Here is a 288,358-nt window from a genome sequence, read left to right on the forward strand (position 1 = left end):
CAGCAGGAAGGTAAACGGCGTTTCTGTGCGCTCTGGCTTCAGTCATAGTGTCCCGTTGTGCCAGAAGCGGTTTAGTCATGCTGGCCAAATGACTCGGAAAGCTCTCTGTGGACAAACACTGGCTCCCTTGGCCTGAAAGCGAGATGAGCGGTGCAACCCCATAGTCGCCTTTGACTGGACTTAACCGTCCAGGGGTCCTTTACCTTTTTACCTATCAAGCAAAGCACAGCTCCAGTAGGCTCCAGTAAATGGCTTATGTATGCTATGTATAGCCCATAACAAGTGAAGCCTTCATCAAAATGTTGCAGTATATCCTCCCTCCAGAAAAGGAGTGCTTCCAGCCATTGTTCAAGCCAAGTATTTCCTCTAGGTAGAACATTCCTCTCTTTGCCCCCCTTGCCAGTCCCATCTGCAATACCCCAGACATATCAATACATTATCCCTCTGACATTTAAATGGAAGCAAGCAGCCACCAAGAGATGGGAAGGACACCCTCCTGAGAAGCTGGAGAACTGCTTTGGGAGGGAAATAAAAACCAGGGGAGGGAAATGGAATGGAGTATCCTGGGAGAGGGTGCAGCTAGCTGGGACCCTGAACAGGAGGACTCCACACAACAACTTTGGTGCAGGTTCTCCTTGTGTTATATTTGTGGAGAAATGAATTCTTGGTAGTAATGTAACATGTCTGTAGCAACACTTTTAGGATCCCTTCTGAGACGGCCTTTGTTCTATAAACTCGACAGATCTTACCAGGCAAATATATGCAAAGTCGCGTACAGGAGCAAATGAAAATTACAGAAGCATTTGCACAGCGGAACACTTTCTGAGCAACTTTAGGTTTAATCAAGGCTCCGTGGAAGAGCGTCGCAGCACATCATACGGCTGTTGTTGTTTTTTAAGTTGCTGATTTCAGAAGTAGCAGTCTGAGAAAGATGAGAGGAATAGTTAACAGCAATAACTTCACTCACCTTTGTTCTCAAGCTGCTGAGAAACTCCCTATCCATCACTGGCGAAACTACAGCATATTGGGATTCTGGATGATTCAAATGTACAGCTTGATATGCAAAACCCTTTCTTGCAGCACAATTCCTTGCAAAAATAAATAAATAAACCGCCCTCGTATAACACTACAACTTGTGGGCTTCAAATGAAGCTGAATGTTGGAGGATTCAAGAGAGGCCGAAGAAAGTACTTCTTCAGGCAGTGCAGAGTTAAAACTATGGAATTTATTCCTGCAGGAGGCAGTCATGGTCACCAATTTGGATGGCTTTAAAAGAGGATTAGACAAACTCGCTGAGGACAAGGCTGCCAATAGTTACTAGCCAAAAGGGCTATGTTCTGCCTCCATGCTGGAGACAGTATGCTTCTGAATGGCTGGAATTTGCAGAAGAGGAGAGTGCTATGCAGATATGCAGATGACACAGCCTTGATGGCAGAAAGTGAGGAGGAATTAAAGAACTTTTAACAAGGGTGAAAGAGGAGAGCGCAAAATATGGTCTGAAGCTCAACATCAAAAAAATGAAGATCATAGCCATTGGGCCCATCACCTCCTGGCAAATAGAAGGGGAAGAAATGGAGGCAGTGAGAGATTTTACCTTCTTGGGCCCCATGATCACTGCAGATGGTGACAGCAGTCACAAAATTAAAAGACGCCTGCTTCTTGGGAGAAAAGCAATGACAAACAAAGACAGCATCTTAAAAAGCAGAGACATCACCTTGCCAACAAAGGTCCGTTTAGTTAAAACTATGGTTTTCCCAGTAGTAATGTATGGAAGTGAGAGCTGGACCATAAAGAAGGCTGATCGCTGAAGAATTGATGCTTTTGAATTATGGTGCTGGAGGAGAGACTTGAGAGTCCCATGGACTGCAAGAAGATCAAACCTATCCATTCTTAAGGAAATCAGCCCTGAGTGCTCACTGGAAGGACAGATCCTGAAGCTGAGGCTCCAATACTTTGGCCACCTCATGAGAAGAGAAGACCCCCTGGAAAAGACCCTGATGTTGGGAAAGATGGAGGGCACAAGGAGAAGGGGACGACAGAGGACGAGATGGTTGGACAGTGTTCTCGAAGCTACCAGCATGAGTTTGACCAAGCTGCGGGAGGCAGTGGAGGACAGAAGTGCCTGGCGTGCTCTGGTCCATGGGGTCACGAAGAGTCGGACACGACTAGACGACTAAACAACAACAACAACAGAGTTCTATTCCTTTCAGGTCCTTCTTGTGGACTTCTCAGAGCCATCTGTTCAGCCACTGTGAGAACAGGATGCTGGACTTGATGTGCCATTGGCCTCATCCAGCAGGCTCTTCTTATGTTCTTACTATAGATACATCTTTCTATGCAGCTTTTTGAGCATGTTCAACCCCTCCCACCCCCCAAAAACCACAGCAGTCCACAAACATAATGAAATAAAATCGGATATCATCTGTGGAAAAGAAGGACAGCAATATAAAATAATACGATAGGATGAATAAATTCCATTTTTAAAACTAACATGCAACCGACAATATTTGGTGCTTATTCTTTCCTACAGAAAAGTGCTTTCCAATTTTCATGTAGTAATGATCAGCTCAGCGCATGAAGTGAGCTATGTTCAGTCCCACTCACTGGGTAGCTAGGCAAGGTTCAAATCAGGTTTTGATTAGAAAGCGTGTAGAATGCTTTCAAGAGGGCAGGTTCCCGGCACATCTCAGCCTTGAGGTCATTATAAAAGCTTTCTTTTGTGGCAGTGACGCCAGGAAGGTTCTGTGAAGCCACATGAGAATGAAAGAAATCTTATTTTTAATGAATCGCAAATGGCACCTTCTTGCAAACTTGCTATTTTTTGCCTGGCAGTCTGTTCTCCGCCTCTGAAGCATGGGTCAGGTTTGACCCTATAGGGCTGCTGTTTCCTGCAGTGATGCTGACTGCAGTGGAGATAATTCCATTCCATGGAGCAGGGGAACAGCAGGTGCATCACCTGTATAAAGACAAGCAGGTGTTTGGAATGGCTAAAAATATTTGGGTGGCAGTGGCACATTCCTTTATTGCTTAAGATTGCCACACGTTCCCTATAGCAAAGGACATTACTTAAAGGACCCTTCTTTATTACTTTTATAGCATTACATACTGGTTTTTTTGGTTTGTTCGTTTTTTAATTTCAAAACATTTCAGACCCATCATACTTCACAGAACAGACATTGTGGCTCCACAGGTCCAATCTGATCAGTCAAGCTTGCTCTGTGAGTGGAAAAGGCAGTCTGAGATCAATTACACAAGATGATCAATGTTTATATACCCTGTTTATGCTAGGCAGGCAGAAAGTTGTAAAGATATGATTAATACCATCCAGCGCATTAGTGGCCCTGCTGTAATGAGTTAGGAATTTTTGGTTTTGTTTGTTTATTTTGGTAAATATCCTGCACTAGACAGGAGACAAAAATGCCACCAGTGCCGTGCCACCCCTAAACGGTAGCTGTTGACATATTATGTGCACTGACTGACAATAAAGGCCATCAGAAAATGCTTTATAAGAAATATGAACTTTGATCTAAGGAAATGCAAAGATAGGATGAACACTTGTTCTCTTTTATGAGCAAAACAGCTCCCACTCCCCCCCCCCCGAATTTCCTGCATTGCACATTGCTTTTCAATTTCGCCAGAATTAAAACAGAACTAGCAAAAGAAACATGGGGGGCAGAATAAGCGATGATCTCCAGAAAATGAAAAAGTGGGGGAAACCTGCTATGTGTTCACTACAAGTCTCTGAACAGGAAAAAAAAATTAAAAACAGGGTGGACAGAAGACTGGGTAGTCATTCTAGTTTTATCTTGTTCTTGTTAATAAGCATCAATATCAATGTTAATTAGCATACAGTATTATATATAAAAAGGAAATGATGTTGTATATCATTTGAGTATTGAGTGACTTTAAATCTGTTCCCTGTTCACACAACCAGTTTTCACAAATATTACCAAAGCTTGTCATTGTTTCATGCCTTTTTATTTTTATTGTTTTTTGCTTTAAACCCTTACACCTGGTGAAGATTTTGTGTTACTTCTCAAGATCACACCCAGCACTTTGGACATGATTTGGTCCGATAAAAACATTGTGGACTTCAGGAATGACAGGGATCAAAGAATAAAAGTAATAGCTTTGTCACTGTAAATAACTTTATTAAAATAACAGCATGTTCCAAAACATATACCATACTTTATCTTATGTATATTAAGCCAATATGATAATTATAAAAATAGGGCTTTGAGTCAGATGGCTGGTTCTATTTCTACCAAAATGGTAGCCTCAGTGCCATTAACTATCATAGGAATTACAAATTCAAGAAGACTAAAAAAACCAAGGATTATGTCTTAGAATCTTGTAAAAAAAAATTTTTTTAATGATGGCAGCATAAAATTTTCCTTGCACTTAAGAATTCAGTGACCAAACCCATTTATAGGAGGGAGCCTGATAAATTACAGGAACATATTACTCTTCTCCCAAAGACATGCCAACTGTGCACAATAAATCATTTTCTTGTAGGGGGGGGGGGAATCTGTGTTAAATGAAAACTACAAAGTCCCAAGCCGCATTGGATTTATGGCAATCTAAAAGCAGCTTTGTAGGTTCATTTCAAACATCTGCTTCTGGATATTGATTGGCTAAGCACACTGACCTCCATTCTCTTTCACCTCCTTCCCTCTCTTTCTACAGAGATTTAAGGAATAAGCAGCAGTGGGGAGATGGTACCAGTTATGGTTTTTATATACATTTGAAAATCGCTTCCAAAAAAGTAACCCAGGTAATAGTTGAGGACTCCAGCGGCAGACATAAGGAACAGGAAAGCTATGATGCGTTTTCCGAAAATGTAACCAGGAGTGCTAAGAGAGAGAGAAAGAGAGAGAAAAAGCAGTAGGTAAGAATATATTGATTTGCAAGAAACGAGCTAAACCTCTCTATCTGTCATGAAGGTCAAGCTCAACTTAAATAGAGCTCAGATGTTCAGATTAATGGGGTCAAACTCTGCACTGATGTATGTCTTGGCAAGCACAATGAATTTTGAGTGAGCCGCGCAGGTGTAAATCAGCAGATGAATTTGGTGCACAGGGAAAAATTTATGCATCTCAGTAACCAAGACTGTTCCATTTAAGAGACGTATATATCTTATCCTAGCTATTAAAAATGATAGTCACTGATTATACTTGAAACAAAATTCAATAGCCTTGCATATTTAATTCAGGAACGTGATGGGGTATGTGGAAGCCAAGCAGTATAAGACAACCAGAGACCCTCTGTGTAAGGTCCATTGACTTCAGTGGGGTTTTGTGGATTTAGGGTTGTGGACTCATTTTACCTTCAGGGATTTTCCATTGCCACACCAGTGAGGACACTGACTGCTGTAATTCTAATGGTGCCTAAACATCATACAACTCCAGTGTGTGCAGTTGAGAGCTGATACAGCAGTAACAATAACACCCATGACATCCAGTCTGTGTGAAATACAATCAGGATTGAAAGGGAAGGTGAAGGGTCTAGTCTAGGACTAGAAGCTATGACCATTTTAGTGGTATAAGAGTGCTTTAAATGAATGTGACCGTATATTTTTGCTCCGTGGAGGGAAAACACAGAGAAATACACAAGAAGTGCTCTTTTTTCATATTCTCATTACTGAAAAATCTACATTCCAAAGAAGCAATTTCCCACATGTATTTCTCTGCAGGCATTATTCTAGGTGAAAAGGAAAACACAATGTCAAAATAAGCCTGACAAACTGATTAGGAGAATCTAGAATAGTGGCAGGAAACCGACGGGCCTCCAGACATTGGTGGACTCCAACTCCCATCAGCCCCAGCCAACATGGCCAATAGGCTGGAATTGTTAAATTTACAGTATTTCCATTTCTACCCTGCCCTTTCTCCTAAAGGGCGGCAATAGAATCTGTAGTCCAATAGCATAAGGAGAGCCAGAACATCTCTTGTTAGGGGGGGGGGAGGGGGGGAACAAGGAATGGACAAGTGAGCCGCCATCTTAGAACGTTTGAGAAGATTTAAGTGGGGAATTACCTCTGTGTCCTTTCCCCCATATAGCCGACAAAGTACTTCTGTCTCACAAACAAGTACATCAGTCCCGCAAAGGCAGCAGGAGCTAAAGAGAAGTAGGAAAGGCATTTGTCATTAGACATTGTCACTTCACTTGGATTAAAATGCAGCCTTGAGCACGATTCAACTAAGTTTGTTATTGGTATGAGCTTTCGTGTGCATGCACACTTCTTCAGATACCATGCACATGAAAGCTCATACCAGTAACAAACTTGGTTGGTCTCTAAGGTGCTACTGGAAGGAATTTTTTTATTTTGTTTCAACGATTCAAAGTGGTTTAACTATTATGGCTTTCAGAGGACAAGCCCTGTGGAAATAGAAATTTAGTAGTTTAAACTCGGTTGCAGCATTCGAGGAACTTCAGTAATAGTTGCAAGGCAGATATAAGAATGAAGATATATTAAGGAAAAGTTTAATTATGATAAAAGTGTGTATTGGCAATAAGTTATATGAAATCGAAATATGGACTAGACGGGAGGTTGGGTCTTTAGTGTTAAGACCAATTTATGTCTTACTGTTTGTTAAGAAAAATTTGTGTCTATTGTTATTCCTGTGTGTACTTTGGTATTTGTGTTTTCTCTTTTTACTTTTCTTGCTGTATCAATAAAAAAAGAGAGGAAACTGCAGTATTTGCTATTTTGCCTTGATAAATGCAAAACCTAGGCTATGTACACATGCAGGATCTGAAACGCACAGGGCTCTCTCTTTTTTGCAGAGCGCTTTTGTCGACAGTGATTTGCGGTTGTGCACCCCTTAGCACAATAACGTTGCCCAAAGCAGGAAATACTGCTTGTGTTGTCTGTACTTACAGGTGGGAGTGCATATGAAGTAGTACACATGAAGGTGCTCTGCTCCCCTCCCCTCATTAGGTTAGTCACCCAACTCCCAAGCTCTGGTGGAAATGATGTAACTTCCTTCCTCCCTGCCTCCCCCCATGCATTACAATATTGTCTTGTAGGAGAGAGGAAGTGGCCCAGTCTTGCACCATGATGAGGTCTTCCCCAGTAGGGGGTGACCTAAGAAAACACTCTCTGTGTATATTTGAATGCAGCAAGTGCTTGAGATGTGCGCTCTTTGCACAAAACGGATTAAAACCATGGAGAATGCACTTTAGCTTAACCAGGGACGTCACAGGGACAACATCATGTGCGCAGCCCCCTCCCAAGCATGCCTGCATCCAGCACTGAATGCACATTATCAGGCAATGTGTACACCCCCCCCCCCAGGGAGATGGTGTGAAGAGGGCTCTGAATACATTACCTTGACTACACAGCAAGCCAGCACACCAAAGCACGGCAAGAAAGGTAGGGTAGGCGTCTCTGCAGTTTTGGCTAGGAAATTATTTTTAGAAAGGGATATCGTCATACTGAGAGCAAGAAAATCTATCCATGCAATTTGAAGCAAAGGACAAGGTGCCTGTCAATCACAGGGAAGCTTAATGTAAAATCAGAAAGATAGCAATCTCAAAGGGATGTTCATGTCACAACTGTTATCTACAATTTTTTTTGACATAGGTACAGTGCACAAATTGAAACACAGACAATTGGGGAAGGAAGCTTTTAATCGGACCCATGGTTTGTTAGCTAGGTAAACCTTGATTTCAGGTTGGCTCATTTCAGCAAGCCATGGTTAAGACTAACCACATACAGTGGTACCTCGGGTTAAGTACTTAATTCGTTCCGGAGGTCCGTTCTTAACCTGAAGCACCACTTTAGCTAATGAGGCCTCGCGCTGCTGCTGTGCCACCAGAGCACGATTTCTGTTCTCATCCTGAAGCAAAGTTCTTAACCTGAAGCACTATTTCTGGGTTAGCAGAGTCTGGAACCTGAAGTGTATGTAACCCGAGGTACCACTGTATTGTCCAGGTATGAACATCATAACAAACTGTGGTTAATCTAAAATGTGAGCAAAACCTTCCAGATCCATCCTGGTGGCTGGGCCAGATGAGGTAAGAGGTGAGTTTAAGAACAAGCCTTACTTCATCTCATTCTCCCAACTAGCAAGGCCATTGTGTTTCAAAAACCGGAGTCAACAACAACATGAAGGAAAGAGCCACACCGTACATTTAAAGGACATCCAATGCACATTTAAAGCACATGACTTCCCCAATTAATCCTGGGAACATCTAACAGAGCTAGAGTCCCCAGGAGTCTCTGGGGGAAGTCAGGTGCTTTAAATATGCATTGAATACGCTTTAAATGTATGGTGTGGATCTACTCAAAGTCTTAGAAGGCCAGCTTTCTGGGATGGGGGTGGTGGGTAGGAATAGTATCAAAACAAATTTGGGCCCCAGAATATCTCTTTAGATACAAGCCTTGTGTCTGCAGCAGTTACAGCTGTATTGTTTGCCATTTCACTCCTCTTTCCCATGACACGCAAAATAAATACTCACTTGGCTGTAAAGACTCGCTCGAAGGGAGATGTACCGCCACGGTGAACAATTTTGCCCGTACTGTTCTTGCTTTCCTGCTCTACTTTGCTTGCAAAAAAGGCTGTTTTAGAGGAAAGGAAAGGAAAGGAAAGGAAAGGAAAGGAAAGGAAAGGAAAGGAAAGGAAAGGAAAGGAAAGGAAAGGAAAGGAAGACTTACTTTCATTTCATTTCCATATTAATGTCCCACTTTTCCTACCTGTGGGAAACCCAAAGTGGCTAAGCAACAATGTCAAAGACAGAAAAAACAAACAGTTCCATAAACCAATGCAATGCAAATTAATTTTTCCAAAAAAAGTGATGTAATAAACAGTTAAATTATAAACCAGAATATTTCTGTAACATAGTAACATCAAACAACAACTTAACAAAATATCAACTTAATGTTTCACAAATATCACTTTCAATTTTTGGATGGCTTGAAGGAATGGGATTTGGGATAGTAAAGCAAGGAAAGTCAATATAGATGGAAAATCAATGCCTGGAATATGTTATCCCTATCCAGACGAACAAGCATTGCTGTTGGTAGTCTTGCAGGTGTCTTTGTAAGGTGTGAAGGTCCAGAAGCACCTTTCATGAGTCGGTTCCAGCAGCAACCGGCACCAATCTAAGCCTGATGCTGCTGGCTGACAGCCACTGAAATTATTGGGGAGGAAAGATTAAGAACTCCTTTCATTCCTCTGCTGAAAACCCCCTCTCTCAAACTGCTTTTTTATTTTCAATAATGGTGCTGGGACTCCAAAACATAAGGCTGGTTTTTAAGGGGTTTGCAAATCTCCCAAGTTCTGTTGTCTTAGCCATTACTAAAACTGCTGTGCTTTTCTTTGAAATATGCACACGATGTCTCTCCAGCCTTGGAAAGCCCTGCAGCAATTTCAGTAAGGCCTTCAGCCAGAAAGAACTGTTGGTTCCTACCTGAATTGGTAGTTCTTGGGTTACCAATTCAGTGTGCTTGGGAATCGGATACTCCTTGCTGCCTTGCTGCAGTATCCTGAGAATTTAACATAAGAAGAATGGCCTCCAGGCACAGAGCCTGACTCGTTTACATAATTGCACTGATCTCATGCTGCTTATTCAAGATGAGGGCAGGACAGAGAACGGTGCTACTAGCTGTGTTGCTAAATCAGTGTCCTGCATCTACCACCGTGGCCACAGCACCCTCTGAGTCATGTTGGGGCATCTGAAGAATGCCGAGAAACCCAAACATTTTGCTGCAGGTTGTTAGTCACTATAACATAGATACGGTTTCAGTGATCAACAGCGTCCCTCCAGGATCCAGAACAAACTTGTCTAAAAGGGCAGCTTGGTGCTCTAAATAGAATCTCCTCCTCCCTCTACTGCTTCTCAAACTTTTTGTTCTTCTTCTGGACTTTATGCTCACTGTTGCATATACAGTGGTACCTCGGGTTAAGTACTTAATTCGTTCTGGAGGTCCGTTCTTAACCTGAAACTGTTCTTAACCTGAAGCACCACTTCAGCTAATGGGGCCTCCTGCTGCCGCCGCACCGCTGGAGCACGATTTCTGTTCTCATCCTGAAGCAAAGTTCTTAACCTGAAGCACTATTTCTGGGTTAGCGGAGTCTGTAACCTGAAGCGTATGTAACCTGAGGTACCACTGCATAATGTCGCTGTGTGTGAGGATCTGTGAGTTGGAGAGAATGTAAGTTGAAGTTTTTCTAAAAACAACAACTCAGAAATACCATTCTCCACTAATCTCCTTCTCTCCTCGCTACTCCTCACTGAACTCAAAAAGTTCAGTGCAGCAGGGAAGAGGAAATGTGGAAGGGCAGCAGCTTTGAAAGAAAAAGGTTCCCAGGTCCAATCCACAGGCAGCTTCTCCCAGTGGCGATGGGAAAGACCCCAGTCTGAAACCCCAGAGTCACTGCTTCTTCTTCTTCTTCTTTGGCGATCACTCGTAGTCGAGTAAGATTGTCTTCCATAAACACGGTTTTAACAATGAGTCCGTAAGTGACTGTGGAGGCCAATTCTGGATCCACACATCCTTCAGCAGTGGGGACATTGGTTTCCGGGCGGGAGTTGATCATTGCTGGTCAGTACCGACAAGATGGTACTGAATCGGTGTAGAGCAGCTAAGGTGATGCTGGCATTGATGCTAGGTGAGGGGTCAGCCCTGCTCAGTCTTTCCCTGCAGGTAAGAGTCTGGTCCCCCCCACCCAAGGGAGCCCACCTCCCACTGCCAGTCAACCTAGGCAGCAGAAGGAACATTTCCATCCCCGCCAGCCTGCGACCTGCCACATGTGAGATTCTTCCCCCTGCCATTCTCTTAGTGTTAATTTAACATGGAACTTAGTGACACTATTGCTAGGCTAAGGAATCTGGAACACACATTGCAAGTATTTAATTTAAAACCCAGACAAATCAACAAAAAGAGGGGCGGGATTCTGAGAGGAGCTCTGAAACAACATGTACAAATACAGATTATTATTATTTAAATGCTTGCATTCAAGTCTTTCTCACCCCATGCCTAATGCTCAGGTCTGCCTCTTTTTCTGACCTCCCCCCTCCCTTGTTCTTTCTTACCATTCTGGACGACGCTTAAAAGCGTAACGATGACCAGGAGGACAATGTACCCCACCACTTCTTGGTCCATGCTGACGGCAGGCTTGCCAGGATATTCTGCTCAGCCTTTTTTTAGCAACTCAGCCAGACAAACCACAGAGGGAGGAAGTGATCCTCTCCCTTATCTTGCATCATGTAACTTTTCTGATGGCTCCACAGCTAAAACGCAGCATGATAGTAGCATATCATCTTCAAAAGTGCTATCAGTGAAGGCCATGCCTCTCAGCCTTTTTGTTTCGGCTTCCATAATCTGCATATCTAGGTGACGTGCCCATGTGAAGAAGCAGAAGTGCCTGTTGCCTTGAACCAATCCATATCGTGCAACCTGCGTGGATCTGAATTAACAGTGTCATTGCATTTGTGACTCAAAGGCTCAATGGTTTACTCCCAGGGGCATGAGACGACAGAATTTCTCTGCCACAATCTGTTTGGACCATCTTCAGAACAAGATCCTGCAGAGATACCAATAAGAACTGGAAAACTAAGCAATTAAGTGGCAATTAAGTGGTTAAGTTAGTTGTTATTATTTTATCCATTTAAATCATCTTACTCTGCTCTTAAGCCAAAAAGGATCTCAAAATGCCTTACATGAGAGCAAGACGGTCCCTGTCCACAGATTTATAATCTAAAACACAACACAAAAGGAAAAAGGGTTGAGGAGGGAAAAGGAAAAAATAATGTGCTACAAGTCAGAGTTATGCACTTCCTTCCTTCCCTGATTCTCCCTTGCATTTGCCCCATCATCACATTTTCCTTGCAAGTAAAATATGGGATTGGGAATCTCATGTTTTCTTATGTCCGTGTAGTTCTGCCCTCCATGTAGACATAGAAGCTGGATCCCCCATTTGAACACAGCATTAAAATCTTTCTTTCATGCTTTACTTACAAATAGCACATGAAAGGCTATTAATGGCTGCTAGGCCTGATGTCAGTGTTCTACCTTCAGTTATCAGTGAGGGCATGACTTTGAATACCAGTTCCTAGGGAACACTACAAACATAATTCTTTTTAAAACAGCATGAGACCACTGTCGATTAAAATTAGCTTTTGCTTTTCAGTGGAAATTGCAGTTTACAATGGAGGAACCTAAGATATGAAACAGTCTCAGACAGATGATGGAGTAACAGCCAGCAGATTGGGCAAAAAGAAGGTGGAGAAATGTTCCCTGCGTGAAGCACATGGTGTGTAACTTTGAAACTGGTAGAAATTAGTCATAGCTTTGAGGATTTTCCCAAAAACAAATTTACAACTGTTTTATCTTGCAAACTTCCTTTGCATGCTTCATTTGTGCTACGTTTTGTGGCTGCGAAAGGGAAGCTGCTCTCCAGTTTGCATGCGCAATAAGATTCGTGTGACACGTGCTGCAATATCAAGGAACATAGGAAGTGGCCTTATATGTGGTCTGTCTAATCTAGTCTTCTGTGCACTGACTGGTAGGCGTGTGTATCTGCAGGAATTTTTTTCCAGGGAAGGCAAATCCTCCAAATAAACAAGCAAACCTCTGGACTTTCACTTTTTGAAATATGACAACCCTACTGGACTAGGTGGGTCCTTGGCCTGATCCAGCAGCCTCTCCTTATTTTCTTAACCAGCATCAGAGAACACCTTTAGTAGATCTGGTGGCAAAGCTTGGGTAGATCAGGCTTCTTAGAAACCTATACTCCAGCTCTTCCTGTCCATTGCTCCAGTAGCATAAGAAATATGCCAGAATAGCAACACTGGACGACACTTTAGGATGGTCATAGACTACTTTAATCACCTGCCCCATCCCGCAGGTTTAGCAACAGTGGGTTACGTTACTGGGTTGGCATAACCCACATTCAGCTACAGCTCTGACCCCTGCAATATGCGTACAATATTGATGGGCTTCATCTGCATTGATACTGGCCATTTAAAAAAAAATTGTTTACAAAGAAAAAAAACCCACTTTTTTTTGGGGGGGGGGGTTAGAAGCGATAAAATAAGATCTGAGGTTTGGGATTTGGGTTGACAACCTCCTCCCGAATCAGAGCTATACCCAGAGCTACTTGTTTTCTATGGAGCAGCAGCAGCAGTACCCGGGAAGACTAACATAAAAACCTTTAAAATGACCCCAGAAGTTCCATTTCTAGAATTTCTTTTGCCTTCTCTTGGTCTAATTGGCTAGACCTGCTTGCTATGACCTCATTCACTGACTAAAAACACAGGCAGGCAGATGCAGGACACTTGGTCACAAAACAAAGGAGGGAATAGGGTCTGCCAGTTTTGTTCTCATATATCTGGTTCTAAAAGTGCTAAAACCACCCTTTTAAAATAAAGTGAAATATTCAAAGCTGAGAATTTGCAGTTTATGGCTCATGCCCACTGCTCCGCACTGCCACGCTGTCTTTCCAAGCCTACTTTGCTGGAGACTAAAAGAGGGACTGACCATGGCAGCTATACCAGGTGCTCTGCCAATGAGTTACTGCCTCAGATGCAAGACATATATGTCGTGGTGAGACATGAATACCCAATATTATCCTACCTCTGTACCAACAAAATTGCCCAATACAGTGGTACCTCGGGTTACATACGCTTCAGGTTACAGACTCCGCTAACCCAGAAATAGTACCTCAGGTTAAGAACTTTGCTTCAGGATGAGAACAGAAATTGGGCTCCGGCGGTGCGGCAGCAGCGGGAGGCCCCATTAGCTAAAGTGGTGCTTCAAGTTAAGAACAGTTTCAGGTTAAGAACGGACTTCCGGAACAAATTAAGTACTTAACTCGAGGTACCACTGTATATCCAATGGTGCTATTATTTGCATGGGCAAATATACAGATAGGAAGAACATAGGAGTGTTCTTTGTTAAATAGTTCCTCCCAAGATCCAGTCTCCACTGCTAATCCATGGCTATTTCAGATTGATCTGAACGGTTGCAATTTATAGTAAGGGATACATTGCTGGTCTATTCCACAGGAGGAACTCTGGTCCTCTAGATGCTACTAGACTCCAACACCCATCAGCCCCAGCCAGCATGACCAATGATCAGGGATGATGGGAGGGGTAGTCCATCATCATCTGAAGAATCACAGGTCTGTCATCACAGGGCTGCTCTCACAACCACCCTACTCAGTATTTCATCCTCCCCATGGAAACCCAGCCATGTCTACCTTTTACTGTACGTGAAGAGGGGCTTTCGGAATGCCAAAATTTTGGAGGCACACTAAAATTTGAACCCAATGTGTAGTATCAGGTGTGTGCAACTGTCTCACTTGGAAGACAGTCCAAGAAAGAAAACAGGCTTTTCACCCAGTACTGGTTATGAGAATAGACCCTGACGTCTGATCTCTCCAGTAAGATTTGAGAGCCACATATTGGCGTGGGGTGTCTTGTGACGGCATCAGTCCTTTCAATTCTACTTCCTCTCTTTGTATCATATTTTCACCATCTGGCACCCTATCCTATTTTTCTTTTCTCTTGTTTTCTCTTACTCTTTTTTTCCCCCTGGCCCACTTCAGTATTTACAAATTTCTTCCCCACCTTGTCTAAGAGATGACATAGGAAGATGCCTTAAGGTAAAGTTAAAGGGACCCCTGACAGTTAAGTCCAGTCTCAAACGACTCTGAGGTTGCGGCAATCATCTCGCTTTATTAGCCGAGGGAGCCGGCGTACAGCTTCCGGGTCATGTGGCCAGCATGACTAAGCCACTTCTGGTGAACCAGAGCAGCACACGGAAGCGCCGTTTACCTTCCTGCCGGAGTGATACCTATTTATCTACTTGCACTTTGACATGCTTTCAAACTGCTAGGTTGGCAGGAGCTGGGACTGAGCAATGGGAGCTCACCCCGTCGTGGGGATTCGAACTGCCAACCTTCCGATCGGCAAGTCCTAGCTCTGTGGTTTAGACCACAGCGCCACCTGAGTCAAACCATTGGTCCATCTAGTTCAGTATTGTCTACACTGAGTGGCAGCAGCTGTCCAGGAATTCAGAAGGCAGGGGCCTCTCTCAGACCTTGCTGGAGAGGCCTGGGATTGAAGCTGGGGCCTCCTGCATGCGCAGCAGATTTTCTGCCACTGCTCTACAGAACCTCCCTGTTCCCAGTTCCTGTTCCCATTAACCTCTAAAGCATCTTGAGCGGTCGAGCTCAGAACATAGGGAGGTGAAATTGTGAAGACCTTTTCAGGATCACACAAATCCAAAACAAGGCAAAACATAGTCATTTTGATATTCTCATTCTGCATCCTGGTTGAGACACACTTTTTCACCGGCTTTCATGGATACTTAGTTATTGTGTGTGTGGTGCTGTTGCTGCTTGGCTTAATTTTGTTTTTTTGAATCTTTACTTACCCACAAAGGATGTGGTTTCCTTGTTCTTTTCCTTTTCAAGCGGCCTGTTAGAAGCAGCAGAAAGAAAGAGGAACTAGGCAATAGACTTCCTTATTAAACCATAAGATCCTTTAAAAATTTATGCATTTATTATAAAACACTCCATTTATTGTAGAATCTTTGTTAGCGATGTACCTTTATTGTTGTTGTTGTTGTTTAGTTGTTTAGTCGTGTCCGACTCTTTGTGACCCCATGGACCAGAGCACACCAGGCACTCCTGTCTTCCACTGCCTCCCGCAGTTTGGTCAAACTAATGCTGGTAGTTTCAAAAACACTGTCCAACCATCTCGTCCTCTGTCGTTTCCTTCTCCTTGTGCCCTCCATCTTTCCCGACATCAGGGTCTTTTCCAGGGAGTCTTCTCTTCTCATGAGGTGGCCAAAGTATTGGAGTCTCAGCTTCAGGATCTGTCCTTCCAGTGAGCACTCAGGGCTGATTTCCTTAAGAATGGATAGGTTTGATCTTCTTGCAGTCCACGGGACTCTCAAGTCTCTCCTCCAGCACCATAATTCAAAAGCATCAATTCTTTGGCGATCAGCCTTCTTTATGGTCCAGCTCTCACTTCCATACATCAATACTGGGAAAACCATAGCTTTAACCTTAAAGTACCTTTATTAGGTCAACCAAAATGCACAAGCTTACTTCAAACTCTTCATCAAGCTAGAATCTAGGTGTTAGATGGGAAACAGAGGATGGTGAGGAAATTAAAAAAATTATCTGGTGGTGAAGTCATGGGTCTGCCTTGGGTCAAAGTCTTAAAATAGAATGTAGAAGGAAGTAGCAGACCTTCAAACGAGGCTGTTAGGTGCTGGGCAGGTTTCATGTTGCACCAATAGCTGCTGAGCCGAAGGAACATACCAAGGTGGATTCCCCATATTTGGAAATAGAAAACCCAGCTGTTTATATAATGAAATTCTCCTGTTTACTATAAACTTATAAAATACTGTTATAGGCCACCCCAATCTCTGCTGAGCGGTGCAAGATTCCAGTGGTCTTGGCACTTCACCAAAGTTAGTGTTTCCTTTGGAAAAAATGAGGCACAGCGAAGGCTATAGTGTCTTTCTGAAATATGGCTTATTTACTGTGGAGAGAGTTGCCAATATTCACATCACAAGAGAGTGCTTTGTTACTCTCCTAAAAACAGCAAGCTTGGATCTACAAGCAACTGAATCAGCCATGCTGCCTGATAGTGATAGCTTCTTCCCCTTGGCCCCCATATGGCATTTCCATACTTCCTCCTCCTCCTTCCTTTTCTTTTCTAGCTTTCTTTTCCTAAAAGCAAAGGAAGGGTGAGTACCACCCTTATAGTTCAAGCATTGGTGTTAGCCTCCTGCATATCACCCCCTTTTATTGATAAGATCTAGTGTAATGACTCTTGAGAGTCCCATGGACTGCAAGAAGAACAAACCTATCCATTCTTAAGGAAATCAGCCCTGAGTGCTCACTGGAAGGACAGATCGTGAAGCTGAGGCTCCAATACTTTGGCCATCTCATGAGAAGAGAAGACTCCCTGGAAAAGACCCTGATGTTGGGAAAGATGGAGGGCACAAGGAGAAGGGGACGACAGAGGACGAGATGGTTGGATAGTGTTCTCGAAGCTACCAGCATGAGTTTGAGCAGACTGCGGGAGGCAGTGGAAGACAGGAGTGCCTGGTGTGCTCTGGTCCATGGGGTCACGAAGAGTCGGACACGACTAGACGACTAAACAACAACAAAGTGTAATGACTCTCCCATGGACCAAATTATACTCCAGACATGATTATATACCATTATCATTCCCTCTATTTCTAATATCCAAGCTCTGAGTGTCATTCCTATAAAGCCAAATTTGCATATAGCCAAAAGAAAGTTGGGTTCATTGATGGGTGGGATTGCCAAAGTCTTTCTTCCTGGATGCCCACCCTCTTCCCACCCGTTTTAATTTTTGGCCAAGTACATGAAGCTGAAGGTGCACCAGTTAAATGTGCATAAGTCTAATTACCCATATGGCTAAAATGGTGTCAGTTGGCTGGGGGAAGATTGCAGTACAGTGGTACCTCGGGTTAAGCACTTAATTCGTTCTGGAGGTCTGTTCTTAACCTGAAACTGTTCTTAACCTGAGGTACCACTTTACCTAATGGGGCCTCTCGCTGCCGCGCAATTTCTGTTCTCATCCTGAAGCAAAGTTCTTAACCCGAGGTACTATTTCTGGGTTAGCGGAGTCTGTAACCTGAAGAGTCTGTAACCTGAAGCGTCTGTAACCCGAGGTACCACTGTAGTATACAAAATATTTAGGTACAAAAAAAGAGAGAGGTGGTGGCGGCGAACCCAAAACAGGCTAATTAGGACTGAGTATGCTCAGTGGGCACAGAATGTTTTGTGGCTGTTGGAGGGTGGAATGAAGAATTGAGCATGGAATTGAAGGCTGGAAACTGGCCAGGAACACTGTACGCTACAACATTTTGTTGCAGCCCACGGGGGGGGGGCGTGCTCAAAAAGTATAGAAAAGCATTAAAAATACTAAATTAACTGAGGTTCCACTCCCCTAGCAGAAGCCTGCCTCCTCTAACAAAAGCCTGCCTTCTGTAATGTCCTCCCTTTGGGGTGGATTTTTACCCGTGATCTCCCCCAAAAAGCCCAACAACAAAATGCCCCCCTAAAAATAAATAAATGCTGGGCTACGCCCATGTTGCGGTCCCCACTTGTTTTTATTTATTATTTATGCACAAGCCAGCCAGATGGGCGGGTATAGATAAAAACACCACCAGCACCAACAGTGGTATAACCTTAAATCAGGGTTGAGCAGGAGGTGAAAAGGATGTTAGGCAGTTGCAACATATGGGAGGAGGAAGTTGCAGGAGGTTAGCCTGGGAGTGGGTTGTGCAAGGCGGGGGGGGGGCATGCACATGGGTGTGAAGGTGAAGGTGGGTGCAAAGCAGAACAGAATAGAGAAGTGGCTTCAGAAAGGGCGTTGGGGAGGTGGAAAGAGAAGTTATTCAGTGTGGGATTAAGGGCCAAGCGGCTTCTGTTAAGAGACTGCAATAAGGATATCCAGAAGCTTATGATCGATTGATTCAAGAATGCCGGGTACAGTATCAGGGTCCCTTTCCCAGAAACTGCTGCCTGGCTAGGTCAAAGCAGCAGCCAGGCATGCGCATCAAAATCAAAGGGAGAAGGAACTGGGATAATATCCCCACTTTTAACTTGCCCTTTTCTCCCCCTGGAGGAATCATGCTAGTTTGCGCTGGGCGATCACGAACCCCAAGAAAGGGTGAAATTTAGGGCAGGCGTTTTGTGCAAGTTCCCCCGTTTGGGGCTCTTATCTTATTATCTTATCATTTGCTGCTGCTGCAAGAGCCTTCCTCGTCCAGCCTTCCTGCCTCGCTCATTAGGAAGGAGGTTTGTTTCCGGGGTTTTTGCAACAGCTATTTTGGAGGTGGAAGTGATGGTGGAAGAATGAATTAAAGGAAGCGCGTTAGCAGTCGAAAGAACAGCAAGGCTTGAAACCATTAGTACTTTCCTGGCAGACACCCGAAACCAGCGGAGTCTCTGTGGCGCAATCGGTTAGCGCGTTCGGCTGTTAACCGAAAGGTTGGTGGTTCGAGCCCACCCAGGGACGGGGAGAGCGGATCTTTTTTACTTCTCTCTTTCCCATTCTTGCTCTGCAAACTTTGTCGCATCGTTAGAACGGATTTATCTCACTCTGCAATTTAATTCTGCAAAGCAGCTCTGGTTTGGAAGAAGGAAGTACCTTGCATTTAATTCATAGATACCACTCTGAACTGCTGATTTTTATTTATTTATTTTTTAACCGGGAAACTCGTGTAGTCGAAGCTGGTGCAGGGAAACTACCGGGCATGCCGCTTTTTCTCCGTGACTCCTACAGGGAAGTGCACCAAGTACAGAAACTTGCACATTGTAAATTAGGTCTGTCGAATGTTGCAAAGTAGTTGTTGGACATGGATGGATCCAGACTGCCAAGTTTAGGCGTGACTTTTAACCACACTTGATGGCACCTTACTTTGCAAAAATAATAAACTAGTATTATAGAACAGAATTTTGTCCGTGTTTTTGTGTGTGTGTGTGTACATATCCATGTTTATGTATGTATCTTATGCATGCAATCTAGCGGTTTTTCCTTCCCCGTCCCCAGCACGCGGCTAAACGCTAAAGCTTGCAAAATTCTGAAAATTGCAAGAAATGCACATGCTAATTCTGCTATAAGAATCATGTGGGGGAACCTTGCGTCGACGTGGGTTTCCGTAGTGTAGTGGTTATCACGTTCGCCTAACACGCGAAAGGTCCCCGGTTCGAAACCGGGCGGAAACACTTTTTTTATTTTTCTGGATACAGTTTGTGAGACGTTTTACGATCAGAACACGTTTAGAGGAGGTACCGGCCGGGCTTTGTGTTATTTTGTACCAAATGATAAATATTAATGTGGTTTGAACGCAAGTTCAGTCACTCAGCAAACTTTACGCAACCGCTCTGCAATTTTTGTTTTGCTTTCATTGCTCGCGTCGACGTATTTCCAAACGGGGTGCGTGTCGGTGGGGAGAAATCTGGGTGATTAAATGCCTATTTTAGGAAGATGGAGAAAACGTTGCGTGCTTCTGAAAGTGAGAACAAAGCGACGGCAGAATTCACACTTCAAATTCTCACACTGAAAGCTCTTACATTATTTGAAGTAATTAATTGTGCATTTTTTAAAAAAATCTGTACTTTTATTAGCGCGGAGCCATGGTGCGGGGGGGGGGGAAGGATCGTTTCCTCCGTGTTTGGGTAAGCGAACCCCAAAAAGCAAGGAGCTGAACAAGGGCCTGTTTGCAGAGCAGCCATGGATCGCATCTCTGCAACGGTGTGCCATTACTGTATTTCTAATCCAGATTATTTAAAAAATTCACTTAAAACATGGGTAGGCAAACTAAAGTCCGGGGGCCGGATCCGGCCCAATCACCTTCTAAATACGGCCCGCGGACGGTCTGGGAATCAGGGTGATTTTACATGAGTAGAATGTGTCCTTTTATTTAAAATGCATGTCTGGGTTATTTGTGGGGCATAGGAATTTGTTCATTTCTTTTCCTTCCAAAATATAGTCCGCCCCCCCCCCCCAAGGTCTGAGGGACAGTGAAGCGGCCCCCTGCTGGAAAAGTTTGCTGACCCCTGACTTAAAAGTTTGCATTTAGCGCCTTCAGCCACAGAGAAGTTTCCTTTGCAAAGTTTCGTGAGAATCCCGCTTGCCCCCCCCCCCTATCCACAAGGAGGGAGCGCCTGGTTGGACAAACTTTCCTTTGAGTTGCAAAAAAAGCATCAAAACTGGCGACTGCTACATCCCAGGGAAAACTCTGCAGTACAGTGGTACCTCAGGTTACATATGCTTCAGGTTACAGACTCCGCTAACCCAGAAATAGTGCTTCAGGCTAAGAACTTTGCTTCAGGATGAGAACTGAAATTGGGCTCTGGTGGCGCGGCAGCAGCAGGAGGCCCCATTAGCTAAAGTGGTACCTCAGGTTAAGAACAGTTTCAGGTTAAGAACGGACCTCCGGAACGAATTAAGTACTCAACCCGAGGTACCACTGTATTATACATTGGGGTGAGGTGAAGAGAGGACTAGCAATGCCTATTAGCCACAATGGCTATTGCTCTGCCCTCCATCATTGGAGGCATCACCGCCCCAGCGAAAGAATTCTGCACACTGCAGTTTATCAAGGACTGTTGGAAATTTTAACTTGGGATGTGTGTGTTAAATTACAGCATCCAGAACAATATTGGCCCAACTGGTTGTTTCCCTCCCCACACCATACCCCATCGGACAATGTCACACCAGTGACATCAACCGATGGACAGGAGGGCAGGTTTTAATCTTGCATGAGCTGCGCCACCATGTTCCTAGCAGGGAACAGGTTTGTGCATGCGAGGCAGCCTGATTTAATCTCTGCGCATCAGCTGCTCTGGCTCCGATCTTAAAGCAGGGGTAGGAGACTCGCAGAGGCTTTCCACCCACCTCCCTTTTAAGTTGTAAAAAGCCTGTGTGAGTCTCTGTGTAATGGTTAGTGTGTTGGAATCCCCTGGTTGGAATCCCCACTCAGCCATGAAGCTCACTGGGTGAGCTTAGCCCAGACACCATCTCTTAGCCTAACCTATCTCACAGGGTTGTTGTGAGGATGAAATGGGGAGAACCATGTAATAATAATAATAATTTTATTATTTATACCTCGCCCATCTGGCTGGGTTTCCGCAGCCGCTCTGGGCGGCACCCAATAGAATATTAAAAACACAACTAAACATCAAACATTAAAAACTTCCCTAAACAGGGCCACCTTCAGATATTTTTTAAATGTCATATAGTTGTTTATTTCCTTGACATCTGATGGGAGGGCGTTCCACAGGGAGGGTGCCACTACCTAGAAGGCCCTCTGCCTGGTTCCCTGTAACCTCACTTCTCGCAGTGAGGGAACCACCAGAAGGCTCTCTGAGCTGGACCTCAGTGTCTGGGCTGAACGAAGGGGGTGGAGACGCTCCTTCAGGTATACTAGGCCGAGGCCATTTAGGGCTTTAAAGGTCAGCACCAACACTTTGAATTGTGCTCGGAAATGTACTGGGAGCCAATGTTGGTCTTTCAGGACCGGAGTTATATAGTCTCTGCAGCCACTCCCAGTCACCAGTCTAGCTGCCGCATTCTGGATTAGTTGTATTATCTGGGTCACCTTCAAAGGTAGCCCCATGTAGAGCATATTGCAGTAGTCCAAGTGGGAGATATCTAGAGCATTCACCACTCTGGTGAGACAGTCTGCATACCAGATGGAGCTGGTAGACAGCTGCCCTGGACACAGAACTGACCTGCGCCTCCGTGGACAGCTGTGAGTCCAAAATTACTCCCAGGCTGCGCACCTGGTCCTTCAGGGGCAGTTACCCTATTCAGGACCAGGGAGTCCTCCACACCTGCCACCTTGAGATCCTTGGAATATAAAGGTCATATATAAATTTAACAAATATAAGATCAGAGCAAGATCCAGTTTCTACACAGCCTTTGGCAGCCTCCTAGGTTTAGCTCTAAGTTGGCATTACCTAACAAGAAGTACATTAGTTATGGAGCAGATGCATTTAGGTAGCATGAAGTCATTAAGTAGAGGTGGCGACAGGCCGACAAATAAATGTACTTGTACTCCCAAGATTCCCTCACCAAGTAATAGTGATCCATTTTCTGGAATGTGAATAATCAATACAATGAAGTAAATGTGAAAAATACAACATGCTTTCTTGCTTCTCAAAGGGTGCTTAAAAACACAATGAGAAATATAAGTCAGTTTTAGACTGCCTCCGCTTTTGAAAAGAATTTTATTTTCATTTTGATTGAAACTCTGGGTGTGTTTTAAAATGCCTTGATTCAAGTTTTAGTAGATTTGGTGATATCCCTTCAGTATGGTCCCAGAAATCGTATTTTTTATTTAACTAAATTTATATACTACTTGACTGTAATAAAACCTAAGTGCCTCCTAAATGAATCTTAAACCTCACAACTCATCTGAACAGGAGGGAGTGGCCCGGTTTCATACATAACTAAACTAAGGCATGATCTGTTTAGCAAAAATGTGGTGTTTGTGAACATATGAATCCAGACAATCGGACTAACCATGGTCTGTCCAAACCGAACAACTTTGCTTAACCATGGTTTGTTTAGCCACCCAATCTCTAGAACTTGGGCAAGCTACAGAGGCGTAAAACAACAGCTGAAAAAAAACCAACTTTCTAGAAGTAAGCCATGTCTTACTTGCTTATTGGTGAGACAACTCAGGTTCCCCTCCCCCCAACAAATCAGGGTTAAAACAAGCCACGGTTTAGCATTATGCGCAAACACAGCAATCACAAAGGACTATTATTTAATCAGAAAGAGCAGGCTGAAAAGATGTATGTTTATGTCACATTCTCTTCATTATTGGTTTAGATGAAACTTGCTTCATTAGGTATCTTTTGAGAGCATTTTTTTTCTTTCAAGTGTACAAAACAAAATAATTTAACACACATAATTGTGGAAAAAAATAGAAACCTAACAGCTCTTTTTTAAAGAGCTAACTATGCCAATGAGAGTTTTGAGACAAGCATCTGTCAGCAACTGTGCTGCCACACTTATGAACATGATGCCATGTATACTTTTTTGTGATCTATTACCAGATTTCTGTGGCTCAGCAATTATGCATTTTTCTTTGACATCTCTTGTGTGAATGTAATTCTACCTCAGTAACTTTTTACTGTTTGTCAAAAATCTACCTGTTATCACCTCTGTTTCAGACACAAAATCCAGAGTCTTGTCTGTTCCCATTTGTCTTAATTTATTAATAATAATAAACCAACCTCATAGTAAAAAAACTTTCACATTTTAAAAAATCCAAAGAACCACCATGTGCAAAATTAGCTTGGAACACAAGTTATGCTTTGCTTTAAAGCCATCTAACAGAAACATGTGAAATTGTTAAAACACAATTCACCATGCTAAGAGGGTTTCATCAAAGTGATGCAAGTCTTGAGTGTCAGCCATTATTGAATTCAGCATTGAACTAGGCAACAGTTCTTCTAGACTAAATTGTTTTGTTGGACTTTCAAAGTCGAGTTTCTTGGGGGATGATTTAATTGACTGGCTTGTACGGTCCTCATATCCATTCCCCTTTACTGGACTATGATAATTATGGTCATGGTTTATTTCCTGTGCACCATATCCACATTCTTCTTCTTGTGGAAGTTCCAAGGAAGCAACAGATGTAGTGGGAGACAGCAGCTCAGATAAAATGTCATCAAAACTTGAACTGCTACACTGGGACATACTGGTGCTTAGAGAATTCACAGATTTACTATCTTCAACATCAATTTGGTCCTGCAGGGCATTTAACAAGCTCTGCAGGGAGTCACTTTCTTTCTGGGATTGAAGCTGTGACTGATCCTTCATCCTTTTCTTGGGAGAGCGCCTGTTTCGCACCTGAGCCTTCGCCACCTTATCTAGCGAAGCCAGTTTCTCCTTCTTAGCTTTCAGCTGCTGTTGAAGTTGTAGGCGCAGTCGGTGTGCTATTGTAACGCTTGACTCTTCAACATTCTCAGCCGATGTAAAGCTTTTAGTTTTATTGTGGCTCGGTTTAGGCCCAATCTGGTTACCCAAAGCAACCAGCGAGCCAGCACTCTCCACTGCATTACTTTTGCTTCCAACAATGTGATGCTTTTCTATAGGGGGTCTTGCAAAAAGAGTGGGTGAGGATAGAGGAGGAGCCTTATGAGAAGAATCTAATGCCCTCTCCGTTAACTTCTCCCTTTGGTTTTTTGAATGTTTTGCTTGAAAACCATGAAAGTGGCTTGCCTGTCTACCAAGTGAAGTGCAGCGAGTTTCTTTTTTAATGGGCTTTTTACAGATCTCCGTGTTATTATAGGTTAATAAACTTTTGGGCATGAGAGGATGAGATCTTTCAAGTAAACCCTTTACCCAACTGCCTGTGAACGACTTCGTTCCGTTTTTAGGGGCCGAGTGAGAATAACTACTTGGGGAAGAAGCAGAACTAGCCTGGGAACTTGCTGTTGCTTCTCTCCAGTGTTCTACAGTAGTATGTGTTATCTGTACACTATTCCCTGCTTTTGTTCTGCTGCTTTTGTTTTCTTGATTTGCTGTGTCCAAACTGCTGCTATCTTTGATCGGAACTTCAGGTTCTGCCCCTTGAACTGGTAACATTTCTGGTGAATAATGGCTATTGCTCAGAGAAACGACCGGCGTTATAAGCATGTTACTTGCATTGTTTGGCTGCCCTTGATGCAAGGGAGTACTGCCATTTTCAAGTAACTTGCACTCCTTCCCAGCAATGTCTCTTTCAGAAGTAGTTGGAGAAACTTTAACTCCACCTGGATCATGCAGCTGCGATGTGTCCATTCTGACTGTCATGTTATTTTCCACTGCAGGGCTTTCGTCCAGTGGTTTACCTTCAGAGTCAAGTGGAACTCGTACAAGAGTCAAAGTTACAACATCATCATTGGCCAGGTTTTCCAAGCCGCAAAGCAAATTACTGTTGTTATTCGCAATCAAGTTTTGTGTCTCATTTGTGTGTGCATTCAAGTTATCGTCAGTGTGATAAATTAAAGGTGCGTTGCCAGCAGACTTGCCATCAGCATATTTAAATGGAGAATCTGGCTGTGCTTTTAGCAAAGGAACATTTGTAGCCACTTCACTTTCTAGCTGCGAATCCAGACCATTTGTCAATCGTGGCGATTTTCTTTCCCAGATGACGATGTGAATCTCTGAAGGGGGAACGCCAAAGATCTTGTGTCTTCTAGAGTACGAACCCTTTAAGTCATCACACTCAAGCCATGTTTCTGAAAATGAGAAATGAGCAGTTCAGAATTTTAGGATGCATAATCCCTCATCACAGTTCTCTGGAAATCACTGTTCTATTCATTTCAAAGTCTTTCAGCACTTTACTGGATAAACCAGCTTTGAAATATATCCACAAAAATAAACAGCAACTAGCCTGCCCGCCCACACATACCTATGTAAGTCACAAATGGCCTCCAATTCTCTACCACTTTACAATGGCTTCCCTGCCTGGAAGCAATTTTTACTCACCACCGGAGATCAAGAAAACAGTTATTTACAAGTCTGATGTGAACATTTATTTCACCTCGCCAGAAAGTGTTCCTAATAATGGATATGAGTACTACAGTGGTATCCTGGGTTACATACGCTTCAGGTTACAGACTCCGCTAACCCAGAAATAATACCTCGGGTTAAGAACTTTGCTTCAGGATGAGAACAGAAATCGTGCAGCAGCAGCGTGGGAGGCCCCATTAGCTAAAGTGGTGCTTCAGGTTAAGAAGAGTTTCAGGTTAAGAACGGACCTCCGGAACGAATTAAGTACTTAAGCCGAGGTACCACTGTACTTATTTTCATAGAATCATAGAGTTGGAAGGGACCCTGAGTCATCTAGTCCAACCTCCTGCAATGCAGGAATATGCAGTTGTCCCTTACGGGGAATCGAACCTGCAGCCTCTAACCGAGCTATCCGAATGACTGGCTATAGGACTGATATAGGAATGGTTTTCGAGCTTTCTCTTATCTTAACCTTGGATCACCACACAGTAGAAGACATACCGTATTTTTTGCTCTATAAGACTCACTTTTTCCCTCCTAAAAAGTAAGGGGAAATGTGTGTGCGCCTTATGGAGCGAATGCAGGCTGCGCAGCTATCCCAGAAGCCAGAACAGCAAGAGGGATTGCTGCTTTCACTGCGCAGCAATCCCTCTTGCTGTTCTGGCTTCTGAGATTCATAATATTTTTTTTCTTGTTTTCCTCCTCCAAAAACTAGGTGCGTCTTGTGGTCTGGTGCGTCTTATAGAGCGAAAAATACAGTAATTGTTGGTCCTCTCTGAGAAGGGTTTTGAGGGAAAACCCTCCCCATTACTGTGGGAGGCTCCCAGGTGCCTTTTGGGACAGGATTGGCAAGGGGATAATGCACATGACTGTGCTGGAACTACTTATTATGAAACAGTGATAGCTTATGTATACTGGGTTAGAAAAACTTACAACAGAACAGCACACATACTGCTAACTGGTCTACTACTTATGGCAGGCATAGGCAAACTCAGCCCTCTAGATGTTTTTGGGGCTACAGCTCGCATCACCCCTGACCACTGGCCCTATTAGCTAGGGATGATGGGAGTTGTAGTCCCAAAACATCTGGAGGGATGAGTTTGCCTATGCCTGAGTTATGGGTTCCTAATCTCTTGCTTTTCTTCCCAGAATCATCTGAGGCTACCAACCAGGACTTGCAGCAAAAAGAGAAAGTCCCAGGCAAATTGCAGGGGAGCTAAAAGGAAAAGGGAGAAAGCATAACAAAACAAGATTGAACTTTCCTGATGAAGGACCTGAGAGGGCTGGTACATTCTGCACAGTAAGCTTTTTCTTTTACATGTGTTTCCTGCTTTCTTTCCGCCAGCCTGTGCAGACAGACACCTATTGAAGGACAGGTGATGGGAGTGCACTGTACTTACCATCTGAATCCGAGATCCATGTTATGAAGTGTCTTGCCTCCTCCTGATACTGAACAACAGCTGTTACTTGGTAGGAATCTCCTTGAAACTGAAATGAGTAGGTCTCCAGATCATTACGTGGCAAGCCTTCCACAAAGTGCATCATAAGTACCGAGGAAACACTATCAAAGAAACAACAATTTGTAGCTTTAGAACTATGTAACTTACAGCATTATTAATACTGGATACATCATCCACACACAGCAGAATTAGCAACTAGCTGCTTAGGAAACTCCATTTATGAAAGTTTCATAAGTATCTCAAAAGCTTTTTATAAAACCACCCAAATAAGACTATTTGAGAGCTTATAGAATGAGATTCCATAAGCCATGGTTTTCAAATAGCAGAACCTTGGAGGAAGGCACAGATGTCTAGCTGGCAAATTCATAGTTACATGATGGGACCCAGCAAGGCTACTAATATTATGCCAGAACTGCATTTTCATACAACACTAGCAGCAGCTCATTATCCACCTGCGATGTAGTTTTACTCACATCAGCAGCTTAATATGGTTCACACTTACTTTTCTAAAACCATTTCTCTTCTTTGAGATTTGTGGTGACAGTTATTACAGGGACCAGTATGAACAGCTTTCAGCGGGTGCCATTCTGGGATGATATTTGTAAATGTTGTCAATGTCTTCTGACGCCTGAAATAAGAAATGATCCAGTGCTGTGAGAAAATTATTGCCAAGCTAAACCTGGGACATCCAGAAGAGTCATTCATATGAATGATCCACATTCAAAATTGCTCTGAACCTGCTGCAACCAAAAGCTTAAATGTAATTTTAAGTTCCAAGTTAAAGAAGTAAATACTGGCAAATTTCAGGGATTGCCCTAGGGTGGGAACGTTTACCCCATGCAACAGTTTTTAAAAGCTACAGGAACATATACCTGCTGCTTGCAGGTGACTGAAATTCAACAAACAATGAATTTTCCAGTTTAAAGTAAGCTTGACTGTAAGCAGTGGCATGTCTGCAACAGTAACAAAAAAGGTATCTGTGGATGTGTACATGATTCTCCCCTGCATGTGAACATAGCCTTGGAGAACTGTACTGCCAGCAAAATGTGCTGGTTGTTTAGGCTAGCAAATAGCCATTGGAGGGAATGTCTGTCGATATGGGGTGAGATATTATGCTCCTGGACTTGGTGTCTTTATCAGGGAATAGAATCAAGTAGAATGGAAGTAGAATGGGATGTATCTGGGAACCTCATTTATGTTGAGGCTAAACATGATGTTTGGGCTACTGTCATATATTGCAGTGTTCAGCTCTTGAATGCACCCTTTAACTGGCAGGATCAATTCTGACCAACAGCAAGAAAAACTCAGGAATTATCAAGTACAGTGGTGCCTCGCAAGACGGAAAACTCGCTAGACGAAAGAGTTTTCCGTTTTGGAGGTGCTTCGCAAAACGAATCTCCTATGGGCTTGCTTCGCAAAACGACAATGTATTGTGAGTTCCTGCTGGTTTTTTTCCTCCCCCCCTTTTTCTAAGCCGCTAAGCCGCTTATCAGCTGATCCGATCAGCAGATAAGCCGCTAAAAGCCGCTAATAGCGCTAATCCGTCAATGGGCTTGCTTTGCAAGACGAAAAAACCGCTAGACGAAGAGAATCACAGAACGGATTCTTTTCGTCTTGCGAGGCACCACTGTACTGCAGAGCTAGCTTGTCTTTTCTGACAGCAAACACAACGTTTTATGCTACGCTGTGAAAGAAGACGTATGGCATGCTTAGAACACCCCATCAATCCTGCACATGTTCTGTTTGAAGAGAAAAATATAAAGACATCCACACTGATTTGAAGATTAACATGTGCTTGTATTAAGGAAGATGAGAAAGAACTTCAGCAGAAACTAACCTGTCATTGACTTGGTAGCCACACTGTGAGCATTCAAACTTCCATGAATAAGAGTGGAGAAACAGTTTTTCTGTTTGAGGATCATTCTTTAAAAGTAGAGGGAATGCAAACACTGGGCTCTCCTTGTTACCTTTGAAGAAAAGAAATGGGGTGAGACACATGAAAGCGCCCTGCAGGACAGTAAAAACATTTTACTATGTTTCATAGAATCACAGAGTTGGAAAGAGACCCTGAGGATCATCTAGTCCAACCCCCTGCAGTGCAGGAATATGCAGTTGTCCCATATGGGGATTGAACCTGCAACCTTCGCATTATAAACACCATACTCTAACCAACTGAGCTATCCAGGTCCTTTTAAAATAATGTAAAATACCTTACTGAACATGGCCAAAATCTAGTGACTCTTCAAAAGACGTTTCACATATTTCAGAAAGCACTTACAAGGACCAATTCTTACAAACGCTGGTACACAGGCTCATAAAGCGTGTTTTGCTTTCAGTTCAAACAACGAAAGTATGAAGGTCTAAAGATACCTGAATTTTGCATTGAATTATATACTTTTTAAGTCATTGAAATATCTAATAATTATACATTTTGCTTCCTGTATTAAACAAAACCTAAGACCTAATTTATGACAACTTTTTTTAGTAACTGTCAGCAGCAGCTTATGCATCTTTACTCAAAAGCAAGTTCCACTGAGTTCAATGGGACTCCCAGGTGAGTGTGCACAGAGAGTGCAATTTTCTTCTGACACAGGATTGGGCTATACATGATGAGAAACTCTGATCACTTACTACTTAGCAGGAAGAGGCTAGAAAATCTGGTGAAGGTATCTTAACAAGGAACCCTATGTTAAGTTAGGGCCATAACTCGGTGGCAGAGCATCTGCTTTGAATGCAGAATGTCCCAGGTTCAATCTCTGGCATCTCCAGGTGAGGATGGGAGAGAACCCTGCCTGTGTGGCACTGAGAGCCAGTGTGGTGTAGTGGTTAAGAGCGGTAGTCTCATAATCTGGTGAACTGAGTTTGATTCCCCGCTCCTCCACATGCAGCTGCTGGGTGACCTTGGGCCAGTCACACTTCTCTGAAGTCTCTCAGCCCCACTCACCTCACAGAGTGTTTGTTGTGGGGGAGGAAGGGAAAGGAGAATGTTAGCTGCTTTGAGACTCCTTTGGGTAGTGATAAAGTGAGATATCAAATCCAAACTCTTGAAATCCCGGAGAGCTGCTACCAGTCAGTGAAAACAACCCTGAGGTGAACCAATGGTTTGATTCTGTATAAGGCAGCTTCCCATGTCTTAAATGGAATCTGCATGTTCAGAGGCAGTATACCCTTAAATATTAGTTGAAAAAGGCACGGCCTTCACACTCAGTTTCAGAACTTGCCCAAGGTATCTGGTTGACCACTGTGGGAAGCCAAATGCTGGAGCAGATGGACCTTTGATCTGATTCAATAGTATTCTCCTTTACAATACAGGGAAAAAAGAAAGTAAGTTTGGCACTAGTTTACTGTCACGTTTGGAAACTTAGCACTGTTATATGTAAAAAAATAACGACGACAATAATGAAAAACCCTTTAGCAATTACTTACCTAATTTACATTTAAGCTGTGGCTGAAGCTGGACAAAAATTGTATTTCTGATTTCATTCAAGTGTGATTCAGCTCTCGAAAGAACATCCAAAGGAACTTCCGAAACACATTCACCTGCACAAAACAGAATGATCCATCAACATTTTGTCTCCAGGAACTGCCATTTTTTTATTCTGTACCAACAATAACTGAGTATTTATTCTACTTATTCATGTATGTATATATACCACTTTAACATTGTCCTTGAGCTGGTAACACTATCAAATAGATGTAATTATCCTATTTGTTTTGTAGCTGTTATGGCTATACAAGTAACCAGACTTCAGATGCTCACAAATATGTCCAGTGCTGCAAAATCAGATTAATGCAACCATCTCTATAAAGAACTATCCAAAGCTAATGTCAAGTGGTGTGAACCACTTAAATCAACTAGGACATCTGCCAAAGCCAAACCTCTGCCTTGCCTCTCATGAAGTGGCTTTCAAATTGCTTCCTGGAGAACCATGGTGTCTTCAAAAGCTTATCCGGCACCCATCAAAGAGAAATGTCAGACAAGAGTCAATGGAAGACAGCTTGCCATCACTACTGATCTTTTTCTGGAACATAAAGCTAGAGGAGATGAGTGTGTTATAGGGTATACTGTCGCTCCCAGCAGAGCTACAGTGAGGCTACAGTGAGGCTCTGAGAGTCTACCTGGTACTTTATCTGAACCAAGCATGTGAGCTGGAACATGCTCTGGAATCATCTGCAGTGCACTGAAGGTTTTGAAGGAAACAATTCAGATGTTCCTTAACAGAAAAGCTGATGTGGAAAGCATAACCAAAAAGCAACATTCAAAAATGCATTGTACAAACTCCTTGCAAGTATTTGATGTCAATAAACAGTATGATAGGAATATTTTAGCCTTCACAAAGCAAGCATTGCATCATCTGATGTATCTAATCACACTGGGCAAATTTTGATGCCATTTATGGATGAGGGAAAAGAAGGATGAGCAACAGCCCATGCCGCTGTTCTATTGGTGGAACAGGTTTTGATCTAATAAGAGGTGTCCACTCATGTAAAAGTGGAGGCAATTGTTGTGGATCCCTCCTTCCTGTTGCAGTCCCTTGCCTCCCCTCCCCAAATCTGATTCAGAGGGCTGGGGGACCCTCCAAAACAGCATGGAAGGAGTTGTGGGAAGTGGAAATTGTTTTTTGATTTATTTTTTAATCACCATCCCATCTCTTATGTTACTGGGAAGTTATTATGTGAAAGGCAGTCGTGGCTATCACTCTTTTGAGTTATCTGAGCAAATGTGGGGGGGGGGGGTGCGGAAGATTGGTTTATGAAAGTAGAAATATAAAGCAAAAAATTACACCACTGCTTCTAAATTTTTTTTACTTAAAGCTGGTTCATTTTCCAAAGTTGAAGACTGGTGCACATACTAGAATCACAAACTTATTTGAGAAAGTAAGGAAAAAAGGAGGCTGTAAGGTCTGCATGGATTTTAAACCGTTATGCAGAGTATAAAAGAAACAGCTGCATTGTCCAAGGCTCAGAGTTCTATACACCCCACTGATTTCTCTTCTTAAAAAATTATTTTGACAGCAAAAGGAAAAAAGACACTTGTGTTTGGCTTACCTCGTTGGCAAGTATTCACAAGTGCAGTTGCTTCGTTATATTTTGCAAATAGGCTCTGGATTACAGATACGTTTTCCAGGACTGATCCACTCAGAATCATTTTTAGTGTTTCTAAATGCACTAGGGCTGACAGAATGCAATCTAACCAGCAGAGAGCGTACACATTCCCCCACTGAAGCCACAATGGCTCTGGCCGAGATGGTTTGTCTTGATGCAGAATTTGAGACAATGATGAACCAATTTCAGGATCTGACAAAAGCTGTGCCTGAACACTGAAAATTTCCGGTGAACTTCCTTGAGCTGCCATTTTCATGCCCATTTGCTGCTCCACGGATTCTGTTGCACTATTAAAGTTCGGCTGACTGGCTTGTGGAAAGTCAGGCTGCCCTGACAGAGTCCCAAACAGATTATCTCCATTGCACTTGGGAGCAAGATCAGGTTTGAATGTCTTCTCATTTTCTATCAAGTTATCAGTCCTCGTCAGTTTTAAGTGTTGGGGAACAGCAGAGGTTACCAGGCTTGTGTCAGATGACTTTCTTTTCCTACAAGTGCCCTGAGATGGAGAATCCTTTTTATCAGTAGGAATTATAATGCTGCTTAGTGGTTCAAATCCCAGAGGGTAGATGCACTGAAAAAGAGGGGAACACAAAGATATCTGAGTAAATTAATAACACGCAACGTGGGTCTCAGGGATGCAACAGAGGGCTGTATACAGAAACAACAGGTATGCAACGCCTAATGAAAAATGAATAAAATCCAAATGTGTTTTAAATAGCACTTCTCTGAGATAGTAAGTTCTCTTTAGAATTCCATAATTCTTCACAGTCAACGGTACTATAAATTGGTTCATCGAAATCAGAAACATTTTTAGAAACATAAAAATTGGCTTGAAAGAGAGTATCTGCAGAGTAATATTTGGTTTTTCTCTCACTATTTTTTTGAAAGGATATTTCTGAAATGTTTTTCTGGACATTTGATGTGCCTATTGATGCTGCTCTCTTTTTTCCGACTTTTACAAAAAGGAATAAAATTTCTAGTTTTGATGAATTAGGCTTGGATTAATCAGCGCTTAGGCTATGTACCCTTAGATCACCGCCCTCCCAGATTCTCCTATGGATTTAGCCTTTCCTCCTCCCACAACACCATTTTTCTCTCACTGTTCATCCCTAAGCACAAGCCATAATCTGTCTATCTATTCAAACATAATGTACTTGCGGTTTAATGAAACCATTATTTTATATGCCAAGTTATAAAACGTTACGGCAACTACTTAGGAAATTAGTACAGTGGTGCCTCGCAAGACGAAAAGAATCCATTCTGTGATTCTCTTCGTCTAGCGGTTTTTTCGTCTTGCGAAGCAAGCCCATTGACGGACTAGCGGATTAGCGCTATTAGCGGCTTTTAGCAGCTTATCTGCTGATCGGATCAGCTGATAAGCGGTTTAGCGGCTTAGAAAAAGGGGGGGGGAGGAAAAAAAACCAGCAGGAACTCGCAAGACATTGTCGTCTTGCGAAGCAAGCCCATAGGAAATTTGTTTTGCGAAGCACCTCCAAAACGGAAAACTCTTTCGTCTAGCGAGTTTTCCGTCTTGCAAGGCATTCGTCTTGCATGGCACCACTGTATAAGTGTTCAGATTAAGAATCATGGATTATAGGAAAACTGGACCAATCCCAACTCAACAAGAAAGAGTGATGCACCTGTGGATTTTCACACAAGAAAATAGATTCTTCAAAACTGAGGTGATATATTCTTAGACCTCGTATGAGACCCTTCTTTTTGCAAGCTGGGCAACTTCCACCGGGAGTTACTTCTGCAGAATTGGAGTCCTGAAGTGATGTAAAACAAACAACAAATGTGTTATTCTTGAGAGGCCAAATATTAAAACATGGTAAAATGACTTTCATAGCATTTATGTGTTTCAGAGTTAAATCTGACAGCAGTGAAACATAACAAATCAAATACAGATGAGAGCAAACGATACTATACATAAATTGGCTTTTATATTGACTGTTTGGGCTATATGCACTGAACAAAATAGCCTTTACCATCAGTCTGACCGTGAAAATATAACCAGCAATAGATCAAATGTGTTCATAAACTTTTGGGGAATAGGTAACAACATTTGAAAGTAAATCTTTCGCCATTTCAGTAAGATTTCCGTGGAAAAATAAATTTTACAATTATTATTTTTTTGGAAGGTCATATAAATTAGGCCAATAGAAATGAAAAACTCTCTCAAACTTGAGGAGGAGGAATGAAAAAAGAGAACTTTGCACAATGTGAAAGAGAACTGAACTGACTTTTCCCAAATACCCCACCATGTGGAGTGCAGATGCCCCTATACCAGTCACTTGCAAACCATTTCCAATCTTCTGGCAATCCATCATTCTGAGGCACTGGCCAAATTATCATGTCACTTGCAATTTTTCAACAGTCCTAAGGATTTTTCCCCCATATACTCTGAAAAATAAGAAGTGAACAAGAAAAGTTAAATAAGCTTTTTTTCCCCCAAGAGCAATTTTTAGAAAGCACATTAAAGAAAGATTTTTTTGTGTGGCATAGAAGTAGATGCATTTCCTTAAATCAAGAAAACCATATAAAGAAATGTGCGTGTGTGAAAGAGTGAGTGAGAGAGAACCCACACCAAAAACCTACAAGCATGAAAAGCAACTAACTTGACTTGAAGTTCGTATTTGGAATATAAACAGATGAATTAATAGCCCCAACAGCTCTTGAAAATATTGTTGCTGTTCTACCTGCAAAGCAATTAAGCAACTTGTGGCACAATCTAGGGAAGATGACAAAAACTGCATCATGTCATCCTAGGTGCTCTACACTGTGTGTGCTACGAAAACTGCTGTTCACATTTCAGCCCAAGCAAATAGACAGCACTGCCTGATATAGTGCTACCAAAGTTAGGCAGAAAGTCTTGCCTATAGTGTATGTGCCACGGATGATGCAGGTACAATGATGCCCAATCAATTAACTATAGATAGACTGGGAGCTCCTGCAGACATGATCATGTGTACATCCCCTCCTTCCCTTCTCCCATTCTCTAGTTAGTGATCAGCTAGCATTAGGTGCAAGCCAGACCTCAGCTGTGCCCAATTTATGTCTGACCTGGGCCATTTTGGGGTGGGCAGAAAACTCATTTGATTGTGCATTTCATTTCTCTCATGTTAAAATAAGCATGCACCAGATCATGTGTATGTGCCAATAGCATTCCGACAGTCAACAGCATGGGCATATGCATGCCATTACCATGTTAGCTCACATTAAACATATATGGGTTGCTGTGATGTGGATTTAAATATGACCGTAAAATACTTGAAATGCTTACACAGGTAAGGAACTTTCCTGTTATCTGGGTCATATATAAACTGGGTCTTTAAGAAGCTAGTTGTAAACAGAAACTCACTAGGTACAATTCAGTTCAATAGTCTTTTTTGTTTCTCTTGTATTTTGCCATTCAATATTTTCATGGAAGGGCAGATACGCTGTCATAGCATCAACAGCAGAGAAGAAGAGAAATAATAATAAAAACACAGTAATTCTGAAAGGATCTGCATACAAGCAATGCACAAAAGCTAGTTAGTTCAGAGCTAGCTGGTGCTAAACTAAAACCCATTTCATTTTGAAATAGTACGTGAACATATTCTTCAGCTTTTAAAACCAATCTCAAAAACAGTCACAAATGGTGAGCAAAATCCCTACCATGAAATTTGTCTTTCCTGTGACAGCTATGTTCTGCGTTGATGTTTTCAGAGAATCGTCACGACAATGCCAAAGTTTCTTACCTCGCCAGTTCAGATTCCATCAGTGAAGTTCAAAATTTTTGCCCAAGTATCAATTTATGTTTTACTTACAGTGAACCCCACTTGCCATTCTGTTGCCCACTTACTCAGTTTGGAGCCTTCTGAAGTGGTTCACAGTCCATGGGTTTTACCACCACCCTGAATAATCTGGTTCCATCTACAAACTTGACCAGCTCATTGCTCTCCTCCTAACAATTTAGGAACGTGTTAAATAGCATTGATCCCAATGAAGATTCTTGGGATACCTCACTTCTTACTTCCCTCTATTATCAGAACTACTTTCTTGTTCTTTAACCAGTTTCTAATCCGTAAGAGGACCTATCCACATATCCCTTGACTGCTAAGTTCTAAATAAATGCTTTTGGCTATAGACTTTGTTAAAAGCTTTTTAGAAGCCAACACTTACAATATCTATCCGTTTGGGGTGTCAGTAAGCATGTAGATGAAGGCAAAGAACAGTAAAATGTTGGTGAAGCAGGATTTCAAAAGGATTGCTTATATCTTTAATAATGGTTTCCATAAATTCATCTGGACAGAAGCTAGGCTAGCTGGTCTGCAATTTTCTGACTTCCCCTAGATCTCCTTTCAAATGCTTAGAAGACCCAATAGCAACCCAAGACTGTAATTTTGGGTGCCTAGAGGAGATAACCCCCTATTATCCTTTACCCCCTCCTAAAAAGAGTACAAGCCTGCTAGCCATTGTTAGAACAGCTTTGCTTGGATTCATCTCCAATCAGCTTGTCCACATAAGACCACTGACAGAAACCTAGTAAGCACTGAAACAGCAACACCTTCTCCTATCTTTATGTATACTCAAGCTACTTTTAAATATCTCATTATTAAAATCAGTGTTCTAAAACAGGCATAGAACATAACTATAACCTCACACTAGCTTTCAAACCAATTGTGAATCACTATCCTAAAAATGGTACAGCCAATGGTAATACTTTCACTGAACTATTGGTGTGAAATAGCTGAAGTAATAGACAACAGCACAAACTATTTTGTAATAGTCTAATAACAAATACATGCTTTTACTTCAGCACTACCTATGGAAATGACTGCTCAGACACTGTTTCAATTAACCAGTGCCCTACAACCTTGATTTCTGGCTGATCTCCAGATTTAGCAGCCATACTGATACTTTGGCCTTTAACTATCTGTGGCCTTTTAGAAATGAGTGGGATTTGAAAAATGTATTCCTCTTTCCCCTTGGTTTTAATGTACCTATGTGCGGCTTATTGTATGTTTGGTTGTAAGTTGCTTTGGGTTGCCCTGGGCAATATAAAGTGACTAACACATTTAATACATAATAGTAATAAATATATTCTATCTCTGTAGCAAGAGTCCATGATTATGTTCAGGATCAGTAACATTAAATGGCAATTAAGAAACTTTATTGCTTTTAATATTGTAATTCATTTATTTAACTGATATTGAATTCTTTCCTCCAAGACACTTAAAGCAGCACAAACCTAACTAGTAGACTAAACTAGGTGAGACACAAACAAATAATGCACACCCATGTCAATACCTGACAGAAATGTTGATTTGCAAAAAAGAAAACTTGCAGCACCTTAAAGACTAACAAACACACTACATAATAAACTTTAGTGGGCAAAGAGAGCCCATTTCTTTTGTGAAGATGCAGTTAATACCTTTGATCAGACAAGATTACCATATTAGTAATTCAAGTAGTTATGGACTCAACAGTTGATGGATTCATCCACATGGTTTCAATCACAATTTGCATGAGTGATTACGAAATGATGTGTCAGGCACTGGCAGCAATACAGGTATCCTGCCCATTGGAAAATGTATTCATTTGCATCATACACAAATATTAACACAGTAAAAAAATTTTTTTTTCTTCCAGTAGCACCTTAAAGACCAACTAAGTTAGTTCTTGGTATGAGCTTTCGTGTGCATGCACACTTCTTCAGATTCTTAAGGTGCTACTGGAAGAAAAAAAATTTTTTTACTTTGACTATGGCAGACCAACACGGCTACCTATCTACTACTGAAATATTAACACAGTTTTTGTTCTTTCACCTCACCTCTTCTAGCTTTAAGAAATCACCTGCAATTTTCTTTTTAGTTCATATAAAACCAGGAGGTTGCTGGAAATCTCATGGTCAAACGATACTAATCTTGCAACCAGACCCCCACTCCAGAAACTCAGTGAGAATAGCTCAACAACTCAAAAAACTTCACCAAATTTGGCCCCTTTGAAAAAAGTTTGGGCACCCCTTTTATAAGCAATGTTGCCCTGCCTATTTTGCAGCAGAATACTGAAATGAGGTGAACTGCTCCTTATGCTTCCTTAACATTATGGAGAAATGGGAATCTGAGGTTTATAGATGTTTCTTTATAATGTAGGAATCTGAACACAGATATTCAGAGATTTTGGAGAAAGCCATTGAAATAGTTATAGGTACAAATGAACTACCATCAATAGCACAAAGATAGGTGCTCTTACTTCATGTGTGTGGTCAACTGACTAAGATACAAAACATGTTAGGCAAAAGACTGCAGACAAATTGTGTAAGAAAGTGCACTGTGGATCACTGCAAATTAGTAAGAAAGTAATGAAAAAGTAGTAATGAGTACTGCAAACTGAACAAGTAAACCAAACCTGTCAGCATTTCCATACATCTATACAGTGGTACCTCGCAAGACGAATGCCTCGCAAGACAAAAAACTCGCTAGACGAAAGGTTTTTCCGTTTGCGATTTGCCTCGCAAGACGAATTTCCCTATGGGCTTGCTTCGCAAGACGAAAACGTCTTGCGACTTTGTTAAACCGTTAAAACCGTGCTTCGCAAGACAAAAAATTCGCTAGACGGCAAAACTTGCGGAACGAATTAATTTCGTCTTGAGAGGCACCACTGTATTTGTCATAAGCAAATCAAATCATGCCACTATTGCTGCTGGGCTTGGCCTGCTAAAGACACTTGAACTGTTCTGGCCACAAGGATTTTACATGCATTCAGTAAAGAAGGTGCCAAACAATGCAATCAACTATGGTTGAACAAACAAATCTATATTAAGACTGAAGTGGTCAATGCCAAATTGGAATTAAAAAACCATGACCTTGCAATTATGTTTCAGTAGAAGACCAATATTGCTTTGGCCTATGTTGATTAATATCAACAGAAATAAGCAGTAGAAATACCAATTAGTATAGTATTAATAATATTGAATATTGATACGAGCACTCTGCTGTGGCATGTTCATTGGCTTAAGAACTGAGCTACAATGTATGTACCTTAATACTATAATGATGTTGTTTTTAAACCGTCTGCATAGAATTCTAACCCACTAGGTACCATGGGTGGACTTGGTCCAGAAAGGCAGCTTTTAAACATTTAAAAAGGAAAAAGGCAACTTTGCATATATCCAAAACTGAAACTGGTTAAAGTTACAGGAATGCAGAATAAGAGATATGCTTTTCCATACATAAAAGAATTGTTCTAAAGTTTCAAATTTGGAGATATATTTTAGTTAAGGTTAGTAAGACTGAGAAGGCTAGGTTTTTAACTATATATAATGTTGTTGTACAAAAGTACAAATTAATGCTTTGTATATAAAACTGTTAACGTTGGAAACAAAAACAGAATATAAAATATAGCAATAATTTTAAAAGGCACCAGCAGCTATGAAATGCACTAAATACTATAATATTTCTTTTAGAAGGTCTTTACAGTTCCAAATGAATGCTGGTAACTAGCACTTGAAAAGTGCATGCTGTCCAGAAATACAGAGCAGCAGTCATAATATCTGTTGGTACAACAAATAACAGCCCAATCGCTATGAACTGGAACCTAATGGAAGTCAAACTCAGCACGTTAAAAATAAAGGCTACTTACTAACCCTATGCACCATTCCAACTGCTGACACATGCTGGCTGTGGGATGGGACTAGCATGCATTAGACTGAGCGGGAATCCTGAGCCAATCAGGAACATGTTTCACCTGGCCAAATGTGGGACTGATGCACATGTAGTCAGCAGAAGGAAGGACTAGCTCGTGATTCCCTTGCACATGTTTTCAGCATAGAAGACAGTTTGTGTGAGTGCTCCCAGTACCACATGCCTGGATTCCTTGGTAAAGTGCCTTGCTTTCACCATCTGGTTCAGTATTCCCAGTCAGCAATTAAACAGAATGCCAGTATCACCTTTGTATGATGACTTACATAGATAATATGACAAAAGGCACCTGATTTTCATTCTTTAACAACCCTGGCTGCAAGTACAATTGGATGGTAAAGCACATTAATAAGATAGCTAATTTTTGTTAAATGATACCATTATAACAGAGAACGTTTATGCTGCTTTTCCACTGCAGTGCTTAAGAGTTTGGGGGAAAAACCTTAAATAACTAATGGAAGTTGTTACATCTAGCTCCTGAGATGGCACACACATCCCTTAAAAAGTTTCATGAAAAAGAATTATTTCACCACTTGTAGGGGGTGATGTGTGTGTGTTTGTGTTTAAACAACCTTACTAGCGTGCCAGGAGGAAAAGCAGGTCCTGCTAAAATTCCGCTTTCTGTGCATGTCAGAGGCTTCTGGAACCCAACAGGGCTAAATCCCAGCAATATGGTTTCAAGATCCCTCTCAAGATCTTAGGCTGCCATCATCAACCTTAGACCCGGGGTCACTCCTCGTTCCGTGGGAACATACCCTCAAGGACCGGGATTTACTTCCACGTTCAAGTGCGTCTAGGCACCCAACATGGAGGGAGCTGCGCATACGGGAAAAAAGGGAACCGCCGTCACGTGCGAAGCCACTCCCCACACAAAACAAGGCAGCTGGAGAAGGTTCCCCACGTGCGGGCAAGCAAGCAAGCTAGACGCGAAAGGGACCCTCTCAGGCTGGCGCTCCCCGCCGCGCGGATGGCTCAGGGGGGACGAGCCGAGCGCACCGTCGTCACGTGAGAAGTGGCCTAGACACCCGTGTAAGCGAAAGGTAACGCAAGCGAGCAGCAACGCCGGGATGCTCGCAACGCGGGTTGCCACGAGGAGTAGGAGGTGGAGGAGCAGGGGCCGGCGGCTCCCCTTCCCCGCCCGAGCAGGGGAGCCCCGTGAAGCCGTTACTCACCGCAGGGCCCGTAGCGGGAAAGGAAGGCGGGACAGGCGCCAGGGGGAGAGCCGCGGCGGCCGGCTCCTCAGGCGACGGCGACGCCGCTCGTGCGTTCTTCAGGCCGGCTGAGGCCTTGTAGTGCAGCTTCCGGCGCCTTCCTCTTGAAGCGGCTTCGCGTCGCTCCTCCTTTTCCCTCGCCGCACAACCGCACTGAGGCGGGGCCTGCCGGGCCCGTGTGGGGAAAATGGCAGCCGAGGGGCGGTGTAGGGAGCCTCCTTCTCTTTCCTCTCGGCTCGCGCGTGGAAGAGGGCCTCTTTTGCTTCGAGAAGGAGCCTGTCAGGAGGCTCGTTGTGTCTCTGGTTGTGGGGAAGCGCTGAGGAGGTGAAAGGAGGAAAGTCTAACTTTCCTTATTTCTCCTCATGGCGGGAACGGTTCCCGCCCTTGCCGCGACAGCAACTTGCCAGGGAGACATGCGGGGAAGAAGCGGGACAAAGTTCCGCTTAACTGAGGCAGCCGCGCCCAGGATTTAGCTGTTTAAGAGGAAAGGAGCGAGGAGGCAGCACGGTGGGGAAAGGGTGCGAAGGCGTCGAGAAAGGGGAGAGAGAAACGTTTGCTTCCCTCGTGGCACCGCGAGCAGCCGGTGAAGCTGAGCGTTGGGAGATTCAGGACGGATAAAAGGAAGTACTTCTTCGTGCAAAAGCTCAGGGTTAAACTATGGAACTCTCTCCCACAGGAGGCAGGGATGGCCAACAACCTAGATGGCAAGATGAGACAGATTTATGGAGGAGAGAGAGTGAGCTATGGATGGCTATTAGCTCTGCCTTCATGGCAGTGCTTCTGAATAACAGTTGCTGGAAATCGCAGGAGGAGAGAGGGCTGCTCTGCTTGAATCCTGCTTGCTGGTTTCCCACAGGCTTCTAGTTGGGCCACAATGAGAACAGGAGGCTGGACTAGATGGACCATCCGCCTGAACCAGCAGACTGTTCTCATGTTCTTAGAGGTCTCAATAGGGCTAGTACAGAGTGGAGGTGATTCAACCCCCAAACCGTATGCTGTTTGCTGGTTATTATCTCTAACTTGTACTTTATAGAAGTATGGTCAGTCTGGTCTGTAGCAGCAAGCACAACAAGAAGTCCTGTGGCACCTTGAAGATGGAGAATAAGTTAGTCCACAAACACTTTCCCTGTAATAATAAATTTTGGCTGCATTCACATAAGTTTGTTCCATTTTCACTAGTTTTCTGTAGCTGTTAATTTCCACATTACTGTATATCTGAGCTTTCACACCATGTGAAAGATGGTTCCAGGACTGTAGTGGAAAATTGTGCAGGTTTAGCACTTATTTCCATATTATTTGCAAACGGATTTTTTTTCTGGAAGCAAATAATGTGGAAATGAGCACGAATCTTGTCCTATATTCCACTATAGTTCCAGAAGTTACTTTTATGTCATGTGAAAGCTCACATGTAATGTGGAACCTAAAAGGGAAAAGGCATGAAAATAGAATAAACTCCTATGTGAATGCAGCCTCAGTCTTTAAGGTGTTACAAGACTTATTGTTTTTATATCATTTTTATGTGCACATTTATGTAATTCCATATAAATGCTAGCTAACTTGAGACACATGGTTTAACTGTGAATTCCTTTGTTTCCAGATTAACCACAGGCCTAAGCAGATGCAAACCACTTAAAGTCTCACCCAGGAAATAATTCTCATTAGAAGGTTGGAGGTTAAGTCATTTATAAGAGTTCTTCCACAAAGAGAGATTGTAAGTTCTGTGGTGTAAAATGTATCAAAGATTCTGGTATCCTGTTTTAAAAAGTAGACAAATCTCTTTCCCAGTGATATGGAGCAGAACATTTTTCCATTTCATAAGCTCATTAGTAGTAATGAATGGGTGCAAATTGGCCAGGGGTTTTATTTTAAGGATGTACATAGCTGTAACATTTCAGGGATAGATGTTTATCTTAATAGATATACCAATGGAGTTACACCTTGTTGTGACTTTGTTTCTATGTCATGGTCTGCAAATGTTATTGCCTTTCCCGATTCTCCACCAGACTGTCTTCATGTGGCCCATACCTAAAACCAGTCAAGCTGTTGATGAAGGATCTGTATATGTGCATGAATGCATTTACTGTATACAAAGATCTGACCCTTACTTTTACATGACCTCAACACTGTACCTTAAGGTGGCTCCTTTTTCTTGAGTGCATTCTAGTTTGAATACAACCAGCTTCCCCTGGTGTGGAGATGAAGTGAGGGGAAAGCAGTTCCTATTGTGCAGTTGTGGGCACTTAGTGCCTATCAGAGAAAAGGGGACCATTCTAGCATGATGTTTGCCCACTCAGGTGCATGCATGATAATATGTAAATTGATTCCTGTTATATGTTACTACTTGGCAGTAGTTGATTTTTAGATTCCAGGTCCCCACTTTTCCATATCAACACTTCCAGCTACTCTGAAATATCTGTATAGGCAGATTTTTCTTGAGGAAAGGATATGATACTTTTGAGGGACTCTTTTGAGGATACCTGCCAGAGATGATGGGTATGTGTGCATCTTTGTAACAGAGAGTCAGTGTGGTTGAGCAGTTAGAGTGGTGGACTAGGAGACCAGGGTTCAAATCCCCACTTGGCCGTGAAACTCACCAGGTGACTTTTGGCCACTCAGTGACTCAGTCTCAGCCTAACGTACCTCACAGATTTGTTGTGGGGATTACATTGGGAGCAGGAGAACCATGTCCACTACCTTAGGCTCCTTAGAGAAAAAGGTGGGAAATAAATAAAGACCAACGAGGTGGAGGGCATACCAGTGTAAAAAAATATACATTACCCATTGCCTGGATTCTATACCACCATATCTTCTGATCTGTCAGCAGGAAATCTAAATGAATCTAAACCAACCAGAACCACACCACCTCTGCACAAGAGGGTGTTATAAGCAGACATGGGATAACCCTACAGTTTGCAGAAGTACAGAAAATATGTGGGGAGGAAAATCCTACGGTGGGGAGAATATTCCAATAATAGCTCATTGAAGGCTGAGCATGGCTAGTATCCATGAAATGCTGACTAATAATAATATTAATAATAATAATAATAATAATAATAATAATAATAATAATAATTTATTTATACCCCGCCCATCTGGCTGAGTTTCCCCAGCCACTCTGGGCGGCTCCCAATCAAGTGTTAAAAACAGTACAGCATTACATATTAAAAACTTCCCTGAACAGGGCTGCCTTAAGATGTCTTCTGAATGTCAGGTAATTGTTTATCTCTTTGACATCTGATGGGAGGGCGTTCCACAGGGCGGGCGCCACTACCGATAAGGCCATCGCCCAGCCCTTCCCGGCTCGCTTTTATCAGCCAGGATGGGCAAGGATCAAGGAGACAGGTGGTCGGTTTCACTTGTCCAAGCAGCCTGTCCACATCCTCGGAGGTAACAGACTGATTGTTGGGGGGGGGGGCTGACGGGGGGGTGGAATGAAGTGCCTGGAAAAGAAGGATGAAGGAACCTAATAGCCCTGCTGGGTGAGGCCAGTGGCCTGCCTACTCCAGCATCCTTTTCTCATAGTGGCCAACCAGAAGCCTGCGAGCATCACCAGAATACAACAGTGCAAGGAAGAAATGCACAATATGGGAGGAGTAGAAGGAACCCACACAATGTCTAGATAGGTCATTTCATGTTTCACACTGAGAAGCTATTTATAAATATTGCCAGGGATGGAAGTGAGAGCTGCCCAAAACAATCCACTGAGAACTGTATGTGCTCAGTGGGCACAGACTGCTGACTGAACTTTTGAGGCTGAGGGAATGGAAAGCCAGAGGGAGGGAAATGGAATGGAGTGGCTGGAACCCTGAACAGAAGTATTACATTATATACTAATAGTTGTCAAAACCTAGTCCCCCAAATCCCAGGAATCGGCTCTTATTGGTACAAATGGTGTCTAAAGCCAACCCTGCCAGGTAGTACATTGCCACCACTCCATAAGCCCAACCAACCTGGGCCAGGAGACTCCCATAGCTTACCAGACACCTCTAATATTCCAGAGAAGCAAAAGTTAAAAACCAGATTCTGCTTCCTAAGCCTTAGGTTACCAGCTTACTCAGTATCATATAACCAAGAGGTTAGGGCCAGATACAGTACCAAGGCTTTACCTAAGCAGACAGACACCAGTTTTAAATGAGGTGGGTTTATTTAAAAGGGATAGGGTAAAAATGAAGTAAAAATAGCAGTAGTACAAAGCATAACAGCTACAATGGATCCCCAGGACCAGTCAAAAGGCTTGGTAGCTAGAAACGTCTGGCTCTGGTCTGTGTGCATTCTCACAGACTTCTCACAGCTGAAATCACTTCCCGGTTAGCCTGTTACGGCTTTAGCCTTGAAGCACAGTAGCACAAGCTAGTATAGGTGCTCCAACTTGATGAAACAAATCCAGTTAATGGGGGGAAACTCTTGCAGAGACCAGCTTTTACACAGGCTGAAGTAGGAAAGCCATTTTCTTGGCAATAGTCATCTTGGTTCTGAGTGCTGGTCCTTACATAGCCAAAACAATAAAATCCAAATACAATGAAGAGTTACTAGCATGTTTGTGGGAAAACCCTGAGGTTGCAGAAGCAGAAAACAAAAAACATTAAGAGGGAGAGTAAATGGGATGCAGGTGGCACTGTAGGTTAAACCACAGAGCCTAGGACTTGCCAATCAGAAGGTCAGCGGTTTGAATCCCCGTGAAGGGGTGAGCTCCCGTCGCTCGGTCCCTGCTCCTGCCAACCAAGCAGTTCGAAAGCACGTCAAAGTGCAAGTAAATAAATAGGTACCGCTCCAGGCAGGAAGGTAAAAGGCATTTCCGTGCGCTGCTCTGGTTCGCCAGAAGCGGCTTAGTTATGCTGACCACATGACCCGGAAGCTGGACGCCGGCTCCCTCGGCCAATAAAGCGAAATGAGCGCCGCAACCCCAGAGTTGGTCACGACTGGACCTAATGGTCAGGGGTCCTTTTACCTTTAAATGGGTGCCCCCCTCTATAAAGAGTTCAGTAAGAACTGAGCGTGCTCAGTGGCAGCAGAACACAATGATGGGTGGAGGACACAGAAAACAAAACAGAGTGATGGAATGTACTGAAATATTGCACAAAAGCACTCAATAGTGCAACATTCTGTTGCAGACCCAATGTAGTTCACTAACACGTTTTGTTGAACTGGAAGTATTCCAACCAGAAGATTTATTACTGTCTGCCTCAGTAGTCCTAGTATACAAACTGCCTATATGGCTGTCTTCTGTGGTTAAAAAACAACAGCTAAAAAGTGAAGTACATACATGTTTTATTAATAAACATAATTAATTGGAGACTCTCTTGTTTCCTTGTAAGCGTTTCTAGCATAGGAATAGCAAAAATCTTTTGATAGACAGTGATGGCTCTGTGGTAAGTATTGACAGGATGCTTTTTCCATCTTCATTACACAAAGGCCATATCAAAGAAAAAGAGGAGGAGGACAGGTAATAAAGTATGCCTCTATTTAAGAAAGTAATACTGTATTCTGAAGGTGATTGTTTCATGTGTATGATCTCAATGTGTGCAAACAGTATGATTCAAGAGACTACACATTGGAATAATAAAATTGAATCAAATTATCTACCACACAGGCTTCTTTTGTAAGTGAAACTATTATTGACTATTTTTTCTTCTCTCAAAAACAAAGACCAGACAGCAAAGTTAACAACAACAACAACAACAACAACAACAACAACAACAACAACATATGCCACATCTGCATGAAAAAGCGGATGTAATTTAAAAATCCCTGTAAATTTATTTACATTAAAAATAATACTTCTTCAGCTAAAATCTGTAATCCAGAGATTAAAATTGGTACTGATTCTCCAGCCATCACTGTCACCACAGCCTGTCTTCTCCTCGTTGCTATAAAACAGAATTTCACAACAGGCTTGATCTTTATTGGCAAGAAGGTATTTAACATAAGTTTCTTCTGAGCAGGTGTATTTATTCTGTTTCAGAACTTGAAATATAGGTTTGAATGTGCATAGCAAGTTTCATTTAAAAAAACAACTACAATACATTTCTATCTTTCTCAACCTGACACACATGGTTCTCTCCCCATTCTCTCCTCAAAACAACTATGTAATGTAGGTTAGGCAGAGTGAAGGTGAATAGCACAAGTTGAGCTTCGTATCTGAGTGATTTGAACCCAAGTCTCGCAGGCCCAAGTCTAACCACAACACTAAAGAAAGATGTTGCATTACAAACAAATATTGCTGAATAATTAAACCAAGGCTTGACATTACTTACCCAACATACTATAAACATAGTATAATCAGCTTTAATATTGATTAGCACAGCAAAAAGGATTCTTGGAATTTTTAGTTTCTTCTGCTTATCTATATATGTGAGGAACTATTTTGCCAATAATCGCTCATTATGCCATTTGGAGTTGTGCATGTCATAGTGAAGAGTTGCAAAATTCAAGGCATTTGTACATAACAGTTTTTACCAGGAAACAGACAGCAAAACAACCTTGGGTTAAGTTCAGATACATATTATTATTTCCAGTGTCAAACTTTCATTATTCTGGGGGCTATAAATTTGGCAGTGAGCAAATTAAGCATTTGCTCCCTCCTAAATTGTCCAACCAGGCTGTATGCTCATTGGCTTTCAGGTTTCGCTGAATTTTTAAAGTGTCAGTTGAGGATGTGGAAATGGTAAGAAGAAACTGGTTTGCTTGAGTTCCTAACATGTCCGTAAGCAGCTGAGTGACAGGCTCGCTGAATGGAGGCTTTGACAATTCTTAGATTAATCCCTACTGCCAAGTCAGTCTTTACTTCTTTTGTGGTTTGGGGTATTTTTCAAAGAGACAGACAGATGCCAACAACAACTAGTGAACCTAAACGGCACTTGACTTCTTAGTATGTAACAATACAGTTTCCAGACTGTTTTATGATATTGTTACATGGCTCTGCATTTTATCAATGACCAATAATTGAATTTATAACAAGGTATTGGTGAAAGTGCTGAACCTGACAAATGTTCCAGGTGTGTATTTTCAGTGGCTTGCTATTTTCTGGTAGGTAACTTGTGGAAGTAATGATGAGAAACTGTTGTCATCTCTTGAGAACCTTCCCAGTAATGTTCCACTGCATTCAGCGGTTCACCTCTCTCTTTCTTAGTTGTCTGTATCAGGGACAGGATCTGGAAAACCTGGTGTCAATCCAGACAGTACTGGAATAGAAGTTTGTGGTAATACCCATTTATTGAGTTCACCAATAACATAGCATTCAGGCTTCTTAGTTATGTAGGTTTGCAGTTTGGGGTGCTTCTGCATCCATTATTGTACACAGACTTTCCGGAAGTGATGCAGGTTACAAGCTGATAAGACTGAATCTATAGTAAGGATCAAAGGCAGAACAATAATTATTCATGCCTCTTTAACCTCTCTAGACTTCATGATTGATTACTTACCCCTGAAGGCTGTACAAAGGTTGCAGTTACACATCCGCCCCCCCCCCCCAGTAATTGCTTGAGAATAGTTCTACAGACAAGTATCTTTCTCTAGTCCACATTAAAATCATTGCAGAGTAACTTCCAGAAGGAAAGAATCCAAAAGCTGTAGGTAGTGTGGTCATACCTTGACCAGCCATACCTTGGTTAGGGCAAGTCAAAATGTCACAAAGCCATATTTCAAGTTCTTCATAACTTTTCATCAGGTTAGCTGTTGAGCAAACTGCATAGCGGTGGGGTATTTGAAGACGCTGGACATGTATAACAAGCTTAAGACACAAACTTTTCCTGCCCTTCAACTTTGTGATATTTTGTGTTCTAATAAAGGTATTACAGTGCTGTGACTTTGGGGTGGTTTTGTACAGTTTTTGTTTGCTTCACGGGATTTTGAAACTATGAAAATGATCTGACAAAGGGAATTAACATTTTTGAGCAGCGGGGTGAGGAGGGGATGATAGACGGTTGAACCTTCTTTGGGGTCTAGACAGTGGAGTGCACCTCCAGGGGTAAAGTCAAGCCACTGTGTTAGCAGCATGGACACTATGTGTTACATTTATATCCCAGCTTTTTCTCCAAGGAGTCCACGGTTCACCCCACTCCTCAGCTAATCCCTACAACAAACCTGTTAGGTAGGTGAAGAGGTTTGACTCAAAGGTCACCCAGTGAGCTTCAAGACTTGAGTGGGGATTTGAACCCAGACCTCCCCAGGTCTCAGTCTGATACTCTAGCCACTACACCACACTGGCTTCCTAGAGTTCTTTTGCTCTGGGGCAGCTTTATAAATTAAGTTGGTAAATGCCGTATTTTTCGCCCTATAGGACGCACTTTTCCCTGTCCAAAAATGAAGGGAAAATGTGTGTGCGTCCTGTGGGGCGAATGCAGGCTTTCGCTGAAGCCTGGAGAGCGAGAGTGGTCGGTTCACACCGACCCCTCTACCTCTCCAGGCTTCAGGAAGCTATCCGCAAGCCTGCGGAGCCCGGCGGGAACTCTCGCGGGCTCCAAAGGCTTGCAGATAGCTGCCTGGAGCCTGAAGCCCGGGGAGCGCAGCACTGTGCACCCCGGGCTTAGGGCAGCTATCCGCAAGCGTGCGGAGCCCGGCAGGAGTTCCCGCCAGGTGCTGCAGGTTTGCGGATAGCTGCCCTAAGCCTGGGGTGCGCAGTGGGCTACAGCGCCGCGCTCCCCGGGCTTCGGATAGCAGCAAGCTCTGGGAGCGATGGTGAGGTTGAGCGCAACCTCGCCATCGCTCCTGGACCTGTTCTGGGGGCTGGGGTCAGGGGAAGCTCAGGCTTCCCCCGCCGCCAGCCCCGCAAGCTCCGGGAGCGATGGCGAGGTTGAGCGCAACCTCGCCTTCGCTCCCAGCCCCGAGGCTAAAAACGAAGCCAAGACAGCTAGCAGGATCCATCCCGCTCGCTGTCATGGCTTTGCTCTTTGGGGCTCGGGGGGGGGATATATTTTTTTCTTTATTTCCCTCCCCCCCCCAAAAAAGTGCACCCTATGGGCCGGTGCGCCCTATAGAGCAAAAATACGGTAAATATGGGGAAAGCAGAATGTCCTTAGAGAAGGATCTGAAATATTTTCCTGGGAGCTTGAATTTGTTTTATTCTGGATGGCTAGATTGGATGTTTTAATGTGTTGTCGACCACTTTGAGATGTTTTCTTTTAAATGTAAAGCGTTATAGAAATGAAATGAATAATAATAATAATAAATTGCATGGTAAAAAAAATGGTACCTAGACATTCTGTTAGGCGACTGTAACCTAACGGTCTAGTCCAGGGGTCAGCAAGGTTTATCTTGCCTGGGCCAGATCGGTCCCGCAGAGATCCCTCCATGGGCCAGATTGCATGCGCGCCTGCGATTTTCGGTGCCTTCCTCCTTCCCACCCGCACAGATGTGATTTTCACTGCTGCGGAAGCGAGCCCCCGTGCTGCACTGCGCCGGTTTAGTGCAGTACACAAGCGGGCAGCTCGGATCGGGGGTGGCTCGTGGGCTGGTCAAACGACCTCTGCGGGCTGCTTCCGGCCTATGGACCTTAGGTTGCTGACCCCTGGTCTAGTCCAACCCCCAGCAATGATTCCTGCATTCCAGGGGTTTGGACTAGATGACCCTTCAACTCTGTGATTCTATGAACTTTGGTTTAAGGTGCCCTTTGGCAGTTAGCTTATATATCTGAGTTTCTAACATTGCCTGGAATCAGAGAAAAAGACGGGATATAAATAAATATAATAATAATTACGCTGGAAGCTGTCATTCCCCCAAGGCAACTATTGTCTGCACTGACTGGCAGCCGTCTAGGGTTTCAGGCAGGGAATCTTTTCTAGCCATACCTGGAGATGAGGTGACTGAGCCAGAGGCGATGTGGAGACAATGTGGGGAGCGATAGGAATACAGTGTGTGTGTGTGTGTGTGTGTGTGTGTGTGTGTGTGATGTGCAACAAGCTGAGTGACCTGCCTTGCCTTTCAGGGATGCTGGTGATTCGTGTGCATGTCATCAGCCAGGCTCCCCCAGAGGCAGGACTCCTTTCTCCACAGAACAGGTGGGCAGTTAACCAGCTCTCTGCCTTTGCTGCTGTGGATTAAGATTAAGACTCTTAATCTTAGGGCTGTGGATTCAAGCCCCACGTTGGGCAAAAGATTCCTGGAGTGCAAGGGGTTGGGCTAGGTGACCCTTGTGGCCCCTTTCAGCTCTACCGTTCTATGATTCTGTGACATGGGGGCAACTGGCTTACTTGGACAGTACCAATGTCCACCTAGCATAGCTGCCGTTTCCCAGTTTCCAAAGCTGAAACAGCAAACCACAAGCCTACACTGAAGGAGTGTGGTTCAGAGAAACCCATGCTGTTTGCCATGCTTTAGCTACCCTGAGCATAGGAGCCAATTCCTAGGGGCCCAGGTCATAGAAACATAACAGTTGGTACACTAAGGGTCCTCTAGTCTAACCCCCTGCAATGCAGGAATCTCAACTAAAGCATCCATGACGGATAGCTATACAGCCAGATGTAAAACAGATCAACAACTGTGGAAGACATCTGAAGGCAGGTATAGGGAAGTTTTTAATGTTTGATGTCATATGGCCGCCAGAAGCATATAACACTAGTCCTAAAGGATATTCACTGGCTCCCAGTTCATTTCTGAGCACAGTTCAAAGCGCTGGTGATTACCTTTCAAGCCCTAAACGGCCTTGGCCCACTATACCTGACAGAGCATCTCCACTCCCATTGTTCAGCCCAGACACCAAGGTCCTCCTCTGAGGGTTTTCTGGCAGTTCCCTCACTGCAAGAAACGAAGTTACAGGGAACAAGGCAGAAGGCCTTCTTGATAGTGGTGCTCTCCCTGTCAAGGAGATAAAGAACTATGTAACTTTCAGAAGACACCTGAAGGCAGTCCTATATAGGGAAGTTTTTAATGTTTGATATTTTACTATGTTTTATATATGCTGTAAGCCAACCAGAGTGGCTGGGGCAACCCAGCCGGATGGGCGGGGTACAAATAATAAAATTATTACTATCCCAACACCACTAACGGAGTCTGCCTTTTTCCTCTAGAGGTTGCTGCTGCCGTCATGAGTGGGAAGTCGCTGCTGCTGAAGGTCATCCTCCTGGGCGATGGGGGTGTTGGGAAGAGCTCTCTCATGAACCGCTACGTCACCAACAAGTTTGACTCGCAGGCTTTCCACACCATCGGCGTGGAGTTCCTCAACCGGGACCTGGAGGTGGACGGGCGCTTGGTGACCCTCCAGATTTGGGACACGGCCGGGCAGGAGCGCTTCAAGAGCCTGCGGACCCCCTTCTACCGGGGGGCCGACTGCTGCCTGCTGACCTTCAGCGTGGACGACCAGCGGAGCTTCGACAACCTGGGCCACTGGCAGAAGGAGTTCCTCTGCTACGCCAACGTGAAGGACCCCGAGCGCTTCCCCTTTGTGGTGCTGGGCAACAAGGTGGACAAGCTGGAGAGGCAGGTGATGCCCGAAGAGGCCCGGGCCTGGTGCACGGAGCACGGCAACTACCCCTACCTGGAGACAAGTGCCAAGGACGACACCAATGTGGCCGTGGCCTTTGAGGAAGGTGTGCGGCGGGTGTTGGCCGTGGAGGAACAGCTGGAGCGCTGTGTGCTGGGCAGTTCCATCAACTTGCATGCCAGCAGCAAGGCAGGCTCTTCCTGTTGCTGAACAGCCAAGGGGGTGGGTGGGAAGGGCACGTCCTGGAACGGTAAAGGCCTGTGGGGGATTGGGTGGGGGGCCCTCAGGCTGTAGTCAGAGTAGGGGCAGGGGGCTTAGGTGAGTGTTCGAAATCCCCATGCACCAGGCATATTTTGCGACTGGTGCCGGTCCAGTTATGACCTTCTGGAGATCTCTGGATGCCACGTTGGTGATGAACATCTCCATCTGGGTGGTCCCTCCAGCTTTCTTAAGCAGTTCGGCAGAAGAGTTTATTTATTGCGTTTATATCCCACCTTTTTCTCCAAGGAGTCCACAGTTCTCCGCAGTTCAGTTAATCCCTACAAAAACCCCGTGAGGTAAATGAAGAAGCTGTGACTGACTCCAAGGTCACCTGGTGAGCCTCAAGACTGGTGATTTGAACCCAGACCCCCCAGGTCCTAGTCCGACACTCTAACTACTGCACCACACTGGCTTCCTAGATTACCTCTGCTCTGGGGCAGCTTTATAAATTAAGTCAGTAAATAAATATACGGAAAGCAGAATGTCCCTGAGAAGGATCTGAAATATTTTCCTGGGAGCTTGAATTTGTTTTTTTCTGGATAGTTTTATTGGATGTTTTAATGCGTTGTTGAACACCTTGAGATGTTTTCTTTTAAATGTAAAGTGCTACAGAAATGAAAATAATAATAATAATAATAATAATAATAATAATAATAATAATAATAATTTCATTTTTAAAAGAAATGGTTCCTAGACATTCTGTTAGGTAGGGACAATTGGACTGCCCCCTCTCCTCCCTGCTCCAGTTGGACCACCCCCTCTCCTCCACAGGGCCAATAGACACCATATTCCCTGTGGAAGTGACAGGGAGAGTGGGGGAAGCAGGGATAAAATTGGGGCCTGCTCCACTTGAACTGCCCCCTCTCTCCCATAGGGCCGAGGGACACCTATGAGAGAGTGGGGAGGCAGGCAAAACAGCATCGGGGCCTGCTCCGTTTGGACTGTCCCCCCCCCCCCGCCTCCCACCATCACTAAGAGATGCAATTGCAGTCAGCCTGTGGCATTTCTGTTCAGGGCTCAGATTTATAAAAGATAAAAACAGTAGTCCGTTCCAATAGCCATCGTTGGTGATAATGCAAGCTTTCTAGCTACATAATCCTAATTTGATATGCTAATTTAATGCCCATAGTAGCATGCTGCTTAATTCAGACTTAATCAGAACTGTGGGTTTTATTCATCCACAGTTCTGATTAAGTCCAAATTTAATAGATGGAAATCAAATTTGCTGATTAATTCTAGTTCGCCCAGTTGAGACTTCTACTGCCTTTTTATGGCTGAAGTAAGGTAACTTAGAGTCAGAAACTGTGTCCTGGAAAGCTGAACATTCTCCCATGGGCTTCTGAATGCTGCTCTTGTTGGTTCTTATCAATGCAAGCTTATGACATAAAGCATACATAGGTTAGTTTTTAAGGTGCTATAACATACCAACATGGCTGCCTTTCTAGAATATGTCGTTTCTGAGGATTGTGATAGACAGAAATATTTTATTTTATTTATTTTTTAATATATTTTTAATAGATAGATATGTATGTGTATTTGTCCTTTGTGCACCCTAACTCAACACAAGACTTTCCTGGGCAAGAAAGTATGGGGTCTCACATGTGGGAGGAATTAGGAGAGTCAAGTGTTTCGCTAATGTGCACAGTGCTCAAAATGGGGAGTGTCATTCGTCCTGCAGTGAATATGTCAGAAAGGCAGGTTGCTTAGGGAAAACTGGGCAAAGCAGAACTCAGACGATTGAAATGAGACCAACTCTACACTGCAAAGATGTCTGCAAACATGACATGAAGGCTGGCAACATCAATCCCACCATGTGGGAATCTCTTACAGACCACAGTGCCTGGAGACAGGCAAACAGGTCATGCATCTGCAGCAGTGACCAGAGGAGGAGTGACCGTTGGAACGAGCACAAAGAGAAGAAACACCATGATGCATTTGCAGCAACACAACCTGATGCCTTCACCTTCCTCAGCTGCAACAAAACATCTCTCCCATATCAGCTTTTACAGCCACAGCAGGTGCTGTAACTCTCCAATGGTTTGACTTCATCCCCAAAGGTGTACTCCGTTGTCTCCCGAGACAGAAGATTGTCAGCCTCCATTGCCTCATGAGGCAGACAGAGGTTTAGGTCACCAATAGCAAGTCAGGATGGGTGAGAAGATCAGGGTAAATCAACTCTTCTGCACCCCAGAGCCGTTCCATTTGTCCTGCGGTGTCCCCTCCACACGCAGCCTCTCCTGCTGCAATTAGCCTTGGGGGGAAAGTATTCTATTTTAGATATTTCCTGAATGGGGTGCTGTTTCAAGGGGGACCTTTTTTTGAGGGCATGTCTAGAGAATGAAGGCTTAACTCCACTAGCCATTTGGAGCTGGGGCTGATGTGCAACAACATCTGGAGGGAACCACATTGGCTCCGTCTAATGGATTATTTGCAGGGCTGCCTTTACATGATCTTTTTCAAACTTTACTTGGTTCAAAACACAGCAGCCCAGCTGCTACCTGGCACTTGACTTGATGACAGCTCCCCCCCCCCCACTCTGTAAGGCTAAAATATATGAAAAACAGTTACACACACACACACACAGAGAGAGAGAGAGAGAGAGAGAGAGATATGCATGCCAGCCTAGTGACAGATGTTTAGGTGCTGTCATAGGCAATGGTATACCTAGGGGTTGGCCGGGTTGGCGTCCACTAGGGGCAGGCAGTCTGATGTGGTTGGGTGTAAAACTCATGCCTCTCCATGCATGCTTCCCGGGCCACTCTTTCACTGTTCTGGGTGCCTGGGCAAGGTGCACAGGCTCCTCTGGGTGCCTGGGTGAAAGAATCTGGTCATGCAAGGGATGGGGTGCACCAATACTGGTGCCTGCCAACTGCCAAAGGGAGCCTAGGTATACTTCTGGCTATAGGGTTGGCTGGTGGCAACCAGAAAGAAGGCCTTGTCTTTCATTGGGAGTTGTAGAGCTCCCACCCAAGGAATGTTATTAATTTATTTAATTGGATTTATATCCCATCTTTTTCTCTTGACAAGCTCAAGGTAGCATACATGGTTCTCCCCCTTATTTAATCCCCACAACAACCCCGTGATGCAAGGTTAGGCTGAGAGGCAGCGAGTGGCTCAAGGTCACCCAGTGAGTTTCATGGCTGAGAGGGGAGTCGAACCCTTCCCAGGTCCCCATCCAGTACTGTAACCACTAAACCACATTACCCAGTGTCACCATTATTCTCCTTTGGACTCCAGGCAAAAGTCAGTTTGGTTTGCCCAAGCTATCAACACTTCTTACTATTTATTTGCTGAAGGGTATTTTATTGGTGTGAACTACTGCTTGCTTGTATTCCCTTCTCTGTTTTAAATGTTCTGGATATAGTGGAAATGAGGATATCATTCTTACTAAATTAAATTAAAACCTCTAAATAAAATGCTAGCTGTAACACTGTTCCACACTGTTCCTGCATCTATGTGGACATGCCAGTTTGTAGGCTTTAGTTTAGTTTAAATGGTGCAGATTGTATAATCCAGTTTGGTTTACAAAGTAACATTCTCTCAGATTAAAAGCAGTACCAGCACTCTGTTCTGCTACTGACTCATTTCCCGGCACCTGGATTTCCATAAAGTCTAGCATCGTCGACTACAGACTTAAAATGTATAGGAGGTATTTCCTTATCTAGAATTCCATTTAATGAGAGAGCAGAAGCTTAGAATGAGAGCAATCTCCACAACAAACGGAAATAGTATGTGATCTTAGACATTTTAAAAAAGACTTCTGATAAATTATAGAAATTCCTCGGTCTTGCCATAAAATACGGCCAGCTAGCTAAGAGCGCATGTTGGGGCTTTCTGAGCATGAGCTAGTGTTACACTACTGGACTCAGTCCTGATGCTTTCTGAGTTGAACCATTTTGACTGCTGTTTCTGTACATGGAAGCAAACCACATTTAATTTGAGGCTACTGCAGCAGGTTACTGAAAAACCAATCTGGAAGGCCCAGCATATCCAGCTCTGACTTATTATTGAAAAGAGCTCACCTCACAACGCAGCAGGTACATGTAAGTTACGAAAGTGTTGTAGCAAACCTAAGCATTACGTAAGAACATAGGAAGAGCCTCCTGGATCAGGCCAATGGTCCATCTAGTCCAGCATCCTGTTCTCACAGTGGCCAACCAGATGCCTGTGAGAAACCGGCAAGCAGGATTTGAGCACAGGGCCACAGATACCAAGAAGCACAAAGCTTTACTTTCAGTGAAGGTGGTGATGCTGCACCTGGTGGATTTCTGCCTGTCCTGCTGTTTTTAAAGGCATGGAACCACTGTTCGTAAAAGAGCAACCTCAGATTCAGCTTTGGCATTCAAAAGCCTATTTATTGCATAGAAAAATTTCTGTTACTGGGTGGTTTAATAAATATAATAATAAATAATAGTGACTAATAATGTAAACTGTACTTGTTTTAATTGCAATGTTTTTATAACCTGCCCTGGGATCCTTTGGTAAAGGATAAACTAGAAGTTTAAATTAAATTAAATTTAAAAATATGTGTTATTTCTATCACTAACTTTAGCTGAAGGACAAGTTCTCAATACTGTATTGGATTTGTTAAACGTTTGCTAAACCCATTCCATACAGGGATTGTAATGTTTTATATTGCCCCAATTGCATAGAAAGTCCCTAATATCACTACTAGTTCCTAAGAATGTGGGGTGCTAGCATAAAAATTCTGCATACAGTTAGGATATTATACATAGTGATTAGCTTTGAAATGTTATGTTTTATTTTTCACACAGGAGCCAGGGTGAACCAATGTAGTATAGTTAAAAGTAAAATGTTAAACTGTTGACTAGAATTTAGAGCTTTGGATAATTGGAAGTAACGTATTGAGTATAGCTCCATAGACAGTAACTTGAGGTGGGCTGTCCTTCAAGGTATATTGAAACCCTATCATAACATAGTGGAAAATGGCAAAACCAAAATATGGCTTGTATTTTAATATAGCAAAATGTAATAACATGATTTTAATGCCTGCTGTTTTGCTTCTTACTGAAGAATTGGATAGAATGATGCATACTCACATTCTCTTGTGTCTGTGAAAGGCACAGACTTGTGTACGTCTTTTTTGAAAGATAGTGGAAAGACTAGCAAGTGAATGTGGAATAAGCTGTAGCTGCAGTTCTACTGTTGGGCAGTAGTGTTAATCTTGATTAAAAATACTGGCTTACAATATATTACCATGGAAATTCTGTAGTTTAACTATGAACATTATCACAAATAGCTGATTTGTGATACTGGACAAGCAGGATCCAATTATGAATGTCCTATAAAATTCAGACAATGTTTCCTGTGTGTTCACATCATACTTACAGTTCACTTCATTGTAAAAGCTTGCTGTGGGGTATTCTTGTAAAATGAATGTGTAAAAAGAATGAAGAAAATGTATTTAGAGGAATAATGTGTATTAAATTTATATAAGTCTCTTTCTGATGAGTGCATTAATCTCCTTGGACCTCAGTTTATTCATATAGAAAATGGGACTATTTCTTATAGGTCTATTGTGCTGCATTTTTTACCTGCTGGGATATACTGTGGAATGTATATATAGTTGGCACGTGTGTGTTTCAGATCTACGGGCCAATTAATCACAGTGAATATAAGGGAAGTACCTTTAAGAAGTGCTTGCTTTTTTCCTGCCTTAAACAGCAGGGACTAGGTAGGTGTATGGTGAAGTTTTAGGACCCTTTATACAGGCTGTGGGGGTGCTTATTTGGGGGTGGGGATGACCGTGTACCTAAGGGAAGGAAGCTCCTTTTGCCTCTGTTGAGACTTATGCTATTGCCTATGAGCTGCTCTCTTCATACACCGCAGTACAGCAGTAGTTTCAGCTTCAGAGCTGTACATCCCGCCTCAGCCTTCTCCCTCTCAGCCAGTTTTATATTTGCGCGCCCTTTCAATCCCCGGTGACGTGTACCCCGCCGCGTCCAACCGGCAGCCGCCTCTGGTCAGGACAATGGAAGGCGTTCCTCCAACCAGCGCAGCTCCTGCCTCGGCAGCAGCCAATAGAAAGAGCCCTGTGTTGAGAGTAATGTTACCAGCGCTGAGAGAGTGAGGAGGCTGCGTATCGATCCAGCTCTCAGCCATTGCAGTGAATTGGACTACATACGAGATCCAGGCAGCCTCGGTGGCCGGCGCGCGTGTGTTTGTGGCGTGTGTGAACCGAGATCCTTGTCACGGGGTGAGTATCTTGCGGGGGGTGGGGGGGCCGCCGGCTGGCTGGGGGGGAGGCCGAAACTCCCGAGCCTCTGTGGGGGTTGGGGGCGGACGGCGTAGTCTTTCTGGGGTTCGAGGGGGGCAGGATTAGCCCTCACGAGACACACAAAGGGGGGATTTAGGCTGGGAAACCACACTTCGCTCAGCACCGGGGAGGAGGGGGGGCAGGAAAACACCGAGCTGCTCTTTAAAAGGCGGGGGGGGGGGTCGGGGAAAAAAAAAGCCCCAGCTCCACACCAAAGTGGGGAGTTTTGAGAAGTGGTTGAAGGGGACCCACAAATGCCGGGAAAGCGCCTTTCCTCTCCTGCCCGGATCACCGCGGCCGGGCTCGTCTCTTTAAACCCGTGGAAATGGGGCGGGGGTCTGGGCTGAGGCGGGGGGCGGCGGCGGCAGCGGCGGAGGGAAGCGGTCTTGAGTGCTAATAAGCTGCTTACATAGCACGGGCGATAGAGCCATTGCAGCAGAGCCGTCTCTCTATGTAATGTGTGAGAGAGCCGTGTGGGGAGACGGACTTCGCATCGCGGGGCTGGGCTCGAGTGTGTTTGTGTGAAGGGGGGGGAACGGGGGTGTCGTGTCCTCCTTTCTCTGCCTGGCTCTCTCCCCGACCCCCTTCCCCTCATTGTGGGGAGCCCCGCGAATCCCCGGGAGTGTCTCTGGGCGTTGTTGGCCTCGGGGCGATAAATCACCTCGGGAGCTGCGCTTGCTGTAACATGGCTGACGAGAGCCGTGTGTAAGTGGAGGCAGAGGGAGAGGAGGAGGAGGAGGGGGGAGGAAACAAGGCAGGCAGGGGGAGGCGCGCGCGCACGGGCGGGCGGGGGCGCAGTTCAGGGGAACTTTTTCCAAGGCGCCTTTTATCCCTGGGCGACGGAGAGGGGAGAGCTCCGCAGGCGACCGTTTAAAAGCCCGAGTCCGGGTTCAAAATATATATATATTAAGGGGGGAGGTTTGGGAAGGGAGGGGGTCTTCTGGCAGCTCTCAGTGGAAACGAGACGCTCCCCCCCCCCCGCCGCCGCCTCATTGCCTGTAATGGCTGAGTGTGTGCGCCAGAGTACAGAGCGCACCAGGCACACGCACACACACACACAAAGGGAAGGAAGGAGCCATATTCTCTATGAGCAGCGGCCATTCCGAGAAGCGGCATCGCTTCCTGCTCGGCTGCCGCGGGAGCCCATGCAAAAGGAGCGCTTGCCGCTTGCCATTGCCGCCGCGCGGGCGAGAGGCGACCCCGGGCCCCGCGCGCCCGGCGAGAGCGCGGCCTCCCCGCCTCGGCTGAGCGCCCGCCACGCGCATTTCGAGGGGACTTTCTCTCATCAGCAAGGCGTGCGCACAAAATGGAAGGAGATCTGCCGCCGCCGCTGCCGGTGGTGACCTTCTTAGGCAGCAGCCTGCGCCATTTATGAGCCCTCCCTACTTCCCTCCCTCTCTGTCTCTCTCGCTTTCCCGGCTCGTTCGTGTAGATTAAGGCGCACCGAGAAGAATCCCAAAGCTCTACAGCTGCAGCTATATTTATTGTCGGGCGCCGTCCTTGGAGCCTGAGCACATCGAAGCTCGTGGCAACGTAGTTTCTAAGAGGGGAATGCAATTTAACGCGACGAGCTCGAAAAAGCTGTGCCTTGATCATTTTTAAATCTGTGGGGTGGGCTTTAGGTTTTTTGGGGGGGGGCTACCCCTCACGAAAAACTTTTCTTTCCCCTTCCACAAATTATCCCTTTCATAATTAATACATGGCTATGTGAAAAGGGGTAAATTAAAATATTTATAAAATTCTATTTTTAGGGTTGAAGTGATTTCCCCCCCCCCTTCACATCACCCTGTAATGTAGGAAGGGTTCAGCAGTGGAAGGAGCATTTTAAATAACACTTGTGAATTAGATTTTCAGAGGTACATTTTATATCACACTTTAAATCTATAACCCCCTCATGTTCCTTTTTCTGTTGTTTTAATTGTTAAGTTAAGCCCTAGCAGCCTCGTGTCTTAATTCTGAGAGTGCATTTTCAGACCCAGGCTCCATTGTAGAAACGAGCAGCTCCTGGCTTTTAAGTGTTGTTTACTTGACAGAAACTTTAGACCGGACATGTTTAGTCAGAGAACACAAATCTTTTTCTGTCCGCATGCCAGACTGATAGGAAATTATGCCTTTCTGTGGCAATGCCAGTTAGAGCTGTGCACATTTCCCTAGTCAAGTTGTGCAAACTGGAGTAGAGAAGTACTTTCTTCAACAGTCATGAAGAACTTTAAGAAAAGCCTGGTCTGTACTAGGAATCGTTACTTCTCAGAAAGAAAGTGTCAGCACAAATATGAAAACTGTAGGACTTAATCTGAAAAAGTAAGAACGTGGGAAGAGCCCTTTTGGATGAGAACAAAGGCCCAACTTCTACAGCATACTGTTTCCCACAGTAGCCAGCCCACAAGTGCAGTAGCCCTCTCCTGCAACTCGTATTCAGAGGCATGCTGCGTCTCATTCTGGAGCCAGCAAGCAGGTTTAATCCCTATATGGGACAACTGCATATTCCTGTGTTGCAGAGGGTTGGACTAGATGGTCCTCAGTGCCCCTTCCGACTCTACAATTATATGATTCTATTGCTGTGAGAGAAATAGCTGTTATAATTTGTAGCCCTTGATAGTCTTCCCTTCATGAATTCGTCTAATTCCATTTGTCAAGAATTTGTCGCCATTGGTGGCCATCAGCACATCTTATGGACACAGATTCCGTAATTGAGCAATACGCTTTGTGAAGAAGTACTTACTTTTTCCCAAATCTCCCACCATTTGGCTATTGAATGACACCAGTTTGTAGTACAGGTGGGAACCATTTTGCATGCCCCATCTCCATTCTGCCCTCTTCTGGGTCCAAAAGGACCCATTCATCAGTTGTGTGTCAATTGGATATGCACAAAATGGTTGCCACCTGTATTACAAACTTTTGTCTCCACTTCCTCCACACGGCATATTTTCATAAACCTCTGTCATGTCTCCCCTTAGTTGCTTTCTTCCAAAATAAAAAGCCCTAAAGGTTGTAACCTTTCCCCATGGAGATCAGCACCATACACGGCATTCCAATTGTGGCTTTACCATAGATTTGCATAAAGATGTTGCAATAGTAGCAGTTTTATTTTCAGTCCTTTTTCTAATGATTATAACATGCACCAATGTACATCATTTTACATATGCTTACACTGAACCACGTTTGCTATCTCATTGCCCATTCCTCAATTTTGGAGAGAGTCTTTTTGAGATCTTCACAGTTCCTCCTTGGTTTTCCACTGTCAATAATTTTGTGCTGCTAGCGGTGATGGCCAAGTTTGCTAAGTCCAGATAATTTTTGAACAATTTTTTTTGCATCTCTCTATTGTGAGAAATGTCCAGTTTTTTGCTTCCTGGTTTGTTAGCCAATTATTGATCCATAAAGGGACCTCCCTTCTTATGCCAAGGCTAGGTTTACTCAAGAAACCTTTAATGAGGCAGTTTGTTAAAAGCTTTTTGGCAGCCTAAGTATACAGTGTCCACCAAATCTGTCCACAGTTCTAAAAATCACTGGGCCATGGCTGGTTCTCATAGCATCTTCTGCAAAACAAATGCCCTTTTACAGTATGTGCTTTTGAAGGCACAAGCCACCTCAGATGATGAAGCAGCTATTGTGCATGAAAGCACATCCTATAATAAAGCAGACTCTTTAATTTTTTTGTACTCTTTATATTGGTATTAGTAGCTAAATACCCCAGTCTAGCAAGCATAACCTTAGTGTGTAGTAGTGCTTAATGTGCGTAGATCTCCTTTTCTGTACTGGGTCCCATGTACACAGTGTTAGAAACTGGGATAGGAATGTTCGGAGCCATGTGGCTCCTGGGCCCTATGTTGTGGGTGCCAAAACAAAATGTCTAGGCACCTTTTAAAAAAATTGCTGCCCCACTATGAGACCAGGCAGCCCCACAGAAAAAGAAAAAGCTGTCAGGTGAATCAAGGGATTTGCAGAATAGCGCGGGAGCAAAAAAAAAATAAAAATGCACACAGGAGTAAAAAGAAAATATGGCGTGTCTTTTGCTGCTGGGCAAATCAGGTCTTTGGCGAGGGTAGTGCAGTAGCAAAAGACACGCTTCTTTTGCTGCTGCTGTGCCAGTCAGACCAACTGACTGCAGCCAGGCAAGTAGAAATGCTAGGTGCTAAGGGCGGCTCCTGAACATCTCCATCCAGTCGCAAAAGGCAGGTTACCAGTCACTAATTTTGAACACTGCATGTACATGAAAGGATTTTTCAGAATTTGGAACTCCAGATCTAGTACAGTGGTACCTCGGGTTACATATGCTTCAGGTTACATACGCTTCAGGTTACAGACTCCGCTAACCCAGAAATAGTACTTCAGGTTAAGAACTTTGCTTCAGGATAAGAACAGAAATCGGGCTCTGGTGGCGCGGCAGCAGCAGGAGGCCCCATTAGCTAAAGTGGTGCTTCAGGTTAAGAACAGTTTCAGGTTAAGAACGGACCTCCAGAATGAATTGAGTACTTACCCTTTGGTACCACTGTACCTGATGCGCAAGTGGAGTGATCTCTTCTGTCTTAGGTTAGCCTTACTGTGCTAGGGAAGACTAGTTATCAAGTCTCTTATCAATGCCAAACAGGTTGCTATTCTTGTCAAGGCAAACAGTGCCTACCATTAAGTTTAGGTAGCTGTACATATGCCACTGCTGAATACAAGAATTTTTTTATTGAGGTTATAGACTAAACAAATTGTGCTTTGAAAAATAGCTTAAAAGGGTGATTCGAATTGAGAGGATTCACAATATTTAGTGCTTTTCTCTCAGAACAGTAATTGAAAACATTTTTGCCTTTAATTTGGTATCAGTTTTCTGCAGTTCTAGCAGAACTTCATAGAATTTATAGTTGCTTGTATGGAAGACTTGCAGTTGGGTAAAGGTAAATTTCGTGTTCAGGGGATGTACTAGTATACCTTTTCTTATATCAGGAGTTCCATCAGGAGTTTGACTGATGTTGAGATGGAGGACTGCATAATAACTAAAAGTCATCTTATATCAACTTGTTCTGTATTTTATACAGACTTGTAACCAGTCGCCTGGTTTGCAAATCCCTTTAAACTTCAAAGTGAACAAACAGCCAAAGTAACCACGAGTGGTAAGCCAAAAATAAACCTTGCAAATCAGTGCTTGTGGTTCATTTCTCCCTAGCAAATCATGAATGGTAAGTCAAGAGCAAGCAATGGTTTAAAGTGACATGCTATCTGGGACACTGATGTGCAACTATTTGGTTGCCTAGATAGTTGTCCAAGAATGTAGCTTTAAAGTATTAAGGGAAATGGCTCAGACTGGTAGTTTAAGCAATTTTTAATCGTCTTCTTTTTCTTAGTCTACTGTACAGTAGTATGGAAGCCCCAATAGTTCTCAAATGTTTCTACTTTGTCTTTCAGAAATCATCCAAAATGGGCAAAGGTGATCCTAAAAAGCCAAGAGGCAAAATGTCCTCATATGCCTACTTTGTGCAAACTTGCCGAGAAGAGCACAAGAAGAAACACCCAGATGCTTCAGTGAACTTTTCAGAGTTCTCAAAAAAATGTTCAGAACGGTGGAAGGTAAGTTGTTATTATTGTTTTTTGTTTTAATAGTAATACTTTAAATACCCAAATAAATGCAATTTGCATGTAGCTATTTCTTAGGAATAGAAAACATACTCACTAATAAAGTTTACAAATTTAGAATGGAATTGGGTATAACCTTGAGCTGAGGATGCATACTGAATTATTTTTATAGACTATGTCTGCTAAAGAGAAAGGAAAGTTTGAAGATATGGCACGAGCTGACAAAGTTCGTTATGAAAGAGAAATGGAAAGTTACATACCACCTAAAGGAGAGACGAAAAAGAAATTCAAGGACCCAAATGCACCAAAGAGGCCTCCGTGAGTAGCTTTTATGGCTAACATGCATTGTGCTGATAGACATCTAAAAGAGTGATAGATGAATGGTGGGGAGGCAGAAATTTCACTTTTTTTTATAAATATGGATAGGTCTGTTCTGTTCTATCGCTTTGCAATGCATAGTAAAGGTTCTCACCTTGCTGTACATAGTTCAGTAGTTCTAACCTTTATGTTTCAAATGTTTATAATTTAATTTTCAGCTCAGCATTTTTCTTGTTCTGCTCTGAGTATCGTCCAAAAATCAAAGGAGAACACCCTGGCCTCTCTATTGGGGATGTTGCAAAGAAACTCGGAGAGATGTGGAATAATACTTCTGCAAGTGATAAGCAACCGTTTGAAAAGAAGGCATCCAAACTGAAGGAGAAGTATGAAAAGGTAAACTCCAGATAGCCCCCTTTGCCATTCAAATATTTGTTGTTGTCATTAAAAATATTGGGTGATGTACAGTGTTGGTCATAGTAGACCCGTTGAAATTTGAGTGAACTCATGGTTAAAATTGGATGTCACTCATAGGAAATTAATGTTAAAAGGAATGGAGCCATTCGCATGCTTGCATTTTCTCTGGAATGTTAAGTGGTACCAGCAAATCTCTATTGAAACTAAGAACATTGGGTATTGTAAACAAAAACCTCCATCTGTGGAATGTATTTCCAAGTAACTGTTCTTTGGAGCAAAAATACTAAAAAGATCTGATGAAAGTGTTTCTTAATTTAAAAAGAAAAGAAACTTGTAGGCTATGTGAACTAAATGTAATCACTAATAACGTGCTTTTATTTGGAGCATGTGTATTAATTGCTATAGTGTTTTTTTTGGGGGGGGGGTGTATCACTCCTAATAGTGGCTAATATTGTAGCCAGTACACTGCTTTCTTTATTTTTAATGGTTGAGGAATATTAACAGACAAGTGGTTTGTTTTTTTTGACAAATTCAGCATAGCTTGTGAACAAAATAAGATGGTCAGACTCTCAGGTCACTTTCATGTACTTACTTTGCCTTGGAAGAGGGATGACCATGTACAAGAAAGATACCCAGCTTGCAAAACCAAATGTGAAGGGGACTCTCCTGCAAGATTCTGCAGGTGCTAATCTAATAAAATACTTAGAAATAGTGACCAAGGGAAGATCAGGCTGCTGCTTCTGAATTTGAAAAGAGCACCCACTGACTGCACAGCCTTTACACTTGATCGTTTGCATTTTGTGCTCTGGTGTTCTTTGTAACAGAGCATAGTATAATAATATATTAAGCCACTCACAATTGAGAGAATTAATTAAGCCATGGTGTAGATACTCTGTCAGTGTGGTACCGAGGAAGATCTAGCTAATGGCACAATTCTATGAGCCATGGATGTAGAGCAGCAAGATGGGTAAAAAAACAACAACAACCTGATCATTTAGGACAGTTAGGGAAATGAGAACAAAAATTTGTTTGAAACCCTATACTGTCCTTAATTTTTTAATGTAAGCTTGACATTGAGTTTATTGAGGCTTGCTGTATTAAGTGTTATGTGCAAGTCAAAAAGAGAAACTTATTGCATGCTGAAGGTGGCACTGTCTACTCATTAATTGAAGTGCATGAAATTTATCAATAAAGTATAAGAATTCTTGACTGAGTGTACTGTTGTTCTGAACTGCAGGTAGTACAAATCTTAGACAGTCATCTGAGCGGGCTCTATGTTATGAATTACAATTCTGTCAAATATAGATTCCTGTGCATTTTCATTTAAGTGGTATTCCCTTCCCTCTGTGTCAAGTAGCTAAACTTTCTCTGCTTCTCCTAAGGATGTTGCTGCATACAGAGCTAAGGGGAAGCCTGAGGTAGCCAAAAAGCTAGCTCCACCTAAGCCTGAGAAAAGCAAGAAAAAGAAGGAAGAGGAAGACGATGACGACGACGAGGATGATGATGAAGAGGATGAAGATGAGGACGAGGAAGAGGATGAGGAAGAAGAGGATGATGATGAATAACCCTCTTTTAGATCAGTTCTTGTCTATAAAAGCATTTAACCCCCCTGTACACAACTCACTCCTTTTAAAGAGAAAAAAATTAAACATAAAGCTGTGTAAGATTTGTTTTTAAAATGTACAGTGTCTCTCTCTTTTTCTTCTTTTTTCTTTCTTTCTCTCTCTTTTTGTATAGTTAACACACTACCGGACGTGTCTTTGGGTAGCCCTGTCCTTCAGTGGTATCTCAGTGGCCGCTAACCTTGCCTAGTACAGTGAGGGGGTTGTAAATTGGCATGAAAGTTTAAAGCAGGTTCCTTGTTAGTGCACAGCACAAATTAGTTATACTTGCAGATGTAGTTGGTTACTCATTTTCATCAGTTGTCTGCATCAAAAAAATAATAGTTGATCTGTTAACTTAAATACCACTCTGTAATTGCAAAAAAACAAAAAAAATGTAGCTGTTGACATTCTGATTGCTTCTAAGTAAATACATTTTTTTTAAAATTAGTATTGTTGTCCTTTTAATAGATGCCCTTGTAAAGTCTTTCTTTCTGGAAAGCATATTCTCTCTGTTATGCCCTTTGGGGATCACATAAAAATGGCATTTTTGTTTCTTCATTCCTATAAGCTGATACAAGAGCTTTGATCTACGCCCTAGATAATCATGATAGGGTAGGAAATATATACAGGCATATGCAAAGCGTTGTGTGTTTTTTTCCCTTCATATAAGAGGCCACTTTTTTTTTTTGAGAACCCTGTTCTTAGCCAATCTGTATTTGCTCAGCTTTTGCTTACATACAATATTCTACTGATTTGTGTAAATTTACCAGTTTCTGAGGGCTGAGGAATATAGAATTCAGTTCAGTAGCATGGAACAATTCCAGGGGAAAATAACTTCAAATTTGTGTCCTTGGAGGACCACTGCGAGTATATTTTCATTTTGAGCTGTGAGGGATTTACATATGTGACTCCATTGGCCATAATGAGAGTTGTATTTGCAAATACCTGAATACAGAGGTGAGTGTACCCTACCTAAGCAGGTAATGTCAAATGCTAAAATTACTGTAATCCTTTTAGGATACCATGTCAAGTAATAATTGTGGGCTTTATACAATGACCTTTCCTGGTAGTAAATGTCCCACAGGAAAATATTTTACTTTGCTAATGTTTTCTATAAGTGGTACCATTGTTCAATCTGTATGAATTCATGCTTTCATAACCATTAGTAGTCCTAGACTATCCCATTTTCAAAATTTTATATTGTCTCAAAAGTCAGATGAGATGTATCTTTTTCTGTTAGTCTTTTTATAATGCATTCTTGATATTTGCCCATTTTGTAAGTTAAAATTAGCTGTATAGGGAAATTACTTTTTCCCCATATAGGTGTGAGATGTAACATGGTATTCCAATGACCTCTGATTTGATAAAATATAGGTTGCTTTGAAAACCAAAGTTAAAAGTTTGTGCACATTCAGTAAAAGTGCTGGCAATTATTAACTCTCTTCACATTTACCTGCGGACTAATTTGGGAACTGATTGGCAATTCTGTAGTTAAAAATTATGGTTTTCATGTGCCAGTGTTTAAAGATAGCATTCTTGTAACTTTACACACTTTTTTGATGGAGTATTGTTTTGTTATACAATTTTGACTTTTACGATTCTTCAATTTTGCATTTGTTTATGTATAACCTCAGGAGAATACTGAACATCTGATTTCCTGGTTGATACTAATAAAACAATAATTACAGAGGTTTTATATATTTAGTTAAATGAGTTTATTTTAAATATTATTTCTCTTTACAGTTAAATGCTTCAAATATGTTGTTAAATAATGGCAATTCAGTAAAGTGCACTTCAAGGTAATTGGTTATGGGCTGAAATACAAAGCTCACTTAGGATCCGTGCCAAATTCTAGGCAATGTCCCCATCCTACATTGTTTTGGATGCCCCCCCTCCAATACTCCAGAGGCTTTTTGGGAGGTGCTGGGGGTAGCAAGAGGTGGAGAACTGTAACTTCCTTTACATTAGAATCGGGGCCACAGTAACAAGCAGCAGTTTTGCTTGCCAAATGCAGACCTGGGGTTGTCTACAACAAAGCTATGTTTTCACCTGTACAACCAGTCCTCCCTTTTCCCCTCTGTGTGTCCTCCAAACCTGATCCACAACAGATTTAGGGAGTGTGCAAGTTCTTGTGCCAATGGGACAACTTGGTTGGATACGGCTCATAATTTGCAAAGCAGTGTAAATGAGTGGTACATCATCTAGGCTTTCTGTAAATGTAATGTTACTTTTCATAAAGTTAGGAAAGCTGCTAATAGACACACATTGCAAATCCTTGAAATGAAAGGAGGGAATAGTTGATGTCTGCACAGGTCCATGCAATAAAGTTTTAGTCCTCAACAGGATAGGGAGCAAGAACTGCTGGTAAGACAAATACAGTACTTTTTGGGTGAGGATGAGTTCTGGTGTCCTCTGTTTTTGAAGATGGACTTCCACCTTCTGGAATTTACTGAGTTGCTTAGCTCCAAATAACTTTGAAATGCTTCAGGCCAGATACTGCTCTTGGAAATGTTTACACATCTTTCTCCATTTGCTGCAGGACTTGCATTGTGCATGCCAGGGCTGTCCCAACTTCCAACAGACTGTGATCTACTCCCACTATAAAACAAAAACTGGCAGTGATCTACCCATTGGATTGACCAGAGTTGTTGAGCTTTTTGGGAGTTGTTGTTTAGTCGGGTCCGACTCGTTTGTGACCCCATGGACCAGAGCACGCCAGGCACTCCTGTCTTCCACTGCCTCCCGCAGTTTGGTCAAACTCATGCTGGTAGCTTCGAGAACACTGTCCAACCAGCTCGTCCTCTGTTGTCCCCTTCTCCTTGTGCCCTCCATCTTTCCCAACATCAGGCTCTTTTCCAGGGAGTCTTCTCATGAGGTGGCCAAAGTATTGGAGCCTCAGCTTCACGATCTGTCCTTCCAGTGAGCACTCAGGGCTGATTTCCTTAAGAATGGATAGGTTTGATCTTGCAGTCCATGGGGGTAGGATGAGCCAAAGTTGAGCTGTTTTGGGGGGTGGGCATTAGGATCCCATGATCAACCGGGGACACCCCACGATTGACTGGTAGATTGACTATCGACCTGTTGGACAGGCCCTGGTGTATGCTAAAGCAAACCTTTATAACTGGTTTTGAGACTTGCTTGCCAAAGAATTTTGAGGCCAAGTTTTGAAAAAAATGAGATTTTGTGCATTTAAAAATGGGGATTACAAAGGCAACCTAGCAAAAACAGCTGTTTTTCTTAAGAAGCATCAAAATGTAGTGTACAGGTATTTTTTGATGACACGCTCCCATTTATAATGGATTGATTTGTTTAATGTTTCAGAACTGTAAGGTGTGCTATCTGAAACCTTAGTCCCAGACACCTGAGTAGCGATAATCTTTGCTTGATTGAGGGGTAGGTCTTGGCTCTCCATGCCACACACCTAATTTAATGTGTGAGACAGGCACTCCATGCAGATAGCCATTCAAGCAGGAGTCTGATTTAGGTAATTCTTAACAAAGTGGAAAGAGGTGGGTGGTTTGAGAAGATCCATAATTGAAAAGATCCCTCTGGGGCGCCAAATTTTGGGCTCGCAGGGTGCCCCATTTTAAAAGACACTCAAACTCTGTTGCTGTGTCCAGCGAGAATTGGGAGGACCGCAAGATTTATGAAATGCCTCAGACTTTGTAATTCCCAAGCTTCTAATCCATCTCCCAAATTTAATTTTTGCTTCTTGCCTACAGAGAACAGGGGACATGCACGTACATGGCAGTAACAGGCAACCTCTAGCCTGTGGGACTTAAAAGATGATTTTTCAGGCTCTTTAGGGCAAACCACGCCAACCTTACCATGGTCTGATGACATTTGAGTGCGGGAAACTTCCAAGTATTGACTAAAAGGTAAAAAAAATCCTGAGCAAATGCCAAGGGAAGGAAGAATTGGGAGTTTGACTTCAAACCTTCCTTTTAAATGGAGTGACTGGGCATTGTGTTGACATCAGTTGAATGACGGGTGACCTACATGAAGTAAACCCCATTGACTAGAAGATGAGGCTCCCAGTAAATGCAGTGCCAAGCAAGGCGAAGAACAAGGGTAGGTTTTAGTGAGATTTGGAGATCCAGGGTATTCTGGTGAAGTCTGCAGTCCCATTATCATGAGCAGGGAAACGGGCCTGATCCTGGGGCCCTGGCGGCAACAAAGCCTCTGTGTGGTCAGTGGTTTAATTTCAGAAATGTGTAATTTTGCATTAAAGTCAACACTTTTATTTCATGATCCATCTTCGGCAGCCTTCCTCAACCTGGTGGCCTTCAGAGGTTACGGGACTACAACTCCTATCATCCCTGGCCATAATTCATGAAGAATAAGGCCATCTAGATTCTAGACACTATGGCTATGCTCCCTTCTCAACTGTCAGAAGCAGTATGCCTCTTGAGGCCGGTTTCTGGGAATCGCAAGTGAGGGGAGTGTTTCTCGCACCAAAATTCTGCTTGTAGGCTTAGATGGGCCTTTGGCTTGATCCAGCAGGGCTCTTAGGTTTTTTTGATAGGGTCTATATTTCAAGTTTGTGCTATCTCCCTGCCCCACGATGCTTGGGCCTAGCAGACCCTCTCAGTGTCCCCATTTTCCAGGGACAGTCCCAAATTTACAGAAGCTGTCCTGGTTTCTGATTTGATCCTGGAATGTCCTACTTTTCCTTAGGATGTTCCTATTTTCACCTGGGAAATGTTGGAGGGTATGGAGTTGTGTTACCCCTGAGCCAAGGAGGTAAGTACCTATACAACCTTTAGAAGACATCTGAAGGCAGCCCTGTATAGGGAAGTTGTTGTTTTTTTAAAAAAAAAAGTTTAGTGTTTTATGTTTTTATATAAATTGGAAGCCTCCCAGAGTGGCTAGGGCAACCCAATCAGATGGGCAGGGTATCTTCTTCTTCTTCTTCTTCTTCTTCTTCTTCTTCTTCTTCTTCTTCTTCTTCTTCTTCTTCTTCTTATTGAATACGATGTCCCTACTTCATCAGATAAATGTATGGGGTAAGTGTGTACTGTATGGGGTAAGTGTGTGCAGGATTTCTGCCTTAACTCTGTGCTGAATCTGCAAGCATTTGTCAGGGTCTTCCAGGCCTATTCTAAGGTAGAGTTTTTCCGTGTGAGAAATGAAAATCTAGCCGGGTTTTCAAGGAAAGAGCTGTGAGCTAGATACTGTCAGGATTCCTGGGAGGAGCCACTGTTTTACATTTTCTCTTAATTTCAGGCTGAACTGTACAATCTTTTGCTGATATTAGGTATTTGTAGAATGTGTTTTTCATTCAAGGTCCGTCTTTGATCAGATCATGATATTCACTAGCACAGCTTCACAAGTAAGCAGAAGTTCTTCCCGTTATAATTACTTTATTTACAACAGCTGAAACCCACAGCTAAACAGCTGCAATCGTCTCTTCACTGAGTATCTGGAGGATGAATCTGTTTTCAAAATGGAAGCCTTTGAGTGGTTATTTTGTGGCTGACCACCAAGCCACACACACACGAAAAGGAGCGTTCCATACTGGAAAATGATGTTACGGAGGATGCAGAGATAAATTGCAGGAAGCTGTCCAGGAAAGGGGCAGAAGGAAATAGTGGCAAAGCATAATGACCTTGTGCCACCTGAATGCATCGAACAGACTTGAAAGTATATTCTCCTACTCGTGTTTGAACTTCCTGTCACTTCTTTTACCAAAAGCAAAGCAACATAAAACGATAACGATTTGTGTGCACAGTGAAGAAAATCAGAGGGTAAACAGTGCACAAATATGCAACAGAAAATCCCCACGCTACTTCATCCTTGAAAAAGTTTTGTTATTTCCTTCAGCAGGAGCAGGGAAGATTGCAAGATGGGAGAAGCATGCTGAATTTGGATGCTGCGTGATTAAGATGAATGTGAAATGCACCCCTGTCTACCTGCAAAATATCAACCAGGACCACTGGTAAGAAGAAGAAGAGTTTGGATTTGATATCCCGCTTTATCACTACCCAAAGGAGTCTCAAAGCGGCTAACAATCTCCTTTCCCTTCCTCCCCCACAACAAACACTCTGTGAGGTGAGTGGGGCTGAGAGACTTCAGAGAAGTGTGACTAGCCCAAGGTCACCCAGCAGCTGCATGTGGAGGAGCGGGGAATCAAACCTGGTTCACCAGATTATGAGTCCACCGCTCTTAACCACTACACCACACTGGTAAGAGCCATGTATCTCATTGCTTCAAATATTACGTAATTAGGCATTTTGAAAGCATGAGTGGTTTACTCGCAAGATTACTGGGGATCAGTGGGAAGATGAACCCCTCTCTTCGGAAGGGTGGTTTATGTTTACGTACATTCAATATGTGCACGACCATGTATACGCGCATCGTGCCTAACCAAGAAATGTCACAAAGACGTCACTGAGAGGGCAGAACGGGGTGTTTGCAGGTTTTTTCAGTAGGTTTCAACTACAGTCGTACCTTGGAAATCGAATGGAATCCGTTCCGGAAGTCCATTCGACTTCCAAACCATTTGGAAACCAAAGTGCGGCTTCTGATTGGCTGCAGGAAGCTGCTGCAGCCAATCAGAAGCCCCGTCGGATGTTCATGTTCCAAAGAACGTTCACAAACCGGAACACTCACTTCCGGGTTTGCGGCATTTGGGAGCCAAAATGTCCTAGTATCAAGGTATTTTGGGATCTAAGGTACAAATGTATACACAATTTCACTGTCACACTGGGTGCCTTGAAACATAACCATCACATAAATGGGGGGCTGCCTGTATTCTCCCAATAAGCCAGTGCTGGGAAAACTGGTCCTCTAGATGTTGTTTGATTCCAACTCTCATCAGTGCTGCCCAGCATGGCCGGTGGGTCAGGGATGATGGGAGTCATGATAGTGTTGCAAAGTTGTTAAGTTCTTGATGTATTGCTGCTCCTGCGTCAGGTGTCACAATCACTAAATCGTCGGGCAATAACTTTCATACTCCGTTGATGCCATTACATTTTCTGTGTAAATCAACTAACCTCCAGCCACCAGATAGTCACAGTGGGTTAAGGGTAAAAACAAAGAAATCTACTTTAAGTTTGTGCTTTACTCCAGTTTCTTCTAAAGCAAGCTCTTGGGAGACAGTGGAGGAGTGTGCCTTTAGGAATGTTACAGCACCTGCTGTGGCTGTAGAGACCAATGGGGAGGAGACATGTTTTGTTGCAGCTAGGACAGAGGAAGGCTGATGCAAGTTCACTGTGGTGTTTCTTCTCTCTGTGCTCCTGCCAGCGGCTATTCCTCCTCTGGTCACAGCTGTGGATGCACAGCCTGATTGACAGTCTCCAGGCACTGCAGTCATGCACAAGGGATTCACACACAGCAGGGTAGATGTTGCCAGCCTTCATGTTACGCATGCAGACATCTTTGTAACTCAAAGTTGGTCTGCCAATGGGCCTGCTACCTGCAGCCAGCTCCCTGTAGAGCGCATCCTTGGGGATCCTGCTATCTCTTCCATTCTTTTGGACATGAACAAGCCAGCACAGTCTATGCTGAGACAGGATTGTGAACATGTTGGGAATGCGAGCTTGGGAGAGCACATCGTTGTTTGAGTGTCTGTGCTGCCATGCCACTTATTTCAGCAGAAATCAAATCTGGAATGAAAGGATATTCACTCACACACCATAAAAAACAATAATTTTGGCACAGCTGGGCTTCTACATCTGCTCCGTCATCATAAATATTCCCTTTAATTTTAATCTAACAGCCAGAGACAAGCAGTGTGAAGAAGTATGTATTCTTTTTCATGTTCTTACTCTGAATCACATACCACCCAACATTTCTCCGTTGAAAATAGGGACGTCCTACCTGTTGTTGTTGCTTACTATTATATCTCACCCACTCTGGGTGGCTTCCAACATATATAAAAACATAAAACATTAAATATTTAAAAAACTTCCCTGTACAGTGGTACCTTGGTTCTCAAACACCTTGGTACTCAAACAACTTGGAACCCAAACACTGCAAACCCGGAAGTAAGTGTTCCAGTTTGTGAACTTTTTTCAGAAGCTGAATGTGCTCCATGTTGACTGTTACACTTCCGATTTGAGTGTCACACTTCTGTTTTGAGTGTTAGGCCGAGGTCTGTCTGTTTTTCCTATTTTTGTTTTTGCGGCTCTTTCTTCGTTTTTGTGACTGTGTGGAACCCACTTCAGTTACTGATTGACTGATTGTGTGACTGAAGTACATTGTTTATTGCTTTCATTTTATGGAGCAATGGTCTCGTTAGATAGTAAAATTCATGTTAAATTGCTGTTTTAGGGGTTGTTTTTAAAAGTCTGGAACGGGTTGATCCATTTTCCATTATTTTCTGTGGGAAAGCATGCCTTGGTTTTGGAAGGCTTTGGTTTTGGAACAGACTTCTGGAACGAATTAAGTTTGAGAACCAAAGTACCAGTGTACAGGGCTGGATTCAGATGTCTTCTAAAGGTTGTATAGTTACTTATCTCCTTGGCTCAGGGTGTGTGTGTGTCACATAACTCCATACCCTCCAACAATTCTCTGATGAAAATAGGGACGTCTTACCAAACCCTCCAACATTTCTCCAACAAAAATAGGCGTGTTGTAAGGAAAAGCAGGACATTCCAGGACCAAATCAGAAACTGGGACAGCTTCTGTAAACACAGGACTGTTCCTGGAAAATAGAGACACTTGGAGGGTCTGGAATCTTAGAGTTTGAAGGCACCTCCCAGGGTCATCTAGTCCAACCCCCTGCAATGCATCCATGACAGGTGGCCATCCAACCTCTGCTTAAAAACCTCCAAGGAAGGAGAGTTCACCACTTCCCGAGGGAGTCCGTTCCACTGTATAACAGCTCTTCCTGTTCTTCCGAATGTTCAGTTGGAATCTCTTCCTTGTAACTTGAAGCCGTTGGTTCAAGTCCTACCCTCCAGAGCAGGAGAAAACAAGCTTTCTCTTTCTTCCTGAAGGAAAACTGCATGCTAAGGTCTGCCTTAAGAACATAAGAAAAGAGGAAAGCAAATTGCTAGACACATAAAGGGAAGCTCCACAGTTTCAGCTCCAGGAGGTTTTTTTGTTTGGGTGCAAGAATGGGCAAAATGCCCTTAGTGGGACCTGTCTCTGTCTGGACTTAAATCCTCCTTGCTGCTGTCGTCTCTGTGCATTTGGCTTCTTCCACCATCCACACCCAGCACACAAACACTCAGAGATGGCAAGGTGAACAGAGGTGTTTGCTTCCTCCTACCACTGCTCAGTTGCTTAGACTGAGCTAGCTAGGGATGATGGGAGTTGTAGTCCAACAACATCTGGGGACCCACAGGTTAAGAACCGCTGGATTAGAGAGAGCTGGCAGAAGCAGCAAGAAGGCGGAGAAGCAGTGTCAGGGGGGCCCGGGGCCCTCTGCTGAGGTGTGGGCCTTTGCAGATGCCCAAGAATACTGACCACCAATGGCTGCATCAGGTGTAGGGGAGCAGAGCAGCAGAAGGCAGAGATACATCTGGTAGAGCAAGGGAACAAGAACGTTGCAGAAGCAGAGTGACAGGCAGATGCGAGTCAAAGCAGAGTCAGTTTATGGCACCAGCAATGTTTCTCATTTGCTGTGTGCAGTCCTTGCCTTCCCTGAAAGTTTCAAAAGTTACGTGAGTCAGCTAGCAAGTAATTACTTACCTGTCAAAAAAGGCACCGGGGGCAATGGACACCGAAGCAGTGATTGCTTCATGTGCTACTCATTTTAACGCACACCTAAGACGTCGAGCGCGAATCTGAAACTATTTGCATAGCCATAATGCATGCAAACCAATGCAGCAGATTAAAACAGCAAAGTAGAACAGGAGCAGCCAATGTAAAAAGATGATAAAATCACAAACTGCTCTAAATGAAAGAATGCCTGTGTTAGCAGTCTTTTGAAAGCCTAGGAAAACAGAAATGCTTTTGCCTGGCAGCTAAAGGAGAGTAATGAGGTCTCTAAGTGGACTCCTTGGGGAAAGCATTTCAAAGGCGAGGAGCCACCACAAAAATGGCTCTGTCTCCACGCTTCACCCACCACACTTCAGATGGCAGTGTACCCGGAGAATGGCCTCAGAGGACCATTTCATTGAATGGGTGGAGTGATATGGGAGAATGTAGTCCAACAAATATCTGGTTCCTAAGCCATGTAGGAAGAGGGCCGGTTAGCTCAGTTGGTTAGAGGGTGGTGCTAATAACGCCAAGGTCGTGGGTTCGATCCCCGTATGGGCCATCGCTCTTGCTTAATTAACTTTCTTGCCCCTTCATGGATCACTGCCTTGCCATGGCAAAGGGGTTTGAATAACTCAGAGAAGCTATGAACTATGCCGTGCAGGGCACCCAAGATGGACAGGTCATAGTGGAGAGTTTTGACCAAACGTGATCCACCTGGAGGAGGAGGAACCGGCAAGCCACTCTAGAGTCCCATGGACTGCAAGAAGATCAAACCTATCCATTCTTAAGGAAATCAGCCCTGAGTGCTCACTGGAAGGACAGATCGTGAAGCTGAGGCTCCAATACTTTGGCCACTTCATGAGAAGAGAAGACTCCCTGGAAGAGACCCTGATGTTGGGAAAGATGGAGGGCACAAGGAGAAGGGGACGACAGATGACAAGATGGTTGGACAGTGTTCTCGAAGCTACCAGCATGAGTTTGACCAAACTACGGGAGGCAGTGGAAGACAGGAGTGCCTGGCGTGCTCTGGTCCATGGGGTCACGAGGAGTCGGACACGACTAAGTGACTAAACAACAACAACAAGCCATGTAGATTCAGGTTCAGGGATTAAAGGTTAAGTGGTGGATGTGACCAGAGTTTGACAACATGCAACTTACAGGTACACTGAGCAGAGGGTAGAAGATCCACAGTATAGGAACCAGACCTTCTGTTGCGACATCTCCCCATTGGAATTCCCTCCCTGTTAAATATTAGGTCGTCTTTGTTGTCTTTTTGGGACCTACTGAGCATCTTCTTCATCCAACAAGCCTTCAGTTTGCATCTGCATTGGAATTGTTTTTGGATGTTTTTTATTGTATTATGATTTGTGTGTTTGGGCTCCTTCATGAAGAAGGAGGGATGTAAATTTAATAAATAATAATTGACTGTGGTTTGCTGTTGAATATACACCCAATGGCAAATTTGAGGGCTTGCTGCGCCATATGTGAAACGGCAGACAGGTGAACCCTCTGAATGTAGGCATTCGCGCCACATTCTTCTTTGGGTGTATTTATGTAAAAAAAATCTACATAAAAATTAGGGTAAGCGTTGTGGGCCTGCATGCTGAAGTATACAGTTTGCAGTGATTGTCAACATAACTGAAGGAATAAAAATAGTTTGATTTGTCCAATTTCTCTTCCGCCACATTTATGCTCCTAAGCTTAGTGTGATATTATTAAACTGTTTGTTTCTGTGTGCTCTGTAAAAGGAAATTGTTAATAATTTTTGGGTATGCTTCAGTTGCTCATTCTAATTACTTGTGAGAGAAAACATCTGCAGACTTAACCACACTGCTAGGAAGACCGAAAATCAGATTGTGTTTATTCTTTCCACAATACATTAAGTTGAATGAAATAAGGTAGCAAATCCAAACTGTGAAGCTCAAAAGCAGACACATTTCTCATCCACACTGCTATGAATTAGGTCTAGTTAAAATAACTTCAAGTTGATTTATCAGTTAATCAGCTGAACAACTGGGATCTGCAGCAAAATGTTGCAGTGTATTTGCAGTGGTCTTATTCAGACAGCCTCCAAGATACATCATTTTTCTCTCACACACCTTTTCTTTCTCTCTTTCCCAACGGTGATGCAATATTTCTTGGCTTCTGAGCATGTTCAGTCCTTACTGGGCTGCTGCTGGGTTGTTGTTGTTGTTGTTTTTAAGAAGGGTTTCCCTGCTAAAAACAGCATCCCTGAATAATCTGAGGTCCCAAGGGACCTTGCAGCTTTCCAAAAGCATTGGCTGTGGCTATTGCTTGCCTACAGTTGCTTCTTCTGAATTGCTTAAAAAAAGGAGAGGAAATGCGTTTTTTGGAGGGCACAGATCTACATCAAAAATTGCACGTGCTAATGTATGTGCATAATTAAAAATCATTACTATAATTTAAATAGAAATATATCTTAGCATAGTGGCTGGGACCAAATAACTTGTGTGCCTGCCTAGATGATGGGCAACTCACACACCCCAGCATTTCTCCGGTGAAAATAGGGATGCCCCATTCAATAATAATAACAATAATAATAAATAAAAAATTTATTTATACCCTGCCCATCTGACTGGGTTGCCCCAGCCACTCTGGGCAGCTCCCAACATATATAAAAAGACAATAAAACATTAAAAAGATTCCCTATACAGGACTGCCTTCAGACGTCTTCTAAAGGTCGTTTAGTTCCTTACCTCCTTGTCTCAGGGGTCACATCAGTCTATACCAGGCTTCCTCAAACTCGCCCCTCCAGATGTTTTTGGCCTACAACTCCCATGATCCCTAGCTAGCAGGACCAGTAGTCGGGGATGATGGGAGCTGTAGTCTCAAAACATCTAGAGGGCCGAGTTTGAGGAAGCCTAATCTATACCCACCAACATTTCTCAGGTGAAAATAGAGACGTCCTAAAGAAAAGTGGGACATTCCAGGATCAAATCAGAAACCGGGATGGTTTCCGTAAATCCGGGACTGTCCCTGGAAAATAGGGGCACGTGGAGGGTCTGGCAGCTTCGAGGCCCCTCCTGAAATCCCTTCTTGTGCTTTGTTCTCTTTAAAATAGAACTCTCTAAAATAGAACTCATGACCCTCCTATGTTTGCCACATTTCTAGAATCAACAGAAATGCTAACTGAACCTACAGCTTGTTGTTAGTTTGCTTTTCAGGACTTAAGCACGTTGAATCCCAGGACTGGGTTTTTCCGTTTATAACTCAAGCCATAAGTGAGATTCCTGCGGCAGCAGAACTGAAAAACAAAGAGTTCCTGCAGCAGCTCAGCTATCTGCAGACAAGGGTATTGCAAAATGTGTCGTTTGAGGCGGATGCTTCTCTGATGCAGCCGTATGATGAAGGAGCCTCTCAGACCAAAAATAAAAAAGCGTTTGCTTGCAGGATAAGCCTCGGCCCAGTTTCTCTCGCAGTTTGGGCGCCCCAGGGTTGGTTTGCAGATGTTGCAAAGTGCAACTTAGTGCCACCCAGTGTTGGCAACTCGAAAAGGAAAAGGTTATGTTGGGTCACAACCGAGCGTTGCTGAGTGAAACACAGGAAAAAATATAATCCTGCCTCTCACTCAGTGTGTCAGAGGTGAGCTTGCTTGTTTGGAGCAGCGCGGCTCTAGCGGAGCATAGAAGCACACTTGCCAGAAGACGTTGCTGCTTTGAGTCACTCTGTTTTGTTTTTTGCTCCTGCGGTTTTTAAAAGGCCTTTTCCAAATAATTTAATATGTTTTGAACAAAGCGAGTTCCTTTTGTAATATGTCAGGCTGTTGTGAAACGAGGCCTCCTGCTCCAGCTGTCCAGGACTCTGAAGTTGTTACGAGGTTGCTGCGAGGCAGATGTTTAAGGCCGTAGCTCAGAAATGTTTGCAGAAGGTTTAAGAAGCCTCATTTGTAGGCCAAATGATTTCTCTCACTGTCTAAGGTGAACAAACGGTTCCACCCACCTCTTAAATTAAACTTGTGCCTTGAATTTTGCCCATAGGCATCTTTACCATATATTAAGGTTTTGCTTGCCATTTCAGACAAGAAGCACCTTTACAGTGTAAAATGTTTGAATTTTTTAAAAAAGGAATATTTAAAACTCTATAACTAAGCTTTTAGTTAATATTTTCTTTTTTCAGGGTTTGTTTGTTTTTTACTCATTCATGGAAATACATGCCTGTTTTTACTTGCGAGTAGGAACGTAAGAAGGTATGGCTTTTCCTGTATCCTATATCTGCCATATACAGCACTGTTTCCATTCAGCTGCAGTTCATCTTCTGCCCAAAACGATGTTATTCGTCTTACTTTCCACTGGGGCTTAGGCAATTAACATCGCTTATTACAAAAATTATGTATGTTCCATTGTCATTACATTATTCCACCTCATTCATTTCTATGCAGAGGAAACCCAAGGCAGATGAGGGAGACCGTAATCAATTACGGATTGTTTGCGGATTGAAAGGAACAATAGCAAATACCTATCAAATTAACTGGATGGATTTCCGTTCCATACATGGGGCAAATAAGAGAACACCACCAATTTCCATTTATGTTTTGTTTTAGTCCGAATTCTCCAACATCCCTACTTGTAAGTCAAGCATGGATATGGCCAGCTATTCCTGGATACTTGGCATGTACCCATTTGTGATGAATGAATAAACCAAGCAGTAAACATTTTTTTCAATGTTAGGATTTTTAGTTACAAGAATGATTTGTAGAATGCATTCCTGTGAACATCCTGATTATGGCAATAATTTACACCCCGCCTTCTGACAGAAGCTGTACTCAAGGCAGATTGCTTTTTAAAAAACACAAAACAAACAGTAAGTTATTAAAATAGCAGTGGCTTGAAACATTATAAAGGAGACTGCATTTAACTAAAAGTTGGCTAGAAAAAGAGAGCGTGATGGAACCAGGGTGGGGGCTGGGTGCCATCCTGCACAGCTGAGAAGTTCCTCTTGCGTGCCAAACCAGCTCACCTCAGATGCCAGAGCTACAGTTCCCAGCACCCCTAACAAACTACATATATTCCCACTATTTTGAGGGGAATAAACCACACCATATATTTAAAGCACATGGCTTCCCCCAGATAATAAGGGGAAATGTAGTTTACCTCACAGAGCTACAATCCCCAGCAACTCTTAACAAATTACAGTTCCCATAATTCTTTAGGGGAAGCCATGTGCATTAAATGTGTGTTTTCAAACGCGCTTTGTCAATCACTGTGTTTTCTTAGGAATACTGCTATGCCTGGGTTTAGCAAATCCTGCTGGCCTTGTTGCAGAGTCTGGGTACACACGGCATCTTTATTCAGTGCCTGTTTCTTTACCGAAAGGAACGTTTTTGGAAATGGGGCAAGTGTAGACAAGTTAGCATGCTAGCTGTGTAGGGAACAGAGTGGAAACTGGTGCTGTATGCACCATTACTGAGCAGCCAGGGCTGTGCAGATGTGGCTCTTGAAGAAACATAGAATTGTAAAGTTGGAAGTGACCTGCAATGCAGAAATATACAGCAGTCCCATATGGGGTTCAAACCTGTAACCTTGGTGTTATCAGCGCCATGCTTTAGCCAACTGAGCTATCCACTTGGATAGGGGAGAAAGAGGGGAAGCTAGAACCTCACCAATCCACCGTCTGGGAGAGGACGTGTATATTTGGCTCCTCAGTCTCTCCTTCCCACCAAACAGCTGAATGGCAAAATGTCTTCTTTCTTTTTTTAATGCACACATTCCCTAATGTTCTACTCTGTTAAATCATAGCTGCTCTGTATTTGTGTGAGCCTGCCCTGAGTGTGACACACACAGAGTCCACACTTTTGGGAAAGAAGGCTACTAGCAGAAAGGTTTCTCTAGCTCTCATCATCAGGACCAGACTAAGACATTTTGGATACCTCTAATCCAAAATCCACATATTCCTCATCGCCTGCATATCTATCCATCTATCATCTATCTATCTATCTATCTATCTATCTATCTATCTATCTATCTATCTATATCTATCTAATCTGTCATCTGTCTGTCTCCATCTATATCTATCTATCTATCTATCTATCTATCTATCTATCTATCTATCTATCTATCTATATCTATCTATCTTAAGGTTACCAGATGTCCCCGTTTCCCGGGGACAGTCCCTGGATTTACAAATTAGTCCCCATACAAAATCCTGTCATTCCTACTGAAGTTGAAAAGTGCCCCCAGATTCATTGAAAAAAATCTGGTAACCTCTATCTATCTATCATCTATCTATCTATCTATCTATCTATCTATCTATCTATCTATCTATCTAATAATAAAATAACTAACAATTTCCCAGTGGCCCTACCATTGGGCAGAGGGAGGCAGCTGCCTCTGGCGGCAAATGCTAGGGGCAGGAGTTGCTCATCTGATGGGCCAGAGCCGCAGCAACTGTCTCCCAGCAGCAGCATCTCTGCTGCTTACCAGTAGAGGATGGTGCTGACAAGGTCAGGGCTGTGGAAACGCATTAATAGAGCCAGTCCAGCACTCCCGCCCTGACCTTGCCACCACCCCTTCCTGGTAAGTGGTGGCAAGAGCCTTATGGGGAAGCTGTTGCTGCAGCTGTGCCCCACCAGATGGCCCACTCCTGGCTAGGAGGGGCAGGTGGAGAAAGCAAGCTATTGGACAAGGTGGTTTTGTGTGACCCCTAAGCTAGCCTGCTGCCCTTAGTTGCCAAGCCGGTTGGTCAGCTTGTGGAAGGGAGGTGGGGTGCCGTCCTTCACTGGACTCAGGCAGCGAAAATTCTTGGGCCAGCATTGATTCCCCACCTCCGAATGGGGCTCAAAGCCTTCTGCCCAAAGAAGCTGCCTGGCCCTGGCATCATTCTTGCCTAACAGGGGGCAGATGCTCCTGTGCTCCTGTTTGGCGGCAGTCCAACAGGCGAATTATTAACACACGAGAGTTGCATACAATCAGAGAGCCGTGCTGAAAATCTGCACTTGGGCTTCCAAATGCTTGGCACTCTCTCCGTCGTTCTGATCCCAGGATGAGTAATACATTTGCCGTGTTTGTATAGAACGGCTGGGTGTTTTCCATCCTCCCTCCCGCCCCGGTTCACTAGGAAAGAATCTGCAGGGCAAAGTTTTGCTTCAAAGCATATCTTCAAACATCTGCTTGGACTTATTGCACAAGTATTTAGCGCAGAGCAGCGCATACTTGCCTGTAGCTTCAAGGCAAACGCGAAGGGTGGGGGTGGGGGGAAGCTAGTACACTGGATTCGGAAAAGAAAGACACAACAGCCCTGAAGAATTTTGAACGCGGGCTTCTCCTCCTGGGTTGTAATGGAGACAGTGGTTCCACCTTCGGCCTCTTTGAGAGCTGAACTGAAAAGGGCAGCGATTGGTTCTGTTAACATGTGCAGGCGACAACTGCCTCCGAATCCACAACGAGAGGACAATTTGCAAAGCAGAGAATTATACTCAAAAGCTTTAGCAGCATGTCTTTATGCCACCGCTGGACATATGATAAGTGTGCTAGCAAGTTAGTGGCCAGGATTTGTGCCAGCCTCTAGAGTCTCTGGGGACTCTGCTGGTTTAAATAGCTTTCCTGACCTGAGATGCAAGGAGAGCCTCCGCTCCCTCTAGCGAGAGGAATGCCTCTCGGTTTTGAGGCTGTGCCAAAGAAATAGATCTTCTGGCAAGGAACTGGGGAATTATTTGCTCAGTTCCCCAGAAAGCTGTGTTGAACCAAAGCAGTAGTCCCCAGACGCACTTAGACCCTGTGTAGGGTGAGAGGGAGAAAAGATGTCCAATTAGCTGTTACTTAGCTGAGAGGAAGCCCTTAAAAGGTAAAGGGACCCCTGACCATTAGGTCCAGTCGTGACCGACTCTGGGGTTGCGGCGCTCATCTCGCTTTATTGGCCGAGGGAGGCGGCGTACATCTTCCGGGTCATGTGGCCAGCATGACTAAGCCACTTCTGGCGAACCAGAGCAGCGCACGGAAACGCCATTTACCTTCCCGCTGGTGCGGTACCTATTTATCTACTTGCACTTCGTGCTTTTGAACTGCTAGGTTGGCAGGAGCAGGGACCGAGCAACAGGAGCTTACCCCGTCGTGGGGATTCAAACTGCCGACCTTCTGATTGGCAAGTCCTAGGCTCTGTGGTTTAAGCCACAGTGCCACCCGGGTCCTTACTGAATCCAATAAGACTTTTTTTCTGAACAGACATGGTTAGGATTGTGCTGTAAGTGCTAATTGTCCTAACTGCTCGATGGTGCTGCCATGACCTGCAGATTGCTGCCTAATGGTTGGTGCAGTACCTTCCTGGTTGCATGGGTATCACCATGGTTTGAGTGGGGTTTGGATTCGGCAAACCTGGCTGCCAGGTGTCCTTCTGCCTGGTATGCCCCTTCCATTCTTCCGCCACACCCCTTTTCCCACTTGCCTTTCACCTTATGCTGCAACCATAGTTTAGCATTCTGCACTGATTGGGACTGGTATGGATTCATCAAAATCATGCTTTGAAGTTGATGGTTTGGAGACGGAGAACTTTTTACAGCTGAGGAAGTCTATCTTTTTTAACACTTCCCTCTCACTTTGTCTCAGATAGTGTTTCTCAACTTAAAAAATAAATATTTTTATTAAATTTTAACATTCCAAATTTCAATTTAAACATATCATTCACCTTCATATTTAGGATTCTTGGAATCCCTTGACTTCCCACTGCCCTTCCCTGGTTTCCATTGTCGATCCCTTTTTCCTTCAGCTTATCCTATTTTCTCTAATCTGTTAGAAATATTATTAACCATTTTCCCACTGGATTTTGTACATTACAAGTATTACTCTAATCCTGCCAAAGTTTTTAGTTGTTTACAATGTTCTCTTAAATACGTTATAATTTTCCCCCCATTCTTTTTTGAATTTCTTCTCTTCCTGGTCTCTGATTTTCCCAGTCAATTTTGCCATTTCAGCATAGGCCATCATCTTCATCAGCCACTCCTCTCTGGTTGGAACTTTATCCTCAACATTTTTTTTTTAATGCCCCCATTTAGCTAATATAAAAATTCCCCTCCCATTTCAAACCTGGCTCCCATGTTTATTTTATTTGAATTTCTAAATGGAGTGATATTTATTTATTTATTTATTTCTTAGAATCATAGAGTTGGAAGAGACCACAAGGGCCATCGAGTCCAACCCCTTGCCAAGCAGGAAACACCATCAGAGCACTCCTGACATATGGTTGTCAAGCCTCTGCTTAAAGACCTCCAAAGTAGGAGACTCCACCACACTCCTTGGCAGCAAATTCCACTGTCGAACAGCTCTTACTGTCAGGAAGTTCTTCCTAATGTTTAGGTGGAATCTTCTTTCTTGTAGTTTGGATCCATTGCTCCGTGTCCGCTTCTCTGGAGCAGCAAAAAACAACCTTTCTCCCTCCTCTATGTGACATCCTTTTATATATTTGAACATGGCTATCATATCACCCCTTAACCTCCTCTTTCTTTCTTTCTTTCTTTCTTTCTTTCTTTCTTTCTTTTTTTCTTTCTTTCTTTCTTTTTCTTTCTTTCTTTCTTTCCTTCCTTCCTTAAATTGCACATCTTTTTTTGGAAGCACTCATGCCCCTCCACATAGTTCTTCAGCTGCTCCCCTCCTTGAAAAACACTGCTATAGAAGTTCCATGATGAATTTTGCTCTGTATTATGGTTGGAAGATGGCTGTGGGAATAAAGGGCTTTGTTAACCCCAATTCCTTGACGCAGGAGGCCGATCCATTCCTGCTGCCTTGGGCCAAACTGCATGTTAACTTAATTGTGCCTTTTTTAAAAAAAGCATGCTTAATGCTGCCACTTCTAATTTGAAGGAAAAGCTGCCCTGGGGCCCTGATCCTGCACCCAATTCTTATCTGGAACCCTCACCAAGCCCCATCCCATGAAGCTGTTTGCCCCCCTGAGTGCCTTTATGGACTTAATAATATGACTCTTATTTTGAGGATTAAAGGTGATAATTTAGTGCCACTGACACCTAGGGAACATACACACAGAAACTTTCTGATTCAAGAGTTTGTTTGTCTGTTTGTTGAAGTATTTAAAAAATATCAGGGATATAAGAAGGTGTCACTTTCCATTCTTCCACGCCATCATCCCCTGCAGCACTGCTTCCTTTCCACTGCAATTCAGCTTGCAGAAAAGCTATGTTATTCATCTCATCCTCCGTTGTGGCAAAATTTTACCCAATCAATTGTGTGATTAATGTCATAATTAATTATAGAATCATTACGTTATTCCACACCATTCATTTCAGTGCAGAGTAAAATGTAAGGCAATTTGGAAAGAAAATCATCAATTACGTATTGCTTGCAGACTGAAAATAACAACAGTGTATATTGATCATGTTTGCTGGATTGACTTCCGCTTTGGGCAGAGAATGAATAAGCAAACACCAGCAATTTATGCTCCCATTTCTGCTTCCGTCAGAATTCTTTGACAACCCTGTGGTACATAGCATACAAAATTACAATCAGAGTCATGCCAGACAAAAAGACACCTTTCCTCTTCCAGCACAGTTATATATTTCTTAATGAGCAGTTAGAATGTTTTTCTTTAAATAGAGTAGCTCAACCAGACCAAAAGAGCTGACTGAAAACTTCCAAACAACATACCAGTCAACAGACGGCAGTTTCTCTCCCCACCACCACACAAAAAGCCTACAAAATTACTCAAGCAACAGAAATAATATATTTTTCTTGCCCAGAAGGTTGACCAAACATGTTTCCTGAAGCTTAATGATCTTGGCACAGTTGTTTCCATAAAGCCTTCTGTTTCTGCATGTGTTCTAGAGGCCAAGTGCTGGGGAGGAGGGTTATGTTTATTTTGGAATGTGCGCATCTAATTTTTGCATCAGCCGTCATGCACTATTTCATGGCGAATCCAGATTTCACTCTCTCAAATTCATATGTAGGTAACACAAGCATTCAGCCGACTGAATATCCTGAGGACATGTCAAAAATGGTAGCTTCCTATGCTCTTGTCTCAGCATTGCAGTGTCCAAGCAGAAAATCACTTTGGGGAAAATCCAGATACCATCCCTCCTGGGAAAGGGACACTTTCATGATCACTGTGGGAAGCCAACCATTTAGACCGCACAACCTGCTCTCAACACTGTAGCTTTGTTGCCCAGCAGGAGTGCCACTCAGCCTGTCCATTGGCACAGCAGGGAGTGGAAAAACTAGAACCACAGACCATCTGATCCCTTGAAGTCCTTTAAGGTTAAGGTTAGGTATTTTGTGGGTTTATATTTTGATTTTATTCTGTGAACTGCCCTGAGACCTCCGGGCATTCAATAAAAAATAAAAATAAAAATCCCCTCCCTACTTGGATGTTGTTTCCAGAGGGTGATGCTTGTGGAGCGTTCTTTGGCCCCATGGAGCCTCAGGGTTCAGTTTTATCCCCTGTGCTGTTTAACATCTATAGGAAACCTCTGAGTGGAGTTATCCTCAGGTTTGGAGTACATTGTCAGCAAATTGCTGATGACACACAGCTCTGCTTCTCCTTTGCATCTGCAGGTGCGGCAATGGATATGTTGGACCACTGTCTTGCCTGGGTAATGTACTGAATGAGAACCAATGAACTGAAGCTCAATCTGGTAAGATTGAGGCACTGTTAGTAGGCGGTTCCCTAGACTTGATAGATGGGAAGGGACTGCTCTTGATGGGGTTACACTTCCTCTGAATGAGTGGCTATGTAACTTTGGGGGTACTTCTCAATCCATTACTGTTGTTTGAGGCTCAGGTGGCCTCAGTGGCGCAGAATGCCTTCCACCAGCTTTAGCCGGTGGTCCTCCATTGCCCCTATCCGGATAGAGATTGCCTAATAATAATAATAATAATAATTTATTATTTGTACCCCGCCCATCTGGCTGGGTTTCCCCAGCCACTCTGGGCAGCTTCCATAGAAACAAAAAAAACACTAAAATATCATACATTAAAAACTTCCCTGAACAGGGCTGCCTTAAGATGTCTTCTGAATGTCAGGTAGTTGTTTATCGTTTTGACATCTGATGGGAGGGCGTTCCACAGGGCGGGCGCCACTACCGAAAAGGCCCTCTGCCTGGTTCCCTGTAGCTTTGCTTCTCGCAATGAGGGAACCGCCAGAAGGCCCTCGGCGCTGGACCTCAGCGTCCGGGCAGAACGATGGGGGTGGAGACGCTCCTTCAGATATACTGGGCCAAGGCCGTTTAGGGCTTTAAAGGTCAACACCAGCACTTTGAATTGTGCTCGGAAACGTACTGGGAGCCAATGTAGGTCTTTCAAGACCGGTGTTATGTGGTCTCGGCGGCTGCCCCCAGTCACCAGTCTAGCTGCCGCATTCTGGATTAGCTGTAGTTTCCGAGTCACCTTCAAAGGTAGCCCCACGTAGAGCGCATTGCAGTACTCCAAGCGGGAGATAACTAGAGCATGCACCACTCTGGCGAGACAGTCCACGGGCAGGTAGGGTCTCAGCCTGCGTACCAGGTGGAGTTGGTAGACAGCTGCCCTGGATACATACAGATAACGTCTGTCCTCTATACTCTGGTAACCTCTAGCTTAGATTACTGCAACATGTTGCACACAGGGCTTCCTCTGAAGATGGTTCAGAAGCTTCAGCCATTGCAGAATTCAGCGGCCAGGCTGCTGACCAGTCAAGACAGTTTGAGAATGTTACACCAATCCTGGCCTGACTGCATTGGCTACCAACTGGTTTCCAGGCTCAATTCAAAGTGCTGGTTTTGACATATAAAGCCCTGAACAGCTCAGGACCACAAACCTCTCTCCATATGAACCAACCCAGATCCTGCAGTTGAAGGCCCTTCTTTGTGTGCCTCCTCCTCGAGAGGTCTGGAGGGTGGCAACACACGAACGGGCCTTTTCTGCAGTGGCTCCTTGCTTGTAAAATGCTCTCTCCAGGGAAGTTCAGCTAGTGCTTTCATTACATATCTTTAGGCGCCAGGTGAAAACATTTCTCTTCAACCCAGTGTTTGGCTGATAAATATTCTATGGCTTTTAAAATGTGTTTGTGGGAAGGGGTTTTTTGATTTGTTTTTATTATGCATTCTGTATTCTCATTTTGTATTTTTCTGTCGTGAACTGCCCTGGGATCTTCAGATGAAGGACCGTATAAATTTTTTTACAACAAACTCAGTGACAGAAGTAATCTGACCTCATGAGTGAATGGCCCAAGAGCTGCAGCCAGTGCAAACTGCACTCACTAGGCTGTTGCACCCATCTGTTGCCATGTAACACCTTTGCTGAAAGACCTGCACTGCCTGCCAGTTTGCTATGAGGCCTGGTTTAAGGTTTGGGTATTAACCCACAAGGCCCTAAACAATTCAGCGCTGGGATACCTCAGGACTCTAGACCTGTTTGGCCACTTTGGTCATCGCTGGAGTGCCGCAACCTGCAGATGTCCAGATGGCAACAACCAGGATGTGGTTGGTGGAGTGGGGGTATTTGCCTGACCCCTTATCACCAGTGTTGCCAGTCTGGCTGAGCCAATCTGGTGCTCAGTGCCAGTGTGGTGTAGTGGTTAAGAGCAGTAGACTCGTAATCTGGTGAACCGGGTTCGCTTCCCTGCTCCTCCAGATGCAGCTGCTGGGTGACCTTGGGCTGGTCACACTTCTCTGAAGTCTCTCAGCCCCACTCACCTCACAGAGTGTTTGTTGTGGGGGAGGAAGGGAAAGGAGAATGTTAGCCGCTATGAGACTCCTTCGGGTAGTGATAAAGCGGGATATCAAATCCAAACAACTCCTCCTCCTCCTCCTCCTCCTCCTCTTCTTCTTCTTCTTCTTCTTCTTCTTCTTCTTCTTCTTCTTCTTCTTCTTCCTCCTCTTCTTCTTTCCCTCCTCCTCCTCCTCTTGCCAGCGTGTTTGCACTGTGCTGACCTCTGCCACTTTCTCCCACCCCCTCTCCCTCCCAGTAAGCTGCAGCAGTGCAGCTGTCAGTGGTGACAGGGGGTCGGGTAAATGCCCCAAGCCCACTGGCCACAACTGGGGCCTTTTCCAGGGTGGTGCTTACACTCTGAAATAGCCTTCTCCCTGTGCCGAATTCGTTAAAGTTTTGGCAGATGCTGAAAACCTTTTTGTTCGCCTTCGCATATGATGGCTCGTGATACCAGCTGCTATGGCGTTGAATGCCTGCTGTTTTTACTTTAGATATTTTGGCTGCTGATTATGTTATACTGCATTGTTTTTACTTACGCTGCATATTTGTAACTGTTGTGTTGTTTTTCTTCTTGTTTATTGCCTGGATATGATTACATGGCAGGCAGTATATAAATATTTTTTTATATTGGAATACATAGAATAAAATACCCCCCCCCCCAATTGCACAGCTAACACCAGTTAAGCTAACAATTGGAAGACTGGGACAGAAACACCAAGTGAAATATTATGGAATGTATCTTTGGCATATTGAGGCTATTGTATTCCACAGAAAGGGAATATTTCTTTCCCTGCTCTGCACATAGCTGCTTCGAAAATGCTTCTTTTCAACACATTAGTGCTGGCAACTGAAGAATGAAAGAACTGTCTCTATAGCTATAAACACCACTGCAACTGCTGCTGATTTCTGCATCTAAACCAACTTGGAAATGAAATGTCTTCCTTCTGCAGGAGAACCTCTTAAGCCTCAAACTGTTCGCCCACAAAGAGCATTATTGGACTCCTTTAAAACATACATCAGAGGGAGAGTAATGAGTCCTATAAAAATAAAACCCGGAATTTAATTAAATTGGAAGAAGAGAAAACAGAGACCGTTATAAGCCCGTGCTGCTTCACCCTGCCTCGAACTACTGAAAGACATACAAAAGGCAAAATTGCAAAATTAATAAGAAGTCTTTAGAGATGAAGTTGGGTTTGCATTATGGTGTTAAAAAAGAAAGGTCCTGGAGGAGAAGGAAAAAGGTTAAGCTATTCATTTACCAATGAGGCAAGCATTCAGGCATTGCTCACTATAAGAACTATCACAGATACACCAGAGCTGTGAGACCACTCATTCAACTCTGCCCACAAAACCAGCAGGCCCCTCATGTGGTAACATGAACCTCTGAAGCATGGCTTCTGTATCTGTGAAGGCTTCCCATGAGATTAAGGCCCCTGGTTTTGGCTGCATACACATGAACATTTACTCTGGCTCCAGTGGGCTCCCACCACTGGTGTCTGAAGCAACGTGCACACGGCATTAACCACAAGGCATATCTCTCCTGTAGTTTCTTGATAAATACTACTGTTTGATGTGTTTTCCCTCAAACCAGCTTCCATCCAATTTGAAAACGTAACCCACATTCACTTGGCAGTTAAGCTGAGGTGTGTGCATTTGAGACTACCACTGTGCATGCACAGATGGCAGCTTTCTTAAATGGGAGTTTGGGGGCAGAGTTGTATGCAGGGGAAACCCAACAGGTAATGTGCGTCGATTTTGAGCATCTCAGAGTTGTGCTCCTCCAAGCTCACATTCCCAGCACATTCACACTCCTGTCTCAGCGACGTCTACGCTGGTTTGGTCATGTCCACAGAATGGAAGACGGTAGGATCCCCAAGGATGTGCTCTATGGGGGGGGGGGGCTGACTTCAGGCACCAGGTCTGTTGGCAGTCCAGCTCTGTGTTACAAAGATGTCTACAAATATGACATGAAGGCTGGCAAAATCCACCCTGCCGTGCGGAAATCCCTTGCAGATGACCGCAGTGCCTGGAGACCGTCAGTCAGATCTTGCATCCACAGCAGTGACCAGAGGAGGAATGGCCGCTGGGAGGAGCACAAAGAGAAGAAACGCCATGGTGCAGCTGCAGCAGCACAACCAGACGCCTTCTTCTGCCCCAGCTGCAGCAAAACATGTCTCCCATATTGGTATCTACAGCCACAGCAGGAGCTGTAACTCTCCAACGGTTTGACTTCACCCTGAAAGGCACACCCCTCCAATGTCTCCTGAGAGAGATGGATGCCAACCAAAAATGTGCATCGAGTGAAGACATCCCTGCCCCCTCACTACCTTGAGATACATTCTCCACTCTCCTCTTTATATACTCCTTGTCTGAGGGGACAATGAGGATTATCAGAGGCTGTGGGGCAGTCCTGTTGTTTCCACAGCTCCTCCCAGCCTTCACCCTCGCTTTAGGCACTGACATTTGAGACCAGGAAGCCTATGGACATAGGAAATAAATCCATCAATTCCCTCTGCCTGCCACTTGTATTATGCTCTACTTTTACCTTTTGCCAGATGGTTAATGCAGCAAACGCTGCAAAAGTTTGTTAGCTCCTGGAAGTTGAATAAAACAACTCCCACTGACAAGCCTTAAAAAAAAAAAATTTTAAGACACTGGAAAGCAAGACACCCCATGGGCAACATCAAGCACCACAGCTCACTGTGTAATGTGCCAGGGCAGTGTGCTGCACTTACATGTTGCATAGTCTTCTTCCAGCAGGCAAGGTTTTAATCATTCTGCCTGAAAACAAGTAGTAACAGCTCAGTGTCAGCCTAACCTAAGCCACGTGGCACGAGAAGCAATGAGAAAACCTGAACTGTTTAAAATAAAATATCAGGCAGGAGCTATGACAACTGAGTGAACAAGGGGTGGCATATTTCGTATTTTCTAATTCTAGGTAACTGCACTCTCCACTCAGTTCCTTATATTCTGTTAGAGAAGAAGAAGAGTTTGGACTTGATATCCCGCCTTTCACTACCCTTTAAGGAGTCTCAAAGCGTCTAACAATCTCCTTTTCCCTTCCTCCCCCACAACAAACACTTTTGTTGAGTGGGGCTAAGAGACTTCAGAGAAGTGTGACTAGCCCAAGGTCACCCAGCAGCTGCATGTGGAGAGCGGGGAAGCGAACCCGGTTCACCAGATTACGAGTCCACCGCTCTTAACCACTACACCACACTACACCACACTGGCTCTTTAGAGGAACATAGGAAGTTGCCTTATACTGAGTCAAACCATTGGTCTATCTAGTTGTCCACATTGAAGGTTAGCGACTCTCCAGGATTCAAAATAGAGGACATTCTCAGTTCTGCCAGGGATTGAACCTGAGATCCGCTGAATGAGAAGCAAGGGCTGTAAGACAGCGCTATGACCCTTCCCCATGTTGTGAACATCAGACGTCTGTGATGTGTGTCCGGACTGCAGTTTTCCAGAGCTTCACAAGCTAACACCAATTCCCAAACGCTTTGCAAGGCTTCAGTTACAGATTATGCCCTGAGGCTCCCCTTCTGACATGAGCTGGCCTCACTGCCTCCACTCCATCACTTTCAGCACCAAGGACGATCCTGAGCATCCAGACATCAACTGTGTGAATTAAAGCGCTCGGCCCTTTCTCCAAAGGGAGACCTTAGGCGGTGTGTCGTGTTGGACCCACACCTTAGCTTCTGCCTAGATCTGTCATGCTTGCCGACTTTGTACCTTATGTCTGGGTGCCGTAGTGAATTTTGGAACAAAGCTTTTAATCCCAACAGCTGAGTTGAGAGTCCGAGGAGACCCAGGTCTGCGAGTGGGAGCCAGGATGGTTGGTGCACCAGATGTACCCAAATGCAACCCTGCTGTCGGCTTGGACCCGCGAGGCTGATCCTGATAAGGATCTGCTCTGTAGCGCCAAAAAGGTTCTCCGCCCCTGCTCTAAGCAAGCAGCTCTTTCCAGCATGGGTGGGTCCAACAATTAGGATCCAGCTGTGGCTGCTACTGTATGGGGCTGAGACCTAGTTTGTTTCTTGCCAAAGCTGTGTTTGGAGCTCTGCGTTTCTAGAATTCTGCATCTGGCCTGGACCCCTCTCTACCTTGTCTTGTCGCAGTGTGCCCTACATCCAGCCTGAACCTCTCCCTTCACCCAGTCCGAGTTCTGCCTTTCCATGCCACACTGCAGAGCAGGACACACTGTTGTTAATCAGTGTTTCCCAAACTTGGGCCTCCAGCTGTTTTTGAACTACAATTCCCATCATCCCTGACCACTGGTCTTGCTAGCTAGGGATGATGGGAGTTGTAGTCCAAAAACAGCTGGAGGCCCAAGGTTGGGAAACACTTAAACACATGAACTGGAACTAGCTGATTTATGGTGAAAGGAACAAGCTGTGACGAGCCTCCGGTATACATGCTCCCCTCTCCTGTGAGGCTGCGAGGAAATTGGAAGCTTCCTCTTCTGTTTTTAGTTAGCTACAGTTTAGTGTTACGTCAGAATCCTAACTTGCAGTTAACTATAACTGTGGCTCATTGAAAGAAGCCGGCTTCATAATTCATAGTTTGAAGTTGGCTTGTTTCAAGCAAACCACTGTTACAACCAAGCACGGTTTGTCAGGTTTGGATGAAATGGCAAGCTGCGGTTCATCAAAAGAAAAGTGAAAATGTCCAAACTCCTCATCATGCCACCCTGCAGGAGGGAGGGCTGGAGGGGCTGGATCTGCTGTCCCTGTGGATCTTGCCACCCAAGGCAGTCGTCTCAAGTTGCCTCATGGGCAGGCCGGCCCTGTGTATCTGCCATTTTCATTACACAGCTTCTAGTGAATGCTAAAGGAACACACCTCTTTGCCCTGGCTTTTGATGTGGAGTGCATTTTTTAGGACCCACCTCATTTTTGTGATTGTAAGCGGCTTTAAGCTGCTTTTAATATTACATTTTAATGTTGTAATCTGCCCTGAGACCTTAGGGTGAAGGGTGGGTAATAAATAAATAAATAGGTAAATAATAATTAGTTCCAGAGGTCATATATTGGAGCTGTTTCCACTATTACCTTTTTTGGAGGGGTGTGTGTGTGCAAAATCCTACAAAAATACAAAAATATCTTAACAATGATTCCAGTTGAAAATTGCATGTAATATCTTTTCAAATTGCTTCTAATTTCAGGGCTCATAGAACAAAACTCCCTAATCAACAAAGCATGGTAAATAATTGTATGTAGATATGCATACTGTTTATTGTTGTTGTACACAGTATTTCAAAGCTGTTATCAGAGCCACTCCCCCCCACCTCGAATACAAACAGCACATCCATCAATGATATTCATTCATTCCGCATGAACTGGTTTTCTTTCGTTACTGTATAATTTATTTCTATCAGTGCCATCAGTCACTAAATGATCTTTATTGAAAATTGCTCAGATTAAAGATCCATATACTGTATTTAATTTGCTATTAACGATTGATTTAATTGTACTCATTAAGCCATGTAACCTTGTTTATTTTCTTTGTTTCATTAAAATCCCCTCCCTACCATGAATTAGTTTTCTAATTATGTTTCCTCAACAGGTTTTATATCCATAACTGCTTCTTATTCTTGTTAAAGGAAGGCTGTGCTCACGAGGTTTCTTTGTGTAACAGACTCTACACACTTATGCATAGGTTACACATTACTTAATGCTCCAAAGTATCATGTTTCCAAGGCTTAGCAAAGACACAGAAATAAAAGCAAAGCAGCCATTGGCTGAAAATCACCTTGCTGATGAAAACCAGAACCAAATAAAACCTTGCTATTTCATGAGCAGTTAAATGTTGGGCAAAAGGACTGCAGCTCTTGAATGAACTTGCATAGGAACAATGGCTACAGACAAGAACAGCTCTTCGTGTTATGGGTGAGAATTTTTGCCAACATCATCGCTCCTTACTCATCTCCTGTCCTGATGGGGTGGAAACCCTTTTATGATTTCTTTTTGATCAGACCAGGCAAAGAATTAAAATGTACAGACATTATTGGATAGGATCCAAGTTATTTCACATGGTGCTTCTGCAATTTGAGTGGTTTTTATGTCTGGGAAATTCCAAACATATGGCAACCCTACATTAAGGCCCCGTCTGCACCATACATTTAATAATAATCTTAATAATTTATTACTTATACCCCGGACATATGAAAGGGTTGGTCTAGCCACTCTTGAGCAGCTTCCAACAGAATATAAAAAACACAATGAAACATCAAACATTTAAAACTTCCTGATACAAGGCTGCCGTTAGATGTCTTCTTAAAGTTGTATAGTTGCTTATCTCTTTGGCATCTGATGGGAGGGCATTCTACAGAGCGGGCACCACTACCCTCTGCCTGGAAAAGGCCCTCTGCCTGGTTCCCTGTAACTTCATTTCTTGCAGTATCACGCCACACCACGCTCCAAGAAACCTGGGAACTGTAGTTTGGTAAGGGTGCTGAGAGTTGTTTGGGGACCTGTATTCCCCTCATAGAACTACAGCTCAGGGTGGTTTAACAATCTCTCTTCCCAGGGAGCTCTGGGAATTGTAGTTCTGGTCCATGACTGGTTACAGCGATATGATGCTGTTTAACCAGGGCCCTTTGGTTTGTGATGTTACAGCTGTTTCTATCCACCTGCTGGTTAATGCATTGTGTGTGCAGTGGTACCTTGGGTTACAGACACTTCAGGTTACAGACTCCGCTAACCCAGAAATAGTACCTCGGGTTAAGAACCTTGCTTCAGGATGAGAACAGAAATTGTGCGGTGGTAGCGGGAGGCCCCATTAGGTAAAGTAGTACCTCAGGTTAAGAAGTTTCAGGTTAAGAACAGACCTCCAGAACAAATTAAGTTCTTAACCTGAGGTACCACTGTATTTATAATTAAAGCCTCCTGCCTAATGATACCCAAATATTTGCTTTAGTGCAGGAGTAGCCTATGTGGCACCCTAGCTCCCAATGTGGGACTCTAGCTCCCATCATCAGTCTCTGCCACCTAGCACAGCCAATGGTCAGGAACGTTGGGAGATGTTGTCTCACAAAATTTGGAACAGTGGGCTCTTTGGGCTCTTAAACTTCAGTGGCGCCCTGTGAGATGCTAAAATTTGGCACCCCCTGCGTCTCATGCTGCATTCTATCCACAGCATTGCTGTGACACCCCCTGCAGCACAACTACCAGCGCAACCCAGTTCCACCTGCTTTTGTACATGTCCTTGCTGTCCTCACTGATGGTTAGTTGTTTTCCATCCTGCCTGCCTGAGGAAGTGCTCTACATAATTCTCTCCCCTTGAATGCCCTCGCTTGAATATTAGACAGGTGCCGTCTTTGGGGCAATATCTTCCTCTTTTCAACAAGATGTTTAAGTTGAGATCTTTCCAAGTCTGCAGCTGTACTGGAATTGTTTTTAAAGATGCCGTTAAAAGTGTTTTTACCGTTCTATCACTAGTTGTTTGCCTCCAGGGGCTCCTTTGGGAAGATTGGTGGTGGTGGGGATATAAATTTTATAAATAAAGGATCAAAATCTCGCATAAGCAAATATTTTGGCCCAGTAACAGGCATCAACATGACCCTTCAGGAAATGCTGAGGAACAGCCCCATTTGGAGTATACTACAGTGGTACCTCAGGTTACATACACTTCAGGTTACAGACTCTGCTAACCCAGAAATAGTACCTCAGGTTAAGAACTTCGCTTCAGGATGAGAACAGAAATTGTGCTCTGGCGGTGCAGCAGCAGCAGGAGGTCCCATTAGCTAAAGTGGTGCTTCAGGTTAAGAACGGACCTCTGGAACGAATTAAGTACTTAACCTGAGGTACCACTGTATGAGCTTCTCTCCTGCAAGGCTTGTGCACCCACTGACAGACATTTTCCTCTCTTTTCAACTCTCTTGTGTCTCAGAAGACTCCCTGTCTGATTTCTTGCTCTGAGGAGAATAGTGTCTTGGGGGAAATACACATTGCTCAAATGCGCCACCCCCACTGCTTCAGAAGCCTTAAAAAGAAAAAAAGGAAGGAAACTTGAGGTTGGTGGCTTGGCAGGTGCAACCCTTTTCAGGCAAACATCTGTTTTAGTGGTAGCTCGGAACCAGTGCATGAAAGCAGAAAGCCTGCCTCCGCTCCCTTCCCTTCCCCTTTTCTTACTGTTTTTACAGACATCGAGGTTCCTGTAGAGGAGAGGCACTCATGCTGCAATTTCACTCAAGCTTGCACATTGAGACTTTGCACTGTCATACTTGTCAAGGGGGGTTACCAAGGGTGAGGACAACTTCCTTTTAGACCAATAACTGTTTAATGCAGCTGTTATTGTTCTACATAACAGCCAGACTTTAGTTACAGCACAAAACTGCTGTAAAAAAACCCTAAGCTGGGAAAACTTTGATCACATTCACACCATACTTAAAAGCTCTATGATACCGCTCTAAACAGTCATGGCTTTCCCTAAAAAATTATGGGAGCTGTAGTTTGTTAAAGGTGCTGAGAGCTGTTAGGAGGCCCCAGAGCTACAATTCCCAGAGTTCCCTGTGCATTGGGGGAAACCGTGACTATTTAAAGAGGTATCATAATGTTTTACATGTATGGTGTGAATGTGGTCTTTGTGAAGGCTGTTAACTTTTTTTTTTTTTAAGGATACAGGTACAGTTTGGTATAGTGCAGTAAAATTGGTTTAATAATTACAGTTTGCCTTAAGGGGCTAGAAGGATTACTTTGTATTACCAAAGACGATGTCAGATGTTGGAGATGTTGCGCCTGTAATGTAGGACTCCATTAAAAGCATTTTGCGGAAAGTACTGTAAAAGCAAAACAGCTGAACATGCAAGATGATGAAAATGGTTGCTATGTCCATTTAAACACATACAAAAAACAGTAAAATTAATAAGTGTAACCAATACAAATGCATGCAGATAGAAAAAATAAAATGAAGATACAATGGGGAGGAAAACCTAAAAACAACTGAGAATACAATACAGCATTCAACTATCAGATATTTTAAGTGAGTCAATTCAGTTCTCAATAAAGCCTCTTTACAAGTTTATCTGTAGAACAGGTGGTTTAGTGGGCTGTTCAACCGAGTTAAAGTAGGAGAAAAACTTATTAACATGTTGAATAAAAAAGATGTATTTAATGAACCATTAAGGATTCTCCATCCTGAAATATCTTGGTTGATTTCTATTTAACACAAGTGGAAAAGAAACACAAAAAGATTGTTTGGGCAACCGTATCAAACTAGGAACATAGAAAGCTGAATTATACCAAGTTAGATTATTGGACCTCGTAGCTAAATGTTATCTTTGCTGATTGTTAGGTTTTCAAACGGCACATTCCAAGCCCGTCCTGAGGAACCAACCCTGTAGATGCTTTCCCACTGAGCTATGTGCTTCCCATAAATGGCCCCTTTAAAACCTGTATGTAGCCTCTTCTTTTACTACCTCTATTTATTACCCAGGCAGCTGACAGTTTAAAATCATGGCTTAGATTTGCTCAGCAGTATTTCCAAATAGGCACGCCAGCCATTCCTTCAAAGATGCAGGCTCCACACCTATTCAAAAATAGATTTTCCCATGAGAAGGTGCCCCAGCTTGTTGCTTCATGTGGCACATCCATAGCACATTTGCCTCATTTTCCTCACAGCTCTTTTGTGTGTGTGGTATGGGCTGCAAATACGTGACAAGTTGTGGAACGAGGGAGGGAGAAAAAGAGATTCCAAGAGGCCAGTCAAAGAGAAATCCACTGGAATGAAGAACCTCTGAAGCAGAGGAACCCCTTATGTATGAAAAGAAAGTAGATCCTCTCATGCTGCAACTTGAATCTCCACACAACTTGCTATGTGTAATTTATTCTTCACAGATTGTATGTTTTCTTGAAGTCACTAGGTGGCGTTTGACTATGACACTTGGTTGAAAAATTCGACTAACACCCTATCCTACCCTTTTTACATGGGAGCCAGGGCTAAAGTAACTGGATGTGAGAAATGTATAAATGCAACTCAAATGGATAAAGGGACATAAGAAGAGCTCTGCTACATTAGACCAAAGGCCCATCTGGTCCAATATCCTGTTCTCACAGTGGCCAGCCAGATTATTTACTTATTTTATATGCCACTTAAATGTCAAAATAAGCTTCTAAGCAATTTACAAAGTATAAAAAGCAAGTTACACAAACCATTGAAATATAAATATCCTTAATTCAAATACACAATAAAACAGCATCATTAAAATAATACAAAAATAAAAAACTAATGTCAGGAAATCAAGGGAATAGCAGCAAGCGTATCTTCAAATGCCCGTGAAATCTGTTGCTCACATTTCCACAGCAGGTATGTGTGTATATATATATATATATATATATATATATATATATATGAATTATTCAGTAAGTTCACATCTAACTTGGCCCTTGGTCCCATTTATTTCAAAGTGACTTCCAAGTGATTAGATTTAGAGTAAGGATGCATTTATTGTATTATCATGAGTCATTTTTGTGATTGCAACAAATTTCCCACTGGTTTCTGAGACTGGCTGATGAGAGAATGGCTCTTTCCATGTCTTGAATGAACCTCCACTTCTGTTGTTGCTGAACAATGTCCACTTTGACATGTTAAGCGGAGATCACCAGCTTGGCATCAACAGGCACCAATATGTCTGCCAGTAATTCTTATGGCACCCACAAAAGGCCTCCATAAACATCCTCTCAAAAATTCACACTACATGAGAGGTTTGCATTGGCTTGGCCTGACATGGAACATGCATCCTTAAATATGTCCATATTTCTTGGATGCCAGGACTGGACAATCATACTCATTTTAGAGAATGGCAAAGAGCATTTCTCCATGAGTGTGCGTGGCGGTGGCTGATGTAGGTGCCTTTCCCCATATCGATGGGCTCGGGGAACATGTCAACACCATTTTGTGGTCCTGCCTCTTTTCCTGCTCTTTTAGATGTGGCAGCCATTTAGTGTTATGCCACAGACACATACCGCCCCCGGCAGCCATTTTGTATTTGTTACCTATGGCACTATCTCAAAATTCCAGATATGCCCACGGGTCCCAAACGTTTGGTGACCCCCTGGTGGTAAGGATATGTGGCTCAACATAACACATTCTTTCTTAATTAGTTAATTAATTAATACCTACTGGCACAAACAGTTGTTTACTGACATTAAAAGAAATAACATCATTTTGGGTGGCTACGAAAAACCAGCAGGGAAACTGAGTTTGAAGAGAGAGTAACAGAGTATCATACCTCTGAAACACTACATCCACATAGGTTTCTGAGCTCAGAGCTCTGAAATGACATGATGTGAGTTACAGCAAAGCATGCAATCCACTTTTGTCACTGGGAAAAGCAGAGACCATCCACTGATCACCAAGAACAGCTGATGTCTTTTCTTGGCCTAGAGAGTGCATTCACTGGACTCATATGGCCATATGGACTCATCAGGAGAATGTGATAAGAAATTCCACTGTTCTTTGCACTGCAAGGGAAAACAGGTGCCGTGAGAGCCTATCTTTGGGTAACTCTGTGTCTCTGTGTGTGTCTGTCCACCATAAAGCATGTATGATTTTCAGTGGGGAAAGAGAACTTTAATTGCGGTTATTCATAATCCAAGTTATTCATAATCAATACTGGAAAATGTAGGCTATAAAAACCCAACTCTGCTCTCATCTGCACTTGTATAAATCAGCCACTCATTTGTTGTCCTCATTTTATTATTGATACCTCAATGTTCCAAAATAATCCATCAGGTCCTAAATCAGGCAAACAAAAAAAACCACACTTCAGATGGACACCGCTTGCTTTCCAGGCATGTTCCGGAGCCCAGGAGGTGATGAATGTTAGGCAGTGTTGCCAGATTACCCATTTAGAGCATGCTGTCTCAAATCCTCATGTTTCATTTTTGTTTAGTTTATTCAGACTGTTGCCTCATATTGCCATCCTCTTTCTTTCAATGACCCAGACGTATTAGCTGCTGTCTCTCATACATAGAGACTTGCAGGCCCATCCCCCTTGTCTCCTGCCCATCTGTTCTCTTGCAAACACTCTTTGCCTTTTTCCACTCCCAGAGGGAACCAGCTGACAATCCACATTGACAAACTGAGGGGGCGAGGAGAGAGAAGCAAGGACAAGGCAGCCCCCACACTCTGTGAGCAGGAGGGTTTTCACAAACATAGCAGCAGCCTTACAGCAGGAAAAAGCAAATCCTGTCCATCAGCTCGTTCTCCCACTCAGCCATTTGTTCGAGTTTCCTGACTGTGATAAGAAATCCTAGTGTGCAATTTAGCGCCGTGTGGAGCATACCTAAATTCTTCTTTTTAATTATTTTTTTAATGGGCTTCCAGTTTTCAGAATACAGTGGAACCTTGGGTTAAGTACTTAATTCGTTCCTGAGGTCCGTTCTTAACCTGAAACTATTCTTAACCTGAAGCACCACTTTAGCTAATGGGGCCACCCGATGCCGCACAATTTCTGTTCTCATCCTGAAGCAAAGTTCTTAACCTGAGGTACTATTTCTGGGTTAGCAGAGTCTGTAACCTGAAGCGTATGTAACCTGAAGCGTATGTAACCCAAGGTACCACTGTATACAAACTTAGTTGCATAACAGCATAGTGCTTACATCAGTATAGATAACAATAAACAAATAAAAACCGAATAACATTAAAACCCAGGTCTTGTAAAGTGGATGAGCAGCCCGAAATTCTTGTATATTTTTGTACAAAAGTGCAAAGCAGTTTTTGCTGCCTGAGATGGGACTCAAGCCCTTCCTCTGTTCTTCCACACCACCAGCAGCCACAAGTCCAATATAGCTTCATCAAGTCAGTGGTGAAAGGCTTTGCCAAGGCGAGACTTGAAGGAACCTGTAGGAGGGCTGCTGACCAGACCAGTCCTCTGCTGGAAGTGGGGCAGTTGCTGCCCTTCGGTCAAATGAGAAAGGGGCCCAGCAGCAGCTCCCCATGGCCTAGCTGGCAGGCAGAGGTTCCAGTGGTGCAGTAGTCATGCCTCATGGCTGTAATGATCCAGCAAGGCAAGAGTGGGAATTCAAGCAGTGTGGTGGCAGAGACTCAGGCAGGTGGTGACCGCAGAATCACTTGCTCAGCTTCCCCCCTCTCAGTCTTATCATCTGAGACGAAGGATCGGGGAGGAATTTGATTCAATTCACATTTATAGCTGAATTTATCAAATCAGCACTTTCTGAAACCATAGGAGAACTGAAACACAGCCAGCCTTCCAGATTCACACCGATCTGAATGTTGCGATGGAGTTCAGCAGCTGACCAATGTGTACAAAAATCAATGTATTAGGTAAAAGTGCATAAAAAGGAATATATTAGTGAAAATAACAGACAAAAATGCATTATATTGGGAATTTTCTTTTGCAAAAATGTGTACATTAGTCAAAACAGAAGTAGCTTTTATGTTGTGTGAAAGAAAACTAAAAAAGCAGAAATTAAAGAAGCATTGGGAAAACGGAAAAATGTGCTGTCTGGCATGCCCACCACAGAGAGGCTTGCCAAGCAACAGACTTATGAAGTTTTTGGTAAAATATGATTTCTTCTGCCACTCCTACAGAGATAGTTACCAATACTGTTGACGTGAATTTTATAGTGTTCTTACCTTAAGATATTCCATTGCTGAGGATGTTTTATTGCATTGCTTTTATGTGTTCTTTGGAAAGTACATTATTGCAGCTGCTTTTGGAGAGACTGTTTATAAATATAAACAGAGTGGCATTTGGCACATACTTCCGGATAAGTTGCTTAGGACTGAAACAGATGTGACACCAAAAAAAGCCATTTAAAACTAGCCTCAGAGGGATTTTAATTTATGTCAAAGAAGACTGGGAGAAGGGAATGTTAACCCTGCTTATGTGGCATTATGAAGCTGCTATGAGATCCATCAACGGGGGGGGGGGGGGGGGAGACACACACAGGTACTTGTGTGTTCATATTTTTCCACCAACAGGGCCAATAGCTGCATGGGAGTGGGCCAAACTGAACATTGTTTTTCACCAGCTGATGGTGGTATGCACCACACAGGTACCTGATGCACATGGCTTTATTTTGCTTTATTCTGCCTTACAAAGGGGCCTGTGTACTGAATGGAAGTAGAGAGTTGAGAAGCCCCATTTTCTCTGGGAAATAGCACCTAAGAATCAAACTACATGTGCTGCGACCAGATCTCCTGGTGACCTTTTGGCTACATATCCACCATACATTTAAATCACACCTCCCCAAGGAATCCTGTAAGCTGTAGTTTGCTAAGCATGTGGGAACTGGAACTCTGGGGTGGTGGTAAACTACAGTTCCCAGGTTTCTTATCTTTGGGGGAGGGGAGTGTTCTTCAAATGTATGGTGTATATGCAGCCTCTATGTATTTGTGACTTGTCTTGGGATAGAACCTCTCTAAGGACTGGGTTAAATACCCAGAAGTTGCTAATAGACTCACTAAGGAGAAAAAATAAAAAAAATCCTTCCAGTAGCACCTTAAAGACCAACTAAGTTAGTTCTTGGTATGAGCTTTCGTGTGCATGCACACTTCTTCAGATACACTGAAACAGAAGTTGCCAGACCCTTCTATATAGTGAGAAGGTGGGGAGGGGTATTACTCAGAAGGGTGGTGGGAATGGGAGATTGGCAGATAGCTGAGATGAGCCTGTTGACGACTCTTAACGACTGTAATAGGTCTTACAGGAAAAGGCAAGGGGTGAGAAGGTGAGAAATGGCTTAGTCATGTATAATGAGATAAGAATCCAGTGTCTTTGTTCAGACCAGGTCTCTCCATGGTTTTAAGTTTGGTAATGAGTTGTAATTCAGCAGCTTCTCTTTCCAGTCTATTTCTGAAATTCCTTTGTAGTAAAACAGCTACTTTGAGATCTTGTATAGAATGTCCTGGGAGACTGAAGTGTTCTCCTACTGGTTTCTCTGTTTTGTGATTCTTGATGTCAGATTTATGTCCGTTTATTCTTTGGCATAAGGTTTGGCCTGTTTGTCCAATATAGAGAGCTGAAGGACACTGTTGGCATTTGATGGCATACACAATGTTAGACGATGAGCAATTAAATAGTCCCAAGATGGTATGTGTGATGTTGTTGGGGCCAGTAATGGTGTTGTCCGGGTGTATGTGGTAGCAAAGTTGGCACCTGGGTTTATTGCAGGCTCTGGTGCCAGTGTCCGTGTTAAGTCTGGTTGTAGTATTATAAGGAGAAAAAGACAGACACTAAACTTGGCAGAGCTTACTTCTAAATGGGAATCCACAGGATTTTTGCCAGCTCATCTATCAACCCATGTCTGTTTATTGTACATAGGCGCCGACTCCATGGGGCTTGAGGGGGCCCGAGCCCCCTCAAAAATTCGTTTGGGGGGGCTCCGCCCCCCAATAATCTCCGGCGCCCCTCCAGCAGAGCGCCATCGCCGCCCCTCCCCCAGCCCAAAATGCACAGGGTTGGGCTGCATGCCTCCTGCCCTCCCTCCCGAGCAAAAGCTCCACCCAATTTCCTTCGGAGCTGATTAATAGGCGCAGCACGCTCTCCCCTATTCGCTCACGAGGAGGCGGCGCCACTTTATTTGCATATTCATGAGCTTATTTATTATTCATGAGCTTTCCCGGCCCCCCCCCCCAATATTTTTTATAAGTCCGCGTCCCTGTTATTGTATAACATTTTGCTCATCAGCGCTCCCAACCAGGAAGGGCCATCTGCTCAACACCCTCCTCCCCCCTCAAAAAAACCAACCACCTTGCATATAAGAATATGCTGTGTGTGCGCTTCAGAGATGCAAAAGAACGATATCTTCTGCCCTGAGTGTAGTCAACAGCAGCTTTGAGCTGAGGCGAGGGACGGGGAGGGATGGAGCCAAGTCATTCTTTCCCATATCCACCCACAGTGGCTTTTAAGATTTAAAGAACTTATCAAGAGAGCCAATAATGCATTGCTTGCATTACATCTTACTTGGCCTTAAGGGGCAGCCTTTCATTGGAAGATGACACCCTTAGGAGTGCTGTGCAGCAATGAATAATGGCTATTACATTTTTAGACATTTCCAGTGCCTAATAATGCTGATCTGATACCTACCTGGGAAATTGCCATTTTAGGCCTGGAGCCTTGAATTGAGTCCTTAGCTGCAAGTTACGGCTGCAAATTAATGCTAAGGTTTTCACTGCTATTTTAGATGCTGCAGCAAAATTATGGCGCACTTTGGTGCTGTTCATTGAAAACTCCTTTTTTCTCCTCTTTGCAGATGTTCAGCCGTCTCCAGCTCAATAACTTGAGCTTCTCTCCAGAGAGCTTTAAGTTCTTTAAATATCTTCAGGTTGCCAGATTTCTTATGTTCTCTATCCAGGAAACCAATTTTGTGTCTAAACTCTCGAGATTAGTTTGACAGCATCTTCCGTGTGTTCCATGCAGCCCAATAAAATGCTGCCTAATTGCTGCCTTTGCAGAGTCTGGGGAGTGAGTGGATTTGGCTTTAGACTATCATTGTGGACAATAAATTCTTCTCAGGCTGCCGTTAAGCCTTATTATTGAAATTGGAGCTGCAGTTCTCTAAGTAACCCCAAAGCACCTTGTACAGTTGCTCCCTTCACACACAATGCAAGGCTGTGATTTGCAGGCAACTGATATGATGAATGAAGACAGAAACACCAGCTTTCTTTCCTCTTCAAAATGAAAATCAGTGTTTCTTCAAACACAGCAGTGAGCAGCACTTAAGTGGAAACTGATAGGATTTATGTTAGTAGTGACAAAACTGTTTTGTCACCCACCCACCTAGAGACTTATACATGACTAAATTTAGTTGGATCTGAGCCAATTTTGTTAAATTTAGTTGTATTTTTTATTTATTTACTCCATTTCAAAGGGCTGCAACAGGAGGAAGGTATCTAAAACACCCTGCTTCTGCTTAAATATGTTTAGTATTGTACTGTTTTCTTTCATTACTGCTGCTAATTTTATTTATAATAATTAACAGCACAATCCTAGGCCCGTCTACTCTGAAGTAAAATCCCAGTGAGTTCAATGGGATTTATCCTAAGAGGCTTCAGAGTAAATGCATTTTTTTGTATCAAAAAGCATTGTACGGTAATGATGACTATACAGCTTTAATAATGTACATAAAACTTCAGTTTTACGATGGAGGAAATAAAGATAGGTACTGTGTCCACAATTTAATTTTACCATGATTTGTAAAGTTTAATAGAACACATCTTATTATATAGTCAGAGACTTGGTAAACGCTCAATATGATTTTATTTGTATTTCTTTACTTCATAAAATTTATATACCACTTGATTGTAGGAAAAAACCTCAAAGCGGTTACCGTTTTCCCATGACTACATTAAGGACCTTGGTGGGATCAAAGGTGGGTTATTTAGAAGAGGTAAGGCTGGATCCAGACCCATAGCTGACCTATTGACACTAATGGAACAAGGTAGTCATGACTTCCTCAATTCTCATTGATTTCAGTGGCATGACTGTCTGGCTACAAGCCTGAATGCCTATTTTATTTTTTATTTTTGTGTGTGTGTGTGTGTGTGTGTGTGTATAAAACACTATTATATTATTACACTTTGTAGCCATGATCGTTATTCATCAACCGAGCTTCCTTGCAATTAAAGAGAAAAGAAGAATGGCATATGAAGGGGGAAAGGGGGCAGCATAGTAACACTCCCCCCCAAAAAAAAATATCTCGGTGAATAGATTTTATTTTTTTTAAAAAAAATGCTGACGTGAGCAGAAAACTCTGAACTGAGGAAAAGTTTATTGGGTCGGGGAGGGGAGGGGGCAGCAGAAACCGCCCGTTGGTTCGACCTCGAAGATTCAAGTCTCCCTCCAGCAGGGGGAGGAGCGGCAGGAGCTCTGCATACACACGCGTGCGCGCGCGCCCTTCCCCTCCCCTCTCCGCCTCCATGGTAACCAATCGCCGCCGCTACCGCGCGCTCGCACCAACGAGCCGGAGGGCTAAGCCCCCTCCTCTCCTCGCGTGCGCAAAGAAAGACGCGCGAGTGCTCTCTCTCTCTCTCTCAGGCCGGCCTTTCCATCCTCCCCCCCCCCCGCCCCGCGCGTTCTCACCGGGTCGTCAGCCTAGAGTCAGGAGGATGCGAAGCCAGCCCCCTCGCCGCCAGCCGCGAGTCGCAGTGTTTCGTAGTTAGGCGTCCCTCCGCAGGTAAGCCAAGTCCAAAGGGGTCGGGGGGGGGGGGAGAGATTTATTTTTTTCTTTCTCCCCCTCCCTCTCATTCCTTCGCGAGGCATGGTGGGAGTTGTAGTCTCGCCTTCGCCTGGTAGCCCAAGGAGACGCGAAGCTGACAAAAGGACTACAAATCCCAGCGAAGTTCTTGTCTCGGGCTTCGTGCCGCTTCTTTTTTGCCTGTGAGTCTCTTTCAGCGCCCCCTCCCCGCTTCATTTTGAGGGTCGGCTAGAGGGGGGGGGGAAGAGAAAGGCAGTTATGTGGAGGGGAAGGTGGTGGGGAAGCGACCGCACTGTGGGGCGTCGCCCATATAACGGTGTCGAGAGGCCCCTCCCCTCCTCTTCTGCCTGTAGGAGGCCTTAAGATTTCGCGCTCTCAGCCAAGGTTGGGGTGGCAACATTAGGCAGCTAGATCATGATGCTATAGGTTTACGCGACAAGAAGGAGCTGGGAAATTAATGAGATATATTGCCATGGCTGCAAAACCAAAAGAGAGAGGAGGCTATACTTAGGGCTCTGCAAGTAATGTCTCCTGTATAGATTTCAGTGCAAAGGACAATAAAACCAGATAATTCCTTGCAGCTTTAATGTTAGAGATTGCTGTCCCCCTTCACAACGTGATGGGATGAATTTAACATTTCAGGCTTTATTAATAATAATACTGCCCTATCTCTGCAGGTCTCAGGGCGGTTCACAGGATAAAATTAGAATATAAAACCACAAAATACATAATCAAAATAAAAACAAAAAGAACCCAATAACAACCCACCCCTGCAACGCATTTTAAAAGGGCATAGGATGTCAAACATGAAGCCAATCATGATGTAGCAATGGATTCATTTTGTATTTCAGCTTGTTTTCCTTGAAACACTTAAGATTTTAATGGCAACAATTTAAGTGTTTTAAAAGAAAATCTGTTCAGGTCTGTATTGGATGAAGTATTTTGAAGCATTAAGTTGGGTGAAAGCTAACTGCAGTCTCACCCTTTTCTAGAGCTGTGCCCTTTCAGAGTTCTTCTGCAGTTGCAGTGATGTGGGTTCTCACCTGGATGTGATGCTTTGCATGTTTGAAACTGCCACCATCAGTTGAATGCCACAGGTAGAACACTTGGAGTCTTTCAAACACAGGACGTTCCGATAGAGGCATTTCACACATTGTCATTGTATGATGCTCATGAAGCAGCTGTGAGTGGCATCCAAGTTAGCAAGGTGTGCTCAGCATGCTTTCATGCTCGCTTTAAAAATATTATTATCTCTGTCTCCATGGAGGACCCAGAAGACAAGACCGCATCAATGGGCTTGATGTGGCCAAAAAACGTGCAGAATCCTGGCAAGACTGAGGTCCTGTGGGCAAATGGGTATTGATTTGAGAAGCTGCATAGGTAGCCTGTTCTGGAAAGGGTTGCAACCCACCCACAAATATGATTGTGCAGCCTGGGGCTGTTTCTGTACCCAGCATTGTTACTTGAGGCACAGGTGGCCTCAGTGGCACAGAGTGCCTTTTTCCAGCTCTGGCTGATTCATCAGCTCTGACCATTCCTGGTTAGAGAGAACCAAGCCAGAATGACACATCGTCTGTTAATCTCATGTTTGGATTACTGTAATGCACTGTATGTATGGCTGCCCTTAAGAACAACCCAGAAGTCACAGTGGGGAATGCTACTGCCAAAATATTGTTCAGGGCAGCATGTAGGGATAATTTAATACCTAACCTGGAAGATCACTTCCAGCTGCTCTATAGGTAGTTAAAAAGAGAAAAGGGGCAGATCTGGGATTCAGTCTTAGACCCCCCCCCCAAATCACTCCCTAACATCACCCATGCTTATTAGCATGTGCATCTGTATTGTGGAGCAAAGGAAAACTGAGGAAACGGGTCTAGTAGAGCATAGTGTTTCCTGGAATGGCAGAAAACAGAGTCTGCAAAAATGTTGTATGCAGGTGATTCAAAAAAAGGAAAAGCCTTTCAGAATATATTAGATCATTGGTGTCTTGTTTATAACCCATAGAGAGAACTTTCTTTCTAACCTTGGTTAGGGATCAGCTCAGCTTATGCTGTTAAGAGTGAAGGTTAATATCTTTTGTGACCTCCTTATCTTATCTAGTGTAAGATTTCTAAACCTTGGGCAGGAGCAGCAGCTTTCTGACATGCATATATGAACCCTCTTATGCATGATACATAAATGAAGGAGACTCAAAAGCTACCTGGATTTTGTGATAGACTAATACAGGAGTCAAATTATAGTTTTTGCAAATCATGACAAAACTGTAAAAGGGGGGGGGGGAAGCTGTTGGCATAAATGTAAGTAGCCAAAATGCTAGTTTTAAAGAGCCATGTTCTGCAGGCAGAAAAAAACATGAAAATGTTTGAAGAAAAAACATTTTTGGTTATATCCTGTGCTGTATGAGCAACATTCCACTAATGCAGTAGGACTTTCCTTTCCTCTTTTCCATGTGCCCCTCAAATTGCTCCAGAGGGTCCCCCAACAACATGAGTTGGGAAAGCATTGCAAGCAGTGCCCCAATGGTATGGGGACTGTTTGCTTTACATAGCAGGGGTTGTCTTGCGTTCATTTCAAACTGAAGAACATTTTATAGAGCCTTTTTGGAGATGGACAGCACTCCTTTTGAGATTCGTGCTCTTGATTTGTGAATATTTAAGACTTAGAAATGTCTGGGCCTGACTTTTAAGACAGGTTTCCTGTTATGTTTGTTATTAGTAGGATACAGTAACCCTGCAACTTAGGCACATTTTAGTTGTGCACATTCAGCTTTCCACACATGACAATTAAAAATAAATAAATAAAAAGAGGCAGAAGGGGGCAGAGTTTTGGAAAAATGATTTTGGCAATCCCATCTGCCATTGAACCCAGTGAGTTTTGACCACATGTGATTTTGGCTTTAGGCACGATCCCCAGAACATAATCTGAAGGTGTGTCCAGAATACTGTCTATTCCTGTTGTTTTGGATGAGTTTCAATTTGGAAGGCTCAAGGATGTGGACAGGGTGCCTGGATCAGTCAGGGCAACCACTTGAGCTCTGGACCCTTGCCATCTTGACTGATAAAGAGGGGACAGTTGGCTGGGCCTGGGAGGTGATTAATGTTTTCTTGTAAGAGGGGGTGGTCCTTGCCTGCTTGAAGGAGGCAATGGTAAAACCACCTCAAGAAACCCTCCCTGGATTTATTGGTTTGTTTCTGTTTTAGTATGTATTATGTATATTGTGTCCTCATTTTGCACTTTTCTGTTGTGAACCTCCCTGTGATCTTTAGATGAAGGCCGGTATACAAATTTAATAAACAAATTGTGTTTTCCTTGTGCCAGAAATAACTAGGTGACATCACCTTCTCTTCAACCATGTTTTCAGAAGCGTCCTGGAGGGCTTTACTGTATCTCAAGTGCATTAATTTGTTTGGGTTGTTGTCTGGAAAGAGGCCAGCTTCAACTAATCAGTTCTGTACATTGAAGCGAAAGAGCATTGCTTGGCCAGAACCTGCAGTGTAGCCTATGTTTTGACTGCTTTGCAAGTGTCATTCAGCAAGGCATCTTTTGTGACGACTAGAATGAATAAAAAACAACATAGAGCCAGCTTGTTGTGTGGGTTGATTTTTTTTTGAAAGATCTGAAAAACCTGCTTCTGTATGGATGAGCAGAGGGTTGGAGACTATTTTTATTGATGAGATGCAGTACTTTTGTAGCAGAAACCCGTATCCTTGCCATTATTGGGCCTCACATGCATGAATACTGCTGTTGGGTCTTCATTGTGTACATTGCTCTATATATTTCGGCCTTATTCACAAATGACACCTTTTCAGTGAATTTATTTTTAAAGGTAATATGTGAATGATGGCTGGGAATAAGTGTACCACAAGATGTATATATCAGAGAGCTTGAATAAGATAAGATTTCTGGTGGTGGTTGGAGGCTCCATAGTAAGCAAACCAGCAATAAATTGTGCAGAACAGTAAAAGGTGAGATTATAGGCCTAAATTGCAATTTTTTAGATTTGTTGTTTTTCACACACAGAAGAATGTCCCAAAGTGACTTACAGCATAAAATGCATTAAAATTGTTTTTTAAAAATGCAGATCCTAATTGTGTTCATCCAAGAATATTCATAGAAGGACAAATTCTACCCACCTCACTAAAGGATGAACACTGAAAAGGCCAAAAAACAACAACTCACTACCCTCCCTACGAGGTCTGGGTAGATGGATGTTTAAGCCTTGCACCTAACACTGGCACTGGGCATAAGTCCCTTGGGAGAGTTTGCTGCAAACATGGAGATACCACTGAGAAGGCTTGCTTACATATTGTGGATCTCTGCACGTTGAGAAAGCCTGTTGAGAAGAGCCTCTAATGGCTACCACAAGGTCTAGATAGGTTCAGATGAGGAGCGGTATTGGAGCCCTGAGCCATATAGAGCTTTTAAAGGTCAAAACAGGACTTTGAACTGAGCTTAAGAACTGATCAATGGCCACTGCAGTTGTGCAAGAATTGGACTCGTGACCTCCGCAATCTTGCTACTGAAGTCTGTTCTAACTGAAGTTTCTGAGCCATCTTCAAAGGCAGACCCATCCATGTATACAGTAGTACCTCGGTTTACGAACTTAATCTGTTCCGGAAGCCCATTCTTAAATCAAAGCTGTTCTTAAACTGAGGCGTGCTTTCCCTAATGAGGCCTCCCACCACTGGTGCCCTTCCACCGTTTGTATTCCATTCTTAGACCGAGGTAAAGTTCTCAAACCGGGACACTATTTCCGGTTTTGCGGAGTTTGTAAACCAAATTGTTCTTAAACTGGACTGTTCTTAAACCGAGGTACCACTGTAATGTGTTTCTGTAATCTAACATTGAAGCTACCACAGCACAGACAAGAGAAGTTTGGTTATCTCTGTCTATACAGTGGTACCTCTGGATGCGAACGGGATCTGTTCCGGAGCCCCGTTCTCATCCCTAACCGAACGCAACGCGCGTCTGCGCATGCACGGATCGCGATTCGCCGCTTCCGCGCATGCGCGTGACATCATTTTGAGTGCGCATGCGCGAGTGGAGAAACCCGGAAGTAACACGCTCCGTTACTTCCTGGTTGCCGTGGAGCGCAACCCAAAAATGCTTAACCTGAAGCTACTTCAACCTGAGGTATGACTGTATAGGGTCATAGGTGTTGGAAGACACACTATGCAACAAAGGTGGTTTGTGCCTTGATCAACAGTACATAATGGATTCACAAATACCACCAAGTTATGCACCAGTTTCTTCAGGGGGGAGTAGCAGTATTCAGAGCAAACTGAGCCCCACTCATCTGGTCTAACAACACCTCAGTTTTTTTGGTCTCATCCAGTCCATGAGAATAACCTCAGGTTACTACTTAATGATTTGTTAGACCGCATGCAATTATTTTCTTTTTATGTTTCCATGCTGTGTTGTAGGTTTCTCGAAGAAAATGAATTTGGCCGAGATCTGTGATAATGCTAAAAAAGGAAGGGAATATGCACTTCTCGGAAACTATGACTCCTCCATGGTTTATTACCAGGGTGTCATCCAGCAAATTCAAAGACACTGTCAATCCATCAGAGACCCAGCACTGAAGGGCAAATGGCAGCAGGTATGAAAAAACAATACTTTCATGACTAGATATTTTATTTATTGGGAAATATATATGCTGCTGGTGGTGGCTCATGTGATGGCCAGAAATAGAACAAAAAGATTGAAAACATTAAAATAAACAATACAAAACTTCATAACATCAACAAATTAGGAGTGGGGCAGGCTGCAACATCTATGGAATGCCCTTAGCTATCAGTCACATTAAAGCCCCCCCCCCAATGATTTTACTCTTTTCCTAATCCATTAGTTGATCTGGCTAGGTTAGCCACACCTAGTAAGTGAACCACAAGAAAATGGGAATATCTTTCAGCAATTTTTAAACATATTGATGGTCATGTATGAATTCTGCTAAATTGAAGTTCATAAACATTTAGTTGACATTTGCAGATTCGTTTTTTTTCTTAAACAATGGTTTTTTTTACATCTAATGGAATCTGTTTTCTTTTTATTAATAATATTTTATTCATTCTCTTCTCTTTCTGAATGCATATTCATCATTGTATAGTGGTACCTCGGGTTACATATGCTTCAGGTTACATACGCTTCAGGTTACACACTCTGCTAATCCAGAAATAGTGCTTCAGGTTAAGAACTTTGCTTCAGGATAAGAACAGAAATCGGGCTCCGGTGGTGCAGCGGCAGCAGGAGGCCCCATTAGCTAAAGTGGTGCTTCAGGTTAAGAACAGTTTCAGGTTAAGAACAGACCTCCGGAACGAATTAAGTACTTAACCCGAGGTACCACTGTATTCCAAAGAAACACCCCTGTTAACAAGCATGGTTAACTCTTTCTACTTCCTCTGCTGCCCCTGCTTTCCCTTTCCCATCCTTCTCCCCCTAACCCTCTTTCCTGTGTCTTGCTTTGATCCCTCCTTAGTAAAGGAGTAGGTGCTATAGTAGGTGCTATTTTGCAAGTTCCTCTTCTTTCCTGTATCACCCAATGTGCAGGAAGCTTAGACGGATAAACCTGATTTGCTAAAAGCATTAACTTAGTCTGGACATTGTACAGTGCCATCAAAAATTTTGTGGCATATGTTTTGCGTTGATGTCAGAGATGTTTAATTTTCTACAATTACTTTTTGGTTGGTGTCAGTTACAGGTAAGACAAATTAAGAACAAAGCAAATAAGAGTCATAGAACTTGGTGAGACTATATATGAGGAAAATTTAGAGTTGGGCTACAAGTCACATCTTCAACCACAATTCTGTTTCAGAATTTTGCTTTCTGGGGGGGGGGGCGGGGCGGGCGAATTGCACCCTTGTGTATGATGTGCTAAACTAGAACAAGGATAATTTCATTGTTACTGTGTCTTTTTATTTAAACTGGCATTTTACATGAATCCTCTTTTCATATAATAAAAAAAAACCTTAGCAGGATTTCATCTCACTATTTCAAAATAGATTTTTGTTTTGACTCATTTAGCCTTCATATTTGTTGGGTCCATTATGGCAGTTGCTCATTGCCTTGTCATTAATAAGAGCATCAATTTCTCCTGACATATTATCATGACTCTGTGACTGTGCAATGTACAATTGGCCCTTTTAATTTAGGGGTGCATTCACAAATGCCATCTTGCTGTACATGCAAGCAGTCCTAATCATCCGTATACATATACAGATGTAACTTGTAAGGCATGCAATCATGGATACAGTCAGCAGCAATGTCCATGATTGCATCAGCACTTTCCAGGGGCACTGATGATGGGCATTGCTGCCTGCTGGGTCCGTGAATGCCTACTTTTCATGTTACTTTGGCCCTACAAATGTGTAGTCTGTTGTTAAGTGCCCTTGATAAAATCAGAGCTTGAAAAATAATATCTCTCTGATTCAGCAGGTTAATTCTCCCTGCCAAAACTAGAAAGTCCAGTGATTTCAGTGGGTCTATACTGAATGTCACTTCCTTGGATATTGCCCAATGCCAATACACCTATTTAAAGATTTTTGTGGTGTGACACATTGAAGTCTTTCTTATTTGTTAAACTCATGGAATCATACTGTTGGCTTTCTGTGTGAGATGCTTTGATTCTGTTTGAGGTGTGTGTGGAATTGATCGTTTCAAAGGCCACACATCCTTTGATCGCAACAGGAGCGGAAATAGGCCATATGTTTGCTGTTGATAGATATAAGAGCAGGTTCATTGGAGGTTTCCTGTGCACTGTCTGTTCCATCTGTACTGGATCAGTTTTGATTACTGTGTCCTGAGGTTGTAGACAAGCTGCTTGAAGAAGTGTGTCCGGCCCCCTGCCCCCTTAATACTTTTCCATCTTGGCTTCTTAAAGCTAGTGTTAGGCTATTGATTGGGTGGCTCCAGGAAATGATCAGTGGTTCACTGGAGAAATACCCAGTGACTAATACCCTCTTTTCAGGCAAGGTGCTCCAGAGGGTGGCAGCGGTTCAGCTTCAGGCATGCTTGGATTGAGACTGAATGTCTGGGTCCATTTCAGTCTGGCTTTAGGCCTGGTCATGGCACTGAAAGAGCCTTGGTTGCCCTGACATTTGTCAGGAAAGAGATGGGGGAGTGTGACAATCTTCATTCTTTTTAACCTCTTGGTGGCTTTCCAAAACCATTGACCATGCATGCTATCTTTCTTGAGCAGCTCAGGGATGTGGGGTTGGGGGCACTCTATAGTTCAACGGTTGTGTTCCTACCTTCAGGGCTATTTCCAGAAAGTAGTTTTGGGAGGCTACTGGGAAACCATGGGAGCCTTCCTGTGGTGTTCCCCATGCTATTTGAAATCTATATGAAACGACTGGGAGGTGCCATCAGGAGTTTTGCTGATGAAGGGCAGGTAATAAATTTAATGGTGGTAACATAAGCACATTTTTTAAATAATAAATGATACGATCTCATACAGAAAATTGGGCAAATAGGTGTTGGAGAGATAGACTGCAGTCTGCCTACAGCCAGCTGTGCAGTATATCATTCCTGCCTTATCCTAATGATGAGCTTAATTCTTTTGTAGTTTAACTAGGAATGCTTTAGTCAGTGTAATAAACTGTGCTTGTTTTCAAGGTTCGGCAAGAACTGTTGGAAGAATATGAACAAGTAAAGAGCATTGTCAACACTTTAGAGAGTTTTAAAATAGACAAACCTACAGATATTCCTATATCTTATCAAGATGAAAATTTTAGGGATCCAACTGTTTGGCCACCTCCTGTTCCAGCTGAGCACAGGTAATTGGGTTTAAAATAAGTTTGCAGTTTTTATTGGTGGATTAATTACCTGTACTTAATATTTGAGAGTGTATGTAGTATAGTGACTAAGAAATTAGGTTTATTTCAAACCTTTATTACTTCTTTCCCTGTTCTGGCTTCTTTAGACTGTTTTCTGGTAAGGGTTTCAACTTTACTTGTTGCTGGATCAGTTCAGAAAACACAGCAAACAGCAGTGGTCTGTGTGAACCATTGTCCTAACCCTAAGTATGGTTTGAGCATATAAACACAGAGAAAAACTATGATTTACAGTGAGTCCTGCTTTGGGTAGGGATTGGCTGTGCTTCAGAGTTCCCACTTGGGAACTCCATAGTGTAGCCAGTCCCACTGTGGCATGTTGTCAGTGCTGATCAGCTAATTGGGGCTGACATCAAGGCTTGCTTGCCAAGTAACAATTTGGAATGTACTTTAAGGCTCACAGTTTTTCCTTTGCAACGGTACCTCTACTTGTCCCATGCCTGACAACAAAATTGGGACCCGTGTTGAGTCTAATTTGGCTTCCAGGGCAGAGGTTCCCCCTCTCTGCTTTACAGAAATACAACCATTATGATTTTCATAGCTGTAGAAGGGGAGACAAGGTAGTATGGGGCTAGGTAAAGGTAAAGGGACCCAGCATGACTAAGCCGCTTCTGGCGAACCAGAGCAGTGCACGGAAATGCCATTTACCTTCCCACCGGAGTGGTACCTATTTATCTACTTGCACTTTGAAGTGCTTTCGAACTGCTAGGTTGGCAGGAGCAGGGACCGAGCAACGGGAGCTCACCCCATTGTGGGGATTCGAACCGCCGACCTTCTGATCAGCAAGTCTTAGGCTCTGTGGTTTAACCCACAGCGCCACCCGCCTCCCTAGTATGGGGCTACAATGTACTTTACAATGTACTTTAATTCCGCTCTCCGCCCCAAAGCATGGCCACTGACCCACTGGCTTCTCACAGATCAACTTGCATGATCTGAACATCACGTTTTCCCCACCGCATTGGGTAGCAAAACACAGCAGTAAAGCATTTTGTTTCTCTCCAATGCTAGCTGCATCATGTTTCCTTTGCTTGACAGAGCCCCACCTCAAATAAAACGACCCAATCGAGAAGTGAAACCTTTGAGGAGAGAATCGCCAGGATTGCAGCGTGGACCTGTGGGCAGAGCTCAACCAATCTCAAAAAATGAAAAACCTGCCAGCAGCCGAGAAAGGGAATCTAGAGCAAAAGGAAAAGATGAAAAGGTAAGAATTTAGGGGGCAGCTGGCAGGTACCTTTCTTTTGTGGAAAAAAAATGTATATTTTCTGTTGGCAAAAAAGCATGAATGTGTAATGAATGCATACTTACAAAAATATAATTTTCCTCCCAATATTTACAACTGGTTCAGATATTAAGAGAGAGAAAGGAACAGACTGTGAGAGTTACCATCTCCTTTGAACAGCTGATACAAGATACAATTTTTAAATTGATGAAATTTAGAATGTTGAAAAGTTTAGTATTATATTCTTTGCTTCCCAAGCCAAAATATGTCTGAGAGACTGAACTCCCCCCAAAAAGAAGCGGGGAAGAGATGAACAGTGAATCTGTTTTGCTGTGTCAACACAAGAGAACTGCATTTTAAAAATTACTCTGAAACTATTAAGTTTTATAATACAAATGTAGTCCATGGAGGAAGCGTATTCTCAGATAGCAGTTTTCTGCATGTCTTATGGTTTTGTCCTTGAGTTCATTATTACCTTGACATAAATAACCAAATTAATCTAATTTTGGGTTGGGCAGTAGATACTGATAAAAGCTACAGCTTTTTAAAACTACTTGGTACAAGCAGAGGATTTTAACACCAGCTATGCATAAAATTGGAAGTTTTGCTCTGCACCAACAGTGGCAAATGAAAGCCTGACAGATTTTTATTTTGGAAAGACTTTAAAGATAAAGTGAAATTGGCTCAAGGAAGGAAAAGCAATAATGATTTTCTTGAATTGTAATGAATGTAAGGTAATTATAAAGAGGCAGGTTTTTTAGGCTATCTAAATACAGAACAATATTTTTGTATCAGCAAACTGTTTTACTTTGGTACATCCTTTATAGGTTGAGGGAAGTGCCTTTTGTTAATATGATTAGGAGATTGTATCTCTGCCACAGTCTCAGGTTTGTAAAAATTCTATGGTAGATAGCTTTACTTTGTAAAGTATTGTTTTGTGACAATTTGATTTAGCATCTGGAATTTAGAATCACATTTTAGCTTACAGGGTGTGTAAAGGAACACACACAATGTTCTCTGTACTAAGATTTTAGATAATATCTTTGTGGTCAGCTTGCAGAAGTAGGAAGGCTAAGGGAGCTGGGCATGTTTAGCCTGGAGAAGAGGAGGTTAAGGGGTGATATGATAGCCATGTTCAAATATATAAAAGGATGTCACATAGAGGAGGGAGAAAGGTTGTTTTCTGCTGCTCCAGAGAAGCGGACACGGAGCAATGGATCCAAACTACAAGAAAGAAGATTCCACCTAAACATTAGGAAGAACTTCCTGACAGTAAGAGCTGTTCGACAGTGGAATTTGCTGCCAAGGAGTGTGGTGGAATCTCCTACTTTGGAGGTCTTTAAGCAGAGGCTTGACAACCATATGTCAGGAGTGCTCTGATGGTGTTTCCTGCTTGGCAGGGGGTTGGACTCGATGGCCCTTGTGGTCTCTTCCAACTCTATGATTCTATGATTCTATGATTCTATGATTCCAAGTGCCTGTCTCTATTTCTGGTTTTATGCCAATGATGGCAGTGTTCTTTATTATTGTTGTCATTAGCTGTTTTTCCAAAACTTATATAAATAGTAGGAAATGATTTCCCCACAGATCTAATTCCAGTGTGATGTTGTAGAAGGTAGAGGATCAGAGTTACAGTAGGGCAATCTGAGTTTCAATTCATTCTCATCTATGGAGTTAATTGCAGGACTTTGGGCTAGCAATCTGTCCCTTAGGATTGCTGTGAGGATAAAATTGGCTAGCCCCAGGAATGTCATTCTGGGCTCATTGAAGGTGGAGAAGTCTACAAATGGAATAGAATAAATGGCATAGTTAATCATACATGATGTGTGCGTGCTTTCGCTTAAATGGAAGTGACCTCTGTATAGGAAGACGCTGTATGAAGCAGCCATTAATAGCAGTGTGACAGATTCTTATGCTGAATGGATCAACAGTGCCAAGGTGAAATTAAAGGTTATGGTTAGAATGGAAAAATACATGATAAAATGAAAATGCTTCGTGGAAGTTAAATGCATACCTGTCATTTGCATATATGGAAGATGGCACTTGTCATAAAACCTTTATGTTCTACTAGGAAAGAGCTAGGGCAAAGAGGGGAGGAAGATTTCCTTTTTCTTTTTGTCCACCTTCTCCACATGTTCATGCACACCCATTTTCTCTTTCATACACCTACATTCTCTTATAAGCATGCAGATATATATTCTCTTTCTCTCTTAATTTACATACATGGAAGTATACATACATACATGCCTTTGTTCTTTTTCACCCCCCCATGCATTATTTCCCCATTCATCTTCACTGCTGCTGCTTTTCCACTCATTCTTCTTCTTCCGCCCTCTGCCAGCAAGATTTGCTGGATTCTCTGGATCTAGGGAGGCTCCTTGCCACATCCCGAGTGCTCTTGGACAGGATAACTAGATAGGACAGAGAGACCCTTTGCCTGCATTGTTTCTCAAACTCTGGTCCCCAGCTGTTGTTTGACTACAACTCCTATCATCCCTGACCACTGGTCCTGCTAGCTAGGGATGATGGGAGTAATAGTCCAACAGCAGCGGGGGACCCAAGTTTGGGAAACACTGTTAGATGCCTTGGGGGAAAGGGACCCTGCAGCTGAGAGCTCTTAGAGTTAACCCATCAGTGTTCACTTTGCGTAAGATAAGATAAGCCTTCTCCCTTTGGGTGTAGGTCTAGCTCAGGCATCCCCAAACTCAGCCCTCAAGATGTTTTTGGACTACAATTCCCATCATCCCTGACCACTGGTCCTGTTAGCTAGGGATGATGGGAGTTGTAGTCCCAAATCATCTGGAGGGCCAAGTTTGGGGGTGCCTGGTCTAGCTGTAGTCAGGGTGTGGGTCTTGATTTTTAAAGCAACAGGAATGTGTTTTCCTGTAGCCCATCCCCAATATGTTTTTTGTCTTCAGCCAAACTGTTTATTTCTCAGTCTAGTTGCTTCAGACAGTTTGAAGTCATGTTGTTCCCTCCCTCTTTCCACTGGGAAGTGTGGTCCCCAAGCTGAGGGAGCAGCACTTTTTTTTCTACTTCCCAGTAAGCATCTGGCTGGTTCTAGTTGTCAGAAGGCCTTTGAGTGTGCCTTTCCTAGTCAGAGCAATTTATCTGACATCACATTGATGTCATGTAGGAGTTGTTTGCAGAATGTCTAGGGGCGGGGCCTGATATCACCGCAACGTGTAATGCACCAGGATTATATATCGCCCTCCAAGCACTGCTTGTAACCAGCACAAAATGATGAATTCTGGGGGTTCTGGTGCGATGCATTACAGAACTTGTACATGGGTTAAACTTCCACTGATATGCAGCTATTGCTGGGAATAGTAATCCTAAAGCAGTGGCATTGTGCAAAGGACCCTTTATTGTACAAAGCAGTTCTGCTTACCTCTCAGCCGGGGATTTTTAATGCAAAGAATCTGGTCACTAGGTGGCAGAAAGGAAATAGTTTATACTTTATATTGCAAAATGGAGCACAAAATGTGAAGATGCATAGCCTGGGCAGCTGCATGAAGAAGTACTGTCGTGGGTTACAGTACTATATTGTTTCCTGCCTGCTGAGCTGCTGTAGGGCACAGATGATGGGTGAGCTTTGTGCGAAGGAGCCAGCACCCAGAGGACAAAGCTGCGGGCAGCCTTGCACAAGTTTAATGGTCTTCTTTCCTTTCCTTCTGAGATTTTGCACCCTTTGGCTACAATCTTCTGATTTAAATGAAATTTTCAATGTTGCTTTTCTGTGCAAAAGGAAAGGTTGGTCAGAGATTTATGAATATCTCTGCTTACTCTTTTTTAAAAAGTGGGCTTGGGAAGGAACCAGACAGGAGTATTCTGCTTCCAAAGGGACTTGGGAAGAAATCCCTACACAGGGAACCCCATAAATTACCACTTCCGTACCCTCCTATTCCTCTGCTATCTGGCTTACCTGTGCCGCCCAATTCCCCAGCTGCATCTGTTCACTTTCTCATTAGCCGCTTATCCCAAGCAGCTAATGACACTTTCTGATTTGATTTGAAGTATGTAGAGAACAAATTGTTTCTTAATTCTGTCTAGCTTGGCTAAAAACAACCAACCTGCAGATGTTTTTCTGCATCACTGGGTACTGTAAACTTGCAAGGCATCTAAAAGGTTCTTTCTGAACTATTTGTAGTGCAGTATGGAGCTGCTGCTGTCTCATAAACTTCATAAACCTAAAGTATTTATAGGAACACTGAACTGTGTTGGTTTAAAAACAAAATGAAGAGATTGTTGGCATGTAGGGATGAGGATGAAATTTGATTCAGTTCATATTTAAAGGTGGATTTATCTGATTTGCACATTCGAAAATCAAACTACAAAAACTGAAGCATAGCTACCCTAGGTGGAGCTTAGCTCAGAATCTCATTCCTCCCTGAAAACAGTACCCTCAAAATCCTCTCCAACTTGCAGCACCGTTGCCAGTTCTAGAACTTCCCTGGAAATCCTAAGTTGTTTTCAAGAACCTTTAATTTGCCCCTTGCTTTTAATTAAATGCAACCTTTCCCTATTTTCAGAGTTCATAATTCCCTTTGAAACAAAACAGTGGGATCAGGGGACATAGTGCTAGCAATTCTCAGTTAGTGATCCCAATTCCCCCCACAATGTATATTGATCTGATGTACCTGCTTTTAACCCCCCCCCTTGGCATTTTCTTGAAATGTGCTTGTGCTCCCCCTCCCCCTGTGTGTGTGTTGGGGGGGGGGCTTTTTTTAGTCTTTTGCTTTCATGTCTTGTTGAGGTATGATGATGAAGGGAGTATGGCACAGAGAACAGCTCAAAAGAACAAAAAGAAACGTAGCTGTAGAATTCTTTTAACTTTCAGTTGATTAGCTTTCAACATCTTGATCTAGGGAAAGAAGATCCCCCAGGATGGTGCTGGTGATGGTGAAATTCAGAAGTTTGATGGAGCAGGATATGACAAAGATCTGGTTGAAGCTCTCGAAAGAGACATCGTGTCAAGGAATCTAAGTATTCATTGGTACAGTGCTTACTTTGTAAAGTGAGAAATGCTAGAATTCTTATCTGCCCAAGAAACCAGATACCTTCATCCTGAGGTTGTGGTTACTGCATAGTAAGTAAAACTCAAGGAAAAAACAGGAAAAGTGGCTTGTGGCCCCTTAAAAACCAGCATAAGCTGTGGTGGACTAGAGCTTAGTTGCAAAAACAGAATGCACAGCTACCTTTCTGCAACTTGTATTGTGAGTGCATTTTCTTCCTACACTACAGCCATTCTCTGCACATTGAGTGCTCTGGATATATTCAAAGGCATGTTCCTGCCCCAAAAGTACAAGGTAAAAACTGATTTTGTAGTTATGATCCCCAATATTCAAAGCTAAGTTCCAGTGAGCCAAGGCTCAAACTAAGCTCAAACTGGCATCAAGTCTGGTTCACGTGACACGGTAATCCAAGCTTTGTCTGGCTGTTGGAAAGCAGCTCACAGGTGATTTTCACCTCCTTGGTCTTTTTTGCTTCCATTTGGCTTGTGGTTAGTGAGAAGAGAGCTTACCCCATGAACCTAGGCTTAGCTCAGCATAGTGTGTGGATGCAAGAGTAAAGAAGATGAGGGACTGCAAGGACAATTTCTGAAGCCTCCCTTTTCCCACCTATGGTCATATAACCAGTAATGGACAGGGCATGTAATCCACCTAGAAACAGAGGATCCAAAGTTCTCAGCTAACTTTAACTGAGGTCCTGCATGATGCTGTCTTACCCAGCCCAAATAGTGTGGGCCTTACAGTTTCTTTTAGGATCCTACCTCCTGAAAGGTGTTCAGTGATGTTCCTTGCTGTTAGGGCTCTCTGAACGTGTTCAACTTCACACCCTATCCCTTCCCCCCTCCCAAAAGAGCAGTACTAGCCTAATCCTCTCCAACCTGCAGGACTGTTGGCAGCCTCCCCTTTTTGCTGGGTCCAGGCTACCATTTCAGCCTGAGATTGAACTAAAGGAGAGTGTTGGAAGGCTAAAATATTTGGGGCATCTGGTACAGTCACTCAGTGGATCTCATATATTTCATAGACTCATAGAGGGCTAGCTCTGTGTGTCATGATTTTTACAGTGGATATTTCTCCTATATTGGGACCACCTGGTCCACTACTGTAAGCAGACATGTAACTAGCCTCTTCAGGCTTGACAGCCTCACCTCCCACCTGGTTGAAGTGGTTCATTTGTGTTTCTGTTTTATCAAGAGAGCTTCTTTTGCTCATGGTGTACTGTTCAGAACATAAAGCAAGATTTTCATTCTTAGTACCATGAGCAAAAGCTTCATTACAGGCACTCATTAAAATGCCCTTGAGCGTTTTCTCACATTTAAAAATGTTTCCTTGGTGATCATTCTTTCAGGGAGCCTTTATTATTACTATTCTTATTATTCAACATCTTGTGGCAGGGTTAGTTGAAAGTCATTCTCCCCCACCCATGTCTTTCATGTAGAAAGCCATTTTCAGGAGGCTGGCTTTTACTTGCATCCTGCTTAAGAAAACGCTGTTACTTATTTTAAAATAAATGAAAGATGTTACTTTTTTGAAGCAGAATATATTGTGCATGAATCTTCTAATCTCGGTTGATCTGTCACAGGGATGATATAGCAGACTTGGAAGAAGCCAAAAAATTATTAAGGGAAGCAGTTGTTCTTCCAATGTGGATGCCGGATTTTTTCAAGGGGATCAGGCGACCTTGGAAGGTGAGAACCATCAAACTATTGTATTCATGTCTATGTAGTTGTAAGTACAAAAGATGTGTATATGCGTAATACTGCATTGTGTATTTAGACGTTTCCTCCTATAATTGGCTGCCCAAAATTGCAGAGCTGCATGTTAAATTTGATCATTTGTATTGGTTTACAAAGAGTTAATCTGGTTATTGGGTGTGTTTTGAGATGATGCTGTTGTCACTGGCAGATGACCTCATTTTATTTGGGAGTCACAACTGTGGATACAGTTGAAACTTTGGGGATATTTGAGGCTTAGTTCTTTTTATGTGGATCAGGTTCAGTCACTCCATTCTTTTAGATGATGGGTCAAGATGCATCTGTCCCTGCCAAGCTTTTGGGGAAGGATGGGATGTTTTAGATGGATTTGTTTATTTATTTAACTTTTTGGTCACTTGTTACCCGAAGGTCTCAAAGAGAATTACAATAAAGAAAATATATATACAAATACATAGTAACAAAGGGAAAAGGAGGGGTTTTGAGACATATTTCCCCATTGTACCATTTTGTGTATTGCTTTTTATGTTGTTGTCATTTTAATTAGGGTTGTATTTGTCTAATTTCTGTGTGCTGCCCTGTGACCATAAGGCAAGGGTGGCATATAAATATTCCTGGATTTCTGCTGATCTCATTTTACATTTGGATATTATGATATAGCTTATTGTTTTGATCAACAATCACACATTAGAAACCAATGTGGAAATTGCAGCCTGTAGATCCTGATAGACCTTTCTTCTGCCATGTATATCATGATCAAAGGACCTAACAGGTGTTTGGGAAACTGAAAAGTGCAGAATGTTTGCTAAGCAATAAATGCAGACGCTGGGAAAAATATGGAATGATGCGCGCTCTCTCTCTCCATACATACATACATACATACATGCATAATTTTGTTTCTATGCCACCTTTCCACAGTTCAAACCATGCTCAAGGCTTACAACATGAAAAAATACAAAACTGCAACTTAACAAAAGTAGTCAATAAATGAAGCATTAAAAATACACAACCAAACGGAACAATTTCCACGTATCTCACAAGATCTAAAATAAAGATACAAAAAACCACAGCATCAACAATCTCCTCATCCCCTGGAACAACACCCCAACCCAAGTGTCTGTTCAGCAGCCTCAACTTTTGTAGCTTCAGTCAGTTAGGGCCCTGCAGGCCAGGTGGCGAAAGGCCTGCAAGGCAGGGAACAGTTCTTCCAAGACAGTCAGTATGGTCTATTCTCCTCCATCTCCTCCATCCCCTCTTGTTTGCATTATGGAGGGTGATTTTTCACCGTTATTGGCCGAAATTTGGTGTCAGTCATTCTGAGTAATAACTTGGATAGCAACCAGCCAGCTCTTGTGTGCTCAGGCTCTCTCGAGAACAATTCTCAGGACAGCTGCTTTTATTTCCAAAGTAGGCCCGCTGTATGAAACAGACAGCTATGGGTAGATATATTTGTGTGGACATCAGAGAGGTTCCGGTTTTGCTTCCTTTGAACTGTACTTAGAGCTAAGAAGGGCCAGGCGCCAGTTGTGCTTCCCACTGTTCAACTAGCAATGGTTACAACAGCAAGGCAAACCCCGCTGTGCTCCCATCAAAACACCCACCCCTTGCAGCGCACTTGAGCATATGTGGAAAATTCCTAGATTTGACTGAGCCAGAAAGAAAAGATAAGTTTTGTGTAAAGGATTTTAACTAGCCATTCATTGCTGGAATCAATTATCATAAAGAAACATAGCAAGGCGTTTCATAAATTCACTTTGTGCAACTGCTGAGCTTTGAAAAATAGGCCAACTGTGTGGAATGGAATACAGTGCAGATTAGCATCTGGGTTCCTATAAAGCAGAGAATGGGAATCCATGGCTCGCCAGATGAAGATAGATTCCCATCAGCCAACAGCAGGTATGGCCAGAAATGATTGGAGTTGTGGTGCAGTGACATCAGGGTGGGGCAGAGTTTCTCCTGCTATATAGGTATGAGTTTAAAGAGTCAAAACATGATTGGATCTCATGGCACTTTCACTTTAATTTATCTAGGGTTGTTTATGTTTTTATGACTACTACAACCACCATGGAAATATCCTAAATGGTCTCTTATTTATTTATTAAATAAGAAGAGGGGGAGGAAGTGTTCCATTGTGCAAGCAGAAATTCTTGCACTTGTGGAAGCACTTCATCAGATACTGCCCCATTTTTGTTCTTCCGTACTTTCTGGTGGGTTTTTTAATCTATCTATGTTTGTTTTCTTTTTTGCCTTTGTTTCTAAAGAGAGTATTTAATTTTTTTCAAAAACAATATATTTTTTTTGCGTGTGGATCAGAGCCCATTTTATTACTATGGCCAAGTATTTAACGATATTACAAAATACAGTTTTATCTTCTGCAGCTTTTACCTTTGATTTCAGGAGAATGTCTGCAGCCATAGAAATGCCATTTAAATACCAGCTGTATAGAAATAATATGAACACTTGTGATTTAATTACCCATAAACGTACGTTGGAGCCTACATTAGGAGAGTCCTTAAATGGCTATAGAGGTAGTGAGAGTTAATGGAAAATCTAGACACAGTGAGTCCATTATGCCCAAAGAATCGGGGAGGGGAAAACAATTTTGAATAATTGCATTTTCGGTTGATTTGTTTTTATAAGTCTTCTCCATGCCATTCTTTCAAAGTAATCTCCACCCCACTCTGAGGAGCAGGCAATTTTTAATTTGCAGAGTGGATAGCTTTTAACTAGTTATTTTATTGTCGTGGTGTTTTATGTAAGATATTAATTGCATAAAGTCTATTGTGATGTGCAATTCTAATTTCGGCTAATTTTATTACCCTGAAAAAAAGAAATTCTTGTTAGAATTTAATCTGATCTTAGGTTTGCAGGGGAATGAAATATGTGCAGTAACAGCAGAGTGTCTGATGAGAGAGCATGGTGGCAACTGCTCTCCTTAAATTATTGCTGTGCATTTCTGATGGTGAAAATCCTCTGCAGTAAGACCCCAGCCTTTCCCAGTGATGGCTAAGTTCTAGCTCCTAAGCTCTTCGGGGGCTCTTTAAAAGATCTGAACATTGTCAACAGTTCAACAACGTAAATAGGAGAAAAGGGGGCGGGGACCTGCATGTGAACAAGGTTGACATTCTTCCCACCTTTCTAATTCCCATCTTCCCAGCAGATGAAGGATTAGTTTGGTAGGACAGGATAGTGAAACCTTGAGAATCAAAGGGCAGGGTTAGGTAGGGGCAAATTTTTAGCTTCAGGCTAACTTGGGTAGGGTGAAGAAGAAGTGAAGTGGGGTTAGGGTTTTAGAAAAGAAGGACATGGTGGCAGTTGAGACTATTATCCAGTAGCTCTTAGAGATATATATTTTTAAAGTACAGCTCTGGGTCCTCATCATCCAAAGGTGAACAAGCTTTAATATCTGTCTTCTTTCAGAGTACTTTAAGTTGATATTTCTAGTTAGATAAGCTCTGTCCCTGAAGACAGAGTTTGTGAAACACAGACGCTTACTAGTTTATCAGAACGGCTTCTATTCCCCCTGCTCCTGTCTGTCAGTTGAAACACTTTGGATATTCTTTTTTACTTTGTACTATGCTGATATACAGTGGTACCTCGGGTTACAGACGCTTCAGGTTACAGACTCAGTATCTTGGCTAACCCAGTATCTTGGGTTAAGAACTTTACCTCAAGATGAGAACAGAAATTGTGTGGTGGCGGTGCAGCAGCAGTGGGAGGCCCCATTGGCTAAAGTGGTACCTCAGGTTAAGAACAGTTTCAGGTTAAGAACGGACCTCCAGAACGAATTGAGTTCTTAACCCGAGGTACCACTGTATTCCTTTCAACTTTCAATTCACACTAAGAGGTGACTTGTATTTTCTTTAGGTGTGCAGTATCTTCCTGCAGAAGTGCTTGAAAATATTGGATGGTTTGAATGATGGTTCCAGGCTTCATAAACCATAATGTGATCCTGACTTATTTTCCTGGTTTATTAACCAACATTAAGCCAGACTTCCTGGTTCAAGTGCAATGGGGAACTCTGGCTTAATACACAGCCAGAAGCTGGTGCATGATGGGATTGAGGGGAGGAGCGCTTGGCCCTGATGCTTATCTCTGGCTTCATAAACCATGGAATGAGTGTCCAAAGCAGGCCACTACATGGGCAATTGCATCTGTGCATAGGATTTATAGAAGAAACATTGTTTTGCCCCGAACACTTAGCAGAAGCTAAATCGTGTGCATGCTGATGGGTGCTTGTGAGCTTTGCTGGGCAGGACGCAGGAGAAACAACATGCAGGAGATTCAGGAAGCCAATTCATATTGCATGCGTGCTTGATGAAGCCCTAATTTTTAAAGCAGGGACGGCCTTTGTATTGTAGAAAGGTCACCTGATTTATATATTTATTAAATTTGATAGTTGCTTTATCTTACCAGGACAACCCAAAGCAACATAAAACCAACCAAACAGACTGAGGAAAAAACCTCACAGAGATACTTTAAGATCAAAAAGAAAAAGAAATACATTAGAAACACCCTGCCCACTTCTAAAAGACCACAGATAATTAAATGCCAAAAGCCTGGTTATAGAGGAAAGATTTTGCCTGGCACCTAAATATATATATATATATAATGATGATACCAGGCAAGTCTCTCTGGCAGGGGTCAGCAACCTTTTTCAGCAGTGGACCGGTCCACCGTCCCTCAGACCATGTGGTGGGCCAGACTATATTTTGAAGAAGAAGAAAAAGAACAAATTCCTATACCCCACAAATAACCCAGAGATGCATTTTAAATAAAAGGACACATTCTACTCATGTAAAAACACGCTGATTCCTGGACCATCCGCAGGCTGGATTGAGAAGGCGATTGGGTCGCATCTGCCCCAAGGGCCTTAGGGTGCCTACCCCTTCTCTCTGGGGAGAGCATTCCACAAATGAGGAAGCACGGCAAAAAAAGGCCTGTTCTTGTGTTGTTGCCCTCCAGACCTCTTGTGGAGGAGGCACATGAAGAAGGGCCTCAGGTGCTGGTTGCAGGGTTCAGGTTGGTTTGTATGGGGCGAGGCTGTATTGAATCTGAGTTTGTGGCAGGTTGTTCATTGTACACAGTCATCTATTAATTTCAGTGTAAGGTGTTTTCTCCATAAAGTGGCAAACTTAATTTGGGGTGGGAGGGGAACCTGCTACAGTGGTATTTATTATCATTATTTATTAAATTTATATACCGCCCTTCATCCGAAGATCACAGAGCAGTTTACAGAATAAAAACACAAAAGGAAAACACAAAATACACAACAACAAAAACCAACAATCCCTTCTCAAAAACACATTTAAAAGGTGATAGATAGTTTAATCAGCCAAATGTCTGATTAGAAAGTTACTACATCCCACAGATTAGAGCCAAATACATTCTGCTGGCGCCTGGATCTTGGCACTTTTCTGATCTGTGCTGCTGAAAGGGAAAAGCCTCCAGGTAAAGTCAACCTGTGGAAGCTGGAAGAGCAGGTTGTTCTCATTCTCTCTTCCGCAGTCTCTCATTAGTGCCTACAAACTCCTCTTCCTTTCCTGGGCACCCTGCCAAGAAAAAAACAGTGCTGGTTCAAAATGTATTGCTCTGGAGAGCCCACTAGGGTGAGTGTTTTGCTGAGATGCACTTATCTGCTGGGACTCTGACCCTTGGACCACAACTAGCACCCTGCTTGCTCATTGTAAACTGATGTGCACCATCTTAGTATACCTCCAATTTTAAAAAAACAACAACCCATGTCTTATCATTTTATCCTGCGGCAAGACTTCTAGGCTCAATTTAGCTCAATATTTCTACAATAGTAACTACAAAAGGGTTAAACTATAGGAGATACTCTCTAATCTTCCGTTGCCTTTCAGGTGTCAAGTAGCAGTCAGCTTTGCGTTAATGAAATCAATTACGGTTTTTATGAATCAACAGCAGCAGATTATCGTAATAGCACAACTGGCTTTGACAATGCTAGACTGTGTTTAGACAAGTTCATTTAATTTTATTATTCTGCACCGTTGTGCACTTGTACCCGCTTGTGCTTATTCAATTGCCCTCATTTAATTTTAGGGAGTGTTGATGGTTGGCCCTCCCGGGACTGGTAAAACTATGCTAGCGAAGGCTGTTGCTACAGAATGTGGAACGACTTTCTTCAACGTTTCTTCCTCCACTCTGACATCAAAGTATCGAGGCGAGTCTGAAAAGTTAGTTCGCTTGTTGTTTGAAATGGTAAGCATTACTGATGCTCAAGTCTCACAGTTTCTTGTTGTCTAGTGGGCATCTAAGTCACTCCAACACATTGGATAGTATCCAACTCAGTTTTATTCAGAGCAGACCCATTGAAATGAATGAACCTGAGTTTGTTGTGCCCATTGATTTCAATGGGCGTACTTAGAAGTCCTAGAACTATCATTACTAATTGGGGTAATAAGGCTTCTCAGCCACATTTGCCAACCATGTTATACCAACCAGCAACATTGTGCTACAGAGTGCCTGTAATATCCCCAGCTTTTAGAACTAATGGCATCTGTTCCCAAAATGACTCATTATGTGTGTGTTGTTTACCTGTAGTATGAAATCTTTCACAGCTTCCTTTAATGTTTTGCATTTATCAGAGTCAAGGCTTGATATTTCTTTAACTTTCCGCCTTTTGAGGTTGGTTTTTGTTTTTGTTTTCTTTTTGTTTCTTATTCAAAATGTTTTCTTCTTTCTATTTCATATTTTGCATTTCCCCCTTTCATTTTCGTAGCACTTGTAATTGCAAAATGCTTTCTAAACAACATGTACTCATCTTTACACAATTCTTGTGAGGTAGGCTGCTTTGATACCTGCTTTACAAAAGAGGCTCATTGATTAACATGCATATGTAAAATATAATGATTCAATCACCACAGCCCCACAGCTCCTTAGAACGTTGTGTCAGAACTATGTCACACATCTGACTAATTCACGGTTTGCAATATTTTAGAAATGACTCCAACAGTAACTAGAACTTACGTTTGCAGACACACAAACAGGGCCAAATCTTTCAAGTTTTATAAGGTGCCACAATACTTTAATTTTTTCAAGAGATTTGCAATAATAATAATAATGAAACATTGAGTGGTTTTTTTTGTACATGTACCATTTTTAAGTCCATTCTCCCCCCCCTCTCTCTCTCTCACACACACACAGAAACATAACAGTTGGCCAACATCACAGTAGTGATCTCTACATCTGCTCTGCTGAAACTTTCCTACCGACAATGCAGCCCTATGTCTTTTGTCCTGACAACCTGACAATTAAAAAACAAGCAAGTGTCTAAGCACCTGGAATATTAATAAACATTCAGTAGCACCTTACCAGCTGAGCCAGTGGCTAGGGAGGGCTCATTTACTCCACTGAAGCCAGAGCCCTCATAATCTATAATACTTTGGTGTCCTCCAGATGTTGTGGGACTCCAACTCCCAGTCGCCCTATTCAGCATGGCCAGTGGTCCTATAACATTTGGAGGAACCCATGTTGGCCACCTGCTGTCTATAGCTACAAAATGTTAAGAAAACTGCTAACCTAACATTTCCCCCTCTTGTTGATTGCTCCCCCCCCCTCTTGTTTTTGGAGATAAATTGACAAAAACTTTATTTTTCTATATTTGTGTGATTTAATCAGATATATTATTTGCCTTTCTGCAATCATGCAAGTGGTTCTAAAAGAATATCCCAAACCAGCTTTGATTTAGCATTAGATACATAGATGCTGTTCCTAAGGCAGATGTTGTAAGGTAAGCTGGACAGCACATCTTTGTCAAAAGGGCATAGTCAACCAAGCTTTGCTCAGAGTAGACTCAATGAAATGAATGAACATCACTTAAGGTACATCTTGTATGTGATGGAATCTCACAAAAACTGAAATGTTGTGTTTAGTAAATGTTTTCTTTGTTTCAAGGCCCGTTTTTATGCACCCACAACCATTTTCATTGATGAAATAGACTCCATCTGTAGCCGCAGAGGCACCTCTGATGAACATGAGGCAAGCCGTCGGGTCAAATCTGAGTTGCTTGTTCAGATGGATGGTAAAGTTTGATATCTGCACTGGAGCTTCCCTTCCCTTTTTATAAATTGTTTGTACGCTTGTTTTGGAGAATGCGTGCAGCAAGTTAAAAAGCAGCATATTTACCAACTTGTCCTGAACTGTTCTCGTTTTAAGCTGTCCACCTTTTGCTGACATAAGTATTCTGGGCAGGTCAGAGGACACATGATGCAGCCACCTTGCTGAAGCTAAGCTGTTCTGGGTCTGTCTGGGGGACCACGAAAGCTGCTTGGAATTCTATCACAGAAGAAATGTGAAATGTAAATGTAATATAAACGAAGAGCATGGCATAATTACTCAAGTTTTATGTTCATTTTTCTTTACAAAGACCACTTAAAATGCATTTTCCCAATTAAGTGGCAAATTATATATTTGAGTATGTAAAAAGTTTTATATACTCTTCTTAAGACTGTTCCCAGGTTACTTAATAAAGATGATTAAATATAAGAATAAAAAATAATATATTACAATACACAAGACATGAGAAATAATAACCATTTTTAATAATAACAACCATTTTTTTGTTTTGTTTTATAGTAATTAGCAGCCTGCGTAGCTGCTTTGAAAACTGGTAAAGAATTGCTAGGGAAAATTAACCCTTCTGTCCACTCCATTTCCTGGCCATCTAAATGCCTACTTACCCTCCAGTGCTGTTTGGATGTGTTTTCCTGAGCATCATCAGTTTCCTTCTGTGGACTGGGTTACCTGGTTGTGCTTTGTGGGAGCAAATACAGTGGAACCTCGGTTGTTAAACGTCTCTGTTGACTGACGTTTCGGCTTTCGAACTCCAAAAACCCGGAAGTAACTGCTTCAGTTTTTGAACGATTTTTGGAAGCCGAACGTGCCACACGGCTTCCGTTTTGGGTTTCCCTATTATATTGAGGCTACTGTTTTTAGTTTTCGGTTTTCAGACATTTCAGAAGTCAAACGGTCTTCCAGAATGGATTACTTTCAAAAACTGAGGTTCCACTGAACAGGGTTTGGTATTGGGCCTCGTACACTGCCTCTGTTCTGTACTCATCATATTATGCCTAGGCAAGTGCCCCCCCCCCAGTCACTTGTGTTATGGTGCTGCCCACAATTGGTTTTTAGATTTCTCTGTGCACCCCTGGGCTGCAAAAAGTTTGGGGCCTTAACCTCTTCATTTCATGGTTTTAGGCTGGTGTTCTTTAGTTGAGGAGGATTTAGTGGCTCCCCTGTGTAATGTATTCTGAGCTGGAATATCTGCTTAGCTTTTGTTGCACTAGTTTTATAGGATCTCTGTGTTATATAAACTAGTTTTATTGGAACTGTGATTTTAATTGTTTGGTGGTTTTGTTTCTTTGAAGTATAGGATAAGCTCAGTTCTTGGATGTCTGAAAAATCTAATAAATAATAGAAATAGTACCCTGTTGTCTGCTATGTCTTTTGTTGATGTAGGAGTAGGCGGGGCTCTGGAAAACGACGACCCTTCGAGAATGGTGCTGGTGCTGGCTGCTACAAATTTTCCCTGGGACATTGACGAAGCTTTGAGAAGGAGGCTGGAGAAAAGGATCTATATACCATTGCCAACAGGTGGGAGGGCCATAATCTTTTCTGTCCAGATGCACTTTCCTTACATTTTGCTATTTGAAGAATTCATTTGACACTTCGGCTGCAAACATTTGGTTGCATTTTCAGCAGCTAATAACTTGCCAGTGCTCTCTTCCTCCCTCCCTTTCCCCTTAAGGGTTGAGACTGGAGAATGAAAGGGTTGCAGTATTCCATTGCAGACCCGGTGAGAGAGATGGTAATGAGCTTGGACTTATTTTGAATGTTTAACAGTCCTTGATTGAGCATCAAAGGCCGCCTTCAGACATCTTTTAAAGAAATATTGCCAGTGCATTTCCATGCACTTGCCGATTAATGCAGAGAAGCGGATCCATGAATTTTCACTCTCAGGCTGGCGCTGCTGTAAATCAACTCTCGCCTGACCTTTACGACTAGATTTCCAGCCGTTCAGATCGTAGCACGCTGATTGTTCCCCTGCCTGAGGATGCCATATCATATATTGCTTCTCCTTGGCTGTCAGTCATATACGCTATTATTTTCAAGATCCTTTATCATTTTAGCTTTATAAAGTGGCATCTTCTCTTGATACACTGGGATGCCTGCTTGCCTCCATGACCCCTCGAGATAACTCTTAAGGGTTGAAACAACATATTGGAGCACAGCATGGGGCTACTGGCAATAATAGCATCTCTAGCATACATTCTTCCCCTCTCCCCTTGTAAGGTTGAGGTTGACTTAATATATATCATGATGACATTGGTGTGAGTTTCCCTACTCCACACCTTCGGTTTCTGCTGGTAGGATGGGAGAATCACTACCGTGTGATGTCTTGATACATGAGAAGCGATCCAAAAGGTTACAGAGAAGAGGGGAAATGCTTAACCTAGAGATTTAGTTTTGCTGTGTCAACTTCATGTTATATGTAATGTGTGGTGTGGTGTCTAGAGTGTTGGACTGTCATCAGGGAGTCTCTGGTTCACATCCTCACATAGCCATGAATTCACCTGGTGAGCTTGGACCAGTCACCCTCTTGGCTTTGCTTTACAAGGCTGTTGTCAGAATAAAATAGCTGACAATGGTTGGGGGAGAACCATGCATGCTACCTTGAGCTCCTTGGAGAAAAGACTGACTACACACATTCAATAAATACTAATAGTTCCAGCTTATAATGGCAGCCCTGACTTTATGGCTGATTGGGGTATTACATATGATTTAAATTGCCTTGCAGATCTCTATCATGTTATCGATCTAAACTTCCCCCTTATTGCTAATGCAAAAGAGAAGATGAAAGGCAGACATTTGTTTGCATTTATGGTTTTAATCATTTGAAGCCATAATTGCTTTCAGCCCTATTGGCGGGGCGGGGGAAGTACCTCATCTGACGTTCTACCACGTTATTGGTTCTGGCTTCTATCTGTACAGTGCAGAATGGGCACTTTGCTAAGGTGTGTCCTCTTCTCCACAAGGATACAGTGCCCCTTCCAGATTGCCACTACAGTGGTGCCTCGCAAGACGAAATTAATTTTTTCGTCTAGCGAATTTTTCGTCTTGCGAAGCACGGTTTCCCATAGGAATGCATTGAAAATCAATTAATACGTTCCTATGGTCAAAAAAAGTCCAAACAAAGCCAAATTTGGTACAACAAGAGTTTACTAAGTGCTCTTTAAAGTCACACATACTGTAAAGAGCATTTCAAAATTCAAACCCAGAATTTTTTTAAAAAAACAGCAGAGTGGCCCAATGGTCACAGAAAATCATAAAAATGCAGAAAAAAACCCACAAGCTTCCAGATTCTTGCAAACCCCTCCCCAACTGTTCCCCCAGTCACCCAGCACACAGAAATTCAAATCCAGATTTTTTTTAAAAAAAACAGAGTGGCCCAATGGTCACAGAAAATCATAAAAATGCAGAAAAAAAACCACACAAGCTTCCAGATTCTTGCAAACCCCTTCCCAACACCAAGTCCTTGAATTCTAAACACCCCAACCCAAAATCCAACCCCCCCCAAAAAAGTTTTAAAAGCTTAACTTACCAAATGGCTGCAAAAGAAGTTTTGGAAAAGCTTCAAAAATCACCAAAGTCTTTAAAAACCTCAAAAAAGGCTACTATGTACACTGCGTTCTATGAGTTGCTCCTCGAAGTCAAGTCGCAACTGTATTAACGGTGTTAAGAAAAAGGAAACAAACTTGCAAGACGTTTTCGTCTTGCAAAGCAAGCCCATAGGGAAATTCGTCTTGCGAAGCAGCTCAAAAATGGAAAACCCTTTCTTCTAGTGAGTTTTCTGTCTTGCGAGGCATTTGTCTTGCGGGGCACCACTGTATTTTGTGAGTGGGATTCAGTCACACCAGCAAATTTAGGTTGTGCAGTTAAAGTGGGTTTGGCTCTCTTGCATAATGAACACACTTTTAAAAATAAGACTTTTTGTAGGAAGGTAATTGATGAAAAATTGCACTGAAAAGTGTAGGATAACAACGGCTTCATCTGACATCTTATAGCATCCCCACCTTTTGCAAACAGATCATGAAGAATGTTCAATAAACAGGTCATCTGGAAAAGACTAGTGTTGGAAAAAACATGGAAAAATAATTTCCACTGTTGCTGTTTTAGGTACTCTTAGGTACAAAGTTACCCATGGTGAGACATACATGCAGAATCTTATTAAAAGATCAGTTATTATTCTGTGTTTTTTGAGACCACTATTTTTAACTGTCAACACAGTACAGAACTCCCAGCTACAATGTGTACATGGAATGTTTTTATACCAGTACACTATAGCTTGCCAAAGGCACATTGTGATGGATGGGAAGCTTGTGTATTTTATGTTTTTGATGTTTATACCATGCCATCAGTGTTCATTGTGCCTTACAGCACCATACGGGCAAATTGGGCACCTCTCTGCTCAGAAAGAGCTTGCACTCGAAAACTAACAACGAGGGGAAAGGGAAAGGAGAGAAGAATGTGGGCAAAGGCCAATGCATGTACTTAATTAAATTAAATTAAAAAGAAACATTGTTCAACTGAAACCCCTGGGTCACTTATATCACCAGGGCAATCATTTTCATTATCTAAAACTTGTTCAGGGGTCCCTCCTCAGCAGCTGGGGCAAACACTCTTTAATAGGGAGGGTGTTAAATTCAGAAACTGAAGATAATACAACAAAATATATTGGACAGAGGGAAAGGAGGGATCTCTGTGTGTTTGACAGGGGAGAGGGAAGGAATTCACCCATCCTTATTTAGAGTGTATCCGTTCCACTTGGCTTCCCCCACTGTGTAACCACTTCCTTTTTCTCATAATTAAAATGATCCTTCCCTTCCTATTTTTCTGTTTGTCTAGAAAGAAAGTGAAAAAGGATCAACCTGGTTTAACAGTAACTTAATACCTTAACCAAATAATTCATTTAATGCCAATTGCTTTAACAAATGCTGTTAGCTAAATAGGACTAACATTTAGGGTGTTTTCTGCTGAGTTGTCTCTTTCTACAGCTTCTTATTGTCCTGTTGTCTTGTAGACCAATAGAACAATGTGTTTCCATGGTCTCCTGTGAGATGCTCAGTGCAACACCAAGTTTGCACTTAGCATCACACTTTTCATGTTGGCAAGGCATGGGCCAAGGTGCTGCCTTAGGTGGCCTTGCCCTTTCATACCTGGGGGAAGAAGGGGGGGGGGTCAGTAGGGGGTGGGGGAGAGGGCCCAACAAAACTTCAGTCTCCAGCAACTCCCCCCAGACAAACTACGCTAAAGTTTGGTTTCAGCTAGGCATTAGCAAAGGCTGCACAGAAAAGGTGGTTTTGAGAAATTGTTGACACTTGATACAAGGTTTGCTGAAAAACCTTGGGTAGGATAGGATAGAGAGTGCATGTTTATGGATGTATTGCATATCTATGGATGTTTTCATAGTTAATGGCAAAATGGCTATTGGAAATTGTGCGTTCTCTCTCTCTCTCTCTGTCTGTGTGTACACACACACTCTGCTTCATACAGAATTCACTAAAATTATATAATTGATTCTCTTTTAAAATGCACTTTTTGCAGTTAATACAGTGGCAGTGTCTTTAACATTCAAGAGTCGTCACCAGCGAAATTGCTTCCAGGCTGCTTTTGCCTAGTAACCCCCCGCCATAAAACCAAATTACAGGGTTAAGTGTTATTGAATATCTACATGTTTGCAAGCCCTGCTCTGATCAAACAACTTTTATTTTTGCAGCAAAAGGCCGAGCAGAGCTGCTTAAGATTAATCTTCGGGAAGTAGAACTGGATCCTGACATCAGCCTGGAAGAAATTGCTGAGAAGATCGAAGGCTACTCTGGTGCTGACATCACTAATGTTTGCAGGTATCCTATTTCCTGGGTTTGCAAGCTAAAGAAAAATGGAATTGCTAGGCAAACTACACATACTGAATGCTTTTTTGAGTACATTGCTGACGACTCAATCTTTTGCCTTTACGTCAGTGCTTTTAAAATTCTCCTTCCCTGGAAACCCTTTCTGCATCAAATAGTTTGCTGAGGAACCAGCACGAAGCCCAGAGTGTTGCATAAGATCTTGGAACCGTTTGGCGGGCCATACACTCAGTTCACACAGAAGGCAGATTAGGTTTCTTAGGTCTTACTGTTGTTCCTTGTGAACTGATAACCCGAAAAGACATGTATTGCAGGGGAAGCTTGTTTGCCACTATGGATCTTCTCATTGAAGGACCCTTAATAGGTGTCTGAGGAATGTAAGTTTCTCCTAGCACTAGAACTCAGGGTATTTCCAATGATCAAGGGAATGGAGCAACCAGTGGCGTCACAATGGGGGGGGGGCGGTAAACCCCGGGTTCCATGCCTGTGGGGGTGACAAGAAGTCACCCTGCGGGGGCTCGTGGTGGCACGAGCAGCTATCGCGCCACCGCAGCCGCTTTTGGAGGATCCTCCATTCATGGGCTGGAGCTGCGAGCAGAGAATCCTGGCACTGGCAGCAAACCGCTAAGTACAGTGCATGTGCAGCGTCGCACGCATGTGCAGCGTCGCATGCATGTGTGCTGTACGTAGCGACGCCGCACATGTGCTGTATAGCTGTTTGCCGCCAGCAGCATACGGATGGTGCTGGGATCCTCCGTTCGCGACTAGCGGCGCCAGAGGGATCCTGGCACTGTCCATACTGCGCTGGAGTGCTGGCGGCAAACCGCTATACAATGCATGTGCGGCATCGCTATGTACGGCGCATGCGTTGTACGTAGCGATGCCGCACATGCGCCCTACATCGTGACGCCTGCCCCGGGTGTCACGACTCCTTCCTTTGCCCCTGGGAGCAACTCCCCTGTAAGGGTTGCAGCATTGGGGGCTTTTTAGTTTAGAGAAAAGACAAGTAACAGGTGACATGATGGAAGTTAATAAAATTACACATGGCATGGAGGAAGCCGGTAGAGAAAAGGTTTTCTCCCTCTCATAACACTAGCACTCATGGACATTCAATAAAGCTGGATGCTGGAAGATTTGGCACATGCAAAAGAGTAGTTCATGAACTGAACAATTGCCTCAGCAGCTCCATAAATCGTTGCAAAAAGGGGCGGGTGGGTCCTTTTTATCGTTTTAATTATCCTCTGCACATTTACCAGATGCCTTAGTGGATTTCCGTTCCAAAGTGTTGTTTTATGTTACATTAATGTTGGGGGTGTTGGAGATGTGCAAGCTTGTTTCGCCACAGGGGAACGCTGAGATAGCTAAGAATAAATGCTTCTGCATTTCTGCTAGAGGCCTGCAACACAAGAGAGGTAATCAAAATCCATATAGTTCCTAGCACACGGTGTTAGTAATTAGTTCTTGTGAATTTTCCTTTGCAGGGATGCTTCTTTGATGGCAATGAGGCGGCGCATTAATGGCTTATCCCCAGAAGAGATCCGTGCGTTATCTAAAGAAGAGCTTCAGATGCCTGTTACCAAGGGAGACTTTGACCTGGCTCTGAAGAAAATCTCCAAGTCTGTTTCAGCGGCAGACTTGGAGAAATATGAGAAGTGGATGTCAGAATTTGGATCTGCTTAACAGACATCATCTCACAAAGGATTTTAGCTTTTCAGTTATAAAATATTACAAAGACTTAGAAATCTTTTAAGGCTTGAGTTTTTCCTACGGACAAGGACCCTTTTAAACTTTTTTTGCACTTTAAAGGGAACAAAATAAAATGTTACACAATGAAATCATGGTATTTCATGGATGAATACTAAAAGCTGTAAATGTAGCAAGGGAATCCTATGTGTTTTTGGTTGTCTGCACTTTTTTTTAACACTAGTTCCCAGTGTCCTGATTTTCACGTTCTAGTCTTTCCTGGCTTTTATCTGCCAATCAGATATAGGACTCTGCAGGAAAAAGTTGACAAAACTTACTGTTCTGTACTCTTGTTGTTGGGTCATATTGTTTGTCTAGTTAGAACCTGATTCCTTGATCGTAGGGCTGGCATTTTTATTCTTTGCCTCTCCCCCTGTTTAGAGAGCTCATCAGTATGATCTAAGTTGAAAATACCGAGATCACTTTACACTGCAGTCACGTTGTCATGGCTACAGTCATATTTGCTAGAACACTAATAATCATAAAATGTGAAAGGGAGGTGCATACCTCCAAAATATACAGTGTGGCCAGTTACAGCTCTTTGCCATCTTTTGCTCCCAGCTCTGAAGAAATGCACATGTACTTTTCTCTCCTCTTGTGTTCGCTGCAGCTGGCACCAGGGGAAGTGCAGTGAATGCAATCGCTGCTTAAAGCGTGGAGGAGCCCCTCATAGAAATCATGTTGTATCACAACCTTGATGTTTGAAATCTCAGGGCCAATATTGCTCTTGTTTCAGTTTTACACTTGTGTCAATCTATGGATTTCGCTGGATCTACTGCTGTCTTTGATTTCTCATTGTATACCACTGTAAGCAAAAGTTTCTTGATATACTTCGGCCTGGTAAGGGCAGATAAATTCCAGAGGTTATAGTGGCTTAACTCTCCAGAGTAGGTCATGTTAAATGAGTGTGCATCTTGCACTTCATCATGCTTTAGACCAGCCTTTTTCTAATTGGCTTTGTTAGTGCCATTTGCACCTTTGCAGTATAAGATACCAAGGTGGAACACTTGTGGAAACTAAACTTGAAGATATAGAGCCGTCATCCTTGATATCCAGGAATAATCTCTCCTCCCCACCCCCACCCTTATTTCTGGTGCTTTCTAGCATTTACACTAACTTTTGCATATTTCAGCTGTTTTTTCAGATATGGCAAATTGGTTCTCATCTCTGCATAATATTACCAAGGGTCCACGGACATGAAAAGAGGCACGCAACAGTGGCTTGTTCTTTGGGACCCTTCAAAAATAATGTATAGCTCACTTCTTGAACTTGCTTTGGGTGTAAGTGTGTGGAACTCGTTATCAAAAGTTATGTATTTGGAGATGAATGTTTATGATCAGAACTGCAATTGAATCTGGCTGTAGCAGAGTTACATGAATCACCTAAGGCAAGGTTTCCAGTTTAGAAAACAAAACAAAACAAAACAAAACAGGAATGTCATGTAAATCGGTCTTAGACATCTTGAAATGATCAATAGGCATTTCCAAGCCACCTGTTCATTTGGCAACTCATCCAAAATAATTTGCATTTCTGCTGTGCTTGGAAATTTCCCTCCATTCCTTATCCCCGTACATCTCCTAAATTTGCTCTAGATTAAGGTAGGAAAAAAACCCAGAACAGATTTAGGGGTCACACAGAGAAGTTCTATGGTGTAGATAAGAGTTCTTGCACTGGCAGAACTGTTCAGTTGGATATTGCTCTCTGACACCAGTGAGTCACCTGGGAGTAGAGCTACTCCCTGTATAGATCTCTACTGGTCTTGCCACCACCAGCCATGTTAGACCAAGGACAAGTATGTTCTATGCTGTGTGGGTGGCACAGTAAAAAAGAAAGAAAGGTCAAGACATTGCATTACCTGGTGTCTTTTCCTGGAGGTGTCTTTCCCCCAGTTCAGTACTACAGTGCTAAATCAGCTATCAGAAAAACTTCCGTCTAGGCCCGGCCTTAGTTTAGTTTCCACCTAGATCTCCAAGTTACTGACACAACATCTCGGGGAGCTTTTCCTTATAAGGGCTCCCTGCTTTGTTACTTATTCGTTGTAATAGCCACCTCGTCAGCATAGCACTTGCTAGATATGTCCAGAACTACAGATGTGACTTGGTTCCATAAGAGAAGCAAGAGTGTTTACGTAGCAGAGTCCCATCATACCATATGCAGCCAGCTATAAAGGTTGTGTTGTGTTTCTTTACTTTGTTTTAACATAGAAGATGATGTATTGGGTCAAGACTGTGAATGATGCACTGTGTTCATCTCCAACAAAAGGCAGCTCTACTTTGGGGAAAATAATAAATGTCCTAATGGTGACTCGCTTTTTTCTTTTTATGTGGTGCTGTGTGTTCTGTGTACATATTCTGTTGTTTTCCTGGTGTGGCTGAGTTGGATTTCCTGCTTTGGGAGCGTAAGAGGAGCACGACATCTCATGGCGCTTTTGCCAGCATTATCTCCAGTCGTTCTTCTTGCTGTCTCCCTTTGGGAAGGTAGCTGGCAACATCATCAAAGTACTTAAGGAATGAAAGGGCTGTCATGGAAAAGGCAACACTCTCTTGGGACCCACCACTTTCCCTCTCGCAGTAGGAGCTGTCTGATTCATGCCAGTAGCAATTTGTGTACTTTGGAAATGGCAGAACTTGGTGAATATGAATGCAGGCTGGTTTTGATCCTGTTGTATTCTGGTGTCGATTTGTGTGCACAAATAGGGTGGAATATGTTGGACATTGCAAAGATATGGCTACCTGTGACTAGGTTTAATAGAATGTATTTGTGAATAAGTTAAAAGGGGTGTGTGTATGGGGTGTTATGGGAGGGGTAGTACCTCTGGTGGGGGACATGTCATGCTCCTCCTGTGCTAGTTTGTCTGCCTTTGGTCTCCATCCTGCACTCAGCTCTCACCTGTGGCTCGTGGAAGCTGTCAACATGCGACAGTGGTCACACCCCGAGAAGCAGCTTCAATTGGCCGGCTAAACAGGTGGGGGTATCTGATGGGTCTCAAATCCTTGGTGAGTTAGGAACTTCCCCTGCATGCAAAGACAGGCTCTGGTGGATTGAGCAGATGAGGCCAGTGGGTTCAGTGGTCAAGAAGGCAGTAGAGGGAAGTGAGGGGCAGATGAGTCTTATCAACTTGGGACGGTAGCCCATCTAGGAGAAGGAAAACTCTGATCCTAAACTGCTGCTGCCTTGCAAAATATCTTTGGGAGAAGAAAAGGCTAAGGAGTAAATCCTACACAAATTTGGGGTGGAGTCTCTAAGATGGTTGGATGATGCCTTGTACACCTGCTGGCTGTTCCTGCAGCTAAGCTGGTGTCAAATGTCTTGCTCTGCATTCCTTTGGACCACATCAGCAAGGCCAAGAGGGTCTTGTCATCTGGGCAACCCAGGACCTCCAGACACACAGCCCAGGCTTATGAGGGTACTGCTGTTGTAGATTTGGAAGGGACCCCAAGGGTCGTCTAGTCCAACCCCCCTGCAATGCAGGATTTTTTGGGGGAGAGCACACTTGTTGACTGGTCACATTCACACCATACATACAAAATACATTACTCCCCCCCCAAAAAAAAAAATATCTTGTGAACTGCAGCTTACCCATCACCAAACTACAATTCCTGGCATTCTTAACACACACTAGTTTTCAGGATTCTTGGGGGCATGACATGTGCTTGAAATATATGATGTGAGTAGGAACAGCAGTTTGACCATGGCGCGACTCCCCTGTGATGAAAAGTTCCTGTGTTTGGGGCGTTTTAATTTAGAGAAAAGGCATGTAAGAGGTGCCATGATCAAATTGTTCAAGGCATAGAGAAAGAGGATAGAGAAAAGTTTGTTTCCCTCCCAAGCACTAGAACTTATGGACGATTCACAACAGATAAAACGATTTCTATGCAGTGCATAGTTAGTTGCTCCCACATGAGGCAGCGATAGCCACCGACTTGGATAGCTTTAAAGGAGGATTGGATAAATTCATGGAGGGGAGGGTTGTTGATGGCTACTAGCCAGGAAGGATATGTTAAGCCTCCACTGTTTGAGGAAGCCGTCCTTCTGAACTTTTGTTGCTGGACACCAAAGGAGGGGAGAGCACACTTGCGCCGGATCCTGCTTGCTGGGTTCCCAGTGAGGACAGGACTAGATGGGCCTGATTCAGCAGGTGTCACAGTCTGGTTGACGGGCGATCAAAGTCCCGGCAGGGGACATCAGGACCGGGAGCAAGATGGCAGGGTGGGAGCAGGAACGGGGGTCCAGAAGCCAGGAGTCAGGAAGCCAAGAGTCTGAGGGTCAGACAGCTGGGAGGCACGAAGTTAGGGGTCCGAGGAGCAAGAAGCAAGGAGTCAAGAAGCCGAAGTTCAAGGATCAGGAAGCAAGAAGCCAAACGCAGCAAGGCAGGGAGCGTGTTGCTGTGGCAAAGAGCCAAAGGGAAATGCTGACCTTCTATCCCTTCCCAGCTCTTGCCACCAGGTGCTGTGAGTTACCAATTGGCCTCAGCTGTGAGGCTGCGTCTTGCCTCTTCAGAACAAACTTAGGAAGGCCCCAGTCCTGCAAAGCCCTATTGGTCACAAGGCCTGGCTCCTGCACGCACACCTGACAGCAGGCACTCTGTTATTAATGGAACTCATTAGAGGGGTGGTGAACTCTCCCTTGCTGGAGTTCTTCAAACAGAGGGTTGGGGGTCCTCTGTTTCTGCACCAGATGGAGTTAGATGAGATGATCTGTACAGCTCCTTCCAAGGGAGGGTTTGCCCAAGACATTTTGGCACCTGAGGCAGACCCTAAAATGCTCCCCACCAAGATAAAATGGGACCAGGGAAGATCTACATCAGGAGCAGGGGCGGGTGAGAAAGATTGACATCGGGATCTGCTGTCCCTGCTGCCTGAGGTGGTTGCCTCACCTTGCCTCAAGCGTGGGCCAGGACTACATCCAAGTCTCTGTCTTGCCCGCATAGAAGCACGAAAAAGTATCAATGCTTCTCACTAGGAGGAAGTCAAAATCACTTCTAGGTTATGTAACTTAATAGGCCAAAGTGTTGTCCTTCATGAGTCACTTGTTTGTCTGAAATTACTGAAATTTTCTATTTCTCATCACCAGTGTTCCTTCTCTTACCTATTGGGGGGGTGTCTAACGTTTTCTTAACTGTGGGTGTGCTTGTATAGTCTGTGGCAATGATAATACCTGAACTGACAATTGCATGCAAGAGCTGAGTGAGGGGGGTGGGCGGGAGTCATTGTGATGATGAAAGTGAGAGGAAATGAGCCGTATGCCAAATGGGCTGCATGTAATGGAAACCATAGCAACTCCAAGAGAGGTTTATAAATACCATATCACACAGGCTAGGTGAATTACTCCAAGGATTTGCAGGTAACACTTCAGGACCCGGACAGAGAAAATGAGTGCAACATACAGGAGTGCCAGCCGGGAAGATGTGGTGTTACAAAATGGTGGATCAGGCCAGTGGCCCCTCTGGTCCAGCATCCTGTTCTCACAGTGGCCAACCAAATGCCCGTGGGGAAAACCTGCAAACGGGATCTGAGCATGAGAGCACTCTCCCCTTCATTGCAAAAAAAAGGTAAATGTAAAGGACCCCTGACAGTTAAGTCCAGTCACGACTCTGGGCTTGTGGCGCTCATCTTGCTTTACTGGCTGAGGGAGCCAACGTTTGTCCACAGACAGTTTTTCCGGGTCACATGGCCAGCATGACTAAGCCGCTTCTGGCAAACCAGAGCAGCGCACGGAAACGCCGTTTAACTTCCTGCCGGAGCGGTTCCTATTTATCTACTTGCACTTTGAGGTGCTTTTGAACTGCAGGAGCAGGGACCGAGCAACGGGAGCTCACCCCATCGCAGGGATTTGAACCGCCGACCTTCCGATCATCAAGCCCTAGGCTCAGTGGTTTAGACCACAGCGCCACCCTCCCCTGCTTTTTTCTTTCTTTTTTTAAAAGATATTTATTAAAATTTTACAGACAATAAAAAGTTACAAGATTAAAAATAAAAAATAAAAAATAACAACAATAATAAAAAAGAAGAGATACAAAAATACTAAGACAAAACACATAAAAAGTAAGAAAAAATTTAAAAAGAAATCAATATTTTCATATCTTATATTTCATTTACTTGTTTTCTGACCTCCTCACACACCCCTTTTTTATATTCCAGTTCACATAGTTAATTCAGCAAATCCTTACCCTCTATCATTTATCTTTACTCAACATCTTAAACTATTATAACTATATATTTTAAACCATTATCAATCCGTATTCACATATTCTTGTTAATTTTTTTACCAATACCGCTTATTTTCAATCCAACATCCCTTTAACATTCATTAATTTTACAGTATTTCTGCAAGTAGTCTTTAAATTTCTTCCAGTCTTCTTCCACCCCTCCCCTGCTTTTTTCTGTCCTGTGTCTTGCAACATTCAGCTTCGCTGGGTGCCCACGAGTTCTAGTGTTATGAGAGAGGGAGAAAAACTTTCTCTGCTTTCTCTATGCCATGCATAATTTTATAAACTTCTACTATGTCGCCTCTTCCTTGCTTGTTCTCTAAGCTGGTTTAGAGAGCAAAAAAAGAGATGATCCATAGTTACTACCCCTCACCTGCTTCTTTGCCCATGCTCCTTTGAATGGATGACATGGACTGGTTGGATGCAGAGGAATGGTGGGAGGTACCAGCTCTTGTGACAAGCTTCCCACTCCACTGGCCTCCCAGAACCAGGAGAGGCATGAAGCAGGAGGGGTAAAGGCAGGCAGGCAGGCTCAGTCTCTGACTGCTTGGGGGGGGGAGAGAACTGGAGAGGAAGAGATCTAGACAGTTGCGGGGACGAAAGACCTATTGGAGATGGGTTGCTGTGCTCCTTAGGTCTGGCACTCCTGTGTAGATCCTATTTTGCTAATAAAATCAAACTTGCTTGGTGTGATTTACTGCTGCCTCACTCCTATCAATGAACTGCTTAATTGGATTACTGGGTTGTACTGGTTGCATTGTCGGGCTCGTTATCCTGCTGTGACTGTGCTCCTAGATGTTAAACGTGTGTGTGTGTGTGTGTGTGTGTGTGTGTGTGTGTGATGCTGAAGCTGCCAAACTGGAGACTTGGATTCAGCTTCCTGTTCCCCTCTCTTTTTTAATATAATAATTTTTATTAATTTTTCCATTAATAATTATTCAATATGAGCCACATTGATAAAATACCAAATCATAATACAATTAAATGAGCCAATTATTCCATTCCAAATTAAACATGTTTGGGTGACTTCCCATGTTCTGATTTTGGAGAGATGCTGTTGTTATTCCTTCTTCCTACTTTCATTCTTATTTAATCCAAATAATACAGTTCCAATGTTAATCCTTTATCTTAACAGCCACTGATGTAATGACTTCTGTTCGTATTTAACTGTCCCATATCTGTTAATTTGCCAGAGGGGTTTATATCTTATAACTTTCTATATTCTAATGTTTGTCTTTCCTTTCCTGTTGCAATCCGTTATTTCCGCCATTCCCCGCCCTCCCCACTCCGAGAACTTAATTCTTACTGCACAATCCTCTCCACCATCTTTCTTTGGCATCTAGCTTTTGCTCTGGGCAGACTTCCAGCATTTCTCTTTGATCTCTCACCGTCCGTTAACAAGCTGGTATCTCTCCTAAGCTGTAATAAATTAAAGTCAGGGTCCTCATTAGGGTGGTATACAAAACATCCCATATTCCACATAGTTCTACTCTTTCAATTAGTCCATAAAAATTATGAAGTTTTTGTTGATTCCCTCTCTCATTCCATTAATAGCTGCAATCCATTGATAATTATATTCCATTAGAATTTTTCTTTCTTTCTTCTGTGAAGGGTTGCGAAATCATAAAACAATGTAGTGCATATATAGAGAAGAAACAAAGGCTTCCCTCCACCCACCTTCCAATCCGGTTATGACATAGTCCTCTCCAGATCGAGACCTTGGTGCTCAGTGGCTGATTCATTTAGCAGGTTATCTTATCTCCAGAACATGTCTGTTTCTTAAGTCCAAATTCATATCTATCTTAAAAAACAGGAGCCGCCGCTGATAGTGACCAATACGTGCAGTGCTATGCACTCAGCGTCTCCTGCCCCTGCATCGTAGAAGCGAGAAGCAGGTATCAGATGATCTGTGAGTGAGACATCAACCCCCTGACCCGGGGGGGGGGGGCTTGCAAGGATAATTACTCTCAGATTATCCTTAATTTTGCTGCACGCCCAGCCTCCGCTATCATGGGAGCTGCTGTTCACCATGACGGCTTGAGCCGGAAGTCCCTGTTCCCCTAACTCTCAAGGAGACCACCCTAAGGCACTGGGAATCCTGTGCCCCCTGGTCTTGGGAACAGAAAGAAAGAACTGCCCAACCCTACAGGGAACCAGGGACTGCCTGACCATCAACCCGTAGACCACCCCAATGCCATGAATGCACAATAAAGAGACTGTCTGGGGACGCTTCCGTTGGTCTTTAACCACAGGACACATTGAAGTTTAATATGCTTCAGATTGAGCTATGTTCAACATTGGAAACTCCAAAATGGCTGCCCTGTTAATTTATAGTTCTGGTTGCTTCCAGGTGATCTGAATGCGGAACACTCCCCTGCAGGGACGTTGCATCAAAGCAAGGGTCACGCAACACTTTATTGTTTGTTTCTCCATCACTTTCCTTGTTGCAAAAAGTCTGACGGGGGAGGGGGATCATGACTGTTACACAAGACCTCCTAATCAACATCAGTTGTGCCACCTGAATTTTCTGGTCTGTGATTGAATCCCACCCAAAAATAGCACCAGTCTGGAAGTGCTCTTTGCCAGCTTGTTTGGTTCAGCTTGGCACATGCAGCCCTCTGGAGGGGACTTTGAAGAATCTATTTCCAGCCTGCGAAGATTAAAGGCAATGAAGATTAACACGTTATCAGCATATGGCACCATCGCTTGGCTTCTTCTGATGTGATATGTTGTGTGTGTGTGTTGCTGCTAAAGAGCTACGTGCAAATATCCGTTTGCTCTAATTATCTTGGCTCTTTCTTCTGCGATGCTTGAAGCTCAGGCCTTGCAATATTATGTTCCTCATTTCCTAGTGCCGGCTCCTGAAAAAGTGCTGAGCTGTGGGGTGGCAGCCAGCAAACACAGAATAGACAGTTTTGTGGAAAATGCAGCAACCGCAGCTTTCGTAGAGCTGGGAATTGCAGGCACATTTTGCTGTACATAACAAGCACACCAGTGCGACTTGGGCTTGAACGAGGAAGGGAGAGGACTGTAGCACTTCAGACTGCAGGTCACAGTTCTGCATGGTTGGTTGTGTCTAGTAATTCCTTGCAAGTGGAAAACTAGCATAATGGAGAGGGCTGGCACCTTTTCTGTGGTGTGCTGGTTCTTGCCTTCCACAATGTTTTGGTTTTTAACCCAGCACAACAATTGGCAGCAATATGCCACACCTATAGTCTGAAGTGAAATGCTCCATTCTGACTCCTCAAGTGCCTCTTTGCACAGCCTGTGTGCACCAGGCCTCAGTCAGCTTACTTTACGGCACATTCTAGAAGCTTCTTGAGCAATCCCCTGACCAGGGGCCAGACCAAGAAATGTTGGCACCTGAAGCAAGCCACAAAATGGTGCCCATCTCAAGCCATCAGGGAAGAAAGGAGAAGTGAAGCTCTACATCAGGAACAGGGGAGGAGAAAAGCTCTACATGTGATGTGTTCCTTGGAGGCCAGATCTTCTGCCCCGTAGGTCCTGCCACCTGAGGCGGTCACCTCACCTTACCACATGGGAGGGCCGGCCGTGCCCCTGACCAAACTGCAATTCCCTGGCCAGCAGCTGTGAGCGCCTCTCATTAAATGATTGAGAGTAAGAGTGAGGTGTATATTGCCTTTCCAATGTTAAAACCATGCTCAACTGGGCTTAAAGGTAAAGGGACCCCTGACCATTAGGTCCAGTTGTGGCTGACTCTGGGTTTGCAGCGCTCATCTCGCTTTATTGGCCGAGGGAGCTAGAGCGAACCAGAGCAGCGCATGGAAACGCCATTTACCTTCCTGCTGGAGTGGTACCTATTTATCTACTTGCACTTTGATGTGTTTTTGAACTGCTAGGTTGGCAGGAGCAGGGACCGAGCAACGGGAGCTCACCCTGTCGCGGGGATTCAAACTGGGCTTACCACATATTAAAAAAACACATAATTACAAACAAATGCAGACATAAACAATTAATAAAGCATCCAAAAGTATGCAACCGAATTGATCAATTTCCACATACATCATAAGAGGAGCCAAAATAAAGATAAAAAAAATTAATATCATCAACTACAACAACTGCCCCCCACAAACAATACCCCAGCCTGAGTCTTGTCATGAGTTTGTGGGTGCTAGACATTTCTAAATTCCTGGATTTAGTAAGTGTTAGAATGTAATCAAATTTGGGGGTGTTAAGATGTGTGCCAGACTACTGTAATCGCTGGATCTAACAACTGTTTAAAGCTAATTAAGCCAGGCTAGCTTCCTCTTGAGGTGATAAGACTCAAGTGTTGGTCCATTAAGAGAACAAAGGGGCCTCCATGCTCCAGGAGCATCAATCCCACTATAAACACCCACCTGGAAGCGCCTTAGAGCTGAGGCTGCAGAGTTCTTCACATGAAATCTCAAATAAACAGAAAGTCCTTGTCTTTCTCCCCTGATAAAAATTTTCCTCTCCCTGTTGGTATTCTAGGTTCTCTTGGCAAACACACACATTCTCTCTCTCTCTCTCAATCTCTCCCTCCGGGTTGTCATGACAATTCAAGATATTTTACTGTGTAAAGGAGACAGCATCAGGAAAAGGAGAGTTGTGCCTGAGTGGCTTACACACAAAGCATCTACTCAGCAGGCTTGTCAGTGAGCTCTCAATTTAAACTATTGATTCACCCATGGCCTTGTTATCTGTCGTTAAAGATTCTCGGAATTCCCCTGTGCATAAAGATTTAGGCTGCTTCCAGACTAATCTTGCAGGTATGATTCAATCATATGCTGGCAAATTTAGGATGCACGATTAAAGTGGATTTGGTGTGCCAAACAAAGCTGATAATGGATGCTCTGAGCCACTGAGCTCACCTGGGCCTCTAGTGACAGCAATGGATATAGGAGCACCCCCAAAATACATCCATGCTCTTTTCAGAGAAATTTAGTGGGTTTCATGACCACCTGGCAGTGTCAAGAATGACTATACAATCTGTGGGGAACTGCAGTCAATCATAAATATTCATCAGTACTAGTTAGTTCATGAAGGGGATAAGACCACAGAGGTAGATTCCTAGACTCAGTTGGATCACACCCCCTCTTCTCCAACAGGGCTCTGAAATATACTTTCTGAAATATATAGTAGATGAGGAAACTTCACAAGCTTCACCTCCAGGAGTATAGGGTGAAATCTACACACATATTAAAAAATGCTGTGGAAAATGCTTAAAAAAAAAAAAGTTTTGAAAAATACATTGAATTTGGCATAGCTCACTGTTGCCATCTAGTGTCACAATTGTATATTGCACACTTGAAACGTTCTCTTTGCAGCTGTATAGCTGAGTCCTAGGTCTCCTTCTGGGGCAATGCAGAGACTGTAACACAATGCGATTGCGCTAACAATACTCTTTAGTGTATGTCTATGTAAACCACAGCACTGGGAAAGGGGCTGGCAACGAGAATCACGGTGGTTGTTTGGAAGTTTTTCCTATTGCACTTTATGTATGTAAAAAAATGAATGTGAAATGTTGACTGTTGGCTGTTAGTAGCTATGCTGGTCCCGGGGGGGAGGGGGTTTACCGTGCGGCGTGGTCTAAGTCTGGTCCTAGGCCGAGGGTAAGGAGGCTGTCTAAAGCGAGGAGGTCCAAAGCGAGGAGTCGGGCGTGGTCGAGAACTCGGGAGAGCAGGTCAGGGTGCCGGTAGGAACAGGTTACCAACGATGTTGCTCCCAGAACCTGGGACTGGGCGGGCTGGCCTTTATCTCCTCCAAGGCATAGGGTAGCCCCGGTCCACAGGTGCCTCGCCTCCCCTGGCCTGGAGGCAAACACTCCTCCTGAGAGAACTTAGTTCCCTCCGCCTCTCTGCCCTGAGCCTCTGCAGCTCAGGAGAGGCTGGAGGGTTACTGGACCCAGAGGCAACCTCACCTTCCCCTGACAGGGCTGGGAGAGGAGCACCTGCAGGCAATGGGTCCTCGATCACCTCCAGAGCCAGAGCGGATTCAGCTGGTGTCTGCTCCTGAGGATCCGGCACAGGTGAGGGCCCTTCAGATTCAAGCCCCTGCCCCGGAGGCGGGGACTCCTGTGCAGGCTGGGATTCCTCAGGTTCAGCCTCTGAATCAGATTCCCAGGCCATCACAGTATCTCTGGATGAGTCCTGATAAACTAGATCTGTTTGATCCCATTGATTGCAGTAGGATTAAAGAGCCTGACACTGAATCTTGCCCAGTTAACAGGTCTCTGGATCTGCTGCAAGCAGCTGCTGTTCCATAAACAATTATTCTTTGGGTGGAGCTGCCCTCTACTGTTCTGGTTATGTAAGACTATGCAATTGTTTATTGTCTCAGAAACTATCTGCATCATTTTTCACAGCTGCCACCGTCCTCTAATACTGAATCAGATCAATGGAGCAGCTATTTGCAGTTATGCTCATTCTTGCCTTGAAGCGAAGTCATATATAGGTCTCTCTCCTGTCCCTGGTACCTGCAAGAGATGTAAGAGAGATGCCGGGATCAGACCTGGGAGCCACATGCATGCCAGCAGGGTTGGATTAAGGCCCTTAGGAGCCCTAAGCACTGGAAAAATTAGGGTGCCCTTCCCCCATGTAGTTCAAAATAAAAACCAAGTTAAACTATAAAATTTAAAAATTCCAAAATGACACAAAACTTAAATGTATGATGAAACATATGGGCATGTGTGTCACGTGCAACCTGTCTGGATCTGATTTCCTTGCATTATTTTGATCTATGTCAGTAGGATGCCCCATAGTTTAGGTGGAGATAAGTAATAAAAAAGTGGGGATAAGTAATAAAAAGAGAACAAAAAAACTGGGGAAGAGTGTGAAGCGTAACAGGGTTCTGATTTTCCCCCTGATGGCTACTTTGGTGATTTTTTTTTCTTTTTTGAAATATCAAATCCCAATTTTTTCTTTTTAAAAAGTTTACAAATCTCTTTCTCGCTTTCCTTCCCTCTCTCTCCTTTGGGTTCCCCTGCTTTGCTACTGCCCTAAGCACCATGCTTAGACTGCCTAGTGGGCAATCTAGCCCTGTATGCTAGACAATTTACCTCACTGTATGATTTTTTTATTTTTATTTTTGTACACATTAGTTGACAGAAGAAGTGCTTTGCAAAATCTGGAGCCGTGCGAATTTCAAACGACGGCTGTGTTCCTGTTCACACATCTTTTCATAAGCTGCAAATTAGGTAGATTCGCCTTTAAACATGAGCGGATTTGAATTCCCACCCCCACCCCCCACCAGTTGTAGCCAAAGGCCACATTTGCACTATACATTTAAAACACTATGATATCACTTTAAACAGTTATGGCTTCCCTCTAAGAATCCTGGGAGTTGTAGTTTGTTAAGGGTGCTGAGAGTTCCCCTCACGGAGCTACAATTCCCAGCGTGGTTTAACAATCAATCCCTCTTCCCAGGGAGTGCTGGTAAAACACAGTGCATTACTAAAATACCACCATATTGCTATGCGCAGCCCTGATATTATGCCAGAGGGTGTTATATACATACATTAACAAATGCTTGTGATTTAAGACAACCTTCCCTTATCTAGTCCTCTGCAGATGTTTTTGGACTACAATTACAACCATCCCCAGCAAAAACATCTGGGGAGCACTAAATTGGGGAAGGCTGGCTTAAGACAAAGCTGTGGGTTTGATGCTGATCGCCCCATCCCAAACCCAAGGTGGGGACAGGTGAAACTGAACTGAGATGTTTTTGGGGCAGCTGCCTATTGCTTGTATTTTTTCACAATGTGAGATGTATCTGCCTTTTGTAAGAGCTTCAGACAAGAGGAAGGGAAGATGTAGGAACTGCATGAACAAGAATGTCAGGAAATGAGTTGCCAAAATAAAAAAGTTATTTTTATGTAATACAGTTCCTTAACTACCCTTCAGGCTATGTCCCAGGATGTGGGGGGAAATAACATACCAAGTGGAGGTGAAAGCGCATGCCAGCTAATCAATAAAAATTAATTCACAAATCATGAATTATAAAACACGGATTTTAATTTGAGCTGCTCTGGTCACAGGGAATTTAGTGCCAACAGCATGCATTTCAACAATCTGTGTTTACGATTCAAGCACTGCATTTAAGATAGTCTTACCAAGGTTAAATGATGGATTGTCCATCACTTATTCAAGAAAAACGGTTTCCTATATCTTGTCTGATATCTCCTGCTTTGAGACCACAGAGTGTTGAATGGAATAGCATGGTTAGCTGAATGGATTTGAAGAAAGACAGAAGACATGGATCACCATCATTTTTAAAAAGAAAGTTTTAGCATGCAAGGAAAAACTGATTGGGACAGAAAACAATTCAGAGAAAAAGCAATGAAATAACCATTTCAAATGTTGGTTAACTATGGACAATAAGCTCCACTTCCATGAAATGTACTTGTGCAGTCCAAATATTAAATGCTTAACACAAATTGAGATCTGCTTTTGTTTATGTAAGTTTCTTTTAAGCAAACGCCTTGTTTCCCCTTCCGTTGTCCTACAATCAGCATTAAAATATTGCTGATTAATCCCATTTCTAGGTTGGCCATTTATGATTCATCTAAACTAACTAACTAACTAACTAACTAACTAACTAACTAACTAACTCATCACCAATCGAATATGCATATGCTAGTTTTTCCATCTAGCTGCAAATGTGAAAACAATTCTTATAATTTCCATAGAAATACAGGCTGTGGACCAGGTACCTTGTGTGTCTGCTCTGACTGCTGCCCGGGTGCTAGCCAGTGATGGGCAACTTTAAGGCTCTTTTCTTCCATCTTACAGTGAAGTTGGTTAGGCTAAGATACAGAGACTGGCCCAAGGTCACCCAGTGTGGTGTAGTGGTTAAGAGCGGTAGTCTCGTAATCTGGGGAACCGGCGTCTCCGCTCCTCCACATGCAGCTGCTGGGTGACCTTGGGCCAGTCACACTTCTTTGAAGTCTCTCAGCCCCACTCACCTCACAGAGTGTTTGTTGTGGGGGAGGAAGGGAAAGGAGATTGTTAGCCTCTTTGAGACTCCTTAAAGGGAGTGAAAGGCGGGATATCAAATCCAAACTCCTCCTCCTCCTCCTCCTCCTCCTCCTCCTCCTCCTCCTCCTCCTCCTCCTCCTCCTCCTCCAGTGAGCATACTGTCTAACTGAGGATTTGAACCACATCACCACTCTGAACTCCAGCTCACATCAACCTCAGCCAGTGTGGCCAATGGTCAGGGATGATGGAAACTGTGTTCCAGCAACATCTGTAGACAAGTTTCTTCTAAATCCTCTTTAATTCACATGTCTCCTGAGCGGACCAGGCAGGGAAGATTCTGGAGCGCTGGATATTCTCTCAGGCTATTGATGCGGCTGATTTGGATGTGGGTGGGCAAGCAGCAACAGATGTTAGTCATTTATGTCATGTTGGTGGCTGAAAGGTTATTGAGAATCAACACCTCCCCAATTTTCTTCAGTTTCCCTGTCTGGCCAGTGGCCACCTAGAGACAATTTTTGCTCATCAAATCAGCAGAGCATTTCCCCACCCCCAAGCCTGTTTTAGCTCTTTGGTATGCACTTAGAGAAGGACACGGGTGGCGCTGTGGGTTAAACCACAGAGCCTAGGACTTGCAGATCAGAAGGTTGGCGGTTCGAATCCCCGCGACAGGGTGAGCTCCCGTTGCTCGGTCCCAGCTCCTGTCAACCTAGCAGTTCGAAAGCACAGCAAAGTGGAAGTAGATAAATAGGTACCGCTCCAGCGGGAAGAAAAACAGCGTTTCCGTGTGCTGCTCTGTTTCTCCAGAAGCAGCTTAGTCATGCTGGCCACATGACCCGGAAGCTGTACGCCGGCTCCCTCGGCCAATAAAGCAAGATGAGTGCCGCAACCCCAGAGCCGGTCACGACTGGACCTAATGGTCAGCAGTCCCTTTACCTTTACCTTATGCACTTATAGAAGGTCAACGTATTTCCTTTATATTTCAGCCCCATTATCTTGGTAATGGTACAGATTGATTATGGATTACAGTATATCCAGACACCCTTTTTTGTATCTTTACACTGAATACCACTGTGCAAGTCACTGTGCTTAGATCGAATGGCACAAATTTATTTACAACTTGCAAAATACATCAGGTTCAGTCTCAGTAAAAGCTCAGTGGATGTATCACATACCCTGTAGCAGGACATCACCACTGCCCTGAATTTGGCAGAGGAAGACCCGGCACTTTGAAGCCTCTGCCATCAATCACTTGGGGGGAGCCAGAGCGAAAGGACCAAGGCACTTCTTTCATTGCTCTGTTGGAAACAGAAATTGTTCGATGCAGGGATGATGTAGCCCCGTCAGGGTGGTATTAGGGTTTTTTGCTTTATTTGTTTCCCTTTTAATTTTCCTCTGATTGATGATAATTGTACAGGACAACAGCAATTTGTGCAAATAGCTTGCTGTAATTTCAGGGAAATGTGGGAATTTTCTGTTGCCCCCGTCTGCCAAATTGCTCGCAGTTATTGAAAAGCGTAAATAGATATGTAAACCACTCTGAGGCTGTTTCCCACTTCAGTTCCCAAGGACAGCAGTGTTTGGCTTTGTTTTGTGGAAAGTATAAAATGAAAATATTTTAATGGGAAACATTTTATCTAAACCTAGCTAGATTTAATCACAGTTATCATATATTTAATTAAAAATTCTCCCAGCATGCTACTTTGAGAAACTATTACTGGTTATTCGAATGTATTGTTAATAAGGTTCCAGCTATTCTGCTTGATGATATTCTCTAAATCAAATTCCCACTGAAAGATTGGATTTTTAAAAGTCTATAAGGCTGATCACCACCTCTTCAAAATAAATGCATCAGCCTAAACTTGGTGACTTTGCCATTTCACTTATGTGTTTGTATGTGTGACAAAGAGATTTTTGGGATGGAGCAAGACCTGAAGTATGGGACTTAAGTCACAACTAATTTAAGTCCTATTAATTTAAGTGGATCTTCACTAAGCATGACAATGCCTGGATCCATCTCTTTTTCAGAAATACCCTTCTTACATGAGAATATTAAGAATGCCTGGTTAGAGAAAAGGCTAGTTTTGAAAGTTTTCACATGATGTGGTAACAAGTGATGGTAATAAATAGTTAAATTACAAGTAGATTATTAGGTTAAACTCCTTTTCATGTACAGTGGTACCTCGGGTTACATACTCCTTGGGTTACAAACACTTTGGGTTACAGACTCCACTAACCCGGAAGTAGTACCTTGGGTTAAGAACTTTACCTCAGGATGAGAACAGAAATCGCGTGGCAGCAGCTGGAGGCCCCATTAGCTAAAGTGCTACCTCAGGTTAAGAACAGTTTCAGGTTAAGAATGGATCTCTGGAACGAATTAAGTTCACAACCAGAGGTACCACTGTACTTTAGTGATAATTTTAAAGATTTATTGAAAAGTAGATCAGGCTACATAGCCGAAGTGTTTTTACTGGTACTTAGCTACTGCTGGTCAGAAGTTCCAGACATGGCATGTGAATTGGAATTAGTACATCTCTCTTTTGAGTGTCTGGATGATCTAACCCACACCCTGTAACCCTCCCATTACACCTCATTAAATTTCCATACATTTTCTCAGCAGGTAAAATCCATGTTGTATTTCCCCCATGATTGTGGTGCAACGTTCACCAGTGTGGTTGTTCCAGAGTGCTATTATATTTCATCCTATAGTGCTTTTATATGTGTGTGTGGTTTTGACATTTGTGCTGACGTCAGGTGAGCTATGCTCTACAAAAATATCCTCTAAGTTCCAGTGGCTTTGCACCTGGAAATACATGGATAATTTTGTTTCCAGTTACCCTTGTTACAAGCCTTCCTTCCAGTCCATTACGGATGTGGGTGGTGCTGTGGTCTAAATCACCAAGCCTCTAGGGCCTGCCGATCAGGTTGGTGGTTCGAATCCCTGCGATGGGGTGAGCTCCCGTTGCTCTGTCCCAGCTCCTGCCAACTAAGCAGTTTGAAAGAATGTCAGTGCAAGTAGATAAATAGTTACTGCTGTGGCGGGAAGCTAAACAGCGTTTCTGTGCTCTCTTACTTCCGTTGAGCCAGAAGCAGTTTAGTCATGCTGGCCATATGACCTGGAAAGCTGTCTGTGGACAAACACTGGCTTCCTTGGCCTGAAGCAAGCTGAGTGCTGCACCCCATAGTTGCCTTTGACTGGACTTAACCATCCAGGGATCCTTTACCCAGTCCATTGTGTTTGTGGCTGAAATCTTTGCTCCAGATACTGTGCCATTCTAATTTACAGCTCCTTCACTTTTTTCTGCGTTTGTTATCCATTGAATTTCCCAAATGCTTTCCCTAGATGTTTGGGCCAGGGGTAAGTTGGGGTGGTGGAGAAAGAAGGAGTACAACCAGGAACATCTACCCTGCTCTCCTTAGTGTTTAGGCTGAGATAGGATCAGCTTGAAGTAGCGGACTAACGCTGCTCAGGACAATCTGATTACATAATATGCAGTTCTAGGGAGAGGGGCAGTACAGTGGTACCTCAGGTTAAGTACTTAATTCGTTCCGGAGGTCCATTCTTAACCTGAAACTTTTCTTAACTTGAAGCACCACTTTAGCTAATGGGGCCTCCTGCTGCTGCTGCACCGCCGGAGCACGATTTCTGTTCTCATCCTGAAGCAAAGTTCTTAACCCGAGGTACTATTTCTGGGTTAGCGGAGTCTGTAACCTGAAGCGAATGTAACCTGAAGTGTATGTAACCTGAGGTACCACTGTAGTGCATTTGAGAAAGTACCAAACTCCCTCCCTTCTGTACCTATCAGCTTCTGAAGGCCAGGCCAATTTTTTTGGCTACCTGGGCCAAGGACGCTGGTCTTGCAGTGGCGAACCAGATACCTATGGTTTCCTCCTCTGCCCCCTGAATTCTCCAGCTCTGGTTTTAATTTAATTTGAACCATCTCTGTTTAAAACCCAGAGGTCATAAATTAAAGACGGCTGTTAAGAACAGCTAAACAAATTGACTTCCTCATTTATTTATTTTCTAAAATGGCTTTCTCATTTATCCAGTTTTGTCCCTTCTTTTTTATGGGTGCTGAGTCAGCACTCTCCTGAGCTTGCTGGTGTGTTTTCCCCTTAGCTTTTATCTCCCCCCCCCCCCGTTTTGATGGATCAGAGCAATTAGCTCTGTGCACATTGATCTGTTTCCTGATATTTCACTTCTATCTGGCCCAGGGGCTTTCACGCCCTATGAGCATGACAGTCGTTGTGCAACAGTAAATGTGATTTCTTCTATATTCTATAAGAAGTGCCTTGACACCTTCCAGCCATGTTAAAATCATAGAATTGTAGAGTTGGAAGGGACCCTAGGAGTCATCTAGTCAAACTCAGGAATCTCAAATATCTTGCCATAATGTATTCATCCCCAAGAGCACACAAATATCAAAGTGGGGTTGTTGTTGTTTCTGACAGGTGGGTGTCCAGATGGATAGGGGAAGCCTGCAAGGAGGACCTGAATGCAGTGGCAAGCTTACATTTTGGGGGCGCCTTTGCCACCAGCAATAAGGTCTGGGTAACGACTGTTATCTTCTTCCCTTGGGCTGTTTCACGACAGATCACCACACCTTTACAACATCTGTACTATTGGCTCTCAGACTTTGGGATTGTTGAAATACCTACAACAACAAAATAATCAATTTGAGATGTGCAACTCAAACTGGGTCTACTGGACCCCATTTTTTAAAGCAATGTGGCCCAAATTTGCTTCTGGAGCCCATCTAGCTGGACTTTTTTTCCAGATGGAACTCAGTTTGGGCACCTCTCAGGTGGGGGCCATTGCCATTGTAAGAAAACAAGGGAGGTGTTTGCAGTGAGTCCCAGCACCTCTTTTTCTAGAAAAATAGCAAGGCCCTCTGGGATTAGGGGCCATGAAGCTTTATTTTCATAAGTTTCATAGTAGATCCACCCTTGCCTGAGTGCAACAACACTCTTCCCACTTGTGTTTCCCAGTAACTGGTATTCAGAGGCATAGTACCTCTAACAGTGGAGGCTAGTAACCACATTGCATACCCTCCAACATTTCTCCCACAAAAATAGGGACTTCCTAAGGAAAAGGGGGATGGTCTGGGGTCAAATCAGAAACCGGGATGGCTTCTGTAAACCCAGGACTTCCCCTGGAAAACAGGGGCACTTGGAGGGTGTGATATTGGTAACCTGACCCTTCATGAGTTTGTCTAATCCTTTCAATGGTCATTTAGACTTCTACATTTAAAATATTATTGCTACTTCTGCTTCCCTTTCTCCCTACATTCCTGGCCACTTCACACACTGAGATACACCTAAGATGTTTTAAATGTACGTCTACCATATAGTGAGACGCAGGTCTCTGTGGGTTAAACCACAGAGCCTATGACTTGCTGATCAGAAGGTGGGCGGTTCGAATCCCCGCGACGGGGTGAGCTTCTGTTGCTCAGTCCCAGCTCTTGCCAACCTAGCAGTTCGAAAGCACGTCAAAGTGCAAGTAGATAAATAGGTACCACTCCAGTGGGAAAGTAAACCCCATTTCCATGCGCTGCTCTGGTTCGCCAGAAGCGGCTTAGTCATGCTGGCCACATGACCCGGAAGCTGTACGCTGGCTCCCTCGGCCAATAAAGCGAGATGAGCGCTGCAACCTCAGAGTCGGTCACGACTGGACCTAATGGTCAGGGGTCCCTTTACCTTTACCTACCATATAGCACATGGTTGTGATAAGTCCATGTATCCTATAGGCCAAGGATAGGGAAATGTTGTTGGACTCCAACCCCCCATTGGGAATAGCAAGAATGGCCAAGGTTCACTGAGAGCTGTAGCCCAACAACATCTGTAAGGCCATAAGTTCTCCACCCCTGTTTTGCCACTGTATTGTTGCCCATCACCCCAATCTCTAAGGAGTGCAAGATTCCAGGGGTTCCAGACACTCATTCAGCATTTGTGTTTTCTTCAAAATTCGTACATGGCATACATCTCTTGCTGCCGAGCCTTTTCACTCTCATGAATGTTTCATCTGCTCACAAAGCAGCACAAAGACCTGTTGGTGAGGTTTTGAACAGGAACTTTGAATGGAACACGGCCATGAAATGTTAGCTGAAGTGTCAAAATCAAAGAGCAATTGACATATAAGAAAAATATACAGCGGTTGACCCAAGAAGTTGTAGTCACTCCAGACAGACATGCTGTTTCTATTTTAATACCCAGAGGGCAGTGCTACATATTATATGCTCTCTCAATACTGCACGCAAACACACAGGCGGGTCGGGCGGGGGGGGGGAGGGAAGTAAGTGTGTGTGTGTATGTGTAATATCCTGCCTATCTGACGTGGTTGCCCCAGCCACTCTGGGTGGCTTCCAAAAATGTAAAAATACAGGGGTGCGGGGTGCAGCAGCAACCATTAAATGCTTCCCCAAACAGGGATGCCTTCAGATGTCCACGAAAACTTATATAGTTGTTAACTATTTGACGTCTGCTGGGAGGGGCGGGTGCCACTACTGAGAAGGCCCTCTGCCTGGTTCTCTGTAGTTTCACTTCTCGCAGAAGTGAGCAACAGGGGTAGAGCTGCTCCTTCAGGTATAGGAGGCCAAAGGTGTGTAGGACTTTAATGTACAGTGGTTACAGACGCTTCAGGTTACAGACTCCACTAACCCAGAAATAGTACCTTAGGTTAAGAACTTTGCTTCAGGATGAGAACAGAAATCGTGCTCCAGCAGTGCGGTGGCAGCAGGAGGCCCCATTAGCTAAAGTGGTACCTCAGGTTAAGAACAGTTTCAGGTTAAGAACGGACCTCCAGAATTAAGTTATTAACCTGAGGTACCACTGTATGTGTGAATATATGTTTTTCACTGAATATTCCCGTGCTGCTTCCTCAGGCCCATCAGTTACTTACAGACGGGAAGTTTCCCCTGCCAGAGAAGAACCACCTTTAAAATGTAAAAGCAACCTGAGAGCCTACTACCTAGAAATCCTCTTCGCTGGAGGGAGCAGTTAAACTGAGTGAGACAGCAGTCCTGCAGGATAAGTAGCTGTCTGCAGTGGTGGTGCTTCAGCAAAAACATCGTTCACAGCAAAGAAGGGAATGAGATGATGAGCTTATCGCGGTGGTTCATTTGGCAGACCCTCACGCCCCATCCACCGCAGGCTCTGTTGGAACCTCAATTCCAGCTCTCCGCTGCTGTGCATTGCTGGCTCTGCAGAGGGCCTATCCACTATGAGAGAAAGGAGCCCTGATTTATTTTCGATTAGCTTTGGCAAGGAGGTGGGTTGAGGGAAGGCTGGCCAACGCTGGTGGTTATCGTTCATAATGTATAAATAGTCTTTCCCTGCTGTTATGAAGCAGCTTGGAGAAGGAGACAAAGCACAACTCCCGGCTTCCCTGCATCACTCTCAGCTTGGTGACAGAGAAGCACGGAAAATTTATCTCCTGCTGCCTCCTTGCTGCACGCTAGAGATGCAGCGTTTTCAGTGACACACCAATCTTGCGTGGGGGGTGGGGGGGACTGCCATTAGTCACAGAACACAGAGTCGGCCCAGAAAGATTTGTACACTCCTTAAAAACTTCCTGTCAACACCCCAGTGAGCTGAGTGACAAATAGTTAAGGAAGCCCGAAACCACTTAAGTTTGTCAGGGTGCAACTGATGGAAATAAATGACTGGAAAGGGGTTACCTCTCCCATCTCCGTAAAAGCAGAATTTATCTCATCACCTTGCACTTGCCTGTCTTTATTTTTTTAAAAAAAGAAGTCCCAAGGTTTCTCGTGTTTCTGATTTACACTGAAAACCTCCCACTTCCCACGAGGACACAGAGCTTGTTTGTGTGGGTTTTGCGGTTACCGAGAGATAAAAACCCATCAACTCAAAAACATGTTTTTTCAACTGCTGTTGCCCATGTCAGGTTATTCACAGGTCACAGAGTTTCTCCATAGGAACTGCAAAACCTACATTAAGACAATACCTTTATCCGGTGAACCATCAAGTCGCAAGAGTGTGCACAAGCTTTTGAGAGTTCTCCAGTGCTCTTCAGCAGGCTGAAACAGTAGGAGAACCAAAACACAGCCATCCTTCAAAATCCACATGTGTCGGAAATTTGCTATGCAGTTCTCCAACCAAATAATGTTTACAAGAATGCATATAGTAGGGGAAAGTGTGCATAAAAATGAATATTCACTGAAAGATGGGCTAACCTTGCAGGCCTTTCCAGCGATTCTATATTAGTGAAAATAATGTACACAAATGCATTTTATTAGGAAAAGGTGCTTGCAAAAATGTGTCCATTAGTCAAAACTGCATACAAAAATGTGTCTGTTATGAGAAATTCATACTAAAATGCTGAATAATTTTCATCAGGGAAGAAAATTTGCAAATTGCTGCAGAAATATGGAGATCTGAATTTAAAATTGGAAAAAATGAGAAACTGAGAGAACTGATATGGACAGATTCAAGTAGGTCTTGGTCTCCCGTAGTCAAAATAAATAAAAAATATAATAAATTATAGTTTTAATAAATAAATTAAAACTATTTTATCTATTAAAGACAACTGAAGGCGGCCCTGTTTAGGGAAGTTTTTAATGTCTGACGCTGCATTGTTTTTAATATTTGGTTGGAAGCCACCCAGAGTGGCTGGGGAAACCCAGCCAGATGGACGAGGTATAAATAATAAATTATTATTATTATTATTATTATTATTATTATTATTATTATTATCATTATCATTATCATTATCATCACCATCAATTAAAATAGAAATATGACGGGCGGGGGGGGGGGGGACATACCACAAGATTCATGGGTATAGAGATGAAATTGTATTCCACAGTTGTCTGAATATGAATCTAAAATAACATTTCTATAATATGAACTGCAGTCACCAGGATTCCCTTTTAAAGTGGCACAAGAGTGCTTTCCATTCTGGAGGAAATCAGCTCTGAGTGCTCACTGGAAGGACAGATTGTGAAGCTGAGGCTCCAATACTTTGGCCACCTCATGAGAAGAGAAGACTCCCTGGAAAAGACCCTGATGTTGGGAAAGATGGAGGGCACAAGGAGAAGGGGACGACAGAGGACGAGATGGTTGGACAGTGTTCTCGAAGCTACCAGCATGAGTTTGACCAAACTGCGGGAGGCAGTGGAAGACAGGAGTGCCTGGCGTGCTCTGGTCCATGGGGTCACGAAGAGTCGGACACAACTAAACGACTAAACAACAGCAACAAGAGTGCTTTAAATGTGTGGTGTGGATGTGGCCTGCTTCAAACTGTGACCTGACTTCTGGCAGAAACAGGCAAAGGGAGAAGATCTAAGCAGTTGTCAAAGCAACACTTCCATGAACTCTAACCAGAGAGGGGAAGATGGAATGATCAAAGTTTGAGCATAATGTATATGGCAGACAGGGGAAAGTTAGACAGCAAGATAGCTCTGGATTGGTCAGAATCCCCGACCACAATGTGGATTTCTCCACCAGATATATTCCTGTCTCTCCCTTTTGATTTCTTCAAATTGTATTTCAAATCCCCAGAGCATCTAATTGTTTCTGTGCAATATCTATTGTGCTTAGCTGAAGCTACAAATAGCTACATGCAATCTTCCTCTTCCTGAGATAGCCAGGAACAAACATTTATTGGCTGGGTTCAGTTGCAAACCTCTCTTATCAGATGGCATTACAAAGGAAAGTCTTGCTGTGTACGCAGCAGCTGCATGAACATCGAAGGTTTTCATTACAGCAGTATAGTCTTCTCCCACAGCTGTAGCAACAGCTTTCTAATGCAAGCTATGGGTGAATTCTGGCAGATATCAAGTGGAAAGTTTGGCTTGCCAGAACAGCAAGCGCAAAGCAATGTTTATAAAGTACATTTCAAGCTCATCTGGAATACAAACAGCTATACATTTCCATGTTTTAAAAGTTGTTAGGATTTGCTTATTCCCCTCACAAAGCTATAATTCCCAGAGCTCCCTTGAGTGTTAAACTACCCTGGGAGCTGTAGTTCTGTGAGGGGAATAGGGGTCTCCTAACAACTTCCACCACCCTTAACAAAGTACAGCTCCCAGAATTGTTTGGGGGAAGCCATGGCTGTTTAAACTAGTATCACTGTGTTTTAAATTTATGGTGTGAATGAGGCCTCATTCTAGGTTTTGGACCCTTCCATATGTGGAGTTCTGCAAAGGCAACACTGAGGCTAAGGAGGAGGAAACTGACAGCCAGATCCAACCCTGTAATCTTTGAATGATGGGTGGTACAACAACAACAACAACAATAACAGTAGCAGCAGCAGCAACAACAACAACAACAACCCAAGACTGGTTGTAAGTAAGAAGGTAGGCAGGTGGGAACTGGCTGAGGGCAGACTCAAGTTAGTGAGACAGTGCCCCATGGCCTCCAATATTTCTCTGATGAAAATAGGGACATCCTATTCCATAGTAGTAGTAGTAGTAGCAGCAGTAAATTTTATTATTTATACCCCATCTTTCTGAGTGGGTTGTCCCAGCCACTCTCGGCAGTTTCCAGCGCATATAAAAACATAAATAAAACATTAAACATTAAAAAACTTCCCTATACAAGACTGCCTTCAGATGTCTTCTAAAGGTTGTATAGTTATTTATCTCCTTGGCTCAGGCGTCATATAACTCCATACCCTCCAACATTTCTCCGGTGAAAATAAGGATGTCCTATGGAAAAACTGGACATTCCGGCATCAAATCAGAAACTGGGATGGCTTCTGTAAATCTGGGGCTGTCCCTGGAAAATAGGGGCACCTGGAGGGTCTGAATGCCCCATCTACCCGAATGGATCAGCCTCCATTGCTATCATTTCCCCTAGAACAAAATGGCAGGCACAGCACAACCCACCCTGACCCACTTGTTGGACCACTGCTCAATCATGCCATCATCAACTCAACGTTGAAATTATTATTATATTTATACCCCACCCATCTGGCTGGGTTTCCCCAGCCGCTCTGAAAGCTATTGTCTGCCTCTAGCCACAGCCATTTTTATACCCTTGGAACACTGACTGAAGGGAATATCTTGTCAGAGGGTTTTGCAATCAGTCTGCCACTTTCTAAGCAACACCAGGGACCCTGAGCATAGATGAAATACATGTGTTTCTTAGAAGTCAACCCCCTTGGGTGCTCAGAAATCTGCAAAGACGAAAGACCAAGCTGAACTGAAGCGAAAGTTATGTTTTAACTTTTCGCAAACGAGCTGGATCCAGAAGTCTGCGTTCCTTCACATCCCGAGCGACACGAAGATACACAAACTTGCTAATTGGCCGGCTGGCAACGCTGTAGCAGCAGCCGGACTGTAAGAGTGATTGGAAAGATGAATTCAATTACGCTCGACGTCTTTTGACGAACTGTGTTGGGCGAGGAGTGACAGGCCCTGAAAACAAAGCCTGAGACATGTACATTTGCAAGTGTGCACCAGAAGTGAACTTCGACTTCCCTTCAGCCTGGGGACTCAGCATGTGTTGAGGATGGTAATAGGAAAGGAGGAGGAGGAGGAAATCCTGGGAATTTGCAGCTCTTCCTTGTGTACGCTTGAGCCCAAGTTCGCCTCCCTAGGAGTCTTTGAAACAGACAGCGGACTGGGCAAGCAATTTAAGGAATTGCTGGAAGGAGCAGCACCTCATCTAAGCAACCCCTTCCACAACCTCAACTGCCATAGGATCCATCAAAGCAGAGGGTGGTGAACCTGTGGCCCTCCAAGCGTTATTTGCCTCCAGTTCCCATCAGCCCCAACTAGTGTGGTCAAAGGGCAGTGATGATGGGAGTTGCAATCCATCAGCATCTCGACTCTTGCTTTAAACTGCAGGGAGATGCCTCATCTCCCTTTGAAGGGCTGTCTAGTATAGCTGCCTTGGGCACTATATGGAGAAGGAGCAGAACCTGAAAATAAATGAACTGCATGCATATCCAGGTTAGAACAGCAGCTCCCCCAAATCTGGAACTGACCCTGAGTGGGTGAGATGATGTTTTTATTTGCCACTTGGTTGTAGGTGGAAAGAAAGCAAGTCTCACAATCTGGGTGACATATTCAGAGTGTGTGTTTTCCAGGCAGACCTAAGCTCCCTTGCTGCTCCTTTAAGAAATTAAGTACTAAAAAAAGGTAAAGGTAGATGACCCCTGGATGGTAAAGTCCAGTCAAAGGTGACTATGGGGTGCGGCGCTCATCTCACTTCAGGCCGAAGGAGCCGGCGTTTGTCCACAGACAGCTTTCTGGGTCATGTGACGAGCATAACTAAACCGCTTCTATTAATGTGCCTTGAACAACTACTTTGGGTTGGCTGCAAAGAGTAAAAATATCTATTTTTTTATGAACACATAACTTTTCATATGACCATTTTATTTAAATGTATTTCTTTTGAGCCCGGTATAGTTGTCTGGTTAAATAACTGTTTTGTTTTACTACTTCCCCATCCCCATTAATTTTATAAAATTGAGTGTTACTGACAAAATCAAATAAAGGTTATTGACTCATATGAGGGAAAAAATAAATAAACAACTAAACTGCTTCTGGTGCAACAAGACACCGTGACGAGTGCCAAAGCACACAGAAACGCCATTTACTTTCCCACCACAGTGGTACCTATTTATCTATTTGCACTGGCATGCTTTCAAACTGCTAGGTTGGCAGGAGCTGAAACGGAACAACGGGAGCTCACTCCGTCACTGGGATTCGAACTGCTGACCTTCTGATCAGCAAGCCCAGGAAGCTCAGTGGTTTAGACCACAGTGCCACCCGCATCCCTTTTAGACCTTTACCTTTGAAGAAATTAAGTACCGCCTACTGTGAGTAATTGATATACAGTGGTGCCTCACAAGACGAAAAGAATCCGTTCCGTGATTCTCTTCGTCTAGAGGTTTTTTCGTCTTGCGAAGCAAGCCCACTGACGGACTATAGGATTAGCGCTATTAGTGCTATTAGCGGCTTTTAGCGGCTTTTAGCGGCTTATCAGCTTATCGGATCAGCTGATAAGCGGCTTAGAAAAAAAGGGGGGGAAGGGGAAAAAACCCCGCAGGAACTCGCAAGACATTTTCGTCTTGTGAAGGAAGCCCATAGGAGATTCGTTTTGCAAAGCACCTCCAAAACGGAAAACTCTTTCGTCTAGCGAGTTTTCTATCTTGCGGTGCACCACTGTAAAATAGTTAGCATGAAAGCAATCAGTTAGCAAACCAAACATCATTTAGAGACACAAGTAGGCGCTTGCAGACTGACCAAATTGCATACTGAAAGCCAAATATCAGAGTCAGACCTTAAGTGCTACTGTCTTATCAAATAATGCCAGCCTTCAAATAATGCAAGTTGTCATCAAATAACTGTCACAGTTCCAACAATAGCCTGTAAAAGAAAAAAGAAAAATATCAAAATGCCATTGTATGTCTACGATCAAATACTGACTGGCACTTGACTTACATTTTGGGGAATTAATTCAAAAGCTTTCATTGGAAGGTTTCTTTCATTAGGACTAGTGGGCACTGCCCACACCAAGCTCCCTCTACTCTCAGCCAACCCCCACCTGTCTGCCTTCTCATTTATAACCAGTCCAAGCGGGTAGCACTGTTTATCCTCCTTACAGTGTTGCACTTGCAGAAGTCAGCAGGAAGGAGGATGGGTACTAGAAAACTAGGATTAGTTGGCTCTGCCTGTCATTGTGCTAGCTTCCCCTACTGTAACTGAAATTGAAATTGAAATACTTTATTGTCACTTGCACAACTTGTATACAGTGAGATTACACGAGCACCCCCCCACTCAGTCTTAATTCCCCTCGTTTACTGACGCACACCCACCCAACCTGAAAGTCAGTTGTCCTGTTGTTATCTTTTTATTCAGCAGCCTAACAGCCCATGGATAGAAGCTGTTCTTTACCCTGTTGGTGCGACTAATCATGCTTCTATATCTTCTGCCTAAGGGCAGGAGATCAAGAAAGAACAAGAAAGTACTGCTGGTCTCTTTGCCATTCCCAATGAGCACAGCTGCTACTGGCGTAGACCAAGTGGTGGATCAGCAAAGGAGATACAGTAGCTGCGTCTTCTCCCACTATCTCAGAACTTTTGCAGAGGCTCTCTGAGCTGAGATCTGACAACCCTCCGGTGCAGTGTTCTGCAAAATGCTTTAACTCATTGCCATTTCTAGTACTATAATTCATAAGGCCCCCTTCCCTAACATGGCAAGATCTTCCCAACCTCAATGAAGCAAGTTTTGATTCAGGTCTGTTTGTTCAATGAAAGTCTCCAGCAACAGAAGCAGTTTTCTTTCCTCCATTCATTGCCTTGTGCTTTTGGAGCTTATTAACAGTGCCTGCAGTCTCACACACTTTTTATGCCTGGGCGCTTCTAGTCCTGCTGCCCTTGTAAGCTTATCGTTGTGGCGCCACCAAGCTGTCACGATGGTCCCAGAGAGCACTTTGCCCCCTCCCCCAATCTGGTGCCAGCACTGGAAGACAGATTCCTGCCCGGGGTGTGTGTGTGTGTCTTAGAATCCATCAATTAAAATATAAAATATTGAAATTGTACAGTGGTACCTCAGGTTACATATGCTTCAGGTTACATACGCTTCAGGTTACACACTCTGCTAACCCAGAAATAGTGCCTCAGGTTAAGAACTTTGCTTCAGGATAAGAACAAAAATCGGGCTCCAGCGACGCGGCGGCAGCAGGAGGCCCCATTAGCTAAAGTGGTGCTTCAGGTTAAGAACAGTTTCAGGTTAAGAACAGACTTCCGGAATGAATTAAGTACTTAACCCGAGGTACCACTGTATATTGTCAGACGTCAAATGTTGATGTAGAACACTGATTTTGCAAATTGTTGAGTTTGAAAATGTGCAGGTGTGGGTTTTCAGGACAATTTAGAGGGCAAATTTATTTATAATTTGAAGATCCATTTGATAGTTATTCTGCAGCTTGTGTGTGTATAGCCTGGGGAAGTGAGCTGGGCTGAATGTGTTTTGATACTCGCAGACAGTATTATGTCACCTTACTGGCAATGTTACCAAATGGTTTTATGAACCTTCTAGGATTAAAGATCCAGGCAAACATATACTCTTTATATTTCCTGACTTACAACCTATTTATTAGGGTGTTCTGGGCCTGTTATGATCTCCTAAAACCCTAATTTATTGTGGCTAGTGCTTAAGCCTGTGCTGCTATGGTGTGCAGTTACAAAACCAAGCACTCGGTTGCAGCTTAGTTGCTATGGATAACTGTGCAAACCGTGAGCCAAGAATGTGGGAGCACCACTAAGGTATCGAGAGAGCCAGGGTATAATAGCAGCTGATAAAAAGCAGGGCTTCTGGGCTAAGGCTGCGATAAGGACCCTTGAAAGACTCAGAAGCAGGCCAATCTATAAAGTACTGCTGTGCTGGAAAACACAATGACAAGGCAGACAGTTGGGTGCTTTTTTTCTTTTTCTATCCCAGAGACAAACCTGGTATTGTTGGTGCTTTGTCTTGCTAGATTTGCTGCATCAGGGCATCTGCGGCTCGAACAAGGAGGCTCATGGTCATGATCCAAGCAGATGCTTTCCTGCATTTTCCCTCCTCCAAAGTAGCCTCAGTGGTGGCTCGTTGGATGTGGCAGCTTTGAAGGGTGTCTCCCCCCCCCAAAAAAACTGCACTGTACATTTTATAAACATTATTATTAGCATTAGCTTCTGATAAAGTGTTATGAGCTTGGAAGGGGTGAGCTGCATGCTGAGACTCTTCTGATTCTTGGGTCCATCAAGTGTTAAAATCTAAACAAGGATTCAATTTACTGAAATATGTGGACAAGTCTCGTGGTACTGGCTATTTAAGCATGGGCCATTAAAGGAACAATCATCATTCCCTTCCAGAGGTTCCAGGCTCTTACCCAGGGCTTAGTTTCCTCGGAGTGAAGGAGACTGAAGTGTCAATCACTTAAAAGTGTTCGTCGCACATGACATGCACTGTCTGGTTGAAATCCTGACCACTGCCCTGTAAAAGGTAAGCAAATCAGTGCCACTAACTCCCAGGCTGCAGAGAAGGGGACAGGGCTGAGAGAAGATAGCTTGCCACAGGTCTCTTTGCCAGTTCTCCTTGCAAACTGTTGACATGTTTGTGTTACTAGGAGATACTGTAGCTCTGTACACACCCTGGAGAAGGGAAAGTGCCAGAGAAAAGAAGCTGGTAAGATATGAATCTTACTAGCCAGGAGGTGATGTAAAGTCAGGCTAACACCTACAAGTGCCAGGCGGGCCATGAATTTGACTTTCTAACATTGAAGTTGGCTGATCTCATGAGGAGTTAAAAGGCATGAGTTAGCTCATCTCCTGAAACCGGCTGTCTAGGAGAGTGAAATGGACACATACCTTGTTTATCAGAAAGGTGCATGAATCATGCTTGTAAATCCAGATAAACATATGACACGCTTTTCTTTTTTTGAAACAATATTACTTTGAGAGGAACTCTAGACTTCAGAACAGCATCTAGTGGCTTGCATGTTTATGGGGAAATGCTGTTATTAGTTGTCAGGGGTACAGGGACAGAGGCACAGGGAAGGCAGGAAATGGAGAGCGATGGAGAGGAATCCCAGGACAGCGAGGAAGAGGATAGCAATGACGCAAGGGATTCCATGAGTCTCTCCAGCGAATCAGAGGATTCCCAGAAGGGGGCGCCTGTGGTGAGGGCAAGGGGAGCCCCAGGGGGAAAGTGCCAGGAGCGGGGGGCCAGCAGGGGACCCCAAAGCGGCAGCTGGGAATCAGGGCCAGCCTCTCCACCAGAGCGCAGCGAAGGGGGGGGGAGGTTCCAGTGTGTCAGAGGGAGCAGCTCTGGCGACAGAGAAAGGGGAGGGATCAGAGCAAGCCGTTCTCCCGGAAGAGGAGGAGGGCAGTGAGGGGAGTAGCATAACTGTCAAAAGGAAGGTCAGAGGTTGGGCGCGCGCGCTAAGTTCAAATGAGGAGGCGCGCGGAAGAACAGGGAGCCCGGAGGAGGAGCCAGGACCCAAAGCCCGCAGGAGGGGGGAGGAGCAGTCTGGAGATTCCGCTTCAGGAGAATCCAGGAGGGGAGGAACCCCGGCGGGCAGAAAGACCCTGCGGAAAAGGAAAGAGAGAAAAAGGTGGAGCAGCGTTAGCTTATTAAACTGGTGTAGGGGAGGGACCGATTCAGAGGGGACTTCTAACGTCTAAGGCTAAGAGACGCGGGGCTGCACGCCTCGGTTGTGGAACCAATAATGAACTGCAATAAACGTCCTTGTATATAAGAAGAACTTGGCGTTGGTCTTTTGTGAGCTGAGACCTGAGGCAGCCCTGACATTAGTCGTCCTGATAGTTTTGATCAATTGACTGTACACAGTGTTGTACAGTGTTACCTCGGGTTACAGACGCTTCAGGTTACAGACACTTCAGGTTACAGACTCCGCTAACCCAGAAATAGTACCTCAGGTTAAGAACTTTGCTTCAGGATGAGAACAGAAATTGCACAGTGGCGGCAGCAGGAGGCCCCATTAGCTAAAGTGGTTCCTCAGGTTAAGAACAGTTTCAGGTTAAGAACGGACCTCCAGAACGAATTAAGTTCGTAACCAGAGGTACTACTGTATTCTAATTTAGCTAAAGTAAGGGCCAAAGCATGGGACACGGGTGATGCTGTGGTCTAAACCACAGAGCCTAGGGCTTGCCGATTGGAAGGTTGGCAGTTCGAATCCCCACGACAGGGTGAGCTCCCGTTGTTCGGTTCCAGCTACTGCCCACCTAGCAGTTCGAAAGCACGTCAAAGTGCAAGTAGATAAATAGGTAACGCCCCAGTGGGAAGCTAAACGGCGTTTCTGTGCGCTGCTCTGGTTCTCCAAAAGTGGCTTAGTCATGCTGGCCACATGACCCGGAAGCTGTCTGTTCGACAAACGCCGGCTCCCTTGGCCTATAGAGCAAGATGAGCGTGCAACCCCAGAGTCGTCTGCGACTGGACCTAACGGTCAGGGGTATCTTTACCTTTACCTTTAAGGGCCAAAGCAGATGTTACATTAAGAAGGTAATAAAAGCCTGCTGGATCAGGCCAGTGACCCATCTAGTTCAGCATCCTGTTCTCACAGTGGCCAGTCAGATGCTTGTGGGGAGTCCACAAGCTGGACATGGAAGAGAAGAGAGTAGACGTCCCCCTGCCCAAGAGAGTGCAATGATTTACAGGCGATTCCTGCCAGACTAAAGCATGCACAATTGTGTGTGTGTGTGTGTGTGTGTGTGTGTGTGACTACTCTCTATCATCTATCTATCATCTATCTATCTATCTATCATCTATCTATCTATCTATCTATCATCTATCTATCTATCTAATCTATATCTATCTATTTATCATCTATCTATATCTATCTAACATCTATCTATCTATCTATCTATCTATCTATCTCTATCTATCTATCTATCTATCTATCTATCATCTATCTATCATCTATCTATCTATCAATCATCTATCTATCTATCATCTATCTATCTATCATCTATCTATCTATCATCTATCTATCTATCTATCTATCTATCTATCTATCTATCTATCATCTATCATCTATCATCTATCTATCTATCAATCATCTATCTATCTATCTATCAATCATTCTATCATCTCTATCTATCTATCTATCTATCTATCTATCATCTATCTATCTATCATCTATCTATCTATCTATCTATCTATCTATCTATCATCTATCATCTATCTATCAATCATTCTATCTATCTTTCTATCTATCTATCTATCTATCTATCTATCTATCATCTATCTATCTATCTATCATCTATCTATCTCTATCATCTATCTATCATCTATCTATCTATCTATCAATCATTCTATCATTCTATCATCTATCTATCTATCTATCTATCTATCTATCATCTATCTATCTATCTATCTATCTATCTATCTATCTATCTATCTATCTATCTATCTATCGCTATCTATCTATCATCTATCTATCTATCTATCTATCTATCTATCTATCTATCTATCTATCTATCTATCTATCTATCATCTATCATCTATCTATCTCTATCTATCTATCTATCTATCTATCTATCTATCTATCTATCTATCTATCATCTATCTATCTATCATCTCTCTCTCTCTCTCTCTCTCTCTCTCTCTCTCTCTCTCTCTCTCTCTCTCTCTCTCCAGTGCTTTTTCTCTAGACGAAAAGGTGCCAGTACTGTGTACCTTTGAGGAGTCTCACCAGGAAAAAAAAGCACTGGTTCTAAGGCATTTCTCTTTCCTGACTCTCCCCATCATGACCAGCATGTCCATGTAAAATGTAAGGGCAGAAGCAGCCATTAGTTCTTTTTTTGCGGGAAGGAAGGAGATTCAAACTTTGATTCTTGATTTAACAAGGCTCACCAGGATGAGGTGTGTAAAGCTGTGCCTTACATCACGTCAAGGATCTGTTTAGTAAACAGATGCTCCGTGACCTTTCTCTTACCCTGGAGGGTTTTTCTTTTTCTTTTTTAGCGAGCTGGCTGCCATCTGGACCCTTTCGTTTTCTATAATAACCAAACTCATATGCACACAATTGCCACTGACAATGGATCTGTGTTCAAACCCCTGGATAGATTGCATTTGTGTGAATCCAAGAGAATCCCCTATTGTGTCAGTGCTGACGTAAAAGAACACTTGTGCTGCTAATTAATCGTCCCGTAGGGTATGCTTGGTGGCTCGGGGGGAGACTTAAATTCTCAGGTTTCCGTGATCTTTTCTGCCAAAGGATATTTTCTGGAAGACTTGCAAGGACTGCATGCATCTCTTGCTGCTGTGTACTTCAGCGCATGCAGCAAAGATGCATTTAGCTTCCCTTTGGGTGCCCATAGGCGGAAAATGTGTGATGAATAAAATAATTCTGGAGCTTAATTCAAGGATTGCATGATCCAGCTAGTATGTAAAAACACAGACAATTTTTTTTAAAAAAATCCCAGGAACAACTGCCCCAACTAAACTCTGAAACACACAATAATTTTTGCTGCTTTGAATAAAAGTTACACGCTACAACTTCGCTTACGTAAAATACTGCTGGGGGAACTGTGCCACTTTATCAAGCCACGGAAGAAGCCTTCAGCTGCTGCCAACTCTCCTGCAACTTCAGCGTGCAGTTGTCTTGTTGAGATATAAATGCAGCTGGCATGGAAGTGACACTGGGCATTGTGGAAGGCCTGTGGCTCAGGGGTTAGAGCATCGGCCTTGCATGCAGAAGGTCCCAGGTTCAATCCCCAACATACCCAGGTAGAGCTGGGAGAGACCCTTGCCTGATAGCCTGGAGAGCTGCTGCCAGTCAGTGTAGACAACACTGAGCTAGATGGACCAGCGGTCTGACTCAGTGTATGGCAGATTCCTATGCTCCCCACTGCGCTTGGAAGGGGACCCTTTCTGGCTTAGCGAGCCTGGCACAACCTTGAGCAATACCCTGGTTCTCTAAGATTTCCCAGAGTTCCCTTGGGGCAAAAAACAGGACCATGACATCATTCCTTGAGGCCGCCACTTCCCATATCTCGACACTTTCAACATGGCAAGAAAGAAGGGAGGAGGAGGAGGAGGGTGATATGGGCAGAGCTGCCACTCCTTTGGGAGAAAATGTATGTTCTCATAACCTCCAACATTCCTCAGATGAAAATAGGAACATTTCTTACTCCCCTGCCAATTGATCCTCCTCACCCCCCCCCCCATTTTTTGTCTCCCCACAAATAGTATTTCCTATCAGATGAAGGGTGAGTGCCTCCACCACTTCAGCAAAGGGACACAGCATACACATCCTCCATTGACCTGAGAAAACCCCTTAATCCTGATTTGAGGTATACCTGAAGGAGCGTCTCCACCCCCATTGTTCAGCCCAGACACTGAGGTCCAGCTCTGAGGGCCTTCTGCCAGTTCCCTCCCTGCGAGAAGCAAAGTTAGAGGGAACCAGGCAGAGGGCCTTCTTGGTAGTGGTGCCTGCCCTGTGGAACGCCCTCCCATCAGATGTCAAGGAAATAAACAACTACCTGACGTTTAGAAGACATCTGGAGGCAGCCCTGCTTAGGGAAGTTTTTAATGATGTATGTATGTTTTAATGTATTTTTAATCTTCTGTTAGGGACGCGGGTGGCGCTGTGGGTAAAACCTCAGTGCCTAGGACTTGCTGATCGTAAGGTCGGCGGTTCGAATCTCCGCGGCGGGGTGAGCTCCCGTCGTTTGGTCCCAGCTCCTGCCCACCTAGCAGTTCGAAAGCACCCCTAAGTGCAAGTAGATAAATAGGTACCGCTTTATAGCGGGAAGGTAACGGCGTTTCCGTGTGCGGCGCTGGTGCTGGCTCGCCAGCTGCAGCTTCGTCATGCTGGCCACATGACCCGGAAGTGTCTTCGGACGGTGCCGGCTCCTGGCCTCTTAAGCAAGATGAGCACGCAACCCTAGAGTCGGACACGACTGGCCCATACAGGCAGGGGTACATTTACCTTTAATCTTCTGTTGGAAGCCGCCCAGAGTGGCTGGAAAAACCCAGCCAGATGGGCAGGGTATAAGTAATTAATAATAGTAACAACAACAACAACAGTGGTACCTAGGGTTAAGAACTTAATTCATTCTGGATGTCTGTTCTTAACCTGAAACTGTTCTTAACCTGAGGTACCACTTTAGCTAATGGGGCCTCCCACTGCCGCCGCCGCACAATTTCTGTTCTCATCCTGAAGCAAAGTTCTTAACCCGAGGTACTATTTCTGGGTTAGTGGAGTCTGTAACCTGAAGCGTCTGTAACCTGAGGTACCACTGTATTCGATTCTTTGGTAGTTTTGCAAAAAGAAAAACACACGCAGAGAAATCATTTTTGGAAAAGTGGCAAGATGCACAAAGATACAGATGTACAAAGCATTTAAAAAACAAAAAACAAAACAAGACTCCTTGTGCTCCGCTCTGCTCCCCCTTTCTTCCCACTCGGGGCAGCCCTGCCATCTGCCTGTACCTCAGAGCCAGGGCATCATGTGAGGCTGGGCTTCAGCAGCAGCAGCCTCCCCGCCCCCCACTCTCTCGCTCTCCATCAGCTGCTATGAGCTGCCCAAGGGAGGAGGCCTGCAGCAGCAGCCATGGAGAGGCTATGGGATGCTGCTCTGCAGCCACAGCTGCTTGGGACAAGCGCCGGCGCATCCTCTTCCCTGAGCGCTGCAGCAGTGGCACTGGCGGCGGGAAATAGGGACATTCCGGGATGAAATCATAAGCCGGGATGGCTTTCCTAATTCTGGGGCTGTCCCTGGAAAAAAGGGACACTTGGAGGATGTGTCTTCTCTGTCGGATTGTTTTCTGCCTGTAGTTCTGATCCTGTATGAAGAGGGCATCAGAGTTCAAAGGCAGAGAAGCTGGTAAAGTGCTCTTTTTTCCTACGCCTGCAGAATGCAAAGGCAAGCTGCTTACTTGCAGGAGTTGTTATCTCTCCCACCTATTGAGCCAAATATACATTCAGGAGGAGGAGAGAGGCGGCCATTGGCTGAGAAGGAGTGACTCAGCCTGCCTCTCTTGATGCAGCAGCCGAGCTACTGAGTTTGTGCTTGCAGGGAGATTGCCTCAGTCTCAGGGGCGGCGACTTATAAAAAATATTGGGGGGGCCCATACCGGGGTCCTGCCGCTGGTTCGCTCGGGTAGCCGGGAGAACGCAGTTCGAGGTGGCGGTGTTGGGGAGAGACCCTCGCTCAGGGCGCCACTAGACTTGGTGGCCGGCGGCCTATCTGGGGGGTTTTGGAGCGTATTTCGGCGGAGCGATTGGGGAGGAGGGGGCTTGTTGCCGGATTCTTCAGCTGGGCCGGAGATCCGCTGCTGGGGGGTCCCTGGGCCGAGTTGTGAGCACGGCCTGCTGAAGGGAGATCCAGCCGATTGCGCGACGGGGACGGCCGGGGCTCTCCGGCTAGGGCGCGCGGCTGGCTGGCTGGCGAGGGAGCAGGTGAGGAGGAGGCGGGGGTCCTCACTCTCTTAGGAAACGCACCCGCGCGCCCGATTGCCACGAAGTCCGAAGGGTGCGTGTGTGGAATTAAAAAGCAAAAACGAGATACGGGCAGGGCAGGCAAAGAGTTTTCTGCAAGAGGATGGAGGGCAGGTTGAAGAGAAAATCACTCAGGATGAGACAGTCAAATCAGCCATGATAAAATGGGCTCAGGATATTGGGTATAACATCATGTTTGAGGACTGGGAAAGGTTATGGACCACCGGAATGAAATTCACGGCATGTAATGCCTTGAAGGAAAATATTATGAAAATGATTTATAGGTGGTACATGACCCCAGTCAAGCTTGCAAAAATATATCACCTGTCTGATAATAAATGTTGGAAATGTAAGGAGGCTGAAGGGACATTCTTTCACCTCTGGTGGACTTGTCCAAAAGTGAAGGCCTTCTGGGAAATGATCTATAATGAGTTAAAAAAGGTATTTAAGTATACCTTTCCCAAGAAACCAGAGGCCTTCCTCTTGGGCATTGTTGGCCAGAAAGTGTTAAAGAAGGATAGAACTTTCTTTATGTATGCAACTACAGCAGCAAGAATACTTATCGCAAAATATTGGAAGACACAAGATTTGCCCACACTGGAAGAGTGGCAGACGCAATTGATGGACTACATGGAACTGGCTGAAATGACTGGCAGAATCCGAGATTTGGGAGAAGAAACAACGGAAGAGGACTGGAAAAAATTTAAGGACTATTTACAAAAACAATATAAGTTGTATGAATGTTAAAAATTTACACGATTCGGAAACTATAGCTTCAGCAATTAGATTTGGGAAACAGGAAATTATATTTTAAGTAAGAAAAGGTCAAAATCTAAGGTAATACTATGTTTAATTTAAGATATAAGTAACTGATGAAAAGTATGTTAAATTTAGAGGTATAGTATTTGAAAAGTACAAAATAAGGTACGAAACAAGGTAATAATTTGCTGATATCTTTATTATAAAGAATGCAGGGTAAGGGAGATGCGAGGAAGTCCAGTTAGTTATATAAAAAATGTGTTGAATGGTTGGTTTTCTTTTCTTCTTTTTCTTTTTTTCTTTTTCTTGTTCTTTTACTTTTTTCTTCAGTGTATGTTTCTAACTTTGTATTTGAAACCTTAATAAAATATTTATAAAAAAAGAAGAAGAGAAAATCCTTTCGCTTTTCTGGGGCTCAGGGAAGTCTCAGAGCCGGAGGTTGGGGAAGGGACCCCCTTTGCTCTGCCCTCTTCTCCCGTCTTAGATTCGCATGGGGGTCCCCGCCCGAGCTTGCCTGGCCACCGGGCCACACAAGGGCCGCGCTCTACGCGGCACACCTTGCTAGCCGCGCAGCTGTCCTCCGCGGCTGCGGAGCGGCCCTGCGCTGCCAATGACAAGCGGGCGACGTCGCGGGCGGGGAAGGCGTCGCTTTCTTTCCCGATCCTGCATCCTCCCAGTCTTCCAGCCCTTTTTTGGGTTGGAAGCTCGTCTCGTTCGCCCTTCTCCTTTCTTCACCCTGCGCGCAATTTTCCTCCCTCGTCTCCCTCCTCATTTCTCCTTCCTTCCTGACTGACTGACTGACGGGCTTGGGCTCGGGCTCGGGCTCGGGCTCAGGGTCGGGCTCGGGCTCGGGCTCGGGGTCGGGCTCAGGCTCAGGCTCGGGCTCGGGCAGCCACAGCGTCGGCGGTGTTGGCGATCGGCGGCGCGGGGGGATGGCCCTCCCGGGGGAGCCGGCGCTGCTCAATGGGGTTGCCAAGGAGACAGGCCGGCCGCCCTCCTCCCCCGGCCCGGCGCCCCCCGCCGCGCCGGTGCCCGTTATCGAGCTGGTGCGCGCCGGGCGCCCTATAAAAGCCGCGGACGCGCCCACCGCCGCCCGAGATTATTGGGGGGGCTGAGCCCCCCCAAACGAATTTTTGAGGGGGCTCGGGCCCCCTCAAGCCCCATGGAGTCGGCGCCTATGCTCAGTCTCTCTCCCTCTCGCTCACTTATTTACACACTCAGCCTCTGTAGTTTGCCCTTTGACAACGAGGCACTTGTGGTTATCGTACGCAGCATGTATAATCCTGCATCTGAGTGGCAAGGGACTCCAGAGGTTCCTGTGCAAGGGAGATAAGGCCACTGATTTACTGTCCCAAATGGAGTGGCTGTTACTTCACTCTCTAAAACAAGTGTGGGGAACCTTTGGTCCTGCAGATGTTGGCAAACTACAACTCCCAGCATCCCTGGCAATTGAGAAGAAGAAGAGTTTTGGATTTGATATCCCGCTTTATCACTACACTAAGGAGTCTCAAAGCGGCTAACATTCTCCTTTCCCTTCCTCCCCCACAACAAACGCTCTGTGAGGTGAGTGGGGCTGAGAGACTTCAGAGAAGTGTGACTGGCCCAAGGTCACCCAGCAGCTGCATGTGGAGGAGCGGGGAATCAAACTCAGTTCACCAGATTATGAGTCCACTGCTCTTAACCACTACACCACACTGGCTCACAATTGGCCGTGCTTTCCTGTGACTGGTGGAAGTTGTAGTTCAGCGACACCTGCAGGGTCAAACGTTCTTCACCTCTGCTCTAAAACCACAGATTTAGAGGATATTGTTTTTATTCAATAGGTCAGCTGGACTCTGCAATTGCACTCAACACCTATCCGGAAAGGCATCCTTTCCTAAAAAAATAAAAATACCTGCCCAGTGGCATTGGCTCTGCTCCCAGCCCTCTTAGATGATATTCCAGACACTGTATCGTATTCTGCTGTGGCAGCACCAATCACAGGGTTGTCTGTCATACACTTCCCCTGCCCGTCTGTAAGGGACACCAGCTCTGAACCGGAAACTTCTCCTTTGGCAGTTCAGTACAGATTTAACCATTCCAGCTAGGGGATATCTGCAGCAGCACGGCTGACACTTTGCAAAGTTCTGCCCCTATGGCAGATAATTTGCAACAACGGTAGGCGTGGCCACTTTTGCAATGCTAAAAGGAGGAGACGAAACACCTGGAAACAGAACAAAAGAGAGCACAGATTGGCACGTGCTAATACATATGCGTAGCTGCCGATTTAATGAGAACATCACAATGAGTACAAGACCTCTTACCACCAAAATGGGGAGGACTGTGACCAGGTGGCGGGGGGGGGGGGCGCATCCTGTTTCACCACCTGAGGCAAAATGAGATGTGCTGCCCTGGCTACCCACCCCCCTGCTTCGCCTCATTCTCTGCTGGTGGAGAATTGGCACCGGCACCAATTTCTAGTGAGATCTCATGAGATCTTGTTGAAATCTCACGAGATTTTGCACATTCCAAGAGATCTCCGGTGAGATTTTGGCGAGATCCTGCCAGAAACTGGTGTTGATGCCAGTCGCGTATGAGGGGGGTGGGTGGAGGGGGCAGGCTGCCCTGGGTGCGATCTGGGTTTCTGTTTTTGTTTTACAAGATGGACCGCTGCCTCCCCCCAGCTGTGGAGCGGCGAAGGGCACATGTGCAGTCAGTATGGGCGCTGCCGCATGTGCACAGTCCGATGGGGCTGCTGCATGTGCACAGCGTCCATAAGGCTTTCATACGGCTGTCGCTCGCACGACGACCGTATGGGCTTTCACGTGGTTGTAATATGATTGGGCTGTCACGTGGGCGCAGTCCAATCGGGTTGCTGGGTGGTTCACCCCGCCCCTTGGCGTACTGCCCCGGCTGACAGAGAGAGTTTCTCCGCCACTGGTTGATGCTTCTCTGCCAGTGGCTTCACCTCAACTCTTGGGCAGGCCTAGCCGGGCCTTCCCAGATGACCAGTGTGCCTGCTTTGTCTGTTGTTCAGATGCTGTGCCTTCCAACATTTCTCTGATAAAAATAGGCACGTCCTATCTGTCAGGGAACTGCCATCGGAGCTAGAGGCGGAGGGAAGGCTCCAAAGGGATGCAGGAGAGGGTCCCAGTAGGGAGAGAGGCAGCCCATCTGCTGGGGAAGGAAATCAGCGTAACACCAGTGGAGAAGGGGGGCAGGTGGGGGAATCGGGGAGGAGGCTCCAAGACTCTTCGCTGGAGACCAGCGGAGAGAGTACGGGTACTCCACTGCCCACACCCTCCCTGCGCAGAAGACTTCCGCGCAGGGAGAGTAGGAGGAGACTTGGCGTCAAACAACTTTTATGCTGGAAAAGGTTTAAGAAATGCCCACTGATGGATTCTGCCAGCGACTGAGACAGTCACGGATGCTGGAGGCTGCTCAGTCAGAAAGGGTTAACCAGGTAACCTAGCCAGGAGTGGCGGCAACTTACGCATGAGCAACCCCTAAACCTATTACACTATCCCATCATAATAATGATTTTATTATTTTTATCCCAATCACTTCTGACTGGGTTGCCCCAGCTACTCAGGGTGGCTTCTGACATATATAAAAACATAATAAAACTTTAAACATTAAAAAAAACAACGGAGACCTCTGGAGCCCCTCACCACTTGGAGATTAGGTTGTTGAGCGTACAGACACACTTATATTCTATATTTACATGCACTTCTGTTGTCCTTTGTCAGGACACACTTATTTTCAAAGTGTTTTGGTGGGTTTCTTTTACTTCACAAAGGAGATTTGCAGTGTAGGGTGCAACTGCCTTTCACCCCAAAAAATCCCTGAGGGAAGAACAGACTATTTTCTCAGGTAAATTGACAGACTGTGTGTGTCAGGGATGTGTGAAGCTGCTCTCACATAGAGTTGGCTGAATTCCCACTACCAAGTCTGATTTGGAATCGGTCCCAAGAAAGCGGATTAGTAGGATGTCTGCTGCATATCCATAAATCTGTCAGTCCCCATCCCCGCCTCTCTGTTGATCAGCTGCAATTTTGGGCATTTAAGCCTCTGGTGATGTTATTGCCTGTGCAAAAGGGCTAGAGGCCTTCACAACTGCTGAAGTCCTCCTTCCACTCAGATCACTCTTTGGCAGGTAGAAAGGACTCAGCCCACCCTGAGGGGAAGGACGCAGGAGGCACAGGAGTCTCACAGTCTCTGGTGTCAGAATTCTGTAGGCAACAAAGGACTCTGGGAAGATCCCAAGCCCTTTGGGAGCATCCAGGTATGCCCGCTGGATGCTCAAACATGTCCAAAAAGGGCAATCCTGTGGGAAGCAGTCCTGCAATTTTTTTTACTGGTTACAGGAGTGTGGGAGTATAAAGCAATATTATTTCATACCGGGGAAGTGGTGTACTTTATGATTACAAGATAGCACTTAAATTGTCCTGGAGGCTCCCTTCCTTTAGAGTGGAGGAAGCACACAGCAGACTTAACAATAAGCTCCATGTTCCCAAGCAAGCTGTAATTCTGCCCAATAGGACACTCACTTGGCCCCGTTATTTGACAGATAGGCCATTCCTTCTGGGTGGTTGACAGCTATACGGAATATGGCGCCATAATTGGCCCTTCTGAGGCTATAAATGACAGGGAAGCCCTTTTCCACCCAAGCGGAGAGAAGGACCTTAGACTCAGTTCCTTACAGAGAGATTCAGCCACTCCTCTTCCTCCGCACATCCTCTCTCTCCCTTGTGCTTTTGGGAGATATTTCTCTCCAAACACAGGCACTGCTGATGCTTCTATTCTGCCACTCTCTCCCTACAACAACGGGTGTGTACGGAAAACGGCTTTTCAGAAACTTGAAACGGATGTGACAGAACTATGGTTGCCTCTGGTGAGTGCATTCATCTGCCCACTGCCCTCTTTGAGAAAGGGCTGTGTAGCTCAGTGGTAAAGCACTTGCCTTGTGCAAAAAAGATCCCGGGTTCAATTCTCAGGCATCTCCAGGTAAGACTCCTGACTGAAACCCTGAGCAGCTGAAATCAGTCAGTATGGACAATAGCGAGTGAGATCAGTGGCGGACTTTGGACTCTCAGATTTCAGCAGTGCCCTGTGTAATGCCAAAATTTGGTGCCCCCCGCCCCTTGCATTCTGTTCTATAGCATTGTTTGGGCGCCCCCTGCGGTGCGGCTCCCAGTGCGATTCCTGCAAAGTTGTGGCCTTTGTGCTCATTTTGAGACCTAAGCTCAGCACCACCACCCATGCAGAAGCAACTAGGGGTGGATCTACACTATAAATAAGTCCGAAATTAAATCGTTATAACAAAAGAAAAAAAACGCTGTGGAAAACCATGTAGATATTTAATTTTACTCTCCAGCGCCATCTGATGTTGCATGTTTATAATGCATTCACAAAGCTGTTTCTTTACTAATGTAGCTGAGTCCTAGGCAATGGGGCTGATTACTATTTCTGGCGCAGTCAAAGTCTCAGTCAAAGCAAGTTGTTCTGAACAAGGCATTTATCTTTCTTAATGAAATGTTATCTATTGCCTGCTCCATTGTTTGTGTTCTGGCTTCACCAGCTGAAAGATGCATCACATCCTCCAGAGCAATGGGAGTACGGCGCATGATGAAATCGAGCACAACCTGTATGATGTAACAGCAGCCAACACAATACTGACTCAAACTGGCTCCTTTTTCTTTCATCATAGCTTTAGGAAAAGGCATTGGCTCTGTTAGTATCCCCCTAGGTAAGTCACACTTTTGAAAAAGAAAAAGAAAGCTCTGTATCCACACTATGACTTCACTTCTTCCCCTTTCATTCCAATCAGGAGTGCCATGAGCGCGCGCGCACACACACACACACACATAGAAACATATGTGGCAAAATCCTTTAGTGAGGTAGCCCACTAAAGACACTTCACTATGCCTGTGATTTCTATGTGCTACATGGGGAAGTAGTAGTAATGATTGCAAAAAAAAATTGTGTATCAGCAGGGCCGGTCCTATCATTAGGCAGAGTGAGGCAGCTGCCTCAAGCAGCAAATAGGGACTGCAAATAGGGGGTGGAAGCATGGTGCTGGAAGGAATAGGGGCTCTGTGTGCAGTAGGGCTGCTCTGCATCCCAAAAGTTGCCCTCAGGTGTGGAGTAAGACACCACCCTATTGCCTTTGCTGGAGTAAGATTCCACAGCCAGTCAGGCTGAAATCTGTGGTCACATCCACACCGCACATTCATAGCACACTGATTCCCTCTCAAAGAATCATTGGAAGGGCAATTTACTCTTCACATAGCTATAATTGCTAGCACTCTTAGTACAGTTCCCAGGATTATTATTATATTTTTTTGGGGGGGGGGATAGCCAGATGTTTTCAATGTACCGTATTTTTTGCACCATAACACTCACTTTTTTCCTCCTAAAAAGTAAGGGGAAATGTCTGTGCGTGTTATGGAGGGAATGCCTATGGGTGGCATGCCTATGGATTTTCCTCCTCTAAAAACTACGTGCGTGTTATGGTCGGGTGCGTGTTATAGAGCGAAAAATACGGTACCTTGTGGAGGTGACCAGTGTCTGGAGTTGCCTCAGGCGGCAAAAGGTTTTGAGCTGGCCGTGTAAGTCAAAATGTGGGGAGGATGCAATCTATACAAATGTACGCTTTGAGGCTGTATAATTATGTCAGTAATACTTCAACTGCTGTGGGGCTGCTTGTTAGCACATGGATTAAGGGAACAGTGCCTGGCAAACAAAAGTCCTTTCAGTGGGCCAGGACATTGTTAATTTCTGGGTTCCTTTGCAGTTCCATTTTCGAAAGGTTGTGTGGCTGCCAAAGTCTTCCACGGGTGCTCATTATAATAATCAACCTCCCGGAGCACTGCTGTTACCCGCAGGTAGCTCTGAGCCAAGGAACTTGTTATACCTGTCATAATAAGCTTCCTGAATCGATCCTTGAGCAATAGCAAGCAAGTCAACAGGAAGCGGGGAAGTGGATTAAAAAATTATGACTCTGGAGTGGAGAGGATGTGAAACAAGAGCTCAGGTATGAAGGCACGATTAGCGCATGGGTGCTGGGCCCCGTTAAAAGGCTTTTATTGTTCAGTTGCTGCTGAATCACAGAATGGCAGTGATGAATCTTCAGTGGATGTTTTGGATGTACTGAATTGTAGAAATCCAGGCAGGAGAACCCTGCAGTAGCCGGCAGACGCAGTAGCTAAAGTACTGGGCTGGGACTTGGGAGACCAGCCATGAAGCTGACTGGGTGACCACATACCCTCCAACATTTCTCCAACAAAAATAGGGGCACCCTAATTAATTAATTAATTAATTATTTAATTAATTAATTATACTAATACATGAATATGTGTGCATATGTAGTACTTGCTGCATCCATGCAAGCTTGTTTAATTGTTCTGCGGGGCTGGAACCAGACAGTGAGACCTCTGAGGCTTTCCAAAGGTCATTCCAAGCCAGATCCATTTATGGCTGAAAACTGTCTCTTAATACAAAATGGTAGTAATAAAACAAAGAACAGATTGTCTCGATCGCTGTTCACAGAGCCATGAATTCATGAACCCTAATGTCTAGATAAAACTGAGATTCAGCAGGTCCCAGTACATAAGACTGGTGCGTGTAGTAACTCTTGCATTTTATGACAAACGCGTTTTTAAAAAAAGGTCTGTGAAATGTCATATGTGAGTGGGAGTGTTGAAAGGACCTCCAGCCTATGCAAGTCAAAGGAGGATTGAAGAACAAGCTTAGAAGCTGCTGTAACAGGGAGCTAGGTGTGCTTCTCAGACTTCCAATAAGAACAGACACGGCTACTTAGTGATACACACTGCTGCTTATTTTAATATACAGGCAACTCCCCACTTACACAGCGGTTATGTTCCGGGCCCCTGCACACATAATTGAAACCGTGTAAAGAAAGCACCCTTTAAACGCTGTCTCAGCCGCTCTCTCTTCAATCCAGACCCAAAATACTGTATCAGAACTGAAGCTCTGGGGCCGTCAGGAGGCTGGAGGACTTGAGGGGAAAGCAGCTGCTGCTGCTGCGCTACCACACGTGTCAGCTGTTAGGTGGGGAGGCTGAGCAGCATAAACAAAGCCCCTCTGCGCCTCCAGTCTCTTTGGGGCTTCCCCTGCCCTCACTGACATCCTCTTGGGGCTCCGGGTTTGTAAATGGTGCCAAGTGCCAGCATGGGGGGCATCGTTCATGACTGAGTTACTTCCCGCTTAGTATTCATCATAGAGCATGACCACGTAGAATGGGCCTGATTGTGCCCAGTAGTGTATGGGCAGCTTGTGGAGATGTTTTAGCAGAAGTATCACCTGCTGCCCATGGTCTGCCCCCATTAGCAGTCTGGAACTTCAGACCAGGCCCAAGGACAACCTCACACAGAGAAACATCCAGCAATGGACAGCAGGGGAGAGAGAAACACACATGATGACTGACAGAGGCACATCTGCCTGGATGTTATGAGGAGAGGGGGAAGAACTCTGAGAGAGAGGGAAGGCCACTGTTGAGCTTCACATCTACTTCTGCTCCCCTAAGATTCCTAAAATTTGCTCCAGCTGCAGAAGTGTGAACCAGCAGGTAAATATTTTCCACAGTGCTGCTTACTAATCACCCCTGACTCCTTTTGACACAGCATGTTCATTTGCTTAATTAGAACCTATGACTCTAGCGGGCTTTAATAGGGTGCGCAGTGCGCAATGATTCACGTTTGCATGGCCTGTAGTAATATAACGTAATGCCCATGTGTATTTATAGGTTATCAGCAGGACGTTTCCAAAAGATGAGGGGGGAAACTTTCGGCGCTTTGTTCCTTGCCGTTCAGGTAAATGAATGGATTCTTCCCAGCCTGAAACATGAGAAAACCACAACTATTTTGTTGGTTTGTGCTTAGTCCTGACAAAAAAGGCCACTGGGATGCATCTTTGCAGACATCCTTCTTTAACTCTGTAGAGTTGCCATGGAAATGCGTGACATACAAACCTGGTACCTGCCAATCTTTTAAGACATGCGCCAAGCCAGAGACAGTTGCACTGAAACAGGTTTTACTGCTTTGGAGCAGGGAGAAAGACACTTTCAGCTTATATATGTTACTAGGATCCATTGTAGAGCTTCTGGCTGTATTGTGAAAGCCAGCACTGAAGTGACCTCCCTGGGGCACAAACCAGGGCAGTGTGCACGGAGGTCCTGGGCTGCCCAGATGACAAGACCCACCCCACCTCGGTCTCAATCATGTGATCTAAAAGAAAGCAGAATAGTACATTTGGCACCAGCTTGGCTGCAGGAGTTACCAGAAGGAGGCGTATAAGGCACCCTCCAACCATCTTAAGGACAGTCCCAAAATTATGACAGCTTCTGATTTGATCCTGGAATGTCCCTGTTGCCCCCGCCAGTGCTGCTGCTGCTGAGCTCAGGAAGGAGGACCAGCCGGTGCTTGTCCCAAGCGGTGGAAGCTGCGGGGGGAGTGTCCCATTGACTCTCTATGGCCGCCACCGTTGGCCTTCTCCCTAGGCAGCTGCTAGTGGGTGCTGGAGAACGGGGGGAGGAGGGGGGAGGAGGAGAGGCTGTCACTGTTAAGTTGTGGGTGAACATATCAGACGACACAGCAATTCTTCAGACAGCTCTTGTTTATTCACAGGCCAGAACAGAACTGAACTGAAGGGTTCAACCAACCTGCTTATACAGAGCTCAACTACAAAGCAACAGTAACAACTTTCTGAAACTATCCAATCACTGGACGTCACTTTCAATTCCTTATTTGCATATGCGGACCTAAGTGAAAACTATCTACAGTATCCCCCTGCTGACCCAGGGTGAGAACTTCAGTACATAACAGTCAGCACCAAGGTCCACCTCCATGTGACATGCTGGCTCTGAGGGGCATACAGGGGACAGGGCTGGACAGGAAGAAATGGGGAGCAGAACCGAGCACAAGGAGTCTTGATTGTTAAAAAAGTGCTTTGTGCGTCTGCGTCGAATCTTGTCCCTTTCTAAAATTTGTGGGTTTTGGGTTGGTTGTTTTTTTTGCAAATTTACCAAAGAATCAAATCAAATCAGGATTAAGAGTTTTTCTCAGGATGCTGGAGGGTGTGTTTGCTGGTGCAAATGCCCTTTAAGTCAATTCCAGGTTTTTCGTGTGGCCTGTATCCCAACCCCTCCAGAGCAATTTTGGGGATGGGGAGTGCAAGGGAAGTGGGGGAGCCCGATTGTGTTAGTGGAAGTCCTTGCATGGCCCTCCATTGGTGAGGCTAGTAAGCTGGACCCTGCTCCAAACTTCTAACACACATTTACAGCCCCCTCACAAGAATATCCGTTGCAGAGCTACAATTCCCAGCACCCTTAAACTACAATTCCCAGGAATCTTCATGGAGGATATGCTTTAAATATGCTTTATGGTGTCTATTGTTATAAGAATTCTAAGGTCTCAAATATAGAATAAATGTCCATAAATATACAAGGCAAAACATACATGCATAAGTATATAAACCATGTGCCTGAAATAGTACAGGAGAACAATCCTGAAGCAGGAGAGCTATCTTGAAGTCATTTTGACTCTCTAAGATTGACCTCAAATATTTCTCTGCAAGGAGAATGGGAAAAGCTTTCCAATTGTCTTTGGACTGTAGGGGCTTACACCTCCAAGCAAATCCAGTCTGGCAAGTATCTGTTAAGCTGAACAAACTATCAATATGTGTAAGAGATTCAGGAACTAAAGTATCTGCCATCTCAAAGGGCTACCAGAAAATGCAATCAGTAAGGCATTATCAGGTATCCTGGCAGACAGGAGAGAAGCTACACTCACATTTCTGCTGGAGACCGCCTTCTTCTGTGATGTATGTATGATGCTTTTGGGGGGTGGTCTTGGGTTACAGGGTGGGCAATTTCAAAAGTCTTCATAGGGGCTTGCACACCTTTGTTCTGGGTCTCTCCTGCCTCCTTGCAGGGAGAGGAGGAAACTCTGTTGCAGCAGAAAAATAAAGATCAGCCTTGCTTTCTATGGATCTTGCCTCCACCCATTCATCTCTGACAGATCATGGACTTTGGGGACTCAGTCCCTTAGGGAGTTGGGCCGCAAAAGCCAAACCCCTATTTTTTTCTGTAACAGTGTGCACAGCCTTGCTTACACAGAATTGTATTTGCCATTAGGCGGAGTGAGATTTGAGCTCTCTTTCTTTAAATGACTGCATTGTGTCCCTCCTCTTATTTCCTGATCAATCTACTGCCACTTTTTGCCGGCCGCAGAAATCTTGCCTTGACACAGTTGGCCCAGAAGATTGCAGCTGTGCTGGCTTCCTGATCAGCCCTCACAATCCCCCAGCCCCGATCTCATAGGCCAGGCCCAGGGTTTGCGTGGTGCCCTCTGCTCTTGCCGGCAGAAGGAGGGAAGCAGAATTCCCTCTCCCGGTGATGTTTTTGGGGCTTGGAACAAGGGGTTGTTCTGTATTTCCTTCTAGGAATCCCAGCCATGTGTGGAGAACTTTCCCCCCTTCTCCACCCCTTCCCACCACCGCAAACCACACGGCCCACTTGGAGGCCCATGGGATGTCCTGGAATATTCAAGCTGGTTGGAAGATTCTGCTGCTCCCAAAGTTTGTACCTGAAAACTGATCGAGCCAGATTATGTGTTTGGGGGCAAAGGAAGTAGACCTGACATTCCCCATTCCATCCTATCGAGTTTTGAGGGGACTGAGCTGCTCAGCTGCACGCTCCCCATCCCGAAGCGAATTATCTCTCAATGAAAGAAGTGTTTGTCTCTTTTCAACAATCACTTTCCTCCATCTGCAAAGCTTTTCCATATGTTGGCTGGGCTCCTTGAAGGCGAGCCTTTGAACTGCGCTGTGTCGTGCGCTGTTGCAAGCTATGATTTCATCGCAGAATATATAAACTCTGTTCGTCCTTCCAGATTCCAGGCCCAGGGAACACAGGGCCCCATTCACAACCTGCCCTTGCTAATAAAACCAACTTTCCTAAGAAGATACGGCAGCAGGGCTCTCCTCCTGCTACCCTCAGATTTTTATAATAGGTGACTGTATTTTCCGAACAGCCTTCCTCCCCCCCCCCCCCGCATCCTTATGCCAAATTGTTTTGAGACAAAAAAGAAAAGATTGAGTTACAACTATTCAGAACAATAGCTGACTTGCAAAGTGATGCTGTTCCCGCCTTGTGCTCATTGGGTGGGGTTAAGATCATTCCTGAGGCTTTACATACTTACCTAGGGAGTAAGTTGCACTGAACTTACTGGGGCTTACTTCTGAGTAAACACAGAATGTTGTTCTGTTTGTCCTCCTGCACCAGCATAGGGAACCTACAGTGGTGTGACAGTGTTGGTAATTCCATGAAAATGTCAACCTACAGACTCATTTTCCATTTTAAGATGTTCTACAGTGGTACCTCGGGTTAAGTACTTAATTTGTTCTGGAGGTCCATTCTTAACCTGAAACTGTTCTTAACTTGAAGCACCACTTTAGCTAATGGGGCCTCCCGCTGCTGCTGCACCGCCGGAGCACGATTTCTGTTCTCATCCTGAAGCAAAGTTCTTAACCCGAGGTACTATTTCTGGGTTAGCGGAGTCTGTAACCTGAAGCGTCTGTAACCTGAAGCGTATGTAACCTGAGGTACCACTGTAACCTGAGGTACCACTGTAGTGGTACCTCAGGTTACATATGCTTCAGGTTACATGGAGAAAATGTGATGAAATATTAACTGAAATGTGTTTGACGCACAACATTTCTTGTGACTAACATAACACCACAATGGTGCAACTTGCAGAGCATAAATGTGTTATAATGTGTGTCAATTAAACCCCTGCTTAGGACTTTTGTATTTTCTTCCCTGAGAATTTAATAACTGGACAGCCACATTTTCCTTCACACATGGGTTTGGGAAATGCATCTTAGGTAGGTGAATTTCTGCCCATCTCTATTCAGAGTTTCTATTCTCATTATGTTTGGTAACAGCTGTTACCTAGTCTTGATTCTCCAAATTCCTTGAAACTAATCAACAGCCTCACTACAATGAAATGTAACCGAGCCCCTCAATTTCTAAAGCAAAAGTGTTGCGCGCTGAACTGTAAATAATAGTTTTTCTGTCAGAATACTGGAAGAGAAACCTGTCTAGAAAAATCACCTCAGGGCTGTGACAGGATTTCTTCATGGCATCCAGCAGCCAACAAACTATGAAGATTCATTTGGGGATGAGGGGGAATATATTTTCACAGAAAGCTCTAACTTTTGACAGGTTTGTGAGGGCAATTTTTTAAAAGATGACTGTCTGCATGGGGTTGAAAAATGTCATTACTGGGCAGATGTGTTCCTGTGAGCGGGTAGCCTTTTGCAAACTTCAGTAGCTTCTCGCTGTGTTATTGCTGGTTGAAAAACCAACACAGTGTGGAACTCAACTGTGGAGTTTGCTCCAACGTGGCTCATGATAAAGAACGTTCAAAGCAGACTGCCTAATTTATAGCACTGCAGAGATCATTTTATAATGGCGGAGTTTGCCTGCAACTTTTGCAGTTCGCTTCCTGATGTGGATGTCATATTTACCTTTAAAATATAAAATATAAATACTGAAGACAAATATATATTTTTTGTATTGAATATATTGAGCACATTCACTTGCAGTTTGCTAGCAGGGTTACTATACTGAACGTGCCACCTGTGCTATTTCCCTGCTTCTTGTCTTGCTTAATATCACTGGCTCCAATGCACCCCATCAGTAGAGCCAAATTGAGTAAAATATTGGGGAGCTGCCGCCCCACCCCTTGCCGGAAGGTCTCTGGAAGGACGGAGGAAGGGAGAGAGGCTGGAGGCAAGCAAGTGCAGCTCAGGATGAGACCCCTCGGTCAGTGAAGGCTGTGCCGCCTTCCTCCCTCACTGGTGCTTCCAAGGCCCCAGCAAGTGTTGCCCAGGCTGGGGCCGGGGCTGAGAGCCTGAACTGGGGGACTCGCTGGGTGATGGTGCCCAGCCCATACACTGCCCCCTCCTCTCCTCACTTGGCAAATGGTGGTCAAGTTCCCTCCAGGGTGTGTCTGGGCTTCTAGGGCTCCGGGTCCAGGCTGATGCAGCTGGAGAGGAGAAGAGGGCACCCCAGGAGAGAGGGAGGCAGGTGGGCAACTGGGCACCTTACCTGTGCTCTCAGGGCACAGTCATTTGGAGGGTGCCTCCCAATTTGGAGCAGGGAGAATGGTTTTGGGGTTGGCGCCAATCCTGCCCATAGGTCGATGATGCCTAGCCTACAACTCTAATCACCCCTGACTATTGTCCATGCTGGCTGTTGAGAGTTCAACAATGCTTGGAGTTCACCACATCGGCTACCCCAGGCTATAGAATGTAAACTCTAGAGCAGCTTTCCCCAGCCTTGGGCCCCCGGCACTTGCCAGACTACAATTCCCATCGTTCCTGACCATTGTGTCATGCTGGGTGGGGCTGATGGGAGTTGTATTCCAAGAACATATGGAGGTCCAAGGTTGGAAAAGGCTGCTCTAGAGGAAGCTGTGTGAATCTTGTGTTTGGCTGACTTGTTAGATATTTTACTGTTCTTACTGTCTTGTAAGGAACTCTAATGTAAGAAGATGTTTTGTGAGAGCCAGTGTGGCTGTAGTGGTTAGAGCATGGGTAGGCAAACTAAGGCCCGGAGGCCAGATCCAGCCCAATCGCCTTCTAAATCTGGCCTGTGAACGGTCTGGGAATCAGCATGTTTTTACATGAGTAGAATGTGTCCTTTTATTTAAAATGCACCTCTGAGTTATTTGTGGGGCACAGGAATTCGTTCACCCCCCCATATAGTCCGCCCCCCCACAAGGTCTGAGAGAAGTGGACTGGCCCCCTGTTGGAAAGGTCTACTGACCCCTGAGTTAGAGAGTCTGTCTTGGACCTGGGACACCAGGATTTAACACGTGCTCCATCATGAAGCTCACTGGGTGACCTTGGGCCGGCCAGTCACTATCTCTCATCCTAAGCTACCTCACAGGGTTGTTGTGAGAATAAAATGGGAAGGGGGAGAAACATGTAATACAGGCATAGGCAAACTCTGGCCCTCAAGCTGTTTGGGACTACAATTCCCATTATCCCAGACCACTGGTCCTGTTAGCTAGGGATGATGGGAATTGTAGTTAACAAGGCCCACTGCGGAGTTGTGTTGTAAGAGCTTTCAAGGGTCTCTTTCAGCAAGACATAACAGCAGAAAATGTTCATTTACTGGGAGTAATAGTAAAACCAGAAAGGAATACAGGTAATTGATGTTTTGGTCTCCGGTTGAGAATGTGGTGGATGTAACATGCCGTTTGGGGATATGAAACCACACCCAAAAACCAGTGGGTTATTTGGATCCTCAACCTTTGACTCAACAAACACATGACATTATCTTGTGGGATTACACTAACTCCTTATTTGTCAGCACAAGCCAATTCTTAATGACGAAACTATTAGCCAAAAGCATCACCATCACCACAAAAGTAGTATAATTGCAAAATGGGTGAAACATCTTACTTGAGTCCCCAAAACCATATTGTAATTACATGGGGTACCTCTGAGATTTCAGATACATGTTAGAGCCAGGTGGCATTAACAAGTATTCATTTAAAAACTGTATGGGTGGTTGTTGTTGTTTTTAAAAAACCTTCTAAGCTAAATGATATTTACATATTTCTCATGGTTTATCTTCTGCTCTGACAGTCTTCTAATTTGCCTCCATTCCATTCCTATCTAGGTTTTCAACTTCCTAACTGCATAGGTGTCTCTTGCATTCACCAGTTGCAAGGAGATGTTCACAAAACAGTGGGCAGTTGTTGCGTGTCTGCAACATGTTTTTAATATTTTGGGAGCCGCCCAGAGTGCAACAACAACAACAACAACAACTCCCTCCCATCCATCCATTAAAGGCATTGAAAGTTGGTAACTTTCACAGATGTACTTTAATCAATGCTGTGTTCAAGAGGAACAGACATTTGATGAAGCAGTTGCATCTGATTACTTTCTGCCTACCATGGAGCTTTTTGCAGAACTTCTGCCATGTAACAGGTTAGAGTTAATCTCACAGGCTGGACAGTTAGTCATTAGAGTTCTCAGTTCTCCTTCTGGAAGAGCTCCCATAACATTAGCATCTACATAACAGACAGAACGTCAACAGATGAAGCTTCTCAAGAATGTTGTTGTTTAGTCATTTAGTCGTGTCCGACTCTTCGTGACACCCTGGACCAGAGCACGCCATGCACTCCTGTCTTCCACTGCCTCCCGCAGTTTGGTCAAACTCATGCTGGTAGCTTTGAGAACACTGTCCAACCATCTCGGACTCTGGCGTCCCCTTCGCCTTGTGCCCTCAATCTTTCCCAACATCAGGGTCTTTTCCAATCCTATTCTCAAGAATAGGCTTGCATTAAGGTGACTTGCATGCATCTAAAGTGGTAGCAGCTTGTCCTCTGTCTTGCTGTCTCACACATTACCCAAAATACCCTGGACGTGTGCCACTAGCATTATTTACAGAATCAAAGGGTTTATCTGCTGAATTTCTGCCTATGAAAAAGCAGGTGTCAAACTGAGTAAATAAACTTTTCCAGAAAAAGGTTTGCAAATCTACGGGCTACTCCTCTCCCCCATTTCCCACCCTACTTTAAGCTGTATGCTTATATGTGGGTTTTATTTATTATTTTTAAAAAATGTATAAACCAAAATGTATCCAAAATGGATTTTAGTGACTGAATATTCTTTTCTTTTTTAATACTGAAAGTACAGTGGTACCTCGGGTTACATACACTTCAGGCTACATACGCTTCAGGTTACAGACAGGCAGGAGGCCCCATTAGCTAAAGTGGTGCTTCAGGTTAAATACAGTTTTAGGTTAAGAACAGACCTCCGGAACGAATTAAGTACTTAACCTGAGGTACCACTGTATGTAGCTTGGTCTGTTGTTTTTAGGGTGTTGTAGTTTAGAGGATTTTTTTTACAGTGGTACCTCGAGTTACATACGCTTCAGGTTACATACGCTTCAGGCTACAGACTCCGCTAACCCAGAAATAGTTCTTCGGGTTAAGAACTTTGCTTCAGGATGAGAACAGAAATCGTGCTCCGGCGGCACAGCAGCAGTTAAGGTTCAGGTTCAGGTTAAGAACAGTTTCAGGTTAAGAACGGACCTCCGGAACGAATTAAGTACTTAACCTGAGGTACCACTGTATTTCTCTGCAGTTTGCTTGCTCATGTTGCGAAACAGGGTTTTTTATTGTTATTGTTTGGTTGAGCTTTATTTGCATTGTATCCTGTCCTGAGACCAGTTGTGATTAAGGGCAGGGTGGTTGGATGAACCGATGGATAGCTAGATAATGGTTGCATGTTACCACGTGGGACAAGATTCTTGGCAAAGATAACATCACCTGTCATAGTGATTATAGTGCTGCAATGATAAATACCGGTGACTGCTGCTGAAATTTGCTTATGCAGTGATTTTTATCATAGGCTTCATGGAGGACAGGTGAATCAATGGTTACTAGAGTACAGATCTTCAAGTTACAGAGGCAGTATAAACTCAATACCTGTTGCTGGAGAGCAACCACGGAAGTGAGCTTTGGCTTCAGGTCTTGCTCGTGGTCTCTGATTGGCCACTGTGCAGAGTTGGTGAACCAGGGACAACCATTTATTGATCCCAAAGATCTAGCATCGTAATGTTTTGAGCTTCCTGTGTTTCATTAGCAGCAAATCCCCCTCAGCTTCTTCATCACACGAGTTGGCTCTTTTCCACGAGTTTCGCTTTCTTTTTTCTTCTTTTTTTGGCACTCTTTGCTTACCAAATAACAAAAAGCGCTTGCATTTGCAGATTTCAAAAATAGATGCAAGGAAGTCGCTTGTATGATGTATGCAAACGAGCAGGTGTCAAAATAACAAAAAACATGTGAGCCATTGGCATAGCTGCCGCTGCCTAATGACATATCTATGAACATCCTCTCTGTCAAACAGCTTAACCGCAATTAGGTGCTACAGGTTTGTCTTGCTTGTGTTGCTTGCAGGGCTTATCCTTTGCTTTCTCACATGATACCCAAATCACCCTGGGCAGGTGTGTTCCCATCATTCCACATGCTGAAGCATCAGGACTGCGGCATTCCACCTGTGGTAAAAAAGAATTGCAGGTATCTGAACAATGGTGCAGGTACACTCCTGGCTAGTTAATCATGGGCAATAAAGTCTTGCATCCTGATTCATACAATGCTAACTTCCATATGGTGCTTATCCTCTTGGAGGCACCAGTTTCAAATTCCAACACTTGGTGCTGCCTCAATACAGCTGCACGTTTCTGTCCCTGGTCTCCACTGAAAACTGCTTCTCCGTGCAAACCAGGAAGTGACCTCGCCAGACAATTACTCTTGTTTTCTTATCTCTGTGACTGCAATCTCCTAGGTGACACAGACACTGTTAGGCCATTGAATTCACACGAGTACTTCGTGTGTTTCCCTCCCCCCCCCCATGCAGCCCCGGGCACTGGCAACCCATGCTACGCCACTGCTTTAAGGTGTTAAGACTCTGCTGTGTTTGCTGCAAGAAACTAACATGGCACCCCCACTGGAAGTTGCTGATTCTTCTGGATTTCTTGCAGCTTTTGATACATCAACCACGGGCTCTTTCTGGACTGCTTGCGTAAGGGCCAGACTACCTGTTAATATTATTAACACTTCTTAGAAATGATAGGTTAGCTGTCCACTTTTATTTTAGAGGAAAGGGAGATGTGCAAGACCCCACTCTGGAATGTGCTAACTGAATGAGCTCTTCATCCAGATCAGGAGTGGGGAAAATGGCTCCTCTTTTTTTTGCTGCAAATAGCGCCCAGAAGAAGGTAGTTTGTGCCTGGAAAGTCCAGTATAAATTGGGAGTACATTCTGGATCAGGGTTGTAAACAGCTGCTTTTCCTTCAAAATAAAAATGTTCAGTTAAGATACACATTTTAAAAATGTGTGAATTATGTAAGACGTCATTTTACCCCACCCAACCCCTGTTGCCACCAAGACAGGGATTGAAAACGCTGCAGTTTGTTGCTTTTATTCCTACATCAATCGTCAGGTCCAAATGGTGAGTGTTGCACTGCCCCAGAGCAGTTAAGCAGTAAAATTCAGCAGGGCTCCATTTTCTCTCTCCATCCAGTTCAACATCCACATAAAACTACTGAAGTGCATTGCAATATGCGGTTCATATCAGATATTCTATCGGAAAGCACTTTTTCCTGTTTCCAGTGTTAATGATCTGCAGGGTTTCAGTTCCCAGGTTGTGACATTTAAAAAGAGTCAGAAACGTCACTGTTTACCTGCTGACCCAATCTTTGTAATCTTCTAGCTTTTATTGTGTTTCCTTCCTCGAATGCCTTTACCTGATAGAACGTCGCAGTTATTCGCCTGAGGGCTTTTGAAACAAGTGAAACCAAAGCATCGCTTTTATGACCTCTTCATTTTGATTGTGGCACATCAAAGGACAGGACATTTGCCAGTGTTCTTCTCAGAGAGCTCCTTTTATTAATTGAGTCAGCAGCGGGATCCAAAGGATCAAGCATTGGCTGAGTCCCGCATGCCGATGCAGCTGTGTCCGTGAGCAAGTGACTAGCTTTCTGCCTGAGCTCCCCATCTGTAAAATAAGATTGCTAATAACTTGAGCTGCTAACTTTTTTCTTTTCAATTTCCATCCTGCAGGCAGGGCCTGGTGACTAATGGTTGCCACCCAGCACCTAGTATCTTTAGGCCCTTTAAGGTATGATGCTAAAGCAGAGGTAGCCAATGATGGACCTCCCACATGTTGCTGAACTCCGATTTCCAGCTAACATGACCCCAAGGGCCACAATTGTAACCTGGCAACCTCTGTAGGGCATCACCTTATTTATTTTGTTCATTTATTTCTTAATAATTTCTTGTATTTTATTTATTTCTTAAGGTTTAAATTGTAAAATTGTAAACAACAACCTCAAAGCAGTTTACAAAGAGAATAAAACAATAAAGCCATCAGTAAAAATAATTCCCTTAAACGTTCAAAAGATGAGATCAGCAATAAACTAAAAACAGATTAAAACATACATCGGCATTCTACACATCTGGGTAAAGGTAAAGGTAAAGGTACCCCTGCCCGAACGGGCCAGTCTTGACAGACTCTGGGGTTTGTGCGCCCATCTCACATCTATAGGCCGGGGGCCAGCGCTGTCCGGAGACACTTCCGGGTCACGTGGCCAGCGTGACAAAGCTGCATCTGGCGAGCCAGCGCAGCACACGGAACGCCGTTTACCTTCCCGCTGGTAAGCGGTACCTATTTATCTACTTGCACCCGGGGGTGCTTTCGAACTGCTAGGTTGGCAGGCGCTGGGACCGAGCAGCGGGAGCGCACCCCGCCGCGGGGATTCGAACCGCCGACCTTTCGATCGGCAAGCCCTAGGCGCTGAGGCTTTTACCCACAGCGCCACCCGCGTCCCTTACACATCTGGGTAGGCTTGTCTAAATGGTAAATGCTTTCAGTAGGCACCAGAAAGATTACAGTGAAAGGGTCTGCCTGATGTCAATAGGCCCAGAGTTTCAAGGTGCGGCCGCACTAAAATATTGATTTCTTATAAGTGTAGAATGGGTATTATCTAGCACCTGTAACAGTGCCAATTCCTCAGATTAAAGGGGTCAAGTGGGCATATAGGGAGTATTATTCTATGCTAAAACCATGGTGCTAAAGCTTGAGCTGGTGCGATATAGCGGTGAAGAAGATCAGGTTCAGATCCACACTGGGTGACCTTGAGGCAGTTGTCCTCTTTCAACCCACCTCACAGGGTTGTTGTGAGGATTAAATGCAGTGGGGAGAGTGAGGTACACTGCTTTGAGCTCCATGGAGGAAAAGTGGAATCTAACTCTAGCGAATGAATAATATTTTTTTTTATAATTCTGCCTACCTGGGTGTGGCTGGAATGGGGCACAAATATGGGGGCAAGCTACCAACTCTCTCATGCATTCAGATGAGCAGAGAGGGCCTTCTTGGTAGAGCCACTTCCCTCAGGAGATCTGGAGGAGGATGACCTAGGAGAGGGCCTTCTCTGTGGCAGCCCCCAGATGCAGAGGGGCACCTGGCACCTTCACTATCCAGTTTTTGGTGAATGTTACAGATGCACCGCTTTACCCTAGTCTCTCTGACACCTTGGATCCGTGTTCTCTTTGGACAAGAGACCTCTGAGAGCAGACATCATAGAGCTGTTCATGACATAAACACATGTAGCATATATTCCTCTGGATGAGCACATGGAGATTGGAGGCAGACCCTGTGGCTGCAGTCACACTCTCCTCCCCTGCATATGTTCACATACCCTCCAAGTGTCCTGATTTTCCAGGGACAGTCCTGGAATTACAGAAGCCGTCCTGGTTTCTGATTTGATCCTGACTGTCCCACTTTCCCTTTGGATGTGCCTATTTTCATTGCAGAAATGTTGGAGGGGATGTTTTCCTATCAATGGTTTTGTCACACAAATAGAGCTTTTCACAGACTACAATGCATATACAACTGCCTTATGGCAATCTTTTCTTGTTCTAGTACTACTAGCAGTATTTGATGATGATGATAAAAATAATGCAATCAATGCGTGCAACATTTTACAGAGTGCAACAGGACAGGCCCCTGCCCTGAGGAGTTTACAATCTAAACATTGACACAGGGAAGGCAACAGAGGAAGGGGGAGGAAGGGGAGAGAGGGTTAAGCAAAGGAACACATTGTCCACCATACGGGAAATAATGCAGCCTGGGAGATTTAGACTGGAGGTTAGGAAACACAGTAAGAGTAGAGAAGAAGTGGAGCAGGTTGCCAAGGGGTGTGGTGGAATATGCATTAAGGGCAAGCAGCTAGACAAATGTTCAGGTGGATTTATTTAGGTAAATATCATTCTTCAGAATGGAAGATGATTGTTGACTGGAGGGCCTCTTTAAAGTCGCTTTCCAAGGCATTCTTTGACAGAGAAAGCGCTAGGTAACACTTCTTTCTCCCAGTATAGAGTTAAAATGATGAGCCTTTTGATTTTATAAATATTATCCAGTTCTACCATTCCAGTTGTAGGCCAAAAACAAGGGGCTGAACCTGGCAACTTCTGCCCTGTAACACTTTGCTGCTGGGGTTTATGGTCCCTTCAAAAAGGAGGTTTGAATTTGGTCAGAAAAAGAGAGAAAGCGCTTTTTTAAACTTGCAAAATCATAAAGGTTCTGAGTTTGGTTTTGGACTGGTGCTGCTTTAGAGCTAGGTGAACTAATGTGTTTGCTACCGGACAGGAAAATTGGCTTCCAGGTGGAGAAATCAAAACTAGAAACAGAACTGTTAGAACCCAATACTAAGAATTTGTCAAGAATATACAACTTGTTGCTGAAATGGAATACACAAGATGAAACAGTTAAATCAGCTATGATTAAGTGGGCACAAGACATTGGTCATAATATTATGTTTGCTGACTGGGAGTAGTTGTGGACCACCGGTACTAAATTTACGGCATGTAATGCCTTAAGAGAGAATATTATGAAAATGATCTACAGGTGGTACATGACCCCAGTCAAGCTAGCAAAAATCTATCATTTGCCTGACAATAAGTGTTGGAAATGTAAAGAAACTGAAGGTACTTTTTATCACCTTTGGTGGACGTGCCCAAAGATTAAGGCTTTCTGGGAAATGATATATAATGAAATGAAAAAGGTACTCAAATGTACTTTCCCTAAGAAACCAGAAGCCTTTCTCTTGGGCATTGTCGGCCAATTGGTGCCAAAGAAAGACAGGACTTTTTATGTATGCTACTACAGCAGCAAGAATTCTCATCGCAAAGTATTGGAAGACACAGGATCTACCCACTCTGGAAGAATGGCAGATGAAGGTGATAGACTATATGGGACTGGCTGAAATGACTGGCAGAATCCGAGACCAGGGGAAAGAGACGGCGGAAGAAGATTGGAAGAAATTTAAAATTTATCTTAAGAAATATTGTAAAATTAATGAGTGCTAAAATGTTGAGGTTATAGAAAAAAGGGGACTACAGCTGTAAAAGATTAAGTAAAAGAAAAGAACAAGGGAAAATTAGATAAAATTAAGGGGGAGGATTTGTTGAAACAAATTTGGGAACTGGGATGCAGAAAGGGGAGGTATGGGGAAGTCGGTGAAGTAAGGTTTAAGAAGAAAGGATTTGAAATTATACATGTTTGTTTGTGTGTTTGTGTGTTTGTGTTGTGTATTGTTTGTGTTTATATAAATTGTGAAAAACCAATAAAAATTTTTTAAAAAATGTGTTTGCTACCTGCTAAATTTGCATATTTACAAACAAACAGGTATCCAAAACTCTTAAATGTCTTGTGGGTTGTGCTGCAAAGCTGGCTGGTCCTGAAACATGGTTTCTAGATTTCCCTGTCCTCAGCGAAACAGGGAGCCCGAAAACAATCCTGGGCGATCTAGTGTTGAAAGCCTGCATTCAGCACGTAGTAAGGAGCCCTGTCAGACGAGGAGGTAAGGCCTCTTTACTCAACTGCGTAAGTATCCAGGCAGCACCAGATGATCTAGGCTGGTAGCTTTCGCCCACTGGCAACTTCTGGGCTGACTCATTTCCTTCTCCTGTTGTTCTCGTGTCTCATGAAGCTGGTTTGGTGAGCTGTAATTTAGCCATATTTACTTTTCGCTCTTGGCCTCTAATTTCAACCTGAGTCTGGTTGGTGGTCAACGTGTGTCCCATGGGAAAAGCCCGCGGCGCCTGAACTCCCTTCTGGCAACAAAAGCAGAGTCATGTCAGTTCTAGCGACATGTTTTCTTCTTCACAGCCTCGCCAAGTTCAGTTAACGGGAGGAGATTAGCAGTTTCCTGCTGCTTTTATCTTTTAGTCACTAGGCAGACACAGACATATGCCCAAGACTCAACATATGTGAAAGAATGTAGGGGTTAGGACTAGGACCTGGGAAGCCAGGGTTCAACTCCCCACATGGCCATCAAGCTCACTGGGTGACTTTGGGCCAGTCCCCGCCTCTCAGCCTATCCTACCTCACAGGGGTGGTGTTAGGGTGAAACAGGGAGAACTTGGCACATGGCCTTGAGCTCCTTGGATATAAATGTAACAGCAGCAGCAACAACAACACCACGGTTGTTCACCACCCATACTGGGACATGTGCAATCTCTTGCAATCAGGTGTGGGGAATATTTTCCAGTCCAAGTCCCACATTCCTTTCTGAGCAAACTTCTGAGTAGGCGGAGATGGAGGTAAAAAAAAAAGAGGGTAGAGCAAGGGATAGAATCGTAGACTGGTTGCAACGACGGAATGCAACCCTTCCTTTGGTAGAGTAGTCTATGCCCCAACTCTGCCCAAAGCAGAGGTTTCTACACATGCAGCTCCCCTTACAGGCAAGCAAGAAGCATTATTATAGCTCAAGAACACATTCATCTAGGCCAAAGCACTTGAAGAGGGCACGGAGCAGGGATATTGACGCGTGAGACTTGGGGAGAATCCCAAGGTTCGTATAGATAGGCCTGGAGGGTCACATTTGGCCCTTGGGTGTGAGATTCCACCCCCGGCTCTTCTATCCAACACCCAGAGCATTTCTTGTGCTTACTTTTTAATAGCCATAATAATATAGATACTCCTGGTTCATAGTCATGTATGATCTGGAACTTCAGGTTGGGGCAAATGCCCTTCCCTCCCTAAAGAGTGGCATAAGCTTTTGTGCACACACTGTCAGATGCATAGGATCATATAGTTGGAAGGGACCCTAAGGGTCATCTAGTCCAACCCCCTGCAATGCAGGAATCTCAGCTAAAGCATCCATGACAGATTGCCTTCAAACTTCTGCTTTAAACCCTCCAAGGAAGGAGAGTCCACAAGCTTCCAAGGGAGTCTGCCCGAAACATTATTATTACTTTACGTACACAAATACACTCACCACCCACCCTTGTCTAGGCTCCGTACACACCATAAGATTTATATGCAATTCCAACAGCATTTCATGGGACAGTATACAGAATCGAATGTATTCAAGCAGGGGCGGAGGAAGGCGGGGGCAGTGGGGGTGGTCCGCCCTGGGTGTTACCACCGAGGGGGGGGGTGACTGTGATGGCCTGGGACTCGGGCTCGGACTTGGAACCAGAGGAGTCTCAGTCCGCACCGGATCCTTTGCCTCAGGTGGCATCTGAACCTAGTCTGGGGCCTGATCCTGAAGAGCCCCAGTCTGCACAGGTTCCCCTGCAACAAACCCCAGCTGGGCCGAGTCAGGGGCCTGAGCCTGCCCTGGCTCCAGATGCGGGGATTACCTCATTGCCTCCAGCTGGGCCATCACTTACAGCTGCTCCACTACCAGTTGGGTCAGGAGAGGCTGAGGCAGCCCCTGGGTCTAGGAACCCACCGACATCTCCCGAGCTTCAGAGACTGAGGTCTTAGAGAAAGAGAGCCCTGAGTACTCGCAGGAGGAGTGCTTGCCTTCGGGTGAGACAGGGAGGTGAGTCACCGGGGGATCAGGACCAGCCGTTACCCCGACAAAGATAAAAGGCTCTCAGACCCCGCCCCAGGCTGTGGGAGCAATATTGCTGTTTGCTAGAACCTGCCTGAGACCCTGTGCCTGACCTTGCCTGGTTTCCTGCCTCATGTCCTTCCTTGGCCCTGTCGGATTGATTCCTCGCAGAACCCTTGGATTTGGGACCGGACCAGGACTGCGTTGCTCGGGTTACCCCCAGGACCAGCACAGTGACAAAATGCTGGGTGGCTCTCACCGCAGGGCCTGCAGCACACCTGAGCCACGTGTCTCTCCAGGGAGAGACGCAGTGGCTTAGGCACCTTCAGGCTCCACGCTAGCCCAAACGGTCTGCCTGCCGCCTCCCCCTCAGCTGTAGGGCAGCCGGGTGGGAGGAGGCAGGCAGGCAGATTCCTAGGAGCCCCAGGCGCCCGATCGGCTTGTTCCGCCCCTGTATTCAAGGAAGAAGAAACCTCATTGGCCAGCTTCTTTCCAATCCAGTGTTGTTCCATAGCCCATGTTACTTCTGCTACTCATCTGATTACACTATACTCTTCTTTAGAAATACAGGCTTTGAGGAATATGGGAACTGAGCAATCTGCCTTTATTTGCGTTTTCTGCTTAAAAACTGATCTTTCTTATACCATTGTAAATGATAATTCAGTGGTGCAGTCATGATAGCTATAGGTCCTGCCTTTTTACTCTGTAGGTCTGTTTTGGGGATCCCTCGCTGTTTGTTTTATTCAGCACAGGGGAAGCCGCCCTGATTAAATAACATATTATCTTCCCATTCGGATGGGGGAAGTGAGCTGGCAGGCAATGATGTCGAGTCTAAGGACCCTTTCGCATGTGACCAAAAGAATGCATTTCTCCTCATTACTTTATGGGACTCGTGGAATAGGTTTAATGAGGCGCACTGCTTGGAAATGGGATTTTTCAATTCAAAGCATAGTTCCCTAGAAAAGTAGCTATTTAATTGGGATGGTCTGACGGTTGCTCATTTTCAGAGGGTGATCTTTACTGCGAGAGTCATTACAGAGGTCTTCAAACAGAGGATGAACAAAGGCCAGGATCTTTATCCTAGCTGGCATCTGTATTGAAACTAGTTTTTAAACCACTCTTATCCATGGAATTGCTTTTCAATGTTTGTATTGCTTTCATATCTGGAACTCTTTGATTGTTTTCTCACTTTTCTCGTTCTATGGTTGTAAATATTTCACTTGCTGTATAATTGTATATTTTATCATCGTAACTTGCCCTGGGACGTTGTGTTGAAAGGCGGGTAAGAAATCTGAGAAATAAATAAACAGACAGCCATCTGTCAGAGATGCTCCAGTTCTGAATTTCCTGTCTCAGGCAGGGGCCTCTGAGGCTCCCTCCAGCTGCATGACCTGCCTTATCCACCAAAGGGATATATCCATATGCAGAGCTGATGTGATTCAACATCATGATGCTCAACTACTCCCATTTCAACACGAGAAGCATGTTGGATGGGAATGTACATTGAAAGAACTCTGCTGGCTGCCATTTGACCTGTGGGTCTCATCTGTGAAACCCTAAATAACCTGGGACTGGTGCCAACTTGAATAAAATATCGGGGGGCCCAGGTAAGCCCCACAAAATTGCTTGTGCACAGCATTTGAATAGCAATGCCCATCAACTTGGGGGCACCACCTCAAATATTTTAGGGGGGGCAAAGGGGCCTCAGCCCCTAGGAGTTGGCACCTTGGCCACCACCCATATCAGTTAAGAAAGCCTAGGAACATAAGAACCTCCTGGATCAGCCAAAGACCCTTCTAGCTTTCCCCACCTGCAGTTCTCAGCAATTCATACAGTACAAGTTAGAGCATAATTATCATGGCTAGTAGCTCTTGAGAGCGTCATCCCAATAGCTTGCAGTGTTGACTGTTCTCAGCTCTCTAGAACTGAACTCTGCCTTTTCCCAAACACCCCCCAAACTGCCCTCATTTATTAAAATCACCGAATTGTGTCCATTTCCCTTCTTACATCTTTTCTCAGCATCTGACACACACTCTCACACACAGTTTGTTTATGGCAAGTTGGGCCCATAAGGCTGATTTATTATTATTATTTTTTAGAATCACTTCTCTTTATTGTTGCCCCCAAATACTTCTCCTAACGACGACTGCATACACATTACTGGCTTAAAACATAACTAGGTTGTTCTTTTGCTCAGTTGAGACTGAGGGAATTGGTTGGAAGGGGAATGCATTGAAATGCAATATTTCTTAAGAAACGACAGGATAGATATGGATTGTGGCTAATGTCGTGTGCTCACCACTTCCAACACCAGAATTGGGAGTGTACTGGACACAGAGCAAATGGGAGTGTGAATAGTCTTGGTTTAAGTCTTCTAGCCACATCTTTTTAAGAAGTAAACTAATTCTCTTGTGATGCAATGGCATTACTTTTCATTTATTTGTGTTGTCCTTATTAACCATAGGGGGGTGCCATATTGTGGTGTGTGTTCTGGTTACAGTGTCAACTGATCCCAAAAGGCGTGTCAGGAGGTTTACATGTGGAAATTGCAGGCTTCATAACTAGTCACTTCTCTGAGGAAAGAGGAAGGAAGCAGGGTCTGAGCCATTTGGCTGCCTGGGGCAGAACAGCAAATGGCACCTCTACCAGAGTCCCCCAGGAGTGCTTGAATTCTTTTGGCATCTGAGGTAGAAAATCCCACAAGCAAAAAATACAATAATATATTAAATATCTAACCGTTTGCTGCCCTTTCACGGCACACCCACACCACACATTTGAAGCCCTCTTACACCACTTTAACAGCCATGGCTTCCCCCAAAGAATCCTGGGAACTGCAAAGGATGCTGGGAATGATGGCTCTGCAAAGGGTCTCCTAACAGATCTCAGCACCTTTAACAAGCTACAGTTCCCAGGATTCCTTGGGGGAAGCCATGGCAGGCTTTAAATATACAATGTGGATGTGACCCCAATGTAAGTAAGCTGCCAGAGGCAGCTGCTCAACCTAATGGCTGGAACGGGTCAGAGTTATGTGTATCCTATGAGAGTCACCCTGGTATGTGGTCTCTTCGACAGATTGGCTGCTGGCTATGAGGAACAGGCCTTTCTCTGTGGCCACATCCATCCTCTGTACTGTAACTTCCTTCTTAGAGACGTTTGTCCGTCTTGAGGCATTTCTGCTGTTTTTGGGTAGGATTCAGTCACATACCAGGCTGCACAATTGAAGTTGATTTGGAGTTCTTGTGTAGCAAATCCACTTCCCCTCAGAGGTCAGACTTTTTCAGACAAGGAAAGTGATTGGGTAGGGAGAAGCACTGGAAAAAGAGGAATAACACTTATTTTGATGCACTGTTGCCTAGCCTCCCCACAAAACAAATCAAAGTGAATGCTCATTAAAGAGCCAGATGCAGCCTAATCCCTCTGCAAACAAAACAGGCTGAATTCTCATTAATCAGGTTGCCTGGAAGCGACCTTGCTCTCTGATGATTTTAAGGCGCATGGAAAAATGTACCGAATAACATTCTTTTTAAAAAAAAAAATCATAGAGATGGGACCTGTCTCACGTATAATGTGAGAGAGCTTCAAAGGCTGGGTGTTGGCATACCAGAAGCCTGATTTCTACATCGTACATTCTACAACTCCTGATGAGTTGGCTATATGAAGGGTTAAATGGTCATACAGGGCTTTGTAGCAGCACCAGCAACTTGAACGGAGTCTGTCTGTCTGAATTCCAGGACCCTCCTGGAGGATAACCCTTGCTGAGAGATGGGATTTTGAGGAGAAAGGGGGCGCTGCATGTTGGCCATGAAGCTCAATGGGTTGCCTTGAGCAACACTCTTTCAGGTTAGTACACAGGTATGTGGGGATAGCTAAATGTGGTAGGAATTATAAAGCACCTTTGTGCTGTGAAAAGTTTTAGTAAAACAGCTGTATAAGGAAAAAGAATCAATAGCTACATGCAAAAGCAAACAAAAGTTATTACATTTTGAAAAGATGCCCATACTTTCACTTAATGCAGCAAAAAGAGAAACTGAGGCAAATGCAAGTGGGGTGTGTGTGAAATATACTCGGAGTCGAGTGTGGATTTCATGCTCTTTATTCAGCTCATAGTGGTGAGGAGGAATGGAAGTTCCCCCAGAATGTCTGCTTTATATACATTATTTACACAATGGGCCCCACGTGATTGGCTACTTCCGGGATTCTCCTGCAGGCCAATCAGGTTGCGGATTCACATCCACCTGGAGCTGGATTGGGTGGCTCCTGTGGACCAATCGGACTGCTGCATTCTGGATCCTATTGTTCTAGGACCAATCAGACTGCTGCATTTTGGATCCTATTCAACTCAGTACATAACAGTAGGGTTTGCTCCTTAGCCTTTTCTTCTCCCAGAAAAGGCAGCGGAGTTTTCCTTCTCCTACATGGGCTACCTCCCCAGGCTGACGAGCCCCGTCTGCCTCACACTTAGAGTAGACACACTGAAATGAATGTACCGAAGGACAATCTCCAACTTAATGATTGTGCCTGCTCAAGGACTACTGCAAATGCAATGGAACTTACCCACCCTCTCCTTCCCCTCCACGTACCCTGCACAGTCCCCAAATCTAGAGGGGTGGGGGTGGGGGAGGGAGGAAGAACATATTTAAGGGTCACACAGCGGGGAAGACAGGGAGAGAACTTCCCACTGTGCAAGGAGAAATCCTTGCGTTGACATGACATTCGCCTTAGCACTTTATTGAATGAAACCCTAAATTCATTAATTTCAATGGGTTTACACTGAGTAGGATTAGCATTGGAACAACCTTCTGGGTAGCACAACTGCTACAGCAGTTGTTCTTCTCTCGCTGTTTATTTATGCTAGTGTTTATTTCATCGTTGCATTTGGTATTTTTGTCTGGAACACAGGGAGCTGCCTTATACCAAGCCAGTCCCTCTAGCTCCATATTGCCCACTCTGACTGGCAGCTGCTCTCCTGGGTTTCACACAGGGTGTCTCTCTGAGCCCCACCTGGAGATGCCACAAGGCAGATTCTCTATCACTGAGCCATGGCTCTTTCATATTTTAAAACATTGTATTTTTTAAGCATACACACACACACACACACACACACACACACACACACATTTCATGTTTTAGAGGATTGCCAAAATGCAGGTTAAAGTACACAAATCAAATACATTCCCATCCAACCCCACTAATCACACACAAAATGGAATATGACAAAGCTGGATTGGGGCCATTGGAGTGTTATTATTTCTTCCCAGTGAGCCCCCCCCCAAAAAAGGGGGGGAGTTACATTTGGGCATAAGTTTTGTGCATGGTATACATTACAAATAATAAAAAAGGACTAAAGCCTTTTGTACAAGTGTTTTGAAGTTAGATACTTTGACTTCTACTTTTCTTTCCTAAATGGATGTGCAACTGACATGGAAATAATAATTTTTTTGCTTCAGAAAGGACATAATGACAGCCTGAAGTAGAGACATTGACAGCATAAAGAGAGACACTTCCTGGAATTCAAATGCCTGTTTTAGTCCAGTAAAATCCATCAAGCCACTTATGGATCATCTGAATCAACAATTTTTGCTTGAGAAGTAGAAGCTCTCTTACCATAAAACATAAAACATATGCATACATAAACACATGGAGGGACATAAGAAGCTTTCAGAACATAAGAAGCTTCCAGACTTGGTCTACTGAGACCAGTATTGTCAAACTCAGCAGCAGTGCCTGGCAGTGGCCCTCCAGAGCCTCAAGCAGGGGATTTTCCCAGCTGTACCTGGAGAAACCAGGGATTGAATCTGGGGGCATTTGTGTTGAGAGCCAGTGTGGTACCGAGGTTATGTCATGGACTGGTTGGACGCAGAGGAATAGTAGGAGGAACCAGCTGGGGAACCATCAAGGGAGCAAGGCTCAGAGCCTGAGGATTGGTGGTAGGACAACAATGAGTGGTCAGAAGGAGAAGAGGGAGAAGAATGGGAAGAGGAGGTGGCAGGAGCTGAAGGGGTAACAGAGGTTAATGAGCTGGTAGAGTTTGGGGCAGGGAGAAGTCCAGAATCAGAGGCAGAAGCCAAAGCTGGTAAGTGGGAAGAGGGGGGCCCAGGGGCAGAGATGAGTCCGGCTGGTGAAGATTCACGGGTGTCTCCTCCTCCTGCTGCGACAAGCTACCTTCCCCACTGTCTCCCAGAACCAGAAGAGGGCTGAAATGGGCGGAGCAGCGACAGGCTGCACGCAGGCAAAGTCTCTGATTGCCAGGGGAAAGCCCTGGAGAGGAGGGGACTTAGAAGGCTGTGGAGAGGCGGTGACTTTCAGTCTCGGCAACTGATTTCATGGAGCAAGACCCACAGGGAATGAGCTCATTAGACCTGACACTCAGCCAAGTCTGTGGAGATTGTGTTTTTGCTAATAAAAAGTTAACTACTATTTTGAATGGTGTGATTTACTGTTGGCTCACTGTTTGGCAGGTTAAAGTGTTGAACTAGGGGAGACCAAGGTACAAATCCCCATTCAGCCATGTAGCTCACAGGGTGACCTTGGGCCAGTCATGGTCTCTCAGCCTAGCCTACTTCATAGTTGCTGTGAGGGGAAAATGGGGAAGGGGGCAACTGTTTGTGTACCACCTTGAGCTCTTTGGAGGAAAGGCGGGGCATAAATGAAATAAGAAACAAAAGAAAAGAAAATGCATGTAGCTGAAACATTCTCTAGGCCCAACCAGACAGCCTAGATGGATGAACATTCCTCAGGACAACGTACCTATTGAGGCAAACCAAAAGAAATTAGATGAGCTTGCCCCAGTCCCTCCATTTTCCTTCTCCTGTTAGACTGCAGCCGAGGGAAATTTGCTTTTCTCTGAATGTTGCAATGCAATGAGGAACATGTACAAAAATGCTTATATCAGGATAAAGCTGTATGTGAAAATAGCATTCAAGGTGCATTACATTCAGGAGAAATGTCATACAAAAATGTCTATATCTGGAGAAATTTGCATGAAAATGCAGGTGGATTTGCAAACTGATGTAGAAATGCAGAGGCCTGAACTAGGGAGTGGGAAAATGTAAAACCCAAAGCAACCAGAACTATCAGATTCTTCCATCCCTGCAGTGCTGAATTACCAAATTGACAAGAGTAGGCACTGGCCTATGGGTCCCCTGCCTCTTAGTGACTGGGGCGGGCGCACGTGCCATGCCATGAGGACATGGTACATCATGGAGGTGGGGGCCGCCGCTGCAACGACTGCATCCTTCCTGGGCAGCTTGCAAATGGAGGCCTCCAATTCAGTGTTTCTCCAATCTCCTCCTCATTGCCTTTTGCGAGGACCTCAGTCTGTTTCAGAAATTAATTGTCCAATTAACTCGTTCAACAATTTGCTTGAAACCAACAATGGCTTTGATCTAATTCGTGCATAAAACAGACAATATAATGAGACAGTTGTGACAGACTCAACTTCTTGTAAAAGACAACAGTATATAAAACATTTCTTCTTCTGTCGTAGTAGGTCGATATAGGGGGACTCAGGTTACCCCACTGCTGGCTTGCCATTCCTTCCACATGAGGTTCAGCTGGCATTTACCAGAAACCGAGATTTCCATGTGGCAGACCCTGCCCTGTCAAACTCCTAGCTGTTATAGGTTTGGCAGGAGCTATCCCTGCTCATTTCTAAGACGCCTTCTAACAACTGTATAATTTGGTCAAGGCTTATAGCGTTCTGTCAGGGAGCCAACAAGGAGAGCAGGTCATTCACAGATGAGAGAAAGAGAGCGAAACACTTGGCTAACTTGCAGTTAGTTTCTTTATTAAGGAAAGCAGGACAAAGAACACACGGAGACTTCTAAAGGTTGTTCCTTTCTTGGTGAAGCTGTTGACCAGACTGGCTTGTAGCTCCCTCTTCACCTAGCCCAGGGATCAGCAAACTTTTTCAGCAGGGGGCCGGTCCACTGTCCCTCAGACATTGTGGAGAGCTGGACTATATTTTTTGGGGGGGCGGTGAACAAATTTCTATGCCCCACAAATAACCCAGAGATGCATTTTAAATAAAAGCACACATTCTACTCATGTAAAAGCACGCTGATTCCAGGACCGTCTGAGGGCCGGATTGAGAAGGCGATTGGGCCAGATGTGGCCCCCGGGCCTTAGTTTGCCTACCCATGCCCTAGCCCCTCCCTCTGTCTATGGTGAGCTCCCTTTCTGTGTCTGCCTGGCTCTCCGCTCACAACATGCAAGAACTGCCTCATTCTTGGAGTTGGAGGGGCCTGCGAGCTTTAAGCAGAGAAGCTGTCAAAAGCGGCTCTGTGGGAGAACTGCCAAGCCTAACTCCTTTCCATGCTCTGTGCTGGGGCACCTGTCTGATTCTGCCTCTTCACTATCCCTCAAGCTCCCAGCTTCCAGTATTTCCCAGCTCATCCCCTACTGTGGGATGTGGCCGGTTTCCCACCACCAGGACCCAGGATCCAAATTCTTTCCCTCTGTGCTTTTTCTGGAGGGGCTCCTCCCCCTCCAGCAGGTCCCTGACATGTAAACACTCTGCCTTCAAAGCACATTTGAAGCACCTTCTTTGCCTCAAAACAATTCTGGCCCCTGCAGTTCACCCCTCACAGAGTTGCAATTCCCAGCAACCCTTAACAAGCTACAGGGCCCATTTTTGTGATGTGTTTGACATTTTTATTGTAAAGTGGTGTTTTTTAGTCTTCAGTCTTTAGTTTTTTAGTCTGCCTTGTGATATTTTATACGAAAGTGCGGTTTATGAATATTTAAATACAATAAAACACCTTTTCAAGAGTCAGGAAAAAGAAGGAGGAAATGAACGAGAAGGAGTGAACTCTGATGGGATGGAAGAATGGTGGGTTCAGGAGGAGGCGGAAACCGCATGGGGAGCTCCTGAGTCACAGGTTGCCCATCTGTGTTGCATAAGAACATTTCAGTAGCTTTTCCCCTTCTTCTGTTAAGTAGTTTCCATTATCAACAGCATTTTTAAAACAACAACAACCCCACACACTTTAAAAAGCTTGAAATTCAGAAAATCTAATTCATTGTCACTTTAGGTGGTACAAAAGAAGGTGCAAGAAAAGAAACCCCTTGAAATGAAATGTTGTTCTTAGCTACCTGAGGCCTGAGAATTTGCAGTTTCATCCAGGTAAGTTAAAAAAGACAGGAGGAAAGGAGGCCGTTGGGGGAAAGAAATAAGAGAGGGACTCTTGTGTTGAGTCTTCCTGACTGCCTGGGGAATTTGCTATACCAGTGAACATGATGTTGAGATGGCGTGTAACTATAATGCTCCAATGTCTGACGTCTTGCTGGGGAATTTCTTTGTGTAGGATGATAGAGAAAAGTTAGCATTTTAAAAACTCCTTCTTGGCAAGTCAAGTCATTCAGTCTCCATCGGTGCAGCGAATTGTTTTGCGTGTTTGCGCATTGTTATGCGTGTTTGTTTGGAAGTAAGATCTAGGAAGCTTCACCCAGCTAAATGTTCATAGGAATGAAGTCCTACTCTGCCGCCATGGTCTGAAAACCCTTGCTTGCTTAATTAACTTCAAATAAGGGCCTCAGTTTCTCAAGTTTCAAATACTGGAAGTTACTGGATTTGTTCAGATGAAATTTGGCTCATCCATTAGCATTCACTCTGAGACTTCTAGATGGGAACTTAGGTCACATTGCTAAAAACATTTTTTGTTTAAGGAAGCCTATGCAGATACTGAGAATGTTGACATGATATGGTTTTCAGCTTATTGTTGACTTTAATCATTTTTCTGAATGTTGTCAATGGTTGTTTTTAACTGGTTTTGGCTGATAATTTCATTGTTTTATTCTTTTTGTAAACACTTTGAGGCAGGTGTGCGTGTGTGTGTTTTACAGTCAAGCAGTATATCTGTGGAAGTTTCGGATTAGAGTTTTCCTTCCCCTAGATCGGCTACCTTCCCAGGTTGACGAGCCTCGTCTGCCCCTTGATATCCATCTATATAATATTACAGTACTGTCTACACTGACTGGCAGCAGCTCCCTTGGATATCAGAAAGGGGAGTTTCCCACGCTTACCTGGAAATGCCAAGGCTTGAACCTGGGGCCTTCTGAATGCAGAGCATGTGTTCTGCCACACTGAGCTATGGCTTTTCCCTTCCCTCTCTTCCCTTACGGATATGATACAAGCTGTTATTGCACGCAATCTGCTTTCCTTGGAGTGCTTTGTTCAGAACGATGCCTTTGTGAACTTCTCACAGATTCACACTCAGCGTGTGACAGAGATTGGAAAAGGTCAGCCCCTGCTGGTTTCAGTCCAGGGTATCTGGAATCAGCACATGGCTTTGGCTGCTTGGCACTCCCACTACAATTGCTTGAAAACTGGCAATTGCAACGGAAAGCCCCACATCCCAGCCCATGCTGATTTCAGCACGTGGTCTTAGGCCTCATGTGACTGGCTTGTCCCAATTTAAATTTAGGTTTGGGGGTGAAGGGGGAGTCAACGCAAAGCAGCTTTTGTTCCCGTGTAAAAACGTGTAAAATCACTGAGCTTCTGATACAACTTTTTTGCATACAGAGGCTATTTCTCTGCACAACTTGTCACTTATGCCTTGTAACGTTTACCCAACATGGGGAAGTTGCAGCATATTCTACAAAAAAGCGATTGTTGCTGACATCTCAGAACTGGAATGAAGTTTGTGGGAGAAAGATTGTTACCAGCACATCTTAAAGAGGCAGTGAGCATGTCTGCCCAACTTATTCAGCGTACAGCATACCAGAGCTGACACCCCTTGCCTGCCCCACTGTTAACTTACTTCTACTTGGTCTCCCAGTGGCTTATGCTCCTGTGAGTGGCGGACAGGAGTGGCGGACAGGCCAGCAGTAAATCACACTGAGCAAGCTGGAGTTAACTCTTTATTTACAAAACCGGATCTGCACAAGATTGTCAGGCCTAATGAGCACTGAGGTCTTGCCCCCATGAGGCAGTTGCCGAGACTAAAGGTCCCCACTTCCCCACAGCCAGCTATGTCTCCTCCTCTCCAGGGTTCCCCCCCCAAAAAAAAGCAATCAGAGACTGTGCCTTCATGCCTGTCTTTGCTCTTCCCATTTTATGCCTCTCCTAGTTCTGGGAGTGAGGAAGGGGAGCTTATTATAGCAGGAGGGGGAGACACCCTGGCTTCTTCACCAACCTGATTCATCTCTGCTTCTTGGCCTCCCACCTCTCCTCCTTCAGTTTCCACCCTGGACTTCTCTCTGCCACAATTGCTGCTGAAGACCAGTAGCTGGAAACTGCAAGAAAGCAGAGGGCTGTTGCACTCTGGTTCTGCTTGTGGGCTTTCCACAGGCATATGGCTGACCACGGTGAGAACAGGATGCTGGACCAGATGGGCCATTGGCCTGATCCAGCAGGGCTCTTTTTAGCTTCTTAGGAAAGCCTGTGCACAGCCAACCCTTCCCACATAGTCTTCCATGTGACACACGGTTGGAAATGTATTTGGAATGACATCCCTGTGCGCATCATGCGGGGATGGCTTGCAGCGCTGTAGAGCAAAACCAGTCAAGCCATTCTGCTTCTAGATATCAGCATTTGCTTCCTTCCCCCTCCGCCCACTGCTTTGACATAAGAGCTTCTGTGCTCTTTTCAAGGGAGAGGAAAATATAAACAGCGGAGTGTGTATTTAATTAAACTTTCCGCGTATAGAAGAGAACTAACCGGAGGCTTACAGCTCCCAGAATTGCAATAAGGATTTTACTTATCATTAGGCTATATTTAAAAGTGAACCATGCCTATTTCTGTAAAAAGAAAAGAAAAAAAAGACGACTTTGAAAACGAGCTTCCCCTAATCTCTGTTGTTTTCGCCAGCAGATGGCATCAGCACAAGCACATCGTAAAACGCAGAAGCAGATGGAAAAAGCACAGGAAGGATTTTGTGTGTGTTTTGTCTCCTGTCTTCTGTGGCTCGGGACCACTTCTAACAACCTTTCCTAAATGCTCAGGTGAATTCTGAATTTCATTATTAAATAATAATAATAATAATAATAATAATAATAATAATAATAATAATAATAATAAATGATGTTGAAATTAATATACATATATGTTTGTGTGTGTGGATCCAAAGTCACATCTGCACTGTGCATTTAAAGCACTCATACCACTTTCAGTACCATGGTTTCCCCCAAAGAATTCTGGGATCTGTAGTGTGTTGATGGGGCTGAGAATTATTAGGATGCTTGTATTCCCCTCAGCTACAATTCCCAGAGTTCCCTGGGAAGAAGGATCGATTGTTAAAGCACTCTGGGAATTGTAACTGTGAGGGGAATAGGGGTCTCTCAGCTCCCTTAACAAAGTACAGCTCCCAGAATTGTTTGGGGAAAGCCATGGCTGTTTAAACTGGTATATCACTGTGTTTCAAATTTATGGCATGAACATGGTCTAATTCTAGGTTTTGGACCCTTCCTGGTGTGGAGTTCTGCAAGAGGAACAATGAGGCTAAGGAGGAGGAAACTGACAGCCAGTTTGGGGAGATTCATGATAATGAAAGTGATGTGATGCTGATTTAAATGCCTGGTGTGGATGTGATCAACACAGAGTCTTCTGGAACCTTAAAGAAACAACACATTTATTGCCACATGAGCTTTCATAGATTACTCTTCATCAGTAATAAAAGTGTAGCTCAGATCAGCATCCCAGTCAGATGGGCAGAGTATAAAACAACCACAACCACAACTAAATAGGACATGCCTATTTTCATCAGAGAAATGTTGGAGGGTATGATACTCTGTGTTGAACAGGGAAGGCAGAGACTCAGCAACACCATACTAAGCACTTTGTGTTAGGTTCCTGGAACGTTGCAAACAAATTATATGAGTCTTTCTACAGCAATTGTTACGATACGTCCCTTGATAATTTATTCAGATGTAAATACTTCTGCTTTTTTGCAAACTCCCCTGACATATTTTGGCATTGTGAGTATTTAATGCTCTTTCTAGTTGCTGATCAAAAGAAAGAAAGAAACATATACACAATGATTGATTGCAATTGTGCCTTGTATATGTTTAAGGGGCAACTCCGTTTACTTTTGAGCACCGCGTTCATGATTTATATTGGTCTAGGAACAGGTTTCTCTTCATTCAGAAAAATGAAGAAACATTCCTAAAGCAAATTAGAAGAGAAGTTCTTTACATATTTCCAGTATCAGCTCGGCTACCCAACCAAAGCAGCAGCCCAGACAGGATCAAGGCAGTTTTTGCTGGCTAACCTGGAAAACCCTCAGGGGAAAGACACAAATCACTACCAACACCATTCCAGTCCCTTGGAACAACAAGCTCCAAGAGCCAAACCAGATGCGAAATCACGTGCATTGAACAGATGAACAGAAAAAGAGCTCTGCTGGATCAGGTGAATGGCCCTTCTAGTTCAGCACTTCTCACAGTGGCCACAAGAGTAGGGTTACCAGACATCAGTCCCCGGATTTGCAAATACGTCCCCAGACAAATTTCTTCCCCAGAATGTCCCCAGATTTCATTAAATATCCCCGGGAAATGTGGGGCCATTCTAGTTCATTTGCTCATGTACAGTAATTAACAGTTACTAAGTGGGGGGGGGGGGCAGATAATCGATCACAAGGTGGTGCACACACACCATTTGAATGTTAATGCCCATCAACTGGGGGGGCAACCCCCCTCAAATATTTTATTGGAGGGGCTGAAGGGACCTCTGCCTCTAGGAATTGGTTTCTATGACTTGTGAACCGTTGGTTTCTGTGTTGCCACTGGGCAGTGCTTGGAGTCACAAGACTCTGTTTACATTCCAGAGATTCCATACTGTTGGAAGTCTCAGGGGAGACGGGAGACGGATGTGATGTTTAGTGGTTTCCTGTTCCTTTGTTTCAGTTGCTCTTTGCTTTCACAGAGAGAGCATGTATATTTCTTTTCTGTCTGTGTAGCTAGAATAAAGCATAGTGATGTAGCTCATAAATCTTGTCACTTCTGCTGCTTTGAAACTCTGCGTAATGGGGGAACGTGCTTGGAGCCTCATCAAAGGCTCAGGTCGTTAATCACGTCGGAGGGCGATTCCGGAGGATGAGCTTTTCCCAGCTTGGTCGTAGCGAAAGTCTGACATGAACAACTTGGTTTGTGCAAGAACCAGGTTACAAATGTATGAGGTAGTAGGGGCAGTTGTATCCAACCCATGTGCCACTAGGAAGCCTGGATTGTGCTGAGAAGCTAAGCTAAAACATTGGGCAGTTGACAGTTCCCAGAGCAGGGCTGCCCCATGAAACATTGGTGTGTTTTCCACCCCCACTTGCCTATATATGAATAATGACATTATTCCAAGGGAATGGTGCTTCAAATTCTTTCATGTAGCCAGCATTGTCATTGCCCACAAAAGATTGGCCATTCCAAGTGATTGGGCGGAGGGGATGTCTTAAGCTGGCATCAGAAAATCATTCATGAGGGAGACAGCCATATCTCTGTAGGGAAGGAGTTCCCCAGGCAAGGTGCCACCTCAGAGAACACGCTATCCTGTGTTGTCGCAAAGGCTGTAGCCATTGGTGGAACCATGCAGAGGGCCTTTTCCGTAGATCTCAAGACCCAGGCAAGCAAATGTAGGGAGAGGTGCTCCCTCAAGTACTGCTGATGAACAAAATACATGTATTTCTGTGAGTCGTGTCTCCAACTTTAATCCAGAACAAAAATGTGTGCCTTGTCAATCACTTGAAAAACATTGCAGCTTGGGATAACTAGCATAGTAAAACCTAATACGCATATACACTGCGCAAAGCTTAATATAAAATTCCATGATATAAAGATTTAGGCTTTAAAAAATGCACTGCAGAATAGTTTAACATAAGGTTACCAGACGTCCCCGTTTCCTGGGGACAGTCCCCAGATTTACAAATCAGCCCCCTGACAAAATCCATTCATTCCGACTAAAGTTGAAAAGTGTCCCCAGATTCATTGAAAATAATCTGGCAACTTTACACAAGAGTGTATTATGGCTGTGTTCGTATTAGCAGCTTAAAAGACAGTGGTATTGTCCCGTCCCCCTGCCATGGCATTTAAAAGTTGCTTTCCCCTGTGCACCACAGATGGGGCAGGGATGCCTCCACCCAATGCACATTATCTGTCTGGATCCCCTGCATTCCTATCTACGAAGTTGTTGTCTGCACATGCGCAATGGGTGTCTCAAATGTACACACCTCCGCTTAACTGCATAGGGAATGTGGCTCATGTTTTCAGATCAGATGGAAAACACATCAAACAGCAGGTTTTTTTCCCCTCAAGGAACTACAGGATATATATAGACAGTGGCTAATACCAGTGTTGGCCGCACACTGGGTCCAGAATAAATGGCAATGTGCACACAGTTTTATAAGCAAGCCGTGAGACAAGATCCATTTTCAAAATGCTTCTTTAAATCAAAGTTGCACAGCGCACTCCTCTTTCTTTTTTTAATTAAATGGACAAGGATAATTTAAAACAAACAAACAAACAGATAACCAGGAACTATACTCATGTTTCCAAAGAACATGAAGCGTACTAGCTAGCCAGCATTAGAATCAGGCTGTGGGAGGTGGAAGGCATTGCTGTACTTAATTTATGTTTGCTTTTAGACTGATACTACCATGCAGTGAACCAGACAATGTCTAGTGTTCATTAATCAGGAACCCTTTTGTCTATTTAAGAGGCTTACACAGATGAGCTATATATGTAATTTCCAGAGATACAGTTGGCACACATTTTATCTGTCAAAAGCTTATTTTCTTCCCACAACAGCTGGGGGGAGGTGATCTAAAAGGGATGCAAAATCGGAACATTTCCCCCTTAATTCCTTGGGTAAAATAGGTGATGCAGCTCACAGCATTTGTTGTGTGTTTCAGGCAATCGGAAGAAGACTGTTCAGGAGGTAAAACCCAGGTGCAGGTTTCTAGCATTTGCAGAACTTGTGAGATGAGTCAAAATGGACAAGCGCTCTACTTCTCATTTTTAAAAAGTGAGAAGTTATCCTGCTCCCTCCTTTCAGTGTTTTACTTTTTGCTTCCCAAAACATCCAGAAAAATCCCTGTGGACGCTCATGACCAGGTGTGTGCTAGAAGTCTACCAGATGCTTGGCAGCAACCACAAGAAATGCCATAGCCGCTGTAATCCTGGGTGCAGACGGACAAGTCTGCATAAAGTCGATGTTGGCCGCAAGCATCATGTCACGTGGCAAACTGAGTAAAGAGGGTGATGCAGTCTCGTTCTGTCCCCTTCCATTGCATAAGACACCCACTCCTGCAACCTATCTCTCACACACTGTAGAGTAAGAGCCAAGGGCATTTGCTCCCAATTAAACTGAAAATCTGCAATCCTGTGTGCACTAATCTGGGATGAAAACACAGTTAGTTATGCATAAAAGTGAGCATGCGCAGGATCTGCCCCCCCCCCAGCACACTAACCTGTGAATAAGCCCTCACTGAACACCCTGGAAAATACTCCTAGATAAATGTGCTTAAAATGGGTTGTTTTTCCTTTGAAAAATGCAAATGGCTAAATGAATAAATATCTGGATGCTAAATGAACAGGGGCCAATACAAATCTGTCCTGTGTGTCATTCTACTACTTAACTCTTTTTAAAACTTTGTCCATCCCAATCTCTAGGAGTTGGGATGAGTCACGACAGTTTAAAAACAGGACACAATTAAAAGATGCTATAACTAAATATTTTTTTTTAAAAAATGAAATGGTACATTTAAACAATTTCTGCCCAAGTGTAACTATTAATGCTAGCTGTTTACAAGTCCAGAGACAAATATGACACCTTTCTAAAAATTTGGTTATGATTTCTAAAGAACAGACCTTCACCCTATCCCAACTCATTATCCAAATCCCTGGATTACTCAAAGTCCTTTGTCATTGAAAATGCATGTCCACATGGTTGTTTGGAAGGAAGAGTGTGGATTCAGCACACATTTCAAACCTCTGCAGTGCATACCCACCTGCACTGTTATCCTGTCTGCAGCTTGCAAGACAGCAGGCATCCTCGGAGTTTAAGCCTACAGGAAGAGATGCCTGCTTTTGAGACACCCATTTTGTATCTTCCTGCATTTTCAGTTGTGCACGCTGCTGGAATTTACTAACGCATCTGGAGGAACTGTGCCAGAGACAGGGAACCCCTTTCAACCCAAGGACCACATTCACTTCTGCAAAACTTTGTGGGGCCAACATGCCACTGGTGAATAGCACCAGAGGCAGAAACCGGCAGAACAAAAAATATACATTTTACCTTTGTGCAACAGGCCAGTTTCTACACATAATCAACCTCATCCCTCCCTGTCCTCCATCCAGGAAAGAAAGGTGCATGATCAGAGTTCAAATACACATTTGTGCAAGGCGAAAACACCTGAGATATGTGTGGGAAGAATTCTGAGGGCCAGAGTGGGAGACCTGACAGGTTGCATTCGTCCCCCAGGCCTGAGGTTCCCCACTCATGATCTTTAATGTATCTGTTATATAGTTATATGCTTTCTTCTTCTTCTTCTTCTTCTTCTTCTTCTTCTTCTTCTTCTTCTTCTCCTCCTCCATTTTCCTCTGATCTCTCGCCTCATTGCACCTACTTGGCTAAATGAGCCCATATCGAATCATTTCATTCATCCTGCCTTTCTGTAACGATGTACCAGTCAGGGTGAATCACTGCCACTTCAAATGAACTAAAACAAGTTCATGGACCATTTCGGAGGCTTCAATGCTACTGGCTAGTTCAGTGTTTCCCAACCTTTTTTGGGCAAAGGCACACTTGTTTCATGAAAAAAATCTCGAGGCACACCACCATTACAGCCCCGTGACGTCAGCGCGCAGCGTCACGCCGGGAGGGACATGAATTGCTAGCAAATTACATAATCACCTCCTTGAGGGCTGGCTCATCTTCTCCGAAGGCAGAACCCCATTAATTAACAGGACAGACTCACACCATAGCCAAGACGAGGGGGGAAAACCTCAGTCATGCACAGTCATGAACATGTGGGGGCTAAATGAGGACGAAGACCGGGCAGAGAGCAGGGTTCAAATCACCCCACCTGGCCAGGACAATCCCTGGGTGCTCCCTTGGGCCACTCGCCTGACCCACCTCGCAGGGCTGTTGTTGCGAGGATAACACGGGGAGAACCACGCGCGCCCCCGGGAGCTCCTTGGAGGAGAAAGCGGGTGATGAATGCAATGCACGAAATATATGAGAGGCGACCAGGTTTTGCAGGTGAGGGGCCCCCGCCAGCCTCCGCTTCCAACACCCGGCGCAACGATGCCGAAGTTTCCCCCCGGGCTTGGCTCGGGGAGCAGCGCTGCTCCCCCCCGGCTCCCCTTCGCCCTCCCGGCTCTCTCTGCCGCCCACTGGGGACCCCCCTCACCTGCCAAGTCCGGAGCGCCGGTGGAAGTTGCATGCATGCATGCAGGGCACCGCATTGCCATTGCATTGCACTGCACTCCATGCAACGCCTGCACGCATGCATTGCCTTGCACGCCCGCCAAGGGGTCTCCCCGCGGTCCAATGCGTCCCCTCCGGCGCGGATGCAGCATTGCAAAAATAAAAAAACCCCGACGCAGCCCTACCTGGGGGGCAGCCTCCGCCGCTCCGCCTCCGCGGGGATCCCCGGGCTCCATCCTGCCGCCCGGCCGCCGCCGCTGCGCTCATTCCATGGCCGGGAGAAGAGCGCTTCAAACAAAACGCCCGGCCCGCCAGGCCACGCTGGGAAACGTAGTTCGCGCACCCCGCGCGGGCGCGGAGCCCAAGGGCGAGGGGACTACGGATCCCGGCAGCCCCCGCGCTGGGGACGGAGGGGGAGAGGCCGGGTGCAGGGATGGAGGGACGGGTGGGCGAGCGAGTGAGTGAGTGGCAGCCGCCAAGCCTTGGCCGAGAGCCAGGAAGGGCCTCCCCGGAGGAGGAGGAGGAGGAGGGAGGCGCAGAGCGGGAGGGAGGGAGGGAACCCCAGGGGTCATCTAGTGATGGCGCCCCAATCGAAAATTTGACTTTAAAAAAAAAAATCTTTCGAATTTTTTAATTTTTCCCGCGGCACACCAGGCAACATCTCGCGGCACACTAGTGTGCCGCGGAACAGTGGTTGGGAAACACTGGGCTAGTTGACTAGATCCCTATCCACGCATTCTGCACACAACACTTTCCACTGTATGTCCTGAGCACATGCAGCCCAAGGAGGACAAATGGACAGTAGTTTAATTCTTTATTGACGAAGCACAAATTTACAGCAACTTCGGAGGTGCATTAAACACACACGCACACTCTTCTGGTGGCTAGGTAGCTGGTGCCCCTCCCTAGGCGTGCCCTCCAAGCTGGACTGTTGGAGCAATGGCCCACACCCAGCCTTAAGTACCTGTCAGGGCTGGTGTCAGACACAGGTCAGCAAGAAAGGAAGCGAATATCTGATGCCAGTGATGTTAACTCTTCATTCAAGGGAACAAAATGCAACTCTGCCTAGTGGCCTCCACAACTCTTCCCAGTAGGTCTTGCCCCTATGGAGCAGTTGCCAGGACTGAGGGTCTCTTTCTATGGCTCCGCCTCTCCTGGATATTTCCCAAGCAGCCTCAAACTACATCTGTGCACCTCTGGTCTCTGTTCTGCCCTCCTTGTTATTCTGCATGTTCTTGGAAAGTAGGGAAGAGGGGAGCTTGTCATAGCAGGATAGGGAGACTCCTGGGATTCTTCAGCAGCCTCTGGACACCCCTCCTCTGCTCCAGCTTCGGAGTCTGAAATGCTCCATGTCACAGGCTCTTCCTGCTCGCTAAACACTGTTGCCCCTTCAGCTGCTGACATCTCCTCCCAATTCTCTCCCTCTTACCGCTCCTCTGTGTCCCACCACCAATCCCCTGCCTCAGAGCCTTGGGGGTTTCCCTTGGGGGTTCCCTGGCTGGAGCCTGCCACCACTCCTCTTCATCCAGCCAGTCCTAGCCAGTCCCCTGGTCTGAGGCACCATTTCTCCCTCTGCTCCTTGCACATCCTGTCCTTCCTCCCACATTTCTGACTGCTCAGACCCCTCCCCATCCTCTAGCTCTGGCTCCTGCCTCACAGGAGGCACAAAACCTCATAAATCGCTCTTGGATCAGCCCCTGGCCCGACTACCTATTCCACCCACTCCTTGATGAGCCCGGCCAGTCCCCAACTTAAGAACTACCGTCCCATATCCTTATTAAATGTGGATTACAAAATCTTTGCTGATATTTTGGCTAAGAGGCTGAAAAAAGTATTGATTGAAGAGATTCATAAAGACCAAGCGGGCTTTCTCCTGGGAAGACATTTATCTGATAACTTGAGGAATGTAATAGACATTTTGGAAAAGTTAGAAGTGAATATAAACACTAAAGCAGTTCTGATATTTGTGGATGCGGAGAAAGCCTTTGACAATATTTCTTGGAGTTTTATGAAAAAGAACTTACAGGGTATGGGGGTAGGCCAAGGTTTTGAAAATGGTATAGGTGCAATATATTCTGAACAAAAGGCTAAGTTAATTGTAAATAATGTGGTTACGGAACAATTTAAGATAGAAAAAGGGACACAACAGGGATGCCCAATTTCCCCATTACTTTTTATATCAGTCCTGGAGGTTTTGCTGAATATGATTAGAAGAGACCGGTTGGTTAAAGGTATACAGGTCGGAGCTAAACAGTATAAATTGTGAGCTTTTGCAGATGATTTGGTTTTGACGTTGCAGGAGCCAGAATCTAGCACTAAAAGAGTTTTAGAATTAATTCAAGAGTTTGGTCAGGTGGCAGGATTTAAATTGAACAAATTAAAAACTAAGGTTTTTGGAGAAAAATTTAACATCGATGGAAAGAGAGAAATTCCAGAACGAAACAGGTTTGACGGTGGTTAAGAAGGTGAAATACTTAGGGATTAACATGACAGCTAAAAATGGAAATCTGTTTAAAGATAATTATGAAAAATGTTGGACGGAAGTTAAAAAGGATTTAGAAACTTGGTCAAATTTGAAGCTTTCCTTGTTAGGCCGAATTGCTGTTATAAAGATGAATGTATTGCCAAGAATGTTATTTTTATTTCAATCATTGCGAATTTTGGACAAAATGAACTGTTTCAAGAAGTGGCAGAAAGACATTTCTAGATTTGTCTGGCAGGGCAAGAAGCCTAGAATAAAATTTAAAATATTAACTGATGCAAAGGATAGAGGGGGATTTGCCCTGCCAGACCTTAAACTTTATTATGAATCAGCGGCATTTTGCTGGCTGAAAGAATGGCTGCTTCTGGAGAACACAGACATTTTGGATTTAGAAGGTTTTAATAATGTTTTTGGGTGGCATGCATATTTGTGGTATGACAAGGTTAAAGCACATAAAGCATTTAAGAATCATATTGTTAAAAGAGCATTGTTTAATGTCTGGATGAGATACAAAGACTTATTGGAAAATAAAACCCCAAGGTGGCTATCACCGATGGAAGCAAAGGCCCAGAAAAAGCTTAATATGGAGGCCAAATGGCCAAAATATTGGGAAATTTTGGAACAAGAAGGAGATAAATTGAAACTGCAGAGTTTTGAGAAATTGAAAAATAAAGTGAGAGATTGGCTCCATTATTATCAGATAATGGAGGCTTACAACCAGGATAAAAAAAAGTGGCTTCCAGGTGGAAAAATCTAAATTGGAAACAGAACTGTTAGAACCTAAAGTTAAGATCTTGTCAAAAATGTATAACTTGCTGTTGAAATGGAATACTCAGGATGAAACGGTTAAATCGGTCATGATTAAATGGGCACAAGATGTTGGACACAATATTATGTTTGCTGACTGGGAACAGTTGTGGACCACCGGGGTGAAATTTACGGCAAGTAATGCCTTAAGAGAAAATATTATGAAAATGATATATAGGTGGTACATGACCCCAGTCAAGCTTGCAAAAATCTACCATTTGCCCGATAATAAATGTTGGAAATGTAAAGAAACTGAAGGTACATTCTTTCACCTTTGGTGGACATGCCCATGGATTAAGGCTTTCTGGGAGATGATATATAATGAACTGAAAAAGGTATTTAAATATACCTTCCCGAAGAAACCAGAGGCCTTTCTCCTGGGCATGGTCGGCCAATTGGTGTTAAAGAAGGATAGAACTTTTTTTATGTATGCCACAACAGCAGCAAGAATACTGATCGCAAAGTACTGGAAGACACAAGACCTACCTACTTTGGAAGAATGGCAGATGAAGCTGATTGACTGCATGGGACTGGCAGAAATGACTGGCAGAATCCGTGACCGGGGAGAAGAGTTGGCAGAAGAAGATTGGAAAAAATTTAAGGACTATTTACAAAAATATTGCAAAATTAAGGAATGTTGAATGATGTTGGATTGGAATTAAGTGGTTTTAAGCTGTAATTATGATAAAATTGTTTTCTTTTTTTTTAAGTAAGAATGTGAAGTTATAATAATTTAAGATGTTGAGATAAGGATTTGCTGTATAAACAACTTAAACTGGGGATACAAGAAGGGGAGGTATGAGGAGGTCGGGGAAATAAGCTACAAGAAAATAAGCTGTGAAATGTATGTGTTTTTCATATTTTTATGTTTGTTTTTTCTTTTTTGTTTGTATAAAACTGGAAACTTTAATAAATATCTTATAAAAAAAAAATGAGCCCGGCCAGTCCCCAACACTGCATAAGGCTGCAATCCTATGTATGCTTTCTTTCTATAAGACCCGCTGAATGCAACAGGACTAACCCCTGAGTGAATGTGGATATAGTTTCACTCTTAAATATGGAGATGTTTTATCCAGGAAGCAATGCAACAACCCTGGAAGGCTCCCTGCGCAGACTCCGCAATTATCTCCCGGAGTCGCAGCATTGTGCGCAGAAGGCAGGTAGAAGTTGCTTGTGCGATGGTGGTCCTTTTGTGAAATGTGACAGCTAACTCCCTAATTAATCTTGGAAATGTCAGAGCCAGCTGGAAGTAATCAGGCCTGACAGTTCAAGGGCTAATTAACTCCAACCCCACATCTCTTGCATAGCTTCATCCGCACTTCTGAGGCCATGCGTTATTTCCCCCCGTTTTGCTACATGACTCCGCTTGTGTTTCAAGTTCACACGCAGACGTAGATACACCGTGTCTGTTTGTATGGAAAGAGTGACAATGTTTATAGGAAGTGCTGTCGGGTTGAGTCATGGCGTGTTGCTGGTGGCAGTCATAAGAATTCCCTCGGCAGAGCCTGACTTGAAGGGAAAACAAAATAAGGTATGGTAAGCTCGGAGCGGGTCCAGAGGGAGCAGCTTGGAGCAGGCGGCTGTTGTTGATTATCTGATGGAGGCAGTTTGTTCTAGGCATCAATAGGTGGAAAGCGTCGTAGCTGTATGAACGGCCTCTAAGTCTCCAACTTAGGCCATTCAGCATGAATTAGCATCAGTACATCTCATATAAGAGAGGTCCACCAGTAGAGTTGGGGTGGAGCTTCACACAGGTTTTTGCTCATTTACAGAAAGCAACTTCTGACTTAGAGTTCAAAGTTTTTCAGGTCTCGCTTTTGAAAACTGAGTCAAGAGGGATGCTTTTCAAAGGGACTGTCAGGACAGCCTGCCCAAACTCCCACCTGTCAGCCCATCTGTAGTTTTGCGTGTGCCTACAGGGCTCCTTGTGACAACCACACTCGGTAGAGCATAAGGCTCTTAATCTCAAGGTCACTGGTTCAAGCCCCATTTGGGCAAAAGATTCCCGCCTTGCAGGTGACCCTTGTGGTCCCTTTCAACTCTACAATTCTACAATGCTATGATTCTAAGTGCCTTTGCTCTGTCATATTTTTAGGTCCCACCCTATTTTTGCGGCTGTGAGCTGTTTTAAACTGTGTCCAATGTTGCATTTTTAATTGTTGTAACCTGCCCTGGGAACTGAGGGAGAAGGGAAGGTAATTCATCACATAAATAAATAAAATAATTTTGATGGTGGCATCCAAACCTTAAATCTTCAGTCTTATTGATTAATGTTAAGGTAATAATCTTAAACACAGGCGTGTTCAGTGTGTTTACATCTTTGTTGTCATAATTTTAACACATTTAATGAGCAGTATTAATATTTGACAATGAGGAGGACAAGAAGAAATTAATTGGAATAATAGAAATAGAGATAGAGATAGACATAGATTGCAAAACAAATTCAAGTTGGAAGTTTCTTTAAAGACTCTCCCCCTCCCCCAACAAATGGATAGTTTCAGTTCTGTTTTAGATTTGACAGCTTTAGAGAACAGCCACAAAATAATAGAGTTTTTAGAAACCAGGAGTCCTGTTTTTATGCAAGGTTACTTTGACACAGAACTGGCTACACAAATAGTTTGGATAATAATTGGGAGTCAGGGATAATGGAAGATTCATTGCTTATGAATATGGCACATGTACGCTGGGAGAGGTACAGTGAATGATGTCACCAGTTTCCTTGGTGATCCTTTGTATTTTCCATTTCTTTTCACTTGCTGCTTTCCTTGACCTGACAATTCACACTTCGTTAATGAATGTTACTTACCTTGCACAGTCCCCTTAGCTATTTTGTGATTACAGAACCAAAATCTATTTACAGGAGCATCACAAATAATGCCTCTGGGTTTTCATTTGAACCAAGAACTCTCATGGATGGGCTAGCTCTGCAAAGACAAGATTGGCCTAATTAATGTTGCAGGTTGGGCTGTGCATTCATAGCAAAATGCACCACTGTCAAATGGTCTGCAACATCAGGCAGGTTGTTTAATATATCAGGCACAAATGTAAAAACATACTTGAGAAATGTTCGTGTTAAAGTGATACTGAAATTCTTATCTGGGCTCAGATGTAATCAGGAGTGATTTCTTTTTTAAGCCCTAAGGAGAAAAAGAAGTAATCCCAGGGTTTGTCTGCATTACTGGCCTTCCTCCTGTGCATTAATGACCACTAATTTAATGAGCTTTTTCTTTACATCTGGCATTTGCATGACACACTGCTGGAAATGGATGGAGGCTTTCAGCTGCAATGCTAGAAGCTACTCTGGGTTGAGGAGAGGCTGTTGCCAACATTTCATTCTTTGCTGTCAGGAACACGTCATTTCAGTATTGTGCAAGTGACAGCTGACCAATTTTATCCTGATATATGTTGAGGGCTGGGGAGACTTGACCTGGAAGCACAGGTGGCCTATTTTGATAGTTGAGGATGAAGATTCAAATGGCACTTTCCAATTGAAGGCAATTAAAAAACACAATAAACTATATAACCAGGTAATTTAGTACCTTGGTGGTGAGACCCCTGAACCTTTTTCTTCCTTTCCCCCCACTCCTTATTAAACAAAAATTTATATCCTACCTTTCTGGGGCCAACAAGCTCTGTGAGGCAGCTATTCACCAATAATAAAGACCATCGTTAAAATATATTATGGGGGGGGGGGAGTGAGTCAACCAAAACTAGATTTACATATCATCTTGCAGGTCCAGTTTGGGGGTGGAAAACCTGTAGAAAGGGAAAGATTAAGATGCTCCCCAGCTTACATTGGACTCCAACTGAAAATCTCCACTTGGGTGGGTCCTTCAAGTAGAAAATAAAAATTTGGGGGGGGCTTATGATAAAGATCTCACATAGTTTGAGCCTAAGGGACCAGCCAATCTATAAGGAAGTGGTTTGTCCCTGCTTATTAGCTTTAAAAGAAAAAAGAAAGAAAAAGAATCACAGTTTCCTCAATAGGACTATTCTAAGATGACTATTTTAATACACCATTAATTTCCTTTCTTTCCTGGAAGGTTGCAGATTTTGCACATCCTGTGTGAAGTGAGGTAAGAAAAACAGTGCTATATGTGTCTTTTTGTTGTTACTGATGAAAACTACTGATTACTCAGCCCAGAGAAGAGTTTACTAGACAGTAGTAGTTCATTTTTTGCTGGGAAGGATTCAAAAGTCATGGAAACACACCTTTGGAAGAACAGGGCCACTTTGCATAAGCATTCATAGAAACCAGCTCTAACTTGATGTCTGGTCTCCCAAAGCCTTTTTGCCGTTAAAACAGAGTGAAGAAAAGAGATGATTTGTAAGCTTTATTTTCTAATTGTTCTGCCAAAGCATTCGGCAGGGTTTCAAGTCCTTGACTGTGCTAGGAGCCTCCACAGCTTCTCTGAACAATAAAGGGCAGCATACCGATTGTGGCCCAGAAACAGCAAACTTTGATCTGTAAAACCTGAGTGGATTTTTTAAACATTCAATATCAATTAAAAATATTCATAAGTAGTAGTTGAATCTTCATTCGTTATGCGTTGAGCATGGAGTCTGGGAATTGGTGAGAGGGATTATCAGAGAGATTAGCATCTCATATTAGGAGCAACATAAACATCAAACGTTTAATAATGAAACAGTCTGAAATATAACTGCACAAGCAATTAGCAATTAATTGCATACGTAATTAGCTCTTTTTTAAAAAGAAGAAGCATACCTATTGCCAGAAAACAAATAAAAGGGTTTCTGCTTTGCCTGTTTTTCTTTGAAAGAAGAGGTGACCACACTACAGTTTCTCAGCATACAATTGGATGGGCAAATAAAACATTCCCTGATGCCTAAAACGAGTAGAATGGCTATTTATGCATCAGCCAAAAAAAAAGAAAGAGGAAAATGCGTCCCCAGAGGAGGACAAGGAAGGAAACAGATTAGAATAAAATTTATGTATGATAATTTACATGTGCAGATGAAAACTTAGAAAAATTACTATAAAGAGAAATACATTCGCTCCATGTTAGTCCAACTCAGATCTACTGAAATTAATGGACATGATGAGTAATTGGATACATTAATTTCAGTGGTTCAAACTTCATTGGATACAACCCAATACATCTCACCATAGGGTGGAGGTCTGAGACCCAAGTCCCGTGCTCCTATTCAGTCTGCAGTCCATATGCCATCTGTTGATGGACAACCTCAAGGCCTCTCCTGCTTTCCTCTCTTAAAGTTCTGAAGACCAGACCACCCTTCCAACAGAGAGATCTGAATGCTTAAAAATAATGTGTGCACATTATGAAGCTAGCTGGAGTTCAGCTGCTTAATATGAGCTGTGAGAGCATTAATCTTCTGGAGAGGAGGAGGAAGTTCAAGCAGTAAAGCAGAGCTTGTTCAAATGGTCCCTTAAAATCCCAGATGAAGAGGTAAACATCTGCTAATGGGTTTTTAAAAGAAGGGTAAGTCATTAATAATACTTGGAGACTGCCACCAATAAAAATCCTAGCAGAACAAAAAAGGTTGGTGCCTATAAATTATTATTCTTGTTTTGTTATCATCATCACACATTAAGAACGATGTTGTCAGACTCAACACAGCTTCAAGGAGAGTCAAAAATACAATACCTGCTGCAAAAGAGCTATTTTGAAACAGATGCACAGACCATTCTAATGGAGGCAACAAAGTTTTCCCCACTCAGGCCAAACTCCAAGTGACTTACCATTAGGGAGAGGAGGGGAAAATTCAGTTCAGTTTTCATCGAATGGCAAACCTACTTATTTCACACTTCCAGAAACAATACAAGAATGAAACACAGTAATACTTATCATTATTTAATAAATCCAGATCTGTAGACCTGCTGTTTACGTATGGCATTTCCACAAGAGACCATTTGTTTGTTTGTTTTGCCCTGGGCATTGAATTTTAAGTGAAACATTGGTTTGTCTTTTCATTATGACAGATTGAGCAACAGAACAGTCTATGAAGTTGCTTTGCTGCTGAAATCACAGGGAGTGGAAAAGAGGTCTAATGATGGCAATTTGTTGATGTATTTTACCAGTTCAGTTTCAGGGTATATTGCGTGGCGATTCCCGCCCCCTCCCACGGATGGAATAAATAAAGACATCAGACACCAGAACTTAGGTTAATGGGCAAAAATGGCCACAACTTTATTGATTACAGGTAAGAGTGGTATTGGCTTTAGGCATTGGCCCTAACAGACTATCCAGTCTAACCGGGAAGGGTTAAGCACCAACAGGGGGAGCCCCCGAGATGCACATCCCTAGGCGCTCCCCAAGGGGTTACCGCTCGGGAGCGCGCTTTAGGCCCTAGCCTCCGTAGATTTCGGACGAGGCGACGCCCCCAGGAGTCCTTTAACAAACTACCCTTCAAGATTTGGGGGAGGTGATGGCGCTCCTCCCCCCAACTTCATTTGCATAACAATACCCCTGCCAATGCCTACCGCCAAAACCGAGGAGTTGTGACGTTTTGCTATGAGGTAGGCGAAAAAACCAAGTGGCTTCAAAATACAGCCAATTAGCCAAATGGAAAAACTCCTACCAGGCCCCTTGCGGCGACCAGCCGAAGCCCATAGCTAAGTCCGAATGCAAACCTAGAGGGCAGGTCGGTGGGTGGGAAAAACCGCAGCTACTGTAAGGAAAGAAAAGGGGCGAGCCAGGGCTTCCCCGACCTTAAGTGCCCTATTGTAAGCCCGCCCCTAGTGCCAGCCAATTGGCCAGCACTGTGGGATAATTAATAATAATCAGACTGGGGAATCCCTGAGTCTCGCGGGGCTGGCGCCAGCCCCGCGAGAATGTAGTCCGGGGCGTGAGCCCGCAACCCGCCCCACCTCCTTAGGTTGGGAGTGGCTTTCAGACACAAATCTTTTTCCATTCGTTTTCCAGGTTTTCTTGTTAGGGGGATTCAGCAAGACATCCATGCCACACAGACAGAGCAAAGAAATGGGGTCAGTTGGGGTGTTATTAGAAGATAGCAAAAGGTTATTTATTTATTTATTTATTATTGCCAAGGAGGAAGAGAAGGGGGAGAGGGATTTTTCAGCCTTAAGTGCCATTGATCACCCTTGGGAGCTATGTATTTTGCTGTGTGGGATTTGTGGGTGCTAGTTGCTGTTCTGCCTCAAGCCAGAAAAAATGCCTAGGGTCCTATTTCCCCCTCTTTTCAATCAGGATGTTATCCAGATTTAGGTAGGTAGCCGTGTTGGTCTGACGCAGTAGAAATATATAAAAATAAATTTAAAAATTGTCCAGTAGCACCTTAGATACCAACTAAGTTTGTTCTTGGTATGAGCTTTCGTGTGCATGCACACTTCTTCAATTACACTGAAACAGAAGTCACCAGACCTTTATATATAGTGAGAGGGTGGGGAGGGGTATTACTCAGAAGGGTGGTGGGAATGGGTGATTGGCTGATAGGTGTGGTAAACCTGTTAACAACAGTTAACGACTGCAGTTGGCCTTACAGGAAAAAGCAAGGGATGAGATGGCCAAAAATAGCTTTATCATGTATAATGAGATAATGAACCCAATGTCTCTAGTCAGACCAGGTCTCTCCATGGTTTTAAATTTGGCAATAAGTTGTAATTCAGCAACTTCTCTTTCCAGTCTATTACTGAAATTCTTTTGTAATATGACAGTTACTTTGAGATCTTGTATGGAATGTCCTGGGAGACTGAAGTGTTCTCCTACTGGTTTCCCTGTCTTGTGATTCCTGATGTCAGATGTTATCCAGATCAATAAATGGGCAGCTCCTCAACTTAGAGGAAGGGGCCAGCCCTACTGTTGGACAGCGTGAGGTGGAAACCTCAGGTGACCAATGTGACAGCCCCTCACGTCCCTCTTGAGCATCCTAAGTGAGTCATGAGTGCAAGGCACCACGGTTTGGCAGTGGGGGGCAGTGGAGAACACATTTGTTGCTTTGCCTCAGGTAGCAAAACGTCACGGGCCCAGCGGCATTAGCAGGACAGCATCTGTGTGCACCCCACACTGCCCTCAGGGTGGCTTAGATCCCCCTTCTCCACCTTCACCTCACTTTTGCTACTTACTGGTGGGTGGCAGAGCAGTTTCGGTTTGTACTGAGAAGGGTGCAGGGTAGAGGGAGTCCTTGGATTCCCCTCCCCCCACGCATGCAATGCATCTTCTGCGCCTGGGTCCCCAGCCATGACAGATGTAGTTCCCATTTGCAGGAATGCCCGGTGTCTCCATAGCCCTCTCCCACACCCAGTCTACTGGGGCAGGAGTCACCAACATGGTGCCCAGGGGCCCATATGTGCCCACAGAGGACTTCGCTGACTCCTGCAGGGTCCCCTCCTGAAACTAAGCCTGAAAGAAGCATTTTGTTGTGGCCAATTGAATATTCTGTGGTGCATGTGTGGCATCCTTGAAATTTTATCAAATTTTGCACCTGTACCTACAGGTCTCCTATGCAAGGGGCTAGGCACTTGATGCTTCTTCCTGTAGGTAGCGGCAGGGAAGGTCTGTTTTTTGTCGGTTAGGGTGCTAGGACTTTCGCACTCCCATTCATGTCAGTTGCAAATAGTTGCAATTTACTATTTGCAGCATTTCCCTTGTCGGGTTTTTTTGTTTGTGTGCCTTTTTGCGAGATAGCTGCAAGGGTAGCGCAGAGTGGCTAACAAATAGGTTGTCAAACAGAGGAACCATACAAACACAGCAAAGTTAGCAAAACACAGGATTTGCGTTATCGCTGAAGAAAACATGTGCAGACTAATAATCAAAGGGAATCCAACCCAGGCATTTGGCACAGGAAAATATTTATGCTGGTTTGTGTAGGAGGATCCTCTGCGACATTCAGATATACTATCAGCGAGAAAAGAATGCTGACATAGGCGGGTGTGCACAGAATTGATCTTTTGTTTAATTTTGAATCAACACGGCTCATAATTAAGCTTCACAAATAAATTTTAGAGATGGACTGCTGCTAGTAAGAGCTATGAGAAATCCCAGCCAGCTCAAATATTGTTATTAAGAAACAGACAAGTAGATATTGCAGCAGCCTCTATTAACTGCTTGTTGACTTCGAGGCAATCAGATGACGTTTCCCTCTTTCTTTTTTTAACGCTTCCTGTGGGGCTTAGGGATGTGTTTATGTACACATAAAACTACTACACCCATAAGCACAAACCAGAATGAAAATCTGATTTATGGGATTTTCCTATTGCATCAATGCCGGTATCTTCAAGAGGAAAAAAAATCTACCAGAATAATCAGAGCATGGTAGTTATGATTGTTTAGTTATAGATTCTTCCATCAAACAAATGTATGTTTGTTGTGCTCTCCACATCCCATGCTAATCTTCCCCTTTGCTGGATTTCTTGCCCTTTAACAAAGCAAAATGAAAAGAAAGCAGGGTGCTCAGGAAAGCAAAAGGGTTTATTCAGTGTTTCTTATAGTAACACCATTCATCTTGGGAAAGTCTTTGTTGATTGTGCCAACCATCTATAGTAATAAATGTACAGGAATGAAAATGGTGGTGTTCCCATATCCCAGAGAACACTAAACTATTGTCCTGTTAACATGGAGGCCACGACCTAATAGTTGCAAGGAGTTTTTCTGGACAATGGAAAATGGTGTCCATGCGTCATATGACCTCTTTGACCAGTTAAACAGCAGAATTTGTAAATGATTTTCATTCAGCCAGGGTTGTAGGAAGGGTATGAAGGAATATGGAAATCGTAGCTCCAGTTCCAATATAATATATGTGTGATTCGATTTTTAGTTTGTGTCACTTTCTATCTCGCAAAGGATAAATCTACAGTGGACACTCCTCCAAAAGAACACTGTCCAAGCCTGAGCAGAAAAAGCTATGCTGGACTTTCAACTGCTGTTGAGAGGAAGAAAACTGTGTCTGCAAAACTTTAATTGAAGCAGAGTTGCCAACCTAGCAGAAGATTGGGAGGGGGGTGATGGCACACACATTACGTGTGTGTGACACAGGGATGCCGGGAGGTGCCAGGGAGTGGAGCCAAACATGTATGGCTTCAGTGGCTGACGGCTCCTCCCCTCTGGTACTCAGTTTCCACCTCCTCCTCTTTCTGCTGCCACCAGCCCAGGGCTGCTTCCCCACTCCTTCCTCTCTGTAGCAAGAGGAGGACGAGGAATCGTCAGCCACTGAAGCTGTGCCATGTTCAGCTTCACGCTCAGCCTCCTCTGCCCCAATTGTTCTCAATGTGGGGTGACTGCCCCTCAAATATTTTATTGGGATCTGGGCTCCTTAAGAGTTGATGCCTATGAACTGAGGCCAATAATAATGGTTTCAATAGGACTACTCTAATGCACGTTGGTTAAAAACTACATTGTGTGGTAAAAAGTCAGATGGGCAGATCATATAGCGCTGTTTTGCAAGTGCAGCTTTGGCAGGGCTAATGCTAGGATAGCGCAGTCAAGATCCTATGCTCTCTGGGCAGCAGAGTAAACAGTACCTGTTAAAACAAAAGCTAATGCAGCAATAATAGGAAGTGTTCACACAGTGTTGCTGGAAACTCTGCAGCCTGTTGCTAAGGCCCCCAAATAGCTCAGTTGGTAGAGCATGAGACTCTTAATCTCAAGGTCATGGGTTCGAGCCCCACGTTGGGTGAAAGAGTCCTAAATCGCAGGAGGTTGAACTAGATGATCCTCATGGTCCCTTCCAATTCTACAGTCCTATGATTCTATATGATAAATTTACACATGCATGGACAGCACCATCCAGCCTCCAAAGGTGGCCAAACAACCACTGAGTAGAGAAGAGACTACAGCTCTTTCCACAGTACTAGCTGACACCGTGCTATAGCGAAAAGCCAGCAGGGAGAACCCATGGCATCCCAGGAGAGGGTTCTGAGTCCTGCTATGGGAACGGTGCCTTTGTGCGGAGACGCTGTTTCTATAATGCTGCACACACCACACTCCTGCGTTGCTGTCTCTCTGGCAGTGGTGCAGTTGGGTTATTTGTGACTCTGGATTTAATGGAGCTTCCTCTTTAGACGGCGGTTCACTTGCTTCAAAATGTGATCAGCCAGCCCTGTGCTGAATTTGGAAGTCCTCCAGCTCGGCTGAGCAGGGCCCTGGACCTCTGCCCCGATGTCCTGTCCTGACAGCGCCACTGCCCTCTGAGGAGGACCAATACTTGCAGAGGCAGAGAGGCACATGCAAGAGGGACGGATGGAAAAGATAACAGCAAGCGCACAGCAGGTAACCGTGCACAAGGCTTTGTAGCTAATGGGGGGTCAATGCAACTAGGAACAGGAGGTGTAGATTCAAGTCTCATTTAAGCAGATTTTAATCCTGCTGCCTCAAGGCTTGAGGAGAGCAATAATTGAGGGTCCTGTGTGGAGCTGTAGCTCAGTCACAAAACCTATAGATCAGAAAGAGGGCTTTTGGAATAGAAAAAGGAGCTCAGAGGATTAGAATGATTAGAATAGTGTGTTTGGCACCATCATTATACAGCTTTTGGCGAAAGCAGAAGATACATCTCTTTACCGTGGCTTTTGAAACTTGAGGTGTATATTTTTAGGATCCACCTTAATTTTGCAATTTTAAGTCACTTTAAACTTTTTTTGTAATATTGTGTAATATTGTATTTTAATGTTAATGTTGTGTTTTAAATATTGTAGCTTGCCCTCGCAGGCCAGTTGTCTAATTGAGACCACTCTAGTGTAACCCCAGGAATTTGGTTTTCCTACTCAGTCCTGGCTCCAGGATTTTGGGGCCCTTGGACAGTGGGGACATCCAACCTGGAAGACGTGGGGCATGCAAACTGAGATTTCTCTTAGGCTACATATGACCCTTTCAGATACTTTGTTGAAGTGTGAAAATGGGAGCGTTGTTAGGACAGTGGGCCCTCTGCTGGTCTTGGGTTTGCCATGCCCAACCTTGTCACTGACTGAAGCTTGTTGTCCCGTAGGCAAAGGTAAACAATTATTTTTAAGATGTTTTTTTAAAGGGGGAGGAAAGGGGCAAGAGATCTAGGGTCTGGCTCTGAGCCATCCCTTCACAACACCCAAGGGAAGTCGCTGTCATTCAAGCCTTACCCCGCACCCTGCACTATGAGGAGAATAAAGCTCATCTACCCCACAGGCTTAATGCCTGTGAAGTACTTTGAGCACACAAAAGCACAATACAAAATTGCAAATCAGGCATGGGGAGCCTGTGTCCCTTAGATGGGCTACAACTCTGGGCTTGTTCACAGTAGCATTTACTGTGTGTTTAATGCTCTTTGTCCCTGAAGTTTTTAACCATTGCCCACATGACAGTCTCCACCACCAGCCACTATCTCACTTCTTTTCAGATCTCCCCTATCCAGGGATAATCCAGATATTGAAAAATACACCCAAAGCCAATCCGCTTTTCCCTTGTCATCAGTGTTTTTCCCAACCGGGGGGTGCCTGGTTAAGGAGAAATCCACATCCCCTACTACTTCCTCTGCTGCTCATTTGCTTTTCAGTACTGTACCTATCACACTTAACATCCCTGACCATTCGCTATGCTGGCTGTGGCTGATCAAACTGGAGGCCACAAGATCTGGAAGGTCAAAGGTGCCTGATTCCTGTTGGAAATGGAAAGGACTATTACTAGGTCAAGAAAGGACACTTTGTTCTCCATATACCTTAGTCTGGGTGTGGGATCCAGCTCATTATATATGGCTCTCTCATGGCTATGAATACTCAACTGAAGGCCCTTTCTTTTGTTGACAGTTTCCTCGTTTGGCCAGTTTTTTCTTTTTCTTTAAGTAGTCACAGCGAGCAAAGCCAAAACCTACGCGTGCAGGACCTTCAAATCTATTAAACGAGGCGATAGTATTAATTTTTGAATGACAAATATTTGCCCTACTTCCTGGATGATCTTGATTTTTAGATCCACACCCAAAAGTAGAACACACTATATTCAGGATGAAGAATGATTGGCCTCGGACTTACCTGCACCTGAAACTTGAGCTGACAGGAAGAGATTGGATACCAATGGCGTTATGTCACTTAACAAAAATCAGGGTTCATATAAAATATATCCTTGGCGCGCTTACAGCTATGTAATAATGTCCAGCGGCTTCAGGCGCCCTCCAAAAGGGCCATTTCTAAAAGCAAATACACGAAGATATGTTGGTGTGACGTTTCGTTCCTGCCACTGCTTTGTACTTTAGGCGCGCGTGGTGATGACCTCTGCTCCATTTCTTTTCAGTTTGGTTTCCGCAGTCGTTGATCTCCCCTCCTTTATAAATGACAGCCCAAGAACCAGTTCCATCTAGAGTCCGGCAACACATTTATTTAAACCTGGCTTAAACTGAAGTACAGTATGGGGGGGTGGGGCTAGCATACATATTGGGGGGGGGGAGGACCGCTTCGGGTGCGAGGAGAAAGGGAAAGCGCCAAGTCAGGAGCCAGCCGTGCGAAACCCCTTCCTCCAGCAGCGCCACAGGCCCCCTTGCCTCTTCAGCAGCGGGTAGTTCCCCGTCCCCTTAGCAACAGTTGCTGGAGCCGGGGCTGCTATAACAACAAGCAGCTGCCAAAGCGAAAAAGCTCTGCGTCACACCGCCGATTTTTGTGAGGGGAGGGTGGTGGAGGAGGAGACCCTGGCTGCGCCTTTTCGAACTACAGCCCCCATGATGCCTTGCGCGCGGAGCCTGCGCGGAGCCGCGCTCTGACGCGGCTCCGCAAAAGAACAAGGGGCGGAGCCGGAGTGTGTCTGTGTGTGCGGAGAAGGGGGGGGAGTGGGGGATGGGGGCGCTGCCAGGTCCGTCTTTCCCCTGCCGTGTCCCCTTTTCTCAGCTCGGCGCAGACGCCATGTTGGTTTGAAAGGAAGATGACAAGAGGCGGCTGCGGGAGCGGCGGCGGCGGGCGGCGAAGGGTAGCCGAGAGCGACTCTCTCTGAGGGGCGGGGAGGGGTGGAAAAGAGAAACCGAACTGTTTCGCTCTTCGCCCCTCTTTTCCTCAGAAGCGCCGGCTTCCGAGGGAGGAAAGAGAAGGGCGAGCAGCCCCGCCGCGTCAGCTGAGGGGGGTTTCCGTTAACCGCCTGCTGCCGAGGGAGCCCCTGGAGGACGGCGAGGAAGAGGCGGCGAAGGGTCTGGAGAGAGGAGCGGCGGCGGTGGCGGCGGCGATGAGGAGAACAGAGACCTGAGGAAGGAGAGGCGGAGGGGGCGGCGAGCGCTGCTGCTGCTGCTAGAAGAGGCGACTGCAGTTTAAATCCCCCCTTGAGCTGCTGCTGCCGCCGCCGCTGCAGTTTGAGGGGGGAGAGTGTCGTTTCTTTTGACGCCCCCCTCCTTTCCCCCCACCTCCGCCCTCCTTCCCCGTTCGGGTGTTTTGTTCTGGTTGTGTTTTTGCAAAAAAAGAATAAACGTCTAAAGGGAACCGAGAGGACCGAGAAGAGCCCGCCCCAGTCTCTCCCTCAGCCTTCCTTCACTTGGAGAGAATCGGTGGGTGGAAACGAAATAAAATAAAATAAAAAACCACCCCCAACAACTTCGGCTCCAGGGAAAGAGGAAGGTCGCCTTACTTCTCTCTCTTCTCGGAGTGCCTGCCTGCCTGTCGCTCGTTTTAATGAGGAGGTGACTCGGGCGCAGAACTATCCTCTGAATCATCCTCGTCATTCATTATTGGTCTAGGCTGGAGAGGAAGAGCGAGAGGGGGAAGAGAGAAAAAGCCTGTACACAATTCATGCCCTTGTGTATTTCTTTCTGGTCTACCTGGCACCGCTGGTGTTGGTGTTTGTGCTGCTGACGACAAGGATCTGCTGCCATCTCTGGTTTCCCTGGTGTTTCCGATCGAGCCTTTCAACACCAGTTCCTCTTTGGATTTTGATCCCCTCGATCCACAGTTTCCTTGCCGTAGTTTAGGCGAAAATAAATCTCAGAACTTAACAGACGCACACCAAAGATTGGTTAGCTGGAAGATCGTCTTGGCTGGCTGGCTTTTTTCTAAAAAAAATATATTATTCTGTACTTTTTGAAACCATCAGGGTAATATCAAGATGTCTAGCAGTGTTCCATCTGATATGGTAAGTTCACGTTGACTTTGTTTTCAGAATTATAGTGGGGAACTGAGGTGCCCTTTTGGAGCAAGATAGATGTGAGAGTGAGAACCATCTCTGTTGTACTAGAGTGAATTATCAGTTTCATTACTGTATTTGACTTTTAAAAATGTTTTAGATTCTAGCAAGGGAAAAAATGGGATACAACATGAAATGAAACTTATTTTTTATCAGTGGTTCTGCACTTAAAGCTAGTTTTAAATCCTGCCATTTTCTTTCAACTTCCCTTCATTCTTTTTTACTACTTGGCTGAAATGGGTTAATATTCTTTAACAGTTCCAGAAGGCCATCATTAGACATTGTATCTTGGGGACAAGAGTTCTCTACACTCCAGCACCTCTTATGCCAGGCCCTTTTTTGAATTGATATCGGACACCCTATTTCAGTAAAGTGTCATGCCAGTAACCTATCTGGACTGTTTTGAAATCGAGACAAAGAGGAAAGAATATAGATTTGAGAGGGGACTGCCTACAATGTATACTAAGAACAAACAACTCTGGATCTGTGAATTATTTTGAAATGGAGATAAAGTTAACTTGATTGTTCCTTTATGTACTGCATATATGTTTTTTCTTATGCATGAGTGAATTTTGTCATATGTCCTAACTATATATGTCATGCCATTTAAAGATAAACGGTTATGGTTTCTGAGCCCTAATGTGCCATTCATGCTCTGTATATGTGTCTAATTAAGCTTTCAGGGCCACAGTCTATGCTTGGCATTAACATGGTTGTTTTTGGCTCTGCATAACAGGAAAACAGTAATTTGTGACAAAGGCACTACTTTAATAACGTTTATCTGTAGCTTAATAAAGCATTTTGCTCCAAGTAACTTTGGCAAAATATTGGGGAGGGGAAATCACAAACAATATAAAGCATATTGTTGATTCTCATGTGCTAATCCTTTTATTTGATGCTTTTCTTTTGGGCTTGTAGCAGATTCTTAGCTCTGATTGATTTCCTTCTGATATCTGTTCAGCTTCAAAGCATTTTAAAAAATATCTTCAGTAATAAAACAACAATAAAATAATCACTAAAAGCTGTAGCTATGATCCAGTCAAGAAAAAGAACCTTTTAGGCTGCAGTCTGGTACACACTTACCTGGGAGTAATTCTCATTGACATAAGTGGGATTTGTTTCACAGTGGACATACACTGATAATATTGGGAAAGTTAAGCATAAACTTAAATTTAACTTCCATTGAAATCAATGGAACTTATATGTACTTAATGAGGACTGAATGCCATATTGGTTTGCTAATACATCATCGTCAGTAAAATCTAATTTTGGAACAAACAATTCTGTTTTGTTGATTTCAACTGTTTTGTTGACTTCTGCTGAAGGCTCTGAGCTTTCAGTATGGACTTTGTATCTTAATAAATAGGTTGGTGGTCAGTTTGGTCATTGGTATGAGAACAACAAATTGCCTTTTTAAATCTGTTGCACTTCCTGGTTCTCAAGCTTAAAAATGCTTTCTGGTTTTTGAAGCAGTTTTTTGGGGGGTTTCGCAACTTTTGTAATTCTGCAGAGATGCACATGCAAGTATACTTATTTGGAAAGCCAGACTGTAAATTATAGGAAAATTGTTTAGAAAGGACTTAGAAAGAACCTTTGAAATAGAATACTAATTCAAATATTACTCTCATTGCACAAGCTCATATTGAAATTAGAAGTTCAAATTCCACAACTGGAAGTGATTGCTTCTAGGCTTTCTCTTTGAAGCTTGGAACTTTAGTAGTTTACATTTCCATAGCTTCAGCCAATGAATGGTTGGAATGCAGGTGATAGTCTTTCCCTGTTAGTTGCAGTGGAAAGAAGTGTCATAACCAAGGTTACATCACATTCAGAGAGCTCCTGTCTTATAAAATCTCATTGCTTTTATCATATGAGGAAATGTAAAGCAATTGTTAAAACAGTTTTTGAAACCTACATATTTTCAGGCTTGGGTAAGAGTGAAGATATGTGAAATAAAACAGGGAAATTCATATCATGTATACTAACAGGTTTTTTCCCCCCATATAAAAGGAGGGAAAGCAACTTGAGATCATAAAGGTTATATGGATGACCCAATCAACACATGCACACACATACACATACATGACCATTACAGAACATAGGAAACTGCCTTACACTAAGTCAGACTTGGTCCATCTAGCTTAGTTTTGTCTACACTGATGGGCAGTAGATTTCAGGCAGGATTCCATCTCAGCTGTACCTGGAGATGCTGGGGATTGAACCTGTGACCTTCTGCACATAAAGCAGATGTTTTACCACAGTGCTTTTGTCACTTCCCCATGATGTGATGTCAGAGGTTGTTGTAGGGCACCAAATAAGTTGATCTAATCAAATTGTGGTGGATGGTGCTTCACACTTCTACTACTCTATCCCCTCATTTAATATGTAATTGCAGTGATGGACTCTTAATAATTTTGCTTAAAAATAAGTGGGCATGGCTTTGGTATGCTGAAATCTTTGATCTTTCTTTTCAGTCATGTTTGACTTCCTCCTTCAACTGCAGTCATTTATTTAGCTAAATATTTCAAAGCATTAGTGATTAATGTAATGCTCTATCATTTACATTTTATTTACATATCGTGATTGCTGTAAACTAAATTCCAGACATACCTAGTATATGGTGTATTGTTGATGTAGCAAGAGGATGTTGATAAAAGATAGGAGCCTAGCAAAACTTGAATTGATTCCATTTGAAGTTCCCTGAACTTCATTATTGTGTCTGCACATTTATACTGAAAGACAGTTACATTTTCTCAATGGAGGCATGCTTCCAACCACTAAAAGGAAGCTGCCAGCACCTTTACCCAAATACCATGCAAATTATGGTTTTATCTGCAGTAGTGTGGTGTCTAGAGAAGTGTGTTGGGTGTTAATTTATTGGTGTCAAAGATAGGCAATAGAAGGAAATCTTTATTTCAGTGGTCTTGATGAATTAACTATTAATTTGGAAAATTCTTAAAATGTGAGTGGGGTGCTATAAACATAGGTATCATCTGTAGCCCCCTCCCCTTTTCCCAGTAATTAGTTTTGGTATATAATATTTAAAGCCGTGCGTCGGTAATCTATAAGCCTCACTCACCTTCAGAGCGAAATGAGCAGAACTATTACCAGTTGCTAAGTTGATGTGGTAGCTGGATGTATGCTATGCAGTTCATATGTGGCAAGAAAATCCTTCATATCTGGGCTGTTATTTGTAAAGGTTTGGGGGAAGATTTAGGGATAGAATTCATGGGTTAAGATTGTTCATATTGTCTATTGGTACTTAAAAGTGCTGCAATGATGAAATTTAAAGATTTCATAGAAAAGCACCTAGAATACAAACGCTTGCATATGAAGATTGAAATTGCATCTTTGTCAATTTCAGTTATTATACCCAGCACTAATTATTTTTGGCACAGTGTTATTTTTTGGACTCATTGAAGAGGAAGCATTAAAAGATGAATTGAAATAATTAATGTAAAGGTTTTATAGGAAGTGACTATATTATTTATCACTTATTTGAAAATGGAAACAAAGTCCATCTAATCTAGCATCCTGTTTTTCACTATGGCCTACCAAATGCTTCTGGAAAACCAGGGCATGAAAGTAGTAGTTGTAGTAGTAGTAGTAATTTCTCTTCAGCTGTCGCTGAAGAGAAATTTGTTCTTAATGGCATACTGCCCCATAACTTAGTTTCTGTTTAGACCTATCCTTCATGGGTTTCTCAGCCACTTTTAAACCCTTCTAAGCTAGTGGCACAACATCTTGGTAGTGAATTCCATAGCTACAGTAATTTGTTGCTGTTGTGAAATCCATAACTACAGTAATTTGTTGTAGTTGTTGTTTGAAGTGCTTCCATTTGTAGTATCTTTCCTTTTGCCCATCAATTTGATTTGGTGACCCTGAGATTGGGAGAACTCTCTGTAAATGTATAAACTCATGTCATCCCTTGTATCTTTTTTGTTAAGCTAAAAAGCTTGAAGTGCTTTAACTTTTTCTCATATGGAAGGTCCTCTTACTTGGCTAGTTACAAAACAGTGCTCAGTGCTATAACAATGATTTCTTCTCAGTCATAATTTTCTCAAATATGATAAGAGAGGGATTTGTAATTTGCCACTACTTTGCTTGCTTAGAATTATATATCAATTTTACTGTCTTACTCCCACTTCTTTTGCTCTTCTTCTCTAAAACTTTAAGCAAATTACTGTCAAACTGTGATAAAGCTGCTGGAATTGCTGGTCTGCTGTAGTTTGCAAAATAGCCTAAATATCAAAGTTATAGTTAATTTGGATAAACTAGATATGCTTATGTATGTGGTTAGCAACACTTTTGAAAGCCAGTGTGGTATAATGGTTAATGTTTGGCTAGGGCAGGGGAGACCAGCTATTTCAGAAATTTACCAGGTGACCTTGAGTCAGCCACTGGTTATTAAATCATACTTTAAAAAACAAACAAATCCACAATTAATTTTCAAGTTGCTTCACAGATAGATGATCAAGCAAAGTTTGTCATATTTCTTACTGACTCCTCATACCCTGACCAATATTCTGAACTCCTTTGTGGCACCCTGTGACTGGCATTTCCTCACTGTGTTATTATCTTCCTTACCACTGGCCAGCTGTAAGAGTGAGGAAATCTCAGAGTTCTTCACCAACTCTTTGCAACAGCCCAGCATTTCCACATTGCCTCCTGTTTCCCTATCAAAGGCTCTCAAAATTCATTGTTGCCAAGAGTTTCTTAACCTTTTCCTACCACTGTTCTGCTTAGCTGCTGTATCCATCATTGCCTTTTCACATCTCCCACTAGCCCCATCTCCTTAACTTTGCTCTGTCTTGGAACTGTAACTGTTTTAAGGAGCAGTAACACATTTCTCAGCCACCCATTTCCCCATCCATACTTCACCCATTGAGCAAAACATCCCTATTTTATTAAACAGTTACAGTGCGCAGCAGTTGAAGGAAGAGGTAAGTATCTTGTGTAATTGATAATGTAATAAGAGGGGAGTTGTGGGTGGGGTTGTCAAGTGGATATGGTGTAATTCAGCAATGAGGGTGTCACTGGGTGATTTTAAATCACTAGTGGTATCTGTGGAAAGTGGAGGCAATGAGAGCATAGATAGCCATTCTAGGCAAGGCTTGATTGAGTGAAGCTCTGTAATTGGTCCCCTTCTGGCTGGGACGGAAGGAATATTCAAAGAAATGGCATATGTGTACTGTTCATTGGTTAAGCAGGCTACTTTAGATGGGCTTTGGTTTGGGGTAGAGTGGAGCTTGGATGAAGCTATCCAGATGAAGCTGGCCAAAATATAGAAATCTAGCCAATAGAGGCACTTTCATTACATTAAGTTATGTGTATGAGAAATTTTGCTTTTGAGTAACCCCTAAGTTATTTTTTATTGAGGGTTGTATATGAATTTTTCATTTTTAGATTTTCCTAGTAATCAAGGTGTCTTGGGTTATATAGGTATATCAGATTTGAGGGTTTTAGTTAGTTGGGAAGAACACAGGCAAATTTTGGTAACAGAGTTTATTAGAGGTCTAGGTTTTTGTTTTTATATCACAAAATACTGATGAATATTCATGCAAAATAAAGCTCTGCATTAAACCTTTTAAAACAGCCCCCTTTATTACCTATACCAACGCAGATTTTCATAAAAACAAACATGTCCCTTATAAGTTCCTCAATTAGTGACAAACATTTAATTTTCCGACCTTGACCCTAGAGAAAAACACTTTATGTCAGTTTTCTGTATGTGAGTAAAATGAAGGAAGTTTCTGATAATATTTACCTGTGTGAGCAGCCATGGACCTGATTAAATGTACACTACTAATTTGATATTACTTGGAACCAGAAGGCTGGCTTTAGAAACAGCTTTGGTTTGCCATCTAAATTCAAATGAAGCTGGCAGATTAAGCTGCAAGTAGGCAGAGGCTAATATACCAGCTGGGTACTAGAAGAGGCATGCCATTAAACCTCAAATATAGAGTATAAAAATTGATCAGTTCAAAATTCAAGAATTAAGTGTTTCACCGTCTGTGCTGCTAAATCATCTGTAAATGTGGAACCTTTCTGTAAAGCATTTTGTATAGCTAAGTGGTGAGAAATGATACTTTTATAAATTTGTGAAGGCTATTTTTTCATCATAGATTGTGATTTAGATTTGAATAGTTGGAATTAAATCTAGATACATTGAGTAGAAAAGTGCTTATTTCACAGTAGTTTCAAACAACTTTCCATTTTAGTTTACTTCTTTTTAGGGTTGGATACTTCTGCTCTTTTTGCACAAGCATAAGGCATTTCTACACATGCAAAAAATAACATTTTTTGCTGATCTTGCTTAATGGCTACAGTCCTTCTGTAGCAATTTTGTTTCAGTGAGTTTCCCAACTTTAGAGTATAAATTTAGGTGCAAGGGACGCTGAAAAGACAAATTCGGTGAGCAGCATAGATGTTAGCATAGGAGCCAAATCCTAGGGGCCTTGGTCCCTTTGGCCCCCCAAAGTTTATGGGCATTGCCATTCAAATGGTGTGTGTGTGTCATGTCTTGTGATTGATTATATGGCGCAGGCCTTACCTGCCCCCCATATGCATTCAAGTTTGCACCCCTGAATGCTAGCATTCAAGCCTATTTTCTTACTGCATTCTGAAAGGCCAAATTTTAATGAACTTGTGAATCTCTCCAATAGAAACATTGCTAACTTAAGGTAATACTTTTGCTGGTTTCATTTTTAAAGCCACCAGACAAACTCTAGCACTCAGCTGATTTCTTTTGTTTCAATGGGTGGTCCTATGTCAGTTCCATGTCCACTTCTGTGTTTTGGGCCCATCTCTATTTCCACTTGATGGCATCAGGCCCAATCTGACCCCAGTTGTTATACCAGCTTCAGGACGCTCCCACCTTGCATTGTGCCCTGAAAAACAGAGCATTCTTTATCAACAGCTTAGAGGTTTTATTTACAATTGAGCGGTACATAAATTTTGTTCAGTAAATTTACAATATCTAGGCATCTATATTTTATATAATATAGAATTTGTGTTTTCCTATATATATTGCTTAGTTAAAGGGTAACTTTGGTCATTGTATGAGTGAAGCAACAGTGCTTTTGGAATGTTAACTAGAAGAGACGTAAGTCTCTCACTATGTATATTCTTGTTAAACTGCTTAGATGTCACACATAACTTCTTATATTTATTACAGACTTCTGAGTTCCTTAGGCTGTTCTTAAAACCTAGTAAATCTCATCTTTCCTCTTAATCTCTCCTTTCCTTTTATTAATAGGCTGGAACAGAGGTACAAGTTTTCCTGTGCAGAAACAACTAAGGGCATGTAACTTTGAGGGAAGAACTGCTAGTTATTTAACAGAGCTATTTATTTTTAGGAGGTGAATAGGAAGCATACTGGGTTAGAACCAAACTGACAGCATAGGCATATTCATGTTTACCCAGAAGTAAGCGCTACTTCAGTGGGGTTTACTTTGAGGTGAGTATAGGGTTGCAGCCATAATCATTCTTGGAATTGACCCATGACTAAGTATGGATCCAACTCATTGTCTGTAAGTAAATATTCATAATTTGAAGAGACAGTACAAAATACTCTGGCTGAGGAGACTGAGCAGACAATTTTGCCAATTGCAAAGCATGTTGAACATGGCTGCCAGTCTGACTCTGACTTTGATTTGACTCCACTGGATCACCTGGCTGAAAGAGCAACTTGTGCAGAGTTTATTCTTGCAGAATTTATTTAAATGTATGCAAGGGCAAGTATCAGTAATTTGTTTCATTAAAAGATGTTTTCAGGTAGACCTGGAAAAATCTGAAAAGGTTCAAAATATAAAATCATATCTTATTGTATTTTTGTTTTTCTAGAGGCCTTGTGCACCTCGGCCTGCCTAGTTCAGTTTGTTGGGCCTACTTCTGTCAGTCTAAGAGTCCCTAACTAACCTTTTGCTTCAGCTGCTGTAAACTGAGAGAAATTGGGTTGGAGAAGGAAGGATGAGAACCCTGCAGTCCCTGAAGAAAGAGTTGGGGTCTGTCCAGTTATATTTTTCTAAACTGAGAGAGAACTAACAGCAAAACATTACTGCATGAACCTAGCAGAACCAAGGTTGAAGGACTGAGCCAGAAGACTCTTGGGGCAGAAAACTGTAAGTGCTGGAGACAGTTTTCAGAGTTCCTTGGTAGCTAGGACAAGCACAAACCATGGTCTGTGTCTGGCACTCTACTGGGCTGTTTTTAGCAGCAACAGAGGTGGCAGCAGCTATCCTGCTTTTCTTTTTCCTTTTTAACCCATATATATGCCCCTCACCCCTGAGGCCACAAATAACCAAATACTTAATACCGTATGGTGTCAGGAGTCGCATTGTTTCCTCTGTGAGCTAACAGAAGGCAGTACAGTGGTACCTTGGGTTACAGACACTTCGGGTTACAAACTCTGCTAACCAGGAAGTGGTTGCTCCAGGTTAAGGACTTTGCCCCAGGATAAGAACGGAAATTGCGTACCAGCAGCGCAGCGGCAGCAGAAGGCCCCATTAGCGAAAGTACACCTCAGGTTAAGAACCGTTTCAGGTCAAGAACGGACCTCTGGAATGAATTAAGTTCTTAACCCGAGGTACCACTGTACTGAAAATCTGCCATGCAGTCCCTATTGACTGCAGTGTAACATGGACTACTTTAAGCCACCAGCTGAGTTCTGCTTAACCCCCAGTCTTGGTGAAAATTGACAGCTACCAGTTATAGCAGCGTGAGTTTGATGAAGCAGCAGGAATAGATAATAACTTTCAGAATGATCCAGTGACCTTTGCACTGGTGTAATTGTCAGTGAGTTAGGATTTATATTGTTGCAAGGCCATTGGATTGACCTGTTAGTTACTGTATAGTAGATAACAACTGCTATGGACAAATGGCCACTAAAATAGGATGTAAGGAAAGAGAAAAAACAATTTGTGTGCATTTGGCTTTTTAAAAAGTTTCTGACTGAATTTGTGGGAAATCTGCTTTTTAAAAAAAAAACCTGGGAAAAGAAAGAGAGAAGTTCATGAGGTCTAATTTTAGCTTCTCCAGGAGACTTCTTGGGAAGTCTATGCCTGAACTTGCCTAGACTGATATGCGGCTAGCCTTTGTCTCCTTCTAACTAACATAATGAATGGTGGCATGGATGGCCCTGTAGAATAGATGCTATCAAACATAGAGTGGTATCCTTTGTTTTGACAGGACTTAAACAAGTATTCGGTGTTTGAGAACTTGCATTTCCAGACCAAACATAGCTAGCAAAGTTGCCAAAAAGGAATATAGTACAGTAACCCTGCAACTGACACGCATTTAACATTTGCACATTCAGCTGTACACATTTGGCCAAAAACTTTTTTTAAAAAAAGTGGGGGAAATGAGTTTGGCCATCCTACCCATCATTGTACCCAATGTGTTTTGACTAAACACAATTTTGGCTTTATGCGCGATCCCTGGAATATAACCCCTGTGTATGTTGTATTATTGATTAATCTTCAATAAACAAGCATATTCCCTTGAAATGTTCTGTTGTTATTCATTGTTTGATTACATTGTATCTCTGTAGTAGTCAAAGTATGTTCTACAGTTCCATTTGTTTCTACAGATTTTACATGGAATATTTCTGTTGGCATTGTAACTTTTCATCTTTGCTTTTCATCAAGTGTGTTGGAACTTTTTAAAAGCTTCATATAAGCATTGAATACCTTTTTATTAGTGGGAAAGACTGCACTGAAAATTTTGCTTAAATCTGGCAATATGGTTTGTACTTTGTAACTGTTCAGCAAGTTACCTCCATTAGAGCTAGCTGCACTGACATTAATGAACAGCCAACAAATAATTGTGAAAGGTCAGCGTCTTGCTAGGAAGAAGAAATTTTCTTTCCAAATGAGTAAATAGGATATTTCACCAGCCGTTCCTTGACACTAGTATATGTGTGGGATGGTAAACCTAAAGCGCTAATGTTGCAGTCTTAAAACATGTTTTGGAAGTAAGTTGCACTAACATCAGTGGTTTGTCTATTTAGAATCATGATCTCAGCCATTGAACCTTATGAGAAATTAATACAGCTCTGGAATCAAAATTGTCCTATGGCTGTGGCAAAGTAATAAATGATCTACAGAGGTATTGCTCTTATTTTTCAAGGCTTACTGTTAAAAAAGACTGTGGCTGGAACTGCTTTTTTGTAGCCTTCTTGAGACATCTAATTGTTCAAAACCATGTAGCTGCTGCTATCTGTATTTTGACCTTCCTAATGCCATATAGAAGTGACATTGCCCTTTTCTGCTTACAGTTTTCCCCCTGTGGTGAGCGCGCTTTGGTAAGTGGGACGAAAGCATGCCCTGCCTGCAGGTTATTCCTTTTGTGCTTGGCCCTGAGAGAACAAAGTCTGTAAAATGTGTGAATAAAAAGTATATGATTGCTCAGTTGGTTTTAGAAGTAGATTTTTTAAAGAGTGAGAGGAGAGAGAGACAGACCACATGTCATTAAATCCTCTGTCCTGAAGCAACATGAACTTTTATGGTTCATCTTGGTTGTCATAGATCCCTTTTAATCTGATAGTGATTTTTTTCTTGTATTTGTATTTTTCATCTTGTCTTTCCTGAAGAGCAAGCTGGGATAGCTCAATCGCTAGAGCATGAGACTCTTAATCTCGGGGTCATGGGTTCCAGTTCCACTTTGGGTGTAAGGTTCCTTCATTTCAGGGGGTTGGACTAGATGATCCTTGTGAGCCCTTCCAATTCTACAATTCTTTGAATTATTGTGCACTATAATACATAAGTATATGCATAATGAAATGTTCTAAAAACCCAGACTTTATTACTGTTGGATGGCAGCTATTGTAGTTGTATACGCAAGCTGGCACAGCACACCAATTTTTCTCTTAAGGCTAGTGGAGCAGATAAGATTTTATGTGGATCGGAATTACACTTGTTTTTTATTTAAGACTTGTGGAAATAAAGCCACGTGACTTTTGATTGCCTTGATTCATAATCAGTGTATAAATACTGCTGTACTCTGTATGATGTTGAGAGGACTTTCTGGCTCTCATGAAATCAGATGTACTCTTCAGGTACCTGAATAATGAGCTAAAGTGAATCAGATGTCATGTGGCTTAATTTACACAACATATTTCTTGCAGCAGTCTTCCCCACCACCCCAATGCTTTAGCATGTTGTCCAAACCCAGGCTTGTAGTTGATCTCTTTACTTACTAACTACAAGCCCTGGGTTCAGACAGCACACTAAGCCAAAGTTTGGTACAGGAACTGGGAACCTCTCCAGGAGCCTACACTTTCGCATGGTCACAGTAAACCATATTTTGAATTAAGGTGTTATGTGAACTAGGCCAGCTTTTGTTAGTTGGGTGTGTTCACGCACTAACACACTCAAGCTTACTATATAGTTGTGTTGGCTGTATGTACTGAAACATTTACTAACCGAAAATGAAGCAAGATGCAATCCAGCCAAAGCCCAATTGATTTAAGAGTTAAGCTTGTTTGTCAGGCATGTCCAAAGTTCATTTTGGGGGCCTAATCTGGCCCGCCCGTCGGTTTAATTTGGCCCCTGTGGCAGCTTATATCCAGAGGTGAAATCCTAAAAAAAACCTCAACAACTTTAACCCCCAAAAAGCTCAACAACTTCATTCCAAAGAAAAGCTCAATTACTTTGGTTGGCCCTTTGGTCAGCCCTCATGGTCCTTCACTTCATCAAATCTGGCCCTCTTTGAAAAAAGTTTGGACATCACTGTAATGTATGTTAACTCTTTTTGTAACTGAAATTATTGAGATATGAAACTCCTAATTTTGGCTGGATTGTGCTTGTGTGTAAATTTTGATTAGTGTCAATGCCTTGTTCAAGTGCTTTTCTTTGCAGAATTATTGAGAGATCTTGAATTTATGGTTTAATTATTGTTGGAATCATTGGGGCTTTAACTGAAAGAATCTGTTTTGTAAGGTAACCTGAAAATAGCTTCAATATAGCTTCAATAATAGAGATCTTAAATTTTAATGCCACTAATGTCACTTTCTAAAAAGGGGCCTCTCAAGTTTTACAGAACAGTACCTTAAAAGATTTCTAAAAGATTTCGATCAAGTTATCTGTTGAGATCTCTGATCAAATCTTGGAAACATGGAAGTTGAGAGCATTTCTTTAACAGTAAACACTGAACTGTCAAAACTGTGGTCATACTAGACCTTATATTCTGGGCTTCTTTACTTCAGCTATAAACAATGATGTAAGAATAATCTGACTAGGAATTGGAATTGTTTGCTGTGTAACCTGGCAGTGCTTGTTCTATATTGTTGTCTAGAACCTTGTAGTTTGAATGATTACTCTAACAGAACGGGAAGCAGTCTTGAAATTGTGTTTTCCAACTTAGACTGGAAATTCAGATGGATTTTCGATTGCTTTTTGCATAATGGTGTGTGAAAAAACAAAACCTCAGAAATAAGGCAATGTAAGGCAAATAAGTCAATGTAAAGTGCTTGGTTGATGCTGGTTAAAGATTGTTTGGAACATGGAAGTTGCCAAAGGTCCAGTACCATATTTTGAATATACTGAGCTTTGAGAGAAATTTTCTTTAAAAAACCTGAATAGGTAAAGAGGTACAAAGAAACCACTGGGTGCTTGATTCTGCTTAATAACTGTATTTGGAAATAGATGAACAATATTATGCAAGAAAATTTGTAAATTTGTTCTGGCTGTGAAATAACTTCATAATTGAATATGTCTAATTCAAATAATATACGGGACGCAGGTGATGCTGTGGGTAAAACCTCAGCGCCTAGGGCTTGCCAATCTCATGGTCGGCGGTTCGAATCCCCGCGGCGGGGTGAGCTCCCATCTTTCGGTCCCAGCTCCTGCCCACCTAGCAGTTCGAAAGCACCACTAAGTGCAAGTAGATAAATAGGTACCACTTTATAGCGGGAAGGTAAACGGCGTTTCTGTGTGCTGCGCTGGTGCCGGTTCGCCAGAGCAGCTTCGTCACGCTGGCCGCGTGACCCGGAAGTGTCTCCGGACAGCGCTGGCCCCCGGCCTCTTAAGTGAGATGGGCGCACAACCCTAGAGACGGACACGACTGGCCCGTACGGGCAGGGGTACCTTTACCTTTACCTTTAATTCAAATAATGGCTATATCTGGGGTGGAAAAACAGTGATCATTGAAAAGCTAAAATATTTTATTCTCACACATAGGAAGCAATCCCACCCCCAACTCTGAACACTAATATAAAAAGAAGCATTCTCAATATAGCATTTCCTCCTTCACATCCACTTATTTCCCCATAAGCTGCCTTGTTATATTTTCGCCACAATGTTTCATTTCCCATTTGTCTGTGATGCTTAAAGCCCCTCCGCCCAATCAACCTTGCAGGAAAATTCACAACACAATCAAAAAATGCAGCCAAATGGTTTGGAGAGAGTTTATTCGGTGAAGGCAGAACTGCCCAACTCCTATTTTGTCTTCTCTGATAAAGGGAACTATGTGCAACCTTGCCTAAGTAGTTGATTGAGGGGTCAGGACTGCAGTTCAAGACTGAAATTCAATAATGGACATTTGGAGAAACTTCTTAATGGTGAGCAGTTAAATAATGGAACTAATTACATGAGATAGTGGTTGTTCTCCCTTGCAGGAGTTCTTCAAGCAGAGGCTGGGTAGCCATCTGTTGGGAATTCTCCAGCTTTGAATTTCCTGCAGAGGGCAAGGGGTTGCAATAGATGGCCTATAGCACTCCTTTTAATGCTTCTAAGGGTAGCCCTGAAGCAGTTGACAATTATGAAGCAGAAAGTTACTGTTTGGAATGGGGGAGGAGGGGCTGCAACTCAGAGACATAATTAAGTCTGCCAGGTTGGCTGCTTTGAGCTAATGATGCTCACCTTTCTCACTTCTTCAGACAGCAGCTTACAAAAGTCTTAAGCAGAAGCCTTTCCCAACACCAGCTATTTGAGTCTTTTTATTAAAAAATGGAGGTGTCACTGATTGAATCTGGGACCTGAGGTACCACTTTAGCTAATGGGGCCTCCCACTGCCGCCGCCGCATCACCGCCGCACGATTTCTGTTCTCATCCTGAGGTAACGTTTTTAACCCAAGGTACTACTTCCAGGTTAGCGGAGTCTGTAACTTGAAGTGTTTGTAACCCAAGGTACCATTGTACCATGTCTTCTTCAGCATCCTGTTTCCCAGAGTGGTCAACCAGATGTCTATGGGAAGTCCCAAGACATGAATGCTGTCTCCCACAGTTGTTCTGCAGTAACTTATATGCAGACATACTCAGCTCTGATCCTGGAGCTGGCATATAGCCATCATATCTTGTAGCAATTGATAGTTCTATACCATATGAAGGAAGAATGCAACCTCATGTGGTTCGAGCATATAGTTGAGAACCATGGTTCAACAGCCCTTCTCTCTTCCTTGAGCTCTTCTGTTTCAAGAACATAGTTACTGACTGTGGTAAGGAGGGAGGAATAACAGAACCATAAAATTGTAGAGTTGGAAAGGATCACGAGGGTCATCTAGTCCAAACCCCTGCAATGCAGGAATCTTTTGCTCAACGTGGGGCTGGAACCCACAACCCTGAGATTAAGAGTCTCATGCTCTACTGACTGAGCTATCCCATTGAGGACAGAAAAATCACTTGCCACATATCCCCCCTCTAAACACATAGCAGCAAGCTGTTTTTTCAGCAGAGTGGATGTGGGAATAGATCTTGTATGTGAGGAATGGATATAACAAGAGGTGCAGAGAAAGTATTTTTTAAAAACCCAACACCTGCTAAAACTGTTAAACTTGTATGAACCTTCTGAAGAGACTATAACTTAACCTGTTGGAGTTCTAAGAATTTCTAACATGCTTGACTACATTTATTTAAAATCTTTTGATAAAGACCCTTTTGCAGCTTTTTTGCTTGTAGCTGTTTGTTCTGTTGGAGAAGCTAGCTGTACACTTTGTGCTTTCTGACCCAGATTTCTTATGCCTGGGGTCTAGGAAACTGACTTCAAATGAATAAGCTAAGAAAACCAAACTGTGTTCCAACACTTAAAACATTCTGTTATGCTCTGTCTGAATATTAATAACTACATTTTCACTGACACAGTTACACTGAAAAGCCTTTAATTTTTTTAGTAATCTTAAGATCAACACAATGGGGTCATGTGTGTATCATCCTCAGCAATTCATCATTCCTTTTCTATGTTTAATGTACTATTTGGGGGCAAATTATGTGCTCCAAGAGTTTCTTGAGCCAAGGAATTTCCTTCTGAACCAGGCTGTTGTCCTGGTCTAACTTCCCTACACCACAGTGTAGCATAAATTCTTGTTCGTGGTGTGCTCCAAAAGGTGCAATTTGGGCATTGTATTTTGTTGGGCATTACTGAGCAATGGAGGATGGTAAATGTTCTCGGACTATAGTCAGCATTATCTTACTGCGGATCATTGTCCCTAAAATTATCCTAATCAATGTCTTCTAGGGTTTTTGCCATAGTTCTTCAAGCTTTGGCTACTTGAATCTCCTTTCAATTTTTTCATGTCTTATGTAGTTAGATAGTATTTGATACTGCCCCTTTGAAGTTAGCTTGGTACTTCCCAGGAAATCGCTCTACTCAACTGTAACACTTCCTCTGGTTAGCAAATGCAGGCAACTCCCTATTTATGCAGGTGAAACACCATTGGAAAAGCCTGCAAACACCCTCTAAACCTCTGGAAGCTCTTGAAAAACCCTTTAATAAACCAAAAGCACTTACCAGATGCCACACTCCACCACAGTTGCTCCCTCCAAACCTACTTGCTCAAACTCCAGCTCTCCACAGGTTTCAACAGTCAGTGCAAGGGCTTCTGGGATTGCAGCTGTAAAGGTTCGTGTGTCCACACCTTTTTTTTACCCTTTCTGGGCTCTTTTAGGGCCATTTTAGCCATTTTAAAAGTCACTCCTGGGTTCTGTGAAGTGCACACAGTTGCAGTCATACATCATTGGACTCACATAAATTGGTCTTTGCCTGTAATGCTAACCCATGGTTTGTTTAACAAAACTATCTGTTAATCATAAGTTCTCCCACAGATGATCTAGCAAACTATGACTTGTTTTTCCAAACTTGTCTTCTGTTTTCCAGCTGCTGTTTGTAGTTAGGTGAGTGTCTGGGGTGGAGTGGTCAAATAAGCCATAGTTAATGAAGAGTACTGTGTTCACATGAAACAGCATGCCATAGTTAAAACAAACCAAGGTTTGTAAGCAAACAACAAACCATGACTTCAGATCATGGTTTGTTGGCTGTAAACAAGCTATACAAACTGCTGGACAGGCTTCAGCCATAATGATAAACAATTGTGTAGCTCTATGTGTGACCCAGACTAATAGTGGTTCAAATTGATTATCCAAACTCGAGTACTAGAAGCATATGTTTGATCTCCCTACTTTAGACTAATGTGTTGTGCCTTACCATTTTTCTGGCTGGATGTTCACTCTTAATTTGTGCCTATATTATGTCCACTACTTAATTTTTTCTGATTAAGTTGTTTATAGTTTTATCATCATTTTTTTAAATGTGCAAGCTACATTTCCTCAATTATATAGGGTCAGTCAGTAATACATTTGACAAGTTTGTGCAGGAAGAGATTCAGAAACTTAAATGAAATGAAATGGAGAAGAAGATAGCTTGTGAATTCAGGGTCTTGTGACTTAATAAATGACTCTTAACAATGATGTGGCTGATATTTACCAGAAGTAGTTTTTCTCTCTCTGGAAAACAAGCCATACTGCTGTTACAATACCCCATTCAGTTTCCTTCGTTGCACACAGTTGCATAGTGCTGCTGCTGCTGTACAAATCTCCATTTTATAAAAAGATTGGAGGCCTATGTTAGTGTGAAGCTTGTTCTGTTACACAACTTGAAAAATTAAAACAGGAAGCTATAGCATTATATACCAAATGCTTCTTTAATATGTTCGGCTATTTTCCCTTGCCTGCTTTGCCTGCTTTTTAAGTCTTCTGGACTGGAAAATGGGTATTAAAATTGCTAAAAGTATGTAGAAAACTTTCTAGTCAGTGGTAGAGATGTTCTTCCAATGTCATGGGAAGGATTGAGGTGGTACAGAAGAGCCTGCTATTCTGGGATTAGATCAGTATGTTAGCTAGGCCACAGATTTGCAATCTGATGCTCTGTGCTTCTCCTGTCCTGTTTAGGTATTCAGGGACCGATGCACCACATGCTATGAACTCTGTAACCACTGTATACAGCGGGGCTAGAGCCACTCTATCTGTCTCAAGCCTGGAACTGGTGAGGTTGGTGGCATTAAAGGCTGGGCCAAACTACTTTCCCCTGCCCTCACACTTGCTACACAGCTATGGTGGTTGTTGTTGCTGAATGTCAAACAAGAAGAGCGGCATGTAGAGAAGACCATATTTGCATACTCTCTTTTGCCTTCTTTCTTGCCCACATGCACAACTTTTTTCCTCATGCAAACAAGGCTTAATTAAACCCTAGTCTAGACCACAGCAGTTTCAAAGTCAAGTAATGTAACGTGCAAAAGTTTCTGTTAGTGCATACAACAAGTTGCTGCATATGTTTTTGTTGTAACAAAATTGCTCCTAAGAGTGAGTACTGACAAAATAGTAGCCACCCAGACACTACTGGGAAGCAGTAGGAAGGGTTTGCGAATACAGTGGTACCTCTGGATATGCACACCTCTGGTTGCGTATCCTTCAGGATGCGAACGCGGCAAACCCATAAGTATTTTTCCAGGTTTCGCCACATGCGCAGAAGCGCTTTACCGCCACGCGCGCATGCGCAGAAGTGGTCCCTCCGGTTGTGGAAACCTCGGGATCCAGCTGGAGCTCCGGAACAGATGCCGTCTGCAACCGGAGGTACCACTGTACCTGGAGGAACCCCCTGGAGTTTTCCAAAATGCAGAAAAAATGTTTTTTTGTGGGGAGGCAGATGGAATCATAGAATCATAAAAGTTAGCAGGTACCCCCAAAGGCCATCTAGTCCAATCCCCTGCAATGCAGGAATCTCAACTAAAGCATCCATGACAGATGACCAACAAAAACCTCTGCTTAAAAATCTCCAGAGAAGGAGAGTCCACTGTCTAATGGCTCTTACTGTCACAAAGTTCTTCCTCATGTAACGTTCTTCCTCCTGTAATAGGGATAGCATCCCCCAAACATCCCAGTAAACACTCAGCATACTTGGTGGCTATAGAACATTGAGTGTCTGATTGGGGGCGGGAGATGAGGACTGGAGTATTCTGAAAGAGGGCACAGTTGGCTGGCTAGAACCCTGAACAGGCACAGCCCACATTGCAACATTTTGTTGCTAGTTCCATTTGTGTTTCTTGAATACATTCCATATGATTACTCACAATCTGAATTACATGTGCACCCCTGACCAGTTCCAGTTTTTACATATCACACGCTTAGGCAAGTCTGGGTTTGGTTCATTTTATATTCCATTTGAAAATTGTTGGTATCTTCCTCATTGAATCTGCCTGACAATATAGGCTTTTTGATAATATCCAGAGATACAGGAGTATTTGTTTTGTGATTCAATACTAGTAAGGGGCACATTAATTAGTCTTCACAATCTTACAGTACTTATTTTAATTGAGTCTGTCTCTCTACCTGTCTGACCAATACACAAAAAATCTACACAATGGTCATCCTAGTGGAAGGTCCTGCACTTTGGAAATGTGTCAATGATCACTTCAGTATTACCTCACCTGATGTATGAATTCTAAGTGGACGTTAGCCAGGCTTAGCTGCAATCTCAGGTAGCATTATGATAATGCATATGTACATGCATGCATGTATATGTATGTATATTGCATTACTCTGAGGCTTCTGTGGTCTAGACTGCAGTAGATAATCATAATCGTTTTTTCCTCTGCAGTGTAAATAGCCCCTGAGTGATTTCTGTGACGCATTTAGGGAGGAAGGTGAAGGCTCTTGGCTTAGTTCATGCATCAAAAACTAATTAAGTTGTGAACTGTTACTGCTGAGGCAGATATTACAAACATCCTTAGGTTTAGACAGAGGAAAACCTCTCTTCATTGTTACAATATAGTTTGTTACCATTACAAAATCTGAAATTATCAGAAGTCTTATGGGAAACTCTCTGTAATGTTCCTGCTTCAGTAATCTTCAAATGAGCTAGCATTTGGGGAAGATAAATGGCATAGCATCGTTGAAGGCCCTTGTAATCTGCTCCCCTGTCCACTTCAGGCCAAGCACTATGTCATGATATCACATTTCTTCTTGAGTGCCCTGGAGTCTTGAAAAATTGTTGTGCATCTTATTTTGTTCAGGGTTGTGAACAGCAGGTAAAGCTAGACTGTATTGGTCCAGAATTTGAATGAAACAGCTTGAGGGCGACTAATTTGAATGAGTTAAGAGATCCTAGAAAGCCTACCTACACCTCAGTTGGGGATCAGTTGTTGGGAGGCTAGTCCTTTAAAGATCTATGCCTAGAGTTTTGAGTCTTGTAATCTGCTGTCCAGTAGCTGAGACTTGTACAGTCATGGGATAAATAACCCTATCTTGAATATTAAAAGTATTTTGGCTCAATTTCTTTTATTTTCTTCTAGTAAATGTCTTGTAATTATTTTTTTAAGTCTGAGCTTTAAAAGTACATTGTTATTCCATAATGCTTTACTGCTGTTCTAATAAAATCAATTTAAAGGAACATTTGAAGCTGTGTTATATGGAGTCAGCTCATTGGCCCACTTAACCTGGTGTTTCCTATTTTAGGAATGGCTTTCAAGGCTCCAAGCAGAGATCTATAGTGTGCCCACAACTTAATTGTGCAGGTACTCCCCCACCCTGCTCTGTCTCCCAAAAATGCTTCTGTAGTTAAAATATAAACATATCAGTGTACAATGTCTCTTTGATCCTATACATAGATTTCATTTTTCCAACAATGGAGATTGAGGCAGTTTTGCTCATGACAGGATTTCTCAAATAGACTAATAAGACTCTGGCCTGGGGCCCATGTTAAATAAAGCCTGTGGTTTTCATAATATGGGGCTGGTTTTGATGATGCCAGCACTGAAGGGGGGAAAGTTTATTTAATGAATCATTCAGGGTCCAATTTTCATGTGTTCTCTGATAGTGTATAGCAGGCACGTCCAACAGGTAGATCATTATCTACCGGTAGATCACTAGACATCTGTGGTAGATCACTGGTAGATCAGTGGCTCCCCCCAAAGAAGCTGAACAACTTTGGCTCCCCTAAAAAAAGCTCAACATTTTGGCCCTTCACCCCCCAAAAAATGGGCCTTCCCTCCTCCCTAAAAGAAGCTCAACAAGTTTGACCTAAACCCCCAACAGGGCTTTCCTTCCTAAAAAAACCTCAAAAGCTTTGACCTGAACCCCCTAAAAGGGGGTAGATCACTGCCAGTCTTTAATTCTGTGAGTAGATCGCAGTCTCTTGGGAGTTGGCTACCCCTGAAGTATAGGAACTGGAGTAGGGCTAAGCCACAGGACCAACTGCCATAGTACAGGGTGGGCTCATCATACTTATGTGGATGATACCTACCTCTACTTCTCCATCCTACCTGAAACAGATTGAAGCTGTGATGATGCTGAGCTGTTGTCTGGAAGCAGTGACGGGCTGGATGAGGGCCAGCAAACTGAAATTGAATCCTCAGAAGTTGAAGGTGGTGGTGGTAGCTGACTCCTGTGTCTTGGGAATTGAGTAACTAGCCTGCTCTAGGCAGAATCTCCCTGTCTCTGGAGGAGCAGGTCTGTACCTTGGGAATGCTCCTGGATCCAGTATTGTCATTGGAGGCCCAAGTTGCTTCTAACTTGGATTAGTTTGCTAGCTACTGTTCCTGGAAAGACATAGTCAGGCCACAGAGCTGTATGCTCTGTGTGTTAATTACTGCATTGCAGTCTGTGTGGGGTTGCCTTAGAAGATAGTCCTCGAAACTTTAGCTAGTGTAGAACGCTGCTACTAGAATACTTATTAGAACATTTTTGTGGGATCATATTACAGCTACTGTGCAAGATCTGCACAGGATGCCCATGCATCACCAGACCCAATTTAAGATATTAAGGATGGTGTGTAAGGCCCTAAATAGCTTGGGATCCAAGTATTTGGTGGACCATCTTTCCCTCTATTAGCCAACCCAGACCCTGAGATCAGTGGAGGGGGCCTTTCTCAAGGACTCACTGGCATATTTGGGCCTTATTTGTAGTGCCTCCCCAACTATGGAATCCCTTCTGGAGGCATGGATGGCTCTATGACTATTGGACTCCTGACACTTAAGTTAAAACACATTTGTTCACCCAGGCCTTTATTGGTGTTGGTTTATTTAAGAGACTGCTGTGATGGGAGTATTATGTCTGCTGTCGTACTTGTGTTAACTTGAGAAGTGTGATAATCCTATAATTTTAATTGTGTGTGTTTGTTTGTAAACTGCTTTGAGAACTTTGGATGGAGAGCAGCCTATAAGTTAAATAGTGATACTTTATAGAATCTTTTGTGCATGTGCATGAGAATTCTTTGATTCTACAATACTAATAAATAAATGAGACATTAATAATAAATTAGATATCCTAGCTCTCTGTGGCACCACTGAGTGACAGCATCACTTGTCACAGGTTGATACAAATTGGCCATATTCTGTTAAATAGCTGCTGAAGCCTTGGAAAACTCAAGACAATAGGTTGGTTGATAGCAAATGCTTGTATAACAAATGTACCCTTCTTTCCTTTAAAAACACCAGATCTCCTTACAGCTTTGTGTAGTATGTGACAGACAATTTTGAAAATAATAGCCTATTTTCAGTTTCATGTGCATTTAGAGCAGCTATTCCTTGTATACTGAATACATGTTGTATCTGTTGCATTTGTGGCCTCAAAGGAGATGTGGGTGTAAAATTCTAAATGTAACTTGGTTTGGGTGTGCCACAGTTTTCTGAGAAATGGCATATGTGTAATTTCGAATGAAACTGACAATATGAACAGAAGTGTGTGAAAAGTGGTGGGTTTACACTTGTCTCCCCCCCCCCAAGAAAAGAAACAAGATTTTTGGAACCTGGCAACTTTTAACATCCTGATATATGGATTTTGAGGTCAGGTTGAACCTCAAAATTTCAGAATTGAAATTTGGCAGAGATTCAAAAAAAGCTGTCTTGAATGAAGCAGTGAAAATGTACCATATTGTATGTCAGATTTTAAAGTCTGCTGGCCGATGCTGCATGCAGCTGTCAAATGGTCAATGCATGCTGTTGATAAAATATTTCTTGAATGCGAACTATTTGCTGAATACTTAGAGGATGTTTCTGTCAAAATTCACAAAAGAGAATTTGGGTGGGGAAACTTGGTTTTTGTTGTTGTTGTTTTTCTAACGAGTACTATAGTAGCATATCTCTCCTGCACCATTAATATTCAGGCAGCACCACTAATGTAATTCCTGAAGAATAAGAAGTGGAAACTTTTGTCAGGAGGACCTTTGTTGTAAGGTTTCATCCTTTTGGCTCTGGAGCCATTGTTTCAAATTATATGCAGAGCTGCTGCCAGTCAGTGTGAACAATATTGAGGTGGATGTGCTGAGTCTGTATAAGGCAGCTAGTTCCTAAATGCTTACCTCAATACGAATAAGAATAAGAATAAAATAATTTTTATTTATACCCCACCCTCCCTGGCCAGAACTGGGCTCAGGGTGGCTAACACCAATAAAATACAATAAAAAGTAATGGGGGGGGGGACGACAAAAAACAAAAAAAAGTTAATTAAAATATGGGTTAAAATACAATTTAAAATGCAGCCTCATTTTAGTAGTAGCCCATAAATCAAAACCATAAGGGAAGGGAAACATAAGGGTCAGACTGAGTCCAAACCAAAGGCCAGGCAGAACAGCTCCATCTTGCAGGCCCTGTGGAAAGATGCCAAGTCCCGCAGGGCCCTGGTCTCTTGTGACAGAGCTTTCCACCAAGTCGGGGCCAGTACTGAAAAGGCCCTGGCCCTAGTTGAGACCAATCTAACCACCTTGCAGCTCTGGACCTCCAAAGTGTTGTTATTTGTGGACCTTAAGATCCTCCGCGGGGCATAACAGGAGAGGCGGTCCTGTAGGTCTTTGTGCTATTTGAGGCTGGATAATGTGCTGCAATATATGGAGCAATCTCCCTGGATATGGGCTGCCACAGATTCAAGTTCCAGCTTGACACTGAAGTTCACAACACAGTGTTGTAGCTATTTGGCTAAATTTATGCTTGACCCAAGCTTTTGATTGCATCATTAGAAATGCTGGTTAGTAAAACTCATGTACTGTATATGTATATCCAATGTGGGTATAGTACTCACGTAAGTCAACTTGGTGTTTACCAACCTTTTGTTCTGAGAGAAAGATGGACGTAATGCTCCATGAACAGCTGTGCAAAGCTACGTCAGAGTTCATTAACGCAGAGCTTTGCTCCAGGGAAATGGGCAGCATTAGTACCCTTGATCCTCTATGCTACATGTGGCTGAATGTTTACTATGAGCTATATTTAACGCAACCAACTAATTAAGAAAAAGAGAGCCTTCTTGGCCTGTGTTTCATTCATGCCTGGGTTGCTTACTTCTGCTAGAGCAAACCACCACTACAGACGTTTAAGTTGGGCTTGGAAAATGATTTTTGATACAAAAGATATTTTACTCTCAAGCCTAATCCTACCTCTGTTTTTGTTCAGTGGCTTAATGGTTTGAAATTCCTCAAATTATAACTAATAAATCAGATAAATTATTTGTTATTTTGATTCCCAATAAAAATGAATCCAATATTCCTTGACTTCAAGTAGAAAATTTGTTTTTGCATCTTTCACTATATGCAGTCTGTATAACTTCCACATCACTTTTGTTATCCAGCCAGTATCATTTCGGCTATGCTGATTCAAACAGCATATGAGACTTTGGGTACACCAGACCTTTGAAAAAGCAGATTTCAAATGTGAAGCTTTCTATGAAAAAGCATGATCTCCAGCTTGCCTTCCCACAACCCACCCCATTTAAAATAAAATTAAATGACTGCATGACTATATACATTGGATTTGAACTACCATAGTTTTCTATATGATTTTTGACAAGGAAATACTTACTTAAATATTCCTAGTCCCATTGCCTTGTCTGTCTTCAGCAACAACTTGGCTATATTCATAATTTTAATGATAGGATTCTTCCTGGACATTTCTTCTCCAGCAAAAAGGTTATGTATATCCCTATGTCAGGAGTTATGAAAAACTGGTTTACAAAGTGTCTTGGATTTAAAATGGCTAAAATTGGTTTTACAGAAGATAAAGTGAGTGTAGCATGAAGCTGGACAGCCTGACCTAAAAATGATTGGCTGCTGCTATACCAATGCATTTTCACCAGGGTTAGCTAGTCATGTTTCTAGTCCTTGTTGGCAACATAAGCTCACTTCACATGTAAATACCAGATATTGTAGCCCTTCTTGACCAAGGGGACATTCAGCTTGAAACCAGAACAGAAATAAGAAAGTTATGTGGGCTGAGGAAGTGGGAGAAAGAGGTGGAAAAACATAGTCATAGTAAATAGGGGAGTTCTTGAATCTGCTTTGGATTGCTTCTTCTAGAAGGTGTTGAAAGAGAATTTACTATACAGGCTAAATGAGATTCCTCCCCTCCTTATAAATGTTAATTGAACCTGTTGTGTCTTATTGTTGGTCATTTCCCTTCAAGAGTATTCCCTTTAGTTTCATTAAGTATTTGTGGTTTCCCAGCTTGCCACATTAGTACTAAAAGACGAAATACTTTTAAAGCCCAAGAGGTATGTCATGAAGATATTGCTTTGCTCTTGAGAATTTTAAGCAGAAACAAAAGAATAAATAAATAAAAGCACAGTTCATTGTGATTCTGAAGAAATACAGAAATGGATTGTGAACCACATTAAAACTTACATTTTCTCATGTCCTACTGTTTGCAATTCATATATGTGGGTGTGGGTATGTCCTAAACAGATAATGGTTGTAGTAGGAGGGGGAAATAATTCATGATGACCCATAATTCATGAAGCAGTCCACAGCATTGTTAATCTTGCATGAACTTTACATTCCTTGAGATGTAAGTGTGTGGTCACTAGGGTATTGTTCTGGTTACAACCAACATAAAAACAGATCTTTTCTTTGAAGAATGGAAGTCTCTGACAACCCTCCTTTGTACATCCTTCCAAATAAAAATATGTCTAGCACAGGCTGTTTCAAATTTCACAGTAAAAGCAAATGTCCACCAGGTAATCCATGCCCAACAAGTGTAAAAGGTTTTACTTTTCTTTTTGAAGTTCACAAGTTATATGGTGATAAGTGTCTATTTCTCACCATGTTTCCATGGAGAGCAGTCCAGACTTTCTTATGTTTAGATACCTCTGTCTACACCAGCTTTGCAAGTACCCCTCTCCCACAAAATTACTAGCCTGCCCTTTTCCCCCATGCCAGCTGTGAATTGGCAGAGGAGGGATAGAGCTGCCGCAGTTACATTCCTGGGCTGGGTGAGGCAAGAGGGGGCTTCCCTCTTCTGGCTGCCTGCCTGGTTTCTCTGTTAGGCACATGCAACGGCTCACTCACCTGCTTGGCAACCCTTGTCTCATATGGGTACTAGGCTATAGCTTACATACAAGGCTGATGTACGCCACTAGTTTTCTGACTACATTTCTGGCAAAAAAGCACTGTATTCCAGGTAACAGTGCACAAATGCTTTCCTCCCATAGGTTATCCATGTAGGGGGGGAAATGTGTTTCAGCCCTGAAAGTGCAGTATCTCTTTCTTTTCCTTGTAACTATGATATCTAGGTATTCTGTAGAGCAAAGTTTCTCAAACTTTGGTCACCAGCTGTTTTTGGACTATAATTCCCATCATCCCTGACCACTAGTCCTGCTAGCTAGAAATGATGGGATTTGTAGTCCAACAACAGCTGGAGACCCTGGAGTATTTTCAGTATAAAAAGTGCAATTCATATCAGTGCCCCTAAATGTTTGTAAGTTGTAAACTCTCTGTGTGAGCAAGACCTTAGATTGGGTGTGTGTGCTGTTGCTTTCTGTTTCAAATGCATCAGAAGACTGTATTTGGGGCTGGAAGTAGCTCAGTGATAGAGCAGGCACATGCTCTTAAAGCATCTTCAGGATCAGGTTGCAGGCGGTGATGGGAAAGACGACCGAGATTCTGGGAGTTGCTACAAGTCCATGTAGCCAATGCATTAGGGTATATGAGGGTCTGATTTTTGTTTAAGGCAGCTTCATATGGCCATCAAATCTCTTCTCTTCTTCCCTCTTTTCTCTCTATCTCTGCTGCATAATCTGTCACACAAAGGTTCCAAGGAGGTTTAGTATCCCGAAGAGTCCTTATGCACATGTGGTTTTTTAAAATTATATTTAAAACAGTTACTGTGGGAATGGTAAATATGTTTGCTGCCATTATACTGAAATAATTGCATGATTATTATTTTTTTTATTTACAAATGTTAATGTAGTAATAATCAATGCAATAACCAGTCTGAATGGCTCTACTTCAGAATTGTTCGGTATTTCTGTGATAGCATTCCATTAGACCACAACATACAAACTCATTAACTTTTGTGTGAGTTAGAGCAAGTTACTTGAAGCCACTTGCTGTCAGGATAGTGCAGTCAGCTCTTCCTTGTACCTTCCATGAAAACCAAAAGGGTCAGTGTGGCAGTGTTGATCTGCTCATTATGCATGGAAGCTGCAAGCACAAGATTTGTTTGCACTTCTGAATCACCACTTGTAATCACATATTTCAAAGTTAATTTCAAGGTGGGAATCTGGTCTCTAATGAAATCTGATAGTTCTTGAAAGTTACATGAACAAAGTCAAATAGTAGATTGATTCTTGGATCTGCAAACCCAGTTTTTAATCTAGTGTCTGAAATTGGACCTGAGTAAACAAGCACAAAGTTACTGAGAAATCAGGAGCACGTTTCAGGAAAATGAGACTACAATATTTATAAGTTAAACTGATACAATGAATTAGTTCAAAATACAATTCATATAAGTAACACTGCTGGATTCCAGACAAGCCACGATAAATCTAAGATAAGGAATTATGAAAGTGAGATTCTTCTTAACCACAGTTTGATAATAACTAATAAACCATAGTTATTAACCATAGAATAATTTTTCAAGCTGCTCCAATGTCTTGAGGGGTTATGTGTGTTTGACTGAGAATGGCAGCATGTTAAATATATACAGTATAAATAAAATGGGGGAGGGCAAATAAAACTGGACCTCTTATTTTAGTTTTGAAATATGTCTAGGGCCATGATACTACATTCTCAACATGTTTAAACAGATGTTATTCCTATGCAGAGAAGCAGCTGTTCCCAATAAAGGACTAAATACTTTATTTATATCATATGTTAGGCATATATTTATTGTACAGTATAACCAAAAATAAAACCTCAGTTTTAAAATCCTTTGAAGGAGCTTGTTTACTGCAAGGTATGATGTCTCAGGAAGATCAATATCAAATATCTTGTTTTTTAAAAGCTCTTGCTGTATGAAGCCATCTAATGGCATGCTGTGCCTATGTTGCTAACTCTGCAAAAACGTTACTAATTGTGTTTTTTAAAATTGTACTGGTGCAAATCTCAAAATGCTCTCTAAAAATAACACTTTGTTGTCTGCAAGAAAGAAGACACTAACACAGCGAGATGGTTAGAGTACACAAAATAATAAATTATTTTTTTAAATATTGATTGGCTATTGCCTCAAATCGGGTTCATTTCCCCTTTACATTATATTTATTAATATTCTTGGAGCCAAAACCAGAAGGGGGGTGCTTGCTAAACCCTATTTGCTGGTTTGGTGGTAAAGCAGGGGTGGGGTGAGGCTTTTTCTTATCTCTAAAAAGAGCATGTGCGGGATGGGAATGGAAGTTCCCTCCCATCCCCCATGAAACAATAGTCTTTTTTTAGTCACTTGTCTATATGTAATCCAAGGAGTTTTTACTTGATGTCTTTGCTGTTTTTTCGTACCGCAGCCAAAAAGTGACTGGGTTTATGTTTTCTATGTGACATTTGTTTTTCTTTTATTTGGCTACTGGCCTAAAATAATGACAGTTTTATCCACATTAATCATAAAAATTCAGTTCTGTAATTTTGACATTCCTTCCTAATTATTTGCTTTCTCTTGCAGATAAATTTGCGCCTCATTTTGGTAAGCGGGAAAACGAAAGAATTCTTGTTTTCACCCAATGACTCAGCAGCAGACATTGCAAAGCATGTATATGATAACTGGCCAATGGGTAAGTATTAAAGACGAGTTTCTCCCACACCTTGTATTCAGATGGGATCAGCCCTGTGCAAAGCCCGGGGCAGGAGTCTTGTTAGAATAAAGTTATAAACTCAAACAGTCTAAGTCCAGCAGGCTCGTGACAGAGCCCCCCGCCTGCTTAGCCCTCTGAGGCCTGGGGCAAGTGAACCCGGCTTCCCCCCTCTACATGGGCCTGGCTGGGACTCTACATGGGATGGTGGTGGTAAAGAATATCTTTATTTTCTGATGCAGAATATCACTGAATATTACTGGGCTGGTAATAGCTCAAAGGGTGAAACCAAAAGTGCCACACTCTTGTATTTGATGTGCTTACGGACTTCTATGCTTTTATATGTATATTTGTACATTACTTAGACCAATGGTTTCTAACACACCCACCCTGGATCACTTGAATATTGCTGCGGGTCTTGATGGGCCATTTAATTTTTTTCCTGCCTGTTGTAGCAATTTTAATGAGCTATGCTAGAGTCTATATGATTTTAATTGCATTTTTGTTGCTTCTTATATTTCTTTATATTGTACTTTACAATATTACAATTTGAATTCTATGGAAGAGTTCACAGGCATGCCACAGACCAGTATGAGAAACGCCCCCCCCCCCCAGCTTAGACATTTTCTAATATGAAGCAGTCTAGATTACTCCCCCACAACCCCTCCCAATATCCTTTTTAAAAGCTTCAATTTTCTAATGGAGCTAAATGTTTGGCAAATGTGCATTTTGAAATCTCAGCTTGGAGTAAAAATGTTACTTGGAAACTGCAAATTTGATCCTTTAAGGAGAGTGCAGCCCCTTTCAGAACAGGCTGAACTGCTGCCACCTTTGTCAGATGAATAGCCTACCAAAAGCTCCTTTGTCTTATCTGGACTGAACTTCAGTTTATTAGATGTCATTCTTTCCATGGCTGACCTTGAGCCCCTTCTTGTTCAGCCAGTCTGCCTCACATGACTTTGATAAAAGGGAGATGGAACTGGTGTCACTGGGTTTATTTATTTTTATTTTTTCATTATTTAATTTAAAATATTTATTTATGCTTGGGCAAGATTTTTGAAAAGAAGCATCAGGTCAGGGTACAAATGTCTAGCATACAGATAGAAATGCAGAATTTATCAAGGTGTTCTTGTCTGGAGCAGCAAGGCAAGAAACTTGATGAGAGGTTATCACCGACAAGAAAACAAAAGATCTAGGGAGCCGGTCAGAAAGGGATGCCCCAATTTGAATGGAGATACAAAAAAATGATAAAAGATACGAGGATAAAGAAGCAACTAAGAAATGAGAGAGAGAAAGAGAAAGAGAAGGTGGGAAGACCTGGGATGGAGGAACAAGAATGACTAAGCAAGTGCAGGAAGGAAAGGGGCAGGAGGAACAACTGAACCCCATCCTCAATTTTTTGAGAACAAGTGAAATACTACAAGGCTGGAGGCAGGCAAATGTCTGTGTCTCCAAAAAGAATGCCTAGGCAACTGGTTATTGGTCAGCTTGACATCAGTACCTAGAAAGGTTCTAGAACAGATTATTAAGCTGTCAGTCAGTGTGCATTTGGGGGTGGGTGGAAGCTGTGATTGCAAAAAGTCCTTACAAAAAGTCCTGCCAGGCTAACCTTATCTCCATCTTTGATAGAGAGAGTTAACTTGCTTGGTTGATCATGGGCATGCTGTGGATGTAGTATATTTGGATTTCAGCAAGCCTTTTGATAAAGTCCCCCATGATATTCTTGTTGGTGAGCTTAGACAGTGCTGCTGTTTGAAAGAAATGTGGCTGCTGGTTGGGTCAAACCCACCCAGAGAGTGCTCCTCAACACTTTCTTGTCAACCCTGGAGCAAAGTGACAAGTGGGGTCCTGCACGATTCTTTACTAGGCCTGCTTCTAACACCTTTGTAAATAAAAGTGCAGAGGAGATGTTAACCAAATGTGTAGAATGACACCAAACTGGGTGGGTAGCTAACACCATAGACAGAAACAAGTACAGTATCTACAAATGTTTAGGTATGTGGTTTCAACATACTTGATGTGGTTCCCATTTTTGTAAATTCAGTGTTATTTTGGGAGTTTATATGTGGATTATGCAGCTGAATATTTGTGTAATAAATCTCACACTGTCTAATAAAACAAGTAGGACTGGGTTACATTACTGAGCTATTGATTAATTGTTCTCAGTAAGCTTTGGGTAGCAACTAGGTTTTATATTTTCAAAAACTCAGGTCTCAACCATGGTACATTTCTTTATGCCAGAGAGGTCCCGGGTGCAGCCTGAAATCTGCATGGTACCTACTAGAGCAGCCTTTGCCAACCTGGTGCCCTCCAGATGATTGGAACTTACAACTCTCATCAGCTCTCACCAGCATGACCAATAGTTGGGGGTGATGAGAGTTGTAGTAGTCCAAATATTCTGGAGGGCACAACCCTCAAGCGATTCCATCAACAGTGTCGCCAAAAAAAATTACGCATCACTTGGGAAGACAGGTGAACTAATGCCAGTGTACTGCAAGAAGCAAAGATCACCAATGTCAAAGCAATGATTCTTCAACATCAACTTAGTTTGGATTGGTCATGTTGTTTGGATGCCTGATTATTGTCTTCCAAAGCAATTACTCTATTCCGAACTTAAAAATGGAAAACATAATGCTGGTGGTAAACAAAAGAGGTTTAAAGACTCTCAAGGCAAATATTTAAAAAGTAGTATAAACAATGACAATTGGGAGACACTGGCCTGTGAGCGCTCCAATTGGAGAACAGTCTTTACCAAAGATGTCATGGACTTTGAAGACACTCGAACTCAGAAAGAAAGGGAGAAACGTGCTAAGAGGAAGGCACGTTTGGCAAACCCTCACCATGACCAGGGACACGGGTGGCACTGTGGGTTAAACCACAGAGCCTAGGACTTGCCAATCAGAAGGTCAGCAGTTCGAATCCCTGCCTAGCAGGGTCAGCAGAAGGTCTTGCCAATCAGAAGGTCAGCAGTTCGAATCCCAACCTAGCAGTTCGAAAGCACATCAAAGTGCAAGTAGATAAATAGGTAAGGTGGGAAGGTAAACGATGTTTCTGTGCGCTGCTCTGGTTTCGCCAGAAGCAGCTTAGTCATGCTGGCCACATGACCTGGAAACTGTACGCTGGCTCCCTCGTCCAATAAAGCGAGATGAGCGCCGCAACCCGAGTCGGCCACGACTGGACCTAATGGTCAGGGGTCCCTTTACTTTTACACCATGACCAACTCCCACCTGGAAACCTATGTCCCCACTGTGGAATTACATGTGGATCCATAATTGGCCTTCACAGTCACGGACATACTGTTAAGACCGGAAGACAATATTACTTGGCTATGAGTGGTCTCCAAAGAAGAAGAAAGAAGAACGTGGGAAGCAGCACTTGTGGTTTGTTTCTTCCCTGACATCCCGAAGGAAAGAGCAAAGCACTTAACTTAAAACAATTGCTTGCTTTTACCTATGGTTTAAATGTGACGTATGCCTTGGTGACTAAATACAGGCTCCATGGCTCCATCAACCAGCTTTCCACCTCTCCCACTTTTGTTTAACCTCCAACAAGATGAAGCATACTGGAGAACTTGAGAGCTTACTCACTGTTTTGTGACAGTTTGGTTGACCTAATAAAGGTATTGCCTTGCTGTGGTTCTGGATTCCCCCCCCCCCCTGTAATATTAGTTTGTTACTATTACAGTAATTAAATCTGTAAATGGAATTGCTGTTGTTAGCTGATATTGGCTGAAGTGCCTGCCTTATCTATTCATTTTCCAACTGGTCCCACTGCCTCTTTGTAGAATTGAAGGGAAATCTTGCCTGCTTTATAGCAAGGAATAAAAGCTCTTATACTTGTAATTATGTTTATGCAGTGTGTTGTATAGTCTAATAAGGCAGGGTATAAATGGAGACTTAAAAAACAAACAAGACAGTGAATGCACTTGACAGATCTTTTTGCTACTTTTTTCAGACTGGGAAGAAGAGCAAGTAAGCAGTCCAAATATTCTGCGACTTATTTATCAAGGACGGTTTCTTCATGGCAACGTGACATTAGGAGGTAATGAAATAAATTCAGTCGGAGCCAGTGGTTCTGTGGGTGATCTTTGTCTGATTTATAAAATGCAAGAAATGGACTTCCTAGCATAGTAAGTGAAGCAAGGAAGCCTGTGACAGGAACATAGATACCTGGGGGAACACATGGCGCAGCCTTTCTCCACCTTAAGAAAGACAACGCAAGGTGGAAGCAAAGATGTCCAGTCTTAGGAACTTGTGACATTGGCTTCTAAAAAGACCATCAGATGGCCCAAGAGGAGGACCCTTAACACTCTACATTTCATACCATATATTAGGTCCATTGTTTTAAAATGGCATTGGGTTTCTTGGCAGAAAGGCAATATATAAATACAATACAAAAATAAAAGTTTGTTCTTAGTAAACAGACGGCATGATCCCCAGTTAGAGCACTTTGGGTGTTGTTGGTTTTTACTTGGGGAATTCAGCAAAGGCTCTTATTAAAATCAGTGGTACTTAATAAGATCTCAGCTTTGAGCACAATCCCACCAATGTTTTTAATTAAAGTTGCAATTATGTGTTCCATTACACATGCAATTGAGTACTAGGCTGTAACTCTTTAAAATTCAAAGGTTCAATATATTTAAAGGGGTTATCATTCAGTGGTCTGCAGCGTATCACATTTTAAATTTCTCTTCAGGTATTACTGCAGTAAATATCATCTTGGAAATGATGGTACTAATTACCAGTAGTTAATAGCAGTCCTCTCTTAATTGGAAAAGTGATTTGATTTCAGTCTTCATATGCCTCCTGTACTGCATACAGTCCTTAGAATCTGTATTCTAAATATTATGCGAATTGCATAACAGTGACCTAAATCTTAGCACTGTGGCTGGGCAGATTGAGAACTGGAATAAGGGGAAGCTTTCTTGCTGTGTCTAGCATAGCCATGAGGTTCCAAATGATTAGTTATAAAAGACTGGAATCACTTGGAGTAGAAAAGCAGTTCAATTGTGCCCCCTTGTGGCATTCACTTCTACCTGGTTTTTACTGTATAGTGAACTGCACTCATTGTCAACTTTTTGAATACTGAGTTTCACTGCAGTATTCATATTCATGATAAAATTTCAGATGGAATATAAATTGAACTTGGGTGTGAGTGTGCATACTTGGAAGTTTGCACGCATGTACACTAGAAACAATTGTTCTGGCTTGCTGAGATTAGCTTTCCTAGCAGGTCAAATCTCCAACTAACCAGTTTGACTGTATGCCAATTTGCATTATTGGTTAATTTCAAATGTGTGACTGCAAGTATCCCAAAATAGTAAGCACAAAGTGGTTGGCCAGGATTATTCAGCACTGAAGAAAAAAGGCTTGTCAGATGGTTTCTCTTATCCTTAAAAGGGGTCTGGCAAATCATAAAGATTTATTTAAACCGCTCACACTCCTTCAGATGAACTTTCTCATTGTCTGTCTTTGCATCTAGCTCAGACAGTAGAGCATGAGACCCTTAGTCTCAGGGTCGTGGGTTCAAGCCCAAATGTTGAACAAAAAGATCACTGCATTATAGAGGGTTGGAATAGATGACACTCTGGGTTCCTTTCCAACTTTGTGATTTTATGATTCTGAAGGGGCTTGAAGAACTCAGAGAAGCTATGAACTATGCCGAGCAGGGCACCCAAGATGAACAGGTCATAGTAGAGAGTTTTGACCAAACGTGATCCACCTGGAGTAGGAACCGGCAAGCCACTCCAGTATCTCTGCCAAGAAAACTCCATGGACAAAGACAACAGGCATATAAAAGTTATGACGCTGGAAGATGAGCCCCTCAGGTCGGAAGGTGTCCAACATGCTACTGGGGAAGAGCGGAGGACAAGTACAAGTAGATCCAGAGCTGATGAAGCGGCTGGGCCAAAGCCGAAAGGACGCTCAGTTGTGGATATGCATGGAAGCGAAAGGAAAGTCCAATGCTGTAAAGAAAAATATTGCATAGGAACCTGGAATGTAAGAACCATGAACCTGGGTAAGTTGGATGTGGTCAAAAATGAGATGGCAAGAATAAATATTGACATCCTGGGCATCAGTGAGCTAAAATGGACGGGAATGGGCGAATTCAGTTCGGATGACTATCATATCTACTACTGTGGGCAAGAAACCCGTAAAAGAAATGGAGTGGCCCTCATAGCCAACAAAAGAGTGGCGAAAGCTGTACTGGGATGCAGTCTCAAAAATGATAGAATGATCTCGATACGAATCCAAGGCAGACCTTTTAACATCACAGTAATCCAAGTTTATGCACCAACTACTGGTGCTGAAGAAACTGAAATTGACCAATTCTATGAAGACTTACAAGACCTTATAGAAGTGACACCAAAGAAGGATGTTCTGCTCATTATAGGGGATTGGAATGCTAAAGTAGGGAATCAAGAGATAAAAGGAACATCTGGCAAGTTTGGCCTTGGAGATCAAAACGAAGCAGGGCAAAGGCTAATAGAGTTCTGTCAAGAGAACAAGCTGGTCATCACAAACACGCTTTTCCAACAACACAAGAGACGGCTCTACACATGGACATCCCCAGATGGGCAACATCGAAATCAGATTGATTATATTCTCTGCAGCCAAAGATGGAGAAGCTCTATACAGTCAGCAAAAACAAGACCTGGAGCTGACTGTGGCTCAGATCATCAGCTTCTTATAGCAAAATTCAAGCTTAAACTGAAGAAAGTAGGAAAAACCACTGGACAGGTAAGATACAATCTAAACCAAATCCCTTATGTATACACAGTGGAAGTGAGGAACAGGTTTAAGGATTTAGATTTGCTGGACAGAGTGCCTGAAGAACTATGGGTGGAGGCTCGCAACATTATACAGGAGGCAGCAACTAAAACCATCCCAATGAAAAAGAAATGCAAGAAAGCAAAGTGGCTGTCCAAGGAGGCCTTACAAATAGCGGGGGAGAGAAGGCAAGCAAAATGCGAGGGAGATAGTGAAAGATACAGGAAATTGAATGCAGATTTCCAAAGAATAGCAAGGAGAGACAAGAAGGCCTTCTTAAACGAGCAATGCAAAGAAATAGAGGAAAGCAACAGAATGGGAAGAACCAGAGATCTGTACAAGAAAATCGGAAATATGAAAGGAACATTTCGTACAAAGATTACCATAATAAAGGACAAAAGTGGTAAAGACCTAACTGAAGCAGAAGACATCAAGAAGAGGTGGCAAGAATACACAGAGGAATTATACCAGAAAGATATGGATGTCTCGTACACCCCAGGTAGTGTGGTTGCTGACCTTGAGCCAGACATCCTGGAGAGTGAAGTCAAATGGGCCTTAGAAAGCACTGCAAATAACAAGGCCAGTGGAAGTGATGGTATTCCAGCTGAACTGTTTAACATTTTAAAAGATGATGCTGTTAAGGTGCTACACTCAATATGCTAGCAAGTTTGGAAAACTCAGCAGTGGCCAGAGGATTGGAGAAGATCAGTCTACATCCCAATCCCAAAGAAAGGCAGTGCCAAAGAATGCTCCAACTACCGCACAATTTCACTCATTTCACATGCTAGCAAGGTTATGCTTAAAATTCTACAAGGAAGGCTCAAGCAGTATGTGGACCGAGAACTCCCAGAAGTGCAAGCTGGATTTAGAAGAGGCAGAGGAACCAGAGACCAAATTGCAAACATGCGCTGGATTATGGAGAAAGCTAGAGAGTTCCAGAAAGACATCTACTTCTGCTTCATTGACTATGCAAAAGCCTTTGACTGTGTTGACCACAGCAAACTATGGCAAGCTCTTAAAGAAATGGGAGTGCCTGATCACCTCATCTGTCTCCTGAGAAATCTCTATGTGGGACAAGAAGCTACAGTTAGAACTGGATATGGAACAACTGATTGGTTCCAAATTGGGAAAGGAGTACGGCAAGGCTGTATATTGTCTCCCTGCTTATTTAACTTATATGCAGAATTCATCATGCGAAAGGCTGGGCTGGATGAATCCCAAGCCGGAATTAAGATTGCCGGAAGAAATATCAACAACCTCAGATATGCAGATGACACAACCTTGATGGCAGAAAGTGAAGAGGAATTAAAGAACCTTTTAATGAGGGTGAAAGAGGAGAGTGCAAAATATGGTCTGAAGCTCAACATCAAAAAAACGAAGATCATGGCCACTGGGCCCATCACCTCCTGGCAAATAGAAGGGGAAGAAATGGAGGCAGTGAGAGATTTTACTTTCTTGGGCTCCATGATCAGTGCAGATGGTGACAGCAGTCACGAAATTAAAAGACGCCTGCTCCTTGGGAGAAAGGCGATGGCAAACCTAGACAACATCTTAAAAAGCAGAGACATCACCTTGCCAACAAAGGTCCGTATAGTAAAAGCCATGGTTTTCCCAGTAGTGATGTATGGAAGTGAGAGCTGGACCATAAAGAAGGCTGATCGCCGAAGAATTGATGCTTTTGAATTATGGTGCTGGAGGAGACTCTTGAGAGTCCCATGGACTGCAAGGAGATCAAACCTCTCCATTATGAAGGAAATCAGCCCTGAGCGCTCACTGGAAGGACAGATCGTGAAGCTGAGGCTCCAATACTTTGGCCACCTCATGAGAAGAGAAGACTCCCTGGAAAAGACCCTGATGTTGGGAAAGATGGAGGGCACAAGGAGAAGGGGACGACAGAGAATGAGATGGTTGGAATGGTGTTCTTGAAGCTACCAGCATGAGTTTGATCAAACTGCGGGAGGCAGTGGAGGACAGGAGTGCCTGGCGTGCTCTGGTCCATGGGGTCACGAAGAGTCGGACACGACTAAACGACTAAACAACAACAACAACAGTGGTACCTCGCAAGACGAATGCCTCGCAAGACAAAAAACTCGCTAGACGAAAGGTTTGTTCGTCCGCGATTTGCCTCGCAAGACGAATTTCCCTATGGGCTTGCTTCGCAAGACGAAAACGTCTTGCGACTTTGTTAAGCCGTTTAAACCGTGCTTCGCAAGACGGAAAATTCGCTAGACGGCAAAAATTGCGGAACGAATTAATTTCGTCTTGCGGGGCACCACTGTATCAAGTAAGCATGAAGAATTTCTGCTGGAGCAGGGAACTTCAGGGGAAGTGTGCTGAAGTTGTACTGAAATCTGTGACGGTATATACAAATCTGCTAGATTTTACTTGAGCATTTCATGCTTTCTCTGAATTTTAGCCAGGAATTTTATACACATTTCTGTGGTGTTGCAGCCTTCTGTTTTTAAACTAAACATGCATTTTAGTACATATAAATACGTTGATGGTGTTATGGTATAAGTCAAGGAGAATTTAAAACCAGCTGTGTTATCCCGGTTCCATCTCATCCTACTTCCAAGGAACTCGAGGTTGCATGTAAGGTTCTCTCCCTTGTAAGGTAGGCTAGGCTGAGGTAGGAGTCACCTAGTTAGCTTCGTGACTGAGTGGATTTTTAAACCCAAGTTTCCCTGTCCCTAGGCTGACAAATAATTGGTTTAAGAAACATGGCTTTCTTTATTATCAGAAACAAGCCAAAGAAATACTTAAATTTAGGTTTGTATTGACTGTTTCAAATATTGGGGCAACAAAGGACTGGGAACAATATTTTATTCTCCCTTTCTGCAACTTATATTTGTAAGCTGCTGTTCTGAGAGGTCCAGCTGAAGAGTGACTAATTAAAGTGACAAGAAATAAATCAAATGGTGAAAGCTTGCACTTTTGGAAAATAAGCAGTTTGGATATTGTATATTGCTGTATCTATAGAGATGAAGAAGAGTATTAACAAATAATTCTCTCTCCCCACACACAGCATTAAAACTTCCTTTTGGCAAGACGACAGTGATGCATTTGGTGGCTAGAGAGACGTTGCCAGAGCCAAACTCTCAAGGTAAGCTGATGCTTCTAACTTGGACTCAATGGACACATATTCAAAGTATCTGCACTTTGGTTGCAGTCTCATCGTGACTTATTAAAATGTTGTGCTGAGGAGATATCTAAAGGTTTTTGTGTGGTTCTTAGAACACGTGAATTTATATTTACACTTGAAAATGTAACTTCCCTTTTAAGGGCATGTGACCAAAGCTCGTAATGCTCATTCAGAATTATTCTGCTCCTTTGTGTTGCACACAGAGAGTAATATTTTGCACCAATTATCTTGAAAACATTTTCTCTGTTCTGCAGGTCAGAGGAATCGTGAAAAAACTGGAGAGAGCAATTGCTGTGTGATCCTGTAAAAGCTCTGCTGTATCTACTACTTGTGATGTATAATAGTTTCCGTCTTTCATGCCGCTGGACTAGAGGAGACCAACATTGCTTCAAACACCCTTAGGACAAGCCTGTCTGAATCCATTGAACTGAAATATTACATGAACGCTGTCACTTTTTTTTTCTAGAACAATGAACACTTTTTTATTTCTACGTTTTAGGTTGCTGAACAAGCTTATTAATGCATCACTTCTCCACTTCTCCAATGCATTCTCTCTCCAAGAAAAGGTTAACTATTCTCAACAGGAATCATATTGCTGCCATAAGATCATCCTTAACCTGAACTTTAACCAATCAAGATTTCTAGATGCAATTTGCACTAAAAATGGTTGACGATATATAGACCTCATCATCAAAAGCTCTTAAGTATTTCAAACACAGAGAAATGAATCAGCACTGGAAAATACTATCAGCAGTCTTATTCTTTAAATTCAGTAATGGCCAACTGAAAGGGGGGGGGGGAATAACTACTAAGTAAGTAAATTCTACCTAAGTCAACCTTGGTGGCCAAACTGGCACAAAATACTAACTAAAATTGTCTGACTATAGACATATATATATATATTCACTGCAACAAACTATGTGCCTGTAATTTTAAAGCACTCTGTAGAGGGCTGTTGAAACTGATTTTTTTCATTGATATGCACTCTTCTCGTACATTAGTTGAGTGCTTGTTCAGACAGCACAAATAAGTGCAGAGAGTGCATTTCCTAGCCTTAATATGGGAGGGGCAATTTCCTGTAGTTCATAGGCTTTTATTAATGTGCATAAATATTAGAAGACCTCATTTACTAATCAATTTTATGTCTTTGAATATCAGCAATTGATGTTTTTCAATCATTCTTATTCATCCGTACCTTAGTGTCCAGTGTCATGCTTACTCATTAGTGACTTCAAACAAATAATTAAAAGGAAAAAAGGAAAAAAGAAAAGAAAAACCTCTGCCATATGATGAGATTTTGTTTGTTTATTTTATGTGCATTTGGTGTTAGTGCTTGCAATTGTATTGGAAATCAAAAACTGGTTTTTAAAGCATACATATTTAGAAAGGATGCCATTCGTTTTCTTCATATAATTTAAAAATTGATATGCTAAAAAAAATTGCACAGCACTAAAGCATGAGTTAGTTTCATCTAAACCTGTAAAAAAATATAAAAGATTTTATATTTTTCCGCTAGGGAGAAATTCTTCCTAGTTGAAATTACAAATGTGTAGAATATATTTAATAAAAATCTTATAAAAACATAACTATAGAACTTAAATATAGATTGGAGTGTAGAATAATACAACAATAATCCATATAAATAGCTCTAGGCTTTTAAGAAAAAAATGCAGGTTGACATTTGTGTTCTGTACTTGAGTCCATGGCCCTTACAAACGTTCTGTGTTTTCTGAATGATCAACTTCATTTAAATGTAATCAGGTTATTTTATTCAATGTTATTGCTTTGACAAAATGCTTTATATGCAGTAGGCCTACAAAGATATTGTTCCTAATGATCAAAATTAAATTTGTATAGAGCAGAGTTTTAAAACAAATTGTAAATAGCACTAAACATTTTCTTTCTGCAACCTGTACTGATAGATTCTTCTCTAAACTAAATAAAAGAAGAATATTGTAGTGCACTTGGTTGTGATTTGAAAGCTATGACCTGATCTGTATTGGGCATCAGTGTTTTAAAGTCATGAAGAACATGTACAATGGAAATATCCCTTCCTGATTTTCTTTTTAAATTAATACTTGGGTTGAAATCCGAGGAAGATTGTAAACTTGCTTCAGAACTGGGATGGAGGCATTTTGGATATGCTTGGCCTCAACTGTGAAGGGCTTAATAAATCCACAAACTCGAGTTTACCCACCCCTGGAGTCAATGAATTGATTGGGTAACCAATGCTAATATTTAAAACACCGTTAGAACTTAACTTATGAAACTGCAGGAGCATGAGAAATCTTAGTATTTTAGCATTCAAAAACTTAACGGTTAATTAAAAAAATGTGTACATTCAGCTATTGGCAACACTGATCGCTAAAAGCTTCTTTAGAGACCCCCTTGCCATTTCTGTTTCAAAAATAGCCACAGTTTACTCCCAAAGCTTTTATTTTGAAGAGACTGTTAGCAATGCAACCTCATCTTATCCAATGCCTTTAGTTTGGTCCCAGCATCATAAGCAGCAACTCAGTTGGGTGCTATCTACACTTGCTCAGTTTCACATTAATTGTTCCTGAAAACTCTGGCAGTACACTTCATTTTTAGAATGACTTCAAATTGAGTTCTGTGGATTTATTTGAAGCTGTCAGGAAAGAAGGCCACATAGGAGTAGTAGAGATCCAAACACGTAAAATAAATGCACATAATCTAACAAGTTGGTGAGAAAATTTTGCAGCAGCTATTGGATAGAATACTGGTCTTTACAAGTTTACAAAATGATGTGTTAAAGTGGAAATGAGGCCTGTTTTCCCTCTAGGACTACTGACTGATTAAAGAACATTTAGCTGATTCATTATCTGTCGTTAATTGGGTCTTTACACTTGCATGCTGCATTTTTGAGAAACTGAACTCAGAGAGAATTGAATAAAGAAGCTATCAACTGTTGGGGGGGGGGAATAAACACCTTATCATTTCCTACTCTACTACCACCAGAGCCAAAATAGTCTCAAAAATATACAGCAGACCTTCCTCTAATGTCTATCAATTAGTTTTGCTTGCTTTGTTTAATCAACCTTTGGTTGATAAACAGCAAGGGCAAACTTCAGTTGGAAGGACAGAAAGAAGGGTATATTGTATATTTTTGAGGCTGTGATCTGCAGCCCTTCACTTCCCTCCCATCCCTAATAGAAACTATTAAAACCTCAAACCAAGGGATATCTGCATGTCAAGTTAAAGGTAAAGGTACCCCTGCCCGTACGGGCCAGTCTTGACAGACTCTAGGGTTGTCTGCTCATCTCACTCTAGAGCCGGGAGCCGGCGCCGTCCGCAGACACTTCTGGGTCACGTGGCCAGTGTGACATCGCTGCTCTGGCAAGCCGGCACCAGAGCAGCACACGGAAACGCCGTTTACCTTCCCGCTAGAAAGCGGTACCTATTTATCTACTTGCACTTAGGGGTGCTTTCGAACTGCTAGGTGGGCAGGAGCTGGGACCGAAGACGGGAGCTCACCCCGCCGCAGGGATTCGAACCGCCAACCATGCGATTGACAAGCCCTAGGCACTGAGGTTTTACCCACAGCGCCACCCGCGTCCCGCATGTCAAGTTACACCTTTTCAATTAAAGCTATAGCACTGGGAATTTTTTTGCCAGCAATGAACTGTGGGAGGGGGACATCTCTGGCCTGATTGTGAATTCCTGAAATCTGGTACAGGTGTTGGAAGGAGACCAGCTGCCTTTGACAAAGAGTTGTGCTTTGGGTCTACTCTTTCTCTGTGACAGGCATGGCCAAACTTGGCCCTCCAGCTGTTTTGGGGCTACAACTCCCATCATCCCTAGCTAACAGGACCAGTGGTCAGGGATGATGGGAACTGTAGTCCCAAAACAGCTGGAGGGCCAAGTTTGTCCATGTCTGCTCTACAATCAGTACATCAGTACTCCAAAAAGTTGAGTGGGGTCATAGGAATGCTGCACATTGTGTGTTACCGGGCTGCTTGGAGGTGAGTAGGTAGAATGGTCTATTTCCAGTAGTCTTTTGTGCTCGCTTCGGCAGCACATATACTAAAAATATTTCCAGTAGTCTTTTATTTCCAGTAAGCTACCAACCTCACTAATTGTTGGAAACTGAAGACCACTAATTTACCATCACCTACCCTTCCCCTATTAATCCTCCTCCTTCCCCAGGTTTGCCACATGTGCCTTATAAGGACTACAGCTTCTGACATGGTCCTTGGCACATGAGCTGGGAGCAACCTCATACCTACTTAGTCTGCTATGTTTGTTTGATGGGAGGGTTTGGCAGGCCCATGCTCCAAGTAAGTTTCTTCTTGAGTAAGGCAATACTTATGAAACAGTCTCATATGAAACCAAACCATTGGTTCATCTAGCAACAGCTCTCCAGGCTTTTAACCAGAGTTTTTCTCAGCCCTACCTGGAGATGTCAGAGACTGAGGACTACTGTACCTGTATGGAAAGCAGGACACTGAGTCACACAGACACCATCCTAATCCATAGGGGTCATTGAAAGAATATTGCTGATGCTTAAGGTGCTGGATGGAGAAATGTTCAAACTATCGATGACTTGATAAGTGCCCTCAAACCTCAGAATAATGAGATGGTAATATGTACCCAGACAAGCTGGAACCAGGGGAGGGATGGGCAGTCATTCACTTGGCAATAAGTATCGGCAGTAGCTAATCTTGGACAAGCTGAATTGCACCATGAAGTGTCAATTGGGGATGTACCAACTCTCCATTTGTAGCATTTGGCTGACAAACAGGAAATGGGATTGAGGCAAAGCAGAGAGCAAAGCCAACATAAAGCAATAAAAGAGAGGCATGTGCATTGTGCTTGCTTATTTTTTCTGAAGCAGGGATGTTAGGAATGCTATCCAATGCCGCTAGCTAATTGGCTGGAGGAGGCCCGTTGAGAGCCTCTTACAAATAATCCATGTGATGCTTCGGATTCTGCGACTTACATTCCTCCTCTCTTCTGTAGGATAGGCCCTGTATTACCATCTTTTTTGCAAATAGGGAACTGAGGCCGGCAGATGGTGACTTATCTTGTTGAAGGTAATGCAAGTGTTCTGGTTCCAAGATTTTTAATCCAAGGCCAGCTCAAGCCATTTTGCTGCCTGAAACAAGCCAGGACTCCTGCCACTGCAGCACTGGTGGTTGCAGCTTACTCTGTCTCAGAGAAACCATTGCAAGTTGAGCAACATTTCACCTAAGTGCCTAGTGAGGCAGCTGCTGGTAGTTAAGTGCTCAAGTGCCATGGCAGTGGCTGGCAAGGGGGCACATTTGTTTGAGCACATTTGCCTTTCTGCTGCGCTTTTCAATCTGCTGCTTGAGACGTAGCTCATGGTAGGACCGACCTTTATAAGCACAAAAGAACCCTCCAGATTCGACCAAGGACCTGTGTAATTCAGTACCCTGCTTCCGATAATGGCCAACATGATGCCTTTGGGAAGTCCGCAAGGAGGGCATAAAAACAACAGCCCTCTCCTCCCCCTGCTGTTTCCTAGAGGTAGCATGTGGCCATTATGACTTGAGGTCTTTGATAATCATATATTTCATTAATTTGTCTAATCCAGTTTAAAAACTGAGTTAATAGCCAACACCACATCTTGTAGCAGGGCATTCCACAGGCTCACTATGCAAGTGGTACCACACACAAGAAAACATAGCCCAAATGAGATATATCATTAAATCTGTGTCTGCATGCACACAACAAAAAATCTGGTGATGTGTGTGTGAAAGAGAGGTCGGGAGTCCATCAGCTGTGTGTACCCTGAACACCGAGGAGATTTTGGTCATGATCTCACAGTTCCAAAACGAATCGTGCCATGAAAAAAACATCTCAAGGCAGATCAAGGAGACCCACCCCCACCACTTCCAAGTCACTCTATGGCCTCCTTTTCCAAAAAGTAAAAAACACAACTATTTTTCTTTCTTTTATGAGAAATGGATTTTTTCCAATTGTATCATCATGACCACTGACCCTGTCCCATGGGGCTCCTGCCGTTTTGCAGCAGAGAATCAATGGGGCTCCAGGAATGAGTCCATAATGTACGTCTAATGAGGCCATTCTCTATAAGACTTGCTGGTTTAATGCAATCAAGTCCCACAGTTGCTGCTGTATTACAGAGGGAGAGAACCGGCTTTTATCTGCCAAAGTAGTTTAGGCACACCATGAACTATCCAGCATGAAACCTAATATACACATTACTAAAAAGAAAACTGTTGTATTGTAATCAGGCAAAGAACAGCATGACCATTCAACATATTTTGAACGTAATGGGAGGAAACTGAGCCCTGGAAACGTTAAGTCAACAAAAAGTCTTCGCGGTCTTCTCAATCACTTGGTGTACGAAATGCAAATCTGGAGTAAGAACGATCCAAAACCAGCAGGATTTTGTTCTTTTGGAAACTAAAAGTTTGCAAAACTCCATGTTGTGAAGCCATTCTTATTGCAAGAGATGGAATATTCCAGCTGAAGACATTTTCCTGGCCATCATCAATCACACCTTTGTAAACCTAAGGACTGGCTGGTATAAAATCCCCTATGTGGGGCCTGGCTTTGAAGATGCTTTCGAAAGTTCAGCAATGCAGAATGCCATTCCCTGTCTCCTGGTTGGAATAAAGAGGTGGGAACATGTCCAAGGTATTTGGAGGCAGCTGCTTCCTTTGTATTTGGAAACTACCTGGAGGGTGGGAAATGCTCTCCAAAATCCCCCCTGTGGAAGATGATTAATTTTCATGGCAGACAATTACATTGACTCCTTCCAATTACACAAAAGTAGCATTGCCTGTTTCATGAGTGCTGCAATAAATCTCCCTAACGGATTCCCCTTCAGGCTCAGGATATACCTGTCATAACTTAAATTCCGTTCCTCTTGAGCTTTAGAAAAATCGTTGTGCTAGAATTCACCTAGTTCAGGGAGGGGGAAGTCTCTTACATCTTGGTTCCTTATAGTGTAATCATTCGCCTGTTAAGTCCCACTGTATCCATGGGACTTCTCCCTACCTAGGAGGGCTAACTTAAGGCCCTAGTAAATATGGTTTGGACTGCAGACTTGTGGAGGCAGTGCTTGAATCTATCAGGAGGCCAGAAGGGGAAATTTAGGGGACATTATTTTACTATCATTTTGGGGAGTTGGGGATGGTGCTTGTGAATTTAATACCCCTTTCCCCCAGAATTCAAAAACTGGTTTCAAGTCGCAATTTGCCAGTGTTTAGGGACAAGAGCAGATAATCCAGTCCAGGACAAGGGGAATCTCCATGTCATGATATGAAAAAACTTCAGCTGTTGATTTCAGCATATCAGGCTGCTGTTCAAGGCACAAAGGCCAGGCTCCCATCACCACCCCTGGCCTGTTGGTAGCCCTGAAGATCCCATTCCCAGAGTACAGTGGGGTAGGATTACACAAAGACAACATATGGGATGGGCCTATGAATATAACTGTGGAAAGGTATCCTAAGATTCAGTAGAAGCAGAAGTACATTAGGGGTTTAAAACACAGCAAGGTTGTGTGTGCCCCCCTCTGGCATTTCAAGTCACATTTGCACATTCCTGTACACACACTAGAGAGAGGCAGGGATGTCTTCACCCAATGCACATTACCTGTTTGGTTTCCTAGCACCTGGACACTAAGCCACCCCCACCCCCGAAACTCCTATTCATGAGTCTGTTACCTTGCATGCATATGTGCAATAGCGGTCTCAAATGTACACACCTCAGCTTTTTTTTATATATAAATTATTGGTTTTTCCATGTGTACATCCTGTAACAACATTTCTCTAACAATTTTCATATTACTCCCGTGCCCCCCCCCCCGCTCCTCCCCTGGACTTCCTTCATACTCCCATTTTGTTTTATTTCCATATTACTCAACCTGCGTGTTATTTCCCAAAATTTCCCCAATACATATAGTCTTACACCTCTGGTTACAAACACTTCAGGTCACTTAACACCTTGGGTTAAGAACTTTGCCTCAGGATGAGAACAGAAATCGTGCGGCGGCAG

General features: G+C 43.5%; 6 protein-coding genes across 22 annotated transcripts; 4 read left to right on the forward strand and 2 right to left on the reverse strand.

Annotated features, from left to right (window-relative positions):
• Positions 1-4,130: 4,130 nt before the first annotated feature.
• Positions 4,131-11,246, reverse strand: ALOX5AP (arachidonate 5-lipoxygenase activating protein). The gene is made up of 5 exons (XM_081198091.1): positions 11,041-11,246; positions 8,464-8,563; positions 7,332-7,402; positions 6,036-6,117; positions 4,131-4,853 (listed from the first exon to the last, which is right to left on the reverse strand). The coding sequence occupies exons 1-5, from the start codon at positions 11,108-11,110 to the stop codon at positions 4,691-4,693; spliced, it is 486 nt and encodes a 161-aa protein (XP_081054217.1). The 5' UTR covers positions 11,111-11,246; the 3' UTR covers positions 4,131-4,690.
• Positions 11,247-23,707: 12,461 nt separating this feature from the next.
• On the reverse strand, positions 23,708-186,448 carry USPL1 (ubiquitin specific peptidase like 1). 3 transcript variants are annotated; one of them, XM_081197896.1, is made up of 9 exons: positions 186,434-186,448; positions 34,829-37,773; positions 34,226-34,354; positions 32,529-33,156; positions 30,906-31,019; positions 29,317-29,446; positions 27,982-28,107; positions 27,420-27,580; positions 23,708-25,745 (listed from the first exon to the last, which is right to left on the reverse strand). In XM_081197896.1, exons 2-9 carry the CDS (start codon positions 34,913-34,915, stop codon positions 23,884-23,886), a joined length of 3,237 nt encoding a protein of 1,078 aa, XP_081054022.1. In that variant the 5' UTR covers positions 34,916-37,773; positions 186,434-186,448; the 3' UTR covers positions 23,708-23,883. The 3 variants fall into 3 exon arrangements, with proteins under 3 accessions (XP_081054022.1, XP_081054023.1, XP_081054021.1); XM_081197897.1 differs by lacking the exon at positions 186,434-186,448 and adding an exon at positions 41,443-41,566 and having other exon boundaries at positions 34,829-34,988; XM_081197895.1 differs by lacking the exons at positions 34,829-37,773; positions 186,434-186,448 and having other exon boundaries at positions 34,226-34,723.
• Positions 39,237-53,138, forward strand: LOC308589124 (ras-related protein Rab-9B-like). Of its 10 annotated transcripts, none has more exons than XM_081198036.1 (5): positions 39,237-41,310; positions 43,079-43,192; positions 46,797-46,924; positions 51,404-51,476; positions 52,485-53,138. In XM_081198036.1, exons 4-5 carry the CDS (start codon positions 51,425-51,427, stop codon positions 53,105-53,107), a joined length of 675 nt encoding a protein of 224 aa, XP_081054162.1. In that variant the 5' UTR covers positions 39,237-41,310; positions 43,079-43,192; positions 46,797-46,924; positions 51,404-51,424; the 3' UTR covers positions 53,108-53,138. The 10 variants fall into 10 exon arrangements, with proteins under 10 accessions (XP_081054162.1, XP_081054163.1, XP_081054159.1 ...); XM_081198037.1 differs by lacking the exon at positions 46,797-46,924 and adding an exon at positions 48,611-49,649; XM_081198033.1 differs by lacking the exon at positions 46,797-46,924.
• On the forward strand, positions 59,216-69,029 carry HMGB1 (high mobility group box 1). The gene is made up of 5 exons (XM_081198044.1): positions 59,216-59,375; positions 64,830-64,991; positions 65,170-65,315; positions 65,534-65,708; positions 67,112-69,029. Exons 2-5 carry the CDS (start codon positions 64,842-64,844, stop codon positions 67,292-67,294), a joined length of 654 nt encoding a protein of 217 aa, XP_081054170.1. The 5' UTR covers positions 59,216-59,375; positions 64,830-64,841; the 3' UTR covers positions 67,295-69,029.
• KATNAL1 (katanin catalytic subunit A1 like 1) lies at positions 108,619-143,539 on the forward strand. Of its 4 annotated transcripts, none has more exons than XM_081197968.1 (12): positions 108,619-108,772; positions 109,786-109,890; positions 114,217-114,392; positions 117,404-117,564; positions 118,657-118,822; positions 123,709-123,836; positions 125,432-125,537; positions 131,625-131,783; positions 133,479-133,605; positions 135,042-135,176; positions 139,360-139,486; positions 140,974-143,539. In XM_081197968.1, the coding sequence occupies exons 3-12, from the start codon at positions 114,231-114,233 to the stop codon at positions 141,170-141,172; spliced, it is 1,470 nt and encodes a 489-aa protein (XP_081054094.1). In that variant the 5' UTR covers positions 108,619-108,772; positions 109,786-109,890; positions 114,217-114,230; the 3' UTR covers positions 141,173-143,539. The 4 variants fall into 4 exon arrangements, with proteins under 4 accessions (XP_081054094.1, XP_081054093.1, XP_081054096.1 ...); XM_081197969.1 differs by lacking the exon at positions 108,619-108,772 and adding an exon at positions 108,872-108,975; XM_081197967.1 differs by lacking the exon at positions 109,786-109,890.
• A 42,268-nt stretch (positions 186,449-228,716) lies between the features above and the next one.
• UBL3 (ubiquitin like 3) lies at positions 228,717-283,190 on the forward strand. Of its 3 annotated transcripts, XM_081198058.1 has the most exons (7): positions 228,717-228,727; positions 240,967-242,147; positions 252,472-252,498; positions 270,313-270,421; positions 274,394-274,480; positions 280,235-280,312; positions 280,606-283,190. In XM_081198058.1, exons 2-7 carry the CDS (start codon positions 242,121-242,123, stop codon positions 280,656-280,658), a joined length of 381 nt encoding a protein of 126 aa, XP_081054184.1. In that variant the 5' UTR covers positions 228,717-228,727; positions 240,967-242,120; the 3' UTR covers positions 280,659-283,190. The 3 variants fall into 3 exon arrangements, with proteins under 3 accessions (XP_081054184.1, XP_081054183.1, XP_081054185.1); XM_081198057.1 differs by lacking the exon at positions 228,717-228,727 and having other exon boundaries at positions 240,857-242,147; XM_081198059.1 differs by lacking the exons at positions 228,717-228,727; positions 252,472-252,498 and having other exon boundaries at positions 240,862-242,147.
• Positions 283,191-288,358: the final 5,168 nt, after the last annotated feature.

Source organism: Podarcis bocagei (genome assembly GCF_964188305.1).
Source record: "Podarcis bocagei genome assembly, chromosome: 6".
NCBI classification, from domain to species: Eukaryota; Metazoa; Chordata; class Lepidosauria; order Squamata; family Lacertidae; genus Podarcis; species Podarcis bocagei.

Bases quoted from the DNA above. Each gene is read 5' to 3' on its own strand.
- ALOX5AP (XM_081198091.1), bottom strand. From the start codon at position 11,110: ATGGACCAAGAAGTGGTGGGGTACATTGTCCTCCTGGTCATCGTTACG. The intron at 7,403-8,463 runs GTGAGTATTTAT...ATAATTTCCTAG, and splicing joins GAGCGAGTCTTTACAGCCAA to CCAAAACTGCAGAGACGCCT. The intron at 6,118-7,331 runs GTAATGTATTCA...ACTTCTCTTTAG, and splicing joins TGGCTTGCTGTGTAGTCAAG to CTCCTGCTGCCTTTGCGGGA.
- HMGB1 (XM_081198044.1), top strand. From the start codon at position 64,842: ATGGGCAAAGGTGATCCTAAAAAGCCAAGAGGCAAAATGTCCTCATAT. The intron at 65,316-65,533 runs GTGAGTAGCTTT...TTTAATTTTCAG, and splicing joins AATGCACCAAAGAGGCCTCC to CTCAGCATTTTTCTTGTTCT. The intron at 65,709-67,111 runs GTAAACTCCAGA...GCTTCTCCTAAG, and splicing joins TGAAGGAGAAGTATGAAAAG to GATGTTGCTGCATACAGAGC.
- UBL3 (XM_081198058.1), top strand. From the start codon at position 242,121: ATGTCTAGCAGTGTTCCATCTGATATG. The intron at 252,499-270,312 runs GTAAGTGGGACG...TTTCTCTTGCAG, and splicing joins CCTGTGGTGAGCGCGCTTTG to ATAAATTTGCGCCTCATTTT. The intron at 280,313-280,605 runs GTAAGCTGATGC...TCTGTTCTGCAG, and splicing joins GCCAGAGCCAAACTCTCAAG to GTCAGAGGAATCGTGAAAAA.
- KATNAL1 (XM_081197968.1), top strand. From the start codon at position 114,231: ATGAATTTGGCCGAGATCTGTGATAATGCTAAAAAAGGAAGGGAATAT. The intron at 117,565-118,656 runs GTAATTGGGTTT...TTTGCTTGACAG, and splicing joins CCTGTTCCAGCTGAGCACAG to AGCCCCACCTCAAATAAAAC. The intron at 125,538-131,624 runs GTGAGAACCATC...ATTTAATTTTAG, and splicing joins GGATCAGGCGACCTTGGAAG to GGAGTGTTGATGGTTGGCCC.
- USPL1 (XM_081197895.1), bottom strand. From the start codon at position 34,576: ATGGTAAAGGCTATTTTGTTCAGTGCATATAGCCCAAACAGTCAATAT. The intron at 33,157-34,225 runs GTGCATCACTCT...CCTCTTTTTCAG, and splicing joins TCTTGTGTGAAAATCCACAG to TGCATCTACCCTCTGGGATT. The intron at 31,020-32,528 runs GTAAGCCAAACA...TGTTTTGTGCAG, and splicing joins TGTGAATACTTGCCAACGAG to GTGAATGTGTTTCGGAAGTT.
- LOC308589124 (XM_081198036.1), top strand. From the start codon at position 51,425: ATGTCATCAGCCAGGCTCCCCCAGAGGCAGGACTCCTTTCTCCACAGA. The intron at 51,477-52,484 runs GTGGGCAGTTAA...TTTTTCCTCTAG, and splicing joins CTCCTTTCTCCACAGAACAG to AGGTTGCTGCTGCCGTCATG.